The sequence below is a fragment of the Acanthopagrus latus genome, chromosome 22, assembly GCF_904848185.1.
Source record: "Acanthopagrus latus isolate v.2019 chromosome 22, fAcaLat1.1, whole genome shotgun sequence".
In the NCBI taxonomy this organism is placed as follows: domain Eukaryota; kingdom Metazoa; phylum Chordata; class Actinopteri; order Spariformes; family Sparidae; genus Acanthopagrus; species Acanthopagrus latus.
In genome coordinates this window covers 19,037,728-19,258,421 of record NC_051060.1, presented here as the reverse complement: position 1 = coordinate 19,258,421, position 220,694 = coordinate 19,037,728, and the positions used below count along the sequence as shown (strand labels likewise).

Here is a 220,694-nt window from a genome sequence, read left to right as displayed (position 1 = left end):
GACAGTCAAAACGTCACATGCACTATCAAAGACTGATATTTGTCCAGTAAAGAGCTCAGCAGCAGTCCTGTATACATATACATTAAAAGCGTGGCACGTATAAAGGGGGGCATCGCTGTAACATGCAGCAATGCTGAGGGAGGGATTTACATATCATGGAAACAGAGACTGTATTTAGATTGGACATGTATAGAGCAGCATGTTAAAGGGGGACATATAGGGACATGAGACATGTGTGAAGGACAACAACAAGAGAAAGACCCCGAAACACGACGTTCACAAAGGAACATTGTGTCTGAGTTAAAAGGAGCGTGCGTGTCTCAGCATGCTTGGTAAGATGTCAGGGACTGCGTCTGGTCTGGGCACGCATCACATGATAGGGCCACAGACAGACCGACGGACAGACAGACGGGAGACAACACCACTATATGTTTTCAGACACATAGCTGCCCTTTAACTCCCTCATACGTGCTATCGTATCCTGGTCAAATGCCTCCTGTAGCCTTCCTCTTCACACTACAGGAAAAAAACACGCACTGTCTCTAATAATCCTTCCACAAATAGTCCCGTCATACCCACGTCTTTCGGCACGGCGAGGCCCACCGAAGAGCATTGTTGTTGTGCGGATTATTTATGACCTTGTTTTTGTGGAGCAAGGTCCACGGGTCATGTCTGTAAGGTGTTGTCGTTGCTGTCTAGGTATTGATGCAGCAGCTACCACGTTTTAAATGTTTTGGATGCAGCTGTGCATGTTGCGCCCGCACATGTATGTGCAGCGCCTCATCGTTATTTCTAACCATAATGCAGAGATTCGCAGACGGGGTATCTCACCCCTGCAGGAGCCAGGAATGACCTCACCCCTACTGTAACCATCATCGACCTCACACCATTAGAGCCTATCAAGTGACACGCCTCGCTAAGCCGGGTGCTACTGAACCATTTATAACAGCGGTCGCGTCATTACTATGATGACTTCTAAAATCATAAAGTTTATATCATGGGCATAATCCATTTCTAAACACGGCACCATACTGGCACACTATGCCTGCGCAGGACGTGGTTTGTGTACAATCATGTCAGCTATTTAAAGAAAGGCTGTGAACAGGTGAGATATGAAAGTGGGAAAGGAGGTCACTTTATTAGAGACACTGGAAGTTGAAAGTATTCTTCCGTGCTTGTATGGAAATGTTCTGCACATAAGAGCCTATTAATGTCAGACCTGTCAGAGCGCATTCATGCCGTAAACATGATTTTCCACTAAATGTGTGGAGAAGTGTCTCCTGGTGGGACTGAGGGACGTAAGCACAAAGCTGTACTGTTGACATCAGGCAGAATGAAGTCATTAAATGCTGCTTGCGACAAACAACAGTACATGTACAAACCCTGCATGGGAACACTTTACCTACAACACTTTACCTACACTGGGAAACAAAAGTAGAAATGACAGTGAATGCAAAGTGTTTCTATAATAAATTCCAGTTTATCTGCCTGAAATGTTACTTTCCGGGCAATCATAGTGATAATGTCATATATTAAATGCAATGAGATATTTATTTTGACTATAAGATTATCATTTTGGACCTCCTCCACTTCTCTGATATGGACTTCTTACAGGCCCACAGTGGGAGGATTCATGCAACTTTTTATGCTTCTATGGTAAAAATATAAAGCCAGGCTCAACAGTTACAGCTTACTTTAGCATGTCCTAGCTTGGCTTAGCTTAGCGCAAAAAGACAGGAAGCAGTCTGTCTCTATTCAGAGTCAACAAATCTGCCGACCGGCACCATATTTTGGTAATTAACACATTTTATCTTATCTTTTTGTCTTTCGTTAGCAAAAACAAACAAAAAAAACAAAACCATGGCATAACTTGCTACGCTATATGATTTACTGGTGTCACTGCTGGTTGCCTGGCAACCTTCTGACAAGAAGACTACAAGACAATCCACAACTTATTTCATGACAGGAATCGCTGGAGGTCAGGTATAAAGTAGATAAAATGTCAAGGTGCCAGCAGACTTTTAGGCCTCGCCTAGAGAAGACTAGACTTTTTAAAACTTTCCAACGGGACAGGCAAATTGTTTCCCCTTGTTAACAGTCTTTATGCTAAGCTAAGCTACTTTCCTGCTGGCTCTAGCTTCATTATTAGCACACAAACATACTGTGAGAGTGATACTGATTTTCTCATCCGACTCGAGAAATACGAAAAGAATGTAAACAAGCGTATATCCAACAGTATCGAACAATTTATTTAAAATCCAAAGAGCAACTGAAGGAACGAGCATTTAAAATGAGATGAGACTGAGTTATTTTGTTGTCAGGACCCCTGCAGCCTTCTGTGGTCTCATCTTTCGCTTTTCAGACAGAGAGTCAAGTCAACACTTTCTCTTGCTAATGCAGACAAACAAGAATATATATTAAGATACATCAATACTGCAGCTCCATCTTTTAAACGTCTGCACTGAAATATATGCCATAATTTTAGCATAAATCTGAGTACGACATCATATTGCAAAGGAATCATCCTTTGACCACATGATTGAAGAAATGAACTTGCAGAACTTTAATCTTCATGGAGTCAGGATCTTCTGTAGGGCTGTTGTTTTAGGTTGCATTAGTTTTAGCCAAGTGTACCATATAAACCGCAAAGTGGTAACTAAGCGCAGTGTGGAAGTGTGGACTGCCTTTATGATAAGTACCCTTATCAGAGTAATCATCACGCTCATCATCACCTTGAATCACCGCGGCTCAGCCGGTCACATCATCACCAGGTATTTCAGGATTTTTGTCAACTGCTCCCTCGTGCTCCACCGGAGTTTCCGTGTATTACGGGGCGAAGACGTGACAGTCCTCCATTAGCTCTGGGTCTCATTCCAGCCTGTCAGTCGCTCCCGCAGAGCAAAGACACCCAAAGAAAGATCTGCGTCTGTTGTTCCCCCTGAGGCGGACACAGTGAATGCAACCTGCAATCTCCAGCTTCAATTTCACTTTTATCTTCTAGCTTTTGTATCTGGTCTGCCTCATTCTTGTCCAGCCAAAGGAAAGACCCATGCACATGAACATGAACATGAACATCTGGATTTACTGTAGTGATCATTATCGGGTCAAAATCTTATCCAATACTTTGGATTATGACTGAAAACCTGTCAAACTAAGGACAGCTAATTAGCAAATGTTAGCATACTTAAACTACGCTAAACTTAGATGTTGTTGTTGGTGTCCCCCCTCAAAAAACGGTTTTATTTCTACTGGACCAGTAAACAACAAAACCTGATTTATTTCAACCAAGTGTTTCCTGGGTGGGATTCTTACTGGTTGTTTTTTTGCTTTGGATGATAGCCAGGGATGCTAACAGTAGCCATGTTGCTAATGCTGTGTTTGTGTCAGTGGTGCCAAGCGCAAAATCACAGGAAAATGTTTGTGTTTAGTATACATACTAATGTTTATTAAGTATACTTTTATAAACATCTCTGTGCTAAACTACAGCATGTTAACATTGTTACATTTTAGCATACTAATGTTAGCATTTAGCTAATGTGCACACGGCCTCACAGAGCTGCTCAGGTGGCTGCAGACTCTTATAGTTGTCAATGATCTGTATTTCCCTGTGCTTTGTGTGTGTGTGTGTGTGTGTGAGAACATGTTTGCATGGGACGCAGGCCAGACGTCGTGCCACGCAGTCGCTCCCAGCAGACTACTTCACTGAAACCAAATTAAAATTGATCATTCGTCACACGATAAATAGACCACCAGTAGTCACCTCTGCCGGGCAACACCAGCTAATCCCACGAGAGCACCCCGCTCTTGTTTTGAAAGGCGAGCCCACCGGGTTGTCTTTCAAAGTGGAGATATTCGGGCCCCATTCTATTTTAATGGAGGGGTCTGAAATTCTCAAGAACCCTTTAGGGTCCTCCCGGCTGTCCTTGATGGTCCCACCTCTCGTACTGCGACACTCATCAAGAGGCATTTGAGATGGCCGTCTCGGTGGACGGACGCAGACGCAGTGACAGTTGGGACATGTGGACGAAGATAGAGCGAGCAGGACCGTGACACTAGCTGCGGTCCAACAGAAGGGACGTTTTGTACTTTGCTGATAAAGTGGGTGAAAATGGAAGTGTAGACTGGTGGGATTTAAAAGTACACCTCTGGTCTAACAGGGTTGACCCTTCAATTCATAACTTAAGCCGTCAACACTCCCAGTAGACGGACGACAGCGTAGAAATCCACGATACAGGTGCTCAAGAGGCCTAGCCCAGAAACTGTTGCAGCTATGTACATTTGACGAAGGTCTAACTTTATTTGATCTCATTTAATAGTTTTAAAATCTCATGTAGTATTAAAAAAAGGGATGTTTCTTGTATCGTATTGTACTTGTAAGTCTTATTCCAGTACAAGTAAAGATTGTGTTAAAATGGTACTTTGGTAGATGTTTGATATAACGTGTATTTAAGTATTTTAAGTCGTTTTCTGGCAATAAATGTACTAAATGTATCAAAAGTAAAAGTAATTAAAACATCAATTATATGTATCTACAAACTGTACTTGACTTGGCGCTGACGATGTCGTCATTGGTGTTAGCGACCTAATTATCAGATCTGATCGGTTCTCACAGTCAGCACATTTCCACAATCAGTGTTTTGTTTAGTTGGGTTTTTTCCAAATTCGATTGATGATAAAATAACTTAGCAAGTAACTAAACTTGTCAAATAAATATAGTGGAGTAAAATGTGTGGTTGCCACTAAACGTGGTGCAGTGGACGTATAAAGGAGCATAAAACTGAAATATTCAAGCACACATATGTTGTACTTGACAGGTACAGTACTTGAGTAAATGTACTTAGTTACACTCCGTCACCGGCATCATAGTTTTGTCCTTAGAAAGGACATTTAACACCAAAACATCATAACAGGCTGCAGAACCGGTTTCTGTCTCCCCTGGGTCGTTCGCTTGTGAAACCGGGCCCTCACATGTCGTTTGGTGCAGGTGGATGCCGCTGAGGGAACTTCCTTTGAGAGTGGCAGAAAAATGCAAACACTGTAGAACTTGAAAGTACGCTAAAACGCACGCTGCGTGAGCCATGCAAACATCTTTAGACTATTAAGTTTTTTACAAGACAAAGCGCCTTGCATAACGCAGAGAGATGGACCAGAGAACCTTGTTAAACAGCTGTAAAACAGCTCAGTTTTCGGGTCGTCCGGCCCCTCTTTACGTTTATCCTCTGGAACAGGGTGGTCCTGTCACTCTGCCGGTCGCATTTTTTGTGACACACACGCATTACAAGTGGCAGTTAACCATCTATTTTGAGTGTGTTTGCAGCAGCAACTGACACATGCTGGGGATTTCAGCGAGGACCCCTGTGAGCAGCTCAAGTGAATGAGAGGCTTGTCATGAGTGGAGATGCGGCGCAGGGAGGGCAGAGGGCACGGGACAGGGGACAGGGGACAGGTGACAGGTGGACGTGGGCGAGAAAGAGGCCGGAAGGAACGTGAGATTCACACGTGCCTCAGACGGCCTCGAAGACGTTATGTCAGCCACCGGGGGCTCATTCAGACACTTGTAACACTCATAATCACGCATGTACGGCGATAAATGGAGCTCGTCTGCATGAATATAGTCCTCTGAGTCTGTCTAGCAACTAGATGCAGACAGCACGTCTCTGTCATCCTGAGAGCTGAACAGACCCAGCTGTGGCCTAAATGTTTCACATCCAATATCATATAGAGAGGTTGTTGTCACACTAATGCATTAGTATTGAAAAAGGATACTCAATATATCTTTCAATACCACGGAAACAAGAGAAAAAAAGTCCTGGAAACACAAAACAAGATGGTTTTTGTTTATTCCCCCCCCCCCCTCCATTGAACACATCAATGCATTTTAAATAATGTTGATATCTGTTTTTATATTATTTTCATGAGTTGAAAACTTCCGTTGCATAATCCCAAATACAACAATGTTCAAACCTAGAGAAATCTGACTTCGACTGTGAACCTTTTATCTGCCATGTCGGATGGATCCTGATCAGATACGGTGGTTAAAGGAACAATATGTGGTTGTGAAGAATAATAAGAGTAAGAGTAATATTTACTGTTTTAATGAGGTGATAATACAAACTCAGAAAGTGAATAAACAAGCTGCTCTCAGAGGAAAATAAGGTTCCCACAACACTGTTTGAAGCCAGCAGGGTGGCAGGGTCCGCCACATATAAACAAAGTAAAACAGTATGAAAGCTTTCCTTTAAGATCAGTTTGTTTATTCAGTTTTTTCAGTCGTGCTGTCTCCTGCACTTACACACGGAGCTGATATTAAATACAAATCAACAGTTTGTTTCCTGTAAAGGACAAATGAACTATTACTGTTTGAACAGCGAGAGGGATTGATTTAAATGTTGAACATGTCGTTCACTGCTTCATGTCTTTGCTGACATCACAGGACATAAATGTACATGGGTGTCCTCATGTGTCCGGGATCGTCGTGCGCTAACACACACATGCATGCACAAACACACGCACACACGCACACATATACTCATGTAGTAACTCATTCAGAAGGGCAGATCAGCACCCCTGCCATGATCAAAGACATGAGAACAGATCAGCCTGTACTCAGATGTCATAAATGAGACATCATCGGTACAGCTGGCGCTGCATCTCGAACGTGTTCGGAGGATTACTGTAAATCAGGTGCAACCTGCACATGAAATCTTATCATCGGAGCTGCATCATCCGGCAGAGACACTCCTAGAAGTCGTCCATGCCGTGATGCAGAGCTAGTTTTTTAGTGGGTGCTTCCTCCTCCGGGTGTCTGAGTGGGTGTCATAACTCTGTCTGCTGACGTCAGGGGAGCCATGGCTACAGTTCAGCTGTCTGCTCTTGTGTTCCCTTCTCTTTCTCTCGCTGTCATCTGTCTGTTTCATCTCTCATGAATAGCCCGTCCAGAGGAGAACATGCTGTGCCAAGCTCCGCCATGATGTGTCCGTCTGCACAGCTGTGTGTCCTCAGTCAGGGAAGCAGGGGGGGAAAAAAGGAATACACAAAAGATCACTTGTAGGTTTTATGCTGCGGATCTCCTGCTGGACTGTTCACGCAGGCAGCTTAGTGAGGGGGGCCTGAGGAGAAGAGAGTGATGGCCAGCAGGAAGCCTTGTTAAAATACCCTCTTGCAGCCCAAGTAGGTGCAAACCTGCAAGATGGGGTCTCATTTACACACAAGCAAACTGAGAGGTGAGGCAGGAAGAGGGAAGATGAGGGGGAGGGGGAAAAAGGCTTTTGTAGGGAAGAAGAAAGGTAATAAAATGAAATCAAAAATCATTATTTAAATGAAAACATGCAGAGAATTGAGTAATTAATCGAGCCGAAAAGAGGACAAAGCTCTATCCTTAAGAGAGCTAACTGAACCCCCAATTTGTCATCATTTGATCAGCATTACGTGCTTGATGTTTCATTGGCAGGCAGAAATAGCGATGGGCGAGATGAAAGAAAGCGAGCTAGGGAGACAGAGAGAGGAACCAACGCCCCCCTCCCTCCCCACTCTTTTTTTATACCCCCCCAAAGACAGCGGGCTAAGATTTCTGGCACCAAAACACACGTCACGCTTGCTATTTCCGTCTGAGGTGCCACATAGCACCGAGAGGTTGGGTGACAGGGCTGAGGCATCATGGGGCCAAAGGACTTCCGTACATCCAACCCAGCCTTTACATGACATTTCACACTCCGGCCACCTCTGCTGGAGGAGAGTGTGTACATGAATGTGCGGCATAGCATGTGTACAGAAAAAAAACGTATACTCCGCAAGGAAAAAAAACGCAAGATGTGTGTTCTTGTATAATTTTAAGTGTGCATGTGTGAAACTGAGAGTGTTTCCTCATCTTCCCACCGGGTGGGAGGTGTCAGGGAAGTCTTATGAGGGCGAGAAAGACACAGAACGAAAGCTGATCCCCGATGCTACAGGATCACTATCCTGGATATCCTGCTAACGATGGCTAACGCAGCGGCTTTTGTGCAGCATTAATGCGCTTTATTGTGACAAATGATTTAAAAAGCATGATCAAATCCACATATATAGATCTAAAAATCTGTTGTGTTTTAGTCCTCCTGCAGTTCCTTAGTTATGTTCTAACCAGTCGATGTGTTGAAGTCGGTGGACAGTTAGCTCGTTTGCAGCGGCGACTTGAGCTGCTGTTGCACTGGCATGCAGGGAGCTGCTGGTGTCAGATATCCAGGCTTGACATGCAGTAAATCATCATTGCCCTGTTTTACGAGCCACCGTTAACGGAACAATATGACGCAACGCTGCGAAAGAAAGAAAGAGACAAGAGTCTGTATGTCAAAGCACTGTCATATTTATTACCAAGAGAAAAAAAAATTACATTAAAGGCATATCATAGTCATTTGTCACAGCTGTTATTTGAACATCTTAAATAGATTACTTTGACAGTTGGATACGGTAAAACACACTGTTGTCGACAGTTAGCAGATTGCTGCTGGGAGCACAGTTCCTCCAACTGGTTGCCAGGTTGAATCTGATTCAACCTGGTTGAATCTGATTCAACCTGGCAACCGCGAGGATTGAACACAGGAGCATGCACCCTCAAACTAGGGCTGCATGCAGAATCTCATTATACAGAAAACACCTGAAATCGGATACAAAAAAAAAAGAAAAAAGGAGAGTGGATAACTGCAACAAAGCCACATGTTGATGTGTTGGCAGAGGTTCAGCACAGAAGAAGCAAAAAGCCACAGCAACACTGGGGAACGTCGTGGATGTGTTTTCATCTCGAACTCGGCCTTTCTTGGCAACTCTCGTCAAGCAATGTGTTGAGCAGAAAAGTCCTTACTATTTACACGGGGAGAGGGTTTTCCAAGAGGAAGGGAACAAGCTTTATTGAAGTGGAAAGGTATCACATGATGACAGTCTCAGTCTGAAGAGAATAGGAAATGAGAGGCCGGTGCTTCAAGGCAGGACTTGGGGTTCTGGTCATGGGGCTCGGGGGGCGAGTAAGGGGGCTTGGGGAGCGGTACATTGGGCCTGATGGGGCGGTGATCCTGGCAGTAGGGGTGCGACTGGCCCATCTGGAGGGAGGTCGCTGGTTGGCTGGCCGTGCAGGACGAGAGAAGCTCCTGTTGGTTTGGGCTTGGGAGAACTCGGCTTGGTTTGCCTGGACGGACTAAAAAAAAAAACGGGACAAACGTCAGCTCATCCAGAATCAGTTAAACTGATGCTGAACTTAATTAATAAAGAGGTATAAATAAACCTACCTGCTGTTGATCCTGTCTGTAAGCTGTGTGTCCCGTTTTGGGACTGGAGCTGTACTCGTGTTGGATCTCCAGCATGTCCAGCAGCTCGATAAGTCCTTCATCCCCCACTCGGCCAGAACCAGGCAAGTCCTGCCCCCTTAACCCTCCCCTGTGGATCCTCTGAGCTCCAGAAGAAGCTGATGAGACCCTGTAGTCCATTTTGGGCTCCACATGTTGGAGTGCGGGCTTCCTTGCCAGTCCTCCATCTCTGTCAGCCCCGCTGTTAGCCCTGGGTCTAATCTTTGGGCTTCCCGCCACCTGTGATCTCCTCTGGGACTGCTGAGGACTCCGCTGGGCCCCTTTAGATCCACCATAGCCTCCTCTGTGATCTTTTTGGTTCTGCCTACCAGAGTCCGATACTAAACCCCATTCTTGGCTGGGCTCTAACTCTGCTGTCAGCACGTCACAATCTGCTTGGCATTTCTGGGTAGGCACACGCACGGGCGCCCTGCCGGCGACTGCAGTGGCTCCCAGAGCTCTGCGCTGACAGCCAGGGGTGGGGCACTTTGGCTCCGGGGCCAGTCCCTGATGGGTCACCACCCCTGATTCGGTGAGCATTTTGCCCTCGTTTTCTTGAAGCATGGCCCCAAACTTCCTGAGAACAGAAGGGCTGCCGCACTTCCTATCTCCCAGGACACCAGGAGCGAAGGACTTCCTGTCCAGAGCAGGTGATTCGGCCGTCGCGTTTGGGAGCTGCGAGCGTGGCTGTACAGCAAAAGCATCCCTTTGTCCAAGAGGGGGCTTGGCACCTGTGTTTTCTTTGTTGGGGGAGCTCTCTCTGCAGGGGGAGCCCTTCATGTGAGATACTTGGTTCTTCCTGTTTTCAGTCTCCTCAAAACTGCCCAAAAACTGCTCCTGACCGAGCCTGAACCAAACAGAAGCAAACAGAAAATGTGATTAACCGGTGTTTCCCCCTCACATCAGTGTACAACATGTGATAAGTCCAGTGTGAAGTCACCAACCTGTCATTTCCAGAACTTCTTCTGATCTCATTCTGGTATGCAGGGACGTCCGGGCTCACTTTGATTGTGTCACTGAAGCGCTGAGAGAATAGTGGGGGAAATATATTCAAAAACCATCCACCATCCTCTTAAATTAAGAGTGTGCTACTTCAGGATCTCTGGCAAGCTTCCCTTTACTGTACCTTACCAAAACTCAACCTCAGCTGACCCTTGATCATCACTCGATATAGCCCCGCTAAGACTATTCTGATCTACTGTACTTCAGTGATGGAAGTGCACGTGGCTTTTAATGTGGATAAGGAAACAGTTTTATGTCTTGGCTTCCTACTTGTCAGGAAAAAAAATCAAGTTGGGAAAGACAGAATGTGAAACTAACTCCTATCTGGTAACCTGTATGTAAGCAGACTGGAAGGAACCACCTCACTGTAATCAATATGGTTCCTGACTGGACCCCAGCTTTCACTCATGTCATGACCGCCTATCTGGTTTCCTCAGATGTGCAGATGCCAACAGAATGAGGCATAAGGCAGGGAAAAGGTAAGAATCCTTTACTCACCACGTGGCGAGCTCCGTTGTTCTTCCGGCTCATTTGCTTGCCCTGCCCCAAGTAATCCTGCAATAAGTCTCCGATCTCTGAAACTCCATTGGCGCGGCAGTAACCGTAGCCGTTCTGATGACTCACTGGGTAGCTGTACCCATTGGGGCTATAGTTACAGCCGTTACTATAGTGATGCGGCACAGTTATAGCTCCGGAGTGACTCTTGCCGTGATGACCGGGCGCATAAAGACCATCACCATGGTGCTCCAGCTCGCCACCGTTCTTCTGGTTGTCAGTGGTGATGTCGTTTGCTCCTCTGCGGGCCTGAACTTCATTGTACAACTGAAAAGTGAAAAAAAAACGAAGGAAAACATTAACGACTTCCACTTTCTTTGCTGTTTACCGGGTGTACTCTTCACATATAAATGAAAGAGTACGCTAACTGACTATAATCAACGCAACAGGAACCGTTTACACAACAAACAAGTGTTAAAATGATCACAAATCATTGCACAACCTAACCTAAATTTACGCTCAGCACATGTTATTCCAACGAGCATCTGTTTCCCGCTGCAACCATTAATATATCCTTTAGTATCCGGTTTCAGACTCCTGTTGTGTGTGTGTGTGTAAGAGTGTGTGTGTGTGTGTGTGTGTGTGTGTGTGTGTGTGTTCAGCCTGTCCTTCAGTACATCACAGTTTAATTAGCTTGTTAACATTTGTCTGTATCAGTGCTCCAACAAGGCCATGAGGTTGAGTAAGTCAGTGCGCTGCCAGCAGTTTATTATGGTGCACCAGCGCACGCGCGCACACACACACACACACACACACACACACACACACGTGCAACACACGCGTATTACACCAATTAACACACACACTCTAGGGGATTATGGGAGCAGTTTCATAACCTGGAAACTAAACCATCAACATTCTCACACACCACAGTGAGAACACTGTCACAGTTGAATCATTGTTAAACCAAGCTATTAGAACATTTCTATGCAGATGAATTTCTTTATTTCTCTGGTAATATCTGAATCACTACAGTCAAGTTAAAAGAAAACAAAAATGATTAAAACACAAGCTGATTTAATTTAACTTCAACATCTGGGTGTAGTATTTTAATTGTAGAGACCAATAAGCGAAGAAAGGAAAATAAGTTGATTTACGACACTAACGCTGGTGTATAAGAGTTGAAATCCCATGTTGTAGTTGTATGTCCAGCGACTACTCGTCTGCTGTTCCTGTTATATGAAACTTTACCTCTTCGATTTTTCTCTGGATGTCCTGCAGCTGGTCCTCCCACTCCTGCATCTCTGAGTCGAAGTTGTCCATCAGCTCCGGCCTCTCTTTGCCCCAGCCCCGGCCACCGTGCTCCAGCCCACGCTCCAGATCAATGGCTGCCATGACGCAGGCGGCTCAGTACCCAGAGGCCCTTTTCTTTTTTAAATGGCAATTTCCCCTTTCTCCTGTTTCACTTTGCGTTCAGTGGTCGCTGTCGGGTTGCCAGCGAGGGAGGGAGGGATCGATGGCCTGGAAACACTATAGAGACAAACACAAGGGGAAAAGGGAGTTACATACATTTTTATAGGACAATACAAATCTATGTTTCTGCGTCATTTAGCCCCTAATCTGGTTTTCAATCACTAATTTAGAACCCCGTGTTAATGCATTTTTGTCAGTGAGGTGCACGTGAAACCTTTTTATCCCCTTTTAACGTTTTCTCTGTCGCTGAAGTGACTCGTTACGCTGGACACTCACAAAGTTCAGGTATTCGCGGCACTCTCCTTTCACATTCTCGTTCGAACTTCACAGGCATGTAAGCCTACCTATGTAGCACGTGTGGACAAGAGTGTAGCATTACAGCCCTGCCAAGTGTTTGGACTGCTGGTCACTTTGACCTCCAGCCTGCCTCTGTACATTATGCCTCGCAACATGGGGAAGAGCCATGCTAACGTCAGCGTCCAACACCGAAATGTCTTCTTGGAAATGATGATGTGTCAGCCCTGGAGCTGCGGCGATTAATTAACACAGAGAGTGGAAATTCTCTGAGTCCAACTTCTTAAACGTGACGATACGCTAAATATCTTTGGGTTGTTGACAAAAGACGACATCTGAGGACATCTGTTTGGGCTTTATGAGATCAACATTTATCAGCATTTTATAGACCAGACAACTAATCCACTGATTGAAAAAAGCAATGGAAAGCTAAATGAACAATGAAAACAACCACGAGTAGCAGCCTTAGTCACATCTCGGATGGCAGGGCATGGTGAACGTGTGTCCCTGTGTGAGCAATAATTACCTAAAGCTCCTATAAAGTAAACAAAATCAAACAGGGCTTGTTGTTGTTGTTGTTATCATTGAATATGACAAGTATCCTGGCCGAAAGTGACCGAATGTACCAGCCACATCCCTCCCACCTGTGATGTAAGAGTACAGATATTAATAATCTTGTAACTATGCATAGTAAACTGGCTGCGCATGGGAGAGAGGAGACGGAGGGATGAATATATGTCAGAGAGGAAGACACAAAAAAGTTTTTTCCTTACATAATATATATATATATATATATATTTATACAGGTATGGAGAGAAAATATACCTTTTATACCTTAAAACTGATTCAGATTGAATTAAAATGAGTCAAAGTTTGAATTAAGTTGAAATAAAACGCCATAAGGACAAATGTGCTCAAAACTTTAAGTTTTTCCATTTATTCCGTCTAAATTATGATATTTTCAGCTGATGCACAATACTAATGTCAATTTATATAGTCCAAAATGTCCCTAAATCATAATTCCTGCTGCCTTTGAGGCCTCGGTAATAAACTGCTGTCCTTACCGTCCTCAACACACGAGTTCTGTCCAGTAACAATCCTCTGCCCGCTGCTGTCCCTGTGCGCTCTTGGAGCTCTCCAACACACTCGTCCGCTCCGCGCGGCGCGTCCCCCTCACTTCTCCTCCTCTGTGTTACGTAAAACACCCGGCGCACTGGGATTTAAAGGGGCCCCCTTTCTTCCCCCTGTCACGCCTCGGTGTCCGGGGGTTAAGTCCGGAGCGCTGGAGCTAAAAAGCTAAAGGGTAAACAACTTGTGTTCCAGCCGGAGTCCCCGGCCTTTATACCGCGCCCCGGTGTTTACGTGCGCGCGCCATTGGAGCCCGGATCACATATCATAATGTCAAATTTATTCCAGCATTTGAAGTCTCGATGGGACAACTGTCGTCACCAGCATCCCGGCTATAATTACCGGGGCTCACAGAGAGAGGGAAAGTGTTTACATAGCTATTTCAGCTGCCGCGGCCTCTCAGCCAATCGGCTGCTCTGTTGCTACTCCGCTTTCGGACGCTCGGGCAGATTTGGTCTTGTGACCACGCGCTACTGCAAATCATTTTTTCCAACGGGTGCCAAATGGGCGTGAGTGACACAGTGAGTAATAATGTGTCACCGTCAATAATATCTTTATTGAAGGTAGTCACGGAAAGGAAACTGCAAGGTGGATGCCTGGCATGTTTGTAGAAACATTTCATTCATATTTTCTTTCACCAACAAACTTAATTTTTCTTTTTTTTTTAATGATTCATATATTTTCTAAAATGCTAACCGATAAATATCACAGGCACATTCAGGTTAGCGTGTGTTGCAAAATTGTAACAGAAACAGTAAAATGTCTGAGATGTCATACAATGTCCTGAAGTAACCGGAACCTGCGACTGTTCTCGACTCATTCTGCTGCCGTGACGTCTGCAGACAGTTGCTACTGTTCATCACCATCAATTTACTGATGCCTGCCTCTAATCAGGGGTCCTGTTGGGAATTTATGCGGGGCCCCCACCACCACCACCACCTGCCTGGGACATGATCTGACACATGGCACTCGTTACGATCATCAAGCATTCCTTCCAGTTTGAAGCCCCACCGGGATCATCCGCCTTATTCCCTCCACCTGTTGTGTTCCCTAATGACAAATCCTTCAAGAGCGAAGGAGAGGGATGAAAACAAACGTTAACCTGACTTTACCTTCAGCCAGCGACAGCCGGATTGGACATCGAGTGTGGTTCTGAAAAACATAGAGGTGACTGTTGTCATAACCTGCATGGAAACATATTTAGGGACAAGGTTAAACCGGGACATAAAGCCACAGGGACAAATGATTTATGTTCCCCTCTTCCTTGAAGGCTTGTGACCTTAAAGCTCAATGTAAGCATTGCTAAACCCCATATGACCTCTGTTTATGAAATCTATTCTATTTACAGTGTTTATTGGCTATCTTTTAATGTGGAACATAATGTTTTAGCTTTCAGACGCGTCATTCTGGATTATTGCAGATAATAAACTATGTGGCAAAACAAGTTCATGATACTTGCATGTTTTATTCCCCCAGATGAAAACCACTTCAATGTTCTTTTAAAGCGTAAATGCAAAAAGCTAAACGCTGCAAGTGTACTACATTACGATTGTGTGACTTCAGCTTCTCGCTACATACTAGACACATTTCACATATTTTTACACATTAGCTGATCAATCTACAAGTTGTAAAGTTAGAGTTGTGTGCAGCTGTAAAAACAGACTTGTGAGAAGATGAGTCTCCGTGTTCAGTGCAATTACATTAAATGTGCCCCAACAACCTCTGTAGTCTCATTTAGCCACGTGTTAACAACCTGCACAAGGTTTATAATTAAAACATGGCGAATGTTATTTTAATATTGCTTAAACTTGTGGTCAGACCTTACTTCAGGCATCTATTTAAAAAAAACCCAGTCCTCTCCACACGAGAGCACCAGAAGTGCAAATGCTAACTTAACTGCGGTCTTTGGGAGTCAATCCTGCTGAGCTCTAGGGGAATTAGTCTTATTCACTTTCTTGCCACGATGTTTTACGAGATCAATTCCACTCTCACGTACGCTAAATAAGAACTTAAAGCTAATAGCGGTTCTCTAACTAGCTAGTGAAGCACGTAGATTGTAAATAAGAGGAAATGGCTAGCCTGGCTTGGTCAAAAAGCAAAAAACATCCCTAGAAGCAATAATTATCACTGGTTTACGTGTTTTATCTTGCTAGTTTAATCTTTTTTTCTTAATTTTTAAACTATTAGAGGCAAAATGAAAGCTAGGTTAGCAGCCGTCCGTCTGTATGCTAACCTAAGCTAATCAGCTGCTGGCTCTCGCTACATATTTAGCACACACTGCTGAATGTTATATCAGTTTTGTAACTTCATTCTTAGCAGCAAAGCTCTTTTCACATCGTAAGAAAATGTTTTGAAAGGTGTATATTCTATCTTATTAAATCCAACATGGACAACAAGTCTCCATTTGCCAATCAAAAGAAATTGATCGCCAGCTATGGTGATAATACAAGAAATTGTTTTGGTTATTTTTCAAGCAAAAATGTCAAATGTAAGTAACCTGGTGCCTTTCTTTTGTCATTTAGGATTAAGCAATTTGTATTCATTCACAGTATTTGGGCTCTGGGGAAATGTGCTTCGCATTTTTCACAACTTTTTGACGTTCTGCAAACTGAACGATTTATCAATTAATCATGAAGCTCCATGGACCCTAGAGCTGAAAACCTGTTTCTACACTGCCTGCCTGGATTGTAGTTCTTCATATTTTCCTGACTAAAGGGATGCTGCACTCCAAACATCACATATGACACATTTATAAATATATATTTTTTATAGAATTTAACCAGCTACAGTGTTGACAAGCCTGATTCTTAACACGCACCTTCTTGAGGGACAGATGTGGACGGTGATGTGTTGTGGAATATGTGGACTCCAGTGTTGAGTCTAGCCCGACTCTTCTTGAATGTGACTGCAGCCTTGACAAGTGCTGGGCTTTTCCTGTGCTTTTGGTTACCTTGGCAACAAAGGATGCGGGGGGGAGGAAAAAAAAAATCAAAAGAGCAAAAAAAAAACAAAAAAACAAACAAAAACAAATGAGGGATGATATGAATTAAGGGAGGCGTACATCACAGGACGAAGAAAAGAGTGAAGAGAAAGACTAGTTTGAAGATGGTGGCGTAGGAGAGGGACGAGAATAACACGAGTATGAGAATGAGCAAAATGATGGGCTGGAACATCTGGGCGGAGTGACAAAAACCAGAACAGATGAAAAACAAGAGGTTGGATCAAGTAAGAAAAAGGAAGAAGCAGAATCAGCATTAAACCCTTAGGGATATTTCACATTCAAACCATGAAACTCATTTCCATTTCTAATCTTAATCTCACCGACAGCGGCTCCTCCGTGTCCCGGTCCTCCAGCCTCGGCACTTCCAGTCTGTCTATGAAGGCTTGCAGTTCTTTTCGAAAGGCCTTCATCTGAGCATTGATGCGATACAGCAGCTCGTGTTCCCTGATCCTGCTTCCGTCCTCCTCTCCACCATCCTCCCCTCCTCTCCCGAACATCAGGTCGCCGTTTGAAACGTAGACCCTCGCCTCGGAGATGACAGTGGCCGTGTCAGCGATGAGCCGGTCGATGGTCCGAACGAGCCTCTCCGCTTCCACACGGATGTCGATCATTTGCTGCCTGTCGCGCAGGCTGCACCGCCCGCCCGGCAGGAAGCGGGCCAAGGCGGAGGAAGCAGCACCCTCGGGCCCCGTAGGGGTGTAGAGGCCCCTTGTGGGTGTCAGGCAACGGCTGCTGCCGTTATTGTTTCTGACCTCATCTGAGTCGCTCTCCCCGCCTACGGGCCCCTCGCGTTTGCGGTGCGGAGGGAGGAGGCGGGAAGACGTGGAGTCCTCGTCGCTCTCGCGGCGACCACTCGTCGCACCGCCAGCATCGCTCTCTGCGTCGCTGTCCCGTGGGCTGGGCCGCAGGGAGAGGTGGGAGGCCAGGTCATAGCGCTGCATGTTGGAGAGAAGCACACGGTTCTCGTACTGCAGCTGCATCACCTGAGGAAACACAAGAGGTGGAGAGTCATAACATCAGGACGTCATGAGGAAAGATTTATAAATACAACTTTTTTGTCGAACTAGCAACATGGCTGCATTGGTCTTTCGATGGACTGCCATGACGTTTGTCACAGATATTCATTTTCCCCAGAGATTTATTCATTTGTGGTTCTGCGTGAATATTCGTGTTCTGCTTAGGATGAACTCTGATACATTGTTTTATGTTTTGTCAGCTCATAATCAAAAGAAAATTATCAAATTAACATAAATATACTTGTAATACCTTTCCACTGAGGTCATTAATCTGCAGCCTGGCTGCCTTTAACTCCTCCTGCAGTGCTTCTGCCTTTGCTCCATCCATCCCTGCACCTCCTGCTCCTCCCCCGTGCCTGGCGCCTCCCTCGTGGGTGCCGGCTTTGAACCGCAGCTTGTTCAGCTCGCCAGTCACTCTCTTGTTCTGCTCTTCAGCATCAGCGAGGTTCCTCCTCAGCAGCTCTGCCTCGTCCTCCACCAGCTGCAGCTGCTGGCGGAGCTCCGTCAGATCATCGCCGAGGCCTCGCCCTGAGCCCGGCCCGCCCATCCCTCCGGACGCAGAGCTCCCGGCGCCCTCCCCTTCACCACGGAGGTCGTCAAGCTCGGCCCTCAGGCCGCGGTTCTCTACCTGCAGGGCAGAAAGGCTCAACACTTACAGAACTCCCACTGAGGTATTACTGCATTAACAGACTCATTATCTGCTCTTACCTCCAACTCGACTATTTTCCTCCCCAGGATGTTGGCCTCCTCCTCCACCAGGCGGAGCCGCAGCTTCAGTTCTGACTCGCGGGTCGTAGGCGGACCCCCAGCCTCTCCTTTAGGATGGGTGCTGTCCAGTTCCCCGTAGAAGGAGCGGTACTTCTGCAGCTCTTGCTCCAGACGATCCTTCTCTTTGTCGATCTTGGCCGTCTTCTTTCTCATGAGCACTGCTTCCTCTTTGATGAAAGCTAGCTGGCACTTAAGGTCCTCATTGTCCTCCTGGAGCACAGAGACAAACACAGGCTGCACAGTTAACACTCAGTAGCCACAGTTCAAACCTAATCCTGAGGTTCACCGAGTTCATTTCCGCAATAAGACATAAAGAAACATAAGCACATGAGATTAAAGAGAAGATTCTGTCCAACAGTCTTTCTAAGCTACAACGTTTATCACCGGATGTTTGACGTCTGCTAAGTCTAAAGTAATTGCTGGAGCTCTGCAAACTGTCAGCTTCCATTTAAACGTACTTTCTTGCAAATAATCGTAGCGCATGCTTTGGCCGGCTGATGCCCCGAGACAAAAAAAAAAAAAGCAAAAAAAGCAAAGCAAAATGTGAGCGAATCCTGCAGTATCTATGTATTTTCAACAAATCTCTGTGATATCTGGAATAAATGTTCATGACAAGAGTGCTAACGAATATGCACCAAGGCGGCTGAAGGTAAAGGATCATTATTTAAAAGATGAGATCACACACGGTGGAAACAAATGCCGAAAACCCATATTTCCAACACATTTTCACATAACTTCAGAAAACATTAAGTGTTCTCTGTAACAGAATTATCATATTATTATGAATGTACGAAAAGATGTCCACATAAACTGGGACACATAAGAAACGTCAACTGCTCTCACATGATTAAAGCTCCTCTTCTCGGTCTGTCATCAGTATGAATGTTCATTTTTGAAGCCTCTGTCAGCAAATACTGATGACGCCACTACTGTTGTGCATCCATAATCCTGATGATTTGCTTTATACGTTCTGACAGTGTGACTTATGCATGAAAACAAATGAAACATCTCTGTAAAAACCTCTCACCTCTGTAGGAGTCTGTGCTGGTTTCCTGTCTGTCTTCTGGACGTCCTTGCTTCCTCTCCTCTTTTGAGACTGTTGGAGGACAGCGAGTTGAAAAAATTACTCAAACTGATTCATTGATTACCAAAATATTGAAGCTGAAAAAGTACTTTAAGCTTTTTATTCAAAGGCTGAACATCGAAATTGAATTGCTTTGTGCTCATTCATGGACGTGGGTGACGTACCTCTTTGGTTTTGTCCAGTTCGTTCTGCAGGGCTTGTTTGGTCACCTCCACCTCGATGAGCTTCTGCCTCAGTTTCTCGTTCTCCTCCTCCGTCTTTGTGCGCTTCTCCTCCACCTTCTCAAGCTCGTGGTGCAGCCTCACGGACACGTCCTTCGCCACCTGCATGATTTGGATGTTTTTATCTGCACTTTTAATAATGTCTTGTAATCTTTTGGCATTTCAAAAACAAATACCTCCATCTATAAACCAGTAAAAGATTCGAGGCTACAAGCGTGCAATGCCACTGGGACAGATACAGTCCAGATGCACCCAGACGGAGCACCCTCCCCTCCCCTCTGTACCTTCAGGTCCTGCTCCAGACTCCTCAGCAGCTCCTCATCGATCTCCCCCGTCTGGGCGTAGCGCAGCCTCTTCCTCTCTGCCTTCCTCAGACGATACTGCAAGATCCGGCAGTTCTTATTGGCCCTCTCCAGCTCACGCCTCATCTCCTGCAGCTGACAAGTGTCCTCCTCGTAGAACGTGTCTCGCATCTCATCCATCTCGGTCCTCATCTCCTCGATTTCACACTGGCGAGGGAGGGAGGACGAGATTATTACTCGTCTCAGTTATGAGAGGTGGTCAAGATTAAGCGCGGCTGTGGCTAATCTCTGCTGTTTGTGGTTTCACAGTCTGACTTCTGACTTCACAGATGGATTAATGGCTGTTTTGGACGTGAGCCAGAAATGACTCAACTTTAGACACACGATTCAAAAACTCACATTTATTTCATGTCCCGTAGCTGGATGTGAGTTTTAATACACACACATATACATATACATATATATATATATATATATATATATATATATATATATATATATATATATATATATATATATATATATATATATATATGTGTGTATTTATCTCGTCTATGCTTTTTATATTTTCCTGCAGCTGGAAACAAAATGACACAAACGTGCAAATCACAGCTGTTGACCCCACTCTGGTTATCCCTAGTTTTAACACATGATACAATTGATCACAAGAGATCAATCAGTGTGATCAATATCCAATTAGTCATCTGTGGCCAGCGTTTTTTTTTTTGGTCTTAAATTTATGATCTGTCAAGACACTGAAGATGTTAAACACACAAATCAGTTAACCAGTAAACGAGTGCAAACATTAGATTCACTGCAGACAGATGCAGATTTTTAAACACAAACATTTTTTTTTTTCCTGCAGGCTTAATGTGATGCACACAGATGTGGCCTACGATTCTGGTGAGGTGACACTTTATTATATTTCATCTGCTTTATGTTAAATAGCTTCAAGTCGATGACAATGCACCAGAAAACATGAAGAAATAAACATGCATCCAACCTTTAGATCTTCGTTTTCATCCAGCAGTCTCTCCATCTCGTCCTCGAAGGCCTGGTCCTGCTGTGTCACGGACCCCGCCTCTGTCGCCTCTGCAGCCGGCTCCATCTCCACCAGCGCGGCCTCCTCCGCGCCCGTGTTGTCGGCCTTGGTTTGCATCCTCGCACCGGTTCTCTTGAGTCTCCTCTGCAGGTGGTACTGGATCAGTTCAGCCTGTAAGCATCCTCCCCTCCACAGACTCAACCCGAGGCCGCAGCCCGCAGACACGCCGCTCCTGTCCCCGCGGCCGCCCTCCTCTCCGCCGGCTCGCCTCGCTCTCTCCTCCGCGGAAAAGGACGCAGCTCCGCCGGGCAGCAAACGCTGGGAGGAGGAGGAGGAGGAGGAGGACGGGGGGTCGCGTTTGAGGCACGGCAGGCGGAGAGCGGCGCGACGGACCGGTGCTGATGAATCTGTCGGATCTTCCCCGACAGCATCCGCCCTGTTTGCTCCGACTACCTCAGCTTCAGCACCATCCGGGTGAACAGCTGCCCCGACGCGGCTCTCGGGCTCCCTCTCCCTTCCGTCGGCGGACCTCAAGCTCTCCCTCACCGCGGTGTTTCTGCTCCTTCCTGCGGGAAGAGGGGACCGGGACCTGCCAGGCTGTCTCGGAGCTCGCTTGGCCGCCCCTTCTTGGACTGTGGCCGGTGAGGGAGCCCGGTGCTGCCTCCTCCTCCTCCTCCTCCCTGCGCTATTGTCTGCTGACGATGATGGAGGAGTTGCAGCGCCGCCGGCGGCGGCAGGCTTCATCTTCTGCAAACAAACTCCAAAACTAAGGCTCGAATTTGCGGTTGTTTATCACGAGTGCACATGGAAATAACTGTAAATGAAATCCCAAATGTCTTTAAATGCAACTATCTGACTCTTTTTGTAACCAGGAGGAAGTTTGGAGACGCCTCCGCTGAGCCACTAGATGCCGCTTTTCTCTCCCTCAGCCTGACTCACAGAAACAACTTTAACAAGAGGCCTACTTGTTTTTGAGTATGTGTGTCCGGAACCATTCAGAGATGGACCGCAGCCTCCGGCACAGACGGACTGAACTTCTGTTAAAAAAAACAAAAGAAAACAAAAAAAACACTCCAAATGTAATGCGTTTTTTTCCCACACAGATACTCCTGACTTCTCCCCGCAGAGCTGTGACTGTGCAGAGAGCCGCTGACAGCACAGTCCCGCACACACACACACACACCAGGGCACCACCAGCCACTGCAGGGGCCACTGACCAGATGACGCAAGGGTGTACGTCAAACCCGGAAGCGAGTAGCCACCTCTCTTTCCTCCTCTCCATCTCGAATTCAGATTAGGTTTTTTTTTTTTTTTTTTATTGGCACGGTCACGATGATTGATGTATTGCTGCCAAAGCATTTTGCACAAAGTTTACAAGGTCAGAATAAAAATTTAGAATAATGGGCAGAATAGTAAAAACCTTAGTTGGTTAGAGCAGCTTCGTAAACTTAGATTTATACTGCAGGAATGCACACTTAACTACATTTTAAATGACAGTCTTGGCTTTCTAAAGCAGGGCTTTTATTCACAATATTCTTAAGACTTAAATGTCCTTCATGTAGAAGGAATTCGTGATGTGACTGACTTTATCCTACTAACTGCATTTGTTGTGCACTATTGCGGGCCGTCCACATGAAAACGCTCTTTTGCGAAAACGCACACGCATTGCATCGTTTTGGCCGACCGTCCACACGGATCCCGAAAACGCACTTTTTTGAAAACGGGTCTCAGGGTGGAGAAATCCGAAAACGCAGCCCTCCCGTTTTCATGTGGACGGCGAATCACTTTCCGAAACGACGACGCCATCGCACCACCCCTCGACCTGTTGCCTCGGACCTCTGAACCCCTCCACGTCTCATAACAACAACAACAACAACAACAACAATGGCGGACAACATGTTCGTGTTCGTGCCGCAGAAGATATTGAGCCTTTCTTGCCTTGTAGTTGAGTGTGAGTCGCAGCAGCAGTTCGACCTCATTATCGTTCCACATGAAAGATTCTGGTTTGCTTGCACTATAGCCATTTTCATCCTCTTCTTGTTCTGTTCGGTTTCTCCCGTCTACTGTTTGTTTGCAGCGCGCAAGCTTAATGCGCATGCTCCGTGTCTACTTCTCAGTTTTTGGTGAATGTTAAGCGCCACCTATAGACCTGGAGTATGAACTACAGCGGATTCGCACCTTGATAAAACAGAGGGTAGCCACCCTGCTCCCCACAAGGCGACAAAAATTATATATGTATATATATATATATATATATATATATATATATATATATATATATATATATATATATATATATATATAGCTGGCATGCCATGCCCATATGAAAAAACGCCCCTGACCTGAATGCACCTGATTACAATATTAAAGTAATGTAACTTGATTACAGTCAGTAAGTTTTGTATTAATAACAAATGAAGACCAGAGAAATTAAATATCAATAAAAAAGTAGCCTTTTGTGTATCCTGTCAACAAGTGTTCATCTGTGTTTGTTCTATTAATTTTTATCTTAACATCTGACAAGAGCAGTTACAGTAAATATATTTGAGTTTCTCTGGCAGGGACTCGACTTCAGGACAAAAGTAGATTCTTTGAACACAGCACTCCTACCTTACCAGCAGGGCTAAACAACTTTGAAGGGCTATAGAATTCTCTGGTTGAAATGACGTAAACACGTCAAATAAGTCCAGCCCACAGGTTTTCTGACGAATCCATGTCGTGCGCGTCAAAAGGGGCGGTCTTGCTCGTTTCCCGCGTGAAATTAGCGCATTTCCCTCCAAAAAGTTAGATGTGTATATATTTGTTTGACTGAGCGTCACTCTGGTCTCTTCTCTGAGGACGTGAACACGGTGAGTAAACTGTTCTGTACGAATCTGCTTTGTGTGTCCAGTTACCTGCTCAGTACAGGTGTATTCGTGTCTGTGTGGGAGGTTTACAGATATTTAATACTTATTGATCTCAGGTAATAAGTTCAAGTGATGTTCCTGAACATATCAGCAGCTCCACATAGTAATTACCTTAATGTTGTCTCAGTTGTGTGTGCGAATTAAAATGGCGCCAGCTTCCCTGTCCATGAGATTTGTTTCTACCTCAAATGCTTCTGAAATAACTCTGAACAGAAACTGAAGACGTCTCATTTAACTATTCAGTGATGAGATTAATTCGGCTGGAACATAATCCTTAATTTATGGCCAGTTAAATCCTTGATGGACGTTGTTTTGTTCCATGCACCAAACTCCATTGTGATTTTGGTCGTTTTTATCTCTGCCATGTTAATTACATGAATAATGCACAGTTAACTAAACTCTGATCGCTACCTAAAAACAAGAAGGTAGTTTCGGTAAAGTCGGTATGAAGTATTTGTATAACATTAGCTAAACAGCATGAAAGCTGTTTAGCTAATGTTATACTGGTCACTGTAAGTGAGTGCTAATGTTATGTTAGCTAGCTAGCTGACTTTAAAGTTATTGCAGCTCCACTGCAAGTTTGGGAAACACGTTAGCAGCGACTCAGCTGTCTTTTATTAATGGGTACCGACACTAAAATGAGCTTATAAAGACGTCTGAGTCATTTAATCGTCGTGTTTTTACTGACAAGTTTGCATGTTAGCTAACGTGTGTCTGTTGGAGAGTGTTAGCTTGAAGGCATTATCCTGCTGTGTGATTTTAACTAGTTAAAGCTAGCATGTTAACAGCTGAATATCTGAGTATAGCACAGTTAGCTAACAGGCTCCAAGTGTTGTGTTGTGTATGTCAGCATCTAGAAGTTTATTTTGAGCATCTAATGTAGATTATACACACAATATGCAGCCTCATTGTAGCCTCATTGTAGCATGCACAGAATGTATTCAGTGTGTTTGTCTCAGTTCTGGTTTAATGTGTTATTCATGTCACTGCACTGACTCCCTGTCTGTCAAAAGACACTTTAAAATCATACTGCTCGTCTATAAAGCACTATATGTTTACAGGATTTAATACATTTGGTTTCCTTTGGTTTATCTTTAAAAAAACATTTATTAAATCAGATTTTAGCAGATTTTATTGTGCAGAGTGATGCGAGACTCCTGAAGTGATGTCATGCACATGGTTACAGACTGCTATACCATTCTTTATTATGAAATGATAATCCTGTTAGAAATCCCCTTTTGCCGGATGTGTCTGTAATCTGATTACATCTTCTTTTTTACTGCTATAATCAGAATATATATATATATACTCAAACACACAAATGCATGTAGTCATCATGTTATACTAATGTTCTTCCTCCTCTCTCCAGGTGAACAGTGGAACTTGTCTTCAGCTTCAGGTGGAACAGCTCTGACCTGTATGGTGATCAGAGAGGAGAGACACCTGGTCCAACAAGGTCAGTGTAGGTGCAAAAGTTAAAAGCAGAAAGTGTGAGATTTGTCAGTTGCTGTTTATTAATACTCTAGTAGTATTTTGAATGTTTGTTTGGTTTTTTTTACCAAGAGGAAATATAAACAGTCTGTTTAGAACGCCTGCATTTATTTGATCTCATTTATATTTAATATAAATGATATAATCATATTTTATTTAACATGTATATCTACACTGTTCAGCCACAACATTAAAATGACTGACAAGTGAAGTGAGCATTGATCATCTTGTTACAATCAAATGTTCTGCTGGGAAACTTTGATTTCTGTCATTTCTGTGGAGCCTCTTTGACAAACACCAGCCACCCAAACACCGTTCAGACCAACTGCACCCCGTCATGGCAAAGAACCCACGGTGTCAAACTGGCCACCTCATTCTCCAGATCCCAATCCAGCTGAGCATCTGTTGGATGCGCCAGAACCAACTCCCATCCATGTTGGGGCCCCCATGGATTGTTTTTGGCTCAGACTGCATCCAGTGGAAGCTCAATTGGATTGAGATCTGGGGAGTCTGGAGGCCAAGTTGACACCTTGAGCTCTTTCCCACGTTCCTCGGGTCGTTCCTGAGCAGGGGGGCCACTGCCATCAAGGAGTGCTGCTGCCATGAGGGGGTGTACTTGGTCTGCAGCTGTGTTTGGGTGACTGGTGTCTGTCAAAGAGACATCCACATGAATGCTAGGACTCATGGCTTCACAGCCGAACATGGCATTGGAACAAAATCATCCATGTTATTTATTTCACCTGTCACTGGTTCTAATGTTGTGACTCTCAGTGTATACACATGTTAAATACTTTATGAATTAGATCAAATAAATGCATTTAGGCACTATAACCAGACTTGTTTATATTTCCTCTCAGTAAAACAAAACCTGTTTAAATGACTTCCTCTTCCTTTGAACCCTGTGGGTTTTGAGCTAAGACTTGTACATTTTAAATGGACAGCTATGTAGATTCAACATCAATGTAAGCCTCGGCGTATTCGACCAGCAGGCCACTGATAAGGATCATATTCAGTTTTTGACGTGCAACTGTGTGGTAGTGAAGTTTTTGGTTTAGAAGTGGTTCTTGTGGTAGAGGTGCAGCAAACTGAGCTTCAAACACCAGCAGAATGACTGGAGACGTGTTAATTTCTGTCAGCCTGTGTAAGGTTTAGCTTGAGCAGTTGTAAGTTTGTCTATGTCCTTCTGAGTGTATAAACTATGATGAGCAGAGCCTGGTGTTAACATTGGTGTTCCTATTTGTGGTAGAAGTGCAGTGAAGTGAGAGCCACATCACCAGCAGAACTGAGCGGAGACGTGTTGTATTGGAGGCCTTGTGGTATAGAGCTGTTTAGGGACAAAAGTTCAGTGACAGTAATACAGTTGTTAGTGGTCTGCCAGGCAAACCTGGTGTTATTGTAATTTATAGTTTAACTTGACCGGACTTCAACTATCTTCAATGGCAAATGCCCGAGTGCAGTCCATCGGAGCTGTAAGCAGTGGTTTCCATGAATGGCAGTAGTCAGGCCTTTGATCAGCCGCTGGTATTGGTAATAGCGTATCTTACGAGCCCTTGTGCGATCCCGCCAACTTACAGGTCCCTCATGTTCAGACACCTATGGTATGGTAGAAGCGTGCACAAAGTGTGCGTGTTTAGCTTGGGCCTCGGCCTGGCTAGGGACATGCTCAGGGCCACGGTAGAAGCTAGCCTGACGCCACTAAAGCGGCTTGGATCTCTGCCCTCATCTGTCCATGACGATTCCCCTCGCGAGTTCAGTGTGTATGGGCGCGATGCCTTTGCTTGAAGATAATGTTGAACTCTGTGATAAAACAAAATGTAAAAAAAAAAAAAAATGCAGGAATTCATTTTCTCTGCAAGTGTGTGCAACAGTATCCTGCTTGATAACACCAAGCAGAGATCATTACAAAGCTGTTACAGGGCCCTCGGCCTCTCTGCCCAGCAGGCCACTAATAATCGTCCTATTGTGGTGTAGTGACGGTTTTTGTTTGGAAGCAGTTGTTGTGGGTATGTTCATGGTGGAATTGCACCAAACTGATAGCTACAAACAGCTTGAGCGATTGTTAGCTTGTCTGCCTCCTTCTGAGTGTATTGAAGGTTTGTTTTCAGTTCAGGTTCATCTCCACTCGAGCACACAAATGTGCGTTGAGAGAGTGCTTGATAAGCTTTGTGGAGCCTTTGAAGTTGTTGTTTTGCTGGAGAAACATCGTGGAATAAAGCTTTTCAGGCTAACAGTGTTAGCTAAACAATGTTGAGCGTACTAAGTTACAACACCGTAGAGTTCTAGGCACAAAAGTTCAGTAACAGCAATCCAGTTGTTAGTTTGTCTGCTAGGCAAACCAGGCTTGTGTGAGCTGACCAACCAGAGCAGACTGAGGCCCCGCCTCAAAACCCACAGGATTCAAGGAGTGTTTTTTTACAGTTATTGGATATAAAAAAATATATCTTGAAATAAGATGTATATGAAAATACAATTCTTCTCACTTTTAACAACTCAACTCTCTATGAGTTGTGTTAATAGCCCACAAAGTGCGTTATTTGACGATCTGAGAATGAGACTCAAAAATCAGCTGTCTTTTGACAGAATTGCTTCACGAGTATAATAATTGTCCTCCATATGCAGCACACTGGCTCTCAACTTTCTGCTTTTAATGCTGGATAACTTAATCTATAATAATACATCATGTTCGATCAGCAAATATTTAATATTGTTTATATGAATCTGCAAAGTAACTAGTAACTAAAGCTGTTAGACAAAGTGCAGTGAAAGTATGAATAATATAGTTAAAAACTAAATGTATGCAAAATATGAAAAGTGTTTAACATGTATATCTACACTGTTCAGCCACAACATTAAAACAACTGACAAGTGAAGTGAGCATTGATCATCTTGTTACAATCAAATGTTCTGCTGGGAAACTTTGATTTCTGTCATTTCTGTGGAGCCTCTTTGACAAACACCAGCCACCCAAACACCGTTCAGACCAACTGCACCTCCTCATGGCAAAGAACCCACGGTGTCAAACTGGCCACCTCATTCTCCAGATCCCAATCCAGCTGAGCATCTGTTGGATGCGCCAGAACCAACTCCCATCCATGTTGGGGCCCCCATGGATTGTTCTTGGCTCTGACTGCATCCAGTGGAAGCTCAATTGGATTGAGATCTGGGGAGTCTGGAGTCCAGGTTGACACCTTGAGCTCTTTCCCACGTTCCTCGGGTCGTTCCTGAGCAGGGGGGCCACTGCCATCAAGGAGTGCTGCTGCCATGAGGGGGTGTACTTGGTCTGCAGCTGTGTTTGGGTGACTGGTGTCTGTCAAAGAGACATCCACATGAATGCTAGGACTCATGGCTTCACAGCCGAACATGGCATTGGAACAAAATCATCCATGTTATTTATTTCACCTGTCACTGGTTCTAATGTTGTGACTCTCAGCGTATAGACATGTTAAATGCTTTATATATTAGACCAAAAAAAGGCACTCTGAATTAAATTAAAACTCTATGTAAATAAATTATGAAAAGTGATTTCAGGTTAAATACAACTGAGTTAGAGACTCAAACCTCCACAAGGAGACTCAACACTCATCAACAATAGACCCAGGTCTCTTTGTGGAGGACAAACAACTACCACAAAAACAAAAACTTGACACACAAACAAAACTTCTAAAAACAATAAAAACCTGCACAGACACACAAAACCCCTAAAAACAAAAACTCATAAAAATAAACACACAAAACCCCTAAAAACAATAACTCATAAAAACAACACAAAAACATCTAAAAACAAACACACAAAACCTCTAAAAACAAAAACATCTAAAAACAAACACAAAACCTCTAAAAACAAAAACCCCTAAAAACAAACACACAAAACCTCTAAAAACAAAAACCCCTAAAAACAAACACACAAAACCTCTAAAAACAACACCAAAACCTCTAAAAACAAACACAAAACCTCCACAAAGAGACATCAAACTACCACTGCTCTTCTTTCTCTTCCTGCAGGTGACGGACGAGCCGCCTCAGGACCTGAAGCAGGAAAACTGAGTATCCGTCTTCTGATGAAACTCCTTCAGGTGCTGTAATTGTTTGTTGACTCTGGTTTCACCTGCTCAGACAGTGAGCACTGTTGTCTTTGCTGGTTATTTACATAATGAAACCATTCTTTTAAATTACACTCTATTGTGTTTTTTATAGATCTTTAAAGCACGTTTTGAGTCTTTTGATGGAGTCCAACGTCTCCTCTCAGTGGCATTTTCAAAGCTTTAACTATATTTGATGTATACATTTTCTTTCTGTAATGGAGAGCAGGGCTTCCATCTATTCCTATTCTGGGAGAATCTGCTTTGTGTATCCAGTTACCTGCTCAGTACAGGTGTATTCATGTCTGTGTGGGAGGTGTACAGATATTTAATACTTCTTGATCTCAGGTAATAAGCTCAAGTGATGTTCCTTAACATATCAGCAGCTCCACATAGTAATTACCTTAACGTTGTCTCAGCCCAGTGTGTGCGGGTTAAAATGGCGCCAGCCTCCCTGTCCGTGAGTTTTGTTTCTACCTCAAATGCTTCTGAAATAACTCTGAACAGAAACTGAAGACGTCTCATTTAACTGTTCAGTGATGAGATAAATTCGGCTGGAACATAATCCTTTATTTACGGCCAGTTAAATCCTTGATGGACGTTGTTTTGTTCCATGCACCAAACTCCATTGTGATTTTGGTCGTTTTTATCTCTGCCATGTTAATTACATGAATAATGCACAGTTAACTTAACTTTGGTCACTACCTAAAAACAAGAAGGTAGTTTTGGTAAAATCGATATGAAGTATTTGTATAACATTAGCTAAACAGCATGAAAGCTGTTTAGCTAATGTTATACTGGTCACTGTAAGTGAGTGCTAATGTTATGTTAGCTAGCTAGCTGACATTAAAGTTATTGCAGCTCCACTGCAAGTTTGGGAAACACGTTAGCAGCGGCTCAGCTGTCTTTTATTAACGGGTAGTGACACTAAAATGAGCTTATAAAGACGTCTGAGTCATTTAATCGTCGTGTTTTTACAGACAGGTTAGCATGTTAGCTAACATGTGTATCTGTTGGAGAGTGTTAGCTTGGAGGCATTATCCTGCTGTGTGATTTTAACTAGTTAAAGCTAGCATGTTAACAGCTGAATATCTGAGTATAGCACAGTTAGCTAACAGGCTCCAAGTGTTGTGTTTACAATGTTTGAGTATGTTAGTATGTCAGGATCTAAAAGTTTATTTTGAGCAGCTAATGTAGATTATACACACAATATGCAGCCTCATTGTAGCCTCATTGTAGCATGCACAGAATGTATTCAGTGTGTTTGTCTCAGTTCTGGTTTAATGTGTTATTTATGTCACTGCACTGACTCCCTGTCTGTCAAAAGACACTTTAAAATCATATTGCTCGTCTATAAAGCACTATATGTTTTCAGGATTTAATACATTTGGTTTCCTTTGGTTTATCTTTAAAAAACACATTTATTAAATCAGATTTTAGCAGATTTTACAGTGCAGAGTGATGCGAGACTCCTGAAGTGATGTCATGCACATGGTTACAGACTGCTATACCATTCTTTATTATGAAATGATAATCCTGTTAGAAATCCCCTTTTGCCGGATGTGTCTGTAATCTGATTACATCTTCTTTTTTACTGCTATAATCAGAATATATATATATATATATATATATATATATATATATATATATATATATATATATATATATATATATATATATATATATATATATACTCAAACACACAAATGCATGTAGTCATCATGTTATACTAATGTTCTTCCTCCTCTCTCCAGGTGAACAGTGGGACTTGTCTTCAGCTTCAGGTGGAACAGCTCTGACCTGTATGGTGATCAGAGAGGAGAGACACCTGGTCCAACAAGGTCAGTGTAGGTGCAAAAGTTAAAAGCAGAAAGTGTGAGATTTGTCAGTTGCTGTTTATTAATACTCTAGTAGTATTTTGAATGTTTTTTTGTTTTTTTTTACCAAGAGGAAATATAAACAGTCTGTTTAGAACGCCTGCATTTATTTGATCTCATTTATATTTAATATAAATGATATAATCATATTTTATTTAACATGTATATCTACACTGTTCAGCCACAACATTAAAACGACTGACAAGTGAAATGAGCATTGATCATCTTGTTACAATCAAATGTTCTGCTGGGAAACTTTGATTTCTGTCATTTCTGTGGAGCCTCTTTGACAAACACCAGCCACCCAAACACCGTTCAGACCAACTGCACCCCCTCATGGCAAAGAACCCACGGTGTCAAACTGGCCACCTCATTCTCCAGATCCCAATCCAGCTGAGCATCTGTTGGATGCGCCAGAACCAACTCCCATCCATGTTGGGGCCCCCATGGATTGTTTTTGGCTCAGACTGCATCCAGTGGAAGCTCAATTAGATTGAGATCTGGGGAGTCTGGAGTCCAGGTTGACACCTTGAGCTCTTTCCCACGTTCCTCGGGTCGTTCCTGAGCAGGGGGGCCACTGCCATCAAGGAGTGCTGCTGCCATGAGGGGGTGTACTTGGTCTGCAGCTGTGTTTGGGTGACTGGTGTCTGTCAAAGAGACATCCACATGAATGCTAGGACTCATGGCTTCACAGCCGAACATGGCATTGGAACAAAATCATCCATGTTATTTATTTCACCTGTCACTGGTTCTAATGTTGTGACTCTCAGTGTATACACATGTTAAATACTTTATGAATTAGATCAAATAAATGCATTTAGGCACTATAACCAGACTTGTTTATATTTCCTCTCAGTAAAACAAAACCTGTTTAAATGACTTCCTCTTCCTTTGAACCCTGTGGGTTTTGAGCTAAGACTTGTACATTTTAAATGGACAGCTTCATTTATGTAGATTCAACATCAATGTAAGCCTCGGCGTATTCGACCAGCAGGCCACTGATAAGGATCATATTCAGTTTTTGACGTGCGACTGTGTGGTAGTGAAGTTTTTGGTTTAGAAGTGGTTCTTGTGGTAGAGGTGCAGCAAACTGAGCTTCAAACACCAGCAGAATGACTGGAGACATGTTAATTTCTGTCAGCCTGTGTAAGGTTTAGCTTGAGCAGTTGTAAGTTTGTCTATGTCCTTCTGAGTGTATAAACTATGATGAGCAGAGCCTGGTGTTAACATTGGTGTTCCTATTTGTGGTAGAAGTGCAGTGAAGTGAGAGCCACATCACCAGCAGAACTGAGCGGAGATGTGTTGTATTGGAGGCCTTGTGGTATAGAGCTGTTTAGGGACAAAAGTTCAGTGACAGTAATACAGTTGTTAGTGGTCTGCCAGGCAAACCTGGTGTTATTGTAATTTATAGTTTAACTTGACCGGACTTCAACTATCTTCAATGGCAAATGCCCGAGTGCAGTCCATCGGAGCTGTAAGCAGTGGTTTCCATGAATGGCAGTAGTCAGGCCTTTGATCAGCCGCTGGTATTGGTAATAGCGTATCTTACGAGCCCTTGTGCGATCCCGCCAACTTACAGGTCCCTCATGTTCAGACACCTATGGTATGGTAGAAGCGTGCACAAAGTGTGCGTGTTTAGCTTGGGCCTTGTGCCTGGCTAGGGACATGCTCAGGGCCACGGTAGAAGCTAGCCTGACGCCACTAAAGCGGCTTGGATCTCTGCCCTCATCTGTCCATGACGATTCCCCTCGCGAGTTCAGTGTGTATGGGCGCGATGCCTTTGCTTGAAGATAATGTTGAACTCTGTGATAAAACAAAATGTAAAAAAAAAAAAAATGCAGGAATTCATTTTCTCTGCAAGTGTGTGCAACAGTATCCTGCTTGATAACACCAAGCAGAGATCATTACAAAGCTGTTACAGGGCCCTCGGCCTCTCTGCCCAGCAGGCCACTAATAATCGTCCTATTGTGGTGTAGTGACGGTTTTTGTTTGGAAGCAGTTGTTGTGGGTATGTTCATGGTGGAATTGCACCAAACTGATAGCTACAAACAGCTTGAGCGATTGTTAGCTTGTCTGCCTCCTTCTGAGTGTATTGAAGGTTTGTTTTCAGTTCAGGTTCATCTCCACTCGAGCACACAAATGTGCGTTGAGAGAGTGCTTGATAAGCTTTGTGGAGCCTTTGAAGTTGTTGTTTTGCTGGAGAAACATCGTGGAATAAAGCTTTTCAGGCTAACAGTGTTAGATAAACAATGTTGAGCGTACTAAGTTACAACACCGTAGAGTTCTAGGCACAAAAGTTCAGTAACAGCAATCCAGTTGTTAGTTTGTCTGCTAGGCAAACCAGGCTTGTGTGAGCTGACCAACCAGAGCAGACTGAGGCCCCGCCTCAAAACCCACAGGATTCAAGGAGTGTTTTTTACAGTTATTGGATATAAAAAAAATATATCTTGAAATAAAATGTATATGAAAATACAATTCTTCTCACTTTTAACAACTCAACTCTCTATGAGTTCTGTTAATAGCCCACAAAGTGCGTTATTTGACGATCTGAGAATGAGACTCAAAAATCAGCTGTCTTTTGACAGAATTGCTTCACGAGTATAATAATTGTCCTCCATATGCAGCACACTGGCTCTCAACTTTCTGCTTTTAATGCTGGATAACTTAATCTATAATAATACATCATGTTTGATCAGCAAATATTTAATATTGTTTATATGAATCTGCAAAGTAACTAGTAACTAAAGCTGTTAGACAAAGTGCAGTGAAAGTATGAATAATATAGTTAAAAACTAAATGTATGCAAAATATGAAAAGTGTTTAACATGTATATCTACACTGTTCAGCCACAACATTAAAATGACTGACAAGTGAAGTGAGCATTGATCATCTTGTTACAATCAAATGTTCTGCTGGGAAACTTTGATTTCTGTCATTTCTGTGGAGCCTCTTTGACAAACACCAGCCACCCAAACACCGTTCAGACCCACTGCACCTCCTCATGGCAAAGAACCCACGGTGTCAAACTGGCCACCTCATTCTCCAGATCCCAATCCAGCTGAGCATCTGTTGGATGCGCCAGAACCAACTCCCATCCATGTTGGGGCCCCCATGGATTGTTCTTGGCTCTGACTGCATCCAGTGGAAGCTCAATTGGATTGAGATCTGGGGAGTCTGGAGTCCAGGTTGACACCTTGAGCTCTTTCCCACGTTCCTCGGGTCGTTCCTGAGCAGGGGGGCCACTGCCATCAAGGAGTGCTGCTGCCATGAGGGGGTGTACTTGGTCTGCAGCTGTGTTTGGGTGACTGGTGTCTGTCAAAGAGACATCCACATGAATGCTAGGACTCATGGCTTCACAGCCGAACATGGCATTGGAACAAAATCATCCATGTTATTTATTTCACCTGTCACTGGTTCTAATGTTGTGACTCTCAGTGTGCACACATGTTAAATACCTTATGAATTAGATTTAAAAAAAGGCACTATAACCAGTCTTGTTTATGTTTCCTTTCAGTAAAACCAAATTTGTAAATATTCAAATTTACCTCTGAATTAAATTAAATTAAAACTCTATGTAAATAAATTATGAAAAGTGATTTCAGGTTAAATAAAACTGAGTTAGAGACTCAAACCTCCACAAGGAGACTCAACACTCATCAACAATAGACCCAGGTCTCTTTGTGGAGGACAAACTACCACAAAAACAAAAACTTGACACACAAACAAAACCTCTAAAAACAATAAAAACCTGCACAGACACACAAAAACCTCTAAAAATAAACACACAAAACCCCTAAAAACAAAAACTCATAAAAACAACACAAAAACCTCTAAAAATAAACACACAAAACCCCTAAAAACAAAAACTCATAAAAACAACACAAAAACCTCTAAAAATAAACACACAAAACCCCTAAAAACAAAAACTCATAAAAACAACACAAAAACATCTAAAAACAAACACACAAAACCCCTAAAAACAAAAACCCCTAAAAAAAAAAAAACACACAAAACCTCTAAAAACAAACACAAAACAACACAAAACCTCCACAAAGAGACATCAAACTACCACTGCTCTTCTTTCTCTTCCTGCAGGTGACGGACGAGCCGCCTCAGGACCTGAAGCAGGAAAACTGAGTGTCCGTCTTCTGATGAAACTCCTTCAGGTGCTGCAGTTGTTTGCTGACTCTGGTTTCACCTGCTCAGACAGTGAGCACTGTTGTCTTTGCTGGTTATTTACATAATAAAACCATTTTTTTAAATTACACTCTATTGTGTTTTTTATAGATCTTTAAAGCACGTTTTGAGTCTTTTGATGGAGTCCAACGTCTCCTCTCAGTGGCATTTTCAAAGCTTTAACTATATTTGATGTATACATTTTCTTTCTGTAATGGAGAGCAGGGCTTCCATTACCTTCATTAACTATTCCTATTCTGGGAGTGACTGATTTAGAAACCATGTGTTGTTTAATAATGTCTGAGTAAGTTAGCCTCTCTCCATCTCTTATCACATGAATGAAGCTAACAGCAGCTCTGTAAGAGGTTTATAACGTTTTACCAGCAGCTGATATGAAATATACCTGAAGTGCTGCCTGTGAGGTCACCAAGCAGACAGATAAATGGTCATTTTGAGCAGCTACAGTAGTTTATATGATCATTCTGCAGCCTCGTTGTTGTCTGCAACAACAAATCATATCACTGGTCTGTAAAGCACTAACTGAACACATTTGGTTTACTTGTACAGGGATCAGGAGGGTTATTTAAAATGTTTGTTCTGATAGTTACTTATTTAAAAGTAGTCAGCAATGTAATTTAAGTAAAACTGTCCACTCATCTAATTCATAACTGTTCACTGTGGCTTTCAAATAATTACATTTATTTAATGTATTTTTTCATCTGTAGCTTAACTTTTTTCCGTTCTGCCTTTCAGATGCTGTTTTAATCTTATTGTCTTATTGTTTTAGTTTTGATTACCTTCTATGTCTCTGAATGGATCTCTGAATGAGGCTTTATTTGACTGAAAGTTTTTACATCTTTAGATCTCTACATCTTGTTTTAAACCAAGTACTTGTTAATATAAAATAGAAAACGTGACCTGAAATAAATCCAAAAGGCCTTTTAGTCAGTATAGTTCACAGGCTCCTCAGCTGCACCAGTGATGGTCAGATTTTTCTCTGAATGCTTTTTTTCGTCTCTCACTTCTCCTGTTTGTTTTCAGCTAATTCAGTCCGAGCCTAAATATGCTCTCTGAACTTTAAATATTAACATTTATGTTTTTAATGTGATCACAGCAAAGGAAAAAGTGTGTGCGCGGCTTGTGGTTTTACTCTGTGAACAATTTGAAGTTATGGAAACAATATGGTCCTCACACAGATAGTGCTCGGGCCCTAATAATACAAAAAATACATGAACGTCTGTCAAGAATTTGATATTTTAATTTGGTCCTTGGATGTAGCAGCAGTACCTGATCACTAACAAACTTTACAGCCGATCAAGTGGAGAGCTGTCAGGGGAAGAGAAAATGACAGTTGCACTTGTGATCTAATTTCCAGCTTGTTTTTTGCTTTTTCTTTCTGATTTTGCACATTTAGATGTGGCTTTGTTTCACAAACAACGTCTACATCTTCTGTTTTCCTCACACAAAAACTCAGTCAGACTTTCAGAGAAAGGCAAATCCTCCAGTCCAAAGAGCTTGGCAAAATTTGTTTTGTAGACTTGTCTAGTCAAAAAGCATTTCCTCTTGGAGCTGTTGTGGTCAGGTGGGGATGGACTGAACTATTTGTTGGGTGGGGGTCTTTCCAACAGCCTCTTCCATGGACAGGGTCTCTGACTTTATCGTCCTCCAGGGCCCACTTTCTGTTTCGGGCAGCTGAAGGACACAAACAAGAACAGGGATGGTTGAAAATAAGCTGCTGATGAAAACAAACAATTTTGGAAATGTTGTTTAAATCTGTATGATAATAGCCGGACCAGAACTGGACTTTTGAGGCCAGTACTAATATTGAGATTTGTTGTTTTTAAACATTATCCATCTTGATACAAATACCTTAGACTTATCCAGGCTAGTAGCAGGACTGTGAACAGCAATATTAGTCGGTCAGCTAGTCGAGTGTCCTTTCCCCCCACAAATCCAGAGTGGCAGCCCTAACTCTGTCTCTCTTGTGCAGCTTCTCTCGACAAGCATCACATCAGATACCACAGGCACAACAGACAGTTGCAGTCACAGGCTTGTTAGTTGTTAGCATGCCTACTAGCAAGTGCAAGTAGTAGCATGGTCCCATCGGCAGCTGCTGCAGAGTTTGTCTCACACGGGCAGGCTACGTACGGGGTGTGAAGCGGGTTTCAACTTTCAGTCATTGCCTGTAAATTCAGGTTCGCACCTCTGACAGCGACTAATCTGAGGGTGCTGGCATCAAGCCGGGAGAACCAGGGAACCAGGCAGGCACACATGAGTTTCCAAAGAGCGAGGAAGTGTTGCACAGTAATATATCATCAATCAGTCACACAAGATTTATTTATTTTTATAGTGCTCTTTACAAAATTGCTTTGTCACAGATTATAAAGAAACTTAAGTTACATTTTGCCCCACCACCAAATTTCGACCTCCCTTTACATCTACCACGATCAATTGGGGAAATTTGGTGGTGGGGCTAAAATGTAATTAAGAGACTGACAGTGTTTTTCTAAGGCTAAATGACTATTTAAACTCTCTAATTCCATCACATTTATGTAGATTATATTATATGATTACCATTTATATACCACATACAAGTCTTTATATCACAGCCATAGTTACTCTCTACAGTTACGAACTCTCACATCAGTCTTCTTTTGTAGCGAAATTTCTTATTCGGATGTTCAAAAATGTTCATGGTTTGAAATAATACAAGGCGACATTGAGTTGTATTAAATAATCTTTTCTGTTTGGAAGGCATACATCAATGTTTTAAGCTGTTAACCTAAAGATGTTTTCTGTCAGATCACAGATATAGCACTGATAGAAGCTAATTATGAGTTAATTGATTGGTTAATTGTCATCTCCTGCAGTAGGAGGAGCTTCTGCTTCTAGACACAGGGAGGTGGGCGTGGCTTGGAGGCTCAGGTGATGCAGGTGAAGAGGCTGCAGGGTTTTAGTTTTAATCTTTTATCCATTTTAAAGTTTCCAATTTATTTAATCTATTTATTCAGTTGTTTTCTTATTGTTCCATCAGTTTGGGAGAAGATAATCACCACTGTGAATTTTTTCTTCTACCACTTCCACTGCTTAAAAGTAAAATAAAAGAAACTGTTGAACAGCCTCGCACTCACACTAATTTACCCACAAATGTACTGTAAGTAAACCCAGGCCCAGCAGGGGGGGCTCTGCACACACCAAACCCAGCCAGCACCAGCTCTGAAAGCAATCTGTCCCACACAGACGGAGAGGCAGTAAAACGCTGACTGTTTCCACTCTGTTAGGCTCGAATGAGCTCCTTAGTCATTTAATTGCTAATGAGATGAGTGACTGGCGGGTCAGGTCTGCAGAGGTTTAACCCCTGCAAACTGACCCTTCCCCCCGTTCCACTGAAGACTGGGTGGGTCAGTCGGCTGTCAGCCAGCTTGTGAAATGATAGGCTTGTGTATCTGCAGCACGTTGTTAAAGGCAGGGTGATATGTTTGGGAGCAATTAACTTGTTAGTTGCACAGGAATGCATCAACTTCTACAGCACACAGTGCTTCCGGGTGGCCTGTAGCTGATATCGCCCACCAGTATGGGCTTAAGTTCCACAATATGTGTGTGCATACAGGTATGTGTGCTGTATGCACATTCCTGCAGCAGCAGGGATGCAGGTTATTATAGTGACCTGCACTAAATGCCTTTGATAGAAAAGCCTTGGCCCTTCTGCAATCCTCTTAGTCCCTGGCTTAGATCCCTCTGTGTCCCCATGGAGGACATACGCCTCGTCTTACTCATCTCATCCAGTCTATCATTCACATCTACGCCCTCAGACCTCCTTCCACCTCCACCACGATGCCATGGGTGTAAAAGGATAGGTGGTGGTGCGTCGGGATGTGGTAAAAGTGTCAGGAACAGAAGGATGGATCTGATTGGAGGCTTTTGTACTAAATAATTTAAGATAAAGGATGGATGATATAATAGATGCATTAGTAAATTCACAATGTGGTGAAAGAGCAAAGTAATTAAGAAATGGGTGGCAAGTATGCAACAAATCAATCAATCAGTACAACTGTTTAATAGAAAAAACAATAATGTATTATCCATAAGTTAGTGCCTGTACATGCAGGACTTTTTTGCTATGTATGTGTCATATCTTGCATTGTCACTCAACACGACATCAAAACTAATAAATAGCCAGTTCGAGAGTTTGAGCAGAGCCCTGATGGAAGATTAGTAAAGGCTTCTCTTCCAGTGACCTGCTTTCCTAGGTAACTCACGGAGTGACGTGGAAATAAGCTCTTTTGGAGCTAAAGCCAATTTAACCCCAAAGATTAGGACAGATCTGTCTGGACAGGCCAAAGACACACAACCTTCCTCAGCCTCTCACACACAAGAGCCCTTTTCCATCCTGCAGATCCTGGGATGGAGGATGGAGACAGAGAGAGAGAATGAAGGAGAGGGACGAGGAGAAGAGATCTGATGGTGGGGGATGGGAAGCTCTGGTGACATTTTGATCCAATGTAACACACCGCTTTAAGCAACAGATTTAAAGTTAATTTTGCAAGTGCATGGCTCATGCAAGTTGATGCTGACACAAAGACACACAAACATGAACTATGGGGTGCTGACATTGTCTTTATTTCAGTTATATGTGCAGCCCGAAGCTGTGTCGTTTATTGATTCTTAATAAGACAATGAAATAACCATTTGTTTTCTTTAAAATAAAAAAGAAGCTCTTGTCAGGTTTCCCTTCAGTCCTACATGGCAGTGAGACAGTACTGAGCTGAAATTCAATCTCTTATTCTTGCACCTCGGCTACATCGCACAGCAAAAAGAAATAAATCATGAGGACCCACAAAAAGAAATCATAACAAAGATACCCACACATTTGCATAAAGACTAAAATAAAACTACAGTCCCCTCCCAAAGTGTTTTAAACCAACGTTTTAATTCACAATGAACACAAAGAGAATGTCTGCAAGTGCAAAAAAGCACAGTTACTTCAGATTGAGACAGCAGAGAAATGTAAAGTCCATGACATGTTGGATTGGTAGATAGTGTGAATAATTAAAAAGTAGTTCAATACAATAGATGGCAGTCGTGAGATTTGTAACCTTTTTCTTTTGTTTGCTAACTTTACTCTAAGTATTCTTAAAACAAGAAAAAAACCCCGAACCAAGAAAATAAACCTTTGGTATAAACTTCTGCATGTTCTTTTGTTGGTAATAGTTAAATTCATTAAAACTCTTTTAGAGCACTAGAAAATAAATAAGCATATTAAAGACTATTCAAGCTTTCAGTTAAAATAATACTGGAATCCAGAGTACAAAAGTTGGAGGTGAATTTTGGTTGATAAGTTAATGGATGCTGAGCAGCTTGTAGGCCCATTTTAAATACTTTGGTCCTACTACAGTCCAAAACCCCAGTTGGACAGATGAGCGCGGATCCTACGTGGTCAGCATTTAGCTTTTTCTTGATTTAAAAAAAAAAAAAAAAAAAAAAAAAACTGCTATGGAAGACAACCAACACAACCTTTCAAATCCAGAAACCCTTACAGACACATCCACAAACACACACACTGCTACTTTTCCACCTTTCCAAGTTGGTCACCAACATCACCTCCTTCTACATTATTTGCAGGGATAATGAGGCCGGTCTGGTTTGAACCTGCTGTTTATCCCTCCCCTCCCTCCATCTCTGGCCCTTTTTAAAACAACTGTCCTCTCTCTGTTAATCGCCAAGCACGCCCTCTTTCTTCTTTACTCCCTTTTCGCTCTTCCCTTCTTTTGCCTCTTCCCGTTCTCCTCCACCTCCTCCGCTTTGCTGTGACCGTTAGTTACCGCGGAGGTGCCGTTGGCGACGGGCTTGCCTCCCTTCTGCGTGGATGAAGGTTTGCCTCGGTAAGCGTGGTAGTAGAAGTTGGCGAAGAGGATGATGAAGGTGACAGCGTAGCCGATCAAAGCCCACTGCATCCAGGCGGGGAATGGGCAGCCTGTGTAGAGGGAGTGGCCGGCGTGGCCGATGGTCACGTGGAACTGGATCTGGAGATGGAAACACAAAAAAATAATTAATCAGGGGGCTTGGCAATATATCAATATCATATCATTAACGACTACTGGACAATAAATCATCTTTCAAATGACATTATATCATGATATGACATACTTGTTGTCTTTTCCTGGTTTTAAAGGCTGCATTTCAGCTCAGTTATTATCTGATTACTGATTATTATCATCCAAACCTCATTCTGTTAAAGGCGACATATTGTGCAACAGCGCTCTTTAAGACATCACCAGAATACTCAGTCTGCTCTGACTGGTCAGCTCACGCATGCCAGACCCAAAACTGCCAACTAACAACAACAACAACAGGGCAGCAGTACTAAATCAGTTCTTAAAAGCCAAACTAGCTGCTAGACATAAACTGTGTGACATGGTGATGCAGTGTGATGTCACAAAGTCACAGAATTTAAGGTGGGAGGTGGGACTATTGACGAGAAGTCCAGGATTAGTGCTGTCTGTGGGAGAGAGCAGCTTCTGTTGGTGCAGACTTTGGCCTTTTAACTTCCGCAAACTTGTACAGGAACATAAATCAAACACTTATATCACAACACTATATTGTCGCAATATCAATATTTGAGGCCTTTGGTCAAAAACATCACAATATTTGATTTTGCTGCCAAGCATATATTTAGTGCCTTTGGGGACATTTTAAAATATTTAGAGATGTTCACAGTATTATTTTAAAGCCAAATCACACCATAGCTTTAAACAAAGCAAAAACACAATTAATTGCCACATGTGTTGATGTAACTATGTAATGAACTATCACGGAAATAGATAAAAATCAGTACAAATGGTCACATATGTTTACAGACTACAGACTTTTAACACTTTCAAACACAATGTTATGACTCAACCAGTAAACAGTCAAATCAGTCTTAATCAGGATCGATATTTCACCAAATCTTTTCAAATCTGCTCAATTCTGTATACTTTAGTCTGTAGATGCACAATTTAATTAATTAATGTAATTTTCCCTGAACACACATGCAAACAAAAACACAGCCCTAAACTGATACTCACCATCTGGATAATGGTGAGGTATTTCTTCCACCAGAGGTACTTCTGCATCTGAGGTCCCAGGGCTGCCAGGCCGTAGTATCCGTACATGAGCACGTGGATGGAAGAGTTGATGGTTGCACCAAAAAATGCTGTGGAAAGATGAAATGGAAATTTAGATTAGTATCAGATGCGATGGTGGTCCTGTTATTCATAAACGGCTCTCATGCAACTCAGTGTGTGATGCATCAGAAGTGAAAAGCACAAAGATAAATCTGACGAATTCAACAGCTGAGTATCATTAAAAAAAAAAAAAAAAAAAAGTCTTTTCACTCACACTGTCCACCGGGGACCCATTTGATGCCGATCCACCAGAGGATGAACATGGTGCAGTGGTGGTAGACGTGGAGGAAGCTGACCTGGTTGAACTTCTTCCTGAGGATGAAAAAGACTGTATCCAGGAACTCCACGCCTTTGGAGATGTAGTACCACCAGAGAGCAGATGCTATCTGAAGACACAAAACAAGGGTGGAGTGAATTAATGCATCTCACTGCGGTGGATCTGAGACACTGACACCACTGTATGGGATAGCATCTTTGATAGATTACAGCTTCAGATTGTAAATTTAATCTGCATGCACACTTGTAAAACTTGGTACAGTTCCTCAGGGTCCTTGTTAATCAGCCCTTTACAGCCTCAACATGATTCCAGTTATGCATGACAGTTGAGTAAAGAAATATTTGCTAGCAGTTGTTATTTGTTGACGAGGTCTAAGGGAAATGCACAAAATACTGAAACACAACTAAATCAAGGTTAAAAAACAGAGTAGAGTCATATCTTATTGTAGGATCAATGCCTAAGAAACAGCTGGTCACCAAGAACTAATGGGAAAATTGTGTAGAATACACAGCACATTTCCCCTAATTAATGGTGCTGTTTTTAGTGTGATTGGGAATAAATTATACATATAAGACACCTCGCCTGGAATCAATATTTAAGCGGTACACATCAGACAAGATAGGATAACAATTGATTCCTCTGGAGAAATTTAATTATCATATTTTCATGCAAATAGACTTGGAAACCAAATATACTGCAGATGTATTCCCTATTAAAAGTCACATCTTCCCACATCTACTGGCCATCAATCACTCTGTGTGTGTGTTCTCCTCTTTAACTCTTCATTCCTACCAGCCTGACACACACACACATGCACAGAGTAGACATGGTTGCTTGCTAAGCCACGGTGGCGTGGCATCCTGCCATCATGAAAGAGCGAGGCTGGAAGGTGGAGACGGGGGTGGCGAGTCATGGTGGTGAGACCAATTACTCCCGCCTATCTGAGTGCAGACCACACCCTCCACTGTCCTGAAATCACAAGTGTCACCACTAACTCTGGTCTCTCCCTGTTTCTTTCTTTCTTCAACCCAAACAAAACTAAATGCTAGGGGTGCTACCTGTGTGAATCTGTGCACAGACACTGTAAATGTGTAGATGTGTTATGCGATGTGTATGTGTGTGTGTTGGAGGGAGCTTACCCTGACTTCGTTGACATCATTGGAGTACTTGACAGGTTGACAGAGGTAGCTGTACCCAGCTGCTCTAGAGGCTAGTAGGAGCTGATGAGAGGAAAGAAACCAAACAGAGTCAGAAAGACGCTGAGGAGAAAACGGTTGACATTTCTTGTCATCATCCTTGCTGAAACACTCTCTATCCACGAAGGACGGTGCAGACTAGTTATTTCTTCTAAAATATCTAAGTTCCTTTTTAGGAAGTGGTATGTTTTGCCATCAAGTGTTAAGTTTCCTGTAAAATGAGTGGATTATTTGAAACATCTGAGGGCTATTAGACATTTCAGGGATCGGAGATCATTGCGACAGTAAAACCCATCTGCAGCATCTTAGTTTTCATTGGGTGAATGAATCACAAAGCATTTCCAGTAATCAGATGCATGACCACTAGTTGGTTGCTTCATTGCGATACTATGCAGACTAGACTTAGTGTTCAACGATTAAAATGTCATATTAAAGTGGTACAACTGTGAGGTTTTCTCATCTCTTCATATGAAGTAGTACGGTTTGTCTCAGTGGGCAGTATCACTGGTGTCTCTACAACAAATACAACATGCAACGAGTATAATGCAACTTGCAAAATCTTTGGCGGTGTGAAAACAAGTGACAGGTAATTTGAAGAACTTATTAGGACCTAACTACATATTTGCCACATCATCCCTTTAACATATAGGCTATATAGGCTATATTCATGTTGTCAGTCATGTGTACTGCTCTAACACACGAGCGAGACATAGCATTTACCTCTTTGGCGATGTAGAAATTGAGGACCACCATGCTGAAGTTGTAGACTATGAGGGTCTTCCTGAGCGTGTAGGGCTGGCGGTCCTGCATGTATCGGGGCCCCGCCCACAGGAAGAGCAGGTACAGGCAGCTGATGGCCAGAGTGGGGAGGGGAGATGACATCATGGGCCACTTCTCCACCCTCTTGTCTGGAGGAAAAAAGGGTTTGGTTCAATGCGGGGAGAACATCAGGTATAGTCGTGAAGCAAGTCCACTGCTCTAGCGTTGCACTGCTTTAATACTGTTGGACTCATTATGGGCAGCTTAAAAACAAATGATCAAAATCGACTGGACCACTGGACTGCTATTCAAAACCTGGTGCCTACATGTCCTAAACGCAGCTTATCCACTGAGCAACATCAGTGGAGGCAATTTATCAGATTACATGCAGCTCCTTCTGGAGCCGCAAAGGGCTTTGTACCACTTCTTTCACATATGCAGTCGCACTCCCCAAGACCTGTCAGGACTCTTTAATGTATAAAACTGGTGGAGTTACCCTTTAAAGAACAAGTTCAATAGTTTATAAGACAGTAATACTAATTTTGTTTCAGCTGTCATCATTCTTATTGGTAATGACAGCAATTTGCTTATCTGCCTTATTGTAAAAATACAGGAAGTAAATACCATATCCTCAGTTTGATTTTTGTCTAAACTACATATTCGGAGGTGAAAACTACACTTCCATATGGTTACTGGTGGCTGCTTCCTGGTTCACCTTTGACCTAGTTACATAATTTTCCAATCCAATAAATATATATCACGCTGACTATATTAAGCTGACTGTGGTTGACGCCTGCGGAAAGATAACATGGCCAAACTGGGGATTTCCTGTCTTTGCTGCACACTACCCGATCTCTAAAACTAAGATGAAACACAAATTTTTCATATTTTCACAACATGTCTGAAACGGCACAGTGATCTTACCTGCTATAGTAAGGCTCCATTTGTAAAATTCTACAGTGTCATTCACAAAATGTGTTACAACCTCCATGGCTCTGCCTTTGGTCTCGATTATACTGTGGCACAGAGGGAGAGAAGGAGGGGGAGAGAGAAAGAGAAGGTTCAAGTCAGCGACAGCCACCCAAATTAAATTACAGGCCATACGTATTATATGTATCCCATCAGTGTAACTAGTAGCATGAGCAGCTGGCTTACGTGATCATTTTGTATGAGTCAGCCTTTTTAAACTACCGAAACACATCTCTGCCATGATTAGCCTGAATATGTTGATGTTCACGTATTCATCAAGCCAAAGAGAACACTTTCCACCATCGTCCTCACCTGACTCCTCGGGGTGTAATTCGTGAGAAGCGAGAGCCTTTTAGGCCGGGATTTGAATTCTACTGTGTCACATGAATTATTCAGCGTATTATAAATGCATGTTTGCAAGTGTATCTATTATACTCTTTTCAGCACGGCAGTATTCACCCTAAAATACCATGTTAGGCCTCTTTTCACTTTTTGAAATGGTATGGTAACATTATCCTACTCAAGATGCTAATGTTCTTTCCATTGATTCATGTGACTGCCGGTCACAACAGTTTGATATAATTGTAGGAAATGGGATAGAGGATACTGAATAATTCTCCTGTATCTGTTCCTGACAGTACAGATGATAATTCATCAGAAATCTCATTGTGACACCAAAAGACATCCCTACAATATTGCAACAATATCAATATTGAGGTTATTGTTTGATTTTCTTGCCAGATGCTTGCTTTTACAGAGTGTTTTTGAGAAGTTTTCCAAACATTGAGTATTGTACTTGACTTTACTCAAGTATTTTAATTTTCCTCTACTTAATACTTCGGATCCACAACATCTTGTAAGCAAATATTGTACTTTTTACTCCTCTGATAACTTTAGTTACTTTGCAGGTTGCATCAGAGCAAAAGTAATGCTTTTAAAAATGAATTAATTTTATTGGCAGTCCGATGAAAATCAGAAAAAACACTTAATATCAGCATGGCTCATAGCTGATAGTATGAACATACAAGCAAATATAGGCGTTATTACTTTTACTAGTATTTTTTATGCTTAAGTACATTTAACACGAGATATGTAACGACTTTTACTCAAGTTCTATTCATATAGGAGACTTTCACAGTTACTAATCTAATATCAACATGATATTTACTTTTACTCCTGTATGACAGCACTTGACAGTACATCAAGACAGAGAGACATGCACATCATTACCCTTAATTAAGCAGCATTACATAACACACACTTCTCATCCACCTGACAGCAGGTGTCTTCTATATTAATCTATAATTAATCCGATGTGTCACATCAGCTGCCCTTTAAATAATTAATTGCTTGTGCGCACAGTGACTGACAGCTGTCCACCAATGAGTGCTCGCTGACAGCACAGTGTTGGGAGTGTTTTCCGCAGCAGTATTTTGCACATGGGTGTCCGGGGCACCACATGGTCTGCAGAATGGACTCCATGCGTTCACAGAGCCACCGAGGGGGAGAGTTTACTTTGGTGGCAGTGGGAAATGAGATAGAGAGGGTTAACCGGGTTTATGCGCACACACAAAAAGGCAGGGGCGCATGTGTCAGCAGGTTTCGCTCGGACCGCTCAAGAGGCTTAAATTCAATTGATCAACGAGCTTAGATGTAGGCCTAAGTACAAATGCCCAACGACCCACAAACCTGTTTGATGGTTATCTGCCCATATATGCGCCTATGTGCAACACTACAAAGAAAAAAAAAAACCCTGATCATGGAGAATAATGGAGCACAAACACTCACAAAAACAACACTGTCATTTGCAGTAATAACACAACATTAAAAAACCCTTACAGACAGCTGAATGTATTTTTAAGTAATATAACAGCCAATCAAATCATGTGCACTTTTAATTTAAGCTCAATTAAAATGTGCGGTTCGTCCCATGGTTTAACAGGTGGCTGGCTGATAGCTGCTAAAGACCAATGGACGAGAACACGATTAGCAACAATGCTATATATTAAAAAAAACACACACACACACACAAAACCATGAAAAGTATCTGACACGACTTACACAGTAATAATTGATATGTCGTGGACAAAGGGCTGGGCTCTTAGCCAGCCTCTCGTCTTAATTACGCCCTAAAATAAGACTGAAAGCCGGGAGTTAGCCGTTTTTTGAAAAAAGGTAAACGCCGTTAAAATACGTTTCGAACGCTCGGAGCTGAGTTACAACGGCACAGCACGCGCACAAGACGTTAAAAAAAACAACCATACTTACGTCCTCGATATTTAAGAGCGTGTAATGACATCCGGTGCAATTTGATGCCCAACTCCTCTCTCAGTCACCGCTCCGCTCCTCTTCTCCTTCTTCTCCCCTTCTTCCCTTCTCCTGCCGTCACCGCTAATCAAGTTTCTACACCGCGCCGGCTACAGTTCGACATTAAACAGCAATTTGGCAAGAAACTGGACAAGGCAAGTGAAAATCTATGACTAAGATAGGCCAATTATGCATTCAGTCCGCTCAGCCGCATCATCTTCTTGCAATCTCCTAGACACCGAGGGAAGCCAGGTGCCACTGCGCATGCGGGGAATTTCACTCCCCGTGTCTCTCGCGTGTGTGAGGGTGGGCAGACGTTGGCAGATAATGGCCGCCAGGTCCCTGTGACAAAGACTTTCTTCTGTTCCTTCCTCGGTATTTATTACTACTGTTTAACTACACAACTAACACAACTACACAACCTGTCAACCAACACGCTGTCAGCTTATTAACTGACTAAATTCTACTTTTGTAGAGAGAAATATCACTCTATCACTTTATGCTAGTTTAAGTGTGCCACAAAGCTAGCTAAGCATATGTGTCCACATCCTGTGACAATAGTCCATCTTCATCGTTTTTCTTTGGCCGGTATCTGGTGATGGTTGTCATCCCCTCTCCTCTCGTCTCTTCTCGGTTTCTTCCACTAGATGGAGCTGTCAAGCCATCTTCTTCAGCTCACCTGGCCTCCTGACACTGACGGGGCCTCAGGATAGATTTGGTTTCTCTGAAGGAGGCTGTTGCAGTGAGTCAATGGAGTTCCTTCTTTTTGCTGTAGTCTGCTCCAACTTCTGTTAGTCATTCAGTTTAAGCTGCAGTACCTCACTGGCAAAGTTTATTATGTTAGTCTGCCAAACGTCAGTGAAATTTAGTTCTGACTATCAATCTTGAAGTGCCTCAACCAAACTACATCCAGGGTGAACTACATACTGTGCCATCTTTGTGCACCTAGATTATTCAGAAAGACGCCATTGCCCTGTCTTTCCCCGGTGTCATATTTGGCCTTGTTCATACTTGGACTTTCCATAGGCAGTGGTGACAGATCCAACTTGGACTTGGCTAACTTGGATGAAAGACTAAAGAGCTGCTAGAATCCAAAACAGTAAAAGAAACTGGAGTCTATCTGCGCGGAGGAAAGAGTTGGTCCCCGCACGGCTATTCGCTGGTGATCCAGATGAATACACGCTCGCCATCTCCCCACAAATCTGTGACGAAAATCTGTCTACTGCATCCTGCTAAGAACAAAAGTATTTGCATGAACCCAAATCACATAAATACAGTTTCAGAATAGATTTACAAAAACACCACGAATGAGCGCTGCCTTTGCTCTTGGCTGTAGTTCTGTTACACATCTTAGCATATTGACATTTGTGGTTTAGCAGCAGATTCACGTCACGTCATGCATCACAGAATTGTAATTATCCATCATCAATTTTGCATGCTTGATAAAATATGCAAATTCAGTGTCAAATTATCTACACAACACCGCAATGAATGCAGTAAAAAAGCTGTTTCGACTGGCACAATTCATTCCAGATTCGCCTTGATGGTTCAGTTCATGACAGCAATTGCACTGTAATTATGGTACTTGCAGCTATTTGCTCAGAAAACAGAAAACCCTTCATCTCTAAAATTGACAGTCCGAGGAGCATCCTCCCCTCTTGCCTGCTTTGTTTTGGAGAAGAGTTTTGGTGTTGGAGAAGAACATTTGAAGACATTTTTCATTTGTGAAAACTGATATCTCCTTTTTAAAACATTTTTTGCACTCAGTGGAGAATCAATCAAGCTGGTGTTTGGCTGTTTTGAAAATGTGCTTAAATCTTTTCATTATTTTCCTAATCCCTAAATCATGCTGTGCACTCCAGGGAATTCATGTATTCATTCACTCTTCATTTATACCTGAGAGATCATTAAATTGTAACCCTCATTAAAGGGGCATTATGTAGTTTTGGAAAATAAATTAAAACTCAGAATTTTGATATTGAGGTTATACTGCAAACTTTATTTATTTAAATTTTTGTCTAACTGAATAAACAAGCTGTTCTCAGAGGGAAATAAGGTCCCCAGAACACTGTTTGAAGCTAGAAAGGTGGCAGGGTCCGCCACATATAAACAAAGTAAAACAGTATGAAATTGTGTTGTGTTTATTTAGTTGGTTTAGGCATACACAAATCAGTCAATGAAGAACTTCCTCTTCTGGTTGAAATTCCTTCCCCCAAACAACATACCTTTAACAATGACATTGAATCAATTGCAAACAGCAGAGAGATCCAAAAAAGTTTAGGGAATCCTACAATTAGCTGATAATAAGCCATCAAAAACTTTATGATTATGGAAGATAAATGATAGATAAATTAAATGTGAAATGCTTTTATGTTTAACTTTTAAAAGTAGATGTTGGGAGGTGTCAGAAAAAAAAATCAGAAATGGCGAAAGAGAAGCACTTCTCAAAGAGGCGCTTCTTGTAGATTAATAGGTTTGTACAAAATAGAAATAAATGAGTTCTTTGGAAAAAGCAGAATGGGTCCGTGTCACTGAATGAAGCTGACAAAGGGACTGGAACTTGTTTAGGCCTGCAGATGTAGATATTGTGTATTGATTGCCACCTACAGGCCATCTACAGCCTGTATGCTCATGACCTGCAGGTCACAGAAGTGTACATACTGTGGATGTCTACATTCCCAGCATACACTGCTGCTGGTATCACTTTCCCATTCATTAGCTGGTGCAAGTTGGCACAACTAGCTTGAGCAGAATTTTGAAAATAGGTAGAGCTTAACTCCAGTTTTGTTTTTGTTTTTTTTTTCCAAATTCACCTGCCTGTCTGCCTGCACACTGCTGGTCTCACCTCCCTCGCACGCAGACACGTTCATATCTGTGTGGTCCTTTCTGCCAATTTAGTTTGGCACACTCAGAGTGTGGTGAATGCAGAATTTAAAGGAGGCACGTCGGCGGTCCTATAATCACAAATGTCATGACTACCGGTCTGAAGCTCCAACAACCACATCAGGGCAACCTGGAAGATTGGTTTAGCTGCAGACTGCCACTTGAATAAATGCACTTAATATTAGACGAGCCCTGAATAGTGCACTAACAACTCTTGGCTGTCTTACAGTGAGGCAGAGTGTCTGTGTGAAGTGGTTTGAGTCATGTGGCATCACGAAAGTGAGTCCCATTGAGCTGTGGTCGCTCAGATTTCGAGTGTCTACAAATTCTACATAAAGAGACAATTTTGAGATTAATGTGGTTATCATGAAACGAAAGTCAGATGATTAAGTAAAGATATGTTAGATAAATGCGGTGTCATGCGGTAACAGAAATTCATGCATTTCCTCTGAGTCCAAATATAATAATGAAAAATAGTTTTGAAGATTATTTGCCATTTTTTGGTTAAAGACTTTTGGAGAAACTTGGAAAAGCTATCTAAAATCAGATATTCAAGTTGATGAAAATTAAAAAGAAGAAGAAGGAGACATCTATTGCTATTTAGGACATTGAACAGTGACATATGACCTAAAGGAACACTGGCATCATTAAACTGAATGTACCGTAGTATTTATTGTATTATTATCATTATATTATAAAACTGGTAAAAGCTTATGAGGGCTTCATGACTTTTTAATATTATCATTAGGGAAGCATGTTGTACTACCACAGAGGTTTGAGTCTCATCTCAGAAGGCACCAGTAATATTACTGACCTTATAAAATGACTGTTAGACCAAATGCTTCATTGAGTGCCTGTATCTGAATGTGCTCCTCGTGTCTGTGTCAAGCGGCAATATAGTAGAGTTTAAATGTCATGTGTTGGTGAGTGAGCTTCCTGTTTCTACCCTTCCTTTTTTTTTCTCCCTCTAACTTCTTTTCTGTCCTGTCTGCTTGGTCCCTTCCCTTCACTGCACTCTTGGGCTGCATATTGAGTTCACCGCTTGTAAAGTTTGCGTCTGTTAGTCTTATACCCTCTTTATCACTCTTGATGGTCGTCGTATTTCATTCTACATCTGGCAGTGCCATTTTCGAAAAGGGTAAACATTTCGCAATTTCCAACGTAGCGAAGTCAGAGCGTGGCCGTCTTTCCTTTTTTTTTCTTTTTTTTTTCAAGCGTCCATCAGATACATTAGCTTATGATTTATGCTGGAACACGCTGTGCACGCAACCGCCGAAGTCTCTGTGAGGGAAATTTCCTTCTGAAGGGCACATTCACAGCCAACCACCTGGGACAAACCATTTTTCCACATACCTCTGGAGCAGTGCACTGCTGTGAAGAGAAAAAAAAAAAACCAAAACCCTTTTGCGAGATTTTTCCAAAACGCTCTTTGAGTAAGGGGGTCACACTCTTCACACAGGCCTCCTGTAACTGGGATAACTGGGAGGTCAAAATTGTGCAACATTAAGTATATCTTTATTGCTAGAAGATGCACTTGTACATCCAAACGTCTCATATCACATCTTATGATATGAGCAGTTTTTGATGGTGTTCCAGAGTAGTATAGATAAGAATAAGTCAGTTAAGATGTATTCTGAAGTCCTGCCTCTGTTTCAGCACGTGCGGTCAGGAAATTACGAGCTCAAGGGGATTTGGCCATATGTATACTCACTTTTCTAGATGGTTTCTCTGTGCATATGTGTTGTGCAGGTATGCATGTGAAGCCATGTGTGAAATCTACTGCGTCTGCAGTCCTAGATCTTTGCATCTTGATTTAAGTTTTTGTTTTAGGTTAAACACAGTAGATCGTATCATTCCCTTTTGCAGAAAAAAAGTGCAGCAATTTCCCTTAAACGACCGAATCTGTGCTCCTTTTAATTAACGCTCCTGCCCATAACTACAATTTCTCCAGTTGCATCTAATTGCAGTGGATCGTTTTCTTTTCACAGTTTCTGTGTAATCTGGATCAGGTCCGTTCCACTGGAGTCTTTTCATATGGTTTTAATTTGAAAGGCATATGCATCAGGCTGAAATCTAACCGGCCTTGTTCGGTAGCTGATCCCCTCTGTCTATAGTGGCTCACTAGATGTGGCATTAGGTCACAGCTTGTGCCATTTTGAGGATAATGTGGCTTCTTTTACAGCTTCCCATAAAAACAGGATTTGAGCTGCACACATATATATGTACTCTACATGTGCACACTCTGTGTTGTCCTCATTTGGCCTCTGCGAAAGGGGAACCCCTCCCCCTGTGGTAGTGTGTGGCCAGAAGTGCCCAGGGCCCACATGCAGAAAGTACCTCAACACAGGGCCGATGATGGCGCACCAATTTTCCTGTTATTCTGTTAGTGTTATGGCTTTCTTTCTTTCTTTCTTTCTTTCTTTCTTTCTTTCTTTCTTTCTTTCTTTCTTTCTTTCTTTCTTTCTTTCTCTCTCACATTTACAGTGTTCCCATCTCTCAACCCCAAACCGTTTTCATCCATCATCATCTTTCCAAAGCAGTTTCTCTTCTGTTTTTTGTTTAATTTTCTTCCGCATGTCATATGTCCATCCGCAGTCTTCAGTGAGCCTTTCCATGCGTGCACGTTCACACGCAGTCATTTTTTTTTTAACCTTTATTTAAACCGGGTAGGTTGGCTGGGCATGCAGCACCACCCTGAAAATTAAATATAATGTGGCAGTATAAATGGAAAAGAATACGACAATAAACAAACAGAAACAGAGCAGTATGGGGTGATTATTTTGAATTGTCTTGAAATTACAGAGGGCTATAAGTGCTTTAATTTTTAGGTGGCCTCGCAAATAAATCCAGTAAAAGTATCTTTACTAAATCGCTTCTCGTAAATGGCTTCTGACGCATCGGTTAGTCATGCAGCAAGTTCAATATGAAGCATTGTTCCAGAGAAGTAAATGTGTGATACTGAATAAGACAGCTTTTCTGATAAGAGCTTCTTAAAATAAAAAATACCAGTAATTATTACATCTCACATGCAGGCAATGCCAACCTACCTTATCATTTCAAATGGTTGGTATTATAATTACTATAAGTAGTGAAACTCAGTGCAGAATGGTTAACTCAGTCTGAGGGTTTAAGTGTGGAGGCAGGACTCACTGCTTCAACAGGCGTATTCTGACACCTCAGAGAGAAGTCAAGATATGGTCACAGATTATTGTCCTTATGATTTATCTTTTTCTTTCTGAGTTACACATATTTCAGTCACACAAGAATGAGTGTAAACTGTTCTTGTATGAATGAAGATATCCTACATAAATGCTGTAAAAAAGAGCTTCCTGATCATCTGGGTGAGGCCTAAAGGAAACCCCTGAGGTACACCCTAGTAACCGCCATATGTACCCATTCACTGATGTCTTATCAATGTGCATTTCTGTTTCGGTTATTGTTTTTCGGCTGCATCAGGACGCTGTTTTTCAGCGACATGTGACAAAAACACACAGCCTACTACCTGCTCAGCACCAAACCGCAGACAGACACAGTTAACAACTAGTTAGTGAACATAGTGGAGCGTTTAACAGCCAGTTATTTCCTTCATGAGTTAGTAGAGACCAAAAACAGACCTAAAACGAAGTGAACATTGAACTTCGATCCATCGCTGATCAGAGACAGGACTGCCAACAAATGTCAGTGTTTTCCGTAACTGCTGGGTGTGTAAACTAGTTCGCCATGTCAACTTTAAAGGTCATGATATGTCAATGCTGACGTCACAACTTGTTTCCACTGCCTTCAAGTAGCCAAAGAAAAATCCAAATTGTTGCAGGTTGAAAGCCCTGAAAACTTATGTATAATGTCTAGTTTCCAAGCAGTTTTATTTTGTGTCTGTGTACTATACATAATTTGTCTCGGAGTGTTTAAATTCATCTTCTTAACAGATGGGAAGAAACCACTGCAGACATGAAAAAACAAGCCATTTACTTCCATTTTCTTTCCATTTTTTGGAATATGCACATGGAGCATTATTGAGATAAAAACAACCACTGCTAGGTGTGTAGTCAGTCTGTTGAAATATTAAGCTAAAAGATATATAAGCCATTATGCATGCGTTCTATATGTTACACAGTTAGCACAATATTATTGGAGTATGCCGTCAATCATAGCCAAGCAACTGAATGAATGAAATGGCCTGTTAGCTAATGAGTTTTTATGCTGACTTCCTCTGAAACAGTGTGTACAATCGGTCCAGAATCTACCGCAAAAATTAACATTTTTCAACACATTCCCTTAGGGGTGAATTGACCTCTGTTTGACTAGCATACATATTAAGCCACATGCACACATGCACAAACATACAGATATCCACACTGTGTTTAAAGTAGTGAGCATGTCTGTGCATTCCCCATTTTGGCTATTCTGCAGACGAGGAACAAGAAAATCAACACATTTTCATTTCTCTCAAAGTGTATTAAACAGATATGTTATAACTGAAGTGAGCTTTGACAGGCTGTAAGATCATTACCTCAGATAGCACTAAAAATAACGGACTATATGGTCGAGTAAAATATTTTCATTACCTGTAGTACAACCTGCCAGTCACAGATGAGTGCAACCCGTAGTCGTTACACAGCCGAAGAAGACGTCAGGGTGTGTGTGTGTGTGTGTGTGTGTGTGTGTGTGTTGGATGGCTTGGCCTGCTCTCTTGCTCTGAAATCTGAGTCTCCAAGCTGCAGCCTCTGTTAATAAGGAAAGAAATTTTTTTCTGCCCAATGCAGTGATCCAAAAAAACTGTTGTTTCATGCACTTAATGAAAAGCAGGTATGTTAAATAACCGGTGAACATGCCACTAAATGTTGTTTGATTTTTGAGTGAAACAGTTTTCCAAATTTTATTGATGTGTTGTATCTGTTTGTTATTGTGAGTCTCTGCTATATTCTCTGTAAGCCATCAGGCTTTTGTTCACAGCACAGTTAATAACACTGTCGACGCAGCGACAAATGCACCCCAATAAACTCGTAAAAATCCACTTAGTGTTGGACTACCTACAGTATATTAACAGTGTTTTTAAATACTGTGAACACCACTGTCAAAAGCTCCCCCTTAACTCACTTTACAAGCTCCTACAAAATGATGAATGCGCAGTCCTAATGTGAACAGTATTGCTGTCTGTGTCTATGAGTATGATAATATTTTGAGGGAAAATATTTTCCTCCTTAGTCAAAAGTTACACTTTGTTCACTGACTTGGCACTAGTACAGGAAATCTGATTCCCAGGGTTTTTCCTCGCTGGCACCCAGTGCAGCCTCTTATTTTGTCTGCGTTAAGTAAATTTTGTCGTAGTGCATGGTGAATGGTGTAAAGTAAATCCATAAAAATAAAAAACTAGCCCGCTGCAACACAAAACAAGAGTTATTAGATCAGTTTTTGTGTTACAAGAAGTTGGAGGTGTATCCAGCAGAGAGGGTCTGAAACTGTGGTCTGGAAAGCAAGAGTCAACACGAGGCACTTCCAGCTCAATGTGGTCACTAATTATATTTACAGCTGGTTAAGGACCATCTCTGCCAATAGGCCCGTAACTGGGACATGGTAAATGGGCAGATGGATGTAAAGTTGCTCGAGCTCTCCTTTCTGGCCTGTTTTTTTTTTTTTTTGTTCCAACAAACCTTTTAGACACATAATGAGGACATAAGAAATAGGGAAATCATTAATAATAGTCCAAAAGGTTGATGTAATGTCCTAATTTGAAAATACATTGCTTAATATAATGCTGTGGTTGGAGGATACCTGGAATGGCATTTAGTTTATTAAGTTTATAAATAAACTGCAAGATAACAGACACAAACATGCAATCTGATTTATTATTGTTTCTTTTTATTGACCTTTATATGTTTTTTTTTTTATCTATCGTCACGTTCTCATGACACATGGGCCTTTGGTTAGTTCGATGTGAGACCGATGTATCATCTAATATTTGGCTTTCACAGACAAATCAGTTTTGCCACATACGTTGTCTGATATGTGCAGTTATTTCTTTAGATTAAAATGCAAAAAATAAAAAGATGCTTGGAGTAATTCCTTATTAATAAATCCAAAAGTGTCTGGTAACCGTATTTGAAGGATCACTGCAAACAATGTCGGCCGATGTATTGACTTTAGAAAACAGTGGGCGACCTGTGAGAGACAGAATTGTGGTTGAGGCCGAGACGTTGTGACTTTCAGTCCTGGTGTGAGTCAAACTTCAACAATTTTCCTGTCTTTTCCTGTCTTTACAGAGATTTTCGTAGAGCTGAATCTCCTCCGTCACAGACTTAAAATCTGCATCGGTGAGTTTTCTTCCTCCTCGCTATTGTAATGCGACACATTTCCAATCCATCAAATTCAGAACGCTTGCTGATGTCTTCTAGTGTACCTCATTTTATCATATTCCAAGTCTGACAGCCCTACATACTTTAAACCCGCTTATATTACTATGTAGTTTGGAATTGGGACAGCATTAGTTGTAGGTAAGGACTGCAGGTATAGCAGTCGGTAGTTAATCCTCTGCCCCAGAGAGCTCAAAGCCTCTCAGCACTGTCACGTTCTGTTACTGTTAATCTGAACTGGATGCACTGCCAAGGGGCTGACCCACTGCCTGCGACCCTGCCACAGCTGAGGTCAGTGTCTGACGTCACTGCGAGAGGCAGGGTGAGCTGTGCCAGTGCGCTGCACTGTGAGAATTACCTGGGTCTGAAATACCAGCTACCTTAGATAACGTTTTGAAACTACATGGTTTGGAGTTACTTGGTTTGTAATTTTAATTATTTCCATATTTCAGTGGCATATAGATTAATGAAATTACTTTTAAAAGGTATTTATTTTTGATAGACACACTGAGATGAGTTATTATAATAAGATGGATAGTGTTGCTGTGAAGATAGACAGCATGAGGACAGCACTTCAAGACACATGCTGTGAATAGCGTTTCACCAAATAGGTGGAATGTGAAATGGCTGCATCGAGGAGGCAAATTTGTACCAGTTGTTTTCAGGAAGGAATTCAGTTGTTTGAGTGGGTCTTATTCAACAAATTACAGCCACTCAAAACCGTGTGGGCTCATATAGCCCATGTGTGCACAGAATACACCAGGCATGTTGGTAGTTTGTAGTCTCACAGCACTGTGTCAATGCTGGAGAAAGGTCTGCGTCTACCCATATCATTCTGCTTTAAGGGAAAAAACACTCTGGCATGTTTGTATTTCTTTAAACAAATTACCATCGTCTTGGGCGGCGCAGGCCCAGGATGCAGCATAATAGAGTCAGGGGGAACTTGTTTTGGTGAAACACTTGCAGGTGCAGAGATGAGGCCCTGTCATTAAAATGGCTAAATCTGAAAAAGAAAAGGTAAGGTGTTTACGTTTACGTACTGTAAGCAACCAGGTTAGTGTTAGGGTGGCTTGTCATTTTCAGCGTGTGGGTTGCTAGCTCAGAGGTTTTGGTTGTTATTTCCCGTTACTGTGACCTATGGCTTGAATTAAGGCTGACTGAATATCTCAAATGGCAAACTGATATGCAAAGAGCCTCACTCAGAGCCAGGTAACAAGGTGAATTTATGTAATGACAATCCCGTGGGTGTCATCGTAGGGTCACACTTGAGGGTGAAATAGAATAAAGTTGTTGACTTTTTGGGCATTGAATTAGCAAAGACCAGACGTGGCTCCGCCTGTGCTCATAGAACCAGGGTTATGATGCATAACCTTAAAATATTCTGTAACTAATAATGCAGCATGCAGAATAAAATAATCATTTGTGCTTTAATGAAAAAGCCAGATATATGTCTCAAACATCTGTTATAAACTGCATGGGTCCTGCCAAGTATGAAGACAGGCTAAGTACACCTCATGACCTACTAACTCAGAAATAAGTCTCCCTCTGTGCACTGGGGCTTGCCATTATTCACCCAAATCGTCCAAAAATTGCCATGAGTCCCGTCAGCTCCTGTGTCCTGACAGTGTAGGACAGGCTTATAACAACATATTTATCATCTTCACCAGCATTACTCACTCACTAAAAACTTTGGGCAGGAATTTTTGTTTTATTTTGAATAAGGTCTCAATTGCATTTAACTTTGAAACACACCATTATTATTATTGATGTGAAAACAGAAGCAAAGTCACGAAGACAACCAGATCACTAACGCAAGCAGACATTGGAGGCTTGGCTTCCTTGGAGCTCCTGGCTCGTTTTCTGGCAGCAGTAAGTGAATGTCCATCCATCCACTTTTATTCTGTTTTCTTTGCCTCCTCTTGTCAAGGATCAATTTCTGTTCCTATTTTGGTTATTTCATGGCAGACGCACTTCCACTGTGTCATGAATCCAGTCTTCGTTTTTCTGGGGAGGACACTACTCGATTCACGACTATTGCACCAATATCATAGTGAAAGGAAGGCTAACAGGGAACCAATCAGCATGGGAAATAAGTCATTTCCCTACAGCCTATAGAAGATCAGCTTCAGCAAAAAAGATATCTATTACCACTTGAATCTCTATTTAGTAGGTATCCCCTTTTATTTTCCCCAAAATGTTCCCATTACTTACTAGAAGTATGTATTATTGAAGCATTTGGGTTAGGTTTTCCAGTTCCATGGCCTTATACTGAACATGCTGGCTCATTATCTTGCTGACGGTCCCAAATGGAACATGGCCATCGATAATGTTATTTGTTACACCTGTCAGTTGCTATGAAAAGTCAAAATGCTACACGCACACACTCAACATCATACTGCCATTCATTCGGGGCTGTTTGATTGGCTGCCATGAATCACAGATGTTGCATGATTGTTTTTCCTGCTCCGTAACCGATGGCTAAATTTCTGAGAAGAAATCTTTCAGCAGCTGCATGTCGTACGCCCGCGCTGTCTCTGCTCACTCATCACAAACCACACCTTGAAAAAAACACCTGGAACATTCAGCTTGACTCACCATATGTCTGTCACATGAATTCTGCAATCCTCGAATGTGATGGGATGGTGTGTGTGGCACATCATGGGCGTTTTATTTGAGCTTGTGTGTTTGAACATGTGCATCTTTGTGACTATACCGTTATTGATATCACCTTTATTTCAAATGTTTCATCCAAGTGTATGTCTAAGCTCGGTCTGCGTTAGATCAGACAAAGTATGCGATTGCCTGGTATAAATTTAGAGCCACTTTACAGGCCGGTCTGCTTTAGATTTTGGACATCCTCCGCACAGAGCACAGATTTAGCTTAACACACACAAGTCCTAAATGTCATGGATAGTATCTTGGATAGTATCTTGGATAGTATGTATCTTATGTTGCCTTCATTTTGTTATTGATATGTATCTTAAATGTCGTAAATATACTTCTTTTGTCTGTGTTTGTTCTGTCAGCTTTAATAGATGAAACACAGACCTGTCTGAATGCAGCTTCCAGTTAAAAACACAAATCTCCCCCCTACTTTCCCCCCTCAGCATCTTGGAGGTCTGGTGTGTAGGATTTATTGGGGACCTACTGGAAGAAATGGAAAAAAATAGTCATAATCAGAAATGATAATTAAATCACAGATGTTTTTCTTAGTGTATTATCTCCAGAAACTAAGAATCCCCTTTCATGTTTTTGACATATCGAGTGGCAATTGTAGGGAGGGTGAGGGGTATTTTATTGGTTGTATTCTGAAACCTTACTACTACACACTAACTGCATGGCTAACTGAGCTAACTAGCTGATGGCAGCTCCAGTTAGCAATTACGATGGGGATTTGCTACCCCCTCATTGCTGAGTATGAACAGATTGCTAATTTTTTAACATACTGTACCTTTTAGTAATTACACTGTATTGGGGAATGGATAAAAGCATTCATTAAAATGAAAGTAATCTACTTTTGAATGCTAAACAGGATGTTGGCTCCTGGTCTGGCTTGAAAACAGCCAAGATCGAAAAGCCTGCCTGTGACAATTAGGCAGAAATTTCCAAGCCGTTTTCCCCAAACAGAGATTGCTCTGAAAATGTAGAACAGAACAAAAATCCCCCAACTTTCCCCTCTAAGACCTGGCCTTAGACACTGTTCGAGCTATTTACCATATCTAAGGCTGCATACCATACAGTCAGCCTGCACTGATTTAAGATATTTGTTATCATTCAGAAGGGTATGTTTTCAGCTGGTGAGATGCCAAATGCACAACATGAATGCACAGCATATTTATGTTCGATGAGTGTTCCTCTTTTTATCTGGAATATGATCCAGCTGATGTGAGTATAGTAAGGCCAAAAATGCATTGAGCCTGTAAGTCACATTTTATGTTTAAATAATCCATCATCACGGCCAGTATCAGACTGAGACTAATCAGTCTTTGGCCTGTCTGCTAAGAGTTAAATGTGCAATGCGAACAGGGGTTTGTTTTAAGGATGCAGCCTGTCCTTTTCAATCATGATGGATCAACACAAAGCCGGTTGTATTGCTGCTTTGGAATACCATTTTAAAGAAAGTCTTTGTTGTCTGTGGCCTGGGATCTAATTTTAAAGCTTTGCATTTAAGCAGACATCATTAGGGTTTCGTCTTTAAATGTTTTCAAAGGGGCTTTTAGATGTTTATTCTCTAACCAGGGTTTAATTTTTTTGTTTTTGTTGTCACTTCTAGTTGTCCTAAGGCTCATTGGATGCTACACAAACACATTATGTTGTTAGTCCGATGACTCACATTATGTTGGTCTTGCAGTTAAACTTAAAGCAAAAAATATGTTTTCCTCGGTGTGTTTGAATAAAAGAAAACGTGAGACTGGTGAAAAAACAAAAAACAAAAAAACATTTGAGAGTGTGTCTGTGCACGCTTGTCCATGCTGAGTGAAAAGATGTTTGTTGGATATTTTTTAAGCCTGTTGCCAGCTGCTTGACTAACCCCACTCTAAATAACTCTTACCTACACGCTGTAAATCTGTCGTGTAATATTTAATTAGAGACTGAGTGATGCTAATTGCTCAGATTCAATTACACCAGATATGTAAGTTAATTGATCCTTTCCTGACCAGTTAACCGAAACCTCTGTTATGGTTTGTGTGATTGCGGCTGTGGGGAGAACATCATCAGCATTCCTTTGGAGGATTTAATCTCTTGGTTTTTATTTAGCAACAAAGAAGAAGATATGGGAGACTCAGTCCTACAGAGAAACGTTAGAGGAATGGGTACATTTTGGGAAATACATTAATTTGATTCTTGATTTGTGTACACTGATTATGAAGCTAAGCACAAAGACTGGAAACAGTTAGTCTGGCTTTATCCAAAGCTAAAAGAAAATCTGCCCACCAGCATCTCTAAAACTAATTCAGACTTTAAAACTTGTTCATTTTTTAAATTTAAAATTTAGTTTCACATAAAACTAAACTAAAAGCTGTGTTTCTTTAATGCAGAAGTTGTTCTGGATACTGCAGGGAGTCATCACATCCAGACAAGAAATAGTCCCACTCTCCCCTTTTTACACTTCAGTATTTGCGCATATTGAAAAAATATCTATATTGTACTTTTTATTAAAGCAGATTTATATATATATATATATATATATATATATATATATATATATATATATATATATATATATATATATATATAAAACAGTGTTTCCTTGGGGAATGGGATGAATTTATTTTTCGTGCTGAGATGTTTTCAAAATGACACACTTCAGATTTTGTCCAATGAATATGGAAAGCAAAAACAGCAGTTCAGAATTGTTCCACGACATGACAACATGTTTTTAGTTAAGATTAAGAGAGGCCACATCGGTCACTGCTAAAACCTGTGCTTGACACAATAAACTATTGTCTGTCTGAAATTTGAAACAGCATGCGTTGAGCTATTAATGCCAGGCTGCCATTCATTCTTCTTCCAGTACTGTTCCTGATGAATTATTGATTAGGTTCGAGAGCTCTGGAACACACAGCTGTTATTGGACTGGTGGGTGTTGTGAAACAAACATTCTTGCACGACGAAAAGCAAAGATCTTCCACAGAAAGACAGATGGATTGAAAACTTGGCGCAGAGTTATTTTTTATATGGTGATATGTCTTTTTTGAATCCCAAGGAACTGTTTCCTGACCAAATACAAAAAACCAAAAATGCTGAGGTCGATTGTTTTGTAAATGGTGACTGAATAAAATGTCAGAATGTTTTACTAAGACGACTAATATTATCAGTCCAAAGGGGGAGATTTGGCGATGCAGTGGATCATTTCCTCGCTTCAGTGATAATTCACAAATACCAAGACTCAGACGTCTCCACCGGTGACACAAATCGCCCATAAGGTCTTTTTTCACATCAGCGAGGACACAGGAACCTCTGTTAGAGAGGAGGACACAAAAACCACATGCCCACACAGGCAGACGCACATGCACACCATCCAGACACCCCTTTGAGCTTCCTGTGGGATGAATCATCTGGGGCCTGATGTGGTTAACGATGACCAGTGTTTCCGTGTTTGTTCAGATTCTGCCTTCGAAGCCACATGGGGCCCGAGAGGTCGAGGAGCTGCGTTTAGCTGAGTCATCGCAAAGTTGCCTCTTTTTCCCACGATTTTTCCTGCGGTTGCTGACTCAATAAAATAAGCCATCGTTCTCGATTGAAACAATACAGCTAGACTTAATGCCATATTCGATATTAGAATATATTTACCATGCCTCAACAGTTGTCTTATCTGGATATGTATTCAAGATCTGATCAATACAAAACTGTAAAAAAGTAGTCTGCCAGTTTAGCATTACATTCCTATAACATTATTTATTGGTTATCTGGTTATCTTATGGTTTCGGTTTTTCAAATCTAAATCGCAACAGACCCAGAGATATTATTTCTATTATTTCACATATTCGTCATAATTTTTATAAAGTACACATGGTGCAACTTGCCCATTGACAGGTCGGTTTGAGATTTGATTGCATTATTGTAGTAGTGGCTAACATAGTCTTAAACCTCTAGCCTCCCAATCTAGAATCTTATCCTTTTCAGGGTCATGGTGGGGGGCTGGAGCTGATCCCAGATGACACTGGGCGACGGCGGGACATACCCTGGATGAGTCATCACAGTCATCACAAGGCGGATTTATATTCTGTCTGACACAATTGTTTCTACACATTAAGGTTCATGTTCCTAAAATGAATAGTTTGAAGTTGTGTCTGTTTTAACTGAAGCCACGGCCTGGAGACAGTTACTGTAGCTGAGCATAAAAACTGGCAACAGGGGAATAGAGATAGCTAGTGTGAAGTCACTGCTCCTGACCAAAAAGGACTCCCCCTGAAAAACACCTGCTATCCTTTTAGGTGAAACAAACAAAAAAAGATTCAGTCGAACCTTTAAACAGAGCCAGGTTAGCTCTTAACATTCTTTGTGCGATGTGCTAGCCACCTAGATTCATTTTCACCAAGCAGAGTGTTGTAGTTCAAAATGCTGAACTTCTTTGCAGATACGTTGACTCAAAGGTACATTGAATACTACTCAGTCAGACAGGATCAGGACTGAATTACCCTTCCCAGGCACTGTGTCGCTATTACTTTCCATTTCTCTAAATCTCTGAGCAGTGTTCGCAGGCTTTTCTATGCTGGAATACGAACTGGCCAGAAGATTTACTATCTGGTAGTTCGATTAAAGGCATCAATTTAGGAATATAAAAATGTAGGTCTCAGGGCCTCAAGATAGCAGCTGCTGTGCTCAGTTGAGGGCTTGAAATTTGTTTCTATTTTTCGTTTTGACTTTGACAAAACAAAACTGCAAGAATACAAAAAAACCTAAAATCTTGAATTCCATAAACATCACTTAAAATACCATGACTAAAATGTATTGAGGCCAAAACTGAGGCCACAAAGTAAGTGAGTAGCCAGTGGAGTTCCAAAACAAGTTAAAATTGCAACTAAATCAGAGTTTGCACTCGTCACCTTGTTCCAAATCACTGTTTGACTTCATTAGTTTATTGTCGAGTTATTACACACACATGCGCAGGAATATGTCCTCTGTCTTCTGTCTTTCTGTCTCACTGTCTTCCTGTGTGTGCTGCATCTCTCCACCCACACATGCATAAACGAAAATACATACACACACACGCACTCACACTCACGGTCATGTCTGGAAGAGATTGTGCTAAAATAAGCGATGATTGAATGCATGGCAGATGTCTGCCATCACTGAAATTCCTTTATTCTATCTGATAATTTAGCACACCAGTGGTGGTATGCGTGAGCTGCACATTCACAAACATGCCTGACGAAGTCAAGACTGGGACTTGAACAAAAAAAAAATGTGAAGCCTGTGGGAAAAAAGTTAGCCGTTTATATATTTATCTTTATTCGTTTTATCGTCCAATGCATTTTCAGAAAGCATTAAAGATCATAACTAGAGATTGGTTTGTTCTTTGTTTGATCAGCCGGTGGAACCGGTGCCCAGGCAGTAACTTGGGGCCAGTTAAAACAGTTTAGTCAAAAATGCATGGGGAGTTTTGCAGCCATCTTCTCTTTAGTGTGACATACAAATAAATGAATGTACATGAGTGCAATTATCATCAGTAGCCTTCCACATCAGTAACTTTGATAAGCACTTAAAATTCAACCCCGTATCCTCTAACTCATTATTTTTTTTTGGCGAGTTTATGCAGAGCCGTGTTCGCATCATGCTAGCTCTGCACCTTTTTTGTTAAGCTCATATTGTGATACAGGTCCAGGCTCATCCAGTAACACATGGATATCAATCACTTGTCTGTAAATGAGAACCAGATGAAACACATTGAAGAAATAAACTGGTCTGGAACACCATCTGTTGTTATATGTAGATCTTTTGTGTTGTGGTTCAGGAAACGTCAGTATTACTCACACAAATGAGAGAATCCAGGAAAAGCTGTCGCCTCCAGGTACAAAAATTATGGATAAAGTGATTCTTTTGTCTCTCAACCTGAAGCTGACTCAAACACAGTGAGACACCTGTCTTGTTTTCCCAGTGTGCTCATGAAACCAAAGAGGGAAAGTAGGCATATCTAAGGTAATAAATCACGTCCATTATACTGACAGGTCACAGCATACATTTTGACTTTGTGCTGAGTGAAGATAAAGGTTGTCATTTGGAGAGAGGAGAGGAACCACTGCTGTATTTTTATGGCTCTTCACACCAGCTATCACTATGTTATTTATGATTCTGCCAGCGCAGGGTTCAGAGGAGGGGCCGGGCTACTTTGTCAGGGATGTTAAATGTAATCTGGAAGCGTTCATACTAGCAGGAATGTGGCAGCCTGCTGTATATCACACTCTGGAGGAGAAGTGTCAGTACTCAGCATGTGTCAACAAATCTCAAGAAACAGACTCAAATGAAATGCAGGGTAGTTAAAAAAAACAAAACAAATCGTTATGTATCTTTATTATTTTAAAAGGCTGAGTAAGTTTCAGCAAAAGAGGAGGAGACGATGCATTTGTCAGGGGACTACATTCAGCTGTGGATGAATACACATTTTGTGAGTTAGTGAGTATTTCCTGCAGCAGAAGGATGTGTGTGGGACTGTCTCAGAATAAACTACAGTGGCCATGTTTACAATAATAGAAAAACACTTCAGCCTGTGCAACCGTGCGGCTCTTTGATGTGTTTGGAATAGTTTCTGGACAACAATAGAGCGCCAGGGCCCAAAAGAATACATGTCAGACTTTTGACTATAGTTATTCAGTGAAAAAAATACATCATAAGTCTCGTCCTTGTCTGAGGATCACTGTTACCAATGAAATCTTAACAAACCATTTATCAAGCAATTGTAAGGTTTATAATCAATTTATGCTTTACAATGAACATTTCATAAATGTTTAAGAAAGTTTTTCATTTTTACAACAGTGAAATGACTCAAAGAAGTCAGGAGGAAAGGACGGCACAATTTCAGACTTTTTTACTATGTTTATATGTGGCGGACCCTGCCACCTTTCTAGCTTCAAACAGTGCTCTGGAAGCCTTATTTCCCCCACAGGACAGCTTGTTTATTCAGCTATTAAAAGAGAAAAAGAGTTTTGTATTGTTACCTGTTGTAAAGTGTAAACCTAGTGCCCCTGTAACTAGATTGTAATTAACCATAAGTTTACCTTTTTTTTTTTTATTATGGTTATCATGAAGAGTCACCAAAACATTTCTGTTCCTTTTCTTCACCAGAGCCAGTTCAACACACAGAAGCAATTATTCTTTCTGATTTAATAATGGAAAATAGGCATAATGGAAAATAGTGTTCATTAGTAGATCAACAGTCAGATCAATTTATGTGCATTTTTCTCTTTTTGGCTATTTCTGTTGTTGTCAGGACAGGCAGACGTGAAAATTGATGACGGAAGTTTCCTTTCTATGCACGACAAATCCTTTTCTCCTTAGTTTTCTGTGGATGATGCCTCAAAAGCTGAAAAATCGCGGTTGAGCGTTGCATCAGTTGTACAAACCGTACTCGGCTGGAATAAGTTCTCTGTTTCCAAAGAGGGATTTTTGAGGTGCCTGGTGCTCCGCGAGCATTAAACCTGTTTAACATCAGCGCCATGTCCACCGGGTAACTGCGTTTCCTGACCATTTTAAGGAGAAGTAAAGAAGCAAAACATGAACATTTTCCACTTTCCAAAAAGATTTAATAAGTGTTGCTGCTGTTTTCAATAAGCAGCTCTATTGAAATAAAAAAAAATCTCTGTGTAAAATTGACATTTACATTCTTCTTAATGTTTGTAGTCGAAACTTTATGGGCCCTCCCGTTTTAGGACAATTTTATTTGATTTTTAAGTCGAAACGCCTCATGAAATTTAAAGACTGTAAACAAGAACTGTATGTGCTGCGCAACTCGAACTGTAAACAGGAGGTCTCATTGCTCCGCATATGTTTTATTAGCTGTGGCCACGTTGCCATCCATTTTTTGACATTGTGTGCCTTTGCGAGAGAGAGAGGGGGAAACGGCTCGGCACCGATTTCGGCAGCGAAGTGTTTCGGATTTGTGCATTTATTTTAACTGCCTCAAACATTAAAATGGAAAAACTGCCTCAGCTGTTTCAGACCGTGAATCATCTTTTATGTGCGCTCCTAACAGATAAACGATGCCGTCATCCCCGGGAGGTAAATCCCGCTTGTCTTCCTCCTTCCCTCCTGCTGGAGGACAGTAATCAGTTAACTGGAGAGACAGAGGCTCATTTCCTTCACTTTCCATCTTTTAGCTTTCTTGCATTGGACCTCAGTGTGAAGTTTTCCATGGCAGTAACCACACGGCACACACACTGAGAATGTGTTGCGTCCTTGGAGTATTGAGGTGTACTGACTTGCGGTCGAGGCCTTTGACAGGCCGCCTGCTGTCGGTGGAATCTCCTGCATTTTTTTTTTTGTGTCTCAGAGAATTGTTGCTGAGGAATTAGGCCGCGGCTAACGCTGCTCTGAAAATCGCACGCACATAAACAAAACCGTCCCGGGCAGAGAAAAGGCAGAGTGTAGCAGTTCTTCGTGTGTTGCGCTTCTTAGAGACAATCTCACAATCACATCAGTAAAGTAAACAAAGTAGAACTAAACAAGTAACCAGGAAAATCTGTAAGACATGTAATAGCAAAACCCTTCCAAACCAGAGTATCTACCCCACCTAATCCAGAAGCTGAGAGGAATTCAACAAAAAAAAGAGCAAATGTGTAATTCCCTAAGACCCTGAATAATAAGAACGTTACAGAGGAAGCTTTCATCCGACACAAGAAAGGAAACCAAACACAGCTGCATCCATTTCCAGACGTCACAGTCATGCTCCAGCTCTAACTTACACATCCATACGGTCTCTCCACATACGTTTAGTCCGTCTCACCCTGAATTACCTTTGTCCCCGCCATCACCCCCTTTCTCTTTCTCTCCCTCTGTCTCACTCTCTTTGTCCCTCTCCTTCCCTTCTCTCTCCCTCCCCAGATGTCTGCTCACCAGCTGCGCTCAGATGGCTGAGAGGGGAAGACTGGATGGATTTTTATAGAGCGTGCACACACGCACGCCAAACAGACACGCACACAGTGTCACACAGTGACCCGCTGCAGCAGGGATCCAGGACTTGGGTCCCCGAGTTTAAAGATTTTCTTTCTGTTTTTCATTTTTCCACATCTTTTTCACCGTCTATGACCACATCAATATGAAACAGATGCCCCCAACTCACATGTGACTGCAGACAAACATGGGGTATGGTCGGAGAAGGTCAGGAATTTGGCTGTTTCTCTGCTCTAATCGGATTAGTGTTCCTTTTTTCTGTGTGTGACTAATATGAAAGTGATTAGACTGCAGCTTTTGGACCAGAGAAGGAGGAGAATTTGTGGTAAAAACAGGGTCAGTTAAAGAACCTTCATTAACGTTAAGTCATTACTTGTCTCCATGTGTGGAATTGGATATGATTTGTCCCAAAGCTTCAAAGGCATTTGTAGTCAGTTGTGTATCTTCAGCCTTGCAGTAGCTGCGTTTCAGCTTTAATCTGATTCATATCACAGCCACATCTTTCTAGCTTGATGACACATCTACATATATACCAGTTATCTTTCTGATGTCTGTTATCATGGTTAAGGTTAAGCCTGTTCTTGTAAAGCACGTGTGGATTTTATCAAAAATACCAGTAACAGTTGCAACGCTTAAATTTCCATTGAAATTTTGGGTCGATGATTTCAGAGAAAGGACGACTGAAACAGGCTTCTTATTTCTAGCCGTTGACTATCAGTTGTGTTTGCTGAATTTTATATCGCTGGCAGATTTGAAAAGCAGCACTTAGCTTATTGATTGAGCTAATGCCCGCCTCCTGAATTGGTAGAATGTTTTCTACAGCTGACTTTTGCTAAAAAGTGATGCTAAAGTGACTTATCCTGGGCAAAATGTTTGCAGTGACACCTGATGGTCCATGGACAAAGCAAAGACAGAGAGAAAACTGCAGCTCTGTTGTTAATCCCAGTCGGTATAGCTATTTCTGGGATAAGATTAGGTTCGAGGTTTGATGTTTAGCTTGCTTACATAAACACACAAGACTAGAGGTAAGCTTTCAGGGAATTGTATTCGCCAATTGTTACGTCGGATATGAAGTGCTGTGCTGTGTTGGAAGTAGCTCTGGGTAAGATTACTGCCGTAGATTGCAAGCCAGTTAGCAGGACATGCTAACATTTGCAGTATAGAGACAAACAGATTGTTTTATCAGTTGCCTACCCTTTTGCTCCATGCACACCTCTTCAACATGTGCAAAAAATCAAAGCTTGATTACAGTTGCTAAGCTATGATTGGACAATCGCCATTCAGGGGAGGGTTTTGCCGAAATGTCAATAGGCTTAAATTCTCACATTTTGCCGCTAAAATGGCCGTCTGTGTTTCTAGTCTGTGTTGTTGCCATGGTGACAGGAAGTCCACTCTGATGTCGGCCCCTCTGACCTTGAGTAAACTGTGACGAGACCCTCCGTGTGCTCCCCCTTCTGATGGACTTCTGATGGTGACATAGCCACTGGGGTTGCTTCCTTGACCTGCCAGCAGAGAGAGACAAGTGTGTGTGTGTGTGTGTGTGTGTGTGTGTGTGTGTTTGTGTTTGTGTGTGTGTGTGTGTGTGTGTGTGTGTGTGTGTGTGTGTGTGGGTAGGGGTAAAGAAGGGGTTGAAGGGGAGGAGAGGAAGGTGAAAGCAGGGTCACTGGGCCGATGGACTGAACAGGTTTCAGAGGATGTGAAAGACGGTGGGCCTCATGAGTAAACATAGCTCTAGTGTGAGATGAGAGAATGCTTAAAAATTGCACGTGTGTGTGTGTGTGTGTCTGGATTACTTTCCCATAGTACTCCAGTCCAGCTCCCTCTGACGATCACCCAGGATTTCCACACTTTCAGATGATGAATAGTCGGCTCAGATCATCGATCAGGACGCGAGAGCGTTCCCCACATGAAAGGAGAAAGTGTTTGGTCAGATCTACAGCTTTCTGCTGACACTTTGCTCTCTCCTTCACGCCCTCCTCTCAGCAGGCTGTCTCTCTTTTTGTTCTACCCTCTCCACTGACCTTTGACCTCAAAGCCCTTGCCAGGGTCCTTTGAGAGCCAATAGTGGACGGTCATAAATCTCTTGTGAGGAAGACGAGAAGATCAATGTGTTTTAGCTACTAGACTAAACCCTTACTGGCACTGGAATGCTAACATCAGGAGAGAATAAATTACATTTTGCGTTATGAAAAGTATAATTACGATGGATGAGTTGTAACAATTTGGGATTTTTATCAACCTTGGCATTCCTCCCTGAGTGAGAATTCAGAGATCCCTTCATTTTCTTTGAACTTTAGTTCACACACAAACATTTGAAATTTATTTAGCCCATTAACACTCTATTAAGTCTCCCTGGGCGTTTCAGTTCTCTGTCAACAACAATTCCAGACACAGCTCAAACTCTACAAAATTGAAAAAAAATGCAGTAGTAACAGTAAGGGGGAAATTACAAAAACAGTGAAGAGAAAATCATGACAATAATAAACATAAAGGAGCAACCTACTGGGTACGGCACATAACATATAAATGCACTGTGGCCTTTGTTGAGTTATACCTTTCCCTCTTTTTCCATGTTTTCTGTCTTTGTCTACACAATGGCTGTAAACAGGTATCTGCTTATGTGTCCAGATTGTTCCCTTTGAATCCTGAACAGTTCTGTAAACAGTCCATTTGGCGAGCAAAAGGGGTGGAATGCTTTAGCCAGAGTGTAATCACAGAAACTATCTCCTAGTGTTTCTCAAAGCTACTTATCGACTGCACACAATGACTGGTGCTCAGAAGAGAACGTTTTGGCCTGGACATCATTTTATTCCTTATGAGGAAATCTGCTGGCTACATACAGTAGGAAGCTATGAGCTTCACAGTGGCTGTTACCCTCAGAAGCTAAATCATGTCATCAGATGGTAACCGATTGGTTCCAACACTGATGTCTACACAGTCAACTATCAAATGAAAAGGCAAAAAATAGTTATTAAAGAAAGAAAGAGTTGGGAAAAGTAAGAAATTGACCCAAACCGTACATTTTCATCAGCTTGCAAACACGCTTGCAGTGGCAATGCTAAAATGTTAATGTCATGAGGCTAATGGAAATGTCTTATTTTTTTAGGATCACCAAGTCTAATAATCCGATGATGACCATGAATGTCTGTACCAACTTACAGGCCAATTATTTGGATTAATCGGCATGAAATTTGGTGCTAGAGAGGAAAAGTCAAGAGACCACTAAAATCATCAGAACTCATCCACTTGGGAACATGAAAATCAACTCAAAAAATTGCTTTTTGGCCCAAAATGGCTGACCACCCGACTGCCCTCCCTGCAACTAGTTTGGAGAGAAAGATGGAGGAGGTCCGAGAGAAGAGGGGAAAGAAGGTCCTACCTGTCTGAGGAGGAGGCAGCAGGCAGACAGTCGACATTACCAACTTCTGAAACTTAACAACTGTCCATATTACTCACCAGAGATACAGTAAAGCTAGAGACTGTGTTCAAACTATTTACAGTGTTGGGTGCCAGCTTCATAGACAGCAGGTGGGGGAAAAGAAAACAATGGAAACAGCAGCAAAAGGCTTTAACTCTTGAAAATTGTTCCCGGCATGACAGCTAAAGCTGCCGGATGACTGACTTAAATGAGCAGAAACACTTTTCGTACACAATGAAATACATTAAAAGGAGTACTTTTTTTTTAAAAAAAGAAAAGCCAGTGCAGTGAGACAAACACTGAAGTAATTGAATCAAAATTTACGACGCCTTGTTAGAATCCACAATGTGGTTTTGTGAGCGGAGAGGATTTTCACCATCCTTTGTGTTCCAGCTCAAACTCTCAGTAAAAAAAAAAAACCCAAATAATAATGCCTTTAAAATCCGTGCTGCAATTTCTCAGCTCCTAACCAGTTCCTCTTGACATTTTACCTTCCAGCAAGTACGAACCACGAAAACATAGTTTCCTCAGTGCACGTCTCGCAGGCCAATTTCCAGAGGGGAACACTTGATTAGCACAACAAAAACACATACAGTTCTTTTTCTCTCAGGCATTCAGGCCACTTGTGTGCGCGAAAAAACCCCCCCAAAAAAAACAACCCAAAACAAACCAAAACAAAAAAAAGAACTTCTCCATAAATCCCCAAACTACCCTTGATTAGCTATAACAAACCATTAAATGATGGCAGGAATGCTGTGGGGAGAACGTGAGGAAAAGAAAAAGGGGAAAACTCAGAGAAAAAAGAGGGGGTTGAAATTTTACAGTCTGGGTAACTTTTCCCCTTTCTTCGGAAAAAATGCAAACATGTCGGCGCACTCGGTTTTGACGGCCACGGTCGAAATGATATTGTCTGACCATCGCGGTCACATGGTTTACTTGACTGCAATTACAATACGCATCACTCTGCAATTAGTCGTCATGTTTTTAAAGATTTCGCTTTTGCAAACAACCGCCTACATCTGTTTTCCAAATCGAGCAAAGACAACAGCGGGCCAACATCTGAGGAGACGATCAGAATAAGGAAGTAACTTTTGTGCAGATTGGCAACGGTTGGATTGGATTCACTGGTTTGTATGACGGGGTCAGGATGGGATGTTGATGTTGGCACTTTAAATGGTCGTGACAAATTAACAGTCTGAGAAACTTCACAGGACAGACGCTGTAATTATTTTGGATTGATATCAACCAAAGATTGAGGAGGAGAAGGAAAGAGACTGATTTAATACACACTGAGTCTAGTGAATAAAAGATGGAATTTTTTTTTAATTTTGTCGCATGAAAATAGTTTTTAAATATGACCTAATACTGCCACAAAAAGTCAGTTTGTGGTATCAGTACCCATCATGGTTCCCGTTCAACAGATCGAGGTCCTAGAAGTCACAGAGTTCTCATTGTGTAACTTGTTTTTTCATTAATAAGAGGGAACATCTCCGCCGACTTCAGATAATCGCTTTGTTTGTTGAACAAACATGCCAGAGAATGTGCACGAGCGAGGCGGGTGACGTGCACTCACCGCTGACCGTCGCTCAGACGCGGTCATGCACGCTGCTCGCTCTCCATCTATGCTGGTGTTTGCTAAAGAACAGGAAATGTGAGGTAGATCTTATAACCTTCTCTTCTCTTCTCTTCTCTTCTCTTCTCTTCTCTTCTCTTCTCTTCTCTTCTCTTCTCTTCTCTCATTAGTTGATGATTATAACAAACGTAGATAAGCTGCTTGTCATTCGATCCTCTGATTGATGGCCATGAGAATAGGCCATACACATGACTAATGCTAGAGCTGGCTCAAACAATTGATTCTTTAAGCTGATTTTGGCACCTCATGAGTCTGCACAATAACTCATCTCCCTGTATGAGCTCATTAGTTACAGCTATTCTCTCTCTCTCTCAGACCCTTACGAGACAGCACAGAGCCAAGAGTGCTTAAGACGGTCCGAGCTTCTCTTTCCTGATTGATAGAATTAATACAGTTCAAAGTCTGTGAGGCACACACTGCCCCCGATGCTGCCTGAAATGGAGGAAATGGTACTGCATTGATCTGATGCCACACGTATCTTGAGACGTGCAATTTTCGGAGGTCTTTTTAAAGACATTCAGTGGTTAAACACCAACAAATGTGGAAACACGGTCTCAAACTGTGGCCACTGGCTTATGAGAACAAGATATGACATGTAATTAGTAAGCATCTTGTGTAGCAACTTCAAGGTATATAAAAAAAGGTTTTATGTATTTGTATAGTTTGTAGCACACTGTCTTGGACTGGTGCTGCTTATCTGGCGAGACATTGCTAAACAAGTATACAGTGACGCGAGCATGACTCAAAACCATATGGATGAGGAAAGAAAAATACAGCCCGGTTTGTTCAGACCCTTAAAATGGTCCATGATTCTGCTTTCCTCGCAAGCGGTTGTGGTTGTTGGAGTCATGGCTGTCACTTACACAGAGGCACAAGCAGCTTGACATTGTTAGAGAGCTGCAAAACCTCTTAGCTTTGGGTGGATGAGTATGCTAAAGTGTCTGACTTTGATGCCACAGACTGTGGCGCGTTCAGTCAATCTGTCTTTTTTCAGTTAAAACTGGTTTCTTTTAACCATGACAATGATCTCTCCTTGTTTTTTTACAAAGTAGCTCTAGTTGCCATACTGATCCCAGAACCAAAGGGGTTGAAGATGAGGAAATACTAATGTGGATCTTTTTCATAAAGCGTTGGCAGGCACCGACAAACGTTGACCTTGTTGTCCTTCATTCTTTGTTGGACACGTTTCACACATGGGTCATTTCACGTCAACACGTCAAATACAGCAGCTCGGTCAGTTGACCTACATTTTTAAGTTTGATGCGGTAGTTGCTCTGCTAGCCTCATTTCTGGGAACTCCTCTTGAGTGTAGTAGTAAAGAACAGGAGAAGTCTGAGACAGGGTCGGGTCAGGACGTTCAGGTGGGTCATATGCAGGACTTTTGTTTGTGTCAACACAGATTTGCTTTTAACTTACGCGGCTCAAGTGAATGATGTAATGTTAGTTATGTGAGCAATGTGCCTGACTAACTAACTAACCATGTTATTTTCATGCATAAACCTAATAAAGCCCCGACAATGTTAATATCAGTCCACGAGTGTTAATGTGTTTTGTCATCTTCATGTGCAAAACTGACACTAGACTGGTTGGTAGAGCGCCATACTGTTGCTTGAAGGGTAAGACCACCAACCAAGCCGCCATATTTGACCGGCTGAGAGTCAGAACATGTTTTTAATTTTCAAAGTTTTGCAAGGGGATAATTGTTTGACTTCCACACAAAAACTCAAAGTAGAGTCACAGATTTCAAAGTTGAACTCTCCACAGCTGGAAATAACTTTCCCATGAAGGCCGTTAGAACTTATTGTTGTGTGAAGAGTTCACACATTTTACTGGTTAATTGAAAAGCAACTCTTGGATTAATTTATAAATGACAGTAACTTGTCCGATTAGAGCCGGCTGGCATTTGGTTTCTGTGTCGTTAAAGTGTCGCCTCGATGAAAAATGCGCTGCTACGTCAAACTTGTGGAGCTTTGGATGAGCTTGTTTTGCTTTTGATCTGGCTGGGAACATTACTGTCAAGCTGGAACCAACAAACCCAGACTCTGCAGACCGAGCACAGTCTGCTCATGTTTTTCTGACCGGCAGCATTAATAACGCATAACTCCTCGAGAACATTTGCCCGGGTCGCTGTTTGGAGACAAGCTGTTGTGAGTAAGACAGTTTCTGTGATTAATTACACAAGAGTCCTTCAGCAGCCAGTAAAACATTTTCTCCCTCTAAAGGCCTTTTTCCATTGTGAAGAGGGAAAAACATTTCATTTTAAGGGAGCCTTCAGGAAGTGATAGCACATAAATTATCAATACGGTAGAGATGTATAGAACTGAAGATATATGACGCTGTAAAGCTGAATTCTAAACTGGCCCACAGTCATTTCTGGAGGCCAGTTATAACTTTCCGCTTCCCCCATATAGCGACAAAGTTATACTTAACCACATACAGGTGTGTTTTTGGCACGAGCAGCGAGCTGGCAGGTGTGTTTGCTATTACAACGTGATAATGACTATCATTACAGGTAAGACCAGGCGTGTTCACAGGAGGCAGGGACGGAGACGAGAAGAAAAGCAGTAACGCTTTTTAACCAGGATGTGAGTCGCATAACTGGCATCTCTGCGCCTTAGACGCACACGGAGCCATAAACACACGTTTATAGACGGATGCACGCACACATCAAAACAGCGAGACAGAGGCACACAAACAGAGACCCACACAAATTAGCACCTTGGAGATTTAAATTTAGCTCCAAATGAACCCTTTAGAGGCTATCTGTGCTGAAAATAAACGCCCCATTACAGATAACCGTTATTTCATTGAAGGAGGAAAGTGCAAGTCAGTGTTTCTGGACCGTCGCTGCTTGTACAGAAGTCATTCAGAGAACCATTTGACAAGGTCATACTGATGACATTTTTAAAGTAATACAGCTTGTAGAAAGTTGCAGAACCAAAGCATCTCTTTCCCTTGAAAACATCATTATGATTGTGATTTAATTATTTAAAAAATGTTGTCAGACCCAAAATATTTTATGTTTTACGTTTGTGTAAGAATTCTGATGGTTGGTTTCAGTTTTTAACAATGTTATGCAATAGTATAACACTGTTGTTGTTAGCAACATCAATGTTAGCTAGTGCTACAAACTGGCAACCACCACAGGTGATTCTAGGAACAGTGGTGGTCTGGAATATAAGCTTTAATGGCTGAATGTTATCAACAGCACCTTTATATAAAGTTCTATTAATAGAATGGCATACAGTAGAGCGCATACCTCTGCCACACAGTCCCCTTTATCTGCATCAATTTGTACTCACATAGATACCAGAAGCCTAAAAACACTTGTTTTTTTTTTGTTTGTTTTCGTGTGTTATTCCTTCAGAAATTAACACAAAAGTTTGCCCTATCTTGCAGTTTTTAAGAATAATGAAAAAAAAACCCAACCTTTTTTTCTGATCTACACCAAAATTTCATGGGGTCTGTTTTGGGCAGAGACTCATCCTTCATCCAAGTTTCGAGGAAATCCATTCAGCAGTTTTTGTGTAATCTTGATGACAAACTGACACAGCTGACAACCGGTTATTTCCTCTTTTAATTGTTTCATTTTTCCACTTCGATGGCTTTTTAAGTTAAGCAATACAGCAACAACTACAAGATGTATTCCCTAGAAAGTGTTTTTCATTTGTTGGTTTGTGTTTTTTTTAACATGGATTATCATGTGATCTAAAATCTCAAAACACATCAACACACTCATACACACATCCAGGTAACCGTGGTTAGAGTTTAAACAAACAGATCTTTTCTCAGGCTTGCTCTTCATTTCTGCTGCCTCACCATCTGGGGCAGATCCATCACAGCTTTTTCAGTACCTCCTCGGGTGCTGTAAACAGGCAGATGTGCGCGCAATGCCGTGTGCGCATCCACACACACAACAGCACACATCTTTGAATCATTATACAAGTGAGGGCTTTCACTGACAATGTTAATTTTGCTTCGTGACCAATTTCAACCCCTCAGTCCTAATTGTGATTATACCTTGAATCCTAACTCCAAATCCAAACATAAACTAAAGCAGCGTCATAATGCTCGATGATTGCAAACACATTTATTTTTTTGTAACTTTAAGTGCACTTTGAGACCCAAGTGTATACTGTAGTTAGCCCGACGGGAATCATTTTCTCAAATGTTTTAATGACTGGAATCTGGGGAAAGGTCAAATGATATGAAACGATAAGCGCTGACTGCCCCGCTGATGAAAGCAAAAGTGTTTACAGTAATCGTGATGATAATTGTGAGGATTTTAATTCAAATTGGCTTGCTATGAATATTTGAAGTGAGTGTTATTGCTGACTCTTTGCACTCTTAGCGGCGTGTTTTGCAGCCATCGTTTTTCCAAAGTCATCATGCGCTTAAGTGGAAATACGCTTGAGATGCTTTAACACAGAATGTGTCAATTCAAGGGTTTGTCCCGTCTTTGTACTTTCATTACGCTTTGTCTTTTCTTGGCCTCTCACTCTGACTGTGTGCAAGCTAAGTGCTACTTGTGTGCGTGTGTGTGTGTATGTGTGTGTGTGTGTGTTAGAGAGCAATGCACCAGATGTTATTTTGCAAGAAAGAGGAGACCAGCCTCTCATGGCTGGTAGTAGAGAGAGAATTGTGAGGACATTGATGTGGTCACATATAACCATCTCTGAGACTCCGGCAGTCAGGGAAAGTCTCATTTGAAAAACTGGTACCACCTGCTAATAAGGTAGCCGACCTGTTAAGAAGAGTTTAAACTAATGGCTTCATTTATGGTTAAGAAACCATTAACTAATTTCTTTTTAAGAAGCTATTAATGAAAACAGCTTTATAACTGGTAGTTGCCCCCCAGCTAGCTCTTTTTTAACTGCAGACGTATTGAATTAGGCTCTTGTAAGAACTGTGTATTAACAGTTTGTTTCTGAACTGTATATATGTATATTTAATTGTTGTTTATCCATTTGAAAGAGTTTATTTGTTAGTTTTTTTTATTAACAGATTAACAGATGATTTAGAACAGATTGCTTCATTAAACCATTCACTTATGTTTTTTTATTAATGGAGTACCAACATTCATAGCTGCATTATAACCAAATATAGAGAGAATTAATACTACAGAAAGTTTCACAACTTGGAAACCCCAAACGTCTCCTTATTAACGGCCTCTACCTGATTTATTAAAAGACATTAATTATTGCTAGCTTCATGGCTCAGTGGATGACAATGTTAATCTGTCGGTCCACTAATTTTGTGCGGACTAAGATATGTGGACAGTTACAATACCAGATGGATTACTGTTGTGTAGTTTTGAAATATCTCAGGATCTTTGGCAAAAAAGATGTGGAACAAAATACAGTAAAGGTAATCTGCTTAGCATCAGCATGTCTGCATTGTCATTGTGAACATTTTAGCATAATGAAGCTACACTTGAGCCACAGCTGTGTTAAAAGGGGACTTATTATGAAGTGGTATCAGAGAAGTGAGTTGAGCTGAATTTGATTTAACATAAAACTGTGAAACTGTGGAATCGTTAACACTGACACCTGTTCTTATTGTAAAAACATGCTAATCATTTTTGCTGCTGTGCGTTCCTCACTCTTTGTTAGCATCTGGTTTCTGCACTGCAAAAAAAACAACAAAAAAAACACAGATCTGTGCTCCAGCGCCGGCCCTGGTCCAGCTGGCCAAACTATTTACACTGCCAGGCCTAAACACTTAAGATAGGGATGAATCTGATTTATTTCTACAGCTAGCCAGTTGTTTGGCATGTGACGTCACCGAAAACTCTCCCGGCGATTGGTTTCTTCCCCAAGTATGAATTGTTATTATTGTGTTGCCCAATAATCAAGGGGATTAAGTTTTGCTTATGGCTGCTACTCATAATCTGTAGAGGCAACATTGTCTACAGATATCTCACACTGAAAAACTAGACTCTTACTCAAGTCTTCCTTTAACACAAATACACAGTCGGCACAAATACACAAAAAGCAGACGATCGTGCCCACACACACTCCTTTTTTTTCCTCCTCCATCTCACTCACGGACAGACACACATCGTTGTTTCTCACAGTCTCGTCCTGCCGTTGTTTGATTTACAAGCTGGCCTCTGACCCTGGCTGAGCTTGAGCTGGATGGACTCTTGGCCCTGCTGCTGCTCCAACTGGTTCATGTCCAACATAACTCCCCCTGGACCTGAGTGTGTGTGAGTGTGTTTGCATGTCTAGATGCACTTCCTCACATGCGATCAATTCCTGTGTCACTTCAAGGTTTTTATATATTTTATAATGCCCAGTAAAGCACACTATTATTTGACTGGGTTTCCGTGTTAAAAGCTGCACATGTGCTGCTTTCTCAACGAGTTGATCTAAATGAAGTTGTCTTCAAGTCTTTTTGCGGAAAAAACTCTTGTCAGCGCTACACCCATAATTCCTTCTTTTACAAGCTGCTAAATGACCTTTCGGTGTTATTCATTTCCTGTTGTTAGAAGCCTAAATCAATTAAAGATGGCAACCGTGGTGCGACTCTATCTGACCTCTGCCTGTGAAAATACCCAGACGAGAGCCTGAGAGCGTAACAGTGAGGGAGGAAATATTGTTCGTTGAAACAAGACTTCACTAGTTTAACATAGAACCGTACACAGAAACAACTCTGTAGTCGTCCTATCTATGAGAAAAGCTGAAGACAGTGAGTCAAGAGTGACTTTAAATTTGACTGAGCTTCCTTTTGTGGTCCACTGTGACACTTCAGCCCACTTGTTTTTTACATCACACCTCCTTCAGATCTCACACCCCATCTGTCTTATGTTAGATTATAGATAAGCCTCTTCATGTTGGCCCTTACAAATGTGATTATATATCATGTAGGGTATAATATTTGACCTCAGCTCGACAGATCCTTCCGCACGATGTAGACATATCAAAGCATCAATGTATGTGTGTCCCCTAATCAGTGCCTATAAAGTAATAAAACTAAACAGTGCGGTAATAGATAAAATATCTTCTGAAGAAATAGCCAGATCTGTAGTGAACAAACCTGTCAGCACTTTACTCGGGCAGATAAATCTCAAAAGGAATCTTTTTCTTCGTATTTTATCTGATGGCTTGCCTTCAAGTCACTGCTGTGGTATTCTTCAAAACATAAAACTTATCTTTGAAGGCGGTCCATCGCTCGGAGTTTCTAAACAGATGTGGGATTCCCACTGTTTTTCTGTCTCACATGTACAGTCCCATACAAATATTGAGTTAATAAAGACACTCACTGTGGATTACAGCTTCTTAAAGTATTTGTTTAATACACTTCAGCTGTCTTGTTGAGTCAGATGAGGAGACTGGTACCACTTTTTGTTTCGATGGTAAATATAAAGCGAGAGTCAACAAGCGGTAAGCTTAGCTTAGCATTAATACTGGAAAGGAAGTGTGTTTCATAACCCCTTGGTTTTTGGGCTATCTTTTTGAAGCCACGAGTTTGGCATTGTTGTAGCCAGAACCAACCATATTTGGACGAAGTATGGAGCTGGGGAGGATATTCTGATTGGATCTGACTGAGAACCTGAGGACGCGAAGTAACCAGTGATCGAGACCATAAACGTGGTAGGAAACAGTTAACTAAGGTTATAAATAAAGTCAGAAGTGGGGTTGTTTTCTCATAAGCTTAAATACAATCCAGCTTCTCTTTGAAACCAGTGTAGTTGCCACCTGCTGACCAGGTTTAAGGCACTTCCACATTGGCTTCACTTTTCAGACCTGATAGACATGTCCATGTTTATACAGCTGATTCTGGAAACAATGGGGAACAGATAGCAAAATGTCCCTGCTAGCACCTCTAAACTCATAAACACTGAGATATACAAGATACAAAGAAAAGAGATGTAAATGTGCAATAATGTTTCCCTTTTTTTTTTTTTTAAACCCGTGACCATCTCAGAAAACTGCTGGACACAATTCCTCAGCTCAGTCCACCTGCCAAGACTCTCCACTGCTTAGACGCATCATATTAACACACTTCCTAAGAAGCCTTGTGTTACTGGGTTAGTTCTTTCCATGTTGTGCAACACACTAAATGCCTCAATCTCTTGTTCTCAGTTCCCTTTAAGCCCTTGATAAGGAAGTGGACTGAAAGTTTTTATGTCCTTTCCAGCGAGAGTGACCTAAAAGGCTGCGGGAGAAGGGGGGAGGTATGTGTTACAGTACAATAGCCGGCAAATCTCTCGGCAGTAACCACACCAGAGCACTGAACACATGCTTATGGAGGGAGGCTAATCAGCTTTCTGTCGATGGGCTAATGTCCTTACAGTGGCTGAGAGGGGGGCCTATATTTAGCGTCCACTCTCTCCCTCTTAACAGGGGATAACATTGGCGCTGTGCTCCTCTCCATAGCTCATCTCTCTGCTTAAATTCATCAAGAAGTCCATGCATGCACATATGAAGGGAAAAGGCAGTGCTCTAAACAGATGCATCAGACATTAAACTTGCATACAGCTACTAAAATATCAGGCAAAGGAATAAGGTAGAAGTTGAAGATTAAGAAGAGTGGAAAAAAGGAGACAGAGAAACAGTCAGAAGAAAGAAAAATATCAAAGTCATGAACAACATGAAAGAGAGACTGAGTGAAATATTTTTCCAAGTGTCAGCAGGGAAAGTGACATCTGGAGGCTGAGGCCTCCAGGCATTAGAGGGATGCAGACCTGGAGCCAATCTGTTCAGTCAGTTACAATGTGTCCCTGGAGCCCAAGGCTCTGCTGGTAGTAAGGCCTGTGCGTATACACAAAATCTACCTGCTGTCGCAAACGTGCTCACACCTAATGAGGCCTGGCAAGCGGTGTGATGACGGCTGCTGTCGTCTGGTTGACGCTCGCCGTGACGTCTCTTGGTGGGGAAATCCTTCACATTCAGCTGTCGCTTGCTGGCAGTGGCGGTGGTGCCTGCGGGGCATTTGTGGGCACCTCGGACACTGACCTGATGAGGATTCCTCCATCAGAGTCTGGGCACCAAATCTAAATGCCAGAGCCAGTTTACCTGAGATACCTTGGCCTCGGGTCAGTGAGCTTAAATGCCTAAATACAACGTCTTGCATATCTTGATTGTAGCTTGTAGTGTGTGATGAATGACAAAAAAAAAAATATTCAACTGAACAACTCTTGTGCCATGATTTTTTTTTTTTATTATTCTCAAGTCGGTCAACTTGAACAGAATTATCAGATCATTTCATGTCCAAACAGGACAGCAGTTTAAAAACACATGAAGAACAGTGAAACAATCTCTTTGCAGCAACAGAAACTCATATGAAACAGCTCCGAGCACGCATACATGTTACTGAACACAAGTTAAATCTGCATCTCAGCGTAGCCACCGTGTCTGACTCTTTCTCTCTCTCTCTTTCTCTCTCTCTCTCCCTCTTTCTCTTCATCAGCCAAAAGTAAAACACAAATTCGCACACATCACATAATAGACTCAACGACACAGCTTTTAAATCTGCCTGCTACATCAGCCAAACACAAACTGTACAAAAATAGAGATTGATAGAAAAATAGGAGATCTGACATGTATGAGTCTCGTGCGCTCGTGAAGCTGAAAAAGTACACCTGTTATCACAAAAAAATCACTCGTTGCCAACCTTTCTTATTGTCGTTCAGATATCCCTGTGGTCTTTATCTGTACTAGTCTTTATCTTTTGCACTTTTGTTCTGTGCTTTTCCACGCTAGGAGATACAATGTCGACAGCTGTCATCTGCTCGTGCTGCCCAGAATTACCTCACACCCCACACTTTAACTATTTTCCATAAACGAGGAGATGAAATGTACATTGGCCAACATTTAATGAGCTTACATCATCTTTGAGGCTTGAACATGTTCTCGACTGCTGGCTCTCCGACTCTAACCAGTAGTATGCCTCAACTCAGTCTATTAAAACTCTCCAGTGTAATTTAAGTGTCCCCGTCTCAAAATGCATTTTAAACTAATTGCATATCTGCTTTACATGTATTTGATTCTTAAAAAGGTACCCTGTGGAGATTATGACCACTGGTAGTGCTGTGGAACAACATTTTCTTGTGACTTTTTTTTTTTTCTCTTGCCGTTCAAGGATGCACAAAGCATCCGTAGTGATTAATATCCTGCCATCAAGTTTGTGTGATTCCACTGTGTGACAGTTGGTGGAGACATATTGTGCTCATTTTCAGGTTCCTAATTGCATTTTCGGTTCCACTATAATAGGTTTACATGCTTTAATGCTCATACGGTCTGGTGCTGCGGTCTGTCTGAAACGCTCAGTTTTATCTCCTGTCTCTTTAAGCCGCTAGAGAAACTTACGCAAATGTGTGACCCCTTGACATAGTGTGATGTCACTAAGTCACAGAGTTAAAGGCGAGGCTACTGAGGAATTGTTCGGGTGCAGTGTTTTCTGAGGGAGAGATGAGCTGCTTTTGCTGCGGACTTCCAAGATTGTTTATGTGCACAAGAACCAATAAAACACACGGAAGGAAAGGAAAAGAATGAAAAAGCTTAATGGGTCTCCTTTAAAAAACAACAAGCAAACATGGATTATTTAATAGAATGAAGGATGTACACTGTAATGTAATCTAAATGTAAATGTAACTTTTGTGTGTTTTCAAGAAAACTCCACAGGGCACCTTTAAAGAGGCTTGAGCTGTAAATTTAATTAATAGCCATTTCAGTTGTAGGTTGAATGCATTCTGATAAAGGATGCCATGTGACTGTAAATTAATTATGGGCATAGTGTTTACATATCCAAACAGATTTCATTTTGTAGCATTTCATCCTCCACACATGACTAGATTATCTCTTCTCTGTGAGGAATGGCTCTTTGGTAACAGGCTGTGCACTGGTCCACTCTATTTTGCAATCTAATAAAAATGCAGATAAGAGCGCTCTATGCTCTCTCTTATTTGCTCTTTCTCTGCCAAACCTCTTTCTTTCTCTGTACATTAATCAGAAAATGTCCATCTATTTAGCCCTTATAAGCATTTTCGATTACAACCTCTCTCTCTCTCTCTCTCTCTCTCTCTCTCTCTCTCTCTCTGCACAGATGATGAGATTATGTTGTTGCTTCCCCTTTGGTAATCAGGATGTGTGCTTGTCCAGCATGACTGCAGATAAGAGCAGAGTCTTTGAATAAACATTGTCAAACAAGAAGAAAGTTGGTCCAAAAACCTCCCTCAGTGTTAGAGATCTCACTCACTGCTCCACGGTACATCAGCACATCCATCATCTCCGCGAAAAAGGTCAATTAAACAGCTCGACAGTTCTCTAATGATACAGAATCGCAAAAATATCTCTTTCCCTTTTAGGTTTCATCTAGGCACTTAAAAGTTATTCCTGTACAGAAATAAAGCATGCATTGTTTTGTTGTTTCTTTCTTCTTTTTTGACTCTCTCTCAGAATTTGGATAAAGTTGAGTATCAAAGTAGATCTTTGGATTTGTAAACAAGTATCCAGTTCCTCATTTTGCATTGTCTGTTGAAAAGGAGTCCTGCGTACAAGCTCACTCACACACACACACACACACACACACACACACACACACACACACACACACAGTGCAAATGGTCAGAGGGTTGCAACTGTGCGACTATGAATCAATGTCTTCAACGCGTGTCCTCCATTTACTGTCTGTGGCTGTATGTCTATTTTGGGTTTTCTGAGTGAATGTCATGTTCGTCATTTGAAAAGTGAGTCTCTGTGGGCTGTAACTCGTAACAGACATGGGATATCATCGTGTCCTACTGGTTTCGGTCCAACAAATCAGCCTTAGCGCCGATGAGCGAACCCTACAACTGATGGGTCAGCCTCTCTCGTTGGCTTCTCGCCCTGTGTGCTCAGCTCCTCCGGCTGTGGCATCCTACCCAGGGGAAAAGCCTTCCTCTGGCCCGTTGCCTCCATCCAGCTTCCTTGTCCTCATTTCCCCCTCCTTCCTTTATTCTCTTCATTTATCTCTTTGTTTAGTTTTGCCTCCTGGTTTTCCGTCCCTCATTTCCCTCAATTTACAATCTCAAGGAAGAGATAAAAAAGGTCATCACTCATCCTGTTTTAAGGAGGTCTGAGTTCCACCTGTTGGGCCGAGGTGCATGAGAGCACATAAGTTTAGTTACAGGGCAACCAGGTGGCGTACATGGGATGTTGTGTAGGAGGAAGATAATGCTGAGGAGGTGAGGGAGGACAGGGATAGACCGGCTGAACCTGCGCCACGTAATAGTTGCTGAAGTTGCCATCCGAGACATAAGGAGCCGGCTGGTAGAAACAGGTGACGTTGGCGGCGTTCGGGATGGCGTTCTGCTCAGCCAGGACCCGCAGCGCCAGCGAGGAGATGAGGCTGAGAGTCTGCCGCCTCTCGTGGCCCATCAGGCACACGGTGCTCTCCTGCACCACCTCGTACAGCGTGGCCAGATAGTCATACTTCCTGTCCTCCAGGTCCACGAAGTGGTTCTGCAGGTACGACTCCAGCTTCCTCCTCTGCTCACTCACGTCGGGAAAGTCTATGAAGAAGCGCGAGCACATGTAGCGCTGCAGCAGCTTCATCTCGGTGCCCGACGCTGCGCGGAAGCCACGCACCAGCAGGTGGCAGTACTTCAGCAGACCGCCGCCGCGGATCTCTTCCGGGCTCCTCGTGCAGATGAGGCGCCTGCGCAGGTGATCGAGAGCGGTGGGGAAATCGCCGTAGACGCTCTCCCCGAGGATGGTGGGGTGGAAAGTGGCGGCCATAGGGTGCTCAGAGCACTCGTAGAAGAGTAGGAGAGAGTCCAGCCGGATCTGGAAGGAGTCCACGCTGAACTCGAACTGCCGCCGGAGAGAGTCCACGAACTTCAGCTCTACGTTCTTGCCGCGGTTGTTGGAGAGGGAGATGAGACTCCAGCGGTCTGAGTCATTGCACACCTTCACCATCTTCTGCACGTAGGCCTCCTAAAGAATACACAAGTGAAACATTAAGTGTTTGGTCAGTAACACATGTCTCTCCCTCCCTCACTCATGCAGAACAAAGGAAAAGACATGTTCTGGTATCCCTGCCCGCTTTATCCAATCAGGACAGAGAACTCCATAAAGAGGCGGTCCTGTCTGCTCCTGAACTTGCAGAGAGGAGGAGCCTCCTGTTTGCCTTCATGTGGTGACACAGAGAGGAGGGAGGGGATTGCCAACTACAAAACGGACCGGAAGTTAGCTAAAAGGAGGACAACGCCTACAGCATAGCTAAAATTATCAACAGAATTCAGGTCGAATTCATTGACCGTTAGCTGCACAGGCAAATGAGCTTACAGCAGTAGTTGAAGGCAGCTACAGTTAGCAGCAGTCAGCGGTTACTCTGTTGATACGCTGCCCCCTAGTTGTCTGGAGAATGAATTAGACATATTGCACCTTTAAGTCTGAAAAGGCTGAAATATGGAGTCAATTAGTTGAAGACGTTGGAGTTAATAGGTGCATATAAGAATTCACACACACATGTAGTTAAACATCATAAAAACATTTGTTCCAATATAAAGAGTAATGTTACCTTTGGCTACTTTTCTTTTATATCTCTCTCTTCAAAGTCAGAATTGTCAGAATTGTAATATTTATTATATTAATGAGAGAATAAAAAATACAAACGCAGCCATATTTATTTTAATCATAGCTGAATGAACAAACTGTTGCCCAGGCCACAGTGTGAAGCTGGAAATGTGGCGGGGTCCGCCACACATAAACAGAGTAAAACAGTATGAAACTCAGTTGTCCTTCAAGGTCTGTTGATTCAGTTGAATCAGTCATGAAAACGAAGAGTTTGTCCGGCATAAAACTTTTTTTTTTTTTTTTTTTTAAATCAGTCACTGAACATCTTCAAAATTCTGCCCCAAACTACATACTACACCTTTAATTTATAAATGCACTGCAACATGATTGGTTAAAGTAAATATGCCAAAGTGGTCCAGAATTGGAGAAGAATATGTGTCAGATGTGTTTGCATCTCACAGAGGCCTGCTGCCTCCTCTCCGTCTAACAACCCTCCTCCTCTGCTTCCTCCTCTGACAGCAGTAATACAGTGTCAGCTGAAGCTCCAGTGCATCTTTATTTTAATCTTGCTGTTAAAAAAACAACACATTACAGCTGCTTATCAGACACATACACTCATCACTGATCCTGTCTTAATGCTGGTCAGTCTTTGTTTCAGCAGGCTTCAACACACAGGCATTAATGCCATTTGCAGCAGCTAAAAATCTGGATCTGGTCGGTTTAGTCTTGATGTTTTGCTGATCACATCTGTTGGTGGGCCATTAGTGGCCTGGCTAGTCCTTCGTATCCAGGTAACTGAGGGCCGACTTATTAATGTGGATCCGTCTCCAATTGGATTAGACTGAATCCTCTTTGAATTGGAAAGCAACCTTTTTTAGTATTTGAAGGCTTATATATGTGCGCTGGCTGTGTCTAAACAGGGCCGACCTCAATCTTGTTCTTGTTGTAAAAAAATATAATGCTAATGAGCATTTAATTTGAAGTGCATTTGCAAACAGAACGTGTGTGGGTCGAGTGGAGAATGAACAGTTGTGCAGCGTTCGGTGCGTAATGAAGCGTGAGGACAAGACAAGTGAGATGGAAAGTTTTAGACAAAGTGTAAATTCTGCTTTGCAAAAATATTAATTCTATAAAATGTTACCTTTAAGGTCACTGGTGTGATCTTCTCCTTGTTCACCCCCTCCGGCAAGAAGTCCAGAAGAGAGTCCAGGACTATGTCTTTCACTATCTGGAACTCCATCTCTCCTTTCAGCTCGGCGCAGAATATCAAGTCCAGGTCCTTCCAGCCCAGACCGCTGTCCTCATGCAGGACGTAGCTGGCCGCGGAGCCGTTCAGACGCACCTCCCGGACATGTATCCGCTTCTCCTCCATGCGGCTCCGGACCACCTTGACGATGTCCCGCGGCTTCACCTCCAGCGTGGGGAAGCTCCAGCGGCCGTGGATGGGGATGGAGCCGGTGAGGATGGTGTCCAGCCGCTGCACTTGCTCCCAGTTGAGCACGCTCAGGCTGACGCTCTCCCCGTCCGAGCAGCCGTCAGCCGCGCCGCACTCGACGCTCTCGTCCATGTTGAGAAGAGGTAGACAGAAGGATGTAAACGACGAAAACTTTCCACTAACTCCCGCAGGAGTTGTGGCCTCGCTTAGCTGCGACTTTCTGGAGAATCGGGCGCTCGGTGCTGGTGTCTATCATAACAGCGAGGTGCTGGGCGACAGCGCGTCTCTACGCATGACGGAAAGAACGAGTTGGGCGGTGTTGCGCTTGTCCTACTTCTTACATAAAGTCTGCAGTCCAGACAAGTTCAATTCATGAGCTTTCCAGGCGCAAGGCTTAGTCACTGTCCAGCATCTGCTGCCCCGCTGCGCGCTCCGCTCCGGCGCTTTCCCAAAACTTTGGCAAGCGGACACCAACTGTAGAGACTCGAAACGATTCTTTTTCTCACAGTGTCAGCTTTTCATTACGTCCCAGAGGCTCACTGACGCATCCATCGCATCCGACTGAACGTTTCGTCCACCGCAAACAAAGTTTTACTTCTCTTCGACGCACTTTTACGCACAGAATATCGCGCGTCCCTGCCGCGTAACAGCAACTTTAGGCATCGCTCAAAGACCGCGACACTTCTCCGGTGCACACCTACTTTCAGAAAGCGGTGTATTGCTGCTTTTCCTTCACATTTTGGACGTTTGTCGCTCGCTGATACTGCGTGATGCCACAGAGGTCCCGCTCCACAGCTGCTGGAGAAGTTGTGATCATTGTGCTTCCCGTCTGCGAGCCGTCGGGGCGGGTCGGTTTGATTGACAGCCCACACCTACTAATAGCCGCCGCCGCTTCCTGTAGTAGCTGCGATCCCGGACACTGAGGCGTGTCTGGAGAATGGGGCGTATCGAAGAGACGAGGAGGCAGACAGGACACTGACCCCTCACCAAAAACTCTCTCTGACTTTCTCGATATTTCTCCTCTCGTTCACCTTGTGAAAAAAACCCACTTAGTCAGCCACTCAGCACTTGTCCTTCATTGACCACTTTGATCATATCAGTGAGGATAAAGTCACCCAGTCATCTGTGCAGCTTATCTTAACATGTAATAATTTCGAAACGCTTGAAGTGAGGGGACTTTTAGCTGGTAACTACGGTCAGACGACCACAACTGCTGCCTGCTTCCATCCATTACTGAGTGTAAAATCACATATGCAGAGCAGGTTCTGTCTGTTATTATTCACTCTGGATGACAGCTCCATAAATCTAGACCACTTTACTCTTATATTACTGTTACTAAGGAGTCTGATCACTTACAGGTGAGGCTGGGTAGGCGCACACACCCATCGCCCTCTAGGGGTGGTTTCTCCCCCATCATCATTTGGCCCCTGCTGCACCTCCTCAATCTACAGATACTTTACAAACTCTACACAAATGTGCGGAAAACATATGTAACGCGTGGCTTCCCCGTATATATCTCTAATGAAACATTACTGAACTACTCAAAAAGATTTGTTGATGAACAAGATTAGATCTATATGTAGGCTGTAGGCCACATAGGTCGGTTGTCATGGAGAATCTATCAGCGCCGAGCTCTGCGCTTATATCTGCGTCACTACAGACGAGCCCATAAACCAGCTTACTGCAGATTACCCTCTATGTGCAGTAACACACACACATCCACACAGACGCGCAACAGACACAGAGACTCCTGCTTACACTGCTTTGTGCATGAATCATAAAAGAAGAAATTGGGGAAGCAAATCGTACAAAGTTGTGTTTGTAATCAGTGAGTTTTTTTTTTTTTTTTGTCAGCAGTGCAAGACAGAGCCTCTAACAACTGTGACACAGCATGTGTTCACACTTTGGTGGAGTCACCGAGCTGAACTTCTACATTTCAACATGCAGCGTGCTTTATGAAACATGTTGATGTTTGTTGGGATATAAACTGTAGCTGATAAGACACATGACAATGATTTAACTTTTTATTTTATTTTTTTTTTATTCCTGTTTAATTCTAAAGGTGCAAAATGTAAAAAACAAAAATAGTTTGAAACATTCAAAAGTTAAATAAAACCATCAACAGAATGTAAAGAAACAGTTCTGACATCTATGTGCTATGTTGTAGAGAAACCTGCTGAATTAACATGCTAACCAGCTAGCCCTGGGCCTGACAACCTCTTTCTGTCAGCTGTCCCAAGCTTCTGTGCTGACGGTGTAAGCACCAACACACCCTGGTGGTCCGGCTAGCTGCGTGGCTAACTGAGCTAACTAACAGTCACGGCTGTATTAAACAGAATACAACAGTTAGCAGCAGTAAGCAGTTACTCTGATGATGCACTTCCCCTATTTGCTCTAATTCTTCCATATTGTATTTGTAGAGCATGTCAAGACACACTCTTTACATGCTTGCATACTCGGATAGTAAAGCAGACTCTGAATCAGCCATGCATGAGTCATAAAAGCATACTGTATAGATTACATGCATTCTACTGTATAAACTGTGTCATTTCACAGTATGGAATGAGGTATTTAGGTCAAGTTTTCTGTAACTTATTTGTGTGTCAGTGGCATTTGTATACTCAGTGAAGTGTGTGGGAGTTGTTTTCACTTCTTGCTTCTCAGTCTCGCTAGGTAAACAATGCCCGGAGCACACGCTAGTAGCAACTCTACGTGTTAAGTAAAGGTAAATAAAGTTCATGTTAAAGGAAAATGAAAGTAACAGTAGATTTCAGTGCAAGGCCGAAACTGAAACTTTGCACAAACTGAACTACAGCCCATATCCAGCTTGAAGAGAGTGTAGCTGTTCAGGTTGAGACATGATAGCAGGTCAGTCACACTCAGTGCTTTCCCCATTCACCAACTGGCTCAATGTCAGGCTTAGTGCTGGAGATGCTTACCATGAAGCAGCGACTTACCTGACCTCTGACTCGCCAAGTGGATGACACCGGCTTGGTTTCCGATGTCTGACGACATCAGAGGATTGACGAGGAGATTTCAGACAGACCCCTTGGCAGGAGGCCAGATTTGGAAAGCAATTCTGTGTGTGTATACGTGCACCGTCACATGTGTGTATTGTGTCAGTGTGTGTGCTTTGGGTGGTTATGTGCCAACTTCCTCTTGGTGTAATTGATACTGCTCAGTTCTTTGTCAGTTTTGTAAATTATACGTGAAAACATTTCTCTAAATTGTAAATGAGACCGAGAGCTTCATTTAAAAAGTCAGACAGACTGGGTCGGTGCATCCTTTCGGTGACCCATCACCTGGTTTCTGATCAGGTCCAAAGTATCTTTTTTGCCACCTTCATCCCATACACTCTTCCTTTTTCTGTTCATCCTATTTTCCAAGCCCTTTTTTACTATTCCTACACGTGGAAGTTCATTAAGAGATTACAGTGAGCCCGTTAGCCGGACGTGCCTCTTGTGCTGTCTTGTTTTTACCCTTTCCGACTCCCCCCCTCAACACCTCTTTCTATTTTTATGCTTTCGTCTTCATCTCTGTTACTGGGGGAGGAAATCTCTCCTTGACTCCATGCTGATCAAACTTTTTTCTACTTTTTCCATTGTTGTAGACCAGCGAGTGAAAGAAATCTTTTAGAATTCATTTTAATTCATACAGTAGTAAACTCTGCCTCAAACAGATCTTTAGCCTAGCTATCCCTAGCTAGCCTTACTTAACTTGAGCTAGGCTTACCCGTCGATTTGATAGTAAGTCAATATGTCACAAGAGGATGTAGCAACGAATGTTTGCTGGTTCTGTTCTATGCCAAATTTGATGCTTCACTGCACTTTTGCATATTAGCATTTAGCATTAGCATTGATCGAGATGCATGAACAGTATTTGGAAAAACAGACGGCTGCTGACCAAAAACCTGACCATCTTCACCAGGTTGCTTGTTGGCTTGAAGGTCAAAAAAAGTGACTAACTAGCAAAAGCAGCACTTTTGGTTTGCTGGAGGCCTTAGTGTTGTTTGCTGAGCTTCCTTAAAACCTGGTGGCAGCACAAGTAGCTCTAACATTTGTACTGGGCATCTGTCGTTTCTAAGTACTGCATCTTAAAAAACGAGTGAAAACTTTACCCTCTGTCTGGCTAAACTTTTTTTAAAAAAGCTTTCTTCTTTGCTATAATTTCCTTTTTATGCGTGTAGCATATTCTAAAAGATTTTACTGTGAGGGAGCTCTAATCCTTGAACTCATCGCATATGGTTGTATTTTAAGTTGGGAACCCACAATTCTCATCTAGCTTGTCTACATGCGTCTTGTTTCCTTATCAGAATCAGTAAAAGCAGGTCCACAGCAGCTTGTAGAGCTAATTGTTCTCCCACTTCTTCATGTTGGTCGCCCCACAATAACTGCTGAAAGTTGTTAACTTACGCTTAACAAGATTAGTGCAAGTAATGATTCAGCTGCAAGCAGTGACAGACTGTCATGTCCCTGCTGCTGTGCACGATTTTCACTTCGTCCAGCCCAGTGCTCTTTGACACAGGCGCAGATTTAAAGCGCCGGTGGCGCTGTGTCAAGGCTAAGAAGAACCTCAACAGTGATTCCAATCAGTTTATAACCCTGACCTCAGCAAAAGACATTTGTTGACCCCAATCAACCTTGAAGAACGCACTCAGTAGTGTAAGCTCCCACTTAACTCCTGCACAGCCACTAATGAGATTCGCTGATGTGCCCTGCGCTGTAAGCCACACTGCAGCGCTCCTAGAAGGCGCTCCATGCGGGAGAATGTCAACGACAGATATGACCCGCCAGAGCGGTGAGAAACGGTGGCTTTCACTTAACATTTTTCATCACTGTATTAAGTTACACGATTTGCAAGTTTCCATCTAACTTGTGCAAGATGTTGTTTCCAAATGTATCTTTAATAACCACATGAAAGAATTGGCCGACCACACTCGAGAACGCACAAAGGATCAAAGATGTGTTTTTTTTCCCAAGCCAGAATGCTGATTGTTGAAAATGCTTTTAGAAGTTTTACAATCGTAAAATGCAATAAGCGTACAATGAAATGGTTTTACTCTCTAACTAGATAATCACGTGCAGGGATTTCCGTGAAGTGAAGTGAGCTCAGTACTTTAATGCAGCTGCAGACATTTTTCTAACCCCCTTTCCAAGTCAATGCTTTATTCGGTCTTTTGACAAAACTCTTCTCTCATTTCTGACCTGTTGTGAGGGCAGCCAACTGCTGTGGATAACAAACAGGAAGTGGATTGCTGTATCTATGACTCAGTTTCCTGTTTGATACTGTGGTTGGAGATGTCAAGATCACTGTGGCATACTGTGAAGATCTCTGAGCCGCATAAATAACCACTTGAACATGCACAAACATGCATCATGAGCAGACTCCTGGCCCCTCAGCAGCTGGTGGGTCGCAAATAAGAGGTTGATAAAAGAGTTCCAGATATCACCCATCGGTTTATCAGTCAGGCAGAAAAACTGATAAACCAGTTGTTTCCAGCTTAAGGGTCATTTTCCTGGCAAATTTTTGCAGATTGAATTCAAGCGGTTTTGATATTACTTGCAGTTAGAGAAGTAGATACGAGAAGAAATATATGCTTTCAGCAGTCACAGTAATAAATATTTTCATGCCTTTCAAAACGTACTGAAACAAAATGGGTCATTGGTTTAACTGGTTGCAATATTTGTGCAAAGTGTGTGCTCAAGGTTTGCAGCTAGATAACGTGGTTCACCACAACAACATCTCCAAGTTTTAGTGGAGTAGAAGAGTGCTGCAGGAATGACGTACTCTTACGATATTTACATGTTTTGTTCAGCCAGAAAATCCTGTCAGATGAAAACAATTTGTATGATTTTCTTTGGCCTTTATATGTCTCTACTGATGGTCTAGCATCAGAGATGACAGGATGGGGGGAGGGGGGGCTGACAGGCAGCAAAGGGCCTCAGGCCGGGACTTGAACCTGGCACTGCTGCAGCGAGGACAGAGTCTCTGCACATGGGATGCCCGCTCTACCTATTAAGCTAATGGATGCTACTATTTATTTGATATTTGAGGTGTAAATTTAATCACTCCAAATAAAAAGCCACTGTTAGGCTCTAAACAGACTACAGCATGGTTGTATGAACACCACATCACCACCACAAAGCTTCCTGCCACTCTATATTATAGTACACACCGTACTATAAACAGACCAATCTTCAAGTCTGAAAGTTATAGTTCCAGTTTGCATTTACAGATGGACTTGGGAGGAGATGACTCTCATTTTTGTTGGCACCTTGCATGGCAGCCTCTGCCATCAGTGTGTGAATGTGTGTGTGAATTTGACAAGTGGTGTAAAGCGTTTGGATGTCAGTAGATTAGAAAAGCGCTACAGAAATGTAAGTCCATTTATCATTTATCCATGTTAGCAACCGCCTTTATAAAGACATGCTAACGCTTTATAAGTCAAAACTGAGGTATTTACAAATGTATTTTATGCGGTCGAGCAAAACTTTAAAGTACTTCGCACCTTGTGTTCACCACAGACCGTATTTTAGGCCTCTGACTGAAAACCCATTCAAACAAACCACTAAGAACCAGAAATTCAAAAAATGGCTAATTTGTTTCCAGGTTTTTGAACACAATCCTGTGGCGCTCGATTAGTGTTCGCCAAGTTAATTAAAAAAAAACATCTAACATGATAATGTCCTTAAGAAAGGTCCTGCTTTATTACTAATCTATCAGGACTCCTGTGTCCAAATCTAGGTATCTTCTAGTGACCCCCCTCTAGTACTGGTGACCCCCAGTGAGTTAATACGTCCAGCCACTGATAAGTGAAATACAAAGGTTGTATTCACACGCATTCCGCCTCCCACTGAGACGCTTCATGAATCAAATGACTGCTCCCAAACTTCTCTTTTTTTATAAATACAAGTGATAAGTAACTTATTTCTGGTAGATTCACTCCCACCTTCCCTTTCAGACATCATTCTTCCAGTTTCATGCAGAAACTGGAAAACCCCTGAAGAGTCTGAAGAAGAAGTCAGACTCACGCACACACAGCATGAAGGTGCCACAGCGCCATCTGCTGGATTTCAACCCACATCCCCATGTTGCTCCAGGCTCACCGACCCTGTGAAAGCCTCCTCTGACGGCTCACTAGGTGGCGCTCTTTACAAACTGCTGAAACAGCATCTTTCCTTTCTCTTATTCTCTCTTTCCCACACTTGCAAGCCTGAACTTAAGCATGTCAGCACATGTATTTGTACAGCTGTGTTGGGTAAACATGTCACCCAAGAGCCAAGTTAGATCATTTTATTCTTGAATGCCGTGTGTTGTCATGACTCCGGTCTTGAAACCGAACGGGTAATGTGTTCTAATGAGACGCATGCATGTGTGACAACATCACACAATTTATTATATTTATCAATCAGTCAAAGCGCCTCCGTCTCTCCACATATCACATGTGAGGAGTGATTTAGGGGCGAGGACGTTCTTGTTCTGTTTAGAATAAAAGCTGACAGCCGAGATATCGTACGTGTCTGCTGTGGGAAATCTTTTTGTCATTCAGGTTGCATGACTCACTCGACCGCACGGAACTCTGAGTGATTAAAACATTTTAATTCCTTTCTGAACTTTTTTTTTTTTTGTTGTTGTCGAGACCTGTGTCAGCGATATTATGCAGCCAAGGCAACAGCTCACAACTCTGTCTGTTCCTCGTCTGCGAAACGAGATGACTCAAGCGACCTTGGCGAATGCTTGGCATCCGCTTTTGTTTTGACTCTGCGGGATGAGTTATGGCACTCACAAAAAAAAAAAAAACAAACAATGCAAAAGAAGAAACTAATGTGCGTTTCCGTGCGCTTCAGCCGATACTGATTGTCGACATCATCTCACCGCCACCGCATCTTCTGCCTGTGCACATGTAGACAGATGACACTTCCATGTGCTTCTGCATCTGCAACCTGTTAGGATCGACATATTCTCCGGCGTCAGCCATGCGGTATGCTGAAATGGCACCGAAAAATAGAAGCACAACAAACACACATGTGCAGTCACACCCTTTTGGTGGCAGCAATCAATTTGCTCGCAGGATCAACACATGACAGTTCACAGCCCCCAGATCAAGTTCAGGCTGGGTTTATGTGGAGATGTGTTGGGCTCCAGAGGGACAAAGAGGATCTTTGTTGTATGATCTGGAAAGAGAGATCCACCCCAGCTTGGTGTGGAGCTGCAGCTGCAGGTGATGTGGCAGTAATTTCGTGCCGTGGTTGGTTATTTGGCACATCATTCTATCATGAAAGGTTCAGGGTGGAGCTCCACTCCTCTGCTCGTCTGTCTGGACGTCTGTTAGAGGACGACCTCAGCGAATGGTGATTTAGGGTGAGGTGTTCCTCGCCGAGCAGAGCGGCGGTGGGCGACAGGGAGGGAGGAGGAAAGTGAATGAGAGATGAAAAGGAGAAAACTAGTCTCTGGTGTATAATTGCGGTCTTGGATGAAGACACAGAGGGGTGAGCTTGGGAGAAGAATGAAGCGAAGAGCGGTGATGAGTTGGACGTTGGGGACATGTGGGGAAGGGGGCGGGGGGGGTGGAAAGCATAAACAAAACATTAGGAGCGCAGGAGGACAGATGATAAGGAGCCTGAAATAAAATTGCAAACTCGAGCCCTGAAGGACCACGTCACCTCCTCACATGCAGCATCCATCCAAGCCTGATGTCACCCACAGACTTTCTCTGTGCTCTCCTTCCATGGCCCACTTCTCACACCGGCCCATTGCTTCCTCTTCACTTTGCCGTCTGAAGCTTTCTCTACCTTTTTTCTCTTCCTCCTGTGCCAAGTTTTTTAGCTTCTGCCTGCACATCCTCCCCTCGCTCATGCCTTTCATTTTATAAGGTATTTACTGAATCATTAAATAATGCGGTTAAAAGAAAATCCAAAACACCCGGGGTTAGATGCAGGTTTAACAACTGATATAACTTACATATGGCATGCTAACCTCAATTTGTTTACTTCACAAGTGTTACCATCTAAGTGTTTGATTTTCTGAATACACATGGAGAACTTTGGAAAAGTAAGCTGTTTTTAAATGGTTTCCTCAAAGTTTTCTATCTGCAGCACAATAAATAAAAAAATACTTTTTAACCTGTGTTTCAAGCTGCAGCTGTATTTCCAAGAAGCCAGATATTCCTGTCTTCGCCTGACAATAGACAGAAGAGAAAAAAACATAATTACCAAGGAAGCATTTTACTGCCAGTACTGCCACAAAGTTAGCACACAAAAGTTAGCGTAAATTAAAGACCGACTGTTTACCTGCTGCACAAGTTGCACAAACGCATGGAAACTCTCCCACTATCTGAGCTCTGGCCATTAGCTTATCGTGCTAGTTATGCTAACAGAGAGGTTCCTGACTAGTGTACATTGTCTCAAGCTAGTTTCCTTTAATCAGTCTAGGCAGGTTTTTTTCCCTTTCAGTTACTTAGTGCAAAGGTGCAGTATGTAAGAATATCTACCGGTCAAATTCAGACTCAAAACAAACAGGGAGCAGCATATCACCAAAAATAACAGCTACCTGCTGCTAACAGTAGATGCCTTAGCTAGTTAGCTCAGTTGACTGTGCAAGTGTGCAGTCTGTCATGCTAGTAATGCTAACAGAGAGGTTCTTCATTTGTGAATGTTATCTCAGGCTAATCAGCACCTTTCATCAGTTACTTTTGTAATTTGTGCATTTCAGAGCACAAAGACTTTACAGAAGTTCTGGTGCTCAGCTCGGTGACTCAAACGTAGCTAATCTTACATGAGAGGCACAAACTGAAGCTAATAGCATCAATTCGCTCTAATTTGTACATCTCAAATGATATGTTTCTTTTACATTTCTGACATTGCCAGAGGACTATCAACAGCTCTCAGTGATCATTTGCACGTCACGGTCAGCTCCTCCAGCTATTTCTATCACTCCCGGGCTGTTGGAGTGGATACTTCGCTGTTGCCTCATAAATAATTGCTGTGTGTTTATAATCAGAGCTTTTCCTGTTTGGAGCAGAGAGGAAAAAGGCACTTAAAGGTTGATTGTGGTCATGGAGAAGTGTGTCCGTGTTTATTAGCGTCTTTGCGTGTGTTGGTTGGGGGAAATAAATGGCAGGCGCTGCACCAGATGGAATATCTTCCATTAAAAATAAAAGATGACTTCTCCTGCCGAGCTCCACTTTCTTGTTCCAACAGCTGATTTAAATGCAACTCGGCGATCCAACCTGTTAATTTAACCCAAATTTAACCAGCACACAATGAGTAGTCGGGCCATCAAACCGTCAACAGGCTACAAAACAGTTAAAGCACATTAACCTGTAGGAGTTTAGGTTATACTGGTGCATATCCATAATTTAAAAAGGTCGTGGCAGTTGGCCTTCTGTGTTTTTGTGAACCACAGTCTTGGGAACGTGCAAAAGCCTCATATGTTAAAAGCCAGATTGAGATCAACATCTGCATGTTATTCCACTCTGGCTACATTTCAAGTATCTGTGTCAGCAGTGTAAAGAACTGGGCGTGTTCTTCTCTTTGTTGCTGTTTTATCTCCAGCTTTTATTTCTTTTTCCAATCAAGATTAAAACTGTAGTTTACGTTTCCCTTTAATCAGTCTAGGCAGTAATTTGCCTGTCAGTCACTTAGTGCAGTTGTTTGTGTGGCAGTTAAACAAAGACACAAGATAAGTACACAAAGCATGTAAACACAACGTGGAAATTTCTTTGTGGTTTTTATGCAGATGATGTTAAAATGTTTTTACTTCTCTTAGCTTTGGCTAATTAAAGTGTACATTTTGAACCAGAAAGGAAAATATTTGAAATTTTACATCCATATTTACATTTTTATGTATTTTGATTGTATTTATAGTTTATAGTTATTATTATTTAAAGGGGCAGTATGTATGAAATAGGCAACATGTCAAATTTATACTACAGCATATCACCAAAATAACCGTTACCTGCTGCTAATAGTAGACGCCTTAGCTAGTTAGCTCAGTTAGCCATGCAGCTAGCAGTCCAGACTGGGAGCTCAGGGACCAGGGGAGTGTTTGGGCTGTGACAGGGCTCGCTTGTTAGCATGCTAATGACAGTAGATGTTCCTGCAACACAGTACATAGTCGATTCATTCACATTCTGTTGATAATAATCATTAAAATTCTGACATGTTGCATCTTTAAACCGAAAAGAAAGACTTGAGGCAGAAAGAACCATGACAAGAAGCTAAAATTGATGATAGCCTCCCTTAAAAAGTATTTGGTATTTGGTTTGATTTTGATTCCAGAGGAGGGTTTTTCATTTGAAATATCTTCAGTATCAGTTTCACATTTGCAGCTTCCAGATGTTCAGATAAATTAATGGATTATGAACTGAAGTGAGTGAGAGAACAATCGGGGAGTGTTGCAGTGCAGAGGTCACACGAGGACAAAGAAATTGCAAATAAAAGTCAAGTGGTCGCTGGCTGTACCACCACTTGTTTTTTCGTGTTGTGCAAACTGGGCAGCAAAGCTGACCATCATCCCCATACAGACGGATCCAGACGATAAAAACATACAGTAGAGAGGAGGAGGATTCAACCATATGTCATTATGTATTCAGTATGAAGCCTTTACCCTGCCAAAGTGTCTCCCACTATCTCACATGACCGAGTGAAATCTCTGCTGCACTCCTGCAACAATGCAGTGAAGCCTCCCGCTTAAACAAGCTGTTAAAGCCGAACAGCAAAGACTGAAGTATTTGCCAAAAAGAAAGGAGTAAATCCATCCACTGATTTATTATCTTTTGCAAATGAGCTTGACCGAGCAGACTCTTTTTTTTTTTTTATCTTTTATTTTGCCAGCAGCCAAACCCTTTGTTTCGTTGGAGGCAATGGATTCAACACGCACAGGCCGTGTGCTGGTAAACACAGCTCCTAGTAACCACGAGACGAGCCAGTTCTCTATTGAAAAGCATGCATTGTTAATAGGAACATAAAAGAGACGCGTGCCGCTGGTTTAAACATTTAAATTATGTCTGCTCTGCAAAGTTTTCCACAGCGGTAGGTTGAACCTGTCGGCCGCCAACGCTGTGTTTATCATATCTCTTTGTTGGAGTGGAAACAGAAGCAAAGTGCTGTGTAAATATGAGCGGATGTGCGTTTCAATCGGAGAGCTTCGCCAGCTAGAGGGCGTCGTGTCTGCGGCGAGATTACCATGCAGCAAAATTGCCCTTGAATTACACCGGTGCGAGCTTTCGAATACAGTAGATTATATGAGTTAGTGTCACTTTTCCATGTACTGGATCCTCGTAATCGCGCTCACAACACATTATTAAGCACCGCACCCTGAGACAATATGCAGTTTTAGGAGCGGTCTGTCTCCTGTCGGCCCATCGGCCTCTGTCCTGCGTCTAAAAAGTGAATCAGAAATAACTGGTTTTCATCCCAGCTGAGTGTTTAAGGAAAGCTCCACAGACCTTTGTTTTCCCCTCAAGTACATAAGTACATATGCTATTAATATAATGCGCTGATTTCATTTTCCAAGATGTCAGGTTACGCCAAGACTGCAGCTGATGAGCTGAGAGTTCAATACGGATTCAATTAACTTTAACATTTTAAAGGGACAAGAGTGATTGCTCACGACTGCAGTACTCATTTATTAAAGTGCAGAGTGGTTTAGTCCCCTTTTCACAGCTTATCAAACATGCAGATAGATATCACTCAGCAAGGAGAGACAAAGGCGTGTGTTCCATGTCCAAAAGTATACGGACACCTGAATGTAGCACCTGTTTGTGATTATTGAACGAATCATTCCTGAACAATGAGCAGTAATGTGCTTCTATAACAGCCTCCACTCGTCTGAGACAGATGTCTGGTAGAGTTTGGAACCTGTCGGCACGGATTCGCTCCAGTTCAGCCACAGGAGATTTCACGAGGTCGATCACTGACACGGGACGATAAGGCCTGGTTCACAGACCGCAGTGCAGTTCGTTCCAAGGGTGTTAGACTGCAGTTAGGATCATCGAGTGGGACCTTCTCTGACCTTCTGCTGCAAAGCTGGAAACACACTTTCAGCTGAAATGTTTAAAAATGCTTCTTCTTTCTTTACATTATTTTTTTCTTTTTTGTATTTCAACTTATAAAAAAGCCTCCTGTGCATGGAGGACTGAAACTGCCAAGATGATAAATGAATAAATAAATAAACATTTATGCCATGAAATGCGACAAGAATAGAATTTCAATAAATGTCGGCATTAATTAAAAGGTCCAATATATGAGATTCAGCCTCACGATATCTCAGGAAACAACCATTTACTATGTAAGACATAGAGGAGTAAAGATGTCCTGATGTCTCCCTCTGTGTACTATTATTATTATTATCATCATTATTATTTTTATTGAGCTTCTGTGTTATTTCGTTTCCGACCTGGTCAGGCTGCATGTCCATGTTAGTGGATGTGAGCCCTCCTCCCTTTGGAACAGCTGGACAGCCCCGTCTATAGACACAGTGAGCGGAGTTGTGTGTGTTCTGACTTAAGTCCCTTTTGGAGACAAACACCAGAGTCAAGACCAGATCTGCATGATAATAAGTCGCCCTAACCTTCAACACTTCACTGCCTTTACTCTCCAACTGCAACAAGGGAGAGGGGAGGTGTCGCTGGTGCTGAACTGCGACCACTAGTGGCTGTTTCACTTCTCCATACCTGTGGCCGGGCTCAATGCAGAGCGTCAGGTGCTTGTGCAAAATTGTGCGTTCATGTTGAATAACATAAACTTGCCTTAGCTCGCCCCTGGACAGGACATGAAGTGTCTTTACTGAGTACGCTTCAGCACAGCAGATCTGCTTTACTCATCGACTGTACAGAGACAGTGTAAATCAATAATCACGGCACAATATCATGAATGAAACCAGAATAGAATCAGAGGCGTTTCAGTTCCTGTTCCGTCTGTCAGCATGATCAACCCTCTACTTCACAACATTCAACCTTTCTCTTGGCTTTGTTCTTGTCAAAGTCTGGAGAGTTTTACTTCTGGGAAATTGTGTCATTGTGCCTGAAGCTGGTGGGAATTCGGTGGCATTTTCTTGCTGACAGCTGTTTTTTTCTGAGTGCTGACCGGCGAGTCTTGCCACGTATTGTTGTCCAGGCTCATCTGAGGATCACACGTCTTCAGATCCGGCCAACTGGTAAACATATGTGGGTCAGATTTTGGGATGCGTAACTCTGACTGATAATGACGAGTAAACACAGCAACAGGTGACCCTTATCATGGCGGAGAGGTCTTTAAACAGAACAGCAGACCACACGCGCTTAAAGAAAACAGACACATACAGACAGAAATGCACACACCAAACAAACGCTTCAAAAGCAGTATGGATGTCCAAGTCACACAAACACATGCGCACATCTGTTTCGATTTGCAATAATAGAACAACATGATAACACCAGTCAGAGCACGAGTCAGCGTTATGACCGAAGGCTACGCAGATGTTTTCTGAGGGCAATGGCATCACATGTTTGTACAGCTAAGTTCAGTTAGTTTCAGTGTGTCTCACACTGTTGATAGAGGTCAATGCAAAGCCAGTACAGTGAGTCAATACAGAGGTAGACAGACTGCTGCAGTTTTTAGGTTGAAACATGCTAACCGGCTAGCACCATCCTGTCCTGGTCCAAAACACAAACACACTGTAGCTAGTCTGGACTGCTAGCTACAAGGCTAACTGAGCTAAGTAGCTCATGGCCTGGCCGATTCCTTACATTTTGTACTTCTTTGGACATTATCCCCCCAGAATAGCAGATCCGTTAGCTCTCACCCCGTCTTTTTACCCTGACCCACCTGGGTTTGATGTCAAGCACACCAAACGAGACTTTCTGTCGCTTCAGAGGGAAAGAAAGTTTTATCAAATAGACTGACAGCTCTTGAAACTCAAATTAAAGATTAAAGGGGTCACATTGCGATAACCCACAGAGAATTATGCTCAACTCTGCATTTCTTATCTGTTCGAAACAATACTCATTGTCCAAAACCGCTATCTACAGACTGTATCTCCCGCAGTTCAATCCACATGTGTCCTGTTAGCTCTGAGTGCTGCGTCGGCCAAGAAATCGCACACCTTTTTTTTTTTTTTTACTGCAGAACAACCCTTCCTGTGACCTGCAATATCAATCTTCCACTGAGGCTACAGACAGCTGGAAAACTCAGCGAGCTCAAATTGCCCATAACATCGATGTTGCCTGTTCATTTCAGAGCTGTGAGTGATTTGTTTATCTCTCTCTGAAAAAAGACATCCATAAAAGCGTTTAAAAGCAGCTGCGGGGAAATTCCCTCATGTAGGTAATTAAGCAGCAGTGTTTCAGGAACGTCAGATTTCAGGAAAGCTGATATGTTGCCTGTATTTTTTCAGCCTAATGAAGCCTAATGACTTGTTGGACTTTACATCAGCCAACAAATGTTCGAAAATGTCCCTCTTAGGACTCGCTGACACGGTTACTCAGCTAATTCAGGCTCGAGTGTTAGACCTTCAGTCACTCTGATTGCTCATCACACACCGCCTCTAAGGTGACGCCCAGCTCAACCTCTTTCAACTGACCAACAAAAGCAGGTACTTATCATGCCTCGAGTCTGTGGTTTTTCAAAGTAGGAGTTCGCAGCTGTAATGGACGTGTATTTGAGTCAGCGCTGAGGACGGTGTCTGTTTAAATGTCTGTGTTTATGAGCGCAAATGCATATAATTGAATGAGAGTTCCGAGTTTTAAATGTGCGCCTCGATTGTACCTTTCTGTCTCATTGCGAGCACATAAAATCGTAAATAGCGCCTTTAAAGCCTGGAAGTGAGGTGTCATTGTGCATCTGCAGAGTTAAAATGTTACTGAGTACTTTCAGTAAAGTACTTCAGTTCGAATTCGAGGTGCTTCAGTGAGTCTTTTCAACCGTCTACTTCTGCTCAGCTGCATTTCTGAAGGAAACATTCTAGTTTTTGCTTCACTACAGTTATTTGATGGTTTTAGTTACCGGATATAAAACAATGAGCCATCACAAAGAAGAGTTTTAATGATCTCGAGGTCGGACAAAACAAACTCTGATTCATTATCATTAGCTGCAGCCTAAAACATTCTGCTGCAGCAGAAAACTACAACAGTAAAAATCAGGTGTTATGGAACAAAGTGATAACCAGGTAACTCGTTTAGCTTATGATGGCAATAATGTTTAAGTTTATTTCTGGTATCTAAACATACTTACTTGAACTTGCCACACCGGCTGAGCTTCCCTTCTAAGGACGGCGGCCTGTGACCTGTGGTTGACATTGTTTGTGTTGTGGGAAGTGCAAGAAAGGTATCGGCACATTGTTGCAGTCTCGGAAGAGTTTGTGCTATTATACTTCAGTCAGCCATAACGTGTGCCGATGAGCTCAGATTGCCTGGACTGTGACTGGTTACCAGCTAGGAGCCAGGCCGAAGTAAATTGCAAAAGAGTGAAAGCGATTTGGAGCGTCTCTGTGCAGTCATGTTTTGTAGTTTTTAAAAAAAAATTATTTACGGCACAGCATGTTAACAGTAGAAACACTAGAATCCCTGCACCTGCAAGACACTAACTACCCAGAACAGCCCAAACTCAGGTGGAGCACACTTTGTCCTCACACTTCTGTCCCCCTACTGTTCAACCCCAGTTGGCACCACAAGGATCTGGAGAATTCCTCCAACACTGCTTTACCTACCATGTTGGACATCTTAAATGTTCACACGTCAGTGCTTCATAGATCACATCACAAAAAGGAAACAAAGAAGAAGTCAACCCTCCTCCATCACTCATCTGTCAGCAGGCTGTCAGAGCAACACTACAGTTGTTTCAACTGTGTTTCAACCAGTGTTTTGGTGCATTCTGGGAAGCACTTAATGCTGTGGTATAATTAAACCCTTTAATACCTGTCAGTCTCTATGACTGTTAACCAAACCCTCTTGGAATGTCTGTCTGTATAAAAATCACCCAACAGCGTGTGTGCACACGAAGCATCAACCAAACACACCCACTCGGACCTCTCGAGATATTTTGCTGATCGCTTCATCTCACAAACTTTCTCTCCACAAACAAACTCTGGAAAAGAGAGGACGTATTTCAACAGCAGGCTAAACCGCTGATTTACAACAAGTCACTATATTTGCATAGTTGTGTTGATTTATTCTTGCAGCTGGAGACACCGGAGCATCCCGAGGACGCTCTATCAAAAATATCACACCCCCCCAACTCGGTCGGTCACACCGAGCCTGAATATTCTTATTAGACTTCATGCTGCTGAAAGGGAGAAAATGTTCCGCTTAAGATGCAAAATCCCACTAAAAACTAAGAATTAAGGTTGGACAGGAACCAGCAAAGCTCCATTACAAGGCGCAGGGAGATGCAAAGAGCCAAGATAAACCAGCTCCTCATCTCTTCCCCTGCTTTCTCCTCTCTCGTATCTCTTTCTCTGCACCTGGCTTCTCCGCAGATACCGCCAGCTGGAAGAAACATGAAGAAGTATGAGAAGACAGAGAGACGCACTTCAATAAAACTTAATAGAGAGAAAGCAGAGTGAAGTAAAGGGCAGGACGCGACAGGGCAGATTAGTAACTGAAGGATGGGGAGACAAGGAGAAAGGACGGCAAATCCTAGATGCGTGAGAAGACAGGAATGAGCAGGCGGCAGTGAGTCATCTACCATCCCAGGGCAATAACTGTGGCTGTTATCACAAGTCCTCTATAGACTTGACCCGACTTATTTAAAGAAAAAAAATTCACATTACATCACAGTATCAGCTTCTTTCCCGTTGCATGCTTCCCACATCAGTTATTCAATTACCCAGGATAAGCACAGCATTCTTCTTTATTTTGAGCCGACTTAATTTATTTTGGACGCAGCCCTTTGAATATAACCACAGATCGTTTTCAAAAAAATAAATGCAGATAAGCCTTGTTTAAATTGAACAGTTCATCCCATAATCGATAATGCATAGTTTTCCTCTTACCTGCAGATTGTTTTCGCTCTACTTGTCGTGTTTTGGAGATGCCGGTCTGTTGAGATGTCTGCCCTGTCTCGATTATGAACCGTGAAAACCATCCACATTACCGTGGAGAATGAAGCGTGCATCGACTCATGGACGGGAGGCTCGTGCTTGCTGAGCTGTAACTTTGGTTAGCTTAGTTAGCATAGTTAGTATAGTTAGCGAGCCATCTGTATTATGGTGCAACCAGATGGCACTCGGCTTGTGGTGCTCAAAGCGCCCAAACTAGTACATTTAAAGAACTCAGCAGTATTGTATTTATTCAAACGTCATGACCTGGTTACTGAAGATAACCCACAGACCTCGTTTCTGAAATACACCTACCAGCTGCATCAACACCCACATGAAAGCGTCCACCAACTCACGGCTAGCTATTTTTAAATTTTTGGGTGAACTGTCCCTTTAAAACGAAGTTGTATTTTGGGAGCTGACGTACAATTCTATGTTTATAGGGTAGATGAGGCCATTCTACCTGGAGACATATAGCTCAGATTAGCTTATCAAGGACTAAAGACGGGTATTCTCCTCTGTCTCCATATGAAGGTAACCAAATCCACCTACCAGACCCCTTAAAGCTCTAATGAACTTACTTGTTCCGTCGCTATAAAACATGATTGATACGATTCTCATGTCTGTAGTAAATGTGACACTGTTCTTGCAGGATACAGTTAGCTTAGCTTAGCTTTACTAATTTTAGCTTTTGGTTTTGTGTAAAAATGTAGCTGTAACTGGAATATTTCTTGGTTGGTACCTGTAACTTCCTGGAGGTGTGTGGTTGCTGGTGGCTAATTGTTTCCCCCTGTTATCAGTCTTTACCCTCAGCTAAGCTACAAATCTCCTGACTGTAGTTTTATCAATTTTCTCATCCAACTCTCGTCAAGAAAGCAAATATGTATATTTTTCAAACTGTAGAACTATTAGTTAAACATCAGACTGTCAGGCAACAACAGGAACGAGCCTGGAGTTAACGTAAATACTCCCTGATTAGATTAATTAAGAAGTGAGTTGAAATTTATCTTGGTGCAGTCCGTGGGACTAAAATCTTAATGTGATTATCTCACTGGACGTGATTTATAGACAGCAGAACTATAATTGCGCCATAATTAGCGCTTTGCATGACAAACGCTGCCTCGTTTCACCGAGCTGCCATGTAATGCATCGACTGAGAAATAACAGAACAAACATAATTTGCTTAGACGTTGCTTTAATTTTGTTTTCATGCACACACACACACACACCACCATAAAAGCTTTTCAGACCACATGTATGCTTATAAAAGAGTCTCGTCTCAGAGGTTTGCTTCCTTTGTCTGCCAAGGGTCAAGACAACCCTTCTGATGACTAAACGTGTGTGTCACAGATCACTAAGGGAGCATCTTGGCAGCGGTACATACGCTGAATTTAGAGGAGAAGTCATCCTTGCATGGGAAAGGGATGCTTTCTGTGTTGAGAACTAGCCAGAGAAAACCCTGCCTGGGCCCAAAGGAGCAGCTGGGGGAAACACTGAGTCACAACCAGCACATATACAAAGTTCATCCTCTCCCACAGCAGTCCCGACCCCTTCGGTTGGACTGTTTTTTTTTTTGCAAACAGTGGTGTCTAGACTTCAACGCAGTTTGACCCAGACTGCCGCTGCTGTCCACACGGCCGCAGGGAGAGAACAGAAATGATGGCGCTTCCTCAGCTTCCGAGGACTCGACCAACCACACGTGTGGGAAGACCCTCCCCTCCCCCCCACGACCCTCCTGGGTCACCCAACATATTAAGGAGTCAGCTCGAGTCCTGGCGGAAATTAATAATGAAAAGAAAGCACAAAAGGTGGAAGCGTAAGGAAAGGGAGAAGAGAAAGACGCAGCGATGGATGTAGCCAACCACAAGTGAAAACATTACTGTGAAGTGGGAATTATTTGTGTAGTTACTAAGTTTAGTTGCAGAAGCCATAAAGAAAATGAAGTGAAGCCTTTAACGATAACAGAGTTGTCTGAAAGTTATCTTTGGACCCACGCTGCTACTCTGCCGGGAAACTGTACGTACACCTCTGAGTTCAGAGGGGAATATTCTGCTTTTTATTCCAGCACGTTTATAATTTAATGGCTGTGTTCCTGCTCCTGTGCAAAATCAAAGTTGAATCAACTGATCAAGTCGGAATTAATGAATCCTTTATTATGATTATGTTAGAGGTGATTCCATGAACAATGGTTTCAGCTCTGCCAGCATTGTGGTCAGTCGAGAGGAGTCAGTTATTGAGGAATGATGACGCCAGTTATTGCTAACGACGGTTGGAAAGTACCTGAGCACACACGCGGGGGAAGAGAAACAGAACAATGGTGTCAATATTCCTGGCAGCTACAAAGTTCTCCCACGTCCTCATTTTGGGCAAGCAGACCATGTTTCCCTGCTTCTTCTGCCTACTTACTCCCAGCCGATCCATCGGTGCAAACTGTTAAAGTGTGGACAGACGAGGCTGCAGCAGCCTTTAAAGTCTTTTATGAATGCACAGGCTGGCAGATGTTCAGTCTCGAGGAACATCTTCAGTGACACAGTAAGATTGTTCCCCAACCAGAAAACCTGGATGGATGAAGAGGTGAGGGATCTTTTCCAGAACCAAAAAAAAAAGCTTGGTGAGGTGACAAGGATGCATACAAGTATGGCTAGCAACAGCTGACATTGTCCCTGTGTCTAAAAAGTCACTCATGTCCAGTCTTTATTTTATTTATCTCTTCATACTTCCTCTTGTCCCTCTGTTGCTAAATGGTCAAATGTTCGTTCCGCTGGCTGGTTGCGCTCCAACACAAACATGTATTCAATCTTTTCATTAATTGCTGCTTCCTCTGTCTGGACATCTCCCCGAACAGCTTAGATACACATTCTTATTCTTATTATTCCGTTGTGCTGGTTGATGCTTTTGGGCAGTCTTCACCCCACAGGCTCACACAAAAAGAAAAAATTAGAGCGATCATAAACTGGGTCTCTTTTAAAACATATATGTGGTCAAACATCAATGTAAAGCAAACAGGAAATCTATGTTTTGTCTCGGGAAAGTCAGTAGAATCTATCATTTCCTTCAAACCTCTATTTTTACAGCTTCTGGCTGAGGACCGGTTGTAATCAGCACACATACTGATTTGAGGGTAGACGTTGCTCAACCTCAGCGCTCGTCATCAAACCACAAATCATTCACATCTCACTCTGACAAATTGGAGGACCACACCCTCGAACTTCATATCCATCCTTTTGACTAAAAACATCTCGTTCAATATCCGTAAGAACAGACGTGATTTCTTCACTCTCTGCGCTCTGAACCGATGTTTGGTGGCTTTTTATCAATTACACATGATTAAACAGCCTCTGCATTCACAACAATATTTATGTTCAGTTTTTGTTGGCACGCAGCGAACATGTTTCTGTAAGTGCTTTCAGGCAGCTATTCACAAATGTCCGTTTTCCAGCTGTCCATACAAAACTCCATTGTGGCAGCACTGAGCGTATTGATGATGTGATGTGACATCCATAGAGCGAAGAAAGAGGTGGTGATGATACCTGCTTGTGACCATCTTGGTTATCTGAGAGTGGCTGAAAAGAAGAAAACTACCTGTTGAACTTCTCTGTGGACCCAGCGGGAACTGCTGAATCACAAATGGGGAAGGACATTTTGATCATAATTAAATCAAGTCAAACAGAACCAGCAGCCTCCACTTTTCAGGTCTGATAGGATACATCATGAGCTTACGGACCACCAGGCTGATTATCCAGCAGTACAGAAAAAAACTTCACATGGACTCGGTGAGCCACGGCCAACCTGGACAGGGGACGGCCTAATTGAGGATGATCGTGGCAAAGTTTTCCAAGAACTCGGGCAGGTTATGATGAGTGTGTTTGAAGAGGAGTGAATGCTGCAAACTAAATGAAATCCTGGCCCTAAAATCACACGTTCCATCACGACTTCATACCTTTGTCACGCATGATTATCTGATCTATTTCCCCATATTCTGTTTCCTGCACAACTTTTCATCACCTAACACTAACCCACCTCCAGGGAAGTAAAAATGTGAAATGGTTTTCATATCTAGATCTGCAGCTGCAGTGACGGAACTTAAAGGATTTCCTGCACGATAATCTAAATGTATGTTCATGTTCATTTAAAATAAAACAACATACACTTCACTCAAATGCAGGGTGTACATTTTTGAAAGATTAGCATTTAGAAGCTGTTAGGAAACTGCTCTGAAGCTTTCAGTCAATCGATACACTCGATCTTCATCAGCAGCAGATTGACCTTGGCTACCTAAAGAGCTGTAGATCTTCAAATTCGTCTTTTGTTTTTGGTGACTTCCTGTCCATATTGTCTTGAAGTTTGAGATACACAGCTCACCCTTGACCTCAGGGAGAGCAGTTGGCCAAGGACTCACGATGATTTTGGAGAAACAGCAGCAAAGAAAGTGGCAGTCTTTTAAATGCCATGCGCTGAGGAAAATCAGACTGAACGCTCCAGAAGGCCAAGTTGAATCTCAGCGTGTATGTTTGCAAATTCAAGGTGATTCAAGCACAGTCAAGTAACAGCAGTAATTGAGCATTTGATTGCCGTGTGTGTGTGTGTGTGTCACCTTACACAAATCTAAACATACACTCTGACTGCAAAAGTTTGTGGTAAACATGCACTCAAAGGCAACACTTTGTCTGCACACAACTTTACATCTAAATCTGTTTCTTTACATTGGAGGCGTCACTGTTCTGTACCTGCTGCTCTGACGTCATCACAATATTTGCATAATCCATGGGAAAAAATAACCCTTAAAAATGTGTCCACATGGCTGAAGTGTGTGACGTCATCACATGATTGAAACCTTCGTTCATGCTCGACCCCCCTCCTCCCCCTCCTCCTCCTCCTCCTCCTCCTCCCCCCTCCTCCCTGTCTGCCTGCGTGCTCGTCACTTTTTTCTGCATCAGAGTGGGATGCAGGTTGTAGAGAGGATCTCAGCACACAGCTTCTCCCTCTTCTTCTTCTTTCTTTTTTTTTTCTTGGAGCCCATGAAACGATGGGAGCCAGTCTGCTGGAAGCCGCTTGGATAGAGACGATTTTTTGTTGATGAGAAGGAGAGAACAGTGTCCGGAAGTTTATTTTTTTTTCTTTGCTTATTCTTTCTTTCTTGAATGTTTACAGGTAGGACAGTTTTGTCTTTGCTTCTCCTTTTCCAAAATAAAATGTTTGTTACAAAATCTGTTATTTTATAACTTTTTTTTTTTTTTTTACCTTTTACCTTTATTTTGAGTTGTTGAGATGCACAACCCTTTGAATATGCAAAGAAAATAATATCAGATCACAACAGAAAATAGTTGATTCTGATGTAAAAAATGATCTTTGTGCCATTAGAATAACAACTAAAGTAAGCTGTTGCATGTAACAACAAGAGTGTTTCTTCGTTTTGAATTCTAGATTGTATTTATTAGATTTGCAGACAAATTCAAACAATTTAAAGTAAAATATCCCAGCCATCTATCACACTGTGCTCCTTAACTGATCTTGTGCCCCCTCTGCTGGTCACATTATGTATAACAGCAAACTGAGCACAGCTCTACTTTGTCTGATATCAAAAATGGAAGGTGTGGTTATCAGAGATGTTATCCAAATTTTTGGAGCTGCAATTTCTTGATAAAAAAGCAAATGTAAAATGTGCAACAAAGTATTAAAATGAGGTGCAGCAGTGGTGCCGACCGACAAGTCTTGTTCTCCAAATGTAATAAAACCCCACAAATGTCACATCATCATGATCAGAACATTTTTTTGAGTCATAACATAAACGTAATAATTGTTTGTATGTTCACAATATGATTTTATAAGGCCACTAAACCCACAACGAGCTCCCCAAACAGTGTACTGTAGTGATGATCTGACCTAATTTATTCATCCTTCATTTCAAGGGGAAAGGAATCTTTATATGTTAAGTCAGCTATTGTTTTATTCCTTAACTAATTAGTTCCTTATATTGAAGTAAAAATGGAATGAAAATACAGAATCATTCTCATTTACACACATTTGCAAATGTTATAATACAGATTCTGTGAATCCTGTATGTTTTGTTTTTGATGCAGGAGAGCCCCAGTGTTTCCCATTTATTTTATAATTTTGGCATTTTCTGTAGGTTTATATTGATGCAATCTACACGAGATGTCAGACTTGTATTTGAGATGTAGTAGATTAGTTTTTTCTTTACTTGTAATAAGTTGCTGACCATACATGGTTTCTGAGCACGATGACGGAGGTCAGATACAGTACAGAGGTGATTTACGGAGTTTCCTGGTAGAAAGATACCGCAGTTTTGTTGCAAAAGAAAGTTCTAACACTGCTGAATGAAGTTAGCTCAGCAATCACTAAGAAAACCCTCTCCCTATTGTATTTCCTTCATCAAAATAGCCTCAGTGTTCTAGGAGACTGTGCTGTTCTGTCCCGGTCCGGGCAAATACCAATCGATTAGCTTACATTTTGCACATGGCCCCCCAAAAATCAAGAATCCTCCCTGTGTTTCAGCCTTACGTGCATCTTGGTTTTAGTCATTTCCCTCTCTGTGTCTCTTTGCTTCCAGTGGGATGGCTCTCAGTCACTTCCTGGGTCTGCTGCTCTGTGCAGCTGCCCTCTCAGTTTCTGGAGTTGCTGGTCAGGATGAGAACAGCGAGGCGTACAGGTGGAGCCGGCAGAGCCTCCCGCTGCTGCTGGACACCGACACACAGCCTCTGAACGCTCCTTTGTTCAGAGGGCAGGAGGAGGACGAGGACAGAGGAGGGACGAAGACGATCTGTGGGATAGAATGTCAAAGCCGCCACCCGGCTCTGGACCGGGGCGAGCAAGAGAGGATGCTGGGATATGAGACCTTGTATGAGAACGGCACTCGCATGCACACGGATGTCAGCTTGGAGGGTTTTAACCAGACGGGAGCAGCGGCACACTCACCGGCCCGAACCCGCAGGAAACGGCAGGTTTATGGAGCGGATGGGCGCTTTGTGATCTCTGACTCGCATTTCATCACCAACTACCCATTTTCTGCCGCCGTACGTCTCTCCACGGGCTGCTCCGGGGTCCTGATATCCCCCAGACACGTGCTGACAGCAGCACACTGCATCCACGACGGGAGGGACTACCTCGAGAGCGCCAGAAGGATTAAAGTAGGGGTGTTACAGCTCAAGAGTAAGAGAAGAAGAGCGGGTAGGAGGAGGGCAGGGTGGAGGAGGGCTGGGAGGAGAGAAGAGGGGGAGATAATGGAGGAAGGTGAGGATCAGAATAGTATAGATGGAGATGGGGCGGGAGGGAGAAAGGGAGGCAAAGGCAGGAGGCGCAGGGGGAGGAAAGGGGGTGTAGCTGATCAGGGAGGTGTAGAGTCGGAGAGAGACGGAGGAGGGGGTGGAGGGAAACGGAACAGTCTCAACCGGATACGTCGCAGTGCTGAGCCCAAGAAGAAACCCGTCGTCCGTTGGGCTCGAGTCAAACAAACCCGAATCCCACAGGGTTGGATCCAAACCAAGAGCTCCACCAACTCAGTGTCCACAGACTACGACTATGCCGTCCTGGAGCTGAAACGACCCGTCAAACAAAAGCACATGGAGCTCGGGGTGGCGCCACCCTCCACCCCGCTGGCTCGGATCCACTTCTCAGGCTACGACGCCGACAAAAGCCTGCTGGACGGGCGCAGGGACGAGATGGTGGTGTACCGTTTCTGCTCGGTGGTGAACGAGTCGGACGACTTGATGTACCAGCACTGTGACGCGCAGTCGGGCGCTACAGGCGCAGGCGTTTACATCCGTCTGAGGCGGGAAGATGGAGACGCAGGCAAGAAGGGGAAGTGGCAGCGAAGGGTTATTGGCGTGTTTTCAGGGCACCAGTGGGTGGAGGTGGAGGAGGGCGGGCAGAGGGACTTTAATGTGGCTGTGAGGATTACTCCACCCAAATACGCCCAGATCTGCCACTGGATCCATGGAGATCCCAGTCTCTGTAAAGAGATTTGACTGTAAAGTGATGATCTATTTTTAAAAACACCTGTTTTTCACCAAAGACACTCAGAGATCTGGGCCTGTATGTATAAAACTTCCAAAAAGCATAGTCGTAAGAATGGTCCAAAACTTTGAGCTCAAGAGTTGAACACTTTGTAGTAAAGGTAGGGCTTCTTACAAACACTAACTTTTAGTAAAGACTGCAGTGTTGTCTAACCAAAACTCTCTCTCTGTCTGAAGCTCTTATGCTACAATCCATTGTACATGGATCTAATAATCAATCAGAATTGATGCAGCAAAAACAGAAATCCTTCATATTCCTTGTCAAAGGCCTCTCGCCTACATTACCCAGCATGCAATTTGAACGCTAGTTGTGCCTAACGTAGCCTGAAGCCTCTGTCCTCCTGCAGAGATGAGGAGCGACTTCCATGTTGTGTCAGGATGTGTTGTTAGGGTCGGACGTGTCTTAATTAATTTATCATCACACGCTTCCAAAATATGAAAAGTGTGAAGCCGCTGCCTCTGATCGTCACTGCTGAACTTTCAGAGACCTGGGCTGTGGTCAAATAGTTAAAAAAAACACTTTATTTCCTCGACCTCGATGGAAAAAATCAAGAAAAGGTGTGAAGGGGAAGCTGACTGCACTTTCACTTTGGGCTACAAGGAATCAAGGAGATGGGAAAGGAATCACTGAAGCAACAATTTCTTTGTATTTAGAGAATTCAACCAGCTCTCATCAGGTTTTTTCACTCAGTTAGGAGAAAAAACAACTATTTGACTGCAACCTCAAGTCTTCAGGCACTTGACTTTAAGAATAACAGGAAAACTGTGTAATTTTTTAAGTTTAACTTAAGACCAATATGTCACTCTTTGACTCACAGCTTTATACATACTGGCCTGGGAACACTGATCTGAGATCATATCAGCAGACATATAATCAAAGAACACTGCACATGTCTCTGGCTCTGGATCAGTTTATTGAGAGACTCTAAATCACATGCGGTAAACTCTTTTTTGAGAGGAATTCACTTTTTCTAACCACCACAGTTGTTTGACACCTAATTTATATAACTCTGAAACTGTAATTATGTAAAAGAAAAAGTCAAAAAACCTACATGTGTTGTAAAATGTCTTTGTTGCCTTTCAGTAGCACACACAAGTAAAAAAAAAAACACTTTTCTGATGTATTCGAGGCGAGTAACAATAACTTTGTGTTGTAATTTGTGTTCATGCCACAAACACACAGAAACACCTGTCGACAGAAATGAACTTGTGTTGAAAAACTATATAAAGATGCTGAAATCTTTCAAACAACGAGCCGAAAGAAGCAGGACAGAGAGAAGTGACGAGCCGTGAGGGAGGTTTGGATCAGTGTATTTGTCTTTTATTGCATCTCATTTGGACTCACATGCAGGTGGGGGTGAGGGTGGGGGTGAGGGGAGGGAGGAACGATGCCATCCATAACAACCCAAAGAGAAAAAAACAACACAGCCGTCATTGTGAACACTTTAGCAGACATTATTTATCCACGTTCCCTTTTTGTTTTTGATGTGTCGTAGTCATCTTTATTTTTTCTTTCAACACTTTGTTAATGCCACAATGGATTAAGATACAGTCACTTTTGGAAATAAACAACACACAGAACATCCAGCGTATACTTGAGAGTGCTTTACAGTGAGAGTCCTCGTGACGGCACGCGTGACGTACCGACGACCGCTGCTGCGTCTCAAAAATGACCCGCACAGGACGGAGGCCACAATCCAATCACATACACAAAATGCTTCCTCGTCTCTTGGATTCCCCACTCCGACGTTAAGTCGTCAGAGATGAGGGGAAAAAAAAGGAGCTCACTGAGAGTATTAGAACGCATCCCAGATCGACCTGTGTCGCATGCCACGGTGCAGAATCACTCCACACCAGCAGAGGGTGCAACAGTAAACACTCGGGGGGCAAATTTATTCCATTCAATACTGCCTCTGATTACAGATTGAGAGGTATATGTACGTAAGAAGAAGACGGGGATTTTCTTTTTTTTTTTGTTAAGTCTACTTGCCTTTTTTTGACATAACTAAAAATATATGATACATTTGTTTTTTTCTCTCAAAATAAAGATTAAAGAAAATATGTGTAATCTATCATTTTTAAAATAGTCTAAAATGCATATGTCAATTTTGAACACAGTTCACAAATTTTTGCATGTTTCATACAATCCCAAAAAAGAAAAACAAATCAAAACAAAAGAAATAACAACAGATAAAGTAAAAATGAACACAGTCTGGTGTGTTCGATGATACGTCCAGATTTGCAGTGCAAGTTGTTCTCAGGAACATTTTGATCGGGAGTTTGTCCTCCGAAAAAAACTTGGGAAGTAGACAGGTGGGAGGATGAGTGGCCAAGCAGATATAGTAGGTACAACCAAGTTTATCATGACATAAACATAGCTCAGTATTAGTTTGGACGACGGGGGAGTAGAGGGGGGTTGGCCAGTGAAGTTACACACACCGAACACAGTCCACATTTAACAACACAGTCCTCGTCTTGGGAGATGCGCAAAGAAACCAACATATATCCACCATTCCAAGTCAGCTGATACGCGGAAATCCAGAATGAATCTAAATACACATTTATTTATTATCATTATTTTTTTTTTGTTGGGTTTTTTTCATAGTATATTAAGTAAAGGTTAACACTGAGTTACACACACACCCACACACACATAAACGGAATTTCTGTTTTTCTGTATCTAGGGTTCACATTCACAGTTGTGCTACAACATTAGATAAGAGGAGGGGTGGGGGGGGGGGGCAGGTTTTCAGGTATTTGGGTGGAGGGGTGTCGCGGCTGGTAGGAGGGTGAAGATTCGAAGATGTAAAGGCTGGTTGGCTGAAGGGAGGTGGGGGGAGGGGGGCATGACTGAGGGGAAGGCAGTGGGGGAGTGCAGACATCCACATCCACAGAGCTCCAGACACGATGACAAACCTGCAGAGGAGGAAGACAGAGTGATTAAAACGAGCACTCTCAACAGAATTAGGTGAAGTCTAATTATATATACATATAGTGAGAAGTAGTTCGACTTCAAAACTGTCACAGTGGGCCTCGACTTTTTTTGGTTTTTCAATCTCTGAAGGCTCTGAAGGGAGCGAGTCTTAAACCCAGGTGGTTGAATTCTGATGCTAAGCCAAACCTAAGCTAACCTAGGAATGAGAAGCAACAAGCAACTTTATTTCTCTGGACTCTTCAAGGCCCTGAAACGTTTCCAACGCAGCAAAACTATAAGAAAAATACTTAAATTGGGTCATAAATGATGATTGAGAGGGATTTTTTTAAATCCTGCACTTTTAAGTTGAGGGACTTGTGTGAGAGAGTAGAAATCATCAAAACTGAAGCAGCAGAAGGCAACATGTACCGACTTTTAGCCAGCAAAGTGGGCCAAGCTGGTTCCTTCATTTCCCATAATGCATCTTTTCACTGGACCCTCCACGAATGTTAAAGTCCGACGTCCACATCTCCAGTTTGTAACACAGACTTCTTGTCATATATGTGTCCTCTCGAAGGCTCGGCCCAGATAACCCCGAGAGGTTTGTGTCTCAGACGAAGCTCCATCCAGAACCACAGCAGAATATTACACACTGTTTCCAGAGGTTGAATATTTTTCCTCGAGTCAACTGACTTCTATATGTAAAATTGGTGGAGTTCTACTTCAGACGAGATTATGTCTACTTGGGATTTCTTAGGCTCTGGGTTGTGTCTTTAGCCTGGACATGTGGTTGTGAGACGTTCAACTAAAAAGTAACTTTTCCCTCTCAGACTGTGTCATTTTTAATTTCAAAGATCTGAAGAGGTAAATTATTTTGAGAATTTTAAGAGCAAAAGATAAATGTATAAATAATCACATAATTAAATGAACAAATATATATTTTTTTCCATATCAAAGCATTTAATTATATCATTATTTATGTTTTTACGTAGTTTGTTTCTGCCCTATAAAGTATCCTGTATACATACCTTGGGGGTTTACTGGTCAGTCAGTCTACATGAAGTCCTTAATGTTGAGGTCATCCAGAGCGTTCCTCGGCGGTGGAGGCTTTCTGGGACTCTGGGCCGCTCCAGGAGACATCTGCAGACACAATTACTTTTAGCACGTAATACTCCTTTACTGTATGCGTGAAACTGTAATCAGTGTGTATGAAACTCAGTCCTACCGGTGCTCCGGGGGCCGCTCCCGTGGCTGGGAAGCCTGGCCTCACCATGGGCATCATGGGAGCTCCTGGCGCTCCAGGCTTACGCAGAGACAGACGGGAAGGAAAGAGGAGACAGTTAGACTTTGTGCCGGACATTAGACGGGTGTGAGGGACACCTAAAGGGCTCATTGTCCATCGGCGTCCAGTAATGTCCAGGCTTGTTTCGAGGACATTACTAGACCGCACTGGACTTGGTGGTCTTACCATGCTGAAGCTGGGGTAAGTCCCCATAAAAGGAGGGACACCCATGGGAACGGTCTACAGGTGTGGAGGGGAGGGAGAGGAGGAGGTGGGATGTTACTACACTACATATACAACAGAGACACACACACACACACACACTGCAAAACAATGCACAAACACGTTTAAAATGAATTACATGATACGTAGAAGGAAGGATGTCGGTGAAGACAGACCAATGAACACGAACACGACACCACAGAAGCCCTGACTTAAACCCTAACGCTGTACAGTAGCTCATGTTTGATTAAAACATGCACGGAGCTTTACAGAGCAGAGGGGGGAAGCTGTTCGCAGGTAGCCTTTCAGGTGAGAGGGTCATTTCTGTTGTTGCCTCAAAGACAACGGAAATATCCACAAGAAGCAAAACATGTGCGCGGCGTGAGCTCAGCTGTGAGTTCAGGCGGCTCGTCTGGACTCAAAAGGAAAATGTATAAACTTAAGAGAAGAAGGAGAAGAAGGAGGAGAAGAAGAAGCGGTTTCCAAGCAACAGCTTCTTAATTTGGCACTGGCCACTTCATCACTCTCCAGCAGACGTTCCAGAAATCGAAAAAGAAGTTAACTTCATTGCATCCTGAAATCTGCCAAATTAGTTTTTACTCTCGGTTCAAACCAGTAAAGTTTAGTTTCCTGTTCTCCGCGGCCACGCCTCTCAGTTTTTTTCCTCGGCCTATTTGTGACCTGGAACCTGGAGAGCCAGATGAAGGCAATGCTCGTGATTGCTGCTATTCCCTGTCTGTTGCTTGCCATGCGGCTCCACTCCATGCTATAAGACACAGACAACATTTACCATGGGAGCACCCCAACAGGGGGGAGCTACCTGAGGAGCCGCTGAGGTTCCCATTGTGAGATCTGTGATGAAGAGAGAGAGAGAGAGAGGAAAAAAGAGGCGCTGCAAAATCACTGTTTTCATGTACTGACATCACTGTGACACACAGGAGCAATAAAGTTGAAGGCAGGGGTTAGAAATAGAGACACCACTCTCATATCTGTAGTGCGGAGCTGGAGCAGGGAGGCAATTAGCTTTTGTTAAACCTACCACAACCCCGAAAGGTCACAAATAAACAGGTTGTGTACAAAACAGAAATTTGTAGATTAATCGGGATCCAGACCTTAAAGGGGAATTCTTGTGTCTTTTTTTCTATACACTTTGGTTAGGGTTCGTTTTTGCCGAGGTTGTTACTCTGACAACATTGCGGAAGTTATTCCTCCGGAGATCAGTCTCTTTGTTAAATCACAGAAACACAAGTCTCGATTAAGGAGGAGTCTCGCTCTGAAATCTCGCTGGTCGAGTTTTTGCAGCCTTATCTAGGTCGTCAAAACCAGTTAAATACTCGGCCATGACTTGCCGGCGGTTCGTCCAGGTAAACTTCGAACTCCTCTCCAACTCTGACTCACGTTTCAACCGTCTTCTGAGAAGTTCACAAGGTTTCAGAGTGAGACTTCCCCACGGGCCTAAAAAGGATCTTATTATTTTACTAAAAGTCCATCTAAGCAGGACATTTTTCGATAATGTTGTCAGAGACTTAAAGGAAACAACCATTGACAGTTGCAGTTCCCCCAATGAGATACAGGACCAAGGTTTAAAGACAATGGAATTTCCCTTTAAGATATAGTTTGGGTAAAATGCTTATTTAACCACATTATACCACTCTGCCTGTTAAATGTAAGAGTGCAGCCAGAAATCACTTAGCCTAGCTTAGCACAGAGACGGGACACGGGGGGGGTAACAAGTGGTTCTGAGCAAAACAACGACTGTTTTTACACTTTGGTTGTTGTACAGATAAAACACGATATAAAGTTTAATCCATGAGGTTTACAGTGTGTATTTCAGAGGACTTTGTTACAGCTGTACAGAGCAAGGTTAACTGTTTCCCCCCGTTTCCAGTCTTTATGCTACGCTAAGCTAACCGTCTTTGGGCTGAAACTTCATGAAGTGGTATCTTCTTATCTGACTCGACTCCTTTTAAAATCACCTGCTGCCTTTACTGCACAGACATGAGAGCGGCACCTACGACGATCTACGGGTTCAGTTCATCTAAATGACTACTTACTACTCGCCATGTTAGCCATGGAGGTGTCAACATCCCCCGCCTGAGGGGTCAGAGTGGGCTTCATTACATCCCCTAGTCCATCAAATACTACAGAAGGGGGAAGGAAAAAGGGAAAGGGCCGGGGAGGGAGAGGAAGGGAAGAGGGAGGAGAAGAAGGGAGGTGTTAGCATCCTTCAGTGCAAGCAATCCTCACACTCTGGGAATTACCATGACAACCAATAGATGTCTCCATGACAACAGAGAGAAGAGAGGGAGGCTAATATCACAAGATGAGGAATTAAATAACATCGATGGGAAATAGTAAAATAACCAATTCCAGTGTTTTAGGATCGTGGTGGGTGATTTGTTAGTTAGCTGCAGACACGAGACGTCAAGTCAGCTGCTGACTGCTGAGGTAATCTGCAGCACATGCAGAGGAAATAAGAGCTACTCCATAAAATATGTTTATAGGATGAACATAAACCAACATTTGTGACAATATATGTGACACATAGTACTGTAGAGTGTTTGGTAAGTCCTGATGTTTCTCACTGTAAGTGTGTGACTGCTGCAGGAGCACTGCAGCTACAGTGAAGCAGGGTTAAAATATTAGAAGCGTTCAAATATTACTGCTATTTCACAACACTCTTTTAAAAAAGAACATCAAGCATCTGGTGGTGGTGGTGGTGGTGGAGGGGACAGTGGTGCAGCTGAGCTTTGCTTTGCACCACTGCAATGCAGCAGTGCACTGTGGGAAATTAGCGTGTTAAGGAGCAAGGAAAAAACTCACCCAATCAAATGGCGGGAAGCAAGCAATGAAGCCAGCCCAAGAGCCAGATGGAGAGAGAGTGAGGGAAAGAGAGAGAGAGAGAGGAAAGTAAAAAAAAAAAAAAAAGCAGAGATGCCGGAGAAGAAGAAAATGAAATGAGGTTTTAAAGGAGCGGGTGACAATGAAACCATTCGAGTTTATTGCATGAATGATGTGAAGAGAGGGGAAAGAAAGAGTTAAGGCTTAAAGCAGTTGTATTGCAGACCGTCAGTTATATAACATGCAGACCAATGGCATAGTGAACAGGTGGGGATGTTCGGAGGAATTCCCTGAACACTAATGACCACAGTAAGAACACGCAAGTAAGGCGAAGCGATGGTGACGTTAATCCACAGGACTCAACACTTAAACAGTGACAAGCAGTAACAGACTCACACCTTTATGACTGGATAAGTGTGTGATCATGAGCAAATAAATAAAATACCAAACTATTTCATTAACCATTACCAAAGTTAATAGAAACAGTGGCTGAATCCATGAACACAAAACAACCATCTGCCAGACAAACACTGCTGTAAACCACTGAAACTATAAAATAGTAGAAAGTATCACAACAGCGAGGCGTCATGCAGTTACTAATAACTCAACAACAGCTACAGCCATGGACGGATTGACTGTGAAAGAGACACAAAATGGAAGCTACAGGAAACTATTTAGGACCTGTTTCTCAGTCCCAGGTCGTCTGTGTGAGACACACGTGGTTAACATTGTGCAAACAGTTACAGTTTAAGTTTGGATTCCAAAATAACTTCATAAGATTTAGGAAAATAGCATCGTTTTGGTTAAAGAATTCATGTTACTTTACGACACACTGCGTTACATCACACTCTGTTACATTACACTACATTACAGTACGTTGCGCTACACAATGTTACATTAATCTGAACTACGTTGTGTACCGTTACACTATGTTAAGTTACTCTCACTTAAGTTACACTAAGGAACATTACGGTAAATTACGTTGCACTACGACACGTAAAGTTGCGTTCTGCTTTGTAACGTTGCACCTTGTAACGTAACTCTATGATATTCTAAGCTACACTATGTTAAGTTACGTTATGCTAAGTTATGTTACGGCATGTCATGTTATGCTACATTACTCTACGTTACCCTAAGTCATGTTACATTACGCTACATTATGTTACGCTACGTTATGCTCCATTGCGTTACCCTACGATGTGTTAAGCTCCTGAAAGTCATGTTTGTATATCAGGTAAAAGTTGTTAAAAGTAGTCAACAATGACTTTTGGTTTAACATGGGACACGACACTGGCCTGAGTTGAATAAATAGCACAGTCAGCCCTCGGCCTGTGCCCGGCCAGCCTGCCTAGTAACACATCCATGGCTGCGAGCACAATGTTTTTCACTGAAATGGAAATACTTCTGTGAAATGTCTGCAACATGTTCCCTACAGACACTACGCATTCATGACTGACATCTCACATCGTGGGACTTCTTACCTGACATGAGCTCAGCACCGGGGGCGGCAGGAGCAGCAGCTGGGGCATCTCCTCCTGTGGACTCTGGCACGCCAACCCCATAATAAAATATACCAAACCACACCGTGCCAGGTCAGAGAGGGTTTAGCCATTTCCATTGCAGCATGGGGGCAAAGAAGGGGTAATAGTCAGCCATCGGCTTCATGCTGGTAATGCCAAACAAAGTGTTTAGAGTTAGACAGGAAGGCTGGAAGGATAAATACATATCACATGTATGTTCAAATAAAACAGGAAACATTGCTCTTATGATTTAAAACACACTCACACTTGCTCACATACACACATTTTCATACAGCGTTTCATATCTGCGTTCATAATCCTTCTTTACAAACTGATACATACTAGAAAGCTTATTTATGCTGATAAGCACAAAAAACAAATTTCTTTTCAAGGTATCTGCTTGTTATACTACAGACATATGCAACAACATGACTACCCAGCGGTAATTAGACATTAAAAGAAGCCTAATAAACATTAAATATGTCCCGGATTCTACTCCTCGTCACTGATGATGCGTTCATGAACAGGGCAGGCAGCCATGTGAGTTACCCACCACCGAACAGGTTCATGATGGCTCCCGTGTCAATTTTGGGTGGGGGTGCGGATGAGAGGACGGGGGCAGGGGAGCTGAACACATCTGCTGAGGGAGGTGGAGATGGTGTTTAGACGCCGAACACACTCGAAGACACACAAACACACACACACAAGCCGCTGACTGTGATTCATTATGATGCACGTTTATCAGTAGCTCCTGCAGCGCACGCAGTACATGCTGGAACGGGAAAGGAGGCGAGAGTGATTTAGAAAAAGGTTTCAGACGGCTCAATAGCTTTTAGCCGACCCGTAAGAGAGCAATCTCATTTCCTCTACTTTTTTTTTTTACTTCCCTGATCAAGGCCAAGGACAAAGCTGAGCAACAGACACAGCAAGACAGGATATGAGAAGGAGAGCGCACGGGAGATGGCGGAGTGGGTGCAAGAGGGTACCTGCTGTAAACAAGTCAACACTGGGAGCGGGGTCTGCTGTGGTGAAGCTTGTGTCGGGCATGGAATCAAAGAGATCTACGAAAACACATGCGCACCCAGAGACAGGGATATTAAAATGCTCAACACACTTTTTAAAAAACAGCGAGGGTGCTCACAAACACAGACACAGCAGCCAAGTTCAGCTCTCAGTATGTGCACATTAGTCTGATGAAACCAACGAAGGAGAACAAAAAGAGCAGAGGATGACAAGCAACGTCAGGAAGATGCTAATCAATATAAATGAACGGACCACACACATCGCTAACGTTTACCGCTGAAAAGGTCGGTCGCAGGGCCGGCGGCGCTGGGGGCTATGGGAGGTGAAATGGTTGCCGTGGTGGTGATGGTGCTGGAAGCGGAGGTGAAGAGCGGTGACGGGGAAGGGGAGGGGGAGTGCTGGGGCACCACAGAGCTAAAACAGGCATCCAGCGAACTACCCGGGTTATTATTCTCCATCGCCGCCATGCTGAAAAGGTCTAGACCGGAAGATGCTGCTGCGTTGGCGCTACCTTCAGAGGGAGCAAAGGGGTCTTTGGGGGGGGGGAGGATGGAGAAATGTAACACATGGAGAGTGGTTGGGAATGTTAGGCAATGACTTTAATACATGACAGAGAGATGATGATGATGATGATGATGATGAAAATACCGCAGTAAGCTTGAGGTGAGAAAATTAAGAGGATTGAAAGGGAGAGAATATGCAGAGCTCCAACAAACTCCTGCTGTCGGGGGGAAACAACCAGACAAAAATAGCAAAATGACAAACGAACAGTGAAGGCAACATTTAAAGCCGTCACTGTACATCAACCGAAGCAACAAACCACAACTGAAGAGACACACAACTGCCACGGCGATCCTTCTCCATGACAGAAGAACGCAGGGCCTCTGCTGCCAAAAGACACCAGATAACGAGTATCGCCTCCAATCGCCATGGTAACAACAATAGCGCCATCCAGGCACCAGCAAATGTGAACGCCTACTGTCCCCTGGACAAAGCCTCGAGATGAAGCGCTGATTTCAGAGGCACAAACAGGTCTGTAAGTTATTGAGCAGGTTTTCAGTCGCAGACATTGGCCCTCAAACCAGCGTAGGAAGCAGCAACCATCGTCTTTAAAAAGTAGCAATACCACAATATACAAATAAGCCTCACTAACTGTAAGTGAAAGTGAAAAGTATTGCCAGGGATTACTTAGCCATAAGATGAGAAGATGAAACTTAGATGAGAGGATCAATATCACTCTCGTGCCTGCATTTTAAACAAGAAGCTATAACCAGCAGCCAGTTCGCTTAGCATAGCAAAGACTTAGCAAACAGGGTGAAACAGGAAGCATTGTTCCGTCCAAATGAGCCTACCTGAACATCACTAAATAAAATCTGTTTAATTGTGCAAAAACTAGTTGTTCCATCAAGCTAAGCTAACTGGAAAAAAAGTAGAAGTAGCCTAAAAAGTAACCAGAAAATGGAAAATGTCGAGAAAATTAGCTAGCTAAAGTAGTAATCTAAAAACTAAGCTAAGCCTTGGCCACATACAGGCTGCAGTTTACAATGATAATGTGGCAGATTTACTACTTGAAATTCTTAGTAGTTATAAACAATAGTAATAATTTACTGCATAATATCAGGCAGACAAATTCAGAAAGCTTATTTCTACCTAGCAACCATCGATTTTGTCAGCTGCAAATGCTGCTGGAGCTAGCTCGCTCGTTTGACTGCTAAGTGGTCTTTAATACACGACAGACACAGACGAGATAAAATACTAAAAGACTGAAACGAAAGTTAACAGGCCCAGAGAAAAAATCAGCATCCTGACCCAGGAGCCATGTAGAATTTGCAGGTACTTGGTACACTTGCAGGCTATTTATTTATCATCCACCACTGCCTCAAACTCACTCACACAAACAGACACACACAGACGGACTATCAGTCACCCACCAGCTCCGGCGTTGGCGGCTGGGGCAGATGTAGCGGCGGCCCCGCCTTCAGCCGCGGCTGCGGAGGCCTCGATGGGAGCAGCGGGTGTTGCAAAGGCATCTGAGGTTCATATAAAACCCCCCGGAGAACAGAGATGCCCCCGAGAGACGGAGACAGATGAAGAAATAAAGATGAAAAGAGAAAAATAAGGAGTCAGAAAATACGAGGGGGAAGAGAGAACATCAGGAAAATACAGGTAAGCAGAGCGCATTTGACTAAAGCAGGAAACATTCACTACTTGCCATTAAAGTTAACATATAACTGTACAAAACTGCAGCTTACAGCACTGATATCAGACATTAATGACTGACAGGTGAATGGACAAATGGGAATACAGACAGGAGGCACTAGAGCGAGGATTAATCTACGGCACAAAGAGCAGAATAAGCCTGAAATCTACAAGTGTTATAACAGCTGCCGTCTGTAGCTGTAGGCACGTGACAGGGTTTGATAGAATTGCTTTTCAGTGAGGTCAAAGAAAAGCACGTCTGCCTATCAAGTGTATCGAGTGTAGCGGTATGCAAGCCGGAGGTGAGCTGTACATAATTACATAATGCAGTGGATGTCTGTGAGTGTGTGGAGGAACAGGTTGTGTGTGTGTGTGTGTGTGTGTGTGTGTGTGTGTGTGTGTGTGTGTGTGTGTGTGTGTGTGTGTGAGTGAAAATGAGATTGTCGTGTTTCCTGTTTGTTATCATGCTAAAAGATCTATTTTTTGTATGGAGTCCCAAAAGTGGCCATTGTTAAATGAATAAATAATCACAAAATAAATACTTGTCATGTAAATAAATAGTGTAAAAATAATGAATGAACCAATATTTTACAAAATAAAAGCAATTATTTTAAATCATGAATGAATATTTTTTTTTATTTTATGTCACATTTATAATCTTTCTTTACATGACAGCCATCCTTTCACCAGGGGCTACCGTTTCATTTTTCAGCCAATCACATAAGCTAGCTGAGCAACTTCCTCCAAATTTAGCCAGTTAGCTCCCCTGCTAATTACGGGAGCTGCTAGCTAGTCATTTTACCTCAGCGGTGTCTTGATTCTGAAAATATGTAACTAAATAAAGAATCAAAACAACTGAGCTGAGCAAAAAGCAAAAAGACGGACGGCCTCTATTTGTGGTCACACCCACTATAATGGGAAATAGCTAACACTGCTAATGCTAACTAAGCTCAAAATGCAGCCAGGTAGGTAGCATGTAAAATATAAGTGGATAAAATAGTATAATATTTGTGTACTAGATTTATTTACAGCAGCATCCTCTAGTTTGTTGAGTCAGAATTACGTTAGCAGTGATGTTATTCTCGCTAACTGGAGCTAACTGGAGCTAACTGGAGCTAACTAACAGCTATCGAGGCTGGAGGGATTTAACTGGCTGAAAGTTAACTGACAAATGATTGGTTCATTCATATATGTTTAACCCAGTTTATTCATATGATTATTTATTTCATAATTATTTTGCATATTTAACACTCAATACTTTTCTAGGCATAACGAGGCAGTTGATAGCTGAAAATGATAGCGGTGTGCATCAGTTCTGATGATGCAGCTTCACTAGCCAGAATACAGACAGTGTCGGTCATAAATCAGCAAAGTCGTGTCTACATACTGTATGTGTCTGAGCATGCAGTCGTCTTTGTGTAATCATATTGTGTGATGGTTTTAGGGTTGAGCTTCCCAGAGTGATTCTTTCGTAGAGAATTTTCTGGAAGCCCACTGACCTCCCAACAGATCCATATTGGCGGCGCCAGGGGAGGTGGCGGCTGCTGTGCTAGTGGGAGGAGCTAGAGAGACTCCGGGTTCTGCCGCTGCAGGAGTGGGCGTTGCTGCTGCAGGGGAGGGGGCGGGCTCTGCCGTGAGGGTGGGTTCAGATAGCAAGGAATCGCCCATTTCTGCGAGTACCGCCGCAGATCCCCCCAAAGAAAGGCATCAAAATAAACCCCAAAAGAGCAACCAAAAGAACCGGTTGAGTCACCGTCACAACAGTGAACAAAAGCAAGCCAAACCAAAAGGTCCAAATCAAATTAAAGCCCAATTAAAAGGTTTTGAATTGACGGACCAAAGCAAAATCCAAAATTTTAAAGTAAAGTTGTAAAAATTATCCAGCACCATCCGGTCAGAACCAACAAATGGAAAAAAAAAAAAACAAACAACCAAAAAAGCCCCCGTTGTAAACCAAAAAACAGACAATGGAGTATGTGGAGGAGAGGGAGAGAGAGGGCAGAGAGAAACAAAGAGACTACTCAGACTAAAGAGAACAGCTTGAGGAGACAAACAGGGAGGAAACCATGTGACATTTGTACAATTACAGTCTATCTTTATGCTTGATTTGGATTAACACACCAACAATGATTCCAGGAAACCTCAATTTCAGATTTGGTTTGCTCCAAAATGAAGCCAGTGACATTTGAGGCATCCTGGAGGATGATTCAAGGCTACACTAGTCTAGACAACAGGCTGGAGGTGACATGGAGATTATTTTGACTCTCACCTGATCCGAGAAGATCTGCAGAGGTGGAAAACAAGGGAACAGGGAAAAGACATATCAGTAAAAGCCTAAACTGAAACATTAGTTTGCTCTTTTTTTGCAAATGAGAGCGCCGCTAATGAAAACTCAGCCATCAAGACTGTATGCAGATGGGATGCTTATTTTCTTGCCATTAACAGTAATTATAGAGTAATTTCCTTCAAACACTAGAGAGATGGATTTGTATTCTGTCAGACGGAGACTTACCTCCCCAGGACGTGGGGGCAGCTGATGGTGCTGATGGACCTGAAGAGGACAGTGGATCCAGGTCCAGCAAGGAACTGGAGGCAGAAACACAGCGTGAGAATGACTTTTAAATTTATGTATGTATGTAATTCTTCTACATTTTTTGTTCCCATAGCACCTTGACCCTTTGCCAGAACGAAAGTCAGCATTGTAAATCTACATTTCTTCGTGTTTCAGTGTTTCTTTACAAATCAATTTCTGATTCTATGGGGTGACAGCACAGTGCTTAGGGTCTGGTTCTTGGTTCAGGCACAAAAAACTACAGCTACATGCTCATGGCACCAGATGAAATTTAAGGAAGCACAACAGGGATTACAATGTATCCTCTGGGGAACATGAATGACTGTTTAATTAGTAGTTGTCGAGCTATTTCACTCAAAAAACACATTTCTCAACCTCAAGGCGTTCGAGGAAAAGTAAGAGGATCTCCAACGTGAGAGGGATTCATCCTCTGGGAACCAAGAATGTTTGTATAAACTTTAATCCACTTCATTTAATCCACCAAAGGACCAAAATGTCTGACTGACCGACCGATGCTGACATGACTAATGACAATATTTGTTCACCGGAAAACAAATTCTCAATCAAAAAGTTCAACTTATCACCATCATAATCTTAGATGTGCTCTTATATTAGATGTGGTTCTCAGTTTCAAAGGACCATCTATAGCAAAATGTCAAAAAAGGGATTTTCAGGATGACGAGAGGAGATGAGAGAGGAAGTCACAGAGAAACTCACTCTTCAGCTGGCTCAGGAGCGGCGGCAGCGGCAGCTGCTGCTGTCTCCCCGGGAGGAGGCTGCAGCGCGGGAACAGCGTTTGAAGATTTGGCCGGGGTCGATGTCGGAGACACGTTGTTCGTCGGGGACCCCTGGAAGAAAGAGACAGACAGAGACGCTCTTTTAAAAGCCGTGCACCAGACTGGAAGAGCTCAATATAAACATCGACTGTCGTGAATGTGCATCTCACCTTTGTTGGAGACCTGGAAGAGAGACGGAGGAGGAGAGATTGTTAGTGCTTTTGCCTGAAATAGACAGATCTGCTGCACACAAGCTGGTAATTATTTGACGGGGCAAATATGCAAGACAGATTGAATCACATGTGATCATATGAAGAGGTCATTTCCAAAGCAAAACGCTGTACGAAAGAAAAATCGTCTCCAATGCTGACATTTTGGATTTTCGTGCTAACAACCAAATGTAGCTTCAGGAAAATGAAACCCCTTCATACACTGATTCACATCGCATGTCAGGACGTGATTGTACACATGAGGTGACTGACTGCTTCATCACAACATGTGTCTGTCTCAGCGTTCACACATGTAACCACACCAATAACACACACTTCCACATGTAAACCTAGTTGTTGGCGTTATGGTTTTCTATTCACATGGGGATCACCTACATACTGTAGTTCACATGTGAATAATGTGTACGAGTTTACCTGCGGGAGGGAGGGAATGACAGTGAAATAAAAACTCTACACAGTTTTTCTAAGAAGTTAGTGAACTCCGAACAAACCAAAACACACAGTAGATGCTCACCCTTCACTGGTGATTCCAAATGAACAGAAAGGGGGATAAAAGAGAGGAAGGGTTACAGGAAATTATAGAAGGAAAGCACTTTGTTCAGGCCTCTTTCTACCAACTTTTCTCTCAGGTATGCAAGTCTTTTAAATAACAAAGAGGGAGTTTCTCAGATCTGAGTGTCTTTTCATTTCTAATTCCCTCTAATCTGTCTTCATACTGAGAGTGAGAAGCACAAGACAAGACTCAAACAATTTCTTACCCCTTCTTTCCGCCCTTAACGTCCTCCAGACCGTTCATGTGTGTTTCCAGACTCTCCAGGATGCTGCTGGGAGCCTGACAAAAAAGAAAAAAAATCAAAAACCAGAGCAATTAGTAAATAATCCTTTAAACTCGTCTCTGACAGGCCGTGCATAAAGTCCACATTCACCAGAAGTGGTGAAAAACCCTGGACAAGATCTCACTGCAACACCCTCATGCGTGTATAAGCACACAGACGTTGTGATTTGTGCATTTGACTTTGAATTTAGTTCAACATGCCGACACTCCATCCTGCTAACAGGCACTCAGCCAGGCCACCCTGTGTAACTATGGTTACCGGGTCCTCGAGAGGTTGGAAAGGACAGTCTTCATCGTCTGAGTCTGCTAGATCCACCACCACTCCCGGGTGGAGACACTGGCCGGGGGAGATTATGGTGGGTGAGTCATGGCTGTTTCTGTGTGTGTGTGTGTGTGTGCGTGTGTGTCAGGTCAGATGTGTTGCATTTGTGTGCGCTTCGTTTTTTTTTTCCATGGATCAAATGAAAATGAGAGCATCAAACTTACGTAGTTGATGTCGGGAATGTCGTTTTTGTCGACTCCAACCGTCTGTTAAGGGAAAACAAGTTCAGAATCAGCGTTCCACACACTGTGGCTCGTTGTTCAATCTGCATTCAGACAACACGACTTCACACTGTTTTTTATAATTACGTGCAGGGTAGACGCCAAAGCCCAAGTAAGTGATACGCCAATCCTTCTGTGGGGAGCAGATGCATCCAAATACTACTCAATAAAAACACCAGGTGATGTTGTGTAAAGAAAAAGAAAGTCTGCCTCAGGTGTGTTGCAGAGATATCTACGTTGGCACACTAACAAGCAAAACCTGGTCTGTCTTTTCTTGTAATACCACTCTGAGCTCCAAGTCTGGACCGCTAGCGTCACAACTTACTGAGCTAACGGCAGCTACAGTAACAGAAGTAGTTCATCTTGCATTATGTACGTAATGTTACTTCACATACAAATCATGATCCAAATCCATGGTCACGTCACGGTGGCTAAGGTCATCAGAGTACAGATGACTCTGGATCTGCTCTCCAGAGATGTTAAATGAAAAGGACCGGCGTATCACTTGCACATGATATGAAAGTGTGAAGTCATGAGATCTGAGCAATCTTTAAAGAAGTCGTATTAAAGGTCGCTCACCTCAGCCAGCTTCATGAATTCCCCGATCTTTGTCACCCTGGTCAGGAACCTCTTGTAGATCTCCAAGGCCTCCTTACAGTCGCTCTTCTTCATCTTGAAGTATTTCTCTGTGAAAACAGGTTCAGATTCGTCAGGATCCGCGCTTACGTCTTCAAGGTGTCAAGCGAGAGGTCGTCAAAGGACTCTACCGACCTAATAGGTTGATGATTCCATCGTTGTAGGATGCAAACATTTTGACCAGGTCCTTGAAGAGGAGCAGAAATGCGGCATTGATGATCCCGTTGTTCAGCTCCTTGGGATGAACCTGAGAGGAGGAAAGAGGGAGAGAAACTTCTGTCTTGTGATGCTGCACGGGTCTGTGAAAATATATGACAAGTCAAAGTCAAAGTCTGACTCACATCAAACTCCAGGAGTGTGTCAATCAGAGTCTGCAGAACTGGCATGCCTTTCAACAGCTTCTCAGTGGTCATGGTCCTCATCACACCATCAGCGCTGAAAGGATATGAAGTGAAAACATTGGATGCAGAAACAATTGCCGAGACTTGAGTCGGCCACAAGCACAAGTTCTCTGAACGGCGTGTTCAACATACCCCTTCTTGACTCTGGTGAAATCAAAAGCCATCTGGCGGTAGGCGAAGGCTTTCTCGTTCAGGTATCGTCCATACCGTCTGATGAATGTAGACATGTCATAGCCTGAACACAACAAGTATGTTAGAAAGCACTCACTAAAAGTTTAACCTCCCCAGTCAGTAGTAACTGCAGATTCGGCATTTTTTGACAACCATTTATGCGTCAGTAAATTCTCTGCAGGTAGTTTGGTAACCATAATCTGCACCGTCTCCTCTGGACGTGACAACATTTCAACTATAAATAGTAATATTCCAGATGAATCCTGCCTTTAATTATCATTCGTGTACCAAAATGCCTGTTAAGATCGTAGATTAACTTCATGCGTTAGAAAGCACTCAGAATTCATTATCATAGCTTTTTCTTTGTGTCTGCAAAAGAGCTGGTGTTTATTTTTCTTTGTAGGAGAGTTTTTCATGTCACTCTTCTCCTTACATTCTCCTGTGTGATGCATATCTTATACTAGTTTTAGTCCTCTTGCAGCATGTAATATTACACTTTTTGAAAGGCACTTTGTTTAAAATCTATATATTTTAAGGGAAACCCAGCTGGGCTAAAAGTTTAACCTCCCCAGTCATTAGTAACTGCAGATTCGGCACTTTTTGACAACCATTTATGTGTCAGTAAATTCTCTGCAGGTAGTTTGGTAACCATAATCTGCACCGTCTCCTCTGGACGTGACAACATTTCAACTATAAATAGTAATATTCCAGATGAATCCTGCCTTTAATTATCATTCGTGTACCAAAATGCCTGTTAAGATCGTAGATTAACTTCATGCGTCCAACCAATATTATTTTAAGTGTTTGGGATTAACACAGGAAAAAAAGGCACAAAGAAACAAGGCGACCTGATGCATAAAAATTCCGTCATAAAATGTTTGAACTCGAGAGCGTAATTTTACACGAGACGTTGGACTTTGGAGGCAGAGACGCCAGCATCTGTTTGCATGCATGTGTGTACAATTACACACGCGTGATCTTGTCCAGGCCCTCCTATTTGCCAGATGGCTCCCTTTTGTGTTTATCTCTTCCTGTTTCTGAGTTGCATTTTACCGGACACAGTTCGTCTGCTCTTACCGTGAGAGCCGGTTTTGTCGATAAAGTTGCTGAGGTTGAACAGGGAGGTCCTGGAAGCCAAGTACTGAATGAACCTCTGAGGAAGACAAACGAGAACAGTGGAGGAAAATGAAGTTACGGCTTAATGAAAAACAACACTTTAATGACTGTGATTAGATTATCCCTGCTGTACTTTTTCTACCACATGACAGATTTTTCAGATCTGATTCCATGAATGGCTGCTGAACCCACAGCGCTCATTCATCTCTTTGATGAATTGCGTTCAAAGCTCTCAAAAGACGATATAAAAATAACTCAATCAAGCCATCATGTGCTTCTTATATCGCTGAATAAACCTAGATTTAAGCATGAGCTTCGCTGCACCAGATGTGAACGGGTCTCGACCGCTAACCTCGTTGCCGTGGACACACATGTGATGGGCGGTGACGAGGGCCTTGAAGACGACCACCCAGCTGGCGTTGGTGGCTCGCTCGAACAGCGTGTCAGCCATCTGGGGGATGTTCACGTTGGTGGTGTTGGTGGCTGACACCAGGTCTGCAACACAGCCACACAAAAAAAACACCGTCATTCACAGATTTCTTACATCATTGCAGTCGGAGCTCGGTATGTAAGGCGAGAGTCAGGGTTCGTTTAGTTTCAGACCAGCGGCTCCATAATCTGAACTGCTCTGTTTAAACTTTGATTAAGCCGGCGGGCCGAGTGTTCACTGCAGAGCTGCTCGAGACGCTCTGGAGACCATTAAGCCAGGAGTAAGACCTGATGTACATACAAAATGATGTTGGTGCACGGGCTCACACACACACACACACACACATGCAGACGCACACGCACGCTGACGGTGCAGAAAGAGAGAATAATGCTTCGTCAGCTCTCCTCCCCGGGTGCCAGTTCAGACAGTCAGACAGCCAGAGAGGTCTTCAGCAGCGAGAGCTCGGACTGTTGCATCAGCCTGAGGTGGAGTGTGAGGTGTGCAGGAGCAGCAACACACCTACAACACTTCATCTAAGCAACATCGCTTTGGCATTAATAATAACACAGATAAATACTTCATGTGTGCTGTATCTCATTCTCTGGGTCACACAGATCTCTGATCCTCAGAAGAAGTACTAAAATTATCCAGTGACTAGAAATCTCTCTCCTTTATGTCCTATTAAGAACATTTATATTCACCAATGAATAACCTGCCAAGTGGCACCAAATGTGAGAAAATGGTGAAAATTAAGTCCAAACCCCAGAAATATTGAATTTTCTTTCCGAGTAATCAGAACCAGGTTTATTACCTTGGTGTTATGTTATGTCATTATTTTATCGTCATCCTCAGTCATAGACGAAGACAAAGAAAGTCAGCAAAGGTGCAACATGTAACAATTTCTGTTTAAAACATTGGCAAATGTACTAAGATTATCATCCGAGTGTGAAGAAATAGTAGTTTTGTCACTATGTCAGAGTGATTGTCGTGTTGCAGAGATTTCTGTTGACGTTAACATGCGAACCCACAATCCCCGAGCCAGTTTGGTGATAGTTCGATGGTAAATAACACCAACACAACCTTCCTGCTACCAGCTTCCAGCTAGACAGAGTCAGCTAATACGACCAATAGCTGCAGGGTTAATTGAGCTTCCTAGCTAACAGTAGCAGCAGTTAGCGGTTACTCTCGTGATATGCTGCCCCTGAATTCAGGTGTCTGCTTCTAAGAAAATGTCATTTTAAAACCACCCATAACTGCTTCACCATAATTTAACCTCACCAGATTTTTAACAGCCAAGTGAGAGGACAAAAAGACGATGAAGGAAACGAAAAGGAAACAACATCTCCTGAATCTGTCCCTTTCTCCTGATCCACACCAAAAGTTAATGGGTTCTGTTCTGGGCTGAGACCTGTTGTCCATCCAAGTTTTGTGGAAACACGTTCAGCAGTTTTTGTGTAATCCTGGTGACAAACCAACAGACCCACTAACAAACGGACATTTGTGAAAACAGCAACCTGACAGTACAAACATGACAGACATATATTTATCAAAAGCGTGTGACTGACAATGATGAGCCATAAAACATAAGCATGACTTGATATTTGGGCTTTTGTGAATAATCTCACAACAACTGGCGTCAATCAGGCAATTTTTTAATTAAATAAGCAACATATCAAGCTTTTTATTTGTTTCTTGTCTGATGGGGGAGTTTCTTATTAGATATTTGGGTTAGTTGTCCACAGAGAGAGAGAGAGAGAGAGAGAGACAGAGTCAGGGAGACAGATGGCCTCAAATACATCATGCCAATAAAAAGAGAGCAAGAGAAGACGTTTAGAAAGAGGAAGCAACATTTTGAAGAAACAAAGATCATATCCTTGAAATGACAGTGAGTGTATTCTCAGAGGTTTGGCCTTATAATCCACACACGGCATAAACGTACACATGTGCACATACTGCTGCGGCAGAATAAGAACAGAATAACAATCTCCTTTAAATTCTCGAAACCTAGAACATGACATAGATTTTCAAAGCTTTTTCGAGTGCGTCCAGCTGACATTGACAGCCAAGCAACAAGGGCAGGACTGAGTGTATCCACACAAGCTGCCAGGGAGGGAATGAACGCAGCAAGTATTGGCAGCCAGCGCCGATAATGGAAGGAGAGAAAGGCTGTTATATTGAACAGACCTCACCTTGAGAGGGTAGCTACAAAAACTGACAACCAGACCAAGAAACTAGAAAGGTGATGAGTGCGAGATGGAGCGAGACACCCGAGGGAGCAGCGATGAAGTGGTGAAATGAAGAGACGTGTGGAGTGAGAGCAGCGAGGCCTCTGAAGGTCGGCAGGATGGACGGAGGGGTCGTGGGTTAGGGTGGTTGTAAGGGTTGTAAACAGATTATTACTAATCACCGGTCCGTGCCTTTCAATGGTGGCTGTGTCGCTGCCCATCCCCCGTGCACACAAACCTGTCTCGACACCACCTGTTTCACACCCTCACCAGCGCCTCTCTATTATCAGCTTTTGTCTCCAGCGCTGTCACCGTCACTCAGGTTGATTCAATTAAATGATCTCCCCAGCACGGCGCGGAATATAAATCTTATTATATCGTCAAAATGAAGAAAAAGGCAAATGGATTTGGAAATTGTCTGAAGTTAATGGAGTAATCATGGAGCTTCTTCTGATCTTTGCATGATTAATTATGCTCCAATCCATCTGTACAGCATGACCAGATGGCGGCAGCCTTTCTGTGACACCTCCGATGATGTCTGATGTCTTTATGTTCAATGCTGCATCCATTTCCCCGCTATGGCTCCCATCTGTGTTTAGATATTTGATGATATTTTCTTCTTCCCCACATCACCGTCGTGCTTGTTTGAATTTCTACTCTCGTCTTCCTCGTGTAGCGTCACTCCTCTGTGAAAATGGCTGAAGACTTCACCCCCCCAGCAGCCTCTTTCAAATGACACACGCAGACAGACGCGGTCCACAATGGCTGAAAGGTCATTATATAACATTATCGTGTCATTGGCACAGCTACAAGTTAATATTTATACAAGCAGGATGAACACTGTCCAAAGCCATTCGCAGACCTTTAGCTCATAATACTCTGTACGTCTTATTATTTCTGTTTACAGGAGCTTAAAGCGATATTATGTAACAGTTTCACCTAAAAAAACAGTTCAAAACCATTTTGATGGCACACTGATTTGCAAAGTGGGAACAGTACCTCCTTCATTCTCACTCTGCACCTCGAACCCCTGGTCGATGTAACCAAGTACAATCTCCCGTAAGAACTGTGTAATGCCCATTTTTCATCTCTCTGCCTGGATCTGGATCAGATGTTTTCTGGTTTTCCTTCCAACCTCAGATTTTCGTGATGTACAGATAGCTTACTTGTTGCTAGAGCAAACCCTGACTGCTGCTAACTGTCATTACAATCAGCTGGTTTGCTCAGTTAGCCGTGCAGCTAGCTGACTCAAATGGACTTGGAGCACATCGGCTTTGAGTCACCAAGAAGGTTTTCAAGGCCAGGAACAGGGAATGCTGGTGAGGGATGGCGCCTGGAACTACTCGTTCCTAAAGCAACCCCTGGCTGCTACTACCTGTAGCTGCCATTAGCTAGTTAGCTCAGTCGGCCGTGCAGTTAGCTGACTCAGCCTGGACTGGGAGCTTGGAGCATCGCCACTAGAGTGTTGGTATTACACTGCACAGGAGCTTCATGCCACAGAGAAGGTTTGTGAGGAGGGAATATTTGTGAGGAACGCAGAAAACTGTCGAGGATGTTGACAGAGAAAGCTTAGAAGCTAGAAAGAGAGAGTGACCAAACAAGAGTTTGGAGAAGTCTGCATGTCAGAGCTTTTAGTCTTTGGCGAGTAAACATACTTTAATTCTGTGTCATGTTTTACGTTCTACTTCCTGTCTTTGTCTTTTTCCAGCCTATTTTCTCTGTGTTGCTTCTTCATGTCTTCCTTAGTGTCTTGGGTCGTTTTTGCCTCACGGAACAGTCGGTCTGGTGTGTAATATTAGCTGGACTGCTGTGTTGCGTGCTTGATTTTCGTTGTTGAGTCACTAAATTATCATCAGAAGTAAATAATCATATCAAATGCACATGTACAGCTGTCTGTCTGTGTGCTGTGTGTTACGTGTGGATTGCAATCTTCATCTTGGCACCAAATTCCAAAACACAAATCAATCGTTTCTCGCACAATGTTGCTTTAACGGCGTTGCCATATGGGCCATATCATAGCAAATAATCCACGCTTTCTGTTGGGGTATCATTGCCTGAAACAAACACAGACTGACATATGAGTGTGTGTCTCTAATGAGGATTGGCTGAGCTAAATAAAGACTCTTACGGTAATCCACGGTCCACAGGAGGGTTCTAATAATGTACCGGGAGGACTCACACTGTGCGAGGGCATGTTTGTGTGTGGCAGTGTCTGGCTAAGTGTGTTTATAGTCAGCGTCTGAGTCTGTCTGTAATAATCTTTTATTTTTTTTCATAGTTGCACAGCATGCTTGTCTAGTAGTAGACATGGTATTTAATAAAAAATCTAACAGAATACCGACACATTGGCACCATGGTGAGGTGGAAGTTGGTCCAGATAAGCTTATTCTGGTGGCTCTCAGGTGGTTTCACACCCATTTACATCTTAAACGTGTTCAGAAAACCTTCAGTTAGTCACTATTTAATAGACACGCAATAACTTACTCTATAGTGAAACAAGAATAGAGGGGTGAGTTCACTCCCACACCACTCACATATCTGAATGCTAAATATAAGGCTACAGCTAGCGGCCAGTTAGCTTAGCTCAGCATGAGCACTGAAAATGAATTCAGCTGGCCTTATTCGGTCCGTCCGTACTTGTGGTGATGACAAGACTTGTGGAAGTTAGCATACTGCTCAAGACATAGGCTAGTCAGGCAGCTCGCTGTAACACAGCAGTGGTGATACAATGTGATAGTTAGTGAGCTTTCAAGATCTGGTATTTGGATTTTGTCACCTTCAGACAGAGCCAAGCTAATTGTTTCTCCATGTTTCCATGTTGTCATGCTAGGCTAAGCTAACCAGCTGGGGGCTGTAGATATGAGAGAGGTATCGATCTTCTCCTATCTCATCAAGAAAGCAAATAAGAATTATTTCCCATAAATAAATATTAATACAACACTACAATGGTGCAATTAGTTACATTTTAAAGACATCTGGTTTTGCTATCTATGGCTCCAGCAGCAGTCACACACCATACTATAGACTACAGATAATCTAAAGGTCATGTGACATAACTACTATACTCTCATGTACATGTGATCAGCCCTCCTGCTCCCATCAGTGCCTTGATTTCACTCCTCGAAAACAGCTTTTACTGTGCCCAGTGTGTATTTACAGCATGACCTCAGATGAATTTAAGCCTATTCCCCTCGGCGTTCAGCTGACCTTGCACCGACCACATGTTCTCCACAAATTTGTCACACGCGTCCCGCCGTGTTCTTTTCACTGCGTCTATATGCCGTGCTGAGATTCAGTGGATTGTTTTACAGCATATTTGCGAGAAATAACACATATCCGACACCTGGGGTTCAGTCCCTGCTCTAATTTTACAAGAAGTTATAGCAATTGTCAAAGCTTAAAGAAAATATTTTGCAGAGAAAAGTCCTGCACACTGTTTTCACTGTTAAAGGTTTATTTTGAAGCTGAATCATGAGATGACGCCCATGTTCACACATGTACCATCAGAAGAGCGCATGTTAGAACAAATGTTTCATCAGTAACCGATAACACATCCAGAAAACGCCGATCACTCAGTCTAAAGGCACATATGCTCATTGTGATCGTCCCTGCACTACAGGGATGACAGGCCTGTCATTTCTCTTCTTTCCTTCTCGCAGTCTCCCTCTGTCCTCACGCTGCCAAACCCCCTGACACTTGCAATCTGTTGCCATGGCAACTGCACTGCACCACCACCACCACCGCCGAAACCGCCTCCTTCAACAACACACACACGTCCACCTCAAGGGTCACAAACTGTCACTATGACAAAGGGAAGAAATACGACCAACCGGCTCGTATCCTCCTATCATCGGATGCCTCAGACACGCTGACAGATAGCTAATTGCCAAAGTTACTTACAGTGTCTGACTTCCTGTTTTCAGTCTAGTGAGTTCAGTTTGTATGTTGTGTCCAAGTCTTGTGGGTCTGAGTGGAAATGTTTGCCACTTATTTGAGGTTAGGAATTTCCCGCAGGCCAAGATGCATGAGAAGCACAGTGCCCTACATACAGGTGGATCACTGAATGTGCCCCAGAAAGAGATTCAGCACCGCCTGAAAACATCATGGAAGGAAACATTTCAACGTGTGTGCGTGCTTTATTATGCTGGACCGTCTTATAAATGAAGTGTGTGAGGGCGTTTCCTCGTTGTGGGATCAAGAGGTCAACAGAAGCGGCCTTCTGCGTTTGGAGAAAGAGGTCAGGTCTCGTTAAGAAAAGTCCAGGTCTGAGCAGCTGATTGTTAAAAGACTCACAGGCAGCGAACACACTGACCCAGCAGAGAGCGAGGAAGCAGCGGTCCCCGGTGCGTCCTCGCATCAGCATTGTCACCTTTGGCTGTGTAAATAATGCAAGGCAGTCATTGGCTGATTATTAAATTATTCAGCAGGGGAGCGGATCACAAGATATAAGGTCCTAGCCCAAGAAGACGCAGGGACCAGACCTGCCCGGTGACCACACACACACACACACAGACACACACACACAGCCAATCAGACCACCCGCCATCTGTATGCAGCGCCACGCCACTGCTTTGGTCTGACTCAGTATTTGTGGTAGATCACCGAGATTAATCGTGATTTGTCATAAGGTGGCCCCTGCTGTCGCCCGCACACGTGTCAACAAAGCTGTGAGGTTTGATGAAATGCCTTCAGCTGTGACTTTTTGCCGCTTAACTCGCCGACAGATAATAAAGGAACCTAAACAGGCAACATCCTAACCTGTAATTCCCATTATAAGTGGATATTTTCCAGCCTCTAAAGGAAAGGTGGGGGGGAGGATTAAAATGGTCTTTCTCTGAGCATGACTTGTCATTCCACTCTAAATTATGACCTCCCTCTCTACTCTCTCTTCCTCTCTGGGTTTTCCATCATCTTTACTGGAGGCTTGACACACACACACACACACACACACACACACACACACACACACACACACACACACACACACACACACACACACACACACAGGGTCACCAGATGGGGTCATCACCACCCTGGCCACATCAATTCATTATGGCACCACACCCTTATGAGCAGAGGAGGAGGGGGGGATTTAAAAAAGGACTGGTGGTAAAGATGTGGTAAGCTCTCTATGGCTGTGATGGCACGTGTTCCAGGCTGGTGTGTGTGTATGTGTGTGTGTGCAGCCTGTGAGGCCTTGTGTTAAAAAAAAAAAAAAAAAGAAAAATGTCTGCGGCGTGTGTGACATGAGAGGAAAAGAAGGACTCCACTTACACTCCAGGTGCTTCTTCTTGGGCGCCATCACTTCATGAGTGGTGGCTTTGCAGACAGCTCGGGCCATATCTGATCCCGTTAGCTGGTATTGCGCAGCGGCGATGCGATCCGTGAGCGTTTGCCCCGACATTTTTCCCTCTCTCTCTCTCGCTCTCTCTCCGTCGAATCGACCACCTCAGGAATGTGTTTCACCTCGGGACGATGGCGGAAAAAAAGATGTGAATATATATATATGTATGTATATATATATATACACACACTCAGCTGCTTCCCAGCGAGCTGCGCTCCCTCCTCTTCTCCCCCCTCTCTTTTTGGTCGATAGGGCCTGTGTGACCTTCTGTGTGGGCGGAAATGGGGGAAAAAAAGCAAGAGAAAAAAAATGAGGTTTTAAAAAAAATGAATAAAAAAGATAAATGTTATATTCGCATCAGATCGCTCGGTCACGTTGAGAATACGCGCGGCGACATGGGGTAGACTTACGCAAGGTTGTGAATTCCCCTCGGCGCGTCCCGTTTTAGTCCTCCGACCGTTCAGTTCAGCACCTTGGACAGCTAATGCCACTCGGTTATGTAACACTCAGCTGGCAATGAAAGCTATCTTCTCAACCCCGCAGCGGTTACTCCTTAAAACACACACACACACAATAAAAACAGGCCGATTTTAAATTTAAAAAAACGCTCTGATTGTCCAATATGTTAAAAAAAATAAATAAGACGGACTGTGAATCAATGCTCCATAGGTCGCTGTGATATCCCGTGTGGAGGGCGCATCAGGTTTTTGGATGCGTTTCCTCCAGGAGAGCGTTTTCAAAATAAAAGAAGAGCCCGCAACGTTTCCTCCCCCCCGCCGCTGCTCACGCTTCTGGTCGTCAGATTGCGGTGTTCCTGTCCGCCTCGGCAGCTTGTGATCGAGAGAAAATGCGCTCCCCTGGTGGTGTCGGCGGCACTGCGCAGCGCAAAAGACGCACGGGAAGAGGGGGAGAAAAAAATATAAGCAGAAGAAGGGAATTTCCTTTTTTTTTCTCTCCTCTCCTCTCCTCACACCCCCTCCCCTCCCTCACTGGCGTTTGTTTATTTATTTAGCCTATCTATACGTCCATCCAGAATCTCCTCCCCTCCCTCCCTCCTCTTCAGCGGCGGGTGCTGGGACAGGGTTGGATGACACACGTCGCATCTCATGTCTCTTAAAGGGGAGTCTGCCTGGTAGAGAGGGGGGGTCACTGTGCAGGAACCAACAGCACCGAACGGGGTAATACTGGAGCGTGACTGTGGTTTATGAGCTGCTGCATGTGAGCTCTGCATCACACACATGATGGAGATGGAACATGACTTGTTTTGGATGTGTGGTTATGATCAGGTAAGGTTATATTAACGAGTTTTACACATGTGCAGACTCTATATTTGTGCAACATGGGCCCAAAATAAAGCTTTTCTTTGAGATATTTTGGGCTTTTATTTTTTTTTTAAAACGTTCAAATTTCAGTCAAAGCTTAAAAAAATAATTTAAAAAACTAATCTGCTCGTCGTATTTTGGCTTGGTTGTGGTGTTGAAGGCGCGCCTGCATCATAGCGCTACTGTAGGACGCTCGCCGCACCGACAGGGCACGCCGAGCGTACTTACGTCAAGTGACGTACCCGGAAGTGTAGCCACGTCGTCAGCGAGAAGAAGGAAAGGAGGAGGAACAGGAAGCGTTTCACTCACTCTTCACTGCACCTCCCTGCTAAACACCCACAAAACAACACAGTAAGTGAATTTAACACGTTTTAAAGCTCCTACACTTATAATTTAATGTTGAGCGGTGTATTTTACGCTCATACCTAATGCACCACTTTGTTTTGTGAGTGTGTTAAAATAATTTTAAGCTAGTTACTTTAGCCAAGTTGTTCTCATTCAACTGATATGATTCAGTTTATTGAGTTTATCTCGTTTGTGGGCGACAGTCTGCTGTACACTTTGCCCTTTTCTTGTCCTTTGACGTGTGTTATGTTAGCTTGGTCCAGGCGTTGTTTTCAGCTGTAGAGATAGCCTGACAGAATAAATGCTTACTGCGTTTTCTTGCTGTGTTTTCTCTATAAAATGTATCCAGTTCGGTCAAACTCAATCAGATACGACATTAAAAATGCTCATTACACTTTACTGCAGTAATGGTAGTTGAATTAATTAATAATAAACCTCTTATTTAACACTGTTGGGTCCATTCTGCTGCATATTAAATAATTTTACCTGTAATATATGTAAAGCTGCATCAATTAATGGGTTAGTTGACAACTATTACATTAATAACTGACTATTTTAAAGGTGCGATATGTAAGAATTTAAGTGACAAAGTAACGATACTGACGTTATGTCAAAGACCTGTATTTGCTGTGTTTCAGGGATATCTGCTGAAGTTGCAGTCATCAGGCCTAAAAACCTCTATTGCACATTTAATAACCTGCTAATCAGTTTTGAGTATTTTCGCTTGAAAGAAAAACATCCAAATTCTATGATTCTAGTTTCTAAAATGTGAATCATTTTGGTTTCTCCTCTCCTACATGGTGGTAAACTCAATATCTTTGAGTTCTGGCCAAAACAAAACATTTTCAGACTTTATATCAGACTTTAGGAAACACTGACACTGTTTTATAGACCAAAAAATTGAATCGGTTAAATAGGAAAATAATAGACTAAGATGAATCAACAATTCAAAAAGTAAGTTGCAGCCCTAGATACATTATAAGTACATTTTGTCTGTGATAGTTATGTACTAATACTTAAGTAAAATGCAATTCTAATGTGTTTCAGTGATGGCTGAGTTTCAGGAAGTACTTAAGCAGTCCGGGCTGCACCCTAAACCTGCAGGGCTGGTGTTGCAGTATGGCACCGCTGGTTTCAGGACCAACGCCAAAGATCTGGACCACGTCATGTTCAGGATGGGGCTGCTGGCAACTCTCCGCTCCAAAAAGACAAAAGCCACAATCGGAGTCATGGTCACTGCATCACACAACCCAGAGGTGACTCGTTTACTTGACTCCATAATGTGAAATTGTTATATTTGTTGTATAAACAATGCTATAAAAACATAACCCTCGCAATCATCCCCTTCAACTTCTTACTGTCTCACTCTTTACATCTGCAGGAGGACAACGGGGTGAAGCTGGTTGACCCCATGGGCGAGATGGTGACACCAACGTGGGAGGGCTACGCAACCCAGCTGGCCAACGCGGAGCAGGAGGATTTGCTCACAGCTCTGAAAGATGTTATCAAGAAGGAGGACATAAACATGGGCCAGGAGGCGAATGTGTTTGTGGGTAAAGACACCAGGTATATGACCATAAGTGATGTCTGGTTTTGGTTTCATAGATCCACCCACAGCCATCAAGATAACCATGCAGACAAGTAAACCGACAGGCACTTTTACCAGACTTTCACTACCTTTTAGTGTTATTAATTCTAGACAGCACTCCTATAATAAAATGCATAACAAAAGACTAAACAAACACATGTCCTCTAATTACAGAAGCAGCAGTGCCAGCCTCTCACAAGCAGTGTTGGATGGAGTTTCTGCACTTGGTGGTAAAAGCAAAGGTAGGACTGACACTCTCATATTAAATTAATTTGTCGCTTACATAGTTTTATTTAATGTATTCTTCCCTTCTTACTCATCAGACTATGGTTTGGTGACCACCCCACAGCTCCACTACATGGTTTGCTGTCAGAACACGCAGGGTAAATATGGAGAAGCAACGGTGGAAGGATACTATAAGAAACTCTGCGAAGCTTTCATTCAGCTCACAAAGAATGTAAGCACACAGGCTGTGTCATGGGCACTGGTGTTTCTTTGTGTATGTTGTTTAGCAATCCAACGATCCATGCGGGCATCACTCCTTTCTCCCTGCCTCCATCTTTTTCTCTCTGCTAGGCGTCAAATTGCACAGACGACCAGAAACACCTCACCGTGGACGGTGCTAACGGTATTGGGGCTCTAAAGGTGCGCGAGATGGAGAGTCACCTGAAGAAGGAGCTGCATATATCGCTGTTCAACGACGGCAGTAAAGGGAAGCTCAACCACCAGTGTGGGGCCGACTTTGTCAAAGTGCAACAAAAAGCTCCAACAGGTGTGACTGCACTAACTAGACGACACTTTTCAGTACTTTATGAATGAAGAAAGGTGCTGATGAAAAACTCATTATGACACAGATGTCTAAAATGCATTATAATAGAATATTATACAAGTCAGAGCCTATTAAAAATACACTTTTACAGCATTTAATTTCATTGACTTAGTCTTAGTTAACTTTATTTAAAGCAAAGATGTGACAACTTATAGTGGCTTATATCAGCTTGTAATGTGTATCTGCCTAAAACACTTATAATCACATTATAATGCATGTGAATAGCAATTATAATGTGTTATAAAATGGTTATAATGCATTATAACTATGAAAGGTTTTATTCACCTTGATCATTATGAAATAAATGAAATCTTTAATGCATTATAGAGACCACCATCATAAGAGTTGACCACAGAACGGTGGATATGATTTAATGTTTCTGTAGCTTATGTCACATGAAGACAGAGATGCAACGTTTAACCACAAGATGGAGACTGTTGCCAAAATAATAACTGTAATATTTGGCATAAAACACATTTACATGACATCTGCCTCATAATCTGACTTTATGGCTGATGCTTGTTTCAGCTGAAATTTATAGGAATCCAACACGTTATATTTTTATGTTCCTATAAATGCAGCTTTTGTCAAAATAGTGCCAAACAACTGTGTACTCAGTTGCCAGTGTATCACTGTTTGCAACCGTCTGATTGTAAATCTCGCCTTCATGCAGTTTGTAATGTCAGTTCTTACTGAAACTATTTTAAACAGGTTTTAAAAAGGATGCAGCTTGTGTTCCTTTTCGCCTGTTTTACATTATGAACAAATGAGGTGAAGGAAATAAAAAACAATTTTAACAGCTCCACATGCTTCAGAACGACCATGCAGATGAATTAACACCTCCTTAAAACAGTTTCAACAAAAACTGAACATTACAACTTTCATGAAAGTAGGACTTGCTGGACTGTTTTATTAGAGTGCATTAGTTTTAGTTATGTGTGCCTAATAAACTGGCAAGTGTAAATGACGAAGTGGGAATTGAACATTAGTAAAGTCAGATGCTGTATTTGGCTCTTTGTCTCTGTCGTCTCTCTGAAAAGGCATTGAGATGAACCCAGGGGAGCGCTGCTGTTCCTACGACGGCGACGCTGACCGAATCATTTACTACTACTCCGACTCTAAAGGACAGTTTCACCTGCTGGACGGAGACAAAATCGCAACTCTCATCAGCACTTTCCTGAAAGAGCTGCTCACACAGGTATTCTCCAAAAAAAATACAAACATGAAAACAAAAACAAGATACACAAATTCTTTAGTGAATAGTTTTTGTTTCTCTTCACACAGGCTGGGCTAGACTTGCAGATAGCAGTGGTGCAGACTGCTTACGCTAACGGAAGCTCAACGCGCTATCTGGAAGACACGATGAAGGTGAGAAACTCAAGCATTTCTTTAATTTCTCTTTTAAAATAAGTTTGAGGTAGTGCTCACACATTTTCATGTGATTCAGGTAACAGTGAGGTGTACTAAAACTGGAGTGAAGCACCTTCATCATGCAGCCCAGGAGTTCGATATCGGCGTGTACTTCGAGGCCAACGGTCATGGAACTGTGAGTAGATCAGACACACACACCAGTCCAGCATTTTGATAACAGCCAATCTTCATATGTGTGATAACGTACTTGTGTTGTGTTCAGGTGCTGTTCAGTAAGGCAGCTGAAGAGAAGATCCAGCAGCTGGCGGAGAACACGGACACCGACGACGAGAGGAAGAGAGCAGCTCTCCTGCTGCAGAACACTGTGAACGTCATCAACCAGGTGGAAACATGCAAACACACACTGAACCAACGCAACAAAGCAGCATTGTTGTTGCACCCACTCACAGTTCTGACGTGTGACTGTGTTTTTTTTATCTTCCAAAGACTGTAGGTGATGCCATTTCTGACATGCTGCTGATTGAAGCCATATTGGCCATCAAGAGTATGACTGTCCAGCAGTGGGACGCAATCTACAGCGACCTGCCAAACAGGCAGCTCAAAGTCAAGGTGCTTGTTCATTTACCTGTTATACTGTGTGATGTTTGTAATAATTAATCCTGGAGGAATACATTTTTACCTTACTTACCATTCTTGTGTAAAAGTAAAGATATTGTGAGGACACCAATAAGAAAAGTACTTGGGTAAAAGCCTTAGATGTGAAATATGTAACAATTGTCCGCCTTGTGTTCATATTCCCAACAACTGGGGGCAGCATGTCACCACAGTTACCACTAACTGCTGCTAACTGTGTTCTTATTGAACATCCATGACTGTAGCTACTGTTAGCTTGTTAGCTCAGTTAGCCGTACAGCCAGCTGGACCACCAGGGGAGGGTTGGTGTCTGTACCGCTCCCACAGGGGGTTTGGGCCTCTGGGAGAAAGAGATTTCAGATGTGGGGCTCGCTGGTTAGCATGCTAACTTCAATACAATAGACAGACGTAGGATATAATATTGTGGAGTGGAAGTATTAAGTTGCACAAAATGAAAATACTCAAGTAAATGTACTGTACGTGGTTAGATCCATCCTGGTATGTAAACCATACTCCCATCAGTGTCTCCTCCACATAAATATATGATGCAGGAGCACTTATATAAAGCTATATTTGTGCTTGCTGTAGGTGTCGGACCGCAGGGTGATAGACACGACGGATGCAGAGAGGCGGGCAGTGAGCCCAGACGGACTGCAGGAGGCCATCGACAGCTTAGTGAAGAAGCACAGACAGGCCCGCTCCTTCGTGAGACCCTCCGGCACCGAGGACGTGGTGAGAGTTTACGCCGAGGCAGAATCTCAGGTGAGAGTTTCTTTTGAGACCTCTTCTCTTTCTCCTTTTGCTTTTATTCTCCGATACAAACAGAAGTTGTATTTTGATGTTGTAGGAGAGCGCTGATGCCCTGGCACACAAAGTCAGCCTCGCGGTTTATCGTCTCGCCGGAGGAGTCGGGGGTGAACCCAAACCGCTGCACTAGAGACACGAAGTCACACAGAACTGACAAATCCATTGGTGCTTTTTTGGATGCAGTCTATTTAATATCAAATTGCTTCTTTTCCGTGAGGTGCCATTTCATGTACTGTTAATTTCACTTTGGACTTAACGGTGCTTCTCTGTTTCTCTGTATTCGTCTGTCATTGTGAAGAAATGGGACAAACTGTGGGAGATTTTGTGCTTCTTTGAAAAAAGCTACTCTTTGCTTGTTGTAATGTCTCGAACAGGCGGCTACGTGCCTGGAAATCTCATTTAAATAAGCTACTTGAACTTATATGTCATAATCAAAACATAAATTGTCTTTGCACTCAGATTTTGATAACAGTTTCAATCACATTTCTGTTATGTTAACTTCTTACTAACTGGAATCTTTTTGTTACGTCTGTCTTTGATTTTTTTAACAGTGGATTTGATCATGAAACAAGTTTACACATGAGGGGAGCTGTAGCAATTGTACTTCCCTTGAATGTCAGTTTCTGCTTTAGTTTAAATAAATAATTCAAAAGAAAAAGGAGCAAAGTGTGTGTTGTTTTTCCATTTTCCATAGAGCTGCAACAATTAATTGATTATTCTGATAATCAACTAATCATTCATGTTTCATTCATGTCAATTTTCAAGCTAAATTGTCAAAAAATCTCCCGGTTTTTGCTGATTTTCTTTGTCATTTGTGATAGTAAATGAAGTGAGTCACCCGTGAGTCTTTGGATTTTCGGATTGTTTGTCAGGCAAAAGAAGCTTTAAATAAAAAAAAACACAGCTAGGATTTGCTTGCAGTTTATTTAGCTATTTTATGTGCGTGACACATGGGAGGATTAAAAGAGCAGAGAGGCAGAGGGAGTTAGCAGCAGGCAGGGCTGAGTTACAGGACACACTGTGCATATGTCTTGATGCTGAGGCTCCACAGAAGAGAAACACAACGCTTGAAATGGGAAGAAGCTGCTTGACTACAAGTGGGAATTCCTTTTTATGCTTTACGGTGTGTTTTTTCACTTTAAATTCAGAGTTCATTCTTTGATTTGCAAAGTACTGAAACACCTGAAAAACATGACTTGACAGGTCTATTCTTCTTCTTCTGTGTCATCTGCAGCTCCGGAGATGATGATGGTGCGTGTCTGCGTGTCGCTCTCATACTTGTCCTCATCTGTCTTCACTGTTCTGAAGAACAAAGGTGGAGGAATAAAGTTAAGAAATGTTTTTTATCAGTTGACTATCAGTAAGAAATTTGGACTGAGAGCGGATGTTGGCCTCCACCTGATGAGGAGAGTCTTCCTCTCGGACATCTCAATGGACTGCTCCTCTGACGCTGTCTCCGCCCTGCTGATGGTCGACTCATCACGGGCTTCATTTAGCTTCAAAGTCTCTGCGGTGGCTGAGCTGTCAGAGGCTGAAGCTGCACACAGGCTGACAGAGGTCGTGAGCTGCAGGCCTCCAGTGAGGGACAGGTTTTGGAAAGTGGCGCTCAGACGACTGTCTTCCCCCTCGATAAGCTTCCTGTGACGAATAAACAGAAGGGAGGGAAGTTAAATGATAAATTCCCAGTGTTCAGTGAGAATACATAAGATCCATCTGTTCACCTGTAGGTGGTGATCTCAATCTCCAGAGCCATCTTCACGTTCAGCAGGTCCTGGTGCTCCCGCAGCAGCAGAGCGATCTTCTCCTTGGTCATCTTCAGATCCAGCTTACTGGCCTCTATACGCTCCTGTTGCAGCAGAATACAACACAATAGATTTATCTGAGAATGACTGAAACGTGCCATATTCATCCTGCTGTGTGAATGGTAGAGTGAATGTAAATAAGAGCAGTAGCATATCACAGTTACCTGTAGGTCTTCCTCCTCCTTCTTGTGTTTTTCCACGGTGTCGCGAATCTGAGCCAACAAATACTCGTTCCTCGTCTTCACCGCATCCAGTTCGCGCTCCTTGTTAAGAATCTGCACACACATGGCTCAGATATTGTAGAAGAAAACCACATATACTACATTTTAAAATATAAAATCACACTCACATCCTTCCTATAGCCTGCGATTTCCTCTCTCAAAGTTCGAACACTTTGAAGGTGTTTGGTGGAGGCGCTGCTCAGGTCCTGAAACTTCGACGCGTACCAAGCATCCATTTCCTAGAGAGAGGTGTCAATGGATGATCAAATACTTTTTGAAACTTTAAACTTGTGTTTCTCGTGTGCTGTTTATAAGCCAAACAATTATAACCACGTGTGTTTTTAACATCAGCGAGCGGCTTCATACCTTTAAGTTTTTGGCAGCAATGCTGTCATATTGAGACTGTATTTGTTTGAGAGCGGTGGAGAGGTCGGGGAGGCCGAAGGTCAGGTCCACCTTGGACGCTGCTGCGTAGATCTGCTGCATGAGCTCCTCGATTTCCTGACAGTGTAACAACCAGAGTTAGAAGAATAACAATATATACAGCAATAAAATACAACTTTATGTCGCTCTATTAGATCATATCACCAAAGATGATTTCAGAAATACATTAAAATAGCGTTCACTCTGGTATGTGGTCCCCTGTATCCCCCTATGTGTCTTCACACCTCGCTGATAATTGCCATGTTTACAGTCTTACTCCCTCGATCCATCACCAGGCTCTCGTTTTAAGTTGTAACCTGTCATAGCGATAATTACCAGCCCATTAAAACGTTAACGACAAAATGAAAGGCATGCCATCAACTCACATACACAGTCTGCTGCTGATAGACAGACGAGCAGACATTACCTCCTTGTGAACTCTCTGCAGGAAGGCCAGCTCTGCCTTCAGATGTTCCAGGTGTTTCTCCAGGTGAATCCGTGCTGAGGTCGCTCTGTCCACATCCTGAGAAGTTGGATCACATATGGTCGGACTGGTTTCCATTCATAATTCCTCTATTAATAACAGAAACGTACTAAAATCAAAGTTTTAACTAGGCTTTTGACTTGTTTCTTACCGGACGGAGAGCCACGATGACCTCCTCCGTGTCTTTCCGGGCCACCAATGCCTCTTCATATTTGGCTTTTAGCGCGTCCAACTGGCCACACATCGCCTCTTTGGCGGCCAAAGATGTATCCTGTACATGAAGTAAAAAGGAGCTCCAGCTGTTTGAACCACTAGTCACAACCAACCACAATGTTCCGGTCATCGTGTGTGACCTCCCTCACCCGCTGGACTCTCATTTGCTCGGCGACCCTGGTGAGATCCTTCAGCTGAGACTCGTACAGCTGCCTGAGGCCGGATGGTCGGGCATAGCGGCTCCTCAGGGCCTCAATCTCAGCCTCCAGCAGCTTGTTTTTGGACTCCAGTGATCGCACCTGTAAGAACAAACACAGGAGGCGTGATTACAAGTTAAAAGCATGAAAAACAAAGTAAAATACGGTATGATTCTTTGTGTTAGTGTGTCATGTTTTGCTTTTGTTACAACAGTTAGGAGTTCAGGGTAGAAAAAGTGTGTGTGTGTGTGTCTGTGTGAATGCTCCTCCTTTGCCTTTTCGATATACACTGCCAGGCGGTCATTGAGGACGACCATCTCCTGCCTCTCACTGGATCGAGTCACCATAAAGGCCCGGTTCTCCGCTGCGGCTGCATCCAGGTCCAGCTTTGTCTCCAAGCCTAGGCAAAGTGTTCCCATACTCACGCTGCTGCAGACGGGACCAGAAAAGAGTTTACAGAGGATGAGTCACAGTTTGAAATTCTGTAGAGAGGGACACGTTAAATTAGTCCAGACTGCTAAGATCTACAGTGTGCCTTGCTGGGAGCATGAATGTAGTCTTTTACAATGAAGTGTTTAATTCTGTCACATAAAACAATGAATTAAAAATAAAATAAGTGAGCAGGATTCAGTATAATGGGTGACTCACCTGGTCAAGCCAGCCTTGGAGGAGGCCCTGCGCACCATCGTCCCTCCGCCCCGGGTGTAGCTGACCGACCGGGGGCGGCTCTCCCTGCGGACGGGAGAGGGACTGGACACCCGGAGCTGGTAGGTGGAGCTGGCGGCCAAGTTACCCTCGAAATGGCGGCGGTATGAGGACATCCTCTCTGGACTGCTGCTCATGTTGACGCTCCTGCAACTTCTGCAACTTCGACTGGAAACCCTAAACTGCTCACTCACACATATAAGTAGGTGGTGTTGCGTTTATATCACCCAGCCCTCCCCTCAACACTGCAGAGGAATGTTGAACCTCCCCAACACAGGGGTGAGGAGTGTCCCTGCAGACATCTATCAAGGTGACGTCAATTAACTTTCTATAGGCGGTCGGAGGAATATATATTTTTTAATATCACAGTTCTCTGTTGACTTAACTGTACTCGCCTTACTTATATCTTAAATTCATGTAGCCACATTAGCTGCACACGAATTATGTACGTTCAATCACAATGTTGCGTATTTTGGACACAGAACTAATGAGTTTAATTTTCTAGCACATCCATCAATCTGCCAATTTTCACAAACACACAACCATCCATTGAAACCTCCATCCACTTAATCTATATTTTGTTTTTATTTGCCCCTATTTAAATCATGAATACATACATTTCAAAATATAATATTAAAAAAACAAAAAAACAAAACATGAATACTTGCAGAAGGAAAGATGCGCAACTTTGCTGTGTAAGTTTTTAAACGCGGAACTGAAAAAGCCCGGAACCTTTCATTCGCGTTCCGTGTATCCTTCTCCGGACCACCTTTAACGTTACTCCGGCGTCTGTTTAGCACAACTACTTTGACTAAGCTAGCTACTTCGTTTGTACCAAATTATATCGATTTAAAGTGTGCCTCTCTACCTCAACTACTGAGACATGGCGGGAAACTTCTGGCAAAGTTCACATTAGTAAGTTTTTATTAAAATTTTGACGTGTTACGTGTTTTTCTTGTGAATAACCGTCTGTGTTGTGAGGCCTAGCTTTACACTTAGCGCTAGCTGTGTACTGCGGGAATGCTAACAGTTTCTCCTGAAGTGTTGCTACGATATAAAACAGCTATTTAACTTCACATGGACGGAAAATATACTAAAGATAAAGACTGTCATAAAAGCGCAATTAGACTGACATCCTCTCACGTTTTTCCTGTTTTTCGACAGTCGTATAAATGGCTAACTTAGTGTTTATGTGCTACCCGCTAGCTTGGTTGATAACACTGACCAACCAGACTAACTGTTCAATTCATTGTATTAATGTGCTTTATTTCTCTGTCACAGTCTGCAGTGGGTTCTGGACAAACAGGACCTGATGAAAGAGCGCCAGAAGGATCTGAAGTTTCTGTCAGAAGAGGAGTACTGGAAGCTGCAGATTTTCTTTGCCAATGGTATTGTTTTAATTTTGTGTCAGAAGTTTTACAGACTGGGCCTCTTTTTCAAAAGCTGTTGATTTCTTAGATCACATTGTCTAACACATCATCAGATTATATCAAGTACTAGTGTTGAAATTCTGTGGACATGTACTTATCATTCACAACATAACAGGTGTTTCTGCCTACATAATGAAGTCAGGGTATTTGCTTTAATCCCTTCAGACCCTGTCTCCATTGGAATGGACCTATTATACATATACGTAATACTATCATAATATAATGTATGTATGTATGTGTCTATCTATCTATCTATCTATCTATCTATCTATCTATCTATCTATCTATCTATCTATCTATCTTTATTTATTTATTTATTTTCAAAAGCTAGAAAGGTGGCAGGGTCTGCCAAATATAAACAAAGTTAAACAGTATGAAATTGTGTTGCCAGCTTGTTTATTGAGTTTATTCTGTCATGAAAACAAACAGATTTTGATTATTTAGACAGGGCATAAAAAGTCAGAAACGTAAGGTTGTTGTCTTCTGATTAAAATGTCTTCCCTAGAATAACATTGTGCCCCCTTAAGTTAATTAATGCTTAATTCTGTCTCTTTCAGTGATCCAGGCCCTGGGGGAACACCTGAAGCTGCGGCAGCAGGTTATTGCCACTGCAACAGTCTACTTCAAACGCTTCTATGCCAGGTAACGTATGGTGTAAAACTGATGAGCATAGTATGAATTTAATCTGGTTCTTTGGTTATAGTGACGTGATTGTACAGCTACAATGTTTTTCTGCATTTAAAGCTGCACTACATATTGGCCATTTAAATCAGTATCTGTAAAAGACCGTTTGCTTGGCCTTCATATGAAACATAATATGCTCACACTTTTTTGTGTCATTTTTGTTTTTTTCGCCCATTATCTTTGTCATGTTGTTGCTCTTTGTTATGTAAGTGTCTTATGAGTCCGTGTAGGCTGGGCATCTGTTTGGTGTAAGAAACATGGATAAAAACAATACACTAAACTAAAATTGTGGTATTAGCATATACAACAGTATTGATTATCATCTCTGGAGTCAACAGTTTTAGGATGTTTGATCATTAGTGTTGTCACAATACTGGAATTTCTAACTTCAATGGAATGCCTTGAAAATAGCGATACTTGATAAATCTTCATCTCTTCTTGATTGTAGGTATTCCCTGAAAAGTATAGATCCAGTTCTCATGGCTCCTACCTGTGTTTTCCTGGCTTCTAAAGTTGAGGTACGGACGTTTTTCTGTGGTGCCAGTATAACAAGAATTTTACACCCTCACAGTTTTCGCATCTCAGCTGTTAGCTGCTTATTGATCAGCAAAATACTGCTTCTGTCCTGTAATTATCTGATCTGAGCTCAATCTTAATGTCATTCCAGGAATTTGGAGTCGTATCCAATACCAGGCTGATCTCTGCAGCAACATCTGTGTGTAAGTCACCACGTCAAACAACATATTTCCTCATATTGAAGGTAGCTCAGCTCTCTATAACTGGGTGACAATTTAATCATGTTTTCTTTTTCTCAAAAACAGTGAAAACAAGATTTTCCTATGCCTTTCCAAAGGAGTTTCCTTACAGAATGAATCATGTAAGTGAAATGTTTATTTAAAAATTTGGATTTAAGGATTTTAGGAACTGTTATGCAGAGTAACTTACATTTAGGGATGTGTAAAACTAGCATTGGACATAACATTCATAATGAAGTAAATTCATAACCCTGCCAGCGGTCTAACAACACAGTTACAAGATAAGAGTGTTGAAATGTGTGTTTTCATTTGAGGGATGCACGTGACACGAACATTGTTTAAGGGTGACACTTGTACATAGGATAGAAATACAATTTGCCAGTTTTAACAACTCAAACAACCACATCCTGGATCAGCTATGCCATGAATCAGCCACATGATTGTTTTCTTGCTTCCTCTTCAAAGTTATTTATGCACTGCTGTGCTACATTACAGTGCACCAAGAAGCCCGTACACTGTATCACAGAGTTACCATGTCAGTGTCTACCAATACATGAGATTCCTTAACTAATGTTCGCAATCCTCCGATAAAAATGTTGTTGCAGTGAGAGATGGCTTTGACTGCGAGGAACCGGGCACAAATGCAGTCTGTATTTCACACTGAGGTGTCAAGTGGTGCCCACTGCCAGTATTTCATTCATCCAGCATCTCCACTGAGTCGCCAGGACGTCACCATGGCTGTTCTGACACGCTGCCTGTCCAGAAAGCTGTGAAAACTAATATTTATAGTGAGCCACATTAGAGCGATAGATGGACAATGAGTTTGCAGGGTGCTGTAACTCCTCAGCGTCATTTATCAGGTCCAGTCTGCAGATGTAGTCATTTTGATGGCAACAAACGAGGGCAGTACCAGCCATAGAGTTAGTTTGAGAGGTCAGTTGACGACTGCTGATGCTGATGTTCACCAAAAAAAACTTGTTTGTGAATGTTCTTCACATGTGTTAATCCGAGTTTTAGTAGTGTAAAGGTAAAGGTGTCCAGGTGTGTGGGATTTAGGGAAATTTTTTTCATTAGTGTATGATCACTGGAAAATAAGAATGAATGGGTTTTGTTACCTTTAGTATGAGCCTTTTATATCTATAGAGAGTGGGTCCACCATGTTGAACTGTTGAGTCTCTACAGAAACCAACAAGTGATGAAACCAAATGCTGACTTCAGAGAGTCTTTAACAGCCACTGCAGGAGAGGATGAGACGTGTGGTGTTCAGTTAGTTAATCAGTAACCTCAATGCCACTAAATCCTACACAACGGACCTTTTAAGGCCTCCACACTACAGGTTGTCACAACATATTCACTGCACACTATGAAAAGATCTTAAACTAAACTACCCAAACAGATGTTCTAATTTATTTTTAAAGCATTTCAGCCTGACATGGGTTGATCCTAAAAAAAAAAAAAAAAAGATGTCAATTGTGTTTTCATTCAAATATTGTCAGGTCAGGTTGAGTTTATTTGGTCTGATATGTTGAATTTATGAATTAATTGAGTTAAATTTGTGTCTTTACAGATATTAGAATGTGAGTTCTATCTTTTGGAGTTAATGGTGAGTACATTGTGGGTAAATTGGCAATTCAAAAACAATGAATGCAGGTTTTTTAAAAAAAATTATCTGCCAGTGGAGTGGGTGAAAATGCCCCAAAATGTGACAGTTATCTAAAAAAGAAAAAAAAGGCTGTTTAATGTGGCTAGAATATTACTTTGTAGAAAACTGTCTAATCGAAAGTGTTACGAAATATTTTGATTGATGCTTGATTGTATGGCTTATTCATTGTTTACATAATCTCTCTCTCAGGACTGCTGCCTGATAGTGTACCACCCCTACAGACCTCTGCTGCAGTATGTGCAGGATATGGGACAGGAGGACATGCTGCTGCCCCTGGCCTGGTATGATTCAGTCTGTGTACATTTATCTGGAAATTATCTGGTGATCTGACCGATGATTCAGTTCACAGCATGCTCGATGCAGCTGGTAGTCTTACTATGCGTCTCTCTGTCTGTACCAGGCGAATAGTAAACGACACATACAGGACAGACTTGTGTCTGCTCTACCCACCCTTCATGATCGCCTTGGGTAAGATTCATCCCACTGCATTTTGTCATTGCAGCTATTTAATGCAGTTACTGTTTTAAAATAAGATTTCATCAACTGTAACATGATCAGCTGTTCCTTCTTTTCTCCCACAGCGTGTCTGCATGTGGCCTGTGTGGTGCAGCAGAAAGATGCCAGGCAGTGGTTTGCAGAGCTCTCAGTTGACATGGACAAAGTAAGAACGGCCTCACCCTCGAAAATCATGTTGGAGAATCTGATCTTATTAAAGTCGAGACACATCTACATGTACCTGTTGACACATGTAAAAACTGTTCTCAGAATGTGTCGTTTTGCAGAACCATTTTTACTTTTGACTGCTTTGTACTGAGCAGCTGGATCAACATCACTTAACTTTTCTGTTTTCTGTCCAGATCCTGGAGATTATCCGTGTCATCCTGAAGCTCTATGACCAGTGGAAAAACTTTGATGACAGAAAGGAGATCGCTGCGGTGCTAAACAAGATGCCTAAACCTAAACCACCTCCTAACAGGTAAACCTCACTCAAGGCTTTATGTGTAAACCCTTGTGTCATACACCATACATACATGGTTTTATTGTAATGTATCTACATGTCATTATGTTCTCCATCTCTCTGTCTCTCTGTCGTCTGCAGTGAGGGTGACCAGAGCTCCAACGGGAACCAAAGCAACTCCTACAGCCAGTCTTAGCGTCTGTTTTTCCACGTGTATCCATAATGTTCATGCACAATCTTTGTGGTGTCAGCTGGAACAAAAAGATCACATTTCAGCCGACCAAGATCATCTTCGACTGACACCCCAAATAAACTCTGGAGGGCTCCACTTCTCCGATCATTATGGGTTTTACAGATTGAGTGAGCGGCCTATGAAATGCCTGCAGTGATGAGCTGATCGGTGACAACAGTCTTGTCTTCCTGATGAGGCTCTCAACTCTGCTCCAGACTTGAAATGAACTAAAACTGAGGAACATTTTGGGGGGTGGAAGAGGGGAATGTGGGGAGAACTGTTGAGAGAACAGACGTGATGGTTTAGACACCTGCTTCAATGTCATTGTGAGGATCCTGGCAGCCTTGAACAGCCCACAGGAGCGAGTCCTTTTCATGTGGAGCTCCGCGGGTTTCGAGAAAACTTGATCACAAGTACTGTGTCTCTGTGTGAGAGAGAGAGTGTGTGTGTGTGTGTCTCTCTGTGTGAGTGTGTGTGTGTGTGTCTGGGTGTTTTCATTCCTCAGGGACTGTAGTAGTCTTCTGTTCAACAATTTAATCCTGTGCTGTTAGAGAGTGAATCTGATTGGATATCACCCCGTGCAACTGTGATGTGACTGGATGCCTGTGAGTTCTGTGCTGGTTGATCACAAATCTTTGGCAGGAGACAAAATCCTGAGTCTCTACGGGGGAAATTAACTCAATTTACTGTTTTGAATCATGACAACTCCACCTCCTCCCTCCCATCCACTTCTCTCTTTTGTAAATAGCCTTATGATTCTATTGATTGTTTTTTCTTTTCATGTCTTTACATTTATTAAATGGAAATCATGAGCAGGTTTTGCTTCGTATTCGTCCTTTAGATGAAAGTGCCCCCGTTTGTTTGAGTGTCATGATTCTGTTGGCCTGCTGCAAAGCTTCTTCTTCATTTTATCTTTATTTTGTCGTAATTTCTCCTGCTTCAGTTGTACAATAATGTTTTGCGTAAGGCTATTTTTTTTTTTTTGTAAAATTGGCTTTTTTGAGGTGAACACATCATTTTTGATTCGTCTGTAAAGTTTTCGTTGTACATTCTTTTAATTCTGCTTTCTGCCATCTATTTAATCTCTGAATTGTGGCGGTGTATGTGTGCACATACCTGTAGATGTCTCTATAATTTTGGGATGTGTTACAGTGGGATACTGTGTGTGTGTGGCTATCCTCGGAAAAAAGAAACGAGTTGATTGAAAGCCTTACAAAATAAAAGCTGCTGGTTACAGAGAAAAAGCCCCCAATAAAAGCACATTGTCCCATTGAGAATGACTGTAAAATGTGTTTTTGGGGTTGTTTTTCATTGCATTGCTCGGATGCATTATGTGCTTTATTCCTCATTTTTGTCACTTGGGGAAAACATTGCATTAAAGGGCACTTGCAAGTCACTTTCTCACACTAAGTGAAAGAGACAGAAGCCTCTGAGGCAAGTTGGACACGGCCCGGTTCTGTGTTGCCGTCTGTTGCATTTTCCTCCCCTTCAGCGAGCTCCATCTGTTACGTGACAGTTCACATGGATGGAGGCGAGACTTAAAGGGCTTCAACCCACCGAAATATTCCTACTTGTTCTGTTAACATTTTCCAACATTGTTTTAATTACTTGAATGTCTTGTTTGTTATTTTTTGGAAGAGCATTATTGGTACAAAAAATAAAATGTCTGGTGTAAAACAAAGAGCTTCTATTCTGTTATTCAAGCTGTTATGTCATGTTCATATAGTGCAGTATGTAATGGACTCTGGGGAATCTTCCAGCATGTTACAAAAGTCTGGAACACTCCCTTTTACCTAACTTCAATGTCACTCCAATGCAATGACTGTGGTAGGACCCCTAGTGGTAGATAAACAGAGTATATGTAACACATTACATACCAGGTTTGACTTTGAAAAATACATTTTTATGAGCAAGGAGCTTGGAGTTAAAGTAGACTCTTAACACTCAGGTGATCAAACGATTTTTCTGCAGTTTGTGTCAATATAGACACGAGGTAATTCACTGAACACCTTCAGAAGATGAGCAGTATTTACCTATAGGTGCTTTTGGGAGATGTAAATCCCTGTGACGTCACTAAAGCAGCGTGAAGCCAGAGGAGAGAAAGTGCAGCAGGCTGCAGCATTTCCCCTTCAAAATAAAAGCCCGAGAAGAAGTATCAGAATCATCAGATTAGATAAAGAGTTGAATTGGACATGTGAATAATACAGTATTAGTTTATAAGTGAGACCTGTGGGTTTTTTTTGTTTTTTTTTTTAATAAGAAGTCAAAATGTCTGCTGTGACAGAAGGAGTGTTTGTTTGTTGTTGTTTCTTTTGCTTTTCAGTTTGGTTTTGATATTCTTCTTTGATTACGTCTCATAAAAAGCTATTTTCCTTATTATTTACATTGTTGTTCAAGGTCATTTGCTTTTAACTCACATAATCTTTGGTAACATTTTTATAATTATCATCATTAATACATGGAAAGTTCTAAGTAGAGAAAACTTGATTAATAGTTAATTTCGCTGTACACAAGCAATGAAATGGTTCATAAAGCATTTTATTGTTTGTTAACAGTGGAATAACTGTTAATTAACTGAGGTTTCGTTCACTATAAACTTTATTAAGTTAAGTTATTAAGTTACCAAATCTTTTCCTGCCTGTTTTGATAATTGTTTTGTTATTATCTGTGGTCACAGTGGCAGTTGTAAATATATATCAATTTTGAACTACTAGTATCTTTTGTGCACTTTCTCTTTTATGTGTGTTTTATCGTGTTTGTTTGCCTGCATTTTGTTATCATTTCCAGCACTTTTTTTTTTGTTTTATTTGTATTCTGTCATGTTACTTCTTATCTGTTATTGTTTTTTTTTTCAATATTTAAATAAAGGCTGAATGAATGAATGAGTATTGTGGTCCAGTTTCCAGTGCACCTTGGACTGTTATGGCTCCTGAGGGTCAGTTCACCCACTTGGTCATTTAGCCATTTTCCATACAAACTGTGTTAAAGACATGTAATAAACAACCATAGTTAAACTGTTCATGTAAACGACATTGTTGTGTTAACTCAGACATTAATGTGTCAGCATAGTTTAATTATTCGCTTTTATTTTGAAAGACCGCACCGGAAGCGGCGTTGTTGATGAGCCTGCTCTGATCGTGACGACAGAGAGTCTGAGACCAGCGAGCTCCGAGCGGGCTGCGGAGGATGTCGACCCCGCTGCGGGGACCAGCTCCGGGCGGGACGCTTGTGTCCAGTCGGCCGCTCCCCGGCCAGTCGCCCCGCACCTGCGGCCGTCTGCACCCATGAAGCCCCCGCTGATGAAGCCCCGAGCTGCCAAAGTGAGGCGGAAAGTGGCCGGAGACAGAGAGCATGTACTGGCGCGTCGGGTTTGCCTGGACGCGGTCGTGTGTGGTTGATCTTGGCCAGAACCAGAGCTTCTCCTCCGGCCTGCTGGGCTCCGATGAGCAGCTCTCGTTTTATGGGTACATTATCGCCTACCCACTGCAGGACTACGGCGGGATCATGTCAGCTCTGGGCTCGGACTCGTGGTGGCGGAAGACGCTGTATCTGACCGGAGGGGCTCTGCTCGCGGCCGCCGCTTATCTGCTGCACGAGCTGCTGGCCATCAGGTACCAACAACACAGAGAGAGGGGGAGGAGGAGGAGGTGGAGGAGGTGGAGGAGGTGCAGGGCTGATCGGGGGCCTGGTGATCCATCTGATGATCTTATTCTGATCATCCAGTCTCCCAGTCTGCTGTATTTTCTCTGAGGGGGGGTTTGATATTACTTAATCTGGTCGGGTTGGGCGGGGTGAGAGCGGAGTCAGCGGAGAATAAGGAATCGTGAGTGGGTGGATTGTGATGTAACGGAGCCCCTCGCCTCCCCCCTCAGACCCCCATCCTCACAAACACATCGGGACATTTCACACCTTTATTGGCTTGTTATTGTAAATTAACGACGAGAGGGAGGCTTCTATTTCGGTCTCGGTCATCCAAAAAAACAAACAAAAAAAAAAACAACCCAAAACAAAACGATCTAAAAAAAAGATGGCCCATTCTTGATGTTTATTTCTCATAGGTGTTTTTTTTTCTTCTGTCGGTTCTCTCGTCGTTTTGACGTTACGGACTGTGACACGGGGTCACTTTCATGTGTCTTCAAGGACATGGAGACAGGATGTGTTTGCTCCACACAGATACGATCCGGCGTTCGGTTTCAGTCGATGAAGCACTGCAGCTGTGGAAAAACACTGCCATGTTTTTTTTTGTCACGTTTACAATCGTGAGACGTGGGCTGGTTGTAAAAAAAAAAAACCCTATACATTATCTTATACATTTGTTTACATTATTATTATTATTATTGATTATTAATTGCCAGGAGGGAGGTTGTAATGGAGTCTGTTGACCTTAAAGAGTGTCCGGGGTTACCTGCAGTCCCTGGCCCGCGGGTGTTGACCAATCAGAGGCCTGGGATGGCACAGTTAGGATGTCAAAATAAGAGTCAGAATGTAGAACATTAAAAACGATAAAAGGTTGATTTTACACTGAAATACAGGACATGTTTTTATTTGCTCTTGCCTTGTTTTTGTCCAGTTTTCAGTTAATTATGGCAGCTTGGTCTCTGTCTGTATTCTGGGCTTCTTTTTTGATATCTGCTTATGTTTCATTTCAAATAGAAATTAAGTTGTAATAGGTTATTGCAGCAAAAGTGAGCATTTCAGCACCACATAGACGTGGACAGCTCCTCTTCTCTGAGGCTTGTTTTCTGAGTTCCAGGACATAAACATCTACGCTGAGGCTTGTTTTTTGTGTTCCAGCACATAGACGTAGACATCTCCTCTAATCTGAAACTTGTTTTTCTGCATTTCAGTACATAGACGTAGACAGCTCCTCTATGCTGAAGCTTGTTTTCTGTGTTCCAGTACATAGACAGCTCCTCTACTCTGAGGCTCGTTCCAGTACATAGATGCCGAGAGCTCCTTTTAATTCCGCATCCTGCCCACCAGCACGTGAATGTGTTGTCTTTATCTGCACGCCTGTCTGACCTTGTCCCCGTCGTAGCCTCCGACAGTATTCACGTGAATGCACCATAATCTCTCACAAGGGTAACACTTCATTATTTTGACATTGCAGTTTTCCCTTGGCTCTTGTAAAACGGCCCCTGGGCAGACTATCACTCAGGGCCGGTGAAAGGACCTTGGTTGCAGATCGTTTGATTGTTTGATGGCTCGGTCCTCCCACTACACACACACACACACACACACACGCACACACACACACACACACACACACACACACACACTTGAGTTAGCTTAGAATAAATACTGGGAACGGGGGGGAACAGCTAGCCTGGCTCGGTCCGAGGCTGACAGTAAATCTTGTCATCAGTGTGATGTTGCCAAGAACAGGAAGTCAGTTCAGCCAAGACATAGTCTGATCCATTACTCTGAAATAACTATAATCAGGCCTAGTCATTTTAAAACTTATTGTTTTGTGAGGAATATTTGGTAAGTAAAATATAATCAATTAATGAATCAAACTTTATTTGCGCCTTTTCAAGCGCTTTACAAAACAGGGTATTCCAACAGGTCTGGAGATTAATGCACACCAGCTGCAATAAAATGATAGTTTGAATATTACAAAATAAAAACAAGCATTAAAAATAAGATGTTGCACATAAAATTGTATTTAAAAAAGTTTATGGAATAGGGCTATGATAAAAAAACAATCAAAATAAGTATAAACCATAAAAATAAAAGACACTATATAAAAGGTGTGTTCAGGTGTGTAATGTGTTGGTTAGAGAGCTTCATGGATGCTGGTAGATGGATGTTGTTACCTGTAGAAAGAGTCAGACCAGCTGTTCTTCCTGCTTTTAGTGCAAATGCTAAGCTAACAGCTGCTTTTAGCCTTATATTCAGCTAACACACACATACGAGAGTGTTGTAAGTCCTTTGAATGTGAATGAGTGGTCGTCCTAAAATGTCAGACTATTCCTTTAAGTCCAGTAAAAGCAGTGCAGTTGCTGTAAAACTACATGTGTGTTTATTTTGATATTATATTTTATTAAAGTTACACCATGGGAGCAAAATGTAAAAAGGAAATAAAGCTCTCAGAAAATGAGATCTTTACAAAGAGCTCCTCTAAAAGACAGTAAATCATAAAGTAAATCAATAATGCTGGAACCAGTTAGCTTGATTTACTTTTACTGTCGTGTCGATGAAGGTTCTCAGTCATCCGGGTCATAGAATTTACTTTAGTGGTTCAAATTCACAATCAACCAAATCATCTAAACCAGTTGTCCTATAGTTCATCTGTGAGATTTTGTACAGAGGGTTGAAACTGCCAATACTCAAAATAAATAAATTCAGGACTCAATAAATAAATTAGCGTGCTGTAAAATGTGACATAAAATAACATTTCACATTCTGCCTCTGTATGTCGTTGTTTTAATTCCATATTTATTTACCTGCTCATTTAATTTTTCAGTTTGATTTAGTAATTTATGACTTTTTAAATGAATTTATTTATTTATATATTTATGTCAGTATTATTTTCACTTTGGATTTCCCCCTATTTATTTTCTATTTTTAATGACTAGTTGATGTTTTCTGGTTCCAAATGTGAATGTTTGGTGTTTGTATTAGTCCCGTGTCATAATGATCTGAATATCTATGGCATTTGTTCTCAGACAACAAAAGATCTCTTAATATAGACAGTGTTAAACCCCGATAGACTGTTTCCAGGATTTTGTGAGGTTTTGTCATCTAATTGGTGTATTATTCAATTCTGTGACAAATAGTTACTTGCAGCCGTAGCCATTACTGCTGGCTGCTTGAAACCTAACCCTTAAATTCAATTTGCAGTGTTGTGAGGATCTGCTTATTTACTGTGACTGTGAAAAGGAGTTTGTCTTCCTCTGTGTGATCATCTGCTGTCGTTCTCTCGTCCACACAGAAAGGAGCAAGAGCTGGACTCTAAAGACGCCATCATACTCCACCAGTTCTCCAGGCCCAAAACTGGCGCCCCGTCCCTGTCCCCTTTCTGCCTTAAGTTGGAGACCTACCTCCGTATGGTTGACCTGCCCTACCAGGTAGAGCAAAAAAAACAAAAAACAACCCTTCATCTGTTTTTCTTTGGGCGTGAGGATGTTTTAATCCCTATTTCCTTTCATGTAATTACGTTTGCTCTGATTAATTATTGTCCAATTCTGAGTCTCTGCTGCTTCACCCACTGAGTTTCCTGATAGGGATAATTAAACTTTCCTTCAGAGGTTTTGTCTTGATCTAATTCCAATTTAATACCCTCAACACCAGTCACCAACCACTTTGTCTCTTCTGTATTTCTAACATCTTCTCCCACATCATCCTCTCCTCTCTCCTTTCTAAACACCGCCCCCCTCACATTTCCTGAACCCCTTCTCCTCTCCGCAGAACTACTTCGATGGGAAGCTTTCACCGCAGGGAAAGATGCCGTGGATCGAATACAACCAGGAGCAGGTGTGCGGCACCGAGTTCATCATCGACTTCCTGGAGGAGAGGCTGGGCGCGAGCCTCAACAAGAGCCTGACGCCGCAGGAGAAGGCCGTCTCTCGCGCCATAACCAAAATGGTGGAGGAGCACTTCTACTGGTGAGCGACGCCGCTACAGTCCACAGTGCAGACGCAGCATTGGTCCTCCGGGTCTCGCTTTTAATCCCCAGTCGTGTGTGTGTTTGTGCTGCAGGACCATAGCGTACTGTCAGTGGGTGGACAACCTGGAGGAGACCCAGAAGATGCTGTCAGTGAGCGGACCGCTGAGCGACCTGCTCAAGTGGATCCTGAGTCACTTGACCGGCGGGATCGTCAAGAGGGAGATGTACGGCCACGGGATCGGACGCTTCTCTAGGGAGGAGGTCTACGACCTGATGGAGAAGGACATGCGGACTTTGGCCACGCTACTAGGTGACAAACCTGGAAAAAACGATTGTTTAGTTTGTGAATTATCATCATTTAGAAGTTTGGAGGAGTTATTTCTGATCAACAGTCAGAGTTAGAAAGATGTGAGTGAACCCAAACAGCTCACATAAAAGCCGACAGTACATCAGTGAGTGTATCCACAGAGATTTAAGGACAGTCTTTGTCTCAATGAGTGTCGCCTGCGCTTTCACTTAGTTCACCCCGAGGGCAGATCAACAGGTTTATAAGGAAAGCAAAACAAACTCATTGTCTGCCAGATGTGCGCCGTGAGAACCATAAGAAGCCACATCACGGTTGTTCTTGGTAAAAGACAGCACTGCCTCCAAAAATGGAAGGATAGCACGATACTGACCTCCTGTGGTGAGAACGTAGCCCTGCAGCCCGGAGTCAGTACATAACCTCATGCAGTGTATGGTCAGAGATGCAAGGGAAGCAGAACTGAGAGCATGCTAAGCTAAGCTAAGCTAAGCTACGCTAACTGGCTGCTGTGTTAGCTGTAGAGAAATGAGATGAGATCATATTTTCATCAAAGTTTAAATCCCTTTAATAGAAAAAAAAAGAACATGTACATATGATCAGTGTCTTTGAGGTGTTATTTTGTAGAAGTCCCATCGTGTCAGACCTGCTGTCTTCTTTTTTGGGGGTTTGAACTGAATTTCAAAATCCCTCTGGACTGATTGCAGTGATTCAGATCAGGGTGTTGTTGAAACTGACTCCTAATTAATGAGTGGAAGCAGCTTGGGTCATTTCTCTCCCAGCCAATCAGGCCCTTTCTGAAGGCTTAAGAGAGGTGGGGAACAGCAGCCAGTTTACACTCATGTTCCTTCTGAATCAGTCCCCAACACACTGCAGCCCTCATCCTGATTGTTTAACAGTCAGAAACTCTAGTCCCTTTGGGCCCCTGTTGAGATTTATTTGCTGTCCCATTCCATTCTAGTTTAGGGGAGTAGTGTTTATCCTTCAGCCAGGTTGAGTGACCAGTCTAATGGGATACCTGCATTAGAGCCGTCTGTATTTGTGCAAGTGTTGCTTGCTCTGAAAATACCTGAAGCCTGCAGGTTTTCTTCTGTTTGCTCATCTATCTCCCTACACAGTTTCTAACATTTAATTTTGTTGGGGACTTCAGAGCTTGAAAAAAGCTAATTGCAGTTTGATTTTCCCCCGAAGAGACATTTGTTTATTGTCCGAGTAGCTGACGTTTGGCAGTCCCTGTAGACGATCATGTAATAAGTTTATATTTTCATGCACGATGCGGCTGGTTTGTAAGCTTTTCACTGCCAGCACTGCCGCGGTTTGACACGTCTCTGCTCCTGTGTGCCGTCTCAGGTGATAAGAAGTATCTCATGGGCTCCAAGCTTTCGACGGTAGACGCTGCGGTGTTCAGCCACCTGGCTCCTGCCATGTGGACGCTACCAGGAACACGGCCAGAGCAGCTCATCAAAGGTAGAAATGTACAATATATCACTGTAGCCATTCACATACTGTAGGTGTTGCCTTAAAGCCTGATCAGCATCTAGCTTAGACGAGAGTTTGAGTGTTTTTTTTCCCGCTGAGATTATGAGATCTCCTCCACTCAGACTTCTGCAACCAATCCAAAAAAAGCTAGATGAAAATGTAATTTGTGAGAAGTAATAAGAAAATAAAAAGTCAACCAGTAGATTTCAGGACCCCTTTCCCCAACTCATATATCCGTCCCCTCCAGGTGAGCTCATCAACCTGGCCATGTACTGCGAGCGCATCCGGCGGCGCTTCTGGCCCGAGTGGTTCGTGGACCTGGAGGACCTGTGCTACAGCGACACCACGGACGGCAGCGACTCGGCCTGCAAGCTCCCCGACCTGGGCCTGTACTCCCGCACGGACTCGTTCCAGGACGACACGCACAACTCGCACACCCACACGCCGCAGGACCCGCCGTCGCCCGTCAGCGACCCCACGGGCCACTCGCTGTATGACTCTGACATGGACACGGAGTGCTCTGAAATGGACCAGCTCAAGTGTTGACAAAAAAACAAAACAAAAAAAAAACACAACATTACACAGCACAGCGCCAGGAGCACACACACTTGCCCCCCCCCTACCTCTTTTGAGCGGAAGAACACGACAGGGGAGCGTTTTTCTGCGTCGGCGCAGTCGAGGTGGAGCTGAGGACCAACTGCAGTCGAGGGGAAGAAGGGGAAGTGACGCAGATGAGTTTCAGTGGAGGGCGAGAGGCAGCAGTAGAGAAACCAGGAGTACATGACGCCGCTGCTGAGAAACTCCTCCACGTGGTCGCAACATCTCCCCCACGTCGTCACCATGGCAATGTGTGTTCGTGACCCCCTCCCCCTCCCGTAGCAACTCGCACCACCCGGCCTTGTGTGTGTTTTGACAACCCTTATCGCCTTGTATCGATACGACGTGGTCAGGCAGGTAACTGTACAGGATTCATGCGGAAGAGTTGAGTGTAAATATATAAAAAGGATCTGATTTGATTCTCAGATTCAATAGATAGAATATTTAATTATATATAAATATATGAGTATAAATAGTATAGATAGCCTGCAGATGTAGAATCATCCTCTCTGTCACATGGTGTAAATACTGTGGGTGTTTCTGTTTCCTTTCCGTGTGTCGGCCACAAATCCTCACGTCATCGTCTCATCGAGTATCCCTCCCCCTTCTGCTGGTCCAGGATCAGCACGAGGACGCTACGACTTCCTGTCCTAACTACTGGGATAACACAGTAATGCCTGCTGCCTGTGTTTTTAAATAATGCAGTGACATTTCTCGGAAGATAATCTGCCACAAGCACTTTGAAGCTATCCTTCATTTTGCCAAAAAAACCCCCTAATTTTCCTCTCCCCCGTGACCTTAGAAGCATAATATGACATCATACCCTGTCAGGACTGTAGATTTAGGTCACGTAGACGTCGAGTGCGAGTCAAACAATCACGTAGAAATAGATTAAATAGATACACCGTCTGAATGAGAGTGCATGGCTGGTACGTGCCGATAGAAACCTCCCTTTAAACGCCGCGTTATCCGTGTTTCTTCGCTGGCTTGTTTATGTTTTGTTTGTCACAAATCAACCACCCGAGAATCCACCCATGATAGATAACTTCTGTGTTGACGGCTCGGAAACGTTACGTAGAGCAATAACAGTCTGGCTGTGTCTGAGGGTTAGGTGTGGGTTTTGTGTGTGTTTGTCACTCAGCAAATGCACAAACCGACATATTGTGTGTTGAAGCTCCTAATACAGATGCAAGCGAGGGGACATACAGTGAATATGCTGCGTTTCCACTGAGAGTATTAAGAACTTTTAGTCCCAGGAACTAAAGACAGGCAAGTCATTTTCGTCAACATCGAAATAAGTCCATCTGTTCTTTGCTCTGTAACTTCTTGTTGGCACATAAATAATGCAAAATTAACAAAATGCGAGCTGAATTTTTAACAGCGGGTGGCTGTTGTAAAAAGAAAAAAACAAACAAACAAAAGAAAAACGCTGTGAGTGCGTAACCAATCAGAATTGTTCAGAGCTGCAAGCCACACCCCCCCAAAAGTTCCTGAACCTTTTTGGAGATACAACCACCCAGAACATGGACTTTTTTTTTGGGGGGGGGGGGGCAGTTATGTCCCTGGAGGTGAATTCATGCCCTGGTCCCTTTGCAGAGGAAACCAATTAGTTCCTCCGAAGGTTCCCGGTCCCTGGGGAAACTTCCTGCAGTGGAAAACGCGGCTCTTGTGGTGCATGGATGAGTCACCCTCTGTGCATGAATGATGACGCACTGCTAACGTTTCACAGCTGAACCTTCCCTCATTAACACACACAGAAGAACACACACACACAAATTGTCATGATGTTGTTCAGTCCAGTTATATTCTTATGTTGTTGTCACGCTGCTGCTTGTCATTCATGGTCCGACTCAAGTACAACTCATGTGAGGCATGAATCCAGTCCTCACAGGTCTTTTGATTAGCGGATGCCAACTGCTCGAGCTAACTGCTATCTCCATAACCAGCTAGCAGGCAGTCAGCAGACTTGTTGGTAATTTTGCTCAGCTCTGTCGCCAACAGGCAGCATTCTCACAGTTTGTTCAAAGATCCATTTGTCAGACTGTGGCAAGACTGTCTGCAAACGCTCCTCTTTCACGGAACGCGTAATACCACGACACAGTAGGTTAAGTGAGTTAATGGCCATGAAGGCATCCTCTGTTTTGGACTCTTTGGCTGTCCATCCCCTCCCGGGTTGACGCTGTCAGAACGGCTTAATGTTGGTCAACTAGTTGGTTCATCAAAATCGATACAGGATGCTTTAAAAAAATCAGCTCTTCAAGTGGATCCACCAACTGCATCAGTTCCATCGGAATGAACTGAAATTGGCACAAAATGTCGCCGCTTTAAATTCAGATATACAGGATTTGTATTCAAGTTACATGTTGGGAGATAAATATCAGAGAGAGAGATATTGAAGGTTGCAGAACAAAATGCCAAAAATATTTGATGAGATATGTGTGTGTTAATTATTTATTTATTTAATAATGTATTTATTTATTCATCTCAGAGTTGCAGGGACGTTGCACATAATCACAAGTTTATCCGTCCTGTCTCATTTTCAGTAGCAGTCCCTGGGCACATGTAATGACAGTAACACAGTTGGTTCATCAGGCAACAGTGTAGTTTATTCCACCCAGAAAATGTCCTGCTCAGTACACAAAATGACACAGTAGTTCACAGCTAACTTATAAGCAATTTTAATGTGTTTTAAAAAGACGTAATATTCCTTTAATATATATTTTTTAAACCCCTCAAATATTGACAGCCGGCCTTAAAAATCAAAGATCAGTCTGGCTCGACTGGTGAAGATAAAGTTAAATATATAATGATATGATAAAATATGTAGCATTGATATGTAGCAATATATTGTAATTGACATAAAAAGTAACAATGTCGTAAATAAATTAAGGTGTAAGGTTCGAAAGCTCGAAAGGCGCCTTTGTTGACGCCAGTCTTAAGGAAGACCACGATGTCGATTTAACGAGTTTACCACTTTCCTCTGTGTGTCTCCGTCGCTTTACGGCATTCTGGGTTCTCCGCTCGATGAAATAAAGTCCGAAACATCAAAGTTGTGCTTTAAATCTAAAGCCTCCAGCGAGGAGACCACTCAGCCTTTTGTGTTTGAGTGCTTCAGATTCTTTCTGACACAACAACATCACCTGAAGCAGAAGAAAGATGAACTGACAGATTAACTTTCTGTGTCTTAAAAAACCTTCGCCTGCATGTTTCTTGCCTTGTTTCATCTCTGGTCAGATTCGGCCTTAATGAAACTGACTCCTCAAGCTGTTTACTTTCTACCAGTGCCACCGTATGACTTGTGTTTTTTTATATACGTCATTGATTTTCATATTTAATTATTTATGCTGTGTGTATTTATTGATTCTGATGGTGGCTGTACTTTGCACTTCTCTTCTTATGTTTACACGTGTTTTTTCTTTGGTGTCAGTCAGACGTATTGATTTGTGTGTTGGTGCAATACTGTCGATTCTCTGACCTCCTCCCTGATGCTGAACGAGCTGCGTAATCTCCAAGTCTTTCGCCGTACTTGCATGTATGTCCATGTTTTGAGATGTCATTTGATAAATGTTAAAGATTCATGTCACAATATCACTAATATGATTCGTCTTAATGGTGCAATATGTGAGACTTTAAGTTGAAAATGTTTAGAAATGTGCTGAAACTATCAACAGAATGTGAATGGCAAGCTGACGTTGTGACACCTGTTGCAGGGATAAAGACTGAAGCTAGCATGCTAACTAGCTAGCCCTGGCACACCCCGGTCCATGGCCCAGTCCGGACCGCTAACTGCACGGCTAACTAAGCTAACTAGCTAATGGCAGATACTCTAGTAGTAGAAAAACTCTTACATACTGCACCTTTTTAAAATAGTTCAGTCCCTCGTCTGTTCGACTCTTAAAACCATTAAAGGGACACTGCGCAGTTTTGGAGGAGAAATTCAAACTCAGAATTTTAATATTTACAAAATGAATGAGGTAATAAGATATATTTTTTTTCCCGTAAGTGAATAAACAAGCTGGTCTCAGAGGAATATAACGTCCCCAGAACACTGTTTGAGATTAGAAAGGTGGCAAGGTCCGCCACATGTAAACCAGTCTGACTGAAGTGTCTTCCCCAAAACTACATAGTGCACCTTTAAAAAACAAAAACAAAACATGAAATATTGACTGCTAGAGCTCAGACCTGCACGTCGAGGTCGGCCATAACTGCAACAACTCCTTCCAGATCAGCGTCCGTGGTCATCAGTCCCGGTGTTCCTCAGCAGTCGAAGGTCAGGGGTCAGCCCCCCCCCTCCATCGAGATCTCTGCTGGTAGACCGTAGAAGCCATACTACTACTGCATTGTCTCGTGGTGTCGTGTGTGTGTGTGTGTGTGTGTGCTGAAACACTCGTGGAGTCTCATCAGAACTGTAAATAAGACAGCTTAATCTAATCAATGATGCGAACATGATCTAAAATGCTCTGTAACATTAAAAAAAGAGAGATTCTTATGAATGTATCATACCTAGAGATTACGAAAAAAGCTGTATGAGAATGGATTACTCTTGATATTTCATTAAATATAGCTGTGGTATTTTCCTCTTGTTTCGCTTCATTTATTGTGTGTCGCTCGGAGTTGAAACATGCAGAATAAGAGGTGAGAGCTGCCCGGCATTAACAGTTTTTAGAGGTGGATATATCCATCTGGTAATCCCCGCTCCCTCTGTGCTTGCTACCATATGACAATGCTAAGCCCACCCAACAATGCTGAAGAATTAGCTCTGTGGCCTTTTTCTTTGTGCTTGTGCCGGAGCTCAGGAGGAAACAGAGGGAGGGAATGAAAAAAAAGAAAAAGAAAAGGAGGGCAGTGAGAGAGAAAGACAGAGCGTGGGGTTTGAGGCAAGAAGAGGAAGGGAAAAAAAAGACAAACAGTCGTGAGCAGATGAACGATATTTGATGACTTTGGCTGGTTGTGTTTCTGTGGCCATTGTGCAGAAGAATCCCTGGGAGATCCCGTCCACACGGCGCGGAGGAGACAATTCAGAGCTGACAATGACACCGGCGTGTAAAAAAACATCTCTGGTGAGTCAGAGACGGCTTACAGTGTTGGAGGGAGCAGCTGTGTGTGTGTGTGTGTGTGTGTGTGTGTGTGTGTGTGTGTGTGTGGCTGGCTGTCTAACACGTGGCTGTGTGCATGATGTGTGAGGTGGGACGAGTGCATGGGAGGAGTGAATGTGCCTTTGTGTGTGTGTGTGAGTGTGTGTGTGTGTGTGTGTGTGTGTGTAAAAAATATGAATAATGCAGAGGATGCCTGTACGAGTGAGCGCGAGGGCCGGGAGGAGGGCAGATGGTCGCCTGCTGATAGGACGGAATCCAGGCAACAGGGTCCTCCAGAGAGCTGGGTTTAGACCTGGCTTAACACACACACACACGCACACACACACGCACACACACACACACACACACACACACACACACACACACACACACACACACACACACACACACTCCCAAACCAAACCAAAAATATTCTATTCTATTTTTTTTCCATCCCATTTTTTTTTTCTCTTTTTCAATTCTCTTTTTTTTTTTTTCCAAATTTGCCCTAAAAGTACACATACTAGCTCAGATTTCAAAATAAAAGCCTGGAAATGAGGTGATGAAACTGGCACAGTAAACCGGACAATTTGAGAGGAAATATGGCGCCCGTCACTGACTGATTTCTTTCTAGTCATTAAGAAAAGGGATAGGAAACAAAAAAACAGAGGTGGAAAGTGTTCATGAACTATTCTTACATTAGTTGCTTTACAACCTCCTGCTGTTTGTTTGTTGTTGTTGGTTTGTGAGCTGGATTACACAAAAACTTCTGAATGGATTTCCATGAAACTTGGATGGAGGATGGGTCTCAGCCCAGAATAAGACCCTGTTAACTTTTGGTACAGATACGAATAAAGAGAAGGAGCCAGGGTTTTTTTTTCCTCACCTACTTTACATTTAAAGATGGGATCTTAGGAAGAAAAAAAAAAGAAGATATATTAAAGTAGCCAAACTCTGAGTGAGTACAATTTGATGAGGCTCCCAATAAAAACCCACATGTAGCAAAAATAGATATATTTTATTTAATATATTAGGCTTTGGTGGATTAAAGGGGGCAAAGTGTCATTCTGGTTTGTATTGTTTTGGACAGATTTTAAAGCCCACTGAGTGAAATGTGTTATCTGAAGATGTTGGGCTGCAAAATTCAATCTGACATGTTTTAATTTAAAAACCCCCTGAGCAGGGACGTAGCCACATTTTTAGAGACACTGAAGTCATGTTAGCGGAAGATCTCTCATAGTCATAGTTCGCTGTTGATTCATATTTTTCTACGTCGCATATTATTTGTGTTCCCCATGTTCAGAGGCTGTACGAGTGTTCGAATCCAACCTGTGGCCCTTCCTGCCCTCTTTCCTGCCAACTCTCCGAGCTATCCCTTCAAAATAAAGGCTCTGAAAAAGCCCCTAGATACAAATAATAATAAAGTGTATATAAATAAAAAAAAAACTGTCCATTTTTTTCCTTTAATTAGCGCCAGACTACATATGTATTTGTCAGAAACTTTGCATAAAATGTAACCTATCAATTATACGTTTTGGTAAAATAAGTAGCTAATGTTTCATGTTTTTAACGACTCTTCATGCACCCAAGCATTTAAATTGTGGTGGAAAAATACTGGAATCGGCTAAAGAAAGTGAAAATTAAAGAGGACATAAACCCAGACTCATTATCCTGAATAGTGACTGAGGTCCTGGCTGGTTATGATTTATAAAAGAGCATTATGTCATTAAAAACCTCATGGAGCTGCTCTCCACTCAACCCGCTGGCAGCCACTAGGTGGCAGCAGCGGACTGTTTCTGATTTCACCACCGAGCAGCAAAAAAAAAAAAAAAAAAAACATCTGACAGGAAACACTAGAAATCAATAAAGAAAAGACATTTCTAACAGATGAAAAAACATCTTTTAAAAAAAACAAACTTACTCCAGAAAAATCCCCCAAAATGTCCTTAAACCAGGAGAGAGCTTCAGTCTGGATTTTAAAAACACACACTGCGGTCACAAGCTTCTTCTCTGCTCTACAGTTTTTAATTTAATTTGTATTATTTCAGCAAAATATCTCGTTGTTTCCTGTGTGTGCAGTCGTATTAAGCATCCCTGCGCATTGTTAAAATTATTCCCTGGGACATGCAGGTGATATAACTCGTTTATAATTATTTAACTGTGTTTAACTGGAGGCAGCAGGCCAGATTACACAGAATAGTTTCTAATACATCAGCTGCTGTGCTTCACCTGCAGCTGCACACCTACATCCTCTTTCTTTTTTTTTATATCTATTTTTTTGAGTGTGCAGAGAGGCTTTAACTGTCCTGATAGTTTAAATATTCATAATTGTTAATTAGTTCCCACCTGCAGCCTGATGAAGAATATTAATTAACGCGTTGGTGTCGTTTCATATTTCAACATCTTCATCTGCAGTAAACACTTCAGCCAGACAGCTGAAGGACAGTCTGAAGCCAAACCGAGGCGGACTGACACAAATCCAGAATTATGATGCAAAGCCGCGTGCGAGAAGAAGAAGAAGAAGAAGAAGAAGAAGAAGAAGAAGAAGAAGAAGAAGAAGAAGAAGAAGAGGAGGAGGAGCTTGTTGCCAGATCCTGAAGCTGAATAAAAGTGCACAGACTGCGGTGTTTTTGTAGAAAACAAATACGATTTAATGACAAAAAAGCAGATAGAAATTGTGCAATCGCTGATTTACTTTTTCCCTTTTCTTCGTGTTGATCACAGATTTCAGGTCGATGCTATTTTGTTTTGGTTTGTGTTGATTTTCTTTCTGTCTTTTTTTTTTTTTTTTTTTTTAAATCCACCTCAGAAAAAAAAAACTCCAATTCAGCTGAAGAAGCTGTGACGTAGTCAGAATTATAACAGAAATATTAGGCTTCGTTTAAATAATAATAGTAATAATAAAAAAAGGGCGAATTATTACGCAACGATGAGGAAAAATCCCCTGCTGGGATTATGACCAAATATTATATATATATATATATATATATATATATATATATATATATATATATATATTTTCTAAATGATTTATGTGAAATTATTGTTTTTAAAGGAAGTGTAGGCTTCGTTGTGACTCTGACAGGTGGGCCCACAGTCGATACATTCAGGAAGTGTTCACCTCATAAATCAACATCACGTGTCTTCAATTTAAATATTATATTTCTGCGTCCTTCAGCTGGATTTGAGTTTTTTTTTTCCTTCTGAACTTCTGTTATTTTCTCTCCAGAGAATATGAAATCTCTCAGCTAACAGAGGTGGATCTTCCCTCCTTCCTCCCCTCCACCCTCCTCAGTAACCTCCCTCCATCTCCATCAGGTCAGGTTATCAATCACAGGATTTAAGTGGCACAAGAAAACACGTGTCTGTGTTTGTGCTTTGGCACAGACTGACGGAGAGAAAAAACTGAACCAACAAACAAAGATACAAACAAACAAACAAACAAACAAACAAACGAATCGAGATACATCCCACAGATAAGTCTTCTCGTCGGTGAACGAGTCAGTAAAGTCGTGGAGCCTCTGCGGCCACAGCTGGTACCAGGAGAGATTCAGTTTGTTGCTGCTGCTGTATTATTATTTTTTTCTTTTCTTCTTCTTTTTAGGAAAGGAAGGCAACTCAAACGTGAGCTGGATCGCTTTTCTTTTCTTTTCTTTCTTTTTTTCCTTAAAAAAAAGACAAATGTTCCAGCCGGGACAGTCTCGGTCTTTAAAATTATCACAGCGTTTTTGGGAAAAAAAAAAAGAAAAAAGAAGAAGAAGAAGAAGAAGAAGAAGAAGTACAGAAATAACAAACAGCGAGAAAACACACTGTAAACAGGCGCACAGAGGAAAATGTCTGCACAGAAAGAAAAAGCGATAAAGTGAGCCAATACTCACATTATTATTATTATTATTATTATTATTATTATTATTATTATTATTATTATTATTACAGCTGTAGTTATACATTTAATTATAAACCAAGGAAGGGAAATTTAAATTAACAATAAATCAGTTCACCACGTTAGATTTAAGACATTAATAATAATAATAATAATAATAATAATAATAATAATAATAATAATAATAGGAGTAGGAGCGGTTGGCTGGTATTGATTTTGCTCATTGTACAGCAGGTGTCTGCCATTTCAGCCCTCTTCTTGCCACAAGCTGCGAGGAACCCCTGTTGCTTTTGTTATGATGGAAAGATGGCGTTTATTTACCCACACTGGCTGCGACTCACTCATCATCCTCATCCTCCTGCAGCCCCTCAGCCTGCTGCTGTTTCCCCCCCTGCGGACACCTCGTGTCCACCTCTGTCCGTCTCTGGCCGTCTTTAATGGCACGATGACACGTCGGGAGGAGAACGTGTAGAAAAAGCATTTTTCGTGTCAGTGTCGCTGTTTTTTTCTCCTCTTTTTCTTTCCTGTTTTTTTTTTCTTTTTGTGTGTGTGTGTGTTCATTTTGGTTCGCCGGATCCCAGCACGCTCTCTCTCCACACAGCTCTCCACTCTGCGTATTTTTAGTGCTTTGCGCGCCGTTGTGTACATCCCCACCGTGTGTGTGTGTGTGTGTGTCCCGTGAGGTCCAACATTTCAACTGGCTCGGGTCCCGGGCGGTTCCGAGAATCAAACAAATAAGGAGGGCATTATTCCTCCTTTTTTTTTTTTTTTTGAAGGGGTCCGTGTTTCTGCTCTGAGTCGCTCACTGAGGGGGTCACTGCACAGGAGTTTGTCCTCCGTGGTGAGGAGGGGTGTCCCCGTACATGTCCTCTCCTCCTGGTATCTGTCCCCCAGCGGGCGTCATCCTCTTCTCCTTCTGCCGCCTGTTACAAAACCAAACCCTCACCACCTCCTTCTCCAGCTGCAGGCTGTCCGCTAGGGAGTTGATCTCCGCTGCTCCTGGTTTTGGACATTTGAGAAAATGGCTCTCCAGAGCCCCTTTCACGCCCACCTCGATGGAGGTCCTCTTTTTCCTTTTCCGTCCCTGTGCCGCGATTTTATCCAGGCTCGTGGGGCTCCCCGAGGTGGAGTCCGCCTCCTCCAGCCACTTGTTCAACAAGGGCTTGAGTTTACACATGTTTTTGAAGCTGAGTTGAAGCGCCTCGAACCTGCAAATGGTGGTCTGAGAAAAGACGTTCCCGTACAGCGTCCCGAGCGCCAGTCCCACGTCCGCCTGGGTGAAGCCCAGCTTGATGCGTCGCTGCTTGAACTGCTTGGCGAACTGCTCCAACTCGTCGGAGGTCGGTGTGTCCTCGTCTGACTGGTCCTGGTGGCCCCCGTGCTGGTGATGGTGTGAGAGAGACTGCTGGTGGGCCCCGGGGCCTCCTCCGTGCTCACTGAGGTGCGGGCTGTGGCTGTGGTGGTCCTCGTCCCGCAGGGGGTGGTGGTGCATCCCCCCTTGCTCTCCACCCGGCATCAGACCGAAGCCGGACTGGGAATACACCAGACTCTGGCCCTCAGATGTCGCCATACCGGGGATGTGCGTGCTGGCTGTGGTGGTTCGCCATGCTCTGGCGTCGTGATGCGCCTGCTGGTGCGCTAGGTGAGGGTGTCGCTGTTGCTGCTGCTGCTGCTGCTGCTGCTGCTGCAGACTGCTGGAGTTCTGCAGCTCCTCTCGGTCACTGTCGTGCAGCACGGGCTTCACGTCCTGCTCTCCGAGGGGACTGGACGGCCAGGGCGCCCCGCCGTCACCGTGAGACAGCGCCGTTATCCACTGGTGCGCGTGGCTGAGCGGATGTCCACCGCCCGGTAACGAGCTGTAGTCGTTCTGGAGCAGGGTGTGCGCGTCCCTGTACGCTGCCGCCTGCTGCATGCTCCCGGACTCCGAGTGCGGCGGCGGCGCGCTGCTGGGGGTGGTGAGGACGCTGTAGTGGTTGGACGTTGCGGTCGCCATAACTATCGGAGCCAGAGTGATAGCTGGAGTTAAAAGGAGGCTGCCTTTGACAGTAACTCTTTTGCGCCACGGGGCAGCTAGGCGTCTCTCTCCAGCATCTCCCGGGCGCTGTGCCAAGGGGACGCAGAGGCGCGCACCTGTGGTCCGCCTCGCTCCGCTCTTTATTGGCCAAGAACGGTTGACAGATGTGGTTACCCCTGACAGCACCCCGCTCATTGGTCACGGGAGATTGTACAGAAACCCCAATCACTCTGCCCAACAATACTAGCAGTCCTGCAGCATGCTAGAGTACAAAGTGGAGGGAGAGATCGGGCTGCGGAGTGTAAACACAGAAAAGACTGAGTGAGGGAGAGGGGGGGTAAAAAAAAAAAAAAAAGATGTGGAAATGACTTTAAGAACATTGATCTGGGTCAGTGGGTCACATTTATTTGTTTCGTGCGTCCAAACGGTGCGTAAAAGTCGCACGAGATGCACAGAGTGTGTCGTAGTGAGCACATTAATGATTTTTAGAATCGAACTTTTAGTGCTAAATTCGCAGAACTCCCCGAACCTTAATTTGAACCCAGCTTTCCCGCATGTAAAGCAGAGTTTTGTGGGCTCCTTTTGCGCCGTGAAGCAGCGAGCAGAGCTCGTGAGGAGGAACTTCCAGCTGCCTCTCTGCCCTCAGGACGCGGTCCAGAGAGAAGGGGCCGCGTGCTTCCAGGGCCTCTGCCCCGTTGCCATGGCGAGCGCGGTGAATGGAACAACGCCCACGTCACAGCTGCATCTCGCGCCTTCTTTTCGTTCCGTTCCAAAAGGGCTCATGGGGGCCGCGCGCTCGGCCGCCGGGACAAATAATGGGGGGCGAGCGGAGAGGGCAGCTCGGGGCCAAAGAGAGAAGGCTGCAAGAAAGGACCCGTCAGACCTGCCGCGCGCCCCTCCACCTGCTTGTTGGGTAAACTTTGAGATGGGTGCAGCCACAGTGGCACGCGAGGCTTTGGTTTCCCCCAAACCCCCTTTACAACAACAACAACAACAACAACAACAACAACAACAACAACAACAACAACAACAACAACAAGGCCACGAGGAAAATAAAGACACAGCTGCTTTATAAATAATCCAGCTAGATGTTTTAAATCTACACACTCACAGTTCATTCTCATTAATTTTTAGAGTCCATGATAAAAACTACATTTTGATGATAAGACTTTTATGAGATGACAGTAAAAAGTGAAAAGTATTAAGTCACTTTCTGAGGCCAAAAGTAGTAACACGATGATGGATGAGCCTAATACCAAAGATGTACACCGGGTGGTTTATTTCCCCCGAAAATATCACAAGCGTGGTGCAGTTAGTGACTTGTTCACCCAGCAGTGAGCAGCGGCTGGTGGGCCGGAGAGAGGAGGCGGTTCACGGGCGGCATAACAGTTTTGTTTGTCCTGGTCTCTGCTAGTGTTGGGAGTCAACAGTTAACGTTACTCTTAATGGTCATGGCCGAAGTGGACGAAGAAACTTAAAAAAAAGAAAGGTGCAAACTGTTTCATGTGGTGTTGTGAATGTGTGTATTGCTACTTTAAAGGATAAGTCCAAAAATGAAAACGTGTTCATTATCATGCCGATGAAAAGTCAGGTGAAGTTTCACGACCCATGAAACATTTCTCGAGCTTCATGGCGAAACAACACCGCAGCATCCTTCTAAACAACTGAAGTAGATGGGGACTTGTTTTAAAAATCAAGAATACAGATGAAAATAACACATTGAATGGCTCCATACATCTTATCCAGCGTGAATCAAGTGTCCAGACGCCCCAAGATCCCAAACTGATTTGAAAATAAGTCATCTTCACTGTAGCCGCTAAGCTAAAGCATTAGCGTGGGTGCACAAATCCAGGATCTCTGGGCTTCTTAAGAAGATGCCGGACGTGCTGTATGGAACCATTTCATGTTTGCTGTTGCTGTCTGTTAACATTTTTAAACAAATCTCAAATCTGCTGTCATTTTTTTTTGTGGACATTGAAACTTCAACTGAGGTGAATAGATCCTGAGTGAATTTTCATTTCTGGTGGACCTGATTTTGAGTATTATTCTTTTGGATCTGAATGTTTCTTCCATCGTTACAACACAGAGGCAGAAAGACTGAGATCTGATGGTTTAGAAAACAGCCGAGTTTGTTTCGAGAAAAAATCATCAAAGCGCCAAATCTGCACTATCTGCTGCTCCTATCTTTAAAATGGATGCAATATTGAAATTAAACTAATCCTCATTCTGCTGAGCCCCCCTGAAACCCTGTCAGAACCCCGGGGGGGTCCCTGGACCTACTTTGGCAACTACTGGCATTTAGGAGATGTGATTTTATTGGCTCAAAGTGGGACACCGGCTGTAAAACATCACAGCTATTAAGAGGTTAAAGCAACCTCGAAGGACAAAAAAATATGCAAGTTTCACCTTCAGACGGAGGCGGTGCAACATCACAGGGCACCGAGCGAAACACGTGTACACCTTCAGGATAATTTAAAGTCACCGATGCACGCAGAACTATAAAACCTCCCTTATATCGCTGATTAATTAAAGACCATACCATAAAATCCCGCATAGGATGCGATGGGCTAATTGATAAATATTTTAAATCCAATCAAGCTGAAAATGCGCAGACATAAACCGACACGCATTAAATTATAGGGATCGAAGGAACACTGGCTTATGATTAGGGTGTAATTCTGAGAATTACCAAATGTGTCGCCAGGGGCTCCGGCAAGCCGTGTGTCGAGAGAGGCAAAACATATTACCCTAATGGACTAATATGCAAACTACTGGCCGCCCAATTACGGGACTTAATAACGCATAAACGATGCGAGTCCTGTTCTTACAAGACGAAGGGGTCGCTGTTAATTCAGTCAAAGGGCCCGGCGATTGCTGTCAACACATGCTGCCGCTCGGCACACGCGCCGTCTGTGTTTTCTGCGTCCCCTCGTCCTGCGTTTTCCAGAGTGGGAGTTAATGATGGAGAATCTGAGCGTTAAATTAACAGTAATTATACGGCCCCGGCGCTGTAAAGATTCAATTTCTTCGCAAGTCTAATGGGCCTAAGTGTCCCCGTGTGCAGGCGGAGCTCTCCATGAGATATTTATGATTGAAGCGCACACAGACGGAACAAAAACAAACACACACACACACACACACACACATTACATCCCCCACCCCCTTTCTAGAATCGAGACACCGGTGGCTTCACATGTCCGCTGTGCAGAAGTTCTACTCAAAGCCAGAACTCTTCAAATCCAGATGTGAAAAGCCACTTTTTTTTTTTCCCCCTTCCTGCTCTCGTGTAAATACAGCCACCATCTCCCACATTAGTCTCAGAAAGAGTGGTTCAAGTGCAGGGTGAAGCCGTTTATGTGTGTGAATGTTTGGTGGTTGCTTTCACTTTCTCCAGGCCAGAGTGTGACCGGCCGATGTCCCTCCCCCTGTGGGAACTCTAACGCCGGGGTAACCGGGGGGGAGGCAGGCGGGGAGGCAGGGGGGTGCTTCTTTATGCTGCCGGACACAGGGAGATAATGGCCATTCCTCCACAGCTGGCCCACACAATCAAAGAGAGAGGGGGCTCGAAGGATTCCAGCTTTAACCAGGCCATTGTCTGGGCTAATTACATCTGAATGAAAGACCCCAAGAACTCACCTCCCCCCCCGAGTAAAAACCTGCACAGAATACCCCAAACAACCCTTCAGGGATGAGGGAGAGAGTGCACACACGCAGAAATATATAAACCCTGGACTCCTTCATTACCCCCGAAACATAAGCACACAACCTCAAACACACACACGCACACACACACACACACTCACATCCCCAGCAGGCTCTCATCAAAGTGTTGTGTCTCTCCGGCAAAACACACTCACATGTGGCACTCGGCATTAGATCAGATCTCAGCTTGCTGCTCTCAGAAGAGATGAGGAGGTTCTTAGAGGACTTAGGTTGAATGGAAAATGCACTGAAGAGCCTTTTTCCCCAATGCGCCCCCATAATCCCAATCTATACGCTCCCTCTGCCCCGCAACCGCCGCCGCTCCGCCCCATCTGTAGCCTCGAGTTGTGCAGCCTCGGCATCGGTATGGTTGCGGTTTAATGCGACTGATGCTTTGATTTCTACCGATGCGATGAGCACTGCAGTGTGATTGATGCCGTTGTGGGACAATCCAGATGTGCAAGAACAGGTTAAAATTTTAAGTCCGTTCGCTTTCGTTGAGAATGTACGACGCCGCGAATGGGTTAAAATATCCCCAAACTGTCCGCCGTCTGCACCTGAAACGCTCGATGGGAGTTGCGCTTTAAGTTGAAGCACTCAAAGCAGTTGAAGTGTCAGCTGAAGTTGAAGCGCTGAGAGGGGTTCGAGGTCTCGTTTGAAGTGCAATTCCTGAAAGCGTTTCAGTGCAGCGGGCGAGAGCAGAAACCGACGGGCGAAATGTGGACGATGAAAGCAGTTGAACTGTCGTTTTGAAGAGATGAAACCGGCTGCAATAATCCAAAGCTCTGGAGATAGCTTGAACACGCCTTGATTGTTGTCAGTGTCGCTCGATACATAAGAAGTGAAGCGGGGTCGTTGAGTGAGAGGAAAGTCACACGACGTAATCGCTGATCCTACGTCCGTCTCTAGAGTGCCTTTCCTGCCAACATTTAGCAGCTGATTTCACCATTTACACCAAATTTATGAAATAAAGATTTGGTGCTGATGGCAAACATGTTAAACTTTACAAATACAGTGTAAAGTAACTAATGTGGGCAACTGAATCTTTGGCAATCTCCATCTAAAGCAGCCTCTCTGGTGCGCTGTTAGCTCCAGTGTGGCCATCATTCTCAAGGCGACTGTAAAACGTCTCCACAAACATGTGGTACACATAGCGTTCATCTCACAACGGTAGTTATTCAGCCATTAAATAGCAGAAATGTCATGTTTTTCTAAACTACGAGATAACTGTGTGCAGCTGAGCTCCGCTTTTTTGTTCTAACATTAACAGCTAGAAAATAGATTTTTGGTTATCTGTGATTTAACCATTCTGAATCGTAGAGTCTTGAATCATTTTTTTTTTCTTGAAGTAAACATGAATGAAACGCTGTGATCCTACCCTCTCGCTGAAGTTACAAGACCCTGTACGAACAAAATGATTCTGAAGCTATTTTAAGGTTAAGAAAGTTACATACTGTTGCTTTACTTTAATTCTTCCTCTGTCTGACCAACATTACGTTGCTTCGTCCTGGAGATGTGTGTTTATTGGTATGTAGAACGAGGAAGTGAGATCCAATCAGAGGAGGTCACTCAAGACAGATTTGGAGACGCCACGTGTTAACTGATGTGCTTATATGTCCAGCTGTGATCAGACGGTACGTATGTGGTGTCATTCAAAGAGTAGGAGACAGCTGAAGTGTGTGACGATGTCATCATATTCATATTCCGTGCGACGGCCTGCTCACCAAGACCATCCACCTAACAAGACCTCCAATTTTCTCTCTCAGCTTGTGTGTGAGTTAAGGTTGGTATGGATATATGGACTTATACACCATTTTTTCCCCAGATACGTTTTACATTGTGTATGTGTGGCTATGTGTGTGTGTGTGTGTGTGTGTGTGTGTGTGTGGCTGTGGGTGTACGTGTGTGTGTGTGACAGTTTCAGGGTTAGGAGGTCTCAGTGGTGCTCAGTTTAGCATTGATTTATTCTCTTTCTCCAATTTATTTCCCCTTCGCCCGATCTGCCTCTGGGAGGACAAATGGAGGAGAAACGCCAGGCACAGTAACCATCCCTCACACACACACACACACACACACACACACACACACACACACACACACACACACACAAACACACACACACACACACAGTGACAAATGTTTCCACAAGAAGAAATGCACTCAAATTTGTATTTCTGCAAAAAGGCTGGCAAGGAATCTCTCTCTCTCTCTCTCTCAAACACACACACACACACACACACACACACACACACACACACACACACACAAATACTTTTAAAGCTCAGGTTCTTCGTTTTCCAGCATCACCGTGCTGAACCAATCAGAACGGTGACCGTGCTGTACAACTATAAATTCACAACACTCTCCGGGTCCCAAGGCACCCGGGCTCCTATAAGACTCCCCATGTTGTCCCATATAACTGTCTTCAGAGAACCCATAAAGACATAAAGGGACGCTCCTACCTCTAGGTGAGTGGTCATAACTCACCAGCAGGTATTTTTACCGTGACATTGCTGTCGAGGTGCACAGATTCATCTCGCCTGCTGCTTTATAATGTCCGGCACAAAACTCCAGATAGGAGAAGCCCGAGTGCGGCCATATTTTACGGGCAGCTTGCTGTCACATCCTACTGTAATGGTTTGGCATTGGAGGGGATGTGTTGGAAGAGGAGTGTGTGGGCTCAAGCTTAACGCCTCCTGTCACTTCTGCTTTCGGGTGTAATAACGAACCTCTCCTTCCCCGAGTTAAAAAGAGGAGGGGCAGGTAGGTCGTTAAACCCACTTGAAAGCTCAGCGCCCTGATCGATAGTCTTGGGCCAAGCAGGGATTAAAATCAGGCTAAGTCTGTTTCAATCAATACTGATGGCTAACCCTGGGGTTAAAACAGGAGTAAATCTCCATACACGTCCATACACAAGTCTGCACTATGGCCTACAGTACAGATAAATCTGCAGCTATCCATGCAAATGGACACACAATGGGTTACCGTGCGAGTGCAGTCGATATGATGAGTGCCGTACGGGCCTTCAGCAGCGACATATATAGCTGTATCCATACACGCTGTCCGGTTGGGAGATTGAGGCAGTAAATTTGGACTCATCGACGGCGATGAGCGGAGTGAGTAAAGCGCTCATAAACGTGTTGGAGGAGGCGCGGCGCGTGTGAGAAACAAACAGCAAAGTGTCCGCGGCTGCACACACAGCACAGCAATAACGGCGGGGAGAATGACTTATAGACAGAGAGCTGACATGCATGATTGACCGTTTCACACCCTAATGGAGGACGGACATCACAGCTCCCATTGATCTTACAAGCGCAGGTCTGCGTATCAATGACCGATACGGATCAATGTGGCTCTGGACAGGACAACGGCGAGGAGTTTCTGTCCGCACGTCTATATTGTGACCAGCTAATTCTACCTGCATGGAGGTTTATGCCTCTCTCTTAAATGGTTATCTGATTCCTCTAATCATCGGGGACAGGTTTTTCTGAGCACGACTGATGCTGTTGACATTTTGGTCACTTTCTTGCCGAGAGTTAAATGAGAGGATCGATGCCGCTCTCATGCCTGTACGCTGAAAACGAAGGTGCAGCCAGCAGGTGGTTAGCTTAAATTAGCACAAAAAGCTAACGAGGCACAAAACCACAACTTCATACAGATACAATGACATATTGTGTTGTTTACTGAGCTTTGTGCGCGCTGGTGTGCAGATTTTGTGACTGAACTTTTGACTGACCCATGTTAGGTTCTGCCCAGTTTCTAGTGTTTGCGCTAAGCTAACGGTACCGACACAAGAGTGGTCTTGAACATTGTGTGAGTGTCCTGAGGTACCATAGAGTTGTGATTTACATCAACAGAGTGTTTAAAAGAAAAGAACAACCTGCTACCGACATAAGATGCATGATTTTTGAGATAATTACCTCCCTGATGGAGTGTCAACACTAGAGGTGGTGATGGAGGAAGAAGGATCCTGGAGATCTGACAACAGTTGATTCTGGTGAGTAGAACCTGACCACTGGATGAAGAACTGGACGTGGACAGGGTGGAGGAGAGTCACATGAATGCCTGAAATGACTAAAGAGGTGAGCAGTTTTGAATCTGACAGCAGCGACGTGATTGGCTGATTGTGTTCGTGGCAGAATCTGGTTGGTTAAACGGAGAGGAAGTACGGGAAGAAAAGCCTACGTCAGGTGAATGAAAAGACAGTCGTCCTGATTGAACTCGCGCCAAGCTTCAATTTTCCAATTATCAGCTCTGTGATTTAAAAAGATGTTTTTGTTGAATTGTAGGAAATTAAATCGCGACTCTAAATCTGCAAACAAACCAGTAACTCAGGTTATAAGACAAATGTAGTGGAGAACAAAGTGTGGAGGATTCTGACTAAAACATTCTCACGACTAAGTGCTGAGGATGAATCAAAGGGTCTTACAGCCTCGTTGCTGGGCAGTATGGCACTAAAACAAAGTTTGCTTTGCTTTATATTACGGTTGTTAATCTTACATGGCCACAAATAGAAACATTACCTCATCGTCGTGCATCCTGCAAACAGCTGCACTTAAAAAAAAGAAAGAAAAACAGTATGCTGCTTCTTGCTTTTGCTCACTTCTCCAAACAAACCAGATCTTTAGACACAAGGCAGTGGCGTCATTCTGTGTCTGTCCACAGGGGGCACCAGAATCAACGCAAAGTGAAGTTCCTGTAGCTGCTTTAAGTACAGTAACTGAGTAATTTACTCTTAGTTACATTAATATATTAGCACAAATGACTTATGTCTATTGGAAAGTGTCATGAGTTGATTGATTGAGTGATTCCATGACTGATTATTCCAAATATTGACACCAATATTTTCATTCCTGCTCCAAATGTAACCTACATCAGTTCCAAATATAATTTATTGGTCTCCTTGCTAACTAATAATCACTGTTGGTATTGACTCCTAAAGAATCGTGTGTGTCTACTCCTCTATAAAAGGTAGTATTGGTTCTTTTTAATGTTTTTTTTTAACATATTGTCTGTGTGAACTGTTTACATGCCAACACCTGAACCAGAAACACAAAGACAAAAACCTGACACCCTCATCCCAAACCCTCGAAAACCAGTTCTCCAAAACTACAAGCACATTTCACTCAGATGGCAGCTCTAAAATTGCACCATCCTCGCACAATTCACCACATTTGGCACAAACTTCATAACTAAAGTCTGTTGTGTTCGTGTTGACGACATTGTCCTTCAACATGCTGCAGAGAAATGATCAATCGGCCCCAGTGATGACTCACAGGTGCAAACACTAGTTACTAAATTGGTCAATTACACATCAGAGCAGGAGGCCGGAGGTGAGCTCTCTGTTTTTTGTTTTTTTTTGAAGATGAACGGGTGCCAGTGATGCAGTGAGATGTGGAGGGAGAGGACAGTCATGGTGAGAGGAGGAAGAGGAAGAGGAGGAGGAAGAGGAGGAGGAGGAGGAGGAGGAGGAGGAGGGTGACCAACAACAGAGGATGGAGTCACATCTTGGGGGAGGTCTAAGCCACCTCATTTGATCGTGTAGGCACATTTTTTTCATTTATCTTTTATAGCTGAACACTTCACTGTTACTCCCGTCATTTCTAACTTGCAAAAGGAGGATATTGCAAGTGAGCTTCTCTCTACACACTATTTAATATTTTACTCCGGTGCTGCTTATAAGTGTCTTGTATTGTTGTTTTTCTTTTGCATGCTCACATTTAATCATCAAAATAAGGTTAAAAAAATCTGACACATCACAGCTAAATGTAATGTATTTACGTCCTTAAAGGTGTATCTATGTAACATTTTTGTGTTAAAATGTCTCAAAATGACAGCGGACATTTGTCTTATATTTTGTTTATAGCTCAAATGTAATTTTGTTTCATTTGGTTGCCTGTCAGTGACTTTATATCAACTTTACTCTCTAGTTGCGGGAACTTCCTTGGAAACACAGGAAGACAACAGACAATGAGGGAGGAAGGAAGGAGTTAAGCAGGTAGCTTAAAACTTGAACTTTTATTAGTTTTTCTAAAAGGCATACACAGAAAGACAGAAAACAATACATTTAACATACATATAAGAAATCTTTGGAAAAACTCTATTCAAGTATTATTTAAAAAGGACCATGTGTTGGTTAGCTAGCCCACAACTCTATTGTTTACTTTACGCTCACGAGTAAAGGAGCACAATTGTTCATTGCTGAGAGGATTATGGGAGAAAACCACAGGTGCAACAAGGTTATGTGATTATTCCAAGATGGAGGGGATGTCATGACAAGGTACAGTCAGACTACACAGAGACACCCTGGAGCACCTCATCTACACTGAGGTGAATAAAACTTTAAACACATTACCTCATCAGTGAACATGATTTCTGCCTGAGTTACATCAGCAAGAGAACGTATCCCGTGTTTGAGTTACAAATCCTGTATGAGTCTCAATGGCGGCTGATAACAAGTGGCTCAATGAGACGTTCAGCGTCCTCATGCTCAACATGGAGAGTCTTCAGGCTTTTTGTTGCTAACTTCCTGGTTCGCCTTTGCTTCAGAACTCCATAATGGTTGTTTTAACAATGAAGACAACAACTCCCTTGATCCCACGCTATACCATCAAACTCCTTTAATTGAGAGACTCGTAGCAGCTGAAATTATGTATCGTTAAAACTAAATAGATAAAAGATGGAGACGTTGAGATGAAGAAGAATCGCCTGTTTTTAACCGTGTGATTACTCTGTGTTTGTTCGACAGCAGCAACACTTCATGTGGCTTCGCTCTCGTTCCCCTCAGCAGAGACCCAGCTGTCCCTCCACAACACATCGGCCCTCCATTTCTCCCACGAGCTGGGGGGCAGGGCGGAGGGAGGCCTATTCAGCGGACCTCTTACTTTTGTGTCGCCTTTTTAAAACAAGCTCCTGAACACACAGACCCCCTCCCGCTGCAACATGCAGCACCCACAACAAGCCCATCTGCAGAAAGCTGCAGTTCCAGACAAAGTCAGTCATGCCGTCCTGAAGGAAACTGGAATAGCAGATTTCACCTCGTCGCCTGGGGAAATATCCAGAGTGAAAAGCAAACATTTCCACATCCCAGTGTGCTCTGTTAAAGTAACTTGAATCAATCAATCAATCCCAGTAAAGGGTAAATTCACAACAAAGTACAAAGTCAGTCATTATCTGCTCACCCTCATGCAGATGAAAAGTCAGGGGGGAAATTTCATGGAGCATTGCAGCGTTCTCTTAAACAACTGAAGTAGATGGAGACTTGATTTAAAACTTAAAAACAACAAAAGAAAAACATACAATGACTCTATACAGCTCCTCCCGCTTAATCCCAATCTCCAGAGGACCTGAGAACAAAAATTCAGACGGGTTGTGTGTGCTAACACTTTTAGCTCAGCAGCAACAGTGAGGATTTCGGCTCTAAAAAGGGTGCACTTTTTTTTCTGAATTAGTTTTGGATCTCGAGGCTTCTGGAAACTTGAATTATGCTGGATGAGATGTGTGGAGCCATTTTGTGCCCGTTTCTCCCCCAGATATTTCTCTAAGATAAATAGATGAATGCATCAGATTGGTTTAAAAAGAGTGGTTTATATACATTTGCCATTAAGTTGTAAACTGTGGTTTAACTTATTTAAGAATGTTTCTATCTATCTTCCATTTCCAGGGACATTCAGAGAGAGATGAAGGAGGGATGAGGAGTTAACGTGTTTGTGTGGAGGTCCAAGTCATCTAGGTAAATTGTCCTTTCTGGTTTTTTTTTGGTTAGATAATCTGAGAAAGGACATTCTTTTGTGAGTAACAGAGTATTTTCCACCCAGAGTTTGTTGTGCTGTTTCCTGCAGGCAGCCACTTGTTAATTAAGTGAGTAGTCAATTAGCAATGTGAAGGGACTGTAGCTGCTGCTAGCTAACCCAGCTTGACACGCGGATTTCGTCTGGACCGTTTTCCGACCTGGAAACGAGAGACTAATAACCGGATAGCTCGGAGCCACCTGGGATTGCTCAGAGTTCCTCTGGCAGTGCTGGACAAACACCAAACTCTGTGAATGTTCCCCCCCTGCTGCCATCCCGCTAGTGAACAGATACCTCTGGACTGCTGAAGGATTCATCAGTTTGGAAAAGAGGTTTGCTTCATTTGGTTTTGCGCTCTTGCTCGTGTGAAGCGACTGCTAAGTCACGAGCAGCGACACAGGCCTGCAACAATTTTAATGGAATTGAAAATAGAGTCCTCATCTACATGTGTCCAAAATGACTTACAGTAATTCATACATACACTGATGGCGGTAGCTGCCATGCAAGATGCTGACCAGCACATCAGGAGCAGTTTGCGGCTCAATTTCTTGCCCAAGGACACTTTGACATGCAGACCAAGGGAATCGAACCAGCGCCCTTCCCATAACAAGACGCTGACTCTATCCCTGAGCCGCAGCCGCCCATCTACTCAACTTCAGTGAATTGCAGCATTTCATTCAAACTCCTCCCGGTTTTCTGTTGGCTGAGAATGATACCTGAACTGTACACTTTTCTTGTACTTACACCGTGAGTAATAACGGTGCTATCAGTACTCTCGTTAACATTTTCTGAGGTCAAGATAAGTTTTGAGAAACAACGAGGACTCCCCCTGTAGGGACGGGGCCAGACAGGCTTGACTTAAACCCACAACTACAATTTAAAGATCCTGAAACCGAGCCAAGACGGATGTCCGGGGATCGAACCAAGATGGATGGGGGAGAGACCTTGGGGGAGCAATAATGGTTGTTCTCGGGTGTGGTAATCAAACTAATCTCTGTCTTCTCCTCTTAGTTGTTTCCCGTCCCGACCACACGAGCGCAAATGGAGTTTCTCTCCGTCCTATCAAGCTTTTCTTCCCCCCCCGCGTCTTCACTTAGCCGGTGCAGTTTTTCGAGGTACAGTCCCATCTCTTGTTACCATGGCGTACAGATTTTTGCTCAAGTTCATTACAGTGTCTCTCAGCGTGTGGAATTTGTGTCGCTTCTAATGAACACACAACGCGCACGCACAAATTCACCTTCAAACGCGGCGTCGGAGCGGCGCGGCAGTCGGACTAATGCTCCTGTCAGGGTGTTGTTAGCTCACATGCTTGGGAAAATGACACGAGTGCAGCGATATAACCCCGCTCATTAAATGAGTGGCACACGCTCCAGAAGTGAAGGAATGAAAGCAAACACCGCTTTTGTGAAGGAAGACTGCTTTGCCTTTCTTTTTTCCTCCCCCCATCGTGCATTTCAAATGTGTCTCAGCAATTGGAGAGCATAATTCAGGGTGGAGGGGGAAAAAAAAAAAAAACAGTGGCGCTACTCTTGGAGGCAACCTAGCCAATTAATTTGCAGCTCAGATCTCCAAGCCTCACTGGAGAGGTGCTAGGCTACATACCACTAAGCTAATTTGTGTAGCAGGTCCATATTAAATATATGCATGAGGCTAATTCAGTTAGTGTCGTAGCCCCTGTAGCAGTGGTGAGCGCGGCGCTAGCTCCCATTAGCGGTGTTTCTGCCTCCAGTGGAAATCAACAGAAGTCGAGGCAGGCGCCGCTTTTTTGCATAAAGCAAACAAAATTAAATTTACTCCACTAAATCAAAGTGTAGTGCCAAGTGTGGGTAGCTCTCTCTCTCTCTGTCTCTCTCTCTGTCTCTCTCTCTCTCTCTGTATGTCCGCCTGTCTGTCTCTCTCTGAGGGATAAATTACTCCAGAATCATAAAAGAGTGCAAAGGAAAATCACAGAGAGGAAGAGAGAGATTTTTTTTTTTCAGTCAAGTGGGATTCCCTCTTCCCAAAACAATCCCAGCATGCTCCCTGCTTACAGAGATGCGGGCTTATGTGTCTCCGGCGTGTTGCGAGCGCTTTCTCTGATTTCAGTGTGTCTGTCGGTGCATGTTTCCCCGCGTGAGGTTTGCGGCGCTCGCGTGTTTCCCCTCCGGTCTGATCTCGCAGGGAAAATTCACGCTTGTTTGTACAGAAATGAATGCCATGTTCGGCGTATGATGTGTACAGAAAAAAAAAACAACAAAAAAAAAAAAACAGAGGCGGACCTGTGAAGCGTGGGCTTTGTTACATAAGTGAAAGCTCATCCAGAATGAGATTAAAGGAGCATTACGTAGTTTCGGGGAGGAAGAGAGAGAGATCAAACAAAATAAATGAACAAACATGTTTTTACTGACCTTAAAAAACAACACAGCTTCATACTGTTTTGCTTTGTTTACATGTGGCGGACCCTGCCACCTGTCTAGCTTCCCACAGTGTTCTGGGGACCTGATTTTCCTCTGAGAACAGCTTGTTTATTCAGGTACGGACAAAATAAATGTTATTAGTTTGTATTATTACCTCATTAATACTGTAAATATTAGAATTCTGAGCTCTAGCCCCTTTAACCAAAATATTTCTGATCTAATTTAACATACAACCTTGACTGTGATTCGAGGGAAATGGCTGTTTTTCAGACTTGTTTGCGGCTGAAGGTGTTAAAATTGAAGGTGATGGATGCTCGAGGATGTCGTTTAATCACGGCAGCCACACCAGAGTTCATTTATTCTGTGTTTTTTTTTTCTTTCTTATTGTCAAATTGAAGTGCTGGGGTCTGTGTGTGTGTGTGTGTGCGTGTGTGTGTGCGTGTGTGTGTGTAAAAAGAAAATCGGAAAGCGAGAGTGTGTAATGTGTGTGTGTGTGTGTGTGTGTGAGAGAGAGACACAGCTCCTTGCAGTATACCGCAGAGCCAGTCTGTAAAAAAAAAGAAGAAGAAAAAAAAAAGGCCGCTTGGCTGTTCCTATTGAACTTGACCTGCGGGCCAGATCAATGTATGTGCGTGTGTGTGTTTGTGTGTGAGAGACAACCCGTGTGTGTGTGTGTGTGTGTGTGGGTGCAGCGTGTCCACAAGCGTGAGTGCACGCTGCCAGATCAATGTGTCTCCGTGTGCCACGGAATGAGAGAGCACACTGATTACCCAGGGGTGGCGGGAGGGAGGCGAGGAGGAGGAGGAGGAGGAGGAGGGTGAGGGAGGTGGGAGGGATGAGAGGATGGAGGAGGTGGATGATGATACGGTGGGGAGGGCAGGGGAGGGGGGAGGGATGAGATTGAGCAGAGGACAGAGCTGAGACCAGGATCAGGAGAGAAGCTCAGATCATTTCATTTTCATTTTCCCTTCATTTCGCCGTCGAGCCGAGGCCGTGCGGCGCCGCGACATTCCACATGGACGAGGTGCCAGAATGTAGATCCGCAGCCAGATGGCATAGATCAGTCGGGAAATGGCGACACGATCTGAATGGAATGGGGCTGGTTGGGGAGGGTCAGTGATCCGTGCCACTGTCTTTCCTTCTTCCTTTTTCCCTCCTCACACCTGAACATTCACAATAAACCCCAAACTCACACGAGAAGAGAGAATGTGAGACACAAAACCTCGCCGGCCTCGAGACCGTTGGCGGTATTTCCACATCAAGACAATTACTGCCCATGTCCTCGCTCGTGTGCCTTGTCTTGTTTTTCCCGATGATTCTGAGAGTATGAAGGACTGTGGCCCGGTCCTTCAGCACCGCGGGGGCTCTCTCTCATCTCTCTCGCTCGGTGTAGCTGACTCGCCGTCAGTAGCAGCTCTGCTTCTTGCAAACCCCTTCCTGTGTCCATTCAGCACGTAGCTAGTGTAAAGTGTGTGTGTGTGTGTGTGTGTGTGTGTGTGTGTGTGTGTGTGTGTGTGTGTGTAGGAGAAAGAGAAGGGGTTTTCAGTGGGGATGGGAGGTGGTCTGCCTTCATTTTGAAAGGCTATATTTCATCCCTTATGTATTTTATGTGTGTATATACAGCCCGTGAAAAATTGTACCAGCATCCCAACTGTATAAGGGTATAAGAGTAACGGTTTGTGTGTGTGGTTGTGTTTGTGTGCATGAAGGAGCCCAGTGGAGAATTAGGAAAAAAAAAACCTTTTTCCAATTCCTCCACTTGTGGGTGGAAATTATTTTTTTTGTTTCATTAAAAACAGAGAGGGAGGACGTTCACCTGGCATTCAAGAACAACACGGTGCCGGGTGAGACCTTTATTTTCCCGAGCATCTGCACCAATTTCATTTCTAAATTGAGCTTTTTCTTTTTTTTTTGTAAATACCTTGGTGATTGTTGTCCAATGTCATTACAGCACTGACGTGCCGTGGAAACCGTATGACGGTGGTGAAATTTTCAGGGTGGCGGAGGACTCCACCAGTGTACTGTCTATTCTTACGTAACCTGACACACCAGATGGTTTGTTTCACCATCTGGGAAGTCGTCCTTGGAAACGGTTTGGTAAAGGGCAGGCACTGTAAAAAAAAAACAAAAAAACCCAACAACACTTAGACGAACCATCTGTCGATCACCGCCTACGCTGGCTAACTTTAACCAATCAGATCAATGGTGGAGGAGCGTGACCACCAGCGGAGCTTGTCGGTAAATCAAACTCTTGCCGTAGTCAGTCGATAAAAGAGCAGAAACATCTTGTCCGTCAAGAAAAGCCTTCAGTGCTGTTTTTACTCTACTTTCAATTAAACTAACCCGGCAGTCCTGATATAACTGACGCTATAGCGGCTATGCTAACCTCTTGAGGAGCAGCCATTGTTGTTTTCAAATGAGCAGACGCTCCTCTCGCTGTATGTCACATCTAAAACACACATAGAGGATGCTGGTCGGAGAAACTGTGGTTTGACTGTAAGCGCATCGCTTGAAGCCAGGCGAGAAGGATTTTTGAGATCTTACGATCACTTGATGTGACACATCCAGCAGTATTGAAGGTCACACTTCTTCTTCTGTAGCAAAACAACAACAACAACAACACTACCCAGGAGGACGGGGATTCCAGGCTATAAAATTCATTCAGATTTGACGTACGTGTTTGCAAGTGCTCATACTTGCGTGTCACGTGTATTCTTAACCTGTAAAGTGTGAAATGTCTCATCGGGTGATGCTGCACTAGAACTCATGATGAAGCTGACAAATTGGGATCATCTGGCGTCAAATCTAGTCAGCAACGACCGATGATGACCAGTGAGATCATGAATGACAGCAGCTGCGATGGCGTTAGCTGCTAAAAACCCCAAAGGAAGCTGGAAGTTCCAATAAATCTCTGGAGAATGTAAAACATTTTACTGGGAACGACAATCTAACTCGGTTAGTGCAGCAGGCAGGTGTGTGCGTGCACAGAGCACACGGTTTCTTCCCTCTAACCCCGCATCCGTGCAGCTCTACCTCAGGAGGAAATTGAATTGGAGAGTTGACCCTACCTGACATGAGGCGAGCACCATTGATTTTTATTGAAACATGAGCCATCGATACTGAAATTGCTTTTGATTCACGGCCCCCGCGTGTTTGTTTCCCCTGCGAACGCTGCGATCTGGATTTGATGTCATTTCAGTCGCCCTCCTGTCACAGTCTGAGCTGCGGCGCACTCAGTCGCAGATAAATCACCTGACTCAAGAATTACAAGAGGAAACATTTACAGTTTACAGTTCGGATATTTGCAAAATAAAATGGAGGTTGGGCTCCAGTGAAAAAGCTCTTTTGCTGAAAGAAAAAAAAAACAATTGGACTAACAACTTAAACAAACTTAATAGTGATGATATTTATGGGCCATATGTAACTATGTCATTTTGAATTTTCTATGAAATCAGATTATTCATATGAAATGTTAAAACAAGTTTAATTCAGAAGTTCATTCATAATCCTAACAATTTTACTTCAAGTCCATTTGATATTGGTATTCTTGTAGATTTTCCCATTTCTATTTATTTTAAGCACAAACTTATCTTAAAGGTGTCATTTTTAAATTATGGCCATGATCGAAGATAGCTACAAAAACATAGGGGGCAGCCTGTCACCATAGCAACCGACAACTGCAGCTCTTTGCTAGCTATCCTTTGTTGTAGCTAGCTACTGTTAGCTAACTAGCTCATGGCTCAGTTTGCTGTAGTGAAACTCACGGAACCTCACCTCAGCCAGGTTCAGTGGCTTTAGAATGAACACACCTGGACACCAAACTGACTGGACACAGCCTCCAAGACAGTCCGAGACCATTAAGGGCTGGAGCTAACTGGTTAGCATGCTAACTTCAGTAGATATCTCTGCTACACAGTAATACAGATGTCAACACTGTTGTTTCTTCATACTCTGTTGCTAATGTGAGTTCATTTTTTGCATGTTTTCAACTGGAATTCTGGCCTTATAATGCAAATTGCTCTTTTAAAATGCAGGAAGTGAACGTACACAACTCCACGAACAAGCAAATTCTGTCTGCTGATGACGAACACGTGATATGATCGAATACACAACAAGAGTGTGAGAGATTGTAGTGAGATTGTAATGTCATCAAATGTGAGGATTAAGGTCTAAAATCATGCTTTTTGCCAACATGTTTCTTAATTATCTTGTCAGTCCAAAGATTCGACTTGTGATTTATTTTATTCACTTCCAAATTCTTTGTCTCTGTTTGGCTTGAATAATGATATTGACAGGAACGAAGAGCTTAAACTATCCAAGACTTCGCCCAAAAATCTGCCAAGAAATCCAAATTTATGTGTCCAAACTTTGATTCTTTTTTTCTTCTTAGCCGTGCCATTAGTCATGCTGTGACCCCTCGGATTTATTTTTCCACCCCTTGGAAGGGTCCTGACCCCCATGCTGGGACCCACTGACTTAATGCTATCATGCCTCTCAAGAAGGACCCCTCGCTCTGCCCCCTTTCTAAGAGTTGAGAGTTGATGATCTCCTTACAAACACACATATACGACACACAAAAAAACACACATGGATGCTTTTTTTACACAAAATAATCACAGACACACAGCTATAGTACACACACAAATGCTCACACACATACACACACACACACACATACACACTCGACTGATGAAATCCAGTGAGGAGAGGTTGTGGTGGTGCATATTGATTCCCAGCCAAGAGCTCCCTGCTGGGCTTAGCTTGATCCCGATGCGCCCCTGGATGGCTTTGCAACTCTAGAGACCAGCTCTGTGGTTAACCTGCAACATACTCTATATCCACACACACACACACACACACACAAATGCACACATGAACACACACACATGCACGCTTCCCACAGAGCTCTGCGAAGCTTCAGCTGCGGTGTGTTTTATGTGTCAGAGTTTGGCTTTCAGCACACCGCCACAATTCACTGTCACCAGAGAACAAAGCACAGGGACCTGTGTTTGAGCCTGTGTGTGTGTGTGTGTATCCCCTCACGTACTGTATGCGAGCGGAGTGTGTGTGTGTGTGTGTGTGAAGCTGTCAGTAGCCGGGACTCGTTCCTTCTCTAACACATGCTGATAGACACTCATATTTCCTGTGGTAACAAGCGTGAAAATGGCCTCATAAATCCAAAGTGGTTTTACAGAGACCACATCAGCGGCCTAAAGAAGATGTATTATGTAAATAAAACAACACGCCATCAGTAATGCTGGCTTGTTGCCGCCGCCAGATCATAATGACTCAGTGGGAGACTTTTAGCGGAATACGGCAACGGTTCGATTAGGTGTGCCGCCGTACGTGTGTGTGTGTGTCTGCGCATGTGTGTGTGTGTGTGTGTGTGTGTGTGTGCGAGGCCCCCACGCAGACACACTCCTCTGCTCCATAATTTGATATTTCATCATAAGTCTCTATCCCAGCGTGGTGTGGCTCTTTGCAGCCCGCCATGGTCCAACGATCTGTCAGCAGAGCACGGGGGGAAAGGCAGGGGCCAATCCACTTCCTTGGTGTCACACACACACACACACACACATACACACACACACTCACCAGCCACACTGTTTATTAAAGGTGAAAAGGCAAGGAAAGGTGTGTGTGTGGGGGGGGGAAAGCTTGCATGCAAACATAAAATGGACTTGCGCACACAGCCGGGTGTGCTACAGTGGTACTTTGATGCACAAACACAGCAGAGGCTCACATATTCATTTTCTCACACACACAAACACACACGCACACTCACACACACGCCCTAGCGGCTCGCCTAGCTCCGACCCGTGATGGATTGGCTGCACTCCTGCCGTGACAGACGAGCGATGGATGGAGAGCTGAGAAGATGAAGGGAAGAAAAGGGGCGGGGGGGGGGTTGTGTGTGTGCATGTGTGCGTGAGTTTGTGTGTGTGTGTGTGTGTGTGTGTGTGTGTGTGTGAGGGGGAGAAAAGAGCTGAGTGCAGTGGTCTCGGTGCCAGGGAGGATCTTACATGGGGCCAAGCAGATCATTTCCTCCTCGGCAGCACGTGTCATTTCCTCTAAACAAACAGCCCTTCTGTGGACAGGAGCGAGGGCTGGAGGCCTGCCCTGTCAATCTCCCTCTCCTCGCCCCTGCCTCCGTCCTCCTCCACCTCCACGGTGCGTGTGAATGTGTGTGTGGGAGGAGGTGTGTAGACGTTAGGTGCCTATAAGTACAGTATCAGCACTGTCATGTCAATCGTGGATCGACTCTTTGGGCCCCACAAACATTGTTTATTAGCTCTAGAAATGACTGCCCGCATCTTTAAATTAGCTGATGAACAGATAAAACTACAGCTATAACTTTTGTTTTATTAAAGGGGCATTCCACCAACCGCTCGTGAACGCAGCTGTAAAATAACGACAGATTGAGCTCGTAACAAAAAAAAAAAACCTGTGCTGCTAACTGCTGTCTTTTCTGGAAGCGAGAGACTAAATTGCTGGAGTACTCATTAAATCGTCTAACACCACTTCGGATTGATGAGGCCATTTACCTTTACACTGCGTCGATGTAATGAGTGCCGGCAGAGTGCTTTGAAAAAACATGCAACATCTTCTGGCCAAAAGCTGAAACCCGGCTCAACTTTTTTGCAGCAACGTCATCCAGACACACGAGAACACTCCACCTTTGTCCGCCGCATTTACATACATGAGAGGGACAGAATATTAGAAACCCCTTCCGACATAATCCAATCCATTACAGAACCACCACCCACAATGACCTTAATGATAATGTACCTCAACACTCGTGATTGTCGCAGGAGTCTCCCGATCTCTCCTGCTGTGCTCCTGATTGGTAATTTCTCCCTGTTAATCTCTTGATTTAATAGGGATACAAATCAGATTTCTCAGTTTCTCTGAGGGATGCGTGTCGTGGTCCATGGCAACCGAAACCTGAGGCGGAGGCGAGCGACCCTGCCTGTCTGACGTGCAGTGTTCATAGCCAAACAGAGGAGAGATGAGACCTTGCTCTTTTGTAATCAATTTTAGGTGTTGACTTTTTCTGCACCTTTTGCTGTGAGCCATGAATTCAAGACTCAACATTACTTTTATGAATCTGAAGTGTTGGGCTGAATGGGGGTCAAGAGCCTCATGCTGGTAACCTCTTTTTCACAGCCTAATGTCGGCAATTACGGAGAAAAAGACAGCATTATTACCTTTCTGACCATGTCAACAAAACAGAAAAATGGCTAGCTTTCTGTTAGCTGTCGTTCTGGAATGCATTTACAGTGTGCAGCTGTACCTAACTGAGTGGCCAGTGAGTGTACTGTACATATAGGAGCCGGTTTCCATAAGATTTCTTGAGCACATTCAACCAGATCGCCAGAATAAATGTTAGCAAAGGATGTTTCTTTAACCTTGGTTAGTTAATGCACACAACCCACTTGGTTGGGGTTAGGAGAGCATCATGCTTCAGCTTAATATACCTGCTTTTGTCTCCACAAACATCCCGAGGTCTGCTTGATCACATGCAGGTTACAGGTTCGGGGTGGGGGTTGGTGTATGACGCTTACAAATGTTGAAACGCTCCCTCACCTTGTCACTGGCACACCAGCCTCCCTGCCTGTTACTCCACGCCGAGAACGAAAGTCAGGTGATAAACATGAAGAGTGAACATGATATGACACGTTTTGTACAAACACAGCCTCATTACACGCACGCATGGTCGTATTTTTGGTTTGCAGAGGCAACCGAGACAGCACGTCCCAATCTGAGCACCTGTTTTTTTTCGGTCTGAACGCCCAGGAAGTCATTTATCAAGCAAAACTATTAAAACATTCACCGGTTCCAGCTTGTCAGCTTGAGGATTTGCCGCTTTTCTTCATTTTATATTATTAAACAAAAGCCTCCTCGGGTTTTGGGGGGATTTATTGCTAGGAAAGAAAGAAAGAAATCTGTTAACTGAGAAAATAAATGACAATCAGAACTCCCTGCTGGTTAAAGCGAATATCGGATTGCAGTGTCCTTGTATCCACGTGTTTCTGTCTACTGTCAGCCATCAGTTACTCTCACAAATGTCTCCCAAACAACCAGATTTAATTGATCCTCAGAATAACCTTGCAGTTTTGTCGACGACGTCTATGTGCAGATGGATCCACCGCGCAAGTTCCTACACCACCTGTCACCGCTGCAGTCAATCGCCATGTTACACATTGTGTCGGAAGTGATTTGTGTTTTCCAAGCAGGAGTGTGTTGTGTGTGCAAACCACCAATTACGTTTGCTCCTAATTACACACTTAAAGATGTAATTAGGCCTGCCTGTTCCACTGCTACACAAAGAGATATCATGCAGTACACCGAGGCACTCTGTGGAGGGAGAAGGGGTTCGCACACAGGCGAGCAAACACGCGCACAACGTGTTTTAATTAACATATTAATCGTGCGCACTTGCACCAACTTGGAAACAAAAGTCATGGCTTGTTAGTGGCCTTATGTGCTGCGGGTTGAGGTTTTTACAATCATCGAGAGAGCTCAGCGCACGGCGAGGAAATATATGGAAATTAATACAATGTGAAAAAAAATGTAGTGAGAAAAAAAATGCTAGAAATAAATAGAACACAAGAAAATTGGGGTCAGCGAACGTATGAGGGACAACAGCATGAACAAAAAAGACAAATACAGACAACAAAAAACACCCAGAAACAAGATTTTCTCTCGTCAGCCATTCAGCAGATATTGATATATACTAACAATATTATTTCCTGGTGTGTTTATCTGCATGCTCCTCATTGTGTCCCTCGGTAATGTTTGCATTGTAACTCATTTGGGTGACTTTGCACTTTCTGCCAACTCCCGAGGGAGACGTGTGGCTGGTGCCAACACAATCATCAGAATAAATGTTGGCATTGTACATTTCTTCAAAACAACAGATATGCTGGATCTTTTCATTTCTTTATAAAACAACGTTACGTTTCTTTAGGTTACATTTTTTATTTGATGTTGTGACAAGGCTGTCAAAATGGACTGGTTCGGTTTAGGAAAAGTTCATGTTTGGGCTTACCTGTTTACCTGTTTATCTGGTTTACTCTCCATGAAAATGGCCTGAGATGAACCACTTCTTGCTAAATCCCCTAGTTTTGTCACCACCAACATGGCTGGATACATCCAGACTTCCTGTCAAACACAACGCAGAATTACCATAAGATCTTGTTTAAAAAGTCTTGTCCTTTCGCCACAAACATGGCTGGAAATGTCTGTGTGTGGCGACAAACTCTGCTTGATTGTTGCCTTAAACAAAAGTTGTCTCAAGGTCTCCTTCAAAAAACCTGGTTCCGTCGCGGCATACGCTGCTAGACATGACCTGACTTTCTGTCAAAAATATTGATTTTTTTGTTGCCTTAAACACTGCTGAAAGTTGTCCCGAGGTCTCAGTGAAAACAACTGGTTATGTAATCACAAACACGGCTGGTCATGTTCTGATGTCCCATCAAATATACCTTTTTTTAATCACCATAGACGGGATGTCGCACTTACAAATGTTGAAACATGGTCAGTGTAAGTCCAACACCATCACCTCCACCTCCAGGTATGAAAGTCTGGTCATGGAATGTAAATGTGATATTAATTGTTTTGTTGAAATGTCAATATGATGCATAGCCTATGACACGTACAAATGTGAAAGTATTAGTGGTTTGCAGAAACATTAAATGGCAACATTTCATCCTGGTGTCTGTGCTGCTGGTGCTGCCTGCTGCATCAGACGATGATGAGAGAGGGAATGAAACGGTTCGCTGCCGTCAACTGAAAAAGGCTAGAAAAATGCTCCTCACAGCTGAGGGGAGTTTCAGAGTCGGCTGATAATTCTCTTTGCCATTTACACCTTTCAGATTCACATTAACTCCATCCGTTTAAATAAAATAAAAAAAAAGCTTTGCAGCTTTGAAGTACAGTGCTTTTAGCTCTCTTTGGTCACGGTAATTTCTAATAAATTGCATCAGTCGGGACGCCCTTGCATGTGCCGAGCTAAAGGTGCACGTTTGATGCTTAGCTTCCCCTTTTTTCATCCTCGCTCGCCTCTGTCTAAACTTCATTATGTAATAAAAACGTCACTGCCTTAAAAAAAAAAAATCGCTTAAAAAAAGTCAATAAACGTGGTGAAAAATAAAGGTGTGACACCATGGGAAATCACAGACACCAGCGCGCCAACACACCTAATCGTTACCTCAACAAGCATGCTGGGGCATCCGAGGCACCAAGCTACAAGAGGAATGAGGCACGAGCCTTCGTCTGAACCTTGAGATATGAGCAGTGTGTGTATGTGTGTGTGTGAGTGTGTGTGAGTGTGTGTGTGTGTATTTAGCAGCCCTCACTCTCTAGCTGGCTGCTTAAGAATCCAGTCACATCTCTTGCTAGCAGGCAGGCAGTAAGGCGCTTTCACGCTCACAGGTTTGCTTTGGTTGGGTCTAATACCCCTTTCTCTGTGTGTGTGCCTGTGTGTGTCTATACTGTGTGTGTGTGTGTGTGTGTGTGTGTGTGTGTGTGCATTCACATGAGCATATGCCTTAAATCTCGCTTGCACGTGTGTCTTACTCCCCACTTCTTTGTTTCTGTACTTTTCTGTCTATGTGTGACAGTTGTGTGTTCTCGTCGTCGCCATGCGAGTGCGGATGTGCGTGTGCATGTATGTATGTGTGTGTGCGCGCGCGTGTGTGTGTTGGCTCTCGGCAGCACTGATAAACCCACTTAGACTCTCCCCTGATCTGTTCGCTCTGGGCTGGCAGCCCCCTGCCTTGGCTGACACACACATACACGCACACACACACACACACACACACACACACACACACACACACACACACACACACACACACACACAGCCCTCTGCTTTAGCTGCTAGCTGATCTGTGACGGCCTGCCACTCAAACGCAGCTCCGTTGAGACACTGCACAAAGGAGGAGAGGAGGCTGGGAGTGGAGGGAGGAAGGGGGGGAGGAGGAGGAGGAGGAGGAGGAGGAGGTGGTGTTGGGGTGGAGAGGGTGAGAGAGCGAGCGAGAGAGAGAGAGAGAAAGAGAGAGAGAGAGGGTATCAGTGTCTTTCTTCTGGGTGCCTGCTAGCTCCCACTCTCTGGCTGTCTCCTTATCTCCCTACTCCTCACTCTCCTCCACCTGACTGGCTTTGGCAGCTGCTCTTCACTCCCTGACTCCCCTCCCCTTTTTTCTCTCCCTCCACTCCCGTCTCTCTTTTTCTCCCCCTACCCACCCCCCCACCCCCCACCTCAGCCCCCCCATCTCTATTTCCTCCTCTCTTTATTTTCCTACCTGAGCGAATGCCAGTTGATCTCGCCCTCATTTACTTCTCGAGATGGGGAGCCTTAGCTAAAAGATGAAAGAAAGAAAGAAAGAAAGAAAGAAAGAAAGAAAGAAAGAAAGAAAGAAAGAAAGAAAGAAAGAAAGAAAGGCAGAGCACGTCATGGAGACAGTCAAAGGCAAAAAAAAAAAAAAAAGCACTGCACGGAACAGAGAAAAACATGTCGAGGAAATAAACAGAGGGGAGAGGAGGTGAAGACGTGGAGGATGAGCAGAGGAAACCTGTGCAGCTTCTTTTTTTCTTGCCTGCCATGTGTCTAGGCTGCATCACTGGAATGCAGCTAACACACTGTAATCCAGCAGCTCAGGACTGGTGCTGCTGTGCAGCTCCCAGGGTTTGATTTTTACACAACAAGCCCTTCATCTGCTCTCCATAGTTCTCATTCCTGGTGGTATCTAGCCATGCAGGGTTTGGGGAGGGGGGGGTTGGGAGTTATTTGTCCTGGTTCTAAGCAACAAGTACTTCAAATTCTTTACATCGATAAATAAAAGCATTTTTTCCTGTACACTTACAGTCCAGCATCTTACTCAGGGTGGGAAACTTGAATGCTGTTGCAAAGTAAAGCTGCTGTGGTCTGTGAACGTAGGTAGCCTGACATATTGTTGATATTTTACAGCTTCCCAGTTGATCAGCAACTGAAAATATAATGGCGGTGAAAGTCTGGAGGCAGATTCGGACACATTTTGCGGTAAAGCGGCATTTTTGATGACTCGTTAGGGTCCAACAATTTGCTATCTAACGTTATTGTTTGATTACATCCTGTGTGTTTCCCTTCCAGTTTCAGACAAATGTTATCAAGATGTGTGTTATTATTTCTGAATTGATTGTCTCTCCTGATCGTATCGCATCAAAACAGTAACGTAATTGAGAATGTGGTTGAGTGCTAATGTCTAATAAAACCTTGAAATATAAGTCTGGTGGATTAAACTAGCCGTCTTCTTTACAGTTTCTAATCAATCAGGAAACAGTGAAAAGACACAGTTTGTCAGATTGCCTCTGTTGATATGATTCGCTCCCCAGAACACAGCAGTACGACATTCGAGCTTCCCACCCCGAGTGTGATGTCAGAGGAAAACGTCTGCAGTGTGAATGGTCTGCTGGCATACATACAGATCATTTCAGTGTCTTAAAAGAATCTGTGATTTTGAACAAAGCAAGACAATAATAGAGCGAGCAAAATAAAGCAAATAATCAACAGCAATTGGAAAGTCGTAGAAAGTTGTGCACTGCTTGAAAAAAAAAAAGATATGTTTACACATGTATCAGCTGTCAAGCTTCAGAAGAGGACGCAAATGTCTTTTTTAGAGGAATTTATGTTTTGGATGTTTTAATTTTAAGTCTGCTATTAATACGTGCGTTACCAGAACACATCGTCATGTGTTGTTTTTTGGTTTGTTTGTTTTTCTCGTGTCATCCAGTTAGCCTCAATCCACGTGATTCAGCATTACATTTGTCAGGTGGACGAAGACAAGATGCCAAATGAATGTGAATGTTACCGGGTGTGTAAACAGACATCTGGTTGGTAAAGTGGTAATATGTTAACACTGTGTTAATGTCTTGTTGTGCTGCCATCTAGAGGCCCCCAAAAAAACCCAATTACTCTTGTTTCAAGGGGAAAGAAAAGAAGATGTGGAGCAGAGATTCTCCTTGTCGGCATGCGGCTGTGAAATCAACACTTACAACAGCTTCTGCCTCTGAGTTTCATTAAGGTGACGCTTGTGTGAAAGTGAGAAAACAGCGCGTGACAAAACAATCCTGATAATGGACGCTTATATGTGCCGGACCAGACCAGAGGCGGGAAGATAAAGGAAGAGGACGCAGAGGGACAGAGCGGGGAAAGGGGGAAGGACAAACAGAAATTGAGGAAAAGGAAAAATGGGGCCGTGATCGCCAAACAAGCCGCGAGGAACGACAGCAAAGAAAGTTGGCGATAAGACTGGAGGTGGAGTGGAGAGAGACAAAAGGAAGGAGTTTTGTGGTGGAGGAGAAAGAGCGTGCTCAGCAATATGGATCCATAGCCCTGGGTTAGTGAAGACGGAGAGAACTCTTCATCAGCACCTCGACTGCTGCCGATATCGCTGAGTCATCATCGCCCCCGATACACAGCTGCGGGATTAAAAAAAAAAGAAGAAAAGGCCGGGAACATCATCACCTTCAGTATCTCTCATCAGTCTCTATCACAGTGCGAGATAAAGAGCTGTCATGTGCATCATTCAATATGAAAGACAAAATATTCTAAACGAATCAAAAACTCAAGAGTTGGTGGAGTTCAACCCCTTTAACTGTTCTTCCCAGAGCCTTGTGGGAGACACCCCAAGCTATTGGGCATCTTTCCCGTTGCCAGCCTCGCACCTGCCCCTGGCAAAAACAAAATAACTATGCAAAAAAAACCCCTCTCTTTCTCGCTCTCGCAGGCTCCCCTCTCCTCTCCTAGCTTCCTCTTTTTTCCTCTTTCAGTTTTTAATTAAACTGAAGCAGAGGGCTGCGAAAACCTGCTGCTAATTACACAGCCGCTGCCTCTCTCTCTCTCTCTCTCCCTCTCTTTCTCTTCCTCCTCTGTTTGCTTGTGTCTCCTCTCCCCTTCTCTCCCCGTCCCTCTCTTCCCTCTCTTCTCTCTGAGCTGGGCTGGAGCTCCGCCAACAGCCTGTGGAATCACTTACCAGCAACCACGACGGGGGAGAGAACGTACACATGTCGGCGTGCACACACACACACACACACACACTCACACACAGTGTAAGAAATCACACACAAACAGACACACTGGCTCAAATGTGTGCAGAGAAAACCCGTTCACAAGTCGAAAAGGTGCAAAAAAATGGAGAACACACACGCAGGTCACACTCAAGACACGCTCAATCGTTTTGGGTTTTTTGTTTTCTGTCACTGTGTGTGTGTGTGTGTGTGTGTGTGTGTGTGTGTGTGTGTGTGTGTGTGTTGCAAGCATGAGGGTGATCAGCTCCCTAATGAGAGGGAACACTAATCATATTTCACACAGACACAAACACAATCACAACATCTGTATCCACCGCAGCCCGCCCTCTCACTCTCCTCCCCCCCATCACATCCTTCACCTCGATCCCCAGCTTCCCCCCGTCTCCTCCCTCCATCCTTTACATCACATTCTCCAGCTTTCCATCACTTCCTCTCCTCTCCCACTTGTTCGTCTCCTCCTGGAGTGATCAGGCAGACACTTGCGGAGGTGGAAGAAGCACTCAGATCCTGTTGCTGAGGTAAAAGTTGTGCTTCTTAAAAGTAAAAGTCCAAAAGCATTTGCATCAAAATATACTTGGAGAACCGAAAGTGAAAGTTCCTTTTGCATAATAATGTATTACTGTATATTACTAGATTATGTATAATCAGTATTGATAATATAATGATATTGTGTTAAAATATTACTTTGGAAAGAGTGAAAGTCATCAATAAATATGTCCTAGTTTTCCAACAATCAATACTAAATATCAGAAGTACAATTTTAAAAAGTGCTTTTTACACGTGTTTTATGTATTTGCAGATAAAATACATTACATTAAAGGGGCACTACGTAGTTTTGGAGAAAATCAAACAGAACTTTAACATCTACAATATTAATGGGGCAATATCACAAAAACACAAATGTAAATGTTTTCCAGAGCTGAATAAACAAGCAGTTCTCAGAGGAAAATAAGGTCCCCAGAACACTGTTGGAAGCTAGAAAGGCGGCAGGGTCCGCCACATGTAAACAAAGTGAAACAGTATGAAATTGTGTTGTCCTTTGAGGTCGGTTTGTTTATTCAGTTTTCCATTTGTATTTCTGCAAAGTAACTTAAGTTGTCAAGTCAGTGTATTGGAGTAAGACGTAGAATATTTGCCTCTGAACTGTAGCAGAGTGGATGTTTAAAGATGCAGAAAATGGAAATGCTCAAGTGCAGTACCTCTGAACTGTACGGTACGGTGAGAGGAAATGTACTGCTTGACATTAGAGCTGCAGCTAACAGTTATTTTCATTGTTGATAATTCTGTTGATTGCTTTCTCGATTAATCAATCAGTTGTTTGGGTTTTAAATGTCACAACATGGTGAAAAAGGCCAATCAACCTAAGACGGTGTCCTCCGATATCTTGTTGTATGTCCGTGACCCAGGATGAGGACGAGTAACGAAACCAAAACATACTCACCTGTAAGAAGCTGGAATCAGAGAATTTTGACTTTTTTCTTTAAAAAAAAAAAAAAGAAGATAATAATCTATTATCAAAAATTGATGGTGATTAACTTAATGGTTGAAAATCGAGCCATTGCTTAATGGTTGCAGCTCCACAGGACAGAAAGCTCGAGACTGACTCCCCTCTGCTTCATCTCTCCCCTCATCAAACTATGTATCTCTTTCCTCCTCTCTCTCTCTCTCTCTCTCTCTCTCTCTCTCCTTTCCATCTTAATACAGCTCGCTCTTATTTAAGCTCGTGCTCTGAGCGAGGGGTGGTGGCGACGGCACTGTAATTTAACAACAGGTCGTCCAATCCATCACCCAGACATTGTACACACACTGCTGCCATGCATCACCTGCAGGCGAGTGTGTGTGCATGTGTGTGTGTTTGAGTAAGAAGAGAGAGCAAGAAGAGTGAATCAGTGAGGAGCAAAAAAGGAGGGAGACAGAGGGGGGGGGACGCAGGGAATAAAAAGAGGAGGAAACGACGGCAGAGATAAGACAGGCAGGACTACAGAGACGCACAGTGATGGCTGTGAGCAGTGCCGGACAGAGGAGGGAGTGATGAAACAGGAGTGGTGGCTTGATGATAGGAGGGGAGCAGATAGAGAGATGCAGCTTTAGCTAAAGTAGCTGGACAGCAGGAGTGGGCGGGGACGCACGAGCCCCCCCCCCCCACACTCTGCCGCAATCAAGCCTCTGTCACCATCTGGACGCCATTTTAAAACCATCAGCTCTGGCTCCCCATGTAAACAAGGGCACGACCCCAAACATGCTCCCCTCGCTAAATGGGCTCTTTCTGGCAGCTGCGGACCCCAAAATGGCTGACTTTGTGGGGGCGAGAGCGGGAGCCAGAATGGCCGGCTGACCGTATTACAGGGGAGGGCGTTCTGTTCCTCATTACCGCAGCGTCTCTCTGACTGTGTACAAAAAAGATGAGGGGTTGTCATTATTCCAAAACGTGTTAGTGGGAGAGAGTTAAGTGCTCCAACAACACCCCGCCTGCAAGAAAAGGTGACTTTGAGGAAAGAGAGGGGATGTATGATCACTTGTTCAACTTATTTTACGAAATCTGGATGAAGGACAGCTCAATAAATCATAGATGGTTTTAAAATGCAGAACCAAGTCGGTATTTATTTGCGTGTCCCTCAACCACGACTATGATTTAAAAGTGGAATTCTGTCTTTGATTTTCATGCAACCAACAGTTTTATTCACTATTGATTAATCTGGTCAGAACATTGTTTGAAGCTAGAAAGGTGGCAGGGTCCGCCACATATAAACAAAGTAAAACAGTATAGACCTTTAAATGTCTTTTTACATGACACTGTATTTCAAATTGTACACAATGAATTCATCCAAAATGCATGTTCGATGTCGTCGTGTCTCATTACAACTGTCCCTCACCTTATGTTGGTTAGCTTATTCACCTGTTGGGCCAGAGACTAGTCAGAGACATGCTGAGACGTAACATTAAATGTTACGGTTACAGATAAAGAGGATGACAGGAAAACACAAGGTTGCTAATTTCACGTGTCTCCACAATGACAAATAAAAAGTAATTTTGTTCGTCCAGAAGTACCTCCTGTTGTTACTGTGATGTCACGGTGATTCGGTCTGTGGTTTTTGTGGATAAGTCTATAATCACACGGCCCATAAATCTGTGGTCCAGACTCAAATATTTAAACACATTTAAACATTTAAACTGTCCTGATCCAAGCTATCGTTTTCAAACTGACCCCTCAATTTGAGAAAAGAAATGTAATCGAAGAATTCATGTAAATATTTGTGAAAATGTAAATATTTTATGATTGATTGTTTTCACATATGAACTGGACATTTTCACAAGCGATGGGCTTTCTTTTTCACGTGTGAACAAAAAACTCCACATGTGACATCATCAGTCTCACATGTGGACTTCATATGGATGTGGATTATAACTCTATGAGGAAGTAAAACACGGCACGTGAGATCCTGTGACATCCGCTTCTTTCATCGCCACTGGTTTTCACGTATTTTCATGTGCGCTCGGCATTTTTTGTAAACTACAAATTTCAAAAAGTCTAAAATGTCACATGTAAACTGGACATCTTCAGTTCTGAATGCCGTTATTCACACATGAATCCAAATGTGCAAATAAGAAATTCACCCTTCCGCATGTGAGTGACATCCTCTCGTGTGATTGGCTCTCTGCCACATGTGCATGAGACTTTCCACATGTGGAAGGAAGCACGAACAGGTTAACTTTAATTGGCATTTAGATTAACGCGAGCAAATAAGCAAACAAGGATCATGAATGGCAGATTATTGAGAATTATGATGTGCTTACATGGGTGTGGGACGCAGATAGAGAGATAGAGTCGATGACAGTGAAAAACAGAGGGAGCGTGTCAGAGGGATGTGTGTATTCCTACGGGGGATTGTGTCTGTGTGTGTGTTTGCCTGTGTGTGTGTGTGTGTGCGAACATGTGTGTTTGTGGCAACACAAAGAGAAACAGTTGAAGATCTGATGCAAAGTTCAGACACGCGCACGCACACACACACACACAAGTGCACACACACACACACACACACACACACACACACAGGCACATGGCGCAGGCAGAAGTGTGATAATGACATGGAAATGATATGGTAATGATATGGTAATCTGGCAACATTATTCTGCCCACCAGAGACTAGGAGGGGAGAAGAACCTGCCACAAACTGCACACACACACACACACACACACACACACACACACACACACACACACACACACACACACACACACACACACACACACAGGGAAAAGGTGAAATCTATGGACCGACATGGCTAAGGAGAGTAAGGCCAGTGTGGGGGAGAGGGGTGTGTCGTTGTTGTCAAAATGTCGATGGGAGGAAGTGTATTTGGTTTGATGATCACACACACACACGCACACACACACACACACACACACACACACCCACACACACACACAAACACACACACACACATTTTAGTTTAGTTCACTGCAAGGAGCACCACTTAACAAAACTTACAAATGAAGATTAGTGCTGTGCAGTGGAAGAATGTTTCTAAAAACATCTAAAAAAAAACAAAATCTGAAACTAGAAAATCCAGTAATTAAGTTTCTTGGAGCTTTTCAGCCTCATCACTGCTGACAGCTGAGCAGAAACTCCACTCACTGATACCAAGATCAGCTCCAGAGGAATAGTGGTAAGTGGATCTGCTTGAAAAATGTTGTCAAGCTACTTTTCAAGAATCAATATCCGTCATTATTTATAGCTATTAATATGCAGAGTATATACAGATTTATATATGTAAATATATATACATATACATGTGAGAAATTTTAAACAAACCTAAAAACAGAACTACAAATTTATAACAGACAAGTTGACCATAAAGGACTATTAATAGACATTTGATGACAACTTTTTACAGTGAATACAACACTGCCACCCTCTGGACAAACCTCCACACTGCAACATGTATAATGTAAATTACACAGACACACGATGTAAATTACTGATGGTACAAAACATGAAGAATAATTGTAACTTGGTTGGTGGTTAAAACTGAATAATATTTTAGCTTTGGGGAAAACAATTTAATTGAGGAAGAACTTCATCCACTCGTTTATTTTTATTTTTATGCCTGAACAAACTAAATAAACAAACCCTCTTCTTTGTCATGGCTGAATGATCTATATAAACAAACTGATGTTAAAGGACAACACAGTTTCATACTGTTTTACTTTGTTTGCATGTGGTGGACCCTGCCACCTTTTTAGCTTCAAACAGTTTTCTAGGGACCTTTTTTTCCTCTGAGAACAGTTTGTTTTATTTACTTATGAGAAAAACATTGTTTTTATTTGATTATCACACAATTCTTATTGAAAATATTAAAATTGTGAGTTTTAATTTCTTCATTCAACCATTTATTGTTAAGGTGACATGACTCAGGTATGCTTTTTGTGACCCTACTGTATATTATAAAATACTTACATCATTTCCTGCCTCTTTTTACAATAGTTCATTTTTAACGTAACCACTTCCAACTTACTCACAAAAAGTCTGGGCAAATTAAGTCATTTTTTCTGCAAGACGGATAGAAGAGTAAAGTGGAGAGGGAGGAAAAACAAGAGAAAGCAACAGATGACACAGCTTTCCACCACATCTTGTGATCTTCCTCAGCAGATGATCAACTCCTACAGTATATATACAGTGTATTTATTGTACACTAAGCAAACTCCTGCTTAGGAAGAACCCAAATGCTCTTGCAAAAAGCTCATAAGTTGCCCTTTAGTGAGGATTTTTTAAAAATCAAGCTGCTTCCAAACATTAATTGTTACTGAAAGGTTGCCACATTCCTTATTTCCTTCCCTTTCTACCCTTCTCTTCCTCCCTGGTTGTCAGTGTTTCCCTTGCTGCTCCCCTTTAAGTGGCTGTGATTGACAGGTGGGCTATATCCATGCAATATCACCCAGTGCACGTTCCTATTCCCTCCTGGAGCCTTCATCCACCGGTCAAATTAACCTTCCGTGCCAACGGGAGGGGGCCCTGCGTGGGCCAATCAGCAGGTGATTAGGCCGGGGGTGGGAGGGGTGAGGGGTCACCGCGATGGGGCCATCGCAAGCCTGATTGGTTTCAATCAGCAGCCAGCCGCAAGGACAGCTGGGAGCTGAGCCGCAGTGAGCGCTAATCAACGGGTCCCACAGTGAGGCATGAACAGTCACCACTCTCACACACACACAGGTAGATTGATGTTGGTGTATACACAGTGACAACACGGACATCACTCTGTGTACACACTCACACGAAGACACGAAACACACACACAAACACACACAGCGAGACATGGGAAGCAAGAAATGAACAGTCAAGACCACAACAGATAAACAGAAAATCCCATAATGGAAAAGCAGAGAAGAGAGGGGGGGGGGAGGGTGGCAGAGAGACATCCTCAGAGCAACCACAGAATCTCACAGCAAATTGAATGACTAATTGCATTGGATTTGTTAATTTGACCACCGGCGCATCTGATAGGGGGCCCGTGACATTGGTTAGCAACGCTCCGTCCTACAAACCACAACAACACCTCTTCTGTGATGCCTCAAATGTGGAACAATCCTCATTCTCTCCGCTTAGGTCTGATGTTATGCTAATTCCTGTTCAAATCTCAGTAAAGCGCGGCACCGACCAATTGCTGTCAGATCAGATGAGATGGGAGAAGTCACAAGGAGTCCATTATGGCTCCTCTTCGGTGAGTTGAAAGTGGAGAAGACACACTGATCTGCTACGGTTTTCTGTCTGTGACCGTCAGTGTTACTGATCATCGAGAGGAATGTCAGCAGATTCACAGGACGAGGAACTGCACAAGCATTTTAACAGTGAGACTTGCTTTAAAGGGACGGCTCGGCCCAAAATCAAAGAATATATATTTTCTCTCTTACCTTGAGTACTTTCTAACCAGCTAGACTGTTTTGTTGAGAGCTGCCAAGTTTTGTAGGTACCAGCCATAGAGCTTTCTGTCAAATTAAATGCAACTAGTGGCAATGCAAAAAAAAAAAAAAAAGGAGAAAAACTCCACAGCAATGTCTCTTTCCAGAACTTACTCAACATTATCTTGTGGTGTGAGCAGTTTCATGTAGGAACTATTTTCTTTTTGTATCTCTGCACAGAAGGAAGCGAGCATCTACTTACCAACAGGAAGCTAGCTTAACTACCAAACCCACTAAAACCCACTAAACGTTGTCGCATCACAAAAGGAAGCTTGTGACAATGCGGGATGTAAATATCAACTCCCCCTCAGTTGAGCTGTAAGGTTAGCTAGCTTGGTTGGCCTAGTTAGACTGCCTAGATGCACGTGTCCTTTGGTACGGTGACACAGAAAAAAGTTTGGTCATGCGTGAAACTGCTCACAACAAGGTCTGCTGATTACCTTGATCCACCGGGTCATGTCATTTTTGGCCTTTTGAGAACTGAAAGCTAATGCAAAAATATCACAAACAATCTAGGTAGATAAACAACATAACAAAGTGAGTAAGTTTAAGTGTTAAGAATGTCCAGAGGCTTAAAGTTATCAACTCAGTGCCAGCAGCTTTTGCTATGTATAACAGTGCTTAATCTTCTTCTCTTTTTTACTGACAAGGAAACAATCACACACTCAAACAATAGTCAAAATTTCCCAGATTGCTTAATAAGGATGAGGAAGTTTTGTTGACCTAGTATCATCCAGGTCATTCACTGTAAACATGCCAGACAAGATCCTTTTCTTTGAAATGCTAAAAATAGGTAGAAGACAATTAGCCAGAATTTTCCATTCACCTCTTCCGTCTTCACAGGGTCATAACAATTCAAGCCTGAATTATCAAACTCATTTCGTAATTTACAAGACTCTCTGCAACAAAACATTGATTTTCAAGACCAATATTTATCTTTCCCCGACTAACAGCTGTGTGAAATGATAACCAGCAGAAAGATGCTCTTCATATTTAATAATAAATTAAACAGAAACAGAAACATACCAGAGAAACAGATGAAACATGATCACTCAAGATGCCATCTCAGTCATTACAGAGTATCGTACTGATGGGAGAATGCTAATAGCTCCTAAAATATTAAGGATTTGATGCTCATACTAGAGTGAAAATCCTTGGCTCTTAAACAGGTGGTCAGACAAGCAATTTGGATGAGACAGATTAGACCTTGGGAAAGTAATTTGACCATTTTACAGGCGAAAAAACAATACACCAAAACATCGGTGTTGAAAATGAAAGTGCTGTTGTTTTAACTGTTACATTTTGTGCTGCAGTTATGAACATTGTAATGCATTTTTTCAACTACATTTGCAAGCTCAGATATCTCCTTAATTGTCTCTTGTTGCTCCTGTGGTCATTCTGCTGCGAGTAGATTGGAGCGAGTGGATTGGAGACTGGAGAAAGTGAGCATGACGACACATCAGAACTCTCAGAGGGCCTTTGTTCAGTCAGTACCTGTACTGATTGTGAATTTGACATCGGGGGCTCCACATAGAGAGCAGGGTTCTGGATCCCTTCAGACCTCAGTGAAGATGTGCTATTTTTCAGATCTGGGAGACTGCCCAAGGAATAATTTCTCACATTCTGGCGGAATGCATTCTCCGTGTTTGCTTCCTGCTTGAACAGAATAATGTAGCACTTTGTGAAGAACTGACAGAACAGGATACCGTAGGCTGAGATGAGGATGACGACCATCTCCACTGCCGGCAGGTACTGACCGCTGACGTTGGCATAAACTGGGCCAAAGATGATCCAGCAGATGAAGTAAATCAGCATACCAAAGGTGATGAACTTTGCGTCATTGTAACATTGAGGCAGATTTCTGCCCTTGAATGCAACACCAAAGCAGATGAGAGCTAGAACTCCAATGTAGCTCAACATGACTCCGAAAGCAGGAAATGACTCCTCGTGACAAACGAGCAGACGCTCATGTTTTGTTTGCACATCCTCCCACTTGGTTGTTGGAGGCTTGAGTACGAGCCACAGGGTGCAGATGAGCACTTGGCCTGCCATGCACGCGGCAATAATGACGTAAGGCTGGTAGAGCTTCTTCAGGACTCTCTGGACGCCGGGGTCAAACTCAAAGGCCAGGATGATCTTGAAGGACTTCACCAGGATGCAGGAGACACACAGTGTGAAACTCAAGCCAAAGAGTACCTGTCTTGTTTTGCACTGCCATTTATTGGGTTTACCACCAAATAGTATCACGCTCACAAATGTGCTCAAGAGCGCGAAGAGGAGGAGGATAGAGATGGATCCCTCGGATGAACGTACAACAGGGGTGTTCCAGCGTGCAAGGAAGATGATCCCAACAACAATGGTAAGCAGTGCCCCGAGAGTGGTAAATGCCAACAGCGTGATTTGATACTCATCTTCCCATTTCAGGAAGACAGTGTGCTTGAGGAGACACTCTCTACTTCCAGTGGTGGAGAAATGGGTGGTGGTATTACACTGATGACACATTGTGGAATCTGCAAACAGAGGAACAAGTGGTCATTATAAACATGGTACGCCTTTCTCCTTATAGATGACAAAGTGACAGGCCTCATGGTATCAGCAGACTGGCAAAGGTGTCATTGTTCTTTTTCTTTTTTTTTTGAAAATGCAGGTCATCACGGTCAGACTTGAGTCTGATACACACCGCTGGTGTTGGAATAGTGGTCAGCAGGACATTCGTGGCATGTATAGCAGCAAACCTGCTGGCCCTGAGCTGTCTGCCTCCAAAAGCCTGGACCGCAGCTGTTAGAGCATCTGGAAATCACTTCTCCCTGAGAAGAGAAACAGTTCATTTAAAATACAGTACAGCAGCCATTCCCGAACTTAAGAACAAGGCAGCCAATCTTCTACAGCCTACCCAAAACATTCATCACAACTGATCAACACGATGATAAAAAAGTAAAAAAAATAAATAAATAAAAAAAACTGACCCAAGAAAGGCAAATACTTACTGTGACACTTAAGACATCATGATATGTTTCTTCTGAGGTGAAAGTCAGCGTGCGGTTCTCTATACTGTAATGAGCTACGATGTAGTGCACGTCGACATCGGTGGGTGAGCTCTGCCTCCACAGGACGACATCATATCCTGAGTTGAGGTCGCCGCTCTTGTCGAATGAATAGTTTTTCCCGTCCATTTGGAAGGTTGCTCTCTTCAAGGCACCCCGTAACTTAAAAGGCAACATTGAAAACATTCAGTTCATAAGTCTAATTCGTTTTCATGTGACTTTTTTCATGCCATGTATCTGAAACATGTATTAACCAATTTTTCGGCCTCATGGGGTCAAATGTGAGCACAAGACTGATGTATTATCATTTTTAAAAAGTTTATATGGCACGCAGTAAAGTGCATATCTGTGTGTATGTGTGTGTATTCACCTCAAGGGGCTGTAATCTCTGTCCCGTCTTACAGTCCCTGTTGACGCAGAGGTCCACAACAGCCTGAGCAATCGCTCTCACAGCCAACTCAATACTGAACACAGCATATGGATAAATCATCTTTTCCAGTTCATTAGTAGCTGTGTAGTCGGACCTCAAACTTTTTACCTGTTGCTCCTGTTTTCCCTTTAGAAAGTCGTACAAGAATTTGTTGTTCTTGTGAGAATCAGGGTTCGCATCAAGATTCCTGAGATACTGCTTCAGTCTGGTTGTGTTTCCAGATTTAAGTGTGGTCCCAAAGACCGTTCCTACGTCGCTCAATGTCCAGTTTTTCAGAATAGATGCTGATTCCGACCAGTTATCGCTGGCTAGCCAAACTCTGCCCCTGCCTTCAGGATCCTTGAGAAGACTGTCAAAAAGATACATCATGTGATAGGGTTTGGCAAAAGACACGATGACCTGGACATTCTTATTTTCAACAATGCTTTTGGTTGCATCTCTGATCTCCTCCATCAGTGTGCTGTCATGGAGAACATCAGTAAAAGTATGGATGAAGGCAAAGCAGATGTTGATTTCTTTTGCATGATGCTGGAGGCGTTCAACAGCATAGCGTCCATAGTCCCCATCAGTCGTCATGACACCGACCCAGGACCATTGGTGATTTTTAAGAATATCGATGATGGCACGCACTTGGTGATCGTCCTCTGGCACCGTCCTCATAAAGCTTGGAAATCGGTTTTTATCACTCAGGAAACCAGAGGTTGAACCATAACTTATCTGTGGAAATATTACAATGATTCAGTAACACTACTGCACAATAGTGATATGAGACGTTTATTGATTCATTTTAATGGAATAGTTTGACACTCTGGGAAAACACTCTTATTTGCCTTCATGCTGAAAGTAAGATTTGAAGATCGATGCCAATCTCATGTAGGCATGGCAAATTACAATCTAAAGTGCCAGTTAGCCTAGCTTAGCATAGCATAAAGACTAGATGTGGGAGTACACAGTGAGGTAAAGGGTCTCATTTGTTAACATTTGTGTGCCAGACTATTTCTCAGGCGGGAGTCATCTTCCTGGAGTTTGTGCTGGTTGCCTGGCAACCTCAGGATTACAAGACGTGACTTGTATTGTTTGTACACATTGGACCTGTACACATTGTGTTTTGGACAGGTTTTTGTTTGCCTTATTTCCAGTCTGTCTGCTAAGCTAAGCTAAGCTAACCAGTTTTTCTAGAAGTTTACTTTGTACTGTAGAGCCATCTGCTCTAACTCTCGGCAAGAAAGTGACAAGACAAATTTCCCAAAAATTACAAAAAATATTCCTTTAATTGCTGAGCTGAACCAATTTGGGATTTTCTGTTGAGATTTTCCCGGATTCCAAATCTAAATCTAGGCTTATGATTTTAAAATTCTATCATCCAAAATGTTCCCTAAATCAAGAGAAGGTCTGTTAATACCTGAGGGATGTACTCCAGGTTGAGTTGCCTCGTAACTGCGGTGGATATCTCCGAATGGTAACCACCGATGACAGCCAAAGCAGGTGGGGAGGGCTGGTCTACACCATCAGTCCAGGTACCTGGTATTCAGTATAATATGATAAACTTATATATGTATCATAGATGTTATTGCATTGTATTGTATTGTATGATATGATGTATTTTTTAGAATTTTGATTGATCACATAGTTTTTAATTTCCATTGCTGTGCAATAACAGATTTAAATATGAATATATTGCAGTCGTATTAATTCCCCAGACACTCACCATGCCTCCCATGCCACCACTGTCGCAAAAATAGCCAGACTGTGGCACAAATGCACATCCTTAGTCGATGATCTAAACAAATTTTTACTTAATATTTTATCTTAGATTTTATATATCTACTGTGTGTATTCATGCAGAGATGCCCTCCACATCTCTAATTTCGTCACGGGAAACTAATCAAATCAACAGTAAAATCAAAGATCAAACAAGCCAACTCTTGTGTTGAAGTCAAGAGATAACAACAAACTTACTGTTTCGCCTCATGAAGGACCGAGAGTTTTTCAGGGCAGTGGTCACATCAGAGCAGGAGTCCACTATCTTATATCCAAGAGTTAGGTTCCCCAACTCCTGCCTCTTATTCACCTCCTCCACCGCCTGCACCAGTATCAGAGACTGGACCAGTCTGGCACTACTGAACCTGTGAGAGGAAAAACATATTACACACACATCCACATGGCTGCTGCTCAGAGTGTG

At 43.0% G+C, this 220,694-nt stretch overlaps 12 protein-coding genes and 2 long non-coding RNA genes across 39 annotated transcripts in view; 6 read left to right on the top strand and 8 right to left on the bottom strand.

Moving 5' to 3' along the window:
• Positions 1–8,323: 8,323 nt before the first annotated feature.
• On the bottom strand, positions 8,324–14,803 carry LOC119012837. The gene is made up of 6 exons (XM_037087004.1): positions 13,643–14,803; positions 12,063–12,341; positions 10,815–11,138; positions 10,259–10,338; positions 9,258–10,161; positions 8,324–9,166 (listed from the first exon to the last, which is right to left on the bottom strand). Exons 2-6 carry the CDS (start codon positions 12,204–12,206, stop codon positions 8,900–8,902), a joined length of 1,719 nt encoding a protein of 572 aa, XP_036942899.1. The 5' UTR covers positions 12,207–12,341; positions 13,643–14,803; the 3' UTR covers positions 8,324–8,899.
• A 37-nt stretch (positions 14,804–14,840) lies between these two features.
• LOC119012836 (protein SOGA3-like) lies at positions 14,841–23,244 on the bottom strand. Its single transcript, XM_037087003.1, has 10 exons — positions 23,079–23,244; positions 21,102–21,887; positions 20,081–20,305; positions 19,740–19,898; positions 19,519–19,587; positions 18,432–18,701; positions 17,974–18,351; positions 17,028–17,690; positions 16,525–16,879; positions 14,841–14,858 (listed from the first exon to the last, which is right to left on the bottom strand). The coding sequence occupies exons 1-9, from the start codon at positions 23,235–23,237 to the stop codon at positions 16,769–16,771; spliced, it is 2,820 nt and encodes a 939-aa protein (XP_036942898.1). The 5' UTR covers positions 23,238–23,244; the 3' UTR covers positions 14,841–14,858; positions 16,525–16,768.
• An 8,154-nt stretch (positions 23,245–31,398) lies between these two features.
• Positions 31,399–35,760, top strand: LOC119012480. The gene is made up of 2 exons (XR_005072494.1): positions 31,399–31,457; positions 35,589–35,760. It is a non-coding gene; the product is annotated as an uncharacterized LOC119012480 (long non-coding RNA).
• Positions 35,761–40,266: 4,506 nt separating this feature from the next.
• elovl4b (ELOVL fatty acid elongase 4b) lies at positions 40,267–48,584 on the bottom strand. Of its 2 annotated transcripts, none has more exons than XM_037086359.1 (7): positions 48,305–48,584; positions 45,992–46,083; positions 45,029–45,216; positions 44,252–44,332; positions 43,050–43,221; positions 42,737–42,864; positions 40,267–41,692 (listed from the first exon to the last, which is right to left on the bottom strand). In XM_037086359.1, exons 2-7 carry the CDS (start codon positions 46,056–46,058, stop codon positions 41,411–41,413), a joined length of 918 nt encoding a protein of 305 aa, XP_036942254.1. In that variant the 5' UTR covers positions 46,059–46,083; positions 48,305–48,584; the 3' UTR covers positions 40,267–41,410. The 2 variants fall into 2 exon arrangements, with proteins under 2 accessions (XP_036942254.1, XP_036942255.1); XM_037086360.1 differs by lacking the exon at positions 48,305–48,584 and adding an exon at positions 48,098–48,256.
• LOC119012476 (serine protease 23-like) lies at positions 48,579–116,993 on the top strand. Of its 18 annotated transcripts, none has more exons than XR_005072488.1 (5): positions 48,579–48,718; positions 48,991–49,085; positions 49,370–49,587; positions 57,487–57,537; positions 70,546–72,283. XR_005072488.1 is itself a non-coding variant. In XM_037086353.1 (5 exons), the coding sequence occupies exon 5, from the start codon at positions 113,765–113,767 to the stop codon at positions 115,172–115,174; it is 1,410 nt and encodes a 469-aa protein (XP_036942248.1). In that variant the 5' UTR covers positions 48,579–48,718; positions 48,991–49,085; positions 57,487–57,537; positions 104,282–104,396; positions 113,761–113,764; the 3' UTR covers positions 115,175–116,993. The 18 variants fall into 18 exon arrangements, 5 of the variants coding, with proteins under 5 accessions (XP_036942248.1, XP_036942247.1, XP_036942249.1 ...); XR_005072484.1 differs by lacking the exon at positions 70,546–72,283 and adding an exon at positions 69,118–69,285; XM_037086353.1 differs by lacking the exons at positions 49,370–49,587; positions 70,546–72,283 and adding exons at positions 104,282–104,396; positions 113,761–116,993.
• On the bottom strand, positions 83,378–90,035 carry LOC119012477 (terminal nucleotidyltransferase 5A-like). The gene is made up of 2 exons (XM_037086358.1): positions 88,881–90,035; positions 83,378–87,157 (listed from the first exon to the last, which is right to left on the bottom strand). Exons 1-2 carry the CDS (start codon positions 89,304–89,306, stop codon positions 86,342–86,344), a joined length of 1,242 nt encoding a protein of 413 aa, XP_036942253.1. The 5' UTR covers positions 89,307–90,035; the 3' UTR covers positions 83,378–86,341.
• snap91b (synaptosome associated protein 91b) lies at positions 116,522–143,578 on the bottom strand. Of its 6 annotated transcripts, XM_037086340.1 has the most exons (25): positions 143,152–143,578; positions 142,913–143,054; positions 142,433–142,769; positions 134,856–134,998; positions 134,465–134,540; positions 133,349–133,451; positions 133,157–133,250; positions 132,951–133,062; positions 132,759–132,865; positions 132,123–132,164; positions 131,560–131,633; positions 131,316–131,321; positions 130,742–130,754; positions 130,513–130,643; positions 129,736–129,809; positions 129,493–129,507; positions 128,723–128,893; positions 126,956–127,054; positions 123,963–124,025; positions 121,695–121,781; positions 120,431–120,492; positions 119,605–119,658; positions 119,362–119,439; positions 119,165–119,276; positions 116,522–118,138 (listed from the first exon to the last, which is right to left on the bottom strand). In XM_037086340.1, exons 3-24 carry the CDS (start codon positions 142,560–142,562, stop codon positions 119,190–119,192), a joined length of 1,821 nt encoding a protein of 606 aa, XP_036942235.1. In that variant the 5' UTR covers positions 142,563–142,769; positions 142,913–143,054; positions 143,152–143,578; the 3' UTR covers positions 116,522–118,138; positions 119,165–119,189. The 6 variants fall into 6 exon arrangements, with proteins under 6 accessions (XP_036942235.1, XP_036942236.1, XP_036942237.1 ...); XM_037086341.1 differs by lacking the exon at positions 119,605–119,658 and having other exon boundaries at positions 142,913–143,575; XM_037086342.1 differs by lacking the exon at positions 119,605–119,658 and having other exon boundaries at positions 120,461–120,492; positions 142,913–143,548.
• A 445-nt stretch (positions 143,579–144,023) lies between these two features.
• pgm3 (phosphoglucomutase 3) lies at positions 144,024–150,055 on the top strand. The gene is made up of 13 exons (XM_037086347.1): positions 144,024–144,175; positions 145,217–145,425; positions 145,551–145,735; positions 145,932–145,999; positions 146,081–146,214; positions 146,334–146,529; positions 147,627–147,784; positions 147,871–147,954; positions 148,034–148,132; positions 148,220–148,339; positions 148,444–148,566; positions 149,179–149,352; positions 149,438–150,055. Coding segments are annotated over exons 1-13 (1,641 nt in total). The 5' UTR covers positions 144,024–144,174; the 3' UTR covers positions 149,528–150,055.
• Positions 149,924–154,024, bottom strand: ngs (notochord granular surface). Of its 3 annotated transcripts, XM_037086349.1 has the most exons (12): positions 153,386–154,024; positions 153,013–153,166; positions 152,690–152,839; positions 152,479–152,598; positions 152,271–152,366; positions 151,787–151,921; positions 151,549–151,659; positions 151,364–151,474; positions 151,119–151,243; positions 150,796–151,035; positions 150,580–150,699; positions 150,303–150,442 (listed from the first exon to the last, which is right to left on the bottom strand). In XM_037086349.1, exons 1-11 carry the CDS (start codon positions 153,577–153,579, stop codon positions 150,603–150,605), a joined length of 1,533 nt encoding a protein of 510 aa, XP_036942244.1. In that variant the 5' UTR covers positions 153,580–154,024; the 3' UTR covers positions 150,303–150,442; positions 150,580–150,602. The 3 variants fall into 3 exon arrangements, with proteins under 3 accessions (XP_036942243.1, XP_036942246.1, XP_036942244.1); XM_037086348.1 differs by having other exon boundaries at positions 149,924–150,699; XM_037086351.1 differs by having other exon boundaries at positions 149,924–150,694.
• A 162-nt stretch (positions 154,025–154,186) lies between these two features.
• On the top strand, positions 154,187–160,845 carry ccnc (cyclin C). The gene is made up of 12 exons (XM_037086361.1): positions 154,187–154,357; positions 154,724–154,830; positions 155,430–155,514; positions 156,005–156,074; positions 156,224–156,275; positions 156,378–156,433; positions 157,879–157,914; positions 158,164–158,255; positions 158,375–158,442; positions 158,556–158,635; positions 158,832–158,950; positions 159,074–160,845. Exons 1-12 carry the CDS (start codon positions 154,326–154,328, stop codon positions 159,126–159,128), a joined length of 852 nt encoding a protein of 283 aa, XP_036942256.1. The 5' UTR covers positions 154,187–154,325; the 3' UTR covers positions 159,129–160,845.
• A 1,385-nt stretch (positions 160,846–162,230) lies between these two features.
• On the top strand, positions 162,231–173,727 carry faxca (failed axon connections homolog, metaxin like GST domain containing a). The gene is made up of 6 exons (XM_037087239.1): positions 162,231–162,775; positions 166,099–166,234; positions 166,575–166,771; positions 166,866–167,083; positions 168,425–168,541; positions 168,801–173,727. The coding sequence occupies exons 1-6, from the start codon at positions 162,516–162,518 to the stop codon at positions 169,097–169,099; spliced, it is 1,227 nt and encodes a 408-aa protein (XP_036943134.1). The 5' UTR covers positions 162,231–162,515; the 3' UTR covers positions 169,100–173,727.
• A 3,515-nt stretch (positions 173,728–177,242) lies between these two features.
• Positions 177,243–181,388, bottom strand: pou3f2a (POU class 3 homeobox 2a). The gene is made up of 2 exons (XM_037085473.1): positions 180,652–181,388; positions 177,243–180,414 (listed from the first exon to the last, which is right to left on the bottom strand). Exon 2 carries the CDS (start codon positions 180,315–180,317, stop codon positions 178,923–178,925), a length of 1,395 nt encoding a protein of 464 aa, XP_036941368.1. The 5' UTR covers positions 180,318–180,414; positions 180,652–181,388; the 3' UTR covers positions 177,243–178,922.
• A 7,936-nt stretch (positions 181,389–189,324) lies between these two features.
• LOC119012951 lies at positions 189,325–190,978 on the top strand. Its single transcript, XR_005072636.1, has 3 exons — positions 189,325–189,365; positions 189,755–189,822; positions 190,573–190,978. It is a non-coding gene; the product is annotated as an uncharacterized LOC119012951 (long non-coding RNA).
• Positions 190,979–216,029: 25,051 nt separating this feature from the next.
• Positions 216,030–220,694, bottom strand: part of LOC119012998 (G-protein coupled receptor family C group 6 member A-like) — a 4,902-nt gene continuing 237 nt past the window's right edge. The window contains exons 2-7 of the mRNA XM_037087285.1: positions 220,472–220,638; positions 219,915–220,033; positions 218,453–219,229; positions 218,026–218,244; positions 217,719–217,845; positions 216,030–217,548 (exon numbers count right to left, since the gene is read on the bottom strand). Coding sequence (XP_036943180.1) covers positions 216,380–217,548; positions 217,719–217,845; positions 218,026–218,244; positions 218,453–219,229; positions 219,915–220,033; positions 220,472–220,638 — 2,578 coding nt within the window. The 3' untranslated portion in view covers positions 216,030–216,379. The remainder of the gene's footprint in view (positions 217,549–217,718; positions 217,846–218,025; positions 218,245–218,452; positions 219,230–219,914; positions 220,034–220,471; positions 220,639–220,694) is intronic.

Coding starts and splice junctions, on each gene's coding strand:
- LOC119012837 (XM_037087004.1), bottom strand. CDS start 12,206: ATGGCAGCCATTGATCTGGAGCGTGGGCTGGAGCACGGTGGCCGGGGC. Junction 10,339..10,814: donor ACAACGGAGCTCGCCACGTG/GTGAGTAAAGGA, acceptor CTATTCTCTCAG/CGCTTCAGTGACACAATCAA. Junction 9,167..9,257: donor ACAGACAGGATCAACAGCAG/GTAGGTTTATTT, acceptor TTTTTTTTTTAG/TCCGTCCAGGCAAACCAAGC.
- LOC119012836 (XM_037087003.1), bottom strand. CDS start 23,237: ATGCGCATTAAGCTTGCGCGCTGCAAACAAACAGTAGACGGGAGAAAC. Junction 18,702..19,518: donor CAGCACAGACTCCTACAGAG/GTGAGAGGTTTT, acceptor TCTGTGCTCCAG/GAGGACAATGAGGACCTTAA. Junction 18,352..18,431: donor GGAAAATAGTCGAGTTGGAG/GTAAGAGCAGAT, acceptor TCTGCCCTGCAG/GTAGAGAACCGCGGCCTGAG.
- elovl4b (XM_037086359.1), bottom strand. CDS start 46,058: ATGGAGGTTGTAACACATTTTGTGAATGACACTGTAGAATTTTACAAA. Junction 42,865..43,049: donor ATGGGTCCCCGGTGGACAGT/GTGAGTGAAAAG, acceptor ATCTTTCCACAG/CATTTTTTGGTGCAACCATC. Junction 41,693..42,736: donor ACCTCACCATTATCCAGATG/GTGAGTATCAGT, acceptor TTCCATCTCCAG/ATCCAGTTCCACGTGACCAT.
- LOC119012477 (XM_037086358.1), bottom strand. CDS start 89,306: ATGGACGAGAGCGTCGAGTGCGGCGCGGCTGACGGCTGCTCGGACGGG. Junction 87,158..88,880: donor TCACACCAGTGACCTTAAAG/GTAACATTTTAT, acceptor TGTATTCTTTAG/GAGGCCTACGTGCAGAAGAT.
- LOC119012476 (XM_037086354.1), top strand. CDS start 113,765: ATGGCTCTCAGTCACTTCCTGGGTCTGCTGCTCTGTGCAGCTGCCCTC.
- snap91b (XM_037086340.1), bottom strand. CDS start 142,562: ATGTCGGGGCAAACGCTCACGGATCGCATCGCCGCTGCGCAATACCAG. Junction 132,165..132,758: donor AATTCATGAAGCTGGCTGAG/GTGAGCGACCTT, acceptor TTCCCTTAACAG/ACGGTTGGAGTCGACAAAAA. Junction 131,634..132,122: donor ACATTCCCGACATCAACTAC/GTAAGTTTGATG, acceptor CTTTTTTGTCAG/GCTCCCAGCAGCATCCTGGA.
- pgm3 (XM_037086347.1), top strand. Junction 148,133..148,219: donor AGGCCAACGGTCATGGAACT/GTGAGTAGATCA, acceptor TGTTGTGTTCAG/GTGCTGTTCAGTAAGGCAGC. Junction 149,353..149,437: donor ACGCCGAGGCAGAATCTCAG/GTGAGAGTTTCT, acceptor TTGATGTTGTAG/GAGAGCGCTGATGCCCTGGC.
- ngs (XM_037086348.1), bottom strand. CDS start 153,579: ATGAGCAGCAGTCCAGAGAGGATGTCCTCATACCGCCGCCATTTCGAG. Junction 151,922..152,270: donor TGCAGAGAGTTCACAAGGAG/GTAATGTCTGCT, acceptor TTACACTGTCAG/GAAATCGAGGAGCTCATGCA. Junction 151,036..151,118: donor ATTGAGATCACCACCTACAG/GTGAACAGATGG, acceptor TATTCGTCACAG/GAAGCTTATCGAGGGGGAAG.
- ccnc (XM_037086361.1), top strand. CDS start 154,326: ATGGCGGGAAACTTCTGGCAAAGTTCACATTA. Junction 154,358..154,723: donor TTCTGGCAAAGTTCACATTA/GTAAGTTTTTAT, acceptor TCTCTGTCACAG/TCTGCAGTGGGTTCTGGACA. Junction 158,636..158,831: donor TCTCAGTTGACATGGACAAA/GTAAGAACGGCC, acceptor TTTTCTGTCCAG/ATCCTGGAGATTATCCGTGT.
- faxca (XM_037087239.1), top strand. CDS start 162,516: ATGTACTGGCGCGTCGGGTTTGCCTGGACGCGGTCGTGTGTGGTTGAT. Junction 166,772..166,865: donor GTGGAGGAGCACTTCTACTG/GTGAGCGACGCC, acceptor TTTGTGCTGCAG/GACCATAGCGTACTGTCAGT. Junction 168,542..168,800: donor GCCAGAGCAGCTCATCAAAG/GTAGAAATGTAC, acceptor CGTCCCCTCCAG/GTGAGCTCATCAACCTGGCC.
- pou3f2a (XM_037085473.1), bottom strand. CDS start 180,317: ATGAGCGGGGTGCTGTCAGGGGTAACCACATCTGTCAACCGTTCTTGG.